Genomic DNA, 243,067 nt, shown 5'->3' on the forward strand with positions numbered 1-243,067 from the left:
GGACACTCGGGTGAAGAGAGGGGCGGAGCTGTCAACTGATCACCACCTGGTGGTGAGTTGGATCCGATGGCGGGGGAGGAAGCTGGACAGACTCGGCAGGCCCAAGCGTACTGTAAGGGTCTGCTGGGAACATCTGGCCGAGTCTCCTGTCAGAGAGATCTTTAACTCCCACCTCCGGCAGAGCTTCGACTGGATCCCGAGGGAGGCTGGAGATATTGAGTCCGAGTGGACCATGTTCTCCACCGCCATTGTCGAAGCGGCCGCTCTGAGCTGTGGCTGTAAGGTCTCCGGTGCCTGTCGAGGCGGCAATCCCCGAACCCGGTGGTGGACACCGGAAGTAAGGGATGCCGTCAAGCTGAAGAAGGAGTCCTATCAGGCCTGGTTGGCTTGTGGGACTCCTGAGGCAGCTGACGGGTACCGACAGGCCAAGCGGGCTGCAGCCCGGGTGGTTGTGGAGGCAAAAACTCGGGCCTGGGAGGAGTTCGGTGAGGCCATGGAGAAGGACTATCGGCTGGCCTCGAAGAGATTCTGGCAAACCATCCGGCGCCTCAGGAGAGGGAAACAGTGCCCTACCAATGCTGTTTACAGTAGAGGTGGGCAGCTGTTGACCTCAACTGAGGATGTCGTCGGGCGGTGGAAGGAGTACTTCGAGGATCTCCTCAATCCCGCTGTCACGTCTTCCATTGAGGAAGCAGAGGATGAGGGCTCAGAGGTGGACTCGTCCATCACCCGGGCTGAAGTCACAGAGGTGGTCAAGAAACTCCTCTGTGGCAAGGCACCGGGGGTGGATGAGATCCGCCCTGAGTACCTCAAGTCTCTGGATGTTGTGGGGCTGTCTTGGTTGACACACCTGTGCAACATCGCGTGGCGGTCGGGGACAGTGCCTCTGGGATGGCAGACCGGGGTGGTGGTCCCTCTTTTTAAGAAGGGGGACCGGAGGGTGTGTTCCAACTATAGGGGGATCACTCTTCTCAGCCTCCCCGGGAAAGTCTATGCCAGGGTTCTGGAGAGGAGAATACGGCCGATAGTAGAACCTCGGATTCAGGAGGAACAGTGTGGTTTTCGTCCGGGCCGTGGAACACTGGACCAGCTCTATACCCTCTACGGGGTGTTGGAGGGTTCATGGGAGTTTGCCCAACCAATCCACATGTGTTTTGTGGATTTGGAGAAGGCATTCGACTGTGTCCCTCGCGGCATCTTGTGGAGGGTGCTTCGGGAATATGGGGTCCTGGGTCCTTTGCTAAGGGCTGTCAGGTCCCTGTACAACCGAAGCAGGAGCTTGGTCCGCATTGCCGGCAGTAAGTCAGACTTGTTCCCAGTGCATGTTGGACTCCGGCAGGGCTGCCCTTTGTCACCGGTTCTGTTCGTAATTTTTATGGACAGAATTTCTAGGCGCAGCCAGGGGCCGGAGGGTGTCAGGTTTGGGGACCACACAATTTCGTCTCTGCTCTTTGCAGATGATGTTGTCGTGTTGGCCCCTTCTAACCAGGACCTTCAGCATGCACTGGGACGGTTTGCAGCCGAGTGTGAAGCGGTGGGGATGAAAATCAGTACCTCCAATTCCGAGGCCATGGTCCTCAGTCGAAAAAGGGAGGCTTGCCCACTTCAGGTTGGTAGAGAGTGCCTGCCTCAAGTGGAGGAGTTTAAGTATCTAGGGGTCTTGTTCACGAGTGAGGGAAGGATGGAACGGGAGATTGACAGACGGATTGGTGCAGCTTCTGCAGTAATGCAGTCAATGTATCGGTCTGTCGTGGTGAAGAAAGAGCTGAGCCGCAAGGCGAAGCTCTCGATTTACCAGTCAATCTACGTTCCTACTCTCACCTATGGTCATGAGCTTTGGGTCATGACCGAAAGGACAAGATCCCGGATACAGGCGGCCGAAATGAGCTTTCTCCGCAGGGTGGCCGGGCGATCCCTTAGAGATAGGGTGAGAAGCTCGGTCACCCGGGAGGAGCTCAGAGTAGAGCCGCTGTTCCTCCACATCGAGAGGGGTCAGCTGAGGTGGCTTGGGCATCTGTTTCGGATGCCTCCGGAACGCCTTCCTGGGAAGGTGTTCCGGTCCCATCCCACCGGGAGGAGACCCCGGGGAAGACCTAGGACACGCTGGAGGGACTATGTCTCCTGGTTGGCCTGGGAACGCTAGAGGAAGTGTCTGGGGAGAGGGAAGTCTGGGCATCCCTGCTTAGACTGCTGCCCCCGCGACCCGGCCCCGGATAAGCGGAAGATGATGAATGGATGGCATATGCATTGTATCACAATAAAAGTGAACAGAACAATAAAATAATTCACCTTATGTGCATACAGGACAATATGATTATGACACCCATACATATTTTTCTATTTATGATTGAATTCAGACCACACAGCCATGTGGAGCTGTTTTTCCAACACAAATGTTTTCTGCAAACCCTTTTCTTACACAAACATGCACTTTTTCACAATAATTGTGAACAGAACAATGAAATAATTTGCCTTATGTGCATACAGTCAAATTTGTTTGTGACACCCATAATAATTGTTCTATTTATGATTGAATTCAGACCACACACAGCCATGTGGAACAGTTCTCCCATTCCAAATAAGCAAAGCAGACAATATCTATAATGATCACATTTGGATTACATGATAAATAGGTTATTAGATGTTACTTACCAGACTGTTCTTGCGTTAGCATTAGCCTGTTGTTAGCATTCATCCTTTGTTGTCCGGTAACTCAGCTATCCAGCGTTTGATAACCGTACCGGACTATGGCTACATTTAGTAAAAGTGTTTTTAAGTTTTGCCATTTTATACTAATAATAATACTTATAAAACTGTTGAAAACACATATCCTTTCTTTGTCTTTTCGACAAGTTAGCGTTACGCAAGGACACAATGCTAAAAAGTTTGCTAATGCTAAGTCAGCATGTTAGCTAAGCTGACATACTGCTACAACCTTTTCTACAGTCAGATTGAGCAAATGAAAAGAACAAAACTTATGTCCCACCCAGCAACCTTTTGATTGGATCAAATACATAACAGATACCTTCCCCTGATTGGGTAAAATAAACTATTCTGCCTAGCAACAGCCTTCCATTAGATGCTGTCACCCAACAGCCCATCCATTGGTCAGGTGCACAAGGGTTTGGTTGCATTTGGACAGGATGACTACAACAAGGAAATGTGCCACGTAAACACAAAGCGCATCTGCGTTTTCATCAGAATCTCATGGAAACAGCAAAGAAAACAGAATCTGTCTATCACATACCGTTTTGAAAATATGTAGTACTATGTAATTGTTATGCAAATACTCCACAGGTGTGGGCCGTACCGCCTAGTCCGTACACTAAGAGAAAGAGAAAATATAATACGGCGTATAGCTACAGCAAAAGAGTTACCAAGGTATAAGACAGCCAGGACAACAAAAGTAGAGGTTGTTTGGATTGAGTTAGGAGAAATTAGAATCTGGTCTAGTTATCCGAGTTTGGATATGCATATAACTAAACAGCTAGAGCAGCCACTGAAGATAATTTGGTTTGCTGATCCATATGGGCACAAGAACACAATTTGAAGTATTGCCAGAAAAACAAAGACTTTGTCTGCAAATTATTACAAACACATATCCCTTGAGAGATAACATTACTGCTACCACAATCTCAGTAACAGTATTTAAAAAAGAAGAGGCTATCTGTCGCGATCCAGACACTGGAGATATATGGTTAGGTAACAGTCTGCACATACGATAGACAAACTGGTCACATGGATTGAAGTAGAAGGCGGGAGAATTTGGTCCAATAATCCAGAACTAGATACACCCATAATTAGACAAAGGCAGAGACCAGGAGAGGAAGTGTGGTTTTAATTGACTTTGGGAAAATACATTATCAGACCATACACATATAGAAAGGTGTTGGAAAGGACGAGGTTCCAAGATAGATGGATTCAAAGAACATACCGGACTTGGAGAGAATATTTTTCGGTTACTCTGTTTATGACAAGAATATATAAGGAAGAGGTGTAATAACAACGGTACAAGGACTTAAGTGAAGTGATAGCAAGGAGAGTTTGATTAAAAACACTTAGACAGATAAGGGGGCTCTAGGCAGTGGTCCCAAAGAAGAGAATGTGCCAAGTTAAGTAGCAGACGTCCCGGGAGGGGAACTGGCCAAGTGAAGGGAGTCCTGGGAAAAAGGGAGTTTGGCAGAGCAGAGAACGGTATCTAACATTCCAATCCACAACATAGAGGTAAAAAGCAAAAATGGTGGGGACGCCAGTTGAGACCTTAATGAAGAGTTTTCCCTTGTGTAGAGAAGAGATTAAGGCCATTTCTGAAGCCTTAGAGAAAAGGAACAGGAAGATGGCAAGGAAGTGGCCAAAAGAAGGGACATTCAATGTTTTGTTATGTGAAGAGATATTTACATTATCATAAGGAACAATAAGAGTAATGATGACACAGAAAAAAGGAAGCGGAAGTGAGATAAGGAGAGGGAGGTGATTAAACTATTCCTAGAAGAAGGTAAAGGTCAGCTGTCAAGCGTAGCCAAAGCCAGGAGCATGCTAAATAAAGACTAGGAGAAGACAGAGGAAAAGGTAAAATGGCCTGACAACCCCCCGCCATATAAAGGGATACAATGTCCAATGGTGACAGGGACGGTGAGGGTCGAAGGAGAAGTTGCGATAGAGGTGTCACTACTATGAGAAAATAATTAGACAATTTAGCAAATCATTAGAAGAGATGCGTGAGCAGAGAGATGGAGAAAGACAAAGGACAACAGAATGGGCAAAGAAGCAACTGTTAAGGGTAGACCAAGAAATAGAGGCAGAAGAAGGGGCAAAAGGAGTAGAAGTGGCCTCAAAATGATACGCATTGTGAAGTCAAACACAAGCACAGGCCTTAGAATATAAACTGCTTGCACAGATGCACCAAATTCTGATAAAAGGGGACAACCCACAGTATTTGCCTTGGGCTATGCAGGACCTGGAAGAGTGGGTTGCTAAATTCAAAATGGAGCTGGGAAATGGATAAGGATGCTAGAAGAACAGACCATGGGAAAACTGCTGGCGGTGAGGAACCTGAAGGGCCTTGATGGCTAGAGTGGTGGGGATGACCAAAACGGAACCGGTGCTGAGAGATGGTGGCCTGGCACAAATGATAGGGACAGTCGACAGTCCTTTGACCCATTCCGACAGCAGCTGTTGAGGGCCTTAAGGGAAGAGTACCCGGCTGTAATAGACTCTGATGTGTTGAAAGGAACACCACTGGGGGAGACTGAAAATCCAGCTGTATATTTGCAGAAGCAGCTGGAGAGGTGGAGGCTGGAGACTGAGAAAGACCCAGAGACTGATGATCTAGAGTCCTTCATGTTCAAGAAAGCACTGGTGGAAGCATTGCCCATACCAGTAAGGACTAAGTTGGAGGACGAAGTGGCACTGATGAAATCTAAGCCACACAAGGAATTCAGAGACTATTTTATCCACGCTTTGGAACGATACAGAAAAAATGAAAAGAAAATGGCTGAGCAGAGGAAAGAAATCCAGAGAAAGCTTACCCAACTGCAACTGGATGAACTGACAAAAAATAAATAATAAAAATACTCAAGCCCCGGTGACCACTGTAACAGGCACAGAGAAAAGCACCATGGCACCCGTCCTCACCAGTAGTGAATGTGTTTACCCAGCCCCCAGGGCAGGGTAGGGGACGAGGAAATGGGCTAAGAAATCAGTATAGAGGGCTGAAGGGCCCAGTGGGTATGTGCTAGGGATGTAACCACGCAGGGCACACCAGAGGAAGCTGTCCCACAAACTCATGGCCTGATAGAACTTGGCCGAACCAAGACCCAAATAATTGATATAGAGTGTGGCAGCAGGCACAGACTCAACACCCTCAGGGTCCTGTGAACCCTTGGGCGGGACCAAATCAGAAATATTGAGGGTGCCCAGAGAATCCTGAAGGGGAGGGTCAGTTTACAGCAATAACAGTGCAAACTGATAAGGAACCGGTGCTGCAGGTTCAAGTAAATAATAGAGGCACACCGATGATGGTAGATACTGGAGCCACTTACACTTGTGTAAGTCCAAATTATGCCTCACACGTCTCTATGTCAGGAAAATATGCCAAGACAGTAGGATTCTCAGGACAAACGCAGCTGATACCCATGACTGCTCCAGTACATCTAGCCATGAGCTGACGCTCGGCTAAACTTCCCATATTAGTTTCAGCACAAACCCCAATTAACTTATTTGGAAGAGACGAATTATGTCAATTGGGACTGCAGATTAAATGCTCACCGGATGGGATAATAATAGAGGAAACTGGGATCAAAAGACAGATGATGATGCAACAGGCATCTCTAGCAAATGTTTACTGGATCAGAGACATAGAGGAAGGAGTTAAAAAAATCACTTCCAAATGGGTGAAGTATATTGAGGCACAGATACCGAAGGCTAGAAAGCCCTCGATGGATTACCATTGTACATTAAGATATGACCCATACAAAGACATATTCCTGGAACAGTTGTGGCTGATAAACGTAAATGGGAAACCAGCTCCTATTACGTCATAGTATTTTGTGATAGGGAAACAAGGGACAGCAATGGAATACACAGGGACCGGAATTGATAGCCAAATGGTTTGATGTACCTGGGTCAGACCCGCACGCCACTCTAGTGGTAAAAAAAGGTTTCAAAGCTAAATATCTGGGTCCAATGATGAAAACGAGCAAGGCAGGAACAGTGGGAAAATCCCTTGCTATCCTGAAAAATATTTAATGAAGGTTCTCTGTTTTGCAGAAATTATTGGAGAACCACAGGAAGTGGAGATCACTACAGGCCAGCAAGTTTAAGTAGGAGAAGCTATTGATAGACAAGAAATGTTAAGGAAAGAAATGGAACAGTTGATTTCAGAGCAGGTATGGTCACAACATGACAGGTGTTGGATTGGTTAAATCAGCAAATCCAGGGTACATCCAGGTGAAGACCGGATCTAAGCCTGTGTGAAAAAGACAGTATTATATGAAGCCAGAAGCAGAAGCGGGCATTAAGCCAACCATCAAGGGCATGGCGGAAGCCAATGTGTTGGAAGAGACAGTTAGTGCAGTTGGTCTACAATTTATGACCAATAAATGAGATTGTGCAGGATTGTACAGATGGACTCAGTATACAGCTCACCAACGCAATTTAGTGTGTTTAAGAGCAAGACATTGTGACATGGTTGTGGTGCCTATTGAGAAAGGTTGGAAAGAGTGTTTAGATGAAAAATGTAGGCTATGGCACGCGGTGTCGATGATGATGATAGCTACCATGACCCGTGTTTTGTAACGTGTTTGGTTTGGTTGGGAAGCACACAGATCCAAGCGGAGATGAAGAGGTATAACTTCTCGATAACATCAGAGTGTGAGGCATTAGATGTAAAAACAAGTTACTCTTCCAGTGGCAGGTTTGAGGATATTGAGTAGTTTTCAGGCGAGAGAGGAACTGTTGATATTGGACATTTTCCAAAATGTAAAATGACAATTGCCTTGGACAGGGGTGAGATATCAATGGTAAAAACTGGTAATGGCTTTACTCTGTTCTAGAGGGCAGGAACACTGAGCATCTATTTGGAGCAAGATCAGGCTATTGCAGATATATTTTGGATGTGTGGAGGAAGGCAGCTGTGCTCAGTGTTACTGAGCAATTGGTCAGGGACATGTGCCAGGGTCAGGGTGGCCCAAGATGTGATCATAATACCTCACATCCGGGTACAAACCAATGATATACAGCCACCCCAGGAGGAACCAATGAAGTCACAAGTTAAGAGGTCTTACGTACCAGATCCACAGGTTATCATGGATGCAATAGATAGGGCCACAGTGTCGTCGGACCCCCCCATGTCTCAGTCCCGAGGTCTTACTCTGCTCTATTGTTGTGCTGGGGGAGTAGGGTAAGTTCTCCTTCTCCACTATAAATCCTTGTTGATATGAGCAATGCATTTTCAGAATTTTCCCAGTCTCCTCCCGTTTTGAACTTAGGAGGGCATGAGGTCCTGGCCCACATCTGCGGAGTACTTGGCTTGGGGTACCCGTTGCTGTCCCTGTCCAGAGTCCTCCTGGTTGTGTTGCAGATCGAGACAATGCCTAACGATTTCAGCTGCCACAGTGCAGAAGAAATGTAGGGTATATTGTGTCACTTTGGTGATTTATAATCCTGGTGGGAGGGGCTTCCAGATTGATTTGACAGGTCGGCGGGACATCCGGTTTGCAGGACTTCCTGTATGACGTGTGTTGGGGAATGACATATGCATGTCCAGGGACTTTGTAATTTGTGATTACATTGATGTGTCCATGTTTGATGTTTTACAACGACTGGTGAGCACCCCGGATGAGTGTTATAGCAGGGGCGATATGTTTGATGCTTAAATATTGGGTTTTAGGGTTCCGGAATGTTAAATTCCCAAGCAATAAATAAGTGTTATATCAGCGGAAATATGTTTGGTATTTAACAAATGGGGCGCCAGGGTTCAGCAATGCTTAACCCCCCCGGCATTTTATGTTCCAATAAGTGCTACAACTAATGTCCTACAACTGGTGGGTGCTAACCTTCCATGTTTTACAATGTGCTTGTAGTATGGTGTTTTTCCACAAGCACAGAATTAAGTGTGGCAGATATGCTTTTTGTGTAAGATATAAAGAAGTGGTCAGGACTTAAGATTTTGGAGAGTTTCAGAAAATGTTTAATTTTAACAAGAGATGGGCCTTAAGATCAGATCAGCCCCATAATAATAGTCCCTAAATAACCACTGGTACAAACTGTAGTATATGCAGGTTGAAAAACCTCCCGTGTTTTAAACAAGGTATGTAGTCTAGCAAAGCACTACAGTAAACAGACATTGCATAAGCAATGCTATTATTTTGAAGGAACAATTAATCCCTGGGCCGACCACACATTATGACTAGGTTGATTGTATCGTGGTTGGGTTTAAAATATTGTTAAAAATAAAAACAATGATTTGTGCATGTATGAGCAATGGTGATTTTTGTAATAAGTTACATTATATGGCAAAACGTTACAAAGTTACCTGGAAGGTAGTGTATAAATTTGCATGAACAACGGTGAATCGTTGACAGGTCAAGATATGTAATGTTGAAGAGATTAATGGCAATATGGTGACAATAGCCAGCGTTTATATGTAAGCGGATGAGTTTGTCATTAATAGATCAAATTAAATGATGTGATGTCACGGCCATGCCGCGACAGGAAGGATCAATATACACTCACATAAAGGATTATTAGGAACACCTGATCAATTTCTCATTAATGCAATTATCTAATCAACCAATCACATGGCAGTTGCTTCAATGCATTTAGGGGTGTGGTCCTGGTCAAGACAATCTCCTGAACTCCAGACTGAATGTCAGAATGGGAAAGAAAGGTGATTTAAGCAATTTTGAGCGTGGCATGGTTGTTGGTGCCAGACGGGCCGGTCTGAGTATTTCACAATCTGCTCAGTTACTGGGATTTTCACGCACAACCATTTCTAGGGTTTACAAAGAATGGTGTGAAAAGGGAAAAACATCCAGTATGCGGCAGTCCTGTGGGCGAAAATGCCTTGTTGATGCTAGAGGTCAAAGGAGAATGGGCCGACTGATTCAAGCTGATAGAAGAGCAACTTTGACTGAAATAACCACTTGTTACAACCGAGGTATGCAGCAAAGCATTTGTGAAGCCACAACACGCACAACCTTGAGGCGGATAGGCTACAACAGCAGAAATCCCCACCGGGTTCCACTCATCTCCACTACAAATAGGAAAAAGAGGCTACAATTTGCACAAGCTCACCAAAATTGGACAGTTGAAGACTGGAAGAATGTTGCCTGGTCTGATGAGTCTCGATTTCTGTTGAGACATTCAGATGGTAGAGTCAGAATTTGGCATAAACAGAATGAGAACATGGATCCATCATGCCTTGTAAACCACTGTGCAGGCTGGTCGTGGTGTAATGGTGTGGGGGATGTTTTCTTGGCACAATTTAGGCCCCTTAGTGCCAATTGGGCATCGTTTAAATGCCACAGCCTACACGAGCATTTTTTCTGACCATGTCCATCCCTTTATGACCACCATGTACCCATCATCTGATGGCTACTTCCAGCAGGATAATGCACCATGTCACAAAGCTCGAATCATTTCAAATTGGTTTCATGAACATGACAATGAGTTCACTGTACTGAAATGGCCCCCCCAGTCACCAGATCTCAACCCAATAGAGCATCTTTGGGATGTGGTGGAACGGGAGCTTCGTGCCCTGGATGTGCATCCCACAAATCTCCATCAACTGCAAGATGCTATCCTATCAAAATGGGCCAACATTTCTAAAGAATGCTTTCAGCACCTTGTTGAATCAATGCCATGTAGAAATAAGGCAGTTCTGAAGGTGAAAGGGGGTCAAACACAGTATTAGTATGGTGTTCCTAATAATCCTTTAGGTGAGTGTATTTGGTGGTCAAATGTCAACAGCTATTTGAACCAGCTGGTTAAGCTTTATACACATTTTTAATCTAACGTGTAGAACGATGACATGTAACCAATGGCAATCCATGCGCTTTTATCTGTCTTTCATATTGTCTGTTTAAATCTCTGGTTTAGGTTAAGCGGAATTAAACCCCGCCGTGTTTGGTAAACACATTTTTGGGCCTTCAAATCTAGTAGACTTTTGACATTGACATCAACTTTAATTACCTGTATATGCTTGTTAACCCTCTTTGTATTTATTTCAGACCAAGTGACCAGCATCAGTGTCAGTTGGACTGGGCGGTTGTGATCTTACACAACCTGAAAAGATACCTTTTGTGTAAGTCTAATTATTTACAGACATTTTCAGTCTTGTACTAAAATGTTATTAACAATTACGACAATATGCATACAACTTAACCTTTGTACTCTATTTACCAACCAACAGATTGAGGACCCCCGTGATGATACAGTGTACATCACCATAATGGCTTCAATTACGGACACCTTGTGGCTGCACAGCATCAGGGAATTTTTGTTTCATTGTTTTCTTTCATGCTTGAAAGCTGAAGGTAATACATTTTTCCGTCAACTCATCAAAACTGTGATGTATGTAAATATCTGTTTGAGAAAGAATATTTTAACCTGTAAGTGGATCGTTATTTACATGTTAAGCTAGAGAAATGGCGAATGATATCGCTAACAACAGACCAGACACGGAACAATGGACAATATCTACACATAATCAACAGACCACACCCCAAAATACAAATGAACCAGCCATTACTTTGTTACACAGCAATGCACACAATAATCCTCAGATGCAAGGTTTGTTAACTGAGCTTAGTAGCCCCCCCAGCTCTCTGATGCAAACTCATTGCAATGATGGCGATGTTAGAGTTATACAGCATAATTCGTTTTACCATTACGACAGTTGATACATTTATAAAATACTGGTGAAGTTGGTGATTTTGGCACTGAGCACAGATCGATGTAGTTGGATCATACGAATATAAATCGATACATCGATGTAGTAGATGGATCGTTACACCCCTATTAAAAACACATCCGCAGATGTCAACATTTTCTTGAAGGCCTTGATTCTCCAGAGCGTCTTGACCCTTTGGATGCTTTTTTTGGCAGTCATACCAACGCAATTAATTTGAAGTTTACGGCTTGAGAAGGGGAGACTAATCAGTATATCTTTACCTATTCTGCAACAAATTTTGGTGATTTTGGTGATTTTGCACATTCTATGTAATCATAATGGCAGGCTTGGATACTTTGATTGTTAGAGCATCAGACTTTGTACACAGGCCTGGTGATCGTCTGCAGATTGAAGTGATTGGTGAATCTCTGATATCCCCCGTACATGTGACCATGAGAGCAGATGAATATAATGAACGCACGTTTGTTCATTTTCTTGAAAGTGTTATGCAGAGTAATGCTGAGATTGTTTGATGAATCACGATAGTTGGTTGAAATAGTCCACAACCGTGAGGGTTTTTCCAAAAGTTTAGGCAACCGAAATATAATGACTACACATTTATAGCACACAACTCTAAAGGTTTCGATGGTTACATCTTGATGTAGTACCTTGCTAACAATGGTATTGGCACGACACTTATTGCTAATGGTAGCAAGCTCATGATTTTTACAGAGAGCACATTCAATTAGAGCTACATTGGTAGTCATTGCTTCCTACCGATGAAGCTGGCGGCCTTGCCACGTGCTATTGGTTTTAAGGATTCGAAAAAAGGCTACTTTCCTTACAAGTTTAAAATCAAGGAGAATGAGAACTATGTTGGCCCCCATCTGGAACCGCATTACTACGGTGTGAATACCATGATGGCTAAAGATAAAGATGAGTTTTTGCAATGGTACGCAACTGTTTCCGCAGACCCCTTTGTCATGCAGGATGAAATAAAGGCTTACTGCGTGAATGATGTGGTCATCTTGAGAGAGGGTTGTATGCGCTACAGACTCAAGTTCCTGGAGTGTGGTGGTGTTGACTCACTCCGGTCTATTACGATTGCTTCGGCTTGCATGAAAGTCTTTTGCAACAGATTCCTCACCAAGGACACCATTGCATTGGTCCCCTCAGACAACTACAACCGTTGTCAGAAGACATTCTGAAACAGCTCAATCCAATAGCTTGAATATGTGGCCTCTTATGATAATATATCAATACAGCATGCCCTGAACAGGGGTGAAAATTGGTGCCTACTATGTTGATGGATATGCTGAATGTGATGGGGTGAACACAGTATAGGAATTTCTTGGCTGTTCCAAAGTGTCATTGTTCCACAAGCATCAATCCAGTGACAAAGATTCAGTACAGGTTGATGCACCAACAATGGCAGACAAAGCTTTTGGATTTAAAAGAACACAACATACATGTTCAATACATATGGGAGAGTGAGTGGAATCAGCTTAAAAACTAGGGGTGTAACGATTCATTTTAACAACGATTCGATTCGTATCACGATTCGTGGTTGTCGATACGATTCAAGGCCGATATTGGTTCATTTAGAACGATACGATCCGAAACTATTCAATTACTTGAAATCGATTCAGTAACTTTTTAGCCAAAAATTCAACCAGTGTGACTGAAATTAATACCTGGATACTGGACAGTGCAGGTGAAGTTTCCTAGATTCCTGTTGTTTCATATAAGGGAATCAGGTATCAATTAATTATGGATATAAACAAACAAGTAAACAACAATTAATGGCAAATGCATTCACATTTTATTTGAATAAAGTGCAACCAACACGGTCGGTGTTGTGTGAAATCCCATGGCGCCTTAGTAGGTGGTTGGAGAGATTTGTCGTGATTTGTACTTTACTTGACCTTTACATATAAGAAAAAACATTAATATAAAGTCTGACGTGCTTAAATCCAATGGGTTATTTCCTAGTATCGATACAATCGATTGATTACATTTTAAAACGATGTTAGATCGACATATGTTGTCCGGAAGGCCAACTTGCTGAGCACAGATCGATGTAGTTGGATCATACGAATATAAATCGATACATCGATGTAGTAGATGGATCGTTACACCCCTATTAAAACGCATCCGCAGATGTCAAGATTTTCTTGAAGGCCTTTGATTCTCGAGAACCTGGAATATACAGTACATTCTTTTGGTGATGTCATAATATCTGAGGTTGATGACAGGGGAAAACAAGGATTTGGGACACTTTCCAACATCAAACTAGAAGTTTTTCACATTACAGTCCAAAAGTGCACTGTAAATTTATTTTCTGTATAGATTTAATATTAACTTTCCTCACATCAGTTGCTAAGGTGTCAGTAACCTCCTTGAGGAGGCTGTACTGAGCCTTCCTAGAAAACCACAGACTACTCAGATGTGTTTTTATAAATAGAACATAGAGGGCTTGTATTTATTACAGAAATTCTCCCAACAGACACCTGGCACTACTTTGTCACCTTTATGTTCTGTGTTTCTAATGTTTCCTTGTCTCCCAGACCATCAAATCCTAAAGCAAAACCAGTGTAACCTCCCGGATATATACAAATCACAATTCTGGATCAATACTTCCCCCTTCTATTTTGCGTTACTATCATTTCATTATTGTAATGTCATCACAAACACCTCACTGCATTTTCACCGAAGCCCCATGATGGGAACAAAGCCGATATTCTAAAGGTAGCTTCATAATCATGATTTTGTTTTAAATGCAGTGACCTAACCATGAGTCATCACTTAATTGGTATTTCACTGCAATGCATTTCAAACTCTTGTCATTGTGTAGTTTGAGGTTGATTGCTGTTAGGTCCCACCTATGGCTTGTTAGTGGGGAGGAACACACTGGGGCAGGAAAACATATGGTGGAGTAAGTACCAATAACAACAACCAAACAAGCAACCAAGTACAACTCAGACCATATCATAAAAGCATTGACTCATGTTTTTTATTAATGTAATATGTAGAAATAAAAAACAAGGGGAAAAAACACAACAAAGAGAGGCTTACCAATGAGTGTTAGGAGAACAGCCGGGCGAGTGCTGTCAAAGTAAATAAATGATAAGAGCCCTAGTCTTCCTTACCCCTCTACCCTGCCTGTCACAAGCTAAACCCTGTATAACAAACCTGAATGCTGCAATAAACAAAGGGACAGCCACTCTCTTCTAACCTAATGTATATAACAGCAGGTTATCTACAGGAGTATTTAAACTCTAGGGTGTCCTACCTAGCCGTTCTCCAAGGACAGTACAAAACTAATAAGTTGTACTATATAACAAAGCATAACAGTCCTATGTCCTCCACACCCAAAGGAAATGGTCCTTTTATACAGGAAGGATTGATTGACCTCACCCAGCTCATCAGCACGCCTGAGAGTGATTAAAAAGGGAGGTAGACACACAAGAGGAAACATCACAAACAGCAGTCTAGAGTGCCACAAAGGAAGTGGACATAAGAGTGCTATAAAGGGAAGTGTACGTAACAATTGCATAACATGCTTCCTTCCAAAAAAATCTACATCTGTAAGCAAATTTTTACATAACTTCAAAACATTTAAGTCATAGCACTTACGTCCTAATGTCCTGTTCATGTTCAGACCGACCTTGACAAATCTTAAAAGGGAAGTTTATATTTCTTTATATATTTTCTAATTCCTTAATGTCTCCCCCCGCACCGCCCACCAGTTCTTAGGAAACAAATGCACCCTATGAAACTTGAAAATAAGTTTCTTAAGTTTAATAAAAATTAAGAAATTAAATAGATGATCTCTGTTTTGATTCTGCTCTTTGCGGATGATGTTGTCGTGTTGGCCCCTTCAAACCAGGACCTTCAGCATGCACTGGGACAGTTTGCAGCAGAGTGTAAAGCAGTGGGGATGAAAATCAGTACCTCCAAATCCGAAGCCATGGTCCTCAGTCGGAAAAAGGTGGCTTGCCCACTTCAGGTTGGTGGAGAGTTCCTGCCTCAAGTGGCGGAGTTTAAGTATCTAGGGGTCTTGTTCACGAGTGAGGGAAGGATGGAACGGGAGATTGACAGACGGATCGGTGCAGCTTCTGCAGTAATGCGGTCGATGTATCGGTCTGTCGTGGTGAAGAAAGAGCTGAGTCGCAAGGCGAAGCTCTCGATTTACCGGTCAATCTACGTTACTACTCTCACCTATGGTCATGAGCTTTGGGTCATGACCGCAAGGACAAGATCCCGGATACAGGCGGCTGAAATGAGCTTTCTCCGCAGGGTGGCTGGGCGATCCCTTAGAGATAGGGTGAGAAGCTCGGTCACCCGGGAGGAGCTCAGAGTAGAGCCGCTGCTCCTCCACATCGAGAGGGGTCAGCTGAGGTGGCAGGGGGCATCTGTTCCGGATGCCTCCTGAACGCCTTCCCGGGAAGGTGTTCCGGGCCCGTCCCACAGGGAGGAGACCCCGGGGAAGACCTAGGACACGCTGGAGGGACTATGTCTCCTGGCTGGCCTGGGAACGCCTCGGTATCCCCCCGGAAGAGCTAGAGGAAGTGTCTAGGGAGACTGCTGCCCCCGCAACCCGGCCCAGGATAAGCGGAAGATGATGGATGGATGGATGTTTTGATTTGTCTGGGAGTGATGAAGAAACGGGTCGAACCAAAGGCCCAGTATCTACTTTGTTCCACAAAATGTGAGTACCCTTTAAACAATTATTGAAATTAAAAGAATCCATGAATGAATGGCAAATTCTGCTTTAAGAAGGCTTTAACCTACCTTACCCAGCAGTATTTGCTCCACTCTATAAATGTTCTTGCTCTAATAGTATTTTCTGGAGATCATTTTTTATTTCATGTTACTTGTAATACACATACAGCTGTTTTTATTTCAAGATCAGTCTGTTAAGTGAACAAAACTCTAATTTTAACATTATGAAGCTATTTTCTAAATATTTAAAACATATTACCGAAATCATGAAGTGAAAGAAGTTTATATTTATTTAATTTTTTTGTGGTACAAAAGGGGAAAAGATTAAGATTGCATTAAAATTGCCAACTTCAGTTAAAAACAACACGCTTTCCTGTTACAATGGGTATGGCTGATTTCAGATGGAAGTTTCAACCCTTTTACAGTCAACCCTATTAGACATTCAAAAAGCACTTAATATATTTTTCTTAATCTAACCTATTGAGAGTGGAAACTATTTTTATGAAGCTGTACTCTACGATATGAAAATTTGATTAGATAACATACACAAAATGAAGCAAATTGTTGGAACACCCATCTAGGTAATGTAATGTGATAAGGCTTGATGTCAGTATCGGTACATCTGATAGATGGAGGCCCAGGAAGACACAAAGGCCCACTTGGGAAATCTCTCTAGCATGTTGTCGAGTTGAACAGTCCTCTGGTCCTCGCCAAAGTAGTAGTAAGAATTGAAGGCTACTGAGACCATTTCCTCTGGGCCTGACGGGTCGTCTTTTCTGGGAGGCTGGAAAGGTGAAATACAAATACAGTGCAGTCCATAAGTATTTGGATAGTGACACAAATTATATTTTTTTGAATGTTGTATTTTTTGTACTTAATGCATGTACTTTATGATGCTCACAAACACACCTGATTAAAAAGGGGCAGCTGTAAATCCAATTGTTCAGATACTTTCGGTACATTTACTTTGTACAAAACATGCCGTTATTTTTAAGTGATTCATCCAATATGGATGAAAATATTCTCAAATTAAAGCACCTGTCTGTCTGTTCTTATCATTCATATAATAATTGTATAATTTCAAATGCAGTGCTGAAGTACAGAGCAGAAACAAAAAACTTAGTACTTAAGGACATCACGGTAAAACTAACGGGCAAAGGGGCAATTTACAGTATGAACAGTCTCACAGTCATACATGAAAAACAATACACTAACACAAACATTCCTAAAAAAAAAAAAGGCTTATGCGCACAAATTCCAGTAAAGCTTGAAAATACGTACTGAAAAAATCCAAAAAAGAAATGTGAAAAAGAAATGAAGAGCTAACGCAGCAGGCATAATTGGTCCAAATTATGTAATTACAACCAGATAACAATTGTCATTAAGTTATTTAACTAGCTTTGTCTGATTTAGATTAGCCTGCTTGCTAATGGCATTGATTTAGATTAGCCTGCTTGCTAAATTGTTAATGTTCAGTACCTGTATTTCAATTGAGAAGTTCCACACTGGGGCGTCAATGCCATGGCTGTATGATATACTCAAATGTCTATTCTCGTAGAACGGATGCATCTCATTGGCAAAAGACCAGCTGGCTAGAAAGGCCCCTCTGTGAGTTTCGAAATAGAAGGACATGTGGCTGGGACCTGGAGGACAGACACATACAGTTATAGTTAGACAGGTAGTTTGCAGAGAAAAATCTTCTTTGCTAATCGTCTTTAACAAAGATTCTCAATACTAAGGAATGCCTGCTGTCTGGTCTGTGGCATATCCCTCAAGAAGTCCCATTGAGTGTATTGACGATTCTTTCATAGTACTGGAGTTACGCAAAAAATTACTGGCAAGGTCGCCTATTTAGCGGTTGGCACATACAGTGCTTTCTATTTCCTTCCTAAAAATGTGACTGTAGCTTTGTAACAGTTTGAGCTACGAGCTATAATGCACCTCAAATTAAAAGGCAACTTCACCCTTGGGGGACCATAGGGGGTATATAATGCCTGAGAGATTTCTAGGGCACTGAGATTTGTTTCACATAATTGGTCAAAAGGAGCAAAGAATATTTTGCGCACCATTCCAGTTAGGCAAGATCTGAAAAATAAATATATTCATGTTTTGTTTCAATTCACAAAGCGTATAACTTACATTCACAGTACATTCACATTTCGCAATGGGTGCAATGGCTCAATTAATTTCAATGAAGGGAATCAAGGCAAGCTAGTGGCTTGTTGGGTGATGTGTGGAATCCGTGAGAGGCGAAGAAATAATCCTGATTTTCCAATTTATGCAAATCACCCACGCCTATTGCTGGGACTGACCAATCACAGAATTTTTGCTTTGTGGCGGGGTGAATTATCCTGATGAAAGAGAACAATGCTTATGTAGGTGGTATGTGTCAAAGTAACATCCATATGAATGGTAGGACCCAGCAGAACATTGCCCAAAGCATCACATTGCCACCGGCAGCTTGCCTTCTTCCCATAGTGCATCTTGGTGCCATGTGTTCTCCAGGTAAGCGACACATTCGCACACAGCTATCTACGTGATGTAAAAGACAACGTGATTCATCAGACCAGGCCATCTTCTTCCATTACTCTATGTTCCAGATCTGTGCCCACTCGGGGCGCTTTCGGTAGTGGACAGGGGTCAGTATGGGCACCCTGACTGGTCTGCGGCTACTCAGCCCCAATTGCAACAAACTGCGATGCATTGTGTTCTGACACCTTCCTATCAGTACCAGCATTAGCTTTTTCAGCAATTTGAGCTACAGTAGCTCGTCTGTTGGATCAGAACACACGGGCCAGCCTTCGCTCCCCACGTGCAACAATGAACCTTGGCCACCCGTGACCCTGTCGCCGGTTCACCACTTTTCCTTCCTTGGACCACTTTTGATAGGTACTGACCACTGCAGATCAGGAACACCCCACAAGGGCTTCAGTTTTGGAGAAGCTTTGCCATCACAATTTGGCCCTTGTCAAAGTTGCTCAGATCCTTATGCATGCCCATTTTTCCTGCTTCTAACACATCAACTTTGAGGACAGAATGTTCACTTGCCTTATATATCCCACCCACTGACAGGTGCCATGATAACGAGATTATTGGTGTTATTCACTTCACCTGTCAGTGGTCATAATGTTATGTCTGATCGGTGTAAGTATTCAAGAGCGAAATATTTAGAAATACATTTTATATCTGTCTAATATTGATCTTTGTTTTACCATTTTGAGAACAAAGCAGGCAGTAGGAACCACAATGACCATAAGTGCAGAAAGGACTAGAAAGTACAGGGAAAGAATAAACACAGATCCCAGAAAGAGAGAAGATTTAAGATAAAGACGCAGAAAGTAAAGAGAAGTGATTTTTGATAGAAGAGTATGTGTTTTAGGTCTAACTATAAGTCAATTTCCGGCTCAGGGTTTAGGTTTAGGGTCAAACTTACAATTCATTTTAGAGTTAGAATTGGGGGTTCTTCAAGGTCCAGGCATTGTTGGTTAAGTTTAGGGCTAAGGTTAGACATTACATTTAGGTAAAGTTTAGGCATAAATGTTACTTTATTGAGGTTAAGGTTAGGGTTAGGTTTAGGGTTAAGATTAGGGCAAGTGAGCATGCAATTTGTATTTTCTGGTCCCCATGAGGATAGCCATACAAACTTGAGTGTGTGTGCGCGTGTGTCATTTATTGTTTTAAAAATAACTTTCATTATTATTCAAATAATTTGGTTTGCTGTATTTCCTTTCTTTGTGTAAAACTGATACCATGAGAAAAAACTACAGGGAGAGATTGAGTCAGTCAGTTTGAAGTCTTTGTCATCAGAGAAGCGAAAGAAGCTGCGGGATGTTTATCAATTAACACAACTTTATTCATCTTAGATAGGGTTAGGGTAAGGTTAGGGTTAATACGTTTTTTTGTTTTAAAATGTACTGTGATCTTACTATCATGATTATTTCTAATTTGCTCTTGGAATTAATTTACTATGTTTCTCAATTAACACAACTATTCACCTTATATTAGCAGTGTCCTTGCTCTTTGCTGAAATTTAGAATTAGCATATTCCTTTGTTTAGGTACTTCTTGAAGTGTTTTTAGTAGCATTTGCCTGCCTGTTTGCTTATTGTCCATCGGCATGACGTTTCGTCCTATGGAGTGACTCTGGTAAATTATTGATTTTTATTTGTTATAAAAAGGTAAATACAATTTATGAACATGAAGTAGTTAACATAATATAATAACACACAAGAAAACTCAGATTTTTTAAAAAAGGTTCCTTGCAATTATTTTGTATATCACACCACATATAATGGGTACATGCTGGGCTATTGTCATTATACATGAAAACTATACGTTTTTCAAATAAAATTCCAGATTTTTAAAAATGATTTATGTAAAATACCCATCGCTGTCACTCCATCTCCTCTGCCATTTCTGCCATTTCTTCTGCCCTGACTCTGCTTCTTGACTTTCTCCTGCTCTCTCATGTTCTTTTACTTTTCTGACTTCCTCTGGGGTCCCTTGGTGCTTCCTGGCTATCAGCTTCACAAACTGCCACATTTGAAGAAGTTGTTCAGGATTCTACAAATGCAATTAAGAAATTAATGACAACCATGAAGCACAATGGGCGATGAGGAACAGCCCCAGTTTCACTCCTTTTCAACATTTTCTTCTTTTTTTCTCTCCCTAACAAATGTCTCATTACATTCTTCCACTTCTGGCGGCATAGTTCCACTAATAAAATAAAGTGAAATAAAACGTTTTTTTACAATGTGAACTTTATTAATACAAGTAAATTATAATGGAGCATGAATGTAGTGTATAGGTCTTACGCTGCTATATTATTGTGCTGGGGGATTAGGGTCAGTTCTCCTTCTCCACTAAGTTCTCCTTCTCCACTATACATCCTTGTTGATATGAGGAATACATTTTCTGAATTTTCCCAGTCTCCTCCCATTTTGAACTTAGGAAGCATGAGGTCCCGGCCCACATCTGTGGAGTACCTGGCTTGGGGGACCCGTTGCTGTCCCTGTCCAGAGTCCTCCTGGTTGTGTTGCAGATCGAGACGATGCCTGACGATGTCACGTCCTGGCTGTGCCCCTAGCCATCTCTGCGCTGGGCTCGAGCATAGCCAGGAAAGGACAGGAGGTGGCCTCTAGCCACCTCTAATCCTTTTTTTTTGGTTTCCCCAATTGGAGGCAATTGCCCAGGAGCCGCCGCCTCATCCAGCGACGCCCTCTCCTGTCCAGGAGCCGCCGCCTCGTCCAGCGGCGTCCTCTCCTGCCCTGCAGCCGCCGCCTCGTCCCGCGGCGCCCTCTCCTGCCCTGCAGCCGCTGCCTCGTCCCGCGGCGGCCTGCCCTGCAGCCGCCGCCTGTCCCGGCCTCAGCGGCGCCCTCGCCTGTCCTGGCCTCAGCGGCGCCCTCACCTGTCCCTCGGCCGGCTCTCTCGCCTGCTGTCCCTTCGCCAGCTCCTGACCTTCCGCCGGCTCCCCGGTCTCCTGCTCCTCCGCCGGCTCTCCCACCGGCTCCTGCTCCTCCGCCGGCTCCTGACCCTCCGCAGGCTCCCCCGTCTCCTGCTCCTCCGCCGGCTCCAGTTCCTCCGCCGGTTCCCCCGTCTCCTGCTCCTCCGCCGGATGCGGACCCTCCGCCGGATGCGGACCCTCCGCCGGCTGTTGACCCTCCGCCGGCTCCTGCTCCTTCGCCGGCTGCTGGCCCTCCGCCGGCTCTTCTGCCGGCTCCTGCTGCTCCGCCAGCTCCCCTGTTTACTGCTCCTCCGCCGGCTGCTGACCCACTGCCGGCTCTCCCACCGGCTCCTGTCCCTCCGCCGGCTCCTGCTCCTACGCCGGCCCTGCTCCAAAGCCGGTTGCTGACCTTCTGCCGGCTCCCCGGTCTCCTGCTCCTCCGCCGGCTCTCCCACCGGCTCCTGCTCCTCCGCCGGCTCCTGACCCTCCGCAGGCTCTCCTGTCTCCTGTTCCTCCGCCAGCTCCTGACCCTCCGCCGGTTACCCCGTCTCCTGCTCCTCCGCCGGATGCGGACCCTCCGCCGGCTGTTGACCCTCCGCCGGCTCCTGCTCCTTCGCCGGCTGCTGGCCCTCCGCCGGCTCTTCTGTCGGCTCCTGCTGCTCCGCCAGCTCCCCTGTTTACTGCTCCTCCGCCGGCTGCTGACCCACTGCCGGCTCTCCCACCGGCTCCTGTCCCTCCGCCGGCTCCTGCTCCTACGCCGGCCCTGCTCCAAAGCCGGTTGCTGACCTTCTGCCGGCTCCCCGGTCTCCTGCTCCTCCGCCGGCTCTCCCACCGGCTCCTGCTCCTCCGCCGGCTCCTGACCCTCCGCAGGCTCTCCTGTCTCCTGTTCCTCCGCCAGCTCCTGACCCTCCGCCGGTTACCCCGTCTCCTGCTCCTCCGCCGGATGCGGACCCTCCGCCGGCTGTTGACCCTCCGCCGGCTCCTGCTCCTTCGCCGGCTGCTGGCCCTCCGCCGGCTCTTCTGCCGGCTCCTGCTGCTCCGCCAGCTCCCCTGTTTACTGCTCCTCCGCCGGCTGCTGACCCACTGCCGGCTCTCCCACCGGCTCCTGTCCCTCCGCCGGCTCCTGCTCCTACGCCGGCCCTGCTCCAAAGCCGGTTGCTGACCTTCTGCCGGCTCCCCGGTCTCCTGCTCCTCCGCCGGCTCTCCCACCGGCTCCTGCTCCTCCGCCGGCTCCTGACCCTCCGCAGGCTCTCCTGTCTCCTGTTCCTCCGCCAGCTCCTGACCCTCCGCCGGTTACCCCGTCTCCTGCTCCTCCGCCGGATGCGGACCCTCCGCCGGCTGTTGACCCTCCGCCGGCTCCGCCGGCTCCTGCTCCTTCGCCGGCTGCTGGCCCTCCGCCGGCTCTTCCGCCGGCTCCTGCTCCTTCGCCAACTCCCCTGTTTACTGCTCCTCCGCCGGCTGCTGACCCACCGCCGGCTCTCCCGCCGGCTCCTGTCCCTCTGCAGGCTCCCCCGTCCCCTGACCCTCCGCCTCCCCGGCCTGTCCCTACGGCTCTGCCTCCCCGGCCTGTGCCGGCTGCTCCGGGCGCTGAGCCTCCGCCTGTCCGGCTATTATTGTCCCGGTCTTGCGGTCGGGAGCCCGCGCCTTTGGGGGGGGGGGGGTACTGTCACGTCCTGGCTGTGCCCCTAGCCATCTCTGCGCTGGGCTCGGGGCATAGCCAGGACAGGACAGGAGGTGGCCTCTAGCCACCTCTAATCCTTTTTTTTGGTTTCCCCAACTGGAGGCAGGTGTTGGTTATTGCATCCAATTGGGGACGCTATTTAAGTTTGGTTTGTTGGCCATGTTGGTGTGGTTTATTTTGGTTTTGTCCTGTTGATGTTAAACCACGTCACTGGTTGCTGCCTTTTGTTTTGTTTGAGTCTCGTTCTCATTAAAAGATGGATTATCTCCAGTATCTCTACTCTGCGCCTGTGTCCTTCTCCTCCCACGACCGTGACAGACGATTTCAGCTGCCACTGTGCTGACACCTCCCCCTTCCCCGTGTTGTCCCTTTCCTTATCCATCAGGTCATGCTTGGACTAAGTTTAAATAGACTCTAGACTCAGCCCCCACGCATTTATTAATTATTACAATTATAATCTTAATATGTTCACCTGGCACAGCCAGAAGAGGACTGGTCACCCCTCTGAGCCTGGGTCTTCTCTAGGTTTCTTCCAAAATGTTGGCATTCTTAGAGAGTTTTTCCAAGCCACTGAAATTCAACACTACTGTTGTTTGCTCCTTGGGGTTTAAGGCCAGGTGTTTTGTAAAAGCACTTTGTGACATCTGCTGATGTAAAAAGGGCTTTATAAATAAATTAGATTTATTTCATTGAATTTGATATATTCGTGTAGATTTATTATATGATCTAACACAGTGTTTCTATGATTATGGATTGATCATAGGCCTACAACTTTCTGCCCGCACAATGAAATGTGACAGTGATAACTGAAAGCCATTCACAGATATAAGGACATGATCACATTGATCAGTATTGATATATTAAATGTATAGTGTCCAATGTGGGGAACCCATGCTTGCATATACCCATGCTTACTAAATTCATATGCTTAATTGACGTTATTCTGACACAAACAGCTTGCTAGAATTAGGTAGCTACCAGTCAGCTAGCTAACTAGCTAATACTGACATATTTAATTCAAGTGAAACCCACCAGAAGCACCAACTATCTCTGCCACCTGCCTCCAAGCAGCATTTTTTTTTTGTTTGAGTCTCTGCAATCATAAAGCTCAGGGAGTCCCATCACTGCTACAGTATAAAAATAAAATGTTCACTTTAAATAGTAATGGGACAGCATTTTGCGACTTTGTCATGTTACCTTTACGACGCTGAAACATGTTGCACACTATTGTAGGTTTGAGACTTTTTATTTAAAGTTTTTTACTTTCTTCGCGGCCAAGGCACTTAATAAACCGACTGCCTGATTAATATGTTTTGCAGGCTCTTGCCCAACAGAGTGGACAAGAGGTAATTGTCAATAATCAACAAATGTTTTGGTCAAAACAGCATTAAGCAAAAACTAAAATAGTTTAATATACTAGGTGTGTAATAAAGTGATTACATTTCTCTGATTTCATGTGATCTATGTACCATCTTAAATCCTTGTTAATGTAGTGCAGTTTAACATTTCCCCTGGTAACTCCCGTGTTTTACGTCACAATGCTATGAACTGTGGGCAGAAATGCGGACTTACGAAAAGGGTGAATAAATGGCTCAAAATGTCTGCTAAAGAGCCCTTGTGCACTTGACGTTTTGATAGTGGGACAGCCCTAAGCCCGCACAGACTTAGCGAGAATGCGCTTCAAAGTCAGTGAGTCTGTGAGTGTGGACATAGGGATTGAGCCAATGAGTGTCGGCTCAATCCCAATCTCTGCACTGGGCTGGGCCCATAGTCAGGACAGGACTGAAGGTGATGCCTTTAGCCACCTCTAATCCTTTTGCTCTCCCCAATTGGAGGCAGGTGTAGATTGTTGGTTCCTATTAATGTTCTATGTGTTGCCACACCCGGTGTGGTTCATTTTGGTTTTGTTTTGTACTGAATTAACTATGTCACTGGTTGCTGCTATTGTTTTGTTTCCTTTTTGTTGATTAAAACTATGGATTACTTCCACCCTTTTACCTCTGCACTACCACTACCACAACTGTGACAGTTAGTATGGGCTACTTGCACGCATGGTGATGACGTACTTCCCTTTTCCAATAATACTGCTTGTCTGTTTCTGGCGAGCGATAATTGTATATATTCGTCTGACAGCACAAGTTCAGCTAGATAAATAAACATGACTGAGACTCTGAAAAATATATTTAAGAACAGGTGAAGAAACATTCAGAACATTGCTCTGTACCTCGGTGCACCGCATGTACTAAATTCAATGGGGTTATTAGTATGCATAGCTTCCCGCTTGATGTTGAGCTGAAGAAGCAGTGGTAAGTGCAAATACGCCAGGACCACTACTATATTACAGTCCAATCTAAATTATGCAGCAGGCATTTCACTCAAGACCAGTTAGGTCAGGGCTGCCCAACCCTGTTCCTGGAGATCTACGCTCCTGTATGTTTTCTCGCCAACTAAAATTTAGCACACCTCAAATAGTCCAAAAATTGTGCAGTAAACAAAGAGGGATTTCCACGTTTCTCTCATCTTTTCACTTTTCACAGGAAAATGAACGTTGTTGTGGCATGAAATGAATTAGCTTTGGCAGTGTAAATGTAATCTTCAGTTTCGCTCGCAATTGCTCAATTCCTAAGACCTAACCAAGTAGTAAGTTACTAGTAGGCCAAATACTGGCAAATAAGCCATTAACCTTACATAGTCGACATCCGCGGATCCGCGGACAGTGCTCATTTGCATACATATTTATAAAAATAGAATCGCCATAATCGTCCGATTTCAATGGTATATTATTTGTAGCCACTTTCGTGAAGCGTTCTATGTATAATTTGGGTTGTCTGTGTATAATTTGGGTTGTCTGTGTATTGTTTGGGTTGCTATGGGAACTTTTCACCAACGACATTGACCATGCATCTTAGAAAGGCTAATGTTTAGACAAGAATAGGGATTACAAGGGTGTACATCACTATATATGATGTTTTGAACCATAATACATCGTTTGTATTATAAATATGATATAAAAATAAATATTTAGTCAGCATAGTATGGGGGTGTTCTTGAGTTTTTGGGAAAAAGTTGAGTTTATAAATTATATAAGTCCAAACGTAACTAGCGATCTAGTGTAATGACGTTCTGCGTCATTACAGGCAAAAAGAAGTGATATAAAATAATTATTCCTAATTTTATTGTGTTTTATTTCTAGGTAGAAGAACCACATTTTTTGGGGGTGGCTATATTTTTTACCTTCTATTATTTTATTTCTTCATTATTTTCAACCCAATACAGTGTAATTTGATAGTAAAGGCATGAAACTATGAGGGAATACCATTAACACAAAACTTTATAATGCTTTCAAAAAACAAATCATTATGCTGAATGGCAGAAATGTTTTCCGAAAAATATTCTTTTTGCCTTTCCAATAGATTAATTTTTAAAATGGTGACCCAAAAGTCTGTTTTTATGTGTTTTTATTGAAGCCAAGGGGCTGTGATTACCAGGATACATCATAATAGGTTGTATCTGTTACAGAAATGAATCTAGGACCCAAAATGTCCAAGTAGTGAAATCCGGCCCAAATTCCCACCGACTACTTATTAACCATGCTAGCTGGAGTTTTGCAAATCATCTTGCAAATACGATTAACACTTACTTTTAGGCAACTGTTGTAGACACCCTGAATAAAAAGCAGTACAACCGGAAGTGCAGGAGCAGTATTAAGGAGAATGCGGAAGCGATTGTGCAGGGAGCCCATTGCACCTGGTTATCTTATCCTGTTTGTGACATAACTGCACAGGTTTCGTTCAATAACGTGACATTGGCTGTTTATCAATCTGTGTTTTTGTCAATTTTTGTGTTCTCGTGAACCCGGTTGACGTCATCTTTCATGGTCCAAGTACTGTTCCAATCCAAAGAACGCAAGACACAAAGAACGGGGGTTCCAAGATGGCGACGGAGTAGGCAGTCGCGTTTTTGAGAGCTCTCTTCAAGGCCACAGATTTTCACGTTTTAACTAATTTTCTCTACCCGAATTGAAACGATGAATATTCAGCAGATTCTTAAACCAGCAATACTGCAAATGCCGACCTCTTCAAAGCCTACATTACCAGAAAAGCCAAAGGACGGTGAGCATGACTATTGTGCAATGGACGTAACTTTGCAATCAAAGCGGGAACACGGACAAGACTTGACGCCGCCAACTCCAAGTAAGACTTCAAAAGAAAAGAAAGCTAAGCCAAACACATAGAGTGGTCATCCCCAAGCTTCAAATAACAATATTTTGGAAGAAATTTTGGAGTTGGGTAAACGTGTGACTGGAATTGAGTCGCAGGTAAGAGACATCAAAGAACTAAACCGACAGAATACAGCCATGATTGTTAGTTTAACCAAGACCGTGCAGTTCAACTCGGAAGAACTAAAGGAGGTTAAAAAGAAAGTGTTGGAAGTGGAGAGGGCTAATGGCCATTTACTGGAGGAAAATAAAGAATAGAAGAAGAAAGTGATGGAACAGAAACAATATAGCATGAGACCATGTCTTCGATTGAGGGGACTAAAGGAGAAGAAAGATGAAAACCTCAGAGCGACCATCATTCCCATACTGAAGAAAATTGCCCCAGAATATGCGACAGACATGGAGGGCGCGGTGGATGTTGTTCATAGACTTGGCAAACGAGAGGATAATCGCACCAGGCAAGTCATTATCTTGTTTGCATTAAGACATGTGAAGGATGAAGTATGGCTGAAAACCAAAGACTCGCCGATATGCAGGATGGAAGGTATCAGTTTTGCTGAGATGTTACCCAAGGAGGATTTGGAGGCACGAGAGCGTTTGTGGCCGTTGGTTGACCAAGCAAGAAAGGCGGGAAGCGAGCCTTTTTCCGGGGGCCCTACACATTCATTGATGGACGTCGTGTTGAGGACAACGGACTAGAAACTTCTTCAGGATAATAGAATAATTTCGGGCTGGAAGTGGCCCCTTTTCCGGGGTCCATACGTGTACTTTGATGTACGTCGTAGTGAGGACAATGGTCTACAATTTTCTTCAGTTAAGTCTTTAAAGGTGGAAATTTAATGAGCGGTTTGAGAGCTCTAACATGTAGCATTTTCTTTCTTGTAGCATAGTCTTAAGTATCGTATAATATTATTATTGTCTTTTTCTTTTCGTTCCTTGTCTTGTTAGTTCATGCTTAATGTTAAAATCTCTATGGGTTCTTTAAATGTTAGGGGCTTGAAAGAAATTGTTAAATGAAAAGCATTGTTTTTATTTTGTAAAGGGCAAAAATCGCATTGTTTTTTTTGTTGCAAGAAACTCATTCCTCAGAAGCTGATGCATCGTTCTATTTGAATCAATGGGGCGGAAAAATCCTGTTCAGTCATGGCTCTTCAAGATCCGGAGGAGTAGCGATTTGTTTCAATAACTTTCCAGGAGAAGTTATCACACATCGGACTGACACAGAAGGACATTGGTTGATAGCTGTGGTGAAAATTGAAGGTTCTTTCTTATTGTTGATTAACGTATATGGATATAATAATGGTAACCAAAATAAGTTAATGTTAGATGATATGACAAAGATGATTTCTGAGCTTAAAGGTCGATATTTTACATATTATATTTTATGTGGAGGAGATTGGAACATGACTCCAAATGAGTGGCTTGATAGGTGGCCAGCTAGAGTTGGAAAACCTCAATATAATATCCTAATTAATAACTTTATGGCTGATAATAATGTTAGTGACATTTGGAGAAAAACATATCCAGGAATAACAGGTTTTTCATGGTTTAGACCAAATGGAAGCTGTAAATCTTGGATTGATTATTGGTTGGGTACTGATAGTTATCTTTGTAACATGACTCATTATACTATGTCAAATGCACCTTTATCAGATCACTCATAGAACTAGTCTTAGAACCTACAAATAAATTTACATATAGGAAAGGCTTTTGGAAATGTAATGCCAATTTATTACAAAATGAATAATATTGCAGTAAAATCTCTTCAAATAAAATGTCTTCAAATAAATCCCCAGGTTCAGATGGCCTCACAGTTAATTTTTATAAATATTTTTGGGAAGATTTGAGAATCATTATTTGAAGCGTTAAAAGAATGTATAGTTAAGAAATAATTGATAACTAGCATGAAACAGGGTGTAATTACTCTGATTCCAAAAGCGGGGAAAGATAAACGGCAATTGGACAATTTAAGACCGATTACATTATTAAATACAGACTATTAAAAAAAATTCAGGATCCATTGCATCTAGACTTAAAAAAGGGATAGCAGACATAATAAGTGAGACACAGTCAGGCTTTATAAAAGGAAGAGTCATTCATAATAATATAAGACCAATTCCAATCCATGCAATCACTATATAACATAAAGGTAAAAAAAATAAGTCCAATATTTGGGTATTGTGCTGACTAAAGATAAAACACTTATATTCCCAATCTGATTTTTGAAAAAGTAGGTGGCATTGGTTTTCTTCTAAAATGTGATTTTGATTTTAAGAAACTCCCTATTAAACTGTCAGATTTTCATCAACAAGTCCTTCTGTATTGGAAACTAATATTCAAGCATAATTTCACACCACACAATACACCTATTTGGAATAATAGGTATATTTTAGTAAATAGATCATCTCTTTTTATTCCAGAATGGTTCTCTAAAGGTGTCTGGGCAATTGCTCACTTCATGGATGTGGAAGGAATTGTTTGAAAACATGTTGAATTCTGTGACAAATTTCAAATTAGATGTGGAAGTTTAAACAGATTGTGAAAGCTCTCACAGTATCACTTGTAGCTATGATTAAGCAGGATATAATATACTCAAATATCATTCCAACCTTAAGACAGCTTTGCATTAATGGTATTAATTTTCATAAGAAACTGTTTACTTAACTGCCAAACAAGCTCTCTCAAAAGAGATTATATTCTCAAAGACTTTGGTAAGGAGAGAACAAGAAAGATTAGATGTAAATATTTAAAATTCCCTGTCCCGCCAAAGATGAAAGAAATGCAGTTTAAAATTATAAATAGGATTTTATCCAACTAATGATTTCCTAAAACAGAGGTTTAAAATGGATGTAGGAAACTGTAGTTTTTGTGATAATGAACCCGAAGATTTGGATAATCTTTTCTGTTTGTGTGAAGTTGTACAAAGGTTTTGGCTGGACCTTATACAATTGCTTGTATTCAAAGGAGTTCAGATAATGAATCTAACAATACATTTTTCGCAATGATCATAATGATTTTGGCATTAACAGTGTAATTCTGTTAAGTAAACATTTCATACATAAATGTCGTTTAAGATAAATCCTAACATTACTTATTGGAGGAATGAGCTGAAACTTTTTTATAGGTCTTTATTATTGATTAATAACAAGAATGCAGTGAAACTGGCTTCTTTTATAAACATTCTTATTGAATAATTGCCCTTTGATTTATTTTCTTTTGAATATGTTAAAGCTTTTTTAATTTAAATTTATTTTTTTGCCCTGTAAATATCATGCCCCATGTTCTTCTGTTCTTTTATATATTTTTTTTCTAAGATATGCACTGTAGGTTCGTAGTAAGAATTTTCACTGCACCTGATTTGTTTGTATTTGTTTTGCTAAAAAAAGTTTAAAAAAAAATAATAATAATAATAATAAATGTTTCTACACTTGCTACTTTTTTTTTAATCAAAATGCTTGTGACCTGGAAGTGTTGCTCACAAGACTCCAATGTTTGGTTAACATGACATATCGACTAGGTGGCATTTCACTTGGCCACACAAAGACATGGCCAAAATGACAATATTCACTATGAAAGGGTGAAAGATTTCCGATTGATCATTCAGAATGGCCGGCTTCAAGGGATGTCGTAAGATTGGAGGCTCTCAAATAAGAAATCTACTCAAAGCAAAAGATGTTTTGAGTAGATTGTGTGATATGGCATGGAGAGAAAGCAATAACTGGTGCGCCGAAGGTGGTTAGTACTTTATTAAAACAGGGCAAAAACATATTTTTCGTTACAAACAATTGTACCAAGCTGCCGTCTGGGATTTACTGATGTTATGCAAGATCATATATTCAGCTCCTCGTATTGTCTGGTGCTTTACCTGAGAGATGTGGCTAAGGTTCAAGGCAAGGTGTTTGTCAAAGGCGGAGATGGAGTGCGTAGTGAACTGCGAAAAGCTGGCATTCCTTTCGTTGGTGACTAAGATGACGCACCAGATGCCACAACATTTAACTGCGGGTTGGCTTCAGATGTCAAAGCGGTCCTTGTTGGACATGATGACAAGTTTACCTTCCTCAAATTAGCGAAGGCCTCCTGCTATCTTCGGGATCCAGATTGTCTGTTTTTGGCCACTGATGCAGACCCCTGGCACCCACTGCAGGATGATAGGATACTACCAGGTTCGGGTTGTTTGACAGCAGTCCTGGAGGTGGCCTCAGGCCGGAAGGCCACAGTGATTGGCAAGCCCAGCCCTTTCATGTTTCAGTGCATTTCCAGCCAGTTCAGAGTGGACCCAGCCCAGTGCCTGATGGTGGGCGACCGCCTGGAGACAGACATGCTGTTCGGGACCCACTGTGGCCTGGATACAATGCCCACACTCACAGGAGTCTCTCAGATGAAGACTGCTCAGGAATACAAAGAGAGTGATCACTCCATAAACCATAGCTGTGTGCCAGACTATGTTGTGGATACTATTGCTGACTTCTTACCTGCATTTGAGGAAGACTGACTTTGTCTTTCAGATGTTGTTTCTTTTCAATTCAGCTATGCTGTGGTACTTCTTTGTTGTGAAAGTGTGCAAAACTTAATAAACAAGGCAGTTAGAAGTTAAATTAAAAAAAAGACACCAAGAACGCCTAAAATGCCCGGATGTGTTCTTGATCCAACCCCTTTTATCAAGGATGCATGGTTTGGTGACTTGGCCAACGAGAATGCATCTGATATCCCAGAAGTATTTTCAAGAAGCCAGGAGCGCTAGACAAACTTCGCAATTGTACGTTTTTACTTTTAGTATTTCAGGTGAACAGTATCTATAAATCTGCATCTGAACTACATTTTTGACAAGAAATTGGCATGATAGTTGCTGAATATTTTCTTATTTTATTTAAGAAATGGCTTATTTGTAAATTTGCTCAGACTTTTCGATTAGCTAGCTAGCATTATTCAGTTTAGTGCAGTGGAGACGCCAGTTAACGTTAGCTAAGTTAACTTAAGTAATTTCCGGTACAAAGGGACAGATTTTTTTTTTGCTTTGTAGTTGATTTTCACTTATAAAAATGTCATAGTGATCATATGAATATGGCTATAGTCTCCATACAACCTTCTACCAGTCATATTCACATTCATATTTTATTCAGGGACTGATGAGGAGATTACAGCCCTCATAGAGTGGATGGGGCAAATGAGACCCTCTTCACTGGGAAGAGGAATTCTTCCAAAACTGGACAGGAGTGAGTAGAGATTGTAAATATTATAATTTTGGGAAATGTTAAAGGTTCACTTAAATAAAAAGTCATCCTAGCCATGATAGCTGCGGTATGATGTAAATTGTGGTAGCAGGTGGGAAATAGGCAATGTAATTTTATGTAGAACACTAGTATTCTCTAATTTCTCTTTCACAAGTTTTTACTCAGTAGTTGGAATTGTGGAATTGCCTTAATATTTATCAGTTTCCCTTAATAGTTGCCATGTGAATTTACAATGTCCTGATTTGACGTCCAGTCTAGCCTGAATGTTGCTGCCAGACACCTGCTCATCTGCACAATCCTGTGGATTGTCACCCTCTTCCTCATGCTGAGGATGGTCCTCCATCTTCAAGATTTCGTCCAAAGAGAGACAACGGTTGTGGAGAATGCAGCAGGCAGCAACCACCTTAGGCACCAATAGAGGATGCACTTCCAGAGGCCTCAGATAGATCTCCATTGGGTTTTCAGCATGCTAAACGTGTGCTTGATTACACACCTTGCCTTGGTGTGGTGGCCGTTGAACTGGGCCTCATGGTGTAGGAATGTTTTACAGTACCATTATTTGGTAGTGTTGTTATTTACTGTGTTTTTTAAGTCTACTACCAAGATCTGTTTTTATAATGGTTAAGTCTTTGATCAGTTTTGAAAACAAAGAGTACTTAGTAGTGAACTCAGACTTTTGGAGCCCACTGTGTGTTTGTGTGTTGGCAACCTTGGATTTGGGTCCAATAAATATCCCAACCAGCTACAGGCTGTCGAAACGGGGTGATAACAAACACAGAATGCTGCAGGCATGGATATCTACCATCCTCTGAAAATAATTCTATTAGATTTTGTTCAATAAAGGGTTTTAGACCAGTATTCAACAGTGTGTCATTCAGAAATGTTTATAACTGATCATTCTAAACACCTTAACTCATTGTGAAGTGGTTGATTATCATTGCTATACTGTGTAATTTGTAGTCCAAGATGTTTTGGATCTTTTAAACTGTTCTGATTCAGCCTGTGGAATTGGAAACAAACTGTTGCCAATAGTAAACTCCAGTAAGGCATTTACTTCATGAGATGGCTGGGGTTTCCTTTAAGGTTTTCAACTTAAGTAAAATGGTTTGGTTACTATTCCATCACTGACATTGAGAAAGACGAGACCCAACATGATGTAGACTTGCCACCCTCTGTCTCATTCTGGCCCTCTGGATCAGGTGCCTTTGCTCAGCTGCCTCATATATACAGTTTTCTTGATTATCTTTTACCTCTGCTTTTTTCTGTTGGTAGCTCGTTTTTTCTTTTTTCTTGAGGTACCACTGGGAAAAAGCTGAGGAAAAAGATAGGCAACCGATAGCCTATGAGGTACACAAATGTATCTCTATATATAGAGGTACAGACAAGGCAATTAACACAGGAGCATCATAACACTTTTTACGTTAAATAGCATTTTAATACACATCCTATGAAATGAAATGTAATAATAAATGTGAATAATTTATTATAATTTATTATAATAATATACCTATTATTCCAAATTATTTCTTTTTACTCCTAAGAGGAAGCAGGACATAATGAACCAATCCCTGGATTTGGGAGAGTTAAATATTGTTGCAAGCCCTCCTTGTAGGCATTTGTGCTAAGCTCCTCCCCCCAAAACACACACACATCCTCCAACCAGGAAGTAATGTGGATTCATATCTTTAGGGCACGCACCTAACAATCCATTTTCAACTACTTTCGTTTTTCAATTCTCCAGATTTTTTTGATTAAGGAAGACTCGTTGTCAACAAAGCTACATAGAAATACACAGATACACAAATTAACACACACTAAATAGGGCTAGAAGTTAATCCTGAACATAGGATGTGACAAATTAGGACATATAAAAAACATACATTCTGGCAACCTGCTCAGTATATAGGAGAATAATGTGCAGAAAATCAGTGAACATAGGAACATCTTACCTTTGACTTCAAAAGTCATCTTAACTGTTCCCCATTTTGTATTTTCTTTAGAAAGGAGCTGAAACTCCACAGGAGACTTGGGAAAGACTTCAGCAGCTGGGATATACCAATTATTCCTGAGGACATGAATCCTGTTTGATTATTTTGCCGACCCAGACAAAACTTGCCTGAAAGTATTTAACAAGAAATGTGTTGTATGTGCATGATTCAATGAGTCTTAAAACAACACTTGTTAAACTTGTTAAAATGTTGGGAATCAAGCCTTTTACCTACTTCCTAAGTGTTAGATGACCTTGTGGAGGAACTTTTAATGGTGGTTTAGTGAGCTATTGCTAACTAGCTCAGTGCAACAAAAAATGGGAAGACTTTGAGACAAGTTAGCATGCATCGTAAAATCTAATGATATGTGCCATCGTTGGCACTTCAAAGACAATTTACAATATAAAAACTATACACAACTATAATATCCTTATAAAAATATTCTCTTCACATTTGTGGTTGTGACTCACCTGACACTTACAAACCAAGGCCAGAAACAGAAAGGCCTGACATGACAACTTTCCCTCCTGACAGTGTTGTTTATCTCTGGTATGAGAGGTGTGATATGCTGCATGTCAGTGAAGTCCTCGCTGTTGATCAACAGTCCAGAGTCTTTACTCTCTACCTGGCCATCTAGATCATGGATAGTGCTAGTGATATGCTGACAGGGTGGACCAGATAGAAAAGGTGAAAAGATATTCAGCAAATCATGGTAGGAAAACAGGGGTCATTTTAAATACAAATTAAGAACATTTAAAACAGGAGGCTGAGGCCTACCAATTCTAGCATGATTACCACCATTATTTCATCAGCATGATTTACACCATTATTTGTAAACATAATATTATAATGTAAACATACACTGTATTTGCTCAAAACTCTGGTGGGGTAAATAATTGATAAATGTTTAGGTTAAATATGTATTCAATTTTTACTGTACTACTAGCATACATACAAGACTACATGACCAGAAGAAATCTACAGTTAATGTTTTAAGTTAAGTTCAGAAAGGAAATGCCATTTTAACACACAGCACAGCAATGTAAATACAATGTGTTGGCATTATGTTCCGCTCCTACTGTATGTGGTAATAAATTGCCATCACATACTTACAATACTACCAATGGTCAATGACCACTCAGAATTCCTGGCTGAAATGGCTATGCTAATTTAATATTTAAAATATATTTTTCTAGAAAACATTTCAGAGTGACTGAAATATTTGCTGTTGTCCGGTCTATCAGTTAGAATTGACTTGTATTCTCTTAATACTCATGCTTTAAGCACTAGCAGTACTATCCACCCAGACTAAACCAAGCTAAGCTAATATTATTCCAGTCTTTTTGGGCAAGGAAAGGGGAAGTGGACACAAGTAGTGTCTTTGTTTAAAATTCTGTATCATGAAGGTTAGAGGCAGGATTCTACAGAGTGTAGGGATAAGAAACCAATGATCTATGTTATTCTGCCACCTGAAAGGATACACAAACAAACATGTGTATACTTGTTTTAATATACTTAATTACAAAAAAGGCTATTATAGGCATAGGTGTAAGGTTTATGGTTAACAGTTTAGGGTAAGTATTAGAGTTTGGTGGGTTAGGGTAAAGATCAGCGTGAAAAAGAGAATTGGATGTTATTTATTGTAACAAAATGTTGGTCTTCACAATTAGATTAAAAAATGTGTTTGTGTATTTGCGTGCATGACACATCCTGTCACGGCAGGCTTCATGTATTTGGATCACGGACACCTGTTTCTCGTTATTGTCCTCACCTATTTCCTTAATCACTGTCCCTATTTAAGTACCTCTATTCCTAGTGTCTTGTCTGTCTTTATTTGGTAAAGCCATATGTAATGTTGTTTCTGTTTATTAATTATTTATTTTATTTAACATCTTCTGTTCTCCCTGTGCAAGTGTCCTGCCTCCTAAAAGATTACATAAAGACTGTTCACACTAAGGACACAGCGGGTGAACAGAGGACTTGGAAGAGAGGGCAAGTGACTGGTGGATATAACGCCCAATAAACAAATATTTGGGGTTGGGGGCTATGGCAGGGGGTGCCTGCGGTTTTAGGATGCAACAACAAGCTGGCTCTACCATGGGACCCCTACAGAGGGCGGATCCGGAAGTATGAAGAAGAGCTTCGGCCCCAGCAGATGCCAAAGGAGGACAGCACCTCAGAGGTCCTGCAGCGTATCAGCCGGAGCAGCATGTCTGCTGGCCCTGGTGTTTGGGGATGGCTGTTCCTGGTTGCCCATGGAGCCCTGCCTGTACAGGTCCCTGAGCTTTGGTGGAACTTCGGGATTGGCTGCCTCTCCGTCATTTGGATTACCAACACCTGTTTTGTTGTTTATTGCCCTTACCTGTGTTCCTTGTCGGTCTTTTTTTGGTAATGCCATATGTAATGTTGTTTCTGTTTTGTCTTGTTGTTTAGTTATTGTTTTGTTACAGTTGTGCTCATAAGTTTGCATACCCTGGCAGAAATTGTGAGATTATGGCATTCATTTTGAAAAGATGACTGATCTTTTATTTAAGGATAGTGATCACATGAAGCCATTTATTATCACATAGTTTTTTGGCTCCTTTTCAAATCATAATGATAACATAAATCACCCAAATGGCCCTGAGCAAATGTTTACATACCCTTGAATGATTGGCGTTGTTACAGACACACAAGGTGACACACAAAGGTGAAAATGGCAATTAAAGGTGAATTAGGCTTTTTAAATTGTAATTAGTGTCTGTGTATAAATAGCCAATGAGTTTGTTAGCTCTTACATGGATGCACTAAGCAGGCTAGATACTGAGCCATGGGGAGCAGAACTGTCAAAAGACCTGCGTAACAAGGTAATGGAAATTTATAACGAAAAAGGAAAAGGATATAAAAAGATATCCAAAACCTTGCAAATGCCAGTAAGTACTGTTCAATCACTTATTAAGAAGTGGAAAATTCGGGGATCTCTTGATACCAAGCCAAAGTCAGGTAGACCAAGAAAGATTTCAACCAAAATTGCCAGAAGAATTGTTCAGGATACAAAGAAAAACCCACAGGTAACCTCAGGAGAAATACAGGTTGCTCTGGAAAAATACTGCGGGGTTGTTTCAAGGAGCACAATACGACGATACTTGAACAAAAATGAGCTGCACAGTCGAATAGCCAGAAAGAAGCCTTTACTGTGCCAATGCCACAAAAAAAGCCAGGTTACAATATGCCCGACAACACCTTGACACGCCTCACAGCTTCTGGCATACTGTAATTTGGAGTGATGAGACCAAAATGGAGCTTTATGATCATGAACATAAGCGCTATGTTTGGAGAGGGGTCAACGAGGCCTATAGTGAACAGAATACAATCCCCACTGTGAACCATGGTGGTGGCTCACTGATGTTTTGGCCAGTATTTCAGTATACAGCTCTGGAAAAAATTTAAGAGACCACTTCACCTTTTTCTTTCCTTTACAAAAAAGTTGAAAAGGAAAATTTTGGAAAGGAAAGGAAGGAAAAAAGTGCAGTGGTCTCTTAACATTTTCCAGAGCTGTATCTGCCAGTATTTTTATCAGAAAATGGCCATCACTGTCTCCTGACCTTAATATCATTGAGCCAATCTGGGGAGATCTCAAATGTGCGGTTCATGCAAGACAACCACGGATTTTGCATGACCTGGAGGCATTTTGCCAAGATGAATGGCCAGCTATACCACCTGCAAGATTTCAGGGCCTCATATTACAAAAGACTACATGCTATCACTGATGCTAAAGGGGGCAATACACAGTATTAAGAACTAAGGGTATACAGACTTTTGAAAAGGGGTCAGTTAATTTTTTTCTTTGTTGCCATGTTTTGTTTAATGACTGTACCATTCTGTTATGACCTACAGTTGAATGTGATTCCAATAAGAAATAAAAGACTTGTGTTTTGCCTGCTCACTTGTTTTCTTTACAAATGGTACATATATTACCAATTCTCCAAGGGAATGCAAACTTTTGAGCACAACTGTATGTCTTAGTTCTTTTATTAAACATCCTTTGTTCTCCTTGCACGTGTTGTGCCTCCTAAATCTTTACAGTGCAGAGAAAGTATCACATATGGGCTCACCTGGATGAAGACCCGTTTTGGCCGTGGAGCAGAGGGGTCTGCTGTGTAGGGGAAGAACAGACCACAAAACACCAGCAACAGAAACACAGTGAACACTGTTCCCAGACTTGCTAACAGCCCCTTAGTTGACCGGACCAGGTAGATGAAGTGGATCTGAACGAGATGATATTAAGATAGAGGGAATCAGTAAACAAAACACCAAAACGATTAAAATCTATTTAGCACATCATTAAAAATGTATTGCACTTCCCCAATATTTTTTCTGCCAAATAGTCCCCTTAGGGAGGAGTTACTGCTGAGCAAAATGGTTCTGCATAAGATACCCAGAGTTGCAAAGAAAAAGCCTTATCTCAGACTGGGCAATGAAAAAATATTAAGATGGGCAAAAGTACACAGACACTGAATAGAGGAAGAATTCTGGCTAGAAGGCCAGCACCCTGGAGTTGCCTCTTCACTGTTGACGTTGAGACTGGTGTTTTGAGGGTTTTATTGAAGCTGCCAGGTGAGGTGTTTCTCACGTACTGTTTCTCACGTACGAGATCTTCAGGTTTTTGGCAATTTCTCGCATGAAATAGCCTTCTTTTCTCAGAAGAAGAATAGTCTGATAAGTTTCCGATGAAATGTCTTTGTTTCTGGAAATTCTGAGCCTGTATTCAAACCCACAAACGATGATGATGAAGAAACTGAACTAGTCTAAAGAAGGCCATTGGTTCTTTAATCAGTACAACAGTTTTCAGCAGATTTAACAATCGCAAAAGGGTTTTCTAATAATCAATTAGTCTTTTAAGATGATAGACTTGGATTAGCAAACACAACATGCCATTGGAGGTCGTTGAGAATGGGCCCCTGGATGCTTATGTAGATATTCCATTGATGTTATTTTAATGGCCTAAATTTTTTTGTCCATTTTGCTTTTCATTAAAAAACAAGGACATTTCTAAGTGATCCCAAACTTTTGAACGGTAGTATAAAAATTCAGACTGATTACTCAGAACTTTGTAGAAGAGCATTTCATTCAATCAATCAATCAATCAATCAAATTTATTTATAAAGCCCTATTTACAACAGCAGTTTCACAAAGTGCTTTTACAGAAACACCCGGCCTTAAACCCCAAGGAGCAAACAAAGGTAGTGTTGAATTTCAGTGGCTAGGGAAAAACTCACTAAGAAGGCCGAAATTTAGGAAGAAACCTAGAGAGGACCCAGGCTCAGAGGGTTGACCAGTCCTCTTCTGGCTGTGCCGGGTGAGATATTAAGAGTCCAATTGGAATAATTAATAAATGCATGTGGGCTAAATCCAGAGTCAATTTAAATTTAGACTAGGTCAGAAGTATGACCAAATGGACAAGGACAGGAACAGCAACAGGCCCCCGAAACCAGGTACTCCGCAGGTGTGGACCAGGACCTCATGTCCTCCTAAAGTTTAAAACGGGAGAAGACTGGGAAAATTCAGAAAATGCTTCCTCATATCAACAACGATTTATAGTGGAGAAGGAGAACATAGTGGGGAAGGAGAACAGACCCAATCCCCCAGCACAATAGTATAGCAGCGTAAGACCTTGGGACTGAGACAGGGGGTGTCACACCCTGATGTGTTTCACCTGTTGTCTTGTCCCCGCCCCTCACCAGGTGTTCCCGGTTCCCTATTAGCCCTGTGTATTTAAACCCTGTTCTCTGTTCGGCAGTTGCCAGATCGTCTTGTCTTGTACAGTCGTTTCCAGCGTTCTGTGTGTGCATCCTCCATTCTACCTGTCCTTCCATTCCCCGCATTATGACCCTTGCCTGTTTTTCGGATTACGAGCCTGCCTGCCCTCTCCTGTACCTTCAACCATCTGACCGCCCGAACAACGAACACTGCCTGTCCCCCACTACGAGCCTGCCTGCCCTCCCCTGTACCTTCGACCATCGGATCTTCCAATAACGACCCCTGCCTGTCCACCACTACGAGCCTGCCCACTCCCTGTTTGTTCATTAAACACTTTGGACCGCCCTCCTCTGCCTCTGTGTCCATATTTGGGGCCCCACTCGTTGACCGTCGTGTCAGGGGGGGTCCGGAGACACTGTGGCCCTACCCGGGGGAGGCCCCGGACAGGGCCCAACCAGCAGGAAATCCATCCACCCACATTGCCAGGCATCAACCGAAGGGACACCCCCCAACCGCAACCACCCTGAATGAGGTCAGATTATTGCCAGCAGAGTACAGCCCAATTGCACAACTGCGCAACAGAGAGACAACAACAAGCCAGTGACTCTTCCCCCAAAAGGCATTGGAGGGAGGGCATCCCAGTGGCGACAAGAGGCCTTCTGGCAAGACAGCAAGGGTGGACAGTATTCTAGGTACAATTAAAAGGCCTGCATCTTGCGATCATAGGTTACGTGTAGATATGTATGGCTGGATCATTTCAGCAAGGTAAGTAGGAGCATGTCCATGTATTGATTTATAGGTTAAGAGTAAAACCTTAAAATCAGCCCTAACCCTAACAGACAGCCAGTGTAAAGAGGCTAGTACATGAGTAATGTGTTCAATTTTTTTCGTTCTAGTTAGAATTCTAGCAGCCGTGTGCAGCACTAATTGAAGTTTATTTATTGATTTGTCAGGGTAACCGGAAAGAAGAGCATTGTAGTAATCTAGTCTAGAAGTAACGAAATCATGGATTTGTTTTTCTGCATCAGTTTTTGATAGAAAGTTTATAATTTTTGCAATGTTTTGAAGATGAAAATAAGCAACTCTTGAGACATATTTTATACACTCACCTAAAGGATTATTAGGAACACCATACTAATACTGTGTTTGACCCCTTTTCGCCTTCAGAACTGCCTTAATTCTACGTGGCATTGATTCAACAAGGTGCTGAAAGCATTCTTTAGAAATGTTGGCTCATATTGATAGGATAGCATCTTGCAGTTGATGGAGATTTGTGGGATGCACATCCAGGGCACGAAGCTCCCGTTCCACCACATCCCAAAGATGCTCTATTGGGTTGAGATCTGGTGACTGTGGGGGCCATTTCAGTACAGTGAACTCATTGTCATGTTCAAGAAACCAATTTGAAATGATTCGAGCTTTGTGACATGGTGCATTATCCTGCTGGAAGTAGCCATCGGAGGATGGGTACATGGTGGTCATAAAGGGATGGACATGGTCAGAAACAATGCTCAGGTAGGCTGTGGCATTTAAACAATACCCAATTGGCACTAAGGGGCCTAAAGTGTGCCAAGAAAACATCCCCCACACCATTACACCACCACCACCAGCCTGCACAGTGGTAACAAGGCATGATGGATCCATGTTCTCATTCTGTTTACGCCAAATTCTAACTCTACCATCTGAATGTCTCAACAGAAATCGAGACTCATCAGACCAGGCAACATTCTTCCAGTCTTAAACTGTCCGATTTTGGTGAGCTCATGCAAATTGTAGCCTCTTTTTCCTATTTGTAGTGGAGATGAGTGGTACCCGGTGGGGTCTTCTGCTGTTGAAGCCAGTCCGCCTCAAGGTTGTGCGTGTTGTGGCTTCACAAATGCTTTGCTGCATACCTTGGTTGTAACATGTGGTTATTTCAGTCAAAGTTGCTCTTCTATCAGCTTGAATCAGTCGGCCCATTCTCCTCTGACCTCTAGCATCAACAAGGCATTTTCGCCCACAGGACTGTTTTTCCCCTTTTCACACCATTCTTTGTGAACCCTAGAAATGGTTGTGCGTGAAAATCCCAGTAACTGATCAGATTGTGAAATACTCAGACATCTGGCACCAACAACCATGCCACGCTCAAAATTGCTTAAATCACCTTTCTTTCCCATTCTGACATTCAGTTTCAAGTTCAGGAGATTGTCTTGACCAGGACCACACCCCTAAATGCATTGAAGCAACTGCCATGTGATTGGTTGATTAGATAATTGCATTAATGAGAAATTGAACAGGTGTTCCTAATAATCCTTTAGGTGAGTGTATCAAAGGAGAGGTCAGGGTCAAGGGTAACGCAGAGGTTTCTTACAGTTTTTTGGGATACGGCCATCCAGCCGCCGAGGTTCACAGTGAGATGTGCTAACAACGCTCTTTGTTTCTTGGGTCCTAAAACAAGCATTTCTTGAGTTTAAGAGCAAGAAGTTCTATGTCATCCACTTCCTAATATCTGAAACGCATGCTTCCAAAGTAGCAAATTTTGGAGCTTCTCCATGCCTCAGTCTCAGTACTATGATGGGATCTGAAACCGGACAGGAGCATTTCATACATTTTATTTGTCTTCAGGAAGGCATTTAGTTGTCGGGAAACATATTCTTCTAAGATTTCTGAGAGGAACGGGAGGTTCGATATTGGCCTATAATTGTTTAATAAGTATGGATCCAGATTAGATTTTTTTTTAGAAGAGGCTTAATTTCCGCTATCATCCGGAGGAAAGGGAGCAATTTATTATGTTCAACATTGGCTGACCTAGCACAGGAAATAGCTCCTTAAGTAATTTTGTTGGAATCGGGTCTAGCTGACAGTTTGTGGATTTTGAACAAATTTTGTAAATGTGTCGAGCGATACGGTATCAAAAAAAGTGTCCCCATTGACACCTGGTCAGGGAGGTTCAGGACAATCTCAGGACAACTGAGATTTTGAGGACCATGATCGTTTTCAGATTTATTTACTCTGAAGTTAATGAGCAAACTTGTAAGAATATCAGGAGTAGTCCGAATTTATAGTACGGCTTTTGAAACTCATTGTTTGCGTAGCAAACGGGAAATGTAACAAGACAGTGATCCGATAATCCAGGATTTTGGGGGAAATTATATTTCTCGTGACAGGACTAAATCTAAGGTGTGATTGTGGCATTTGGCAGCAATCACTGCTTTGAGTCTGTCATCTTGGGTATGCCTGTATTAGCTTTGCACACCTGGTTTTGGGTGGTTTCTCACATTCGTCCTTGCAGATCCTTGTAAACTCTGTCTGATTGGATGGGGAATGTTGGTGAACTGAGATGTTCAGATCTCTCCCCAGATGTTCAATGGGGTTCAAATCCAGGCTGGGCCATTCAAGGAGATTCAGACTGAAGTGATTCCTGTGTTGTCCTGGCTGTGTGCTTTGCATCTTGTTCCTTGACAAAGGCCCTTCTTGCCCGGTTACTTAATTTGTCCAGAGGACCAGCTCCAAGAAGAGGCTTGGTGGCTGTATGCTCTTTCAATTTCATGATGGTGCCATTTGTGCTCCTGGGAACATTTGAAGCAATTGCAATTTTTTCATAACCTTTCCCAGATCCATGCCTTGACACAAAATCTCAGATAGAGTTCCTTGACATTTGTGGCTTGGATTGTGATCTGTCATGCACTGCGAAGTGTGGTAAAATATTTAGACAAGTATGTGCCCCTCTAAAATTATGTCAAAACAATTGAATTTGCCAAGGATGGACTCCAATCAAGTCCTAAAGACATCTCAAAGATGATCTCAAAGGACACATGAAGGAATCTGAATACTTTCCAAAGACTTTCCAAGTTTATATAAACCACATTTTAAATCCTAAATTCTATTCTCACACTTAACTCAATATATCAACTTTGGATTTTAAATAATATTTGCTGCTTATGTGATGCCCAGTAGTGTGTGATCACATTTGTATGACGGTAAGAACTTGATTTTAGGTGGTACATGATTTGAGGTTGTATCGGTTTTCTTTTTCAGTAATATGGTTTGTGAATCAGAATTTGTTGGTCTGCTGTAACTGCCTCCGGTCGGTAGGTGGCAGTGTGATATGGTGGTTTTCCCCAGGGACTGTGAGTAAGAGTGCATGCTCCGTTGTCTTCCCGCTATAACTGCGGAGATATCAACGAGGAAACACCATGTCTCTATGTCTCATATTTATGTAATGCATTAAAAACTCACAAGTAATGAACATGTTTGAGTAAGTGCTAGCTAAACTAGTTGTTTTTGCAGGTAATGAGCTTGTTAGCTAAACCAGTCGTTTGCAGAAGTGATGAGCATGTTGAAGTAAGTGTTATGAAGCACTGGGTTAAATACACAGTTTGCATATTATGCTCCTAAGAAATAGGTTGGTGCTCCTACGGAATGGTAAATCTCACAAACAGCCAAGTGTTTGTTAAAAACAGCTAATTGTTCCTAAGACATAGGTAAAAGATTCACAGTAATTGTACTCACAAAGAAGGATGAGAGAAAAATGACAGATAGGCTGATGAGAACAGCCAGGAACACCTCAGGGGAGTGCGTTGTGTTGCGACCCTGGATGGGAATAAAGACCTCAAACACCAACCACATCAGATACACGAAGTAGACATATGGCGGAGACAGACCCAACAGGTAGAGAACCATGTACTTCAGTGATAAACCTGGAGACATGGACAGGAGAAATAAATAATATTAATTAACCCACACTGATCTAGTAGATAATACTAGAGTACTTCACAGATGCACCTAAACCAAACACATAAGAGGTACAGTAAATAAATATCAAACTTTCAAAACAAACAAATAATGTTATGCATTGATTTTTAAATGCAGCAACCTTCTCTGAAATGTCATTATTTTGTCAGATTTTTCTAATCTTATCTTTAACTCAGAGCCAAATAGAGCATTAAATGTCTGTGTCTGTCATTATTTCTCCTTCTCACCTCTGAGTCTGAACTCCCTGGTCAGGAGCAACTTAGTGACCAGAGGGAAGGCCACCATAAGCATGGGGATGTACGCTGAGCACATTTTGTTAGCTGTGAGGAAGATCAGGGCAAAGCACCACACCAACAGGCTCACGTCAAAGTTGAGCTCCCCCAGCTTCCTTCTCACAAACTGCTGGAATACAGGCTGACAGGCAGACTGATAGGCATACCGGCAAACAGGACGGCAGAAAGACTGATAGAAAATGAAAGAGAGTGAAAGACACAGGATCACTGCTTTGAGACTGGTCATTAGGGTACATTTTAATCAATAATAAAATCAATATTGATCAATATTAAAAGTGAGTATCACTATGTTAGAGGGTTTCTCACCCTGGAGGTAGTACAGTGCCCTCCACTACCATTGAAAGCTTGGTAAATATTAGTTAAACAGTCTGTGAAATAAATGTCTTTATTGTTCATCCTCCTGATCTTCAATTAAAAATATTAGCAATATTCTTACCTTCAAAGTAAAAACATTTAAAGAAAATATATAATGATCATAATAATACAAAAATGTTCTATATGCAACAATTATTTTCACCCCTTCATGTAATACTCTGTGCAATGTTCTTTTACCAAAGTAACAACTCTGAGTCTTGTCTTATAAAGCATAATGAGGTTGGAGAACACATGGCAAGGGATCCGAGACCATTCCTCCACACAGAATCTCTCCAGATCCTTCAGATTCTGAGGTCCACACGTGAGGGCTCTTATCTTCAGCCCATACCACAGGTTTTCTAAAGGGCTTAGGTCAGGGGACTGGGATTTCAGTAGAAAAACCTTGATTTAGTGGTCAGTGAACCATTTTTGTGTTGATGACGAGGTGCGCTTTGGATCATTGTCTGCTGGAATATCCAACCACAGCCCAGGTTAAGCTTCCTGGCAGAGGCAGTTTTTTTTTTTTTTTTTTATATCTGCTGATTTAATATCTGCTTTTGGAAGAAAAACAGCCACACATCAAAGTTCCACTATCATACTTCACAGGGAGGTTGAGGTACTTTTCTTCATGGCTATCTTTCTGTCTACACCAAATCTACCACTGGTGTATGTTTACAAAAAGCTCTATTTTGGTCTCATCTAACAATAAAACTTGGTCGTTTGGCAAACTGTAGGCACTTACGTTTGTTGTTCGATGAGGGCAAAGGCTTTTTATGGCAACACTGCCAAACAACTTGTGGTTATGTAAGTGGTGTCTGATAAAGGTTTTGGAGAGTTTCTGACCCTAAGAACCAACTAACACCTGCAATTCTCCAGGTGTGATCCTTGGAGATTCTTTGGCCACTCCAATCATCTTCCTCACTTTGTGTGGGGACAACAGAGGCACACATCCCCTATATTGATTGTAATTGATTGATTGTAAGTGGCTGATGGTAAACATCTCCAGTTGCTTTAACTTTGTTATTGGTAGGATAGTGGAAATGGGCATTTTCAGCAGTTGAGCTGTATTACTGTATTCTCTGGGTTTTTCTGATAGTGATGGATGACTATGGGAATTTGTTGTGTGTCACTTCAAATGTATACCCCATTGAATAAGGAAGTCAGGGCTTACCACTAAAGTGTTTCCAAATCACTCAGGTGAATTTAAAAACAAGATATACACTCACCTAAAGGATTATTAGGAACACCTGTTCAATTTCTCATTAATGCAATTATCTAATCAACCAATCACATGGCAGTTGCTTCAATGCATTTAGGGGTGTGGTCCTGGTCAAGACAATCTCCTGAACTTGAAACTGAATGTCAGAATGGGAAAGAAAGGTGATTTAAGCAATTTTGAGCGTGGCATGGTTGTTGGTGCCAGATGTCTGAGTATTTCACAATCTGATCAGTTACTGGGATTTTCACGCACAACCATTTCTAGGGTTCACAAAGAATGGTGTGAAAAGGGGAAAAACAGTCCTGTGGGCGAAAATGCCTTGTTGATGCTAGAGGTCAGAGGAGAATGGGCCGACTGATTCAAGCTGATAGAAGAGCAACTTTGACTGAAATAACCACTTGTTACAACCAAGGTATGCAGCAAAGCATTTGTGAAGCCACAACACGCACAACCTTGAGACGGATGGGCTACAACAGCAGAAGACCCCACCAGGTACCACTCATCTCCACTACAAATAGGAAAAAGAGGCTACAATTTCCACGAGCTCACCAAAATTGGACAGTTGAAGACTGGAAGAATGTTGCCTGGTCTGATGAGTCTCGATTTCTGTTGAGATATTCAGATGGTAGAGTTAGAATTTGGCGTAAACAGAATGAGAACATGGATCCATCATGCCTTGTTACCACTGTGCAGCCTGGTGGTGGTGGTGTAATGGTGTGGGGGATGTTTTCTTGGCACACTTTAGGCCCCTTAGTGCCAATTGGGTATTGTTTAAATGCCACAGCCTTTATGGCCACCATGTACCCATCCTCTGATGGCTCCTTCCAGCAGGATAATGCACCATGTCACAAAGTTTGAATCATTTCAAATTGGTTTCTTGTTCATGACAATGAGTGAAATGGCCCCCACAGTCACCAGATCTCAACCCAATAGAGCATCTTTGGGATGAGGTGGAACGGGAGCTTCGTGCCCTGGATGTGCATCCCACAAATCTCCATCAACTGCAAGATGCTATTCTATGAATATGGGGCAACATTTCTAAAGAATGCTTTCAGCACCTTGTTGAATCAATGGCACGTAGAATTAAGGCAGTTCTGAAGGCGAAATGGGGTGTTCCTAATAATCCTTTAGGTGAGTGTATCATTTCACTTTGATTAAAGGTTTGGTTTTTGTAATTATTCTGAATGAAAGACCAAGAGAATAAACAAATAATTTGTTCACAACTGTTTTGCTCATATTTACCAAGGGTGCCAATATTTGTTGAGGGAACTGTATGTTGGCCAAGAGAAACTGTAATCCATGGTGCAGGTGACATTAAACAGCCATTATAAACTTCCTATAACTTTAGCCACTGCTAGCTCAATGGAAATAATGGGGAAGTGTGAACATGTCCATGAAGCAGTTCCTGCAGCCCATTCAGGTTGCACAGGTAATCCAGGTCCTCCAGGGTGGCACATCTATATGTGCTGTCGCAAGAAGGTTTGCAGTGTCTCAAGAGCATGGAAGAGATACTAGGAAACGGGCCATTACACGAGGAGAGCTGGACAGGGACGTAAAAAGGCATCAACCCAGCAGCGGGACCCATATCTGCTCCTTTGTGCAAGGAGGAACAGCCAGAACCCTACAAAATGACCTCCAGCAGGCTACTGGTGTGCATGTTTTAGACCAAACAGAAACATACTCCATGAGGATGGCATGAGGGCCCGACGTCCTCTAGTGGGACCTGTGCTCACAGCCCAGCACTGTGCAGCTCGATTGGCATTCGCCAGAGAACACCAGATCTGGCAGGTCTGCCATTGGTGCCCCGTCATCTTCACTGATATAAAAAGTATTCACACCCCTGTGAAAATGCCTGATTTTTGTGACGTGAAAGAATGAGACAAAGATAAATTGTGTCAGAACTTTTTCCACTTTTAATGTGACCTTTAATGTGAAAAATTTAATAGAAAAACAAACTGAAATCTTCGAGGGGGAAAAATGAAAAATGTAAATACTACTACTTTCCAAAGCATTAGATAAACCATGGAACACAGTAGAGACAGTCATCATCAAGTGGAGAAAAGATGGCACAACAGAGACATTACCAAGAACAGGACGTCCCTCCAAAATTGATGAAAAGACGAGAAGAAAACTGGTCAGGGAGGCTTCCAAGAGGCCTAGAGCAACATTAAGGGAACAGCAGGAATTTCTGGCCAGTACAACAATGTGACAACAATCTCCCATATTCTTCATATGAATGGGCTATGGGGTAGGGTGGTAAGTTGGAAGCCTTTTCTTACAAAGAAAAACATCCAAGCACGGCTGAAGTTTGCAAAAACTAACATCAAGTCCCCCAAAAGCACATGGGAAAATGTGTTATGGTCTGATGAAACCAAGGTTGAACTTTTTGGCCATAATTCCAAAAGGTATGTTTGGCGCAAAAACAACACTGCACATCACCCAAAGAACACCATACCCACAGTGAAGCATGGTGGTGGCAGCATCATGCTTTGGGGCTGTTTTTCTTTAGCTGGAACCGGGGCCTTAGTCATGAACAGTTCCAAATACCAGGCAATTTTGGCACAAAACCTTCAGGCGTCCGTTAGAAAGTTCACCTTTCAGCACGACAACGACCCAAAGCACACATCCAAATCCACAAAAGCATGGCTTCACCAGAAGAAGATTAACGTTTTGGAATGGCCCAGCCAGAGCCCAGACCTGAACCCAATTGAACATCTGAGGGGTGATCTGAAAAGGGCTGTGCACAGGAGATGTCCTCGCAATCTGACAGATTTGGAGCGCTTTTGCAAAGAAGACTGAGCAAATATTGCCATGCCCAGATGTGCCATGCTAACAGACTCCTACCCAAAAACACTGAGTGCTGTAATAAAATCAAAAGGTGCTTCAACAAAGTATTAGTATTTTTATTTTCCCACTCAAAGATTTCAGTTTGTTTTTCAATTGAATTTTTCACATAATAGGTCACATTAAAAGTGGAAAAAGTTTTGACATGATTTATCTTTGTCTCATTCTTTTACATCACAAGAACCTGGCATGTGTAGACTTTCTATGTCCACTGTACAAGTTGAAGGAATTGGATTTTGACCTGTTCTAGAATAATTCCAAATAGTCAACTAATTAATGTAAAAAATGTATTTAATAGAGTATTACAATTACCGCACAATGATCAAATATAAAAGTTCTCTGGAGATTCAAGATGGTTGCAAGAGCAAATACGCAGGCAGACGTGAGAAACATGCATGAGAGAGCTTTCCCAAACTCCATTCTGGTTTATATCCCAAAAACTAAATTAAGATAACAAGAAAATTAGACCCTCTTATCAATTAGGGACACATTCCGATCTATGTTTCCTGACACCATATTGTAAAACATAGTAACCTACTAATGATAGGGTGATTAAGGCATTTAGGGTCTGTAGTCAGACCAGAAATAAACATTTGTAACACAAACATTTTGACAAAAGCACACCATGAGCAGACACAGAGAGCATGGGCTAGGTGGGAAATTGAGCACATCATTATAAATGTCTATACTGTTAGACAGATGTTTCATATAGTGTTTGAAATAATGATCACGTACCCGGTCGTCAAGAGAGAGAGTAATTCAATTATTCATTGCAGCATTTGATAGTATATTGTTCATGACACGATACTTGGTCTTACAAACTGGATCTCATCTCACTCAATCTCAAAGGAACTTCCGGTCATACCTCAGCTTTAAAGACATCCCAAACAGAATACACATCCCAGTACTGTAAACCCATTGGCTATTTACTGTCACGCATTGAATGTACGTTTCTTCCTGTATATGGATAAACAGATGGTCTTTTGTCATCTAAACATAACAAGCATACACTTCAACAATACCAAATATTGAAGAATCGTTGAATATGTAAATTTGTTTGTGCAGTTGAATTTGTGCTTTGTTTGTGCTGCTATAATTCTTTAGAAATTAAAGTATGTTTTATAGGTCATTCTGAGGTCACTCAACCCCCCAACATTATCAGAATTCCCCCAAAATAGGTGTTTGTTTGTGCTCCGTTTGTGCCATTAAAAGTTTTATTTGTGCTGCTGTGGTGTTTTATATATTAGACATTTCCTTTTAGGTGACATCACCAACCCAACATACTCTAAATTGACTCAAAATAGACTCAATATATATATTTTTTTGTATTCAATAATATTTTATAGGTCAAAGTTTTGTTTGTGCTACTTCTGTGTTTTATATATATTAATAAATATTATATTATAAATATTAGACATTTAGTTATAGGTGATGATGTCACTCAGCCCCCCAACATGCTCCATATTCACTCAAAACATGCTCAATCGGTTGTGCTCTGTTAGGGGAGGTTTGCGCCGGTAAAATGTTCGATTGTGCATCTGTAATTTAAAAAAAATATTAAATAAAATAGTAAATGGCATTCTGAGGTCCCTCAGCCCCCCAACAAGATTATTTTGGTTGAAACTGAAGAATGTTGGGGGCTGAGTGACCTCAGAATGACCTACATAATTGTATTTAATAGCAAAAAAACTGACAGCAGCTAAAAACAAAGAACAGCACAAACCAGCACAAATGAAGCACAAAGGATTTAATCTATTTTGAGTGAATCTGGAGAATGTTGGGGGCTGGTGACTGAGTCCCCATGTTCAAATTAGAAAAGGAATGTGGGAGTGGGGAATCTGGTATTTGCCTAGGGGGCATCATTGACTGGTATTGGCTGATTATAAGGTTACTGATTAATCTGCGCATCTGTATAACTTATCAGGGCATCTATTGTCTGTCCGAATTCGGTTAGAACTCTTAGAATTGAAGAGGTTACTCATGTAGGGAAGGACCTTTGTGTGAAGCCTAGCTTGGGATAGAACAAAGGGAATGTGTCCTGTTGAGTTGGGACGGTTGTGCAGGATTTTACCACACCCTTTTTCTCCCTTTAATAATGTTGATTGTCCTGTATTAATTTAGAGATCATTCACTGTTACTTGGTAACCTTTGTACTCTCTCCTTGCAAGAATAAAACTGTTTATTGTGCAACTGAGTATTCCTCTATCTTACCTACCATTTTCGTAAATACAGGGGGGAGTATTTGATACACTACCGATTTTGCAGGTTTTCCCCCTTACAAAGCATGTAGAAGTCCATCCATCTATCCATCTTCTTCCGATTCATCCGGGTACGGGTCGCGGGGGCAGCAGTCTAAGCAGAGATGCCCAGACTTCCCTCTCCCTAGACACTTCCTCTAGCTCTTCCGAGGGGACACCAAGGCGTTCCCAGGCCAGCCGGGAGACATAGTCCCTCCAGCGTGTCCTAGGTCTTCTCGGGGGTCTCCTCCCGGTGGGACGGGCCCGGAACACCTTCCCGGGAAGGCGTTCAGGAGGCATCCGGAACAGATGCCCAAGCCACCTCACCTGACCCCTATCGATGAGGAGGAGCAGCGGCTCTACTCTGAGCTCCTCCCGGTAGACCAAGCTTTTCACCCTATCTCTAAGGGATCGCCCAGCCACCCTGCGGAGAAAGCTCATTTCAGCCGCCTGTATCCGGGATCTTGTCCTTTTGGTCATGACCCAAAGCTCATGACCATAGGTGAGAGTAGGAACTTAGATTGACCAGTAAATCGAGAGCTTCGCCTTTCTTCACCGCGACAGACCAATACATCGACCGCTTTACTGCAGAAGCTGCACCGACCCGTCTGTCAATCTCCCGTTCCATCCTTCCCTCACACGTGAACAAGACCCCTAGATACTTAAACTCCTCCACTAGAGGCAGGAACTCTCCACCAACCTGAAGTGGGCAAGCCACTCTTTTCCGACTGAGGACCATGGCCTCGGATTTGGAGGTACTTATTTTCAAACCCACCGCTTCACACTCGGCTGCAAACTGTCCCAGTGCATGCTGAAGGTCCTGGTTTGAAGGGGCCAACACGACAATATCATCCGCAAAGAGCATAGACGAAATCGTGTGGTCCCCAAACCTGACACCCTCCGGGCCCCTGGCTGCGCCTAGAAATACTGTCCATAAAAATTACGAACAGAACCGGCGACAAAGGGCAGCCCTGCCGGAGTCCAAAATGCACTGGGAACAAGTGTGACTTACTGCCGGCAATGCGGACCAAGCTCCTGCTTCAGTCGTACAGGGACCTGACAGCCCTTAGCAAAGGACCCAGGACCCCATATTCCCGAAGCACCCTCCACAGGATGCCACGAGGGACACAGTCGAATGCCTTCTCCAAATCCACAAAACACATATGGATTGGTTGGGCAAACTCCCATGAACCCTCCAGCACCCCGTAGAGGGTATAGAGCTGGTCCAGTGTTCCACGGCCCGGATGAAAACCACACTGTTACTCCTGAATCAGAGGTTCTACTATCGGCCGTATTCTCCTCTCCAGTACCCTGGCATAGACTTTCCCGGGGAGGCTGAGAAGTGTGATCCCCCTGTAGTTGGAAAACACCCTCCAGTCCCCCTTCTTAAAAAGAGGGACCACCACCCCGGTCTGCCATCCCAGAGGCACCGTCCCCGACCGCCACTCGATGTTGCACAAGCGTATCAACCAAGACAGCCCCACAACATCCAGAGACTTGAGGTACTCAGGGCAGATCTTATCCTTGCCACCGAGGAGTTTCTTGACTACTTCTGTGACTTCAGCCCGGGTGATGGACGAGTCCACCTCTGAGCCCTCATCCTCTGCTTCCTCAATGGAAAATGTGACTACGGGATTGAGGAGATCCTTGAAGTACTCCTTCCACCGCCCGACGACATCCCCAGTTGAGGTCAACAGCTGCCCACCTCTACTGTAAACAGCGTTGGTAGGGCACTGTTTCCCTCTACTGAGGCGCCGGATGGTTTGCCAGAATCTCTTCGAGGCCAACCGATAGTCCTTCTCCATGGCCTCACCGAACTCCTCCCAGGCCCGAGTTTTTGCCTCCACAACCACCCGGGCTGCAGTCCGCTTGGCCTGCCGGTACCCGTCAGCTGCCTCAGGAGTCCCACAAGCCAACCAGGCCTGATAGGACTCCTTCTTCAGCTTGACAGCATCCCTTACTTCCGGTGTTTCGTTATGGACAAACTGTGACTAGCACAGAAGTCCATTAACTGAACACCGCTCGGGTTCAGATCAGGGGGGCCGTTCCTCTAAATCACGCCCCTTGTAGGGGAAGTTTCTGAAGCCTCATGCATTCTTACTGATTAAAGGACTGAGTCCCATTGTTTAGATGGGTTGAGGACTGTGGAAGAGGGGGATCTGGTATTTGCATAGGGGGCATCTATTGTCTGTCCAGATGCTGTAAGGACTCTTAGAATTGAAGAAGTTACTTGTGGCAGGAAGGAGAGCTGTCCTTTGTGTGAAGTTTAGGTAAACACAACAGTAAACATTATGGCAGGAAGGATAAGGTGGGGGAGGATAGCATTTGACTTGTGTGATAGAACAAAGGGAATGTGTTTTATTGACATGAGACAGGGCAGCATTTTACCACACCCCTTTTCCTCCCTTATATATTGTTGTAGGACATGTATGGACTCCTCAGATGATTATGTTTGAAAGCGTTTGACGCGTCTCTCATATTTGCAAATATTAATAAAACTGTTAGTATGTGCCCAGAGAACTTCGTATCTGTACTTCCTTCTAAAAGAGTTCTGATCGATAAAATTACCATCACACCCTCCAGGTGTCACTGTCGTTGCCCACGTGGGCGTTGAAAGCCCCCAGTAGAACGATGGAGTCCCCAGTCGGAGCACTTTCCAGCACCCCTCCCAGAGACTCCAAGAAGGTTGGGTACTCTACACTGCTGTTCGGCCCATAGGCACAAACATCAGTGAGAGACCTATCCCCGACCCGTAGGCGCAGGGAAATGACCCTCTCGTTCACCGGGGTGAACTCCAACACATGGCGGCAGAGCTGGGGAGCTATGAGCAAACCCACACCAGCCCGCCGCCTCTCACCATGGGCAACTCCAGAGTGGTGGAGTCCATCCTCTCTCAAGGAGTGTGGTTCCAGAGCCCAAGCCGTGCGTAGAGGTGATCCCGACAATCTCTAGTCGGAACCTCTCAACCTCACGCACGATCTCAGGCTCCTTCCCCACTAGCGAGGTGAAGTTACACATCCCTAGAGCTAATTTCCGTGTCCAGGGATCGGGTTGTCGAGGCCCCCGCCTTCGACTGCTGCCCGATTCTCTACGCACCGACCCCTTATGGTCTCTCCTGCAGGTGGTAAGCCCACGGGAAGGCAGCCCCACGTCGCTCCTTCGGGCTGAGCCCCGGCCCGACCCCGTGGGGAAAGGCCCGGCCCGACCCCGTGGGGAAAGGCCCGGCCCGGCCACCAGGCGCTCGCATACGAGCCCCAACCCCGGGCCTGGCTCCAGGGTGGGGCCCCGGCTGCGCCATACTGGGCGACGTCACAGTCCTCAAAATGTTTTTCATCATTAAAGGGTTTTGAACCACTCTTAGTCTGACCCGTTACCTGTTTGCCTTGGGAGACCCTACCAGGGGCATATAGCCCCAGACAACATAGCTCCTAGGGTCACTCGGGTACTCAAATCCCTCCACCACGTTAAGGTGGCAGTTCATGGAGAAGTCTATACATTTTATCATAGGTACTCTTCAACTATAAAAAAACAAACAGAAAATCACATTGTATGATTTTTAAGTAATTAATTAGCATTTTATTGCATGACATAAGTATTTGATACATCAGAAAAGCAGAACTTAATATTTGGTACAGAAACCTTTGTTTGCAATTACAGAGATCATACGTTTCCTGTAGTTCTTGACCAGGATTGCACACACAGCAGGGATTTTGGCCCACTCCTCCATACAGACCTTCTCCAGATCCTTCAGGCTTTGGGGCAGTCGCTGGGCAATACGAACTTGGGGTCAGTGTCGAGCTGGAAGACCCAGCCACGACCCATCTTCAATGCTCTTACTGAGGGAAGGTCTCGCGATACATGGCCCCATCCATCCTCTCATCAATACGGTGCAGTCGTCTTGTCCCCTTTGCAGAAAAGCATCCCCAAAGAATGATGTTTCCACCTCTATGCTTCACGGTTGGGATGGTGTTCTTGGGGTTGTACTCATCCTTCTTCCTCCAAACACAGCGAGTGTAGTTTTGACCAAAAACCTCTATTTTTGTCTCATCAGACCACATGACCTTCTCCCATTCCTCCTCTGGATCATCCAGATGGTCATTGGCAAACTGGAGCAGGGGGACCTTGCGTGCGCTGCAGGATTTTAATCCATGACGGTGTATCGTGTTATTAATGGTTTTCTTTGAGACTGTGGTCACAGCTCTCTTCAGGTCATTGACCAGGTCCTGCCGTGTAGTTCTGGGCTGATCCCTCACCTTCCTCATGATCATTGATGCCCCACGAGGTGAGATCTTGCATGGAGCCCCAGACCAAGGGAGATTGACCGTCATCTTGAACTTCTTCCATTTTCTAATAATTGCACCAACAATTGTTGCCTTCTCACCAAGCTGCTTGCCTATTGTCCTGTAGCCCATCCCAGCCTTGTGCAGGTCTACAATTTTATCCCTGATCCTTACACAGCTCTCTGGTCTTGGCCATTGTAGAGAGGTTGGAGTCTGTTTGATTGAGTGTGTGGACAGGTATCTTTTATACAGGTAACAAGTTCAAACAGGTGCAGTTAATACAGGTAATGAGTGGAGAACAGGAGGGCTTCTTAGAGAAAAACATACAGGTCTGTGAGAGCTGGAATTCTTACTGGTTGGTAGGTGATCAAATACTTATGTCATGCAATAATGTATTATTTTCCACTGAATATAGGGTTTAGATGATTTGCACATCATTGCATTCTGTCACAGCTTCCCAACTTTATTGAAAACAGGGTTGTAAATATATTTGAAAATTATTTGAAATAACATCCAAGACCTCAAATCATTGCCCAACTGCTTCATTGCTTCTTTGAAAATACATGCCTGGAGACTTCAACATTTTATTCACAAGATCCTTTGATTAAGATCATCTAAAATCTTCCCTATATGGCTCGGTGTGAATGTGCTGCCAGACAGAATACTCGACTCACCCTGTAGTAGAGATTCTTGGCCACTGTGTGGATGAGGACCATCATGCCTGTGGCAGCAGAACCATACAGAAATATGCCTGCGTACAAGTTGCTGTACCTAAACAAACAGAAGTGGAAAACACAATATTCATATAAAATAATTGTTCCTCTAAATGTCATTTCCAAATTCTACATTATAAAAACAAAGTTGTACTCTGAAGTCAGTCGCATTCAGTATATGTATTGAATTTGTAAAATATTGGGGCAATTACACATTTCGTTTTTTTCTGGCTCTGTATTTAAGTAGTATGGATTTTAGATTACAGTGGATATAAAAAGTCTACATACCCCTGTTAAAATGCCAGGTTCTTGTGATGTAAAAGAATGAGACAAAGATAAATCATGTCAGAAATTTTTCCACCTATAAGGTGAACAATTCAATTGAAAAACAAACGGAAATCTTTGAGGGGGAGAAATAAAACAAAAAACTCACAATAACCTGGTTGCACAAGTGTGCACACCCTCTTATAAATGGGGATGTGGCATTTTAATAGGGGTGTGTAGACTTTTTATATCCACTGTATGTAAAGACTATGGGATTAAAGAACATACAGACAGACTATGATATTTAGAAATCTATGTCAGTATCTAGTCTTAATTCTATGCTCTGCATTTTGAGTCTGTGGCTGGTCTCTGAAAACTTCATGACCAAAGATATTTTAATGCAACTACAGCAAACCATCTTGAGGCAGATTCATGCAAATTAATTGACTAGAGACATTGCCCAAAAAATTTTGTACAATGGCACATTACATGATAGATCAAGTAAGACCTCCACATTGGACAACTTAATCATATTACAGAAAACCAACAATTGCCAATATATCAGCAACACTCTTGTCTTCTTGATTACAGCATCAAGATGATTTCTTAAGTGTGCAGAAACATCTTGTTGGCTCATACTATGACAACTAAACACACTGCTATTGCTTCCAAGGATTTCTATTCAGGGACAAACAAAATGTGGAATGTTCTTGAATGGCCAAGTCTAAATCCTATACCCTGATCTAAATCCAGTTGGGCATGCCTAAGACAAGACTGATGGCAAAAAGGCACTTAAATAACAAGCACTTGTCATGGATATCCACATGGAAATATAGGTGAAAAAAGCAGCCATCTACCATAGGTTATACTCAGTCTTCAGACAGCACAAGCAGAAATGCATCTCGGACACTTCCCATTGCATTCAGGCTGGCAGATGTGTCCTCCAACATCAGTATTTATTAACCTTACTCATCAGAGATAAGCGCCAGGACAAATTCACCAATTAGTCAAGGCTTAACCACCAACAGGACAACAAAGAACATACTCATCTCTACATTCCTCAGTAATGAACAAGCTAGTCATGACTGATCCATTCCAATGATTAAACAGATCCATTCCAATACAGCCCTGGCAGAGGATCTCCAGGAAAGTTCCCTTTCAATAGGTCACTTTGGTGCCACTGTGTGGAAAAGCATGCGTCAAGCTTAACAGTGAAAACAGATACAATCAAGTTGGATAAGGCCCTACAGATGTTTAGGAAAAAAAAAATTCTGGTGCTGGCTTTTGTCATGTTGGACAGGGGTTTCGAGGCCTTTCTGTTAAGCTAGCCTTTCCAATGGCTGGCTCATTTGTATTCGGTTGTTGTTGGGCTGTCAATCGGCTTCCACTGCGCCATCATCGCAGCTCCCTGAAAATATCTGTATAGCAGCGCATTTGGTTGCCTCTGTCGCGTCTTCTGGAGCCTGACAGTTATATATTGGATGGGCTATTTTCCCCACCTCATTCTTTGCTTTGCATTGGTGAACATGGCTGTACTCGCCTAGAGGACCAGGAGGTGATTTAGGCATCTAGGGTTTGCACATTGCCTCAAGATTGGGAGAGCAAGCTCCTCTTGTTGCTACATATGCAAGAACCATTGCCTTGAAGTGGATTTGAGTTTCAACTGGAAGCCAGTGTAGAGTGCAAAGAAGCAGGGTAACATGGGAGAACTTGGAAAGGTTTAACACCAGATTGCCCTCTGCATTCTGAATGAGTTGCAGGCATTTGGTTGCACACACCGGGAGCCCCACCAAGAGAAAGTTGCAGTAATCCAGACGTGAGATGACAGATGCAGAGCATGATTGTTGTAGAGCATGAACCTGCAGGAGAGGGTCACTGCCAGAAAGACAGTATGTCGTTGTGGGTCACGCCAAGGTTCTTTGCACTCTGTGAGGAAGAACTGTGCAGTTGTCAACCATGATGTCCTGGAGCAGACATGCCTTGGGTAATACCAGTAGTAAGAGGCTGCGCTTCAGACAATTATTCTCTCTACGACACATGGTAGAAGTGTCCTCACCATATAGGAAGCAATCCAAGAGAGATAAGAGTCTGAGATGCCCAAATCAGAGAGGGTGGAATGTAGGATGCTATGGTTCACAGTACTGAAGACAGCAGATAGATGAAGGAGGATTAGAAAAGAGAAGAGAGAGTATCCTTGGGGAGTGAGAAGAGCCTCTGTTACAAAGAGAAGAGTCATCTTGATGGAGTGGCCTGTTTTGAATTTTAACTGTTTAGGGTTGAGAAGAGAGTTTGGTGGAGCCAGCACACTTTAGTGTCTTGGAACGGAGACTAGAGGGATACCAGAGCGGTACTTGACATCAGAGGAGTTCTTAAAGAAACAAAATGTTTTTATTTTTTTAAGAGAACTATTCTGACCATCTTGAAGCCTGCTGGGACATAGGTCATGCTCAGCAAAAAGGTGATGAGGGCGAACTGGAGGTCTCCTGAGATGGTCTGGAGAAGGGAGGAAGGAATAGGGTCAAGAGGGCATGATGTTGGGTGGCCAGCCATCACCAGATGAAGGACATAATCTAGTAAGAGCGTGGAAAAAGCAGTTAATGTGTGGCCAAGTTCAGCATGTGTGCCACTAGTGGGCCTGCAAGTTGGAGTGAATGAGGTATGGATATCGTCAACCATCCTATGAAAGTAGATGACAAAGTCTTCTGCAGAAAAGGAAGACGGCAAGAGAGGAAGTGCAGGGTTAGGGAGTGAGGCGAAGGTGGAAAATAGTTTTCTAGAGAAGCAAGAATAGCATTATTTTGTTGTGAAATGTTTCTGTAAAGATCCTGGAGGGATTTTAATTTGATTAATTTGTCCTTGTTGACAGCAGATATGCAGTTGCAAGTACTGCCAGATAGTAGGTATTGCGCATGGGTTGCCCAGGCTAGGAACATAAGATCACAAAGGTTGCTGATGCTGAGGGTGACTGTAGAAATGACAAGGAGACAGGCAGGCAGGATTGAGAAAAAGACACATTGCATCAAATAGACTGTGATTAAAAACAAACAATTAAGTATTAGGTACGACAGTACAACTGATTGACTATTTCTTATGTTTGTACGTTTTATTAGGGGGCCATTTTGAATTTGGTGAAAAACAAGTTAACGACATCTCCTCCGAGACCACTGAACGGATTTGCATGCCGTTTGCTGTGAATGACCTTTGAACCATTATCTTTAAAAGTTATATAAGAAAAGTTTATATCTCAAATAGTATGGCCGAAATTAGCGAATGAAATAGAGCTGGGCGGGTCTATGAATTTAGAAGTCCATTAATCCCAAATGGAACATCAAACAGCTATGAAACGAAACATACACACGTAAATGTGTCTGTCACGAATGGACAGAAAAAGTCCCATACAGAAATACCTCTTGGGGGCGCTATAAACATCACCAATGTTTCTCACAATTTCACTGTTAACAAAAACACACTAAAACGACATCTCCTCCGAAACCACAGAACAGATTTGGTTGACAATCAGTGTAAAGGACCACTGGACCATTGTCTTTAAAAGTTACATAAGAAAAGTTGACATCTCAAAGAATATGGCCTCTATTTTGAATTTGGTGAAAAACTCGTTAACGACATCTCCTCAGAGACCGCTGAACGGATTTGCACACCGTTCGCTGAGATGGACCCTGGGACCAGTATCTTCAATTACGTTCTTTGGAATTTTGATATCTCAAACGATGAGCGCATAATAGGCTAATTACTTTTACATGGATGTGGCATTTTGTCAGGCTATATATCCTGTCAGAAATATCAGAGACTTACGGCCTTTAACATAGCACTAAACATCAGGGCCTGTCAGGACCTGTGCAGTATCAACCAAATAGGCCATAAGGGGGCGCTACAACGATATTGAAAACTTTGAGCATTTATGAACTGTAAAATACACACTTTAAGGACATCTCTTTGGTGACCACTGAACGGATTTGCACGCCGTTTGCTGAGAAGGACCAGTATCTTCAATTGAATTATTTGGAATTTTGATATCTCAAATGATTTGACCGCAATAAGTGAATTAAGTAAAATTACCTAAACACCATCTACTCTGATATCATGGAACGGATTGGCATGCTGTCTGCTTGTGAAGGTTCTTTGGACAATGATATTTAAATGTTCTATATGAAAAATGTATATCTCAAACAAGATGGCAGCATTCAGTCCCCAAATTTTGGGTTATTCTTTTTCTCTATTTTGGACTATTATTTTGAAGGAACGCCTATTTTGAAGGAAGAACTGATGTAATGAGTGTGTGAATCTGCTAGAATGTTGAGTTGGAGTTGTTGGTTCTATCAGCAGTTACGGAGGGATATTTTTGAAGCTATGGGAGGAGCCATGGCAGTGCCTGTCAGTCAATGCGGAATGGGTGGGGTGTTGGGAGCATGACAGCATTCAGTCCTCGATGTTATCTTTTTGTTTAGATTGGACTATTATTTTGAAGAAACTCTTATTTTTAGGAAGAGCAAATGTTAATGGTTTGTAAATCTCCTTGAACAGTAAGTTGGTCTTGGCAGTTGAAATTGTTGCTGCCATAAGCTAGATTCCAGTGCAAACCATCTTAAGGTTTAGGCTATGGATGATAACTGCCTGTGTACATTCTAACCCTATTGAAATTATTATACAAAAGAAGTCAATTTTATCATTTTATTTTCCTCTTGTAAAGAAAACCTTAAATATTCGTCAGTTTATTTGTAAAAAAATAAATAATATTTGAGGGTATTCTGGGTAGTACTAAAGCATGTGTTTCTATAGTATGTGCCCAATGAGGTTAGTTTCTTGTTAAATGTTACACAAATCACATATTATTGTACACATAGATGTATGTTTTGAGAAGATCTTTTTTCTAATTTCCCTGTGACTTCCTGTCAATTAATAATCAATGACCTTGTCACGTCCAATCCCATCGACAGCTTAAATTGTTCGTTAGGTCACACCTGCTCCCTTTTACAAGTTGGTAGCATTTCGGAAGATTACGAGCTTTCCAAGAGCACACAATACTGTGTATTTAAATACGAAAGTAGGCCTGTTGGGTTTGTGGGTAAGTTTCAAATGAAGATAGTTATTGTAATGGGGATATTAGCCTATTTGGTAAATTGTTGTGGTATATTTTGGAAATGTATAATATAGCCTGTACACTGGAAATGGAAACTGTTAAACAAGCTATTGGAAAGCCACATTTTTGAAAACTGTATCTTACGAAGGCGGACATTTCACTAGGGACTTTTCCACTCCCCATTTCGAAATTGCATTATTGTCCGCCTCTAAGCTACACCTGGCAGTAATTTGTGTGGCAGGCATGCCAAGGCAACAAAAAATACTCAGAACCAGTGGGTATCAAACTCTGACATCTCGGCTCTTTGTTTCACAATCGTTTCTGGTACTGGTATGTGCAGCTAGACTTCTTTCAAACAGAATGCTTCGCTTTCCTGAAGCGAAGCATTATATCGCATAGTAAGGTGAGTTTGATTGAGCTAGTTAGCAACCTAATATCTCACAATGTTGTGCACAAGCAGATAAAGCATACATTGCCTGCTCTCTCATTGATATATCGAGCTAGTTCCTGTTTCAAACAAGGTTGAGGGCAGATAAAGACCAAATATCTTACAACTATTTTGTATGCGTTATTGTAGCTAGCTAATTTACTAATTGAGCTACATGACGTTCGCTAGCTATTTGATTAGTGCTGTGCTGGAGAGTTACGCTATAGACAGCTAACAAAGCTGTTTGAAGACCGGCTATAGATGATGAAATCTAAGAGATTGACGACCGATATTAGGACGTTTAAGGAGAATCATCAGAGGGTCTGTCCGGTATCTACCAAATTCGTTAATATTAAAACATTCTGTCATGCAGTAATGACGTTTTACATGTTTCACTGTCATGGTAATTCAGCCTACATGACTCAGCAGGATATTCAATTGTGTACAATTTGAGAATCCGGGAGCTTTACAAAAAATGTTCACCCTCACTTAAAAAAACTAAAGTTCCAATCTTGTATTTTACTGACTTAAATGTCAAAGTTGCTTGGCAAGTTTTAAAATATTTGTTAACATTATCCTTGCAATAGTGTTTTCCTTTGTCAGTGTGTACATTTGCTAGGTGAATTCTGAAAGACACTAAGGGATGTTTTTACAACACCTCATCCTTAAATAATTCAAAAATGCTTATTTGGTATTCAAAAATATATTTTCCTTTATATTAAACCCAGCTGAAACCTAAATTAAATTAAGCTGTGGATCTGAGGTGTCTATTTCTGAAATTAGACATTCTGCTGTACTTATTCTTTTGTTTAGTTGTACATTTCCTCCTTCCACATCTTTCATTCATCAAAACATTGATTGATTTACTGGCTGGTTTCTACAGTGAGCTGTTTCTTCTTTGCACTTTTTGACCTAATATTGACCTCAACACATACCAGTCTACTGCAGACTGTGGCAACACAAACTCAAAGACCATATAAAGCTTAATTTATCAAAGAAAATGGCTTTTAGCTGTTTGATATAATTAAGTGATGTTCTAATACCACATTAGCAATTTGGCATGATCACTCAAGGATAAGGTGTTGGAGTAATGTTTGTTGGAAATGAGGCCTGTGTAGATTTAATAAAAAATAAGTAAGGTTTTTTGCATCATTAATGTCCTGACTATACTTTGATCAATTGAATACCACGTTGGTGAATGAAAATAATAATGTCCTTTCAAAACAGCAACATTTGTAAATGATTTCAAAGTTTTGGCCTGCAGTGTATAACTTTTATTTGTCCTGTTAGATTTCAGATCAATCCCATGGCTAAAATAAAGGTTTCCATAAAATGTATTTCAAATTGACTTGTACATATTTTTATATTAATGCATTTGATTTGTGTGTAAACACACTGTTGTTTTTATTTACAATCTTCAAAGTGGAGTAAAACAAATGGAAATTGATTCCTTTATTAGAAACTTGCTAAATTAGCAATAAAATGATTTACCATAACTACTCAATTCTGTTAAAGGTGTGATTGTTATTAATGTACAGAAGTAACATCTCTAATTTATTACCTACATTATCTAGCTCGACTAGTCTTAATATTATTTTTAACCTTTCAAATGGTAATTTCCATTTTCAATGTGTAGCTTAGAGAAATTAAGCTTTTCACTATATAAGATTTCTGTGAGTGTGACATTCATCTACTATATTTTATTACACTGATGCTGAGAATGTTTTGTTGTAATAATCTAAGCAATTCCGCAAACAAAGTCAATTGACAATGTGTCATTAGGGTTTCAACAGTATGCCAAAATCCGATTGTTTGTTACAGTTCACTATTATTCTTCTGTCAAAAAACGGTCCTTTTTCCAAATTCCTGTTAGTTAAAATGGTGTAAAGGTACTGGTGCAGTGGACATGCCAATCAGCCTCATGGTGGAACAAGCCTGTGAAGTTGGTGGATAGCGTAGTGGTTAGAGACGCGGGCTACGAAACATCTGGTAGCAGCTCCTGTAGCAGTCAACACACATGATGCCTAAGGTTCAGGACAGACAAAAACTTGGCTGGCTATAACTTTATGTAGCTATGTAATAGGAAGCCAAAAATAAAACAGTTCTGGTGGATATAAGGATTTGTTCAGGAAATACAAACACTTCGCTGCTTACACGATTGTCTTGTCTTTTTTTAACTTGACAAAAAACGTCACCTATATTGATAGATAATCTTAAGTGAAGGCCAAACGAGGCTTCATTAACGTTATTTTAGCAGCAGGATATTATGCTGGCAGTACTCAGATTTTCATTATCACAATAAAAGCCATTGTTGACATTTAGAAGGCCATATAGTTAACAGTGTGTAAAAAAAGAACAAAGAACAGTATTGGAACGGACATTAAACATAAAATTACAGACTTGATTGTTAACTATATCACCTTACATAATTCAATGATGGCTTTTATTTTGAAAATGATAATCTGAGTTAGCAGTGCTAGCATAATATCCTGCTGCTAGAAGAACGGCCATTGCTAGTTTGTTATATTGTGACTATTTCTGGTGGGTTTTGAATTATGTCTTTGCATTTCTTCAGGATAGTCAAAAACTGGATACACGATACTCTTGTCTTTTCACTTGACGTTAAAGTCAGTTTAGTGTCACCTATACTGATACAGTAGTCATTGTATCAATGTCATTCACAAATGGCAAATAAGCTGTTAAATTGGCTAGTGGCAAAAGCCATTTAATAGATGCTATTTTTGGTGGAGGTAAACTTAATAAGAAAAGTTACTCAGTTTAACACAATGGTTAATGTTGTCTAATGAAATATTCCTACTTGACGTGATGTTAATGCATGACAACATTATATAATGTCAATATGCTACACTGACACCCGGCAAATGGTCAGCTCTGTGGTGTTGTGGTTAAATACACAGCCTTTCAGATGGGTGACCTAGGTTAGAATCTTGAGAGGGCAGCCATGATCAACACTTTCTATTGCGGGCCAGCTGAACTAGGCTAGCATGGTTTCGTTTCCAGAGCTGTATATATAAAATTAAGAGATCACTGCACCTTTTCTTTCCTTTCCAAAAAAGTTGAATAGAAAGGCTTTGATTGAGGAACAGAAGGGTTAAAGTTAACAGACCACTGCAAGTTCCTCGCTCAAAACTTTCCTTTTCAACTTTTTTGGAAAGGAAAGAAAAAGGTGCAGTGGTCTCTTTTTTTCAAGACCTATATACAGGTGCTGGTCCTATAATTAGAATATCATCAAAAAGTTTATTTATTTCAGTAATTCCATTCAAAAAGTGAAAATTGTATAATGTATACATTCATTTCACACAGACTGATATTTTGAGTGTTTATTTCTTTTAATTTTGATGACAACTGAAAACTAATGAAAACCCCAAATTCAGTATCTCAGAAAATTAGAATATTTTGAATAGGTTCAATATTGAAGACACCTGGTGCCACACACTAATAAGCTTATTAACCCAAAACACCTGCAAAGGCCTTTAAATGGTCTCTCAGTCTAGTTCTGTAGGCTACACAATCATGGGGAAGACTGCTGATTTGACAGCTGTCCAAAAGATGACCATTGACACCTTGCACAAAGAGGGCAAGACACAAAAGATCATTGCTAAAGAGGCTGGCTGTTCACAGAGCTCTGTGTCCAAGCCCATGAATAGCGAGGCGAAGGGAAGGAAAAGAGGTGGCAGAAAAAATTGTAGAAGCAATAGGGATAACCGCACCCTGGAGAGGATTGTGAAACAAAACCCATTCAAAAATGTGGGGGAAATTCACAAAGAGTAGACTGCAGCTGGAGTCAGTGTTTCAAGAACCACCACGCACATACGTATGCAAGACATGGGTTTCAGCTGTAGCATTCCTTGTGTCAAGCCACTCTTGAACAAGACACAGCGTCAGAAGCGTCTCGCCTGGGCAAAAGACAAAAAGGACTGAACTGCTGCTGAGTGGTCCAAAGTTATGTTCTCTGATGAAAGTACATTTTGCATTTCCTTTGGAAATCAAAAACCCAGAGTCTGGAGGAAGAGAGGGGAGGCACAGAATCCACATTGCTTGAAGTCCAGTGAGACTGTGGTCCCAGCTAAGCTAAGCTACCAGTACCTGGTTTAAGGACCATGATATCCCAGTTCTTAATTGGCCAGTAAACTCGCCTGACCTTAACCCTATAGAAAATCTATGGGGCATTGTGAAGAGGAAGATGCGATACGCCAGACCCAACAATGCAGAAGAGCTGAAGGCCACTATCAGAGCAACCTGGGCTCTCATAACACCTGAGCAGTGCCACAGACTGATCGACTCCTTGCCAAGCCGCATTGCTGCAGTAATTCAGGTAAAAGGAGCCCCAACTAAGTATTGAGTGCTGTACATGCTCATACTTTTCATGTTCATACTTTTCAGTTGGCCAACATTTCTAAAAATATTTTTTTTGTATCGGTCTTAAGTAATATTCTAATTTTCGGAGATACTGAATTTGGGATTTTCGTTAGTTGTCAGTTATAATCATCACAATTAAAAGAAAAAACATTTGAAATATATCAGTCTGTGTGTAATGAATGAATATAATATACAAGTTTCACTTTTTGAATGGAATGACATAAATCAACTTTTTGATGATATTCTAATTATATGACCAGCACCTGTATACAGTGGAGCAACAACTGTTTGCGCAATTATTAGAAAATGGAAGAAGTTCAAGATGACGGTCAATCTCCCTCGGTCTGGGGCTCCATGCAAGATATCACCTCGTGGGGCATCAATGAACATGAGGAAGGTGAGGGATCAGCCCAGAACTACACGGTAGGACCTGGTCAATGACCTGAAGAGAGCTGGGACCACAGTCTCAAAGAAAACCATTAGTAACACTACGCCGTCATGGATTAAAATCCTGCAGCGCACGCAAGGTCCCCCTGCTCAAGCCAGTGCATGTCCAGGCCTGTCTGAAGTTTGCCAATGACAATCTGGATGATCCAGAGGAGGAATGGGAGAAGGTCATGTGGTCTGATGAGACATAGAGCTTTTTGGTCTAAACTCCACTCGCCGTGTTTGGAGGAAGAAGAAGGATGAGTACAACCTCAAGAACACGATCCCAACCGTGAAGCATGGAGGTGGAAACATCATTCTTTGGGGATGCATTTCTGCAAAAGGAACAGGACGACTGCACCGTATTGAGGGGAGGATGGATGGGGCCATGTATTGCAAGATCTTGGCCAACAACCACCTTCCCTCAGTAAGAGCATTGAAGATGGGTCGTGGCTGGGTCTTCCAGCATGACAACGACCCGAAACACACAGCCAGGGCAACTAAGGAGTGGCTCCGTAAGAAGCATCTCAAGGTCCTGGAGTGGCCTAGCCAATCTCCAGACCTGAACCCAATAGAAAATCTTTGGAGGGAGCTGAAAGTCCGTATTGCCCAACGACAGCCCAGAAACCTGAAGGATCTGGAGAAGGTCTGTATGGAGGAGTGGGCCAAAATCCCTGCTGCAGTGTGTGCAAACCTGGTCAAGAACTACCGGAAACGTATGATCTCTGTAATTGCAAACAAAGGTTTCTGTACCAAATATTAAGTTCTGCTTTTCTGATTTATCAAATACTTATGTCATGCAATAAAATGCAAATTAATAAAAGTCATACAATGTAATTTTCAGGATTTTGAAGAGTATCTATGATAGAAATTACAGACTTCTACATGCTTTGTAAGTGGGAAAACCTGCAAAATCGGCAGTGTATGAAATACTTGTTCTCCCCACTGTATGTATGTGTGTATATATATCAAGCGTGCCGCACAAGCCCTGAAAAGTGAAGCCAAAACGTCTCGATCGCCCCCTGGTGAGTGGTCCCAGTATAGGTCATAAACCCCGCCCTCCCCATGTTATTCAATGGGACGCTAGACCAACTAAACAATTAAATTACCCTTCAATTATCTTTTTTCTGAAGCTGGTTTCTGTCATTTACTGTAGTTTGTATCACGCTAATGTAAATTCAAGAGTTTGTTTTTAAAATAAGTTGGTTTTTAGTTAGTTATTTAATGCTCTAAAAACGGTGTTGTGACGTCGTGATTCACAGCTTTGATTGACAGCTATCTGAGCCAAGGAGCCACTGAAGCGCCATCCTCCTTCGGAGGACTGAGGAGATTGGAGCTTTACATTTAATCTCTAAATTTCTATAATTGATATAATTTCACACGGACAATAATGGGTTGTTCTGCAGTACATTGTGCTAACCGATCTGGCATTTCCAATCGATCTTTGAATTTTTTTCGGTAAGTTAAATTTATAAGCTATTTAATTAGTAAATAAATGTAATGGGCTAGCTAACGTTAGCTAAAAGACAACAAGCCTCGTTAATAGCTAGCAGGTGATCGTTAGCTAGAAGTTACCAATTATTTTTGTATTAGGCCTATTCTAAATTAAGGTTAAACATGATGTAAGTTAGGCTATAACATATCGTCTAGGTTTAACAAGGAAAGGTTGTACTGTACTTGGACTTGCGATTGATTACGGTATGCGCATTCTGTGAGGGAGAGTGAGGGCGGGGCACAGGGGTGGGGCCGTTGATTTTGCGGCTTTACTTCCTGCTCGCTACTGCGCATAACTACTGCGCAGAACTGGTCCCAAGATCGCTATCTGCGCAGACACAAGTCTAAGATGTCAGCGCCGTATCGGGACACTGGCGGCTTCATTTTTCACCAATGGAAAAGAGCGAAAGGGCGTCGTCCATTTTATATACAGTCTATGATATGTATATATATATATATATAAAATGTACAGTGGATATAAAGTCTACACACCCCTGTGAAAATGCCAGGTTTTTGTGATGTAAAAGAATGAGACAAAGATAAATCATGTCAGAATGTTTGTCACTTTTACTGTGACCTACAATGTGAACAATTCAATTGAAAAACCAACTAAAATCATTGAGGGGGAACATTTTTAAATAAAAAACAATAACCTGTTTGCAAAAGAGTGCACACTCTTATCACTGGGGATGTGGCTGTGTATAGAATTAACCAATCACATTCAAACTCATGTTTAATAAAAATCATTACACACCTGCAATCATTTAAAGTGAATATGATTAATCACAAATAAAGTTCAGCTGTTCTAAAAGGATTTTCCTGACATTTTCTTAGTTGCATCTCAGAGCAAAAGCCATGGTCCACATAGAGCTTCCAAAGCGTCAGAGGGATCTAATTGTTGAAAGATATAGGTCAGGAGAGATATACCATAGAACACAGTGAAGTCCGTCATCATCATCAAGAGGAGAAAATATGGCCATATTTTTCTGAAATACGGTGTTACTTTTACGTCAGATGTAATGGGACACACACCTTCCAAAAGGTTCAAATTTTGTCTTGTCAGTCCACAGAGTATTTTCCCAAAAGTCTTGGGGATCATCAAGATGTGTTCTGGCAAAAATGAGACAAGCCTAAATGTTCTTTTAGCTCATCAGTGGTTTTCGTCTTGGAACTCTGCCATGCAGGTCATTTTTGCCCAGTCTGTTTCTTATGGTTGAGTCATGAACACTGACCTTAACTGAGGCGAGTGAGGCCTGCAGCTCTTTGGATGTTGTTGTGGGGTCCTTTGTGACCTCTTTGATGAGTCGTCGCTGCACTCTTGGGGTAATTTTGGTCGGCTGGCCACTCCTGGGAAGGTTCACCACTGTTCCATGTTTTCGCCATTTGTGGATAATGGCTCTCACTGTGGGTCGCTGAAGTTCCAAAGCTTTAGAAATGGCTTTAAAGCCTTTTCCAAAGTGATAGATCTCTATTACTTTCTTTCTCATTTGTTCCTGAATTTCTTTGTATCTTGGCATGATGTTTAGCTTTTGAGGATCTTTTGGTCTACTTCACTTTGTCAGGCAGGTCCAATTTCAGTGATTTCTTGATTGAGGACAGGTGTGGCAGTAATCAGGCCTGGGAGTGGCTAGAGAAATTGAACTCAGGTGTGATAAACCACAGTTATGTTTTAACAGGGGCGGCAAACACTTTTTCACACAGGGCCATGTAGGTTTGGATTTTGTTTTCCCTTAATAATAACAACCTTCATTTCAAAACTGCATTTTGTGTTTACTTGTGTTATCTTTGACTAATATTTAAATTTGTTTGATGATCTGAAACATTTAAGTGTGACAAACATGCAGAAAAATAAGAAATCTGGAAGGGAGCAAACACTTTCACACCACTGTATATACAGTCCCTGACAAAAGTCTTGTCGCTTATCTATTTTGTAGAAACACCTGCTATTAACCTGACTTTTAATGAATCAATTGGTGTTAGAAATAGCTCATATGAAAAGCTTAAACCCTCCCAAATGATCTTTAATGCACTGAAATAAATTAGTTTCACTGAAAAAAGATTTATCATTTAATCAAGACAGAAAGGTCAAATTTTGGCAAGACAAAAGTTTTGTCACCTATACAGAAATTGAACAAATTTACTGCAAATACAAAAATATGTCAGCAAATTAAGTAGTGGTCCTGTGAGATCCAAATGTAATATCTTGTATGACTTCCATGAGCTTGAAGGACTGCATCCATGCGGTTTGGCAAGGATTCATACAATTTATTGATGAAGTAATCAGGAATAGCAAAGAAAGCAGTCTTGCATGCCTCCCAGAGTTCATCAATATTCTTTGGTTTCGTCTTCCATGCTTCCTCTTATATCCAACCCCACATATGCTCAATGATGTTCATGTCTGGTGACTGGGATGGCCAATCCTGGAGCATCTTGATCTTCTTCGCCTTGAGGAACTTTGATGTGGAGATGGAAGTATGCGATGGAGCACCATCCTGCTGCAGAATTTATGGTTGGGAATATAAGAAGTAGCTAAGATTTCTTGGTATTTTAGACTATTGATGTTGCCTTCCACCCTGCAGATCTCTCGCACACCCCCATACTGGATGTAACCCCAGATCATGATTATTCTGCCACCGAAACTTCACTGTTTTCTGGGTGAATCTCGGATCCATGCAGGCTCCAGTAGGTCTCCAGCAATATTTGCGGCGACTGTGGTGTAATTCAACAGAAGATTCATCTGAAAAATCCACCTTCTTCCACTTTTCCGACATCCATCCTTTTAGCAGGCTGTGGGCCTTGGCAAATGCCACACGGTTTTTCAATTGTCTTTTGTTTAGTGCTGGCTTCTGGGCACTGATTCGACCATGGAGGCCATTTCGAGACAGAATCCGACAAACTGTTCTGGTTGACACAGGGACTTCAGGTGACCAGGTCTCGTGGAGCTCTGCTGCAGTGGAAAAGGGGCTGGCCTTGGATTTTCGAGCCAACAAACGGTCCTCTCGAGCAGTTGTCTTGCGGGGTCTGCCTGACCTGGGCTTGTCAAAAACATCTCCAGTGTCTTCAAATGTTTTTTTTATCCTCTGTACTTGACGCTGAGACACATTGAAGGTGTCTGCCACATCAGCAGTGGATCTGATCTTCAGCCTCTTGATAATCAAAACTTTGGTCTCAGGGTGAATCTTAGGCATGTTTGCAGAGGTCTAGTTGCAGTTGATGTGAAGGTCTAGTTTACTGGGGTTGTTTTTATACACACCTGAGACCTAATTGATCCATTATTAGTCACAGGTGAAGGTCATATGACAAGGCGACAACACTTATGTCTTTGCAAAAATTGACTCAATGGGCTTTACCAAGCTGTGAATATTAGAATACTTTTTGACAGTTTCGTTTTGCACTGAAACATTATTACAAAAGCTGTTGTGATTAAAATGAGCCATTTCTTGTAAAGACATCTTGATTAGAAATATATTTCAGCAGCACTTCAGGTCAATTTGTACACAAGCGACAAGACTTTTGTCAGGGACTGTATATACTCTTTTCCTTTTAATTAAAGTTGTATATAACTACTCTTACATTGATTTAATCTTTTTGGTATCAACTCTAAAGAGAAGAGCTGATACCAAAGAGATGAGAATATCCCATCAGTATTTCTCATTGATGGTCTCTAGATAGACAAAAAGGTCCTTGGGATTCTGAATAATTTCTTTGATGGTCTCTAGGTAGACAGAATTTAGCTAAGTCCTCGGGATTTGTTAAATAGGCATCTGCCATTCAACTCAATTTGGAACAGCATTTTGGAATGACAGTAGAATCAACTAATCACAATTAGATTTTTTGTTTTAAGACACGCTTGGACTTCTAGAAGGCTTGGGAAGTCACTCATTAGGTGAGAGGGGTTAGTTAGCATATGATTTGTTTGCGCACATTATATGAGCTTAATTTTTTAACATCTATCTTTTAGAAAATTCACTTTAACAAGAGATTACGTATCAGTAATGTTTGCATGTCACTTGCTGTTAGCTTTCTATGAAAATAATAGTATGTGGCCATGCGAGACTGACGGTGTTGCATGCTAATTTATATTTTGAACTTGATAAATATGTCTGCAATGGGATGTAAAAGTAGTACATTTCTATTTGGGAATATTTTTGTATTGTTATGATTGGGGCTTACTGACTAATTATTCTGCTGAAAACGATTGAATGCTCATTCCATATTTAAGGACATATATTAAGAGCAGCACACAGAAAAAAAAACCTTTAACAATACAGAATAAAATGTGTTTTTCCTGAAGAATGTGTGTATTTGAAGTGGTTGTACCAGAACATGGATCGTCCCATCAGTGACACCACCAGGGCTATGATGTACACAGTCAGTCCAGTGATAATCCAGCTGATGATGAGCAGTAACGTGGCAAGGACCAGCTTCACCAAGTAACAGCAAGCTAATAGAGAAACAGGGATTTAAGCCACTAGTCAGGGTTGGGGTCAGTTGTCATTCAATTTAAGGAAGCAAGCAAAATAAAAATTGCCATCAACATTAACATCATAAAATGCCCCTGGGCACAATCAGTTTTAAAATGGATTGCCATTTTATGGATTTTCTCTGCATTTTGAAAACACATGAAACCAGATATCCCTTCTATCTGGAGACATTATACCTAAATCTATGTAAGAAAGTAAATGTGTCTGCAGATATTATCTAAGCCTATCTCCAACTTTTTGGACTTTGATTCTGAGATTGAGCTTTCTGTTTTTCTGAGAAGTGTTGCATATGTATATGACAGCTAGATTACTGACTTCTAATTATTGATGTACTTACAGTAGTTGACTTGTTTGGTTGATGGACTGATTTTTTAAAAATAGGTGGTTGTTTGATGATGGGCGTTAGGGTTCCGGAATGTTAAATTCCCAGGCAGTAAATAAGTGTTGTGTCAGTGGTAAGATGTTTGGTGTTCAGCAAAAGAGCGCCAGGGGTCCAGCAAGTCTATTCTGACAAATGGTACAACATGCTTTACAATGTGCGTGTAACGTGGTGTTTTTCCACGTGGAAACATGCTTTTTGTGTAAGATATAAAGAAGGGGTTAGGGACTTACGATTTGGAGAGTTTCAGCCCATTTTTCATTTTAACAAGAGATGGGCCTTAAGATCATATCTGCCCTGTAGTAATGGTCCCTTAATAACCACTATTACAAACTGTAGTATAGGCAGGTTGAAAATCATCCCGTGTTTCAGGGTTTGTAGTCCAACACAGCACTACAGTAAACAAACATTGCATGAGCAATGCTATTATTTTGAAGGAACAGTCATGCCTGGGACAACCACACATTACGCATTGGTGGATTGTGTTATAAATAAAAACAAGGATTTTGGTACGTGTATGTATGAAAAAAAAAAAAAATGGCTGTTTTAAGTCAGCATTAACTTTTAAGTTGCAGTATATGGCAAAATGTAAAAAAGTTACCCGCAAGGTAGCGTATAAATTTGCATGAACAACGGCGAATCGTTGACAGGTCACGATATGTTATTTCAGGTAATTAAAACATTCGTAAAAGGCTTCTTTTGAAATTGTACAATGGGGATCAACGCAAGATTGTTTTCCACACATTGGTAATAATGTTTAATAATAGGCAACGTAGGTTAAAAAAAACCTGTAGTGTTTGCGATTACCAGTTTGTGTTAGTGTGGGCGTATGCTGTCACTTCTGGGCATTCTCGTAATGACCAACTCGTGAAATCTGATTTTTGATTGCTGTATTAAGGTCTTGTATTTGTTAAATGTTGAACAGATTAATGGCAATATGGTGACAATAGCTAGCGTTTATATGTAAGCAGATTAGTTTATCGTTAATATATACAATTATATGACGTGATGTCACGGCTGAGCCACGAGGCGTTTCTACCAGACAGGAAGTATCAATATATTTGGTTGTCAAACGTCAACAATCAACATAACTAAATAGTTAAGTTTTATCCAAAATTGTAATCATTGCAGCCTGTATAGTTCTAACACAATTTTAATCTAGCGTGAAGAACAATGACATGTAACCAGTGACAAAGAGGCGTGACTTGCTGGAGGCGCCCCGGCTGCGATGTAAAGACAGTATTTAACCCCGCAGCATCCACAGAAGTCAGCTGCTGTTTCAAGCGCAGAGTATATCATTTCTGTTGTAAGTACAACTTATTTTATTTGAAGTAATTGATTTGAATTGTGTTGCAATTACAAACGCTAACAAACAAGACATTTGAACTTTTTAAGAATGTGTAAATACATTTTATGATTGCGCAATACATGCATTTTTAGCTGTCCTTCATATTGCCTGTTTAAATCTCCAATTTAGGTTGTGTGGAATTAAACACCAGCCGTGTTTGGTAAACACATTTTTGAGCCTTGATATCTTGGTAAGTAGACTTTTGACATTATTGATAATCAGCTTTAATTACCTGTATACGCTTTGTGTTTAGACCAAGTGACCAGCATCTATGTCAGTTAGACTAGGCGGTTGTGATCTTACACAACCTGAGCAGATACTTTTTGTGTAAGTTTAATTATTTACAGACATTTTTAGTCTTGTTCTAAAGTGTTATTAACAATTACGACAACATGCTACAGCTGAACCTTGGTACAACATTCTTTATTCCAACAGATTGAGGACAGCCGGGTGATGATACGACTACATTACCATAATGGATTCAGTTACGGCACCCTACCTTATGGCTGCACAGCGTGAAGGAATTTTTGTTTCATTGTTTTCTTTCATGCTTGAAAGCTGAAGGTAATACCGTCAACTCATCAAAATTGTTTGAGTTAAATTATTTTAACCTGAAAAGTGGATCGTTATTTACATGTTAAGCTAGAAAAATGGCAAAAGATAATGCTAACAACAGACCAGACACGGAACAGCCAACAACCTCTACACATAATCAATCGATCACACCCCAAAATACAAATAAACCAACCATTACTTTGTTGCACAGCGATGCACACAATAATCCTCAGATACAAGGCTTGGTAACCGAGCTTAGTAGCCCCCATTTTCCACACGATTTAGTTGACTCTCCCTCAAGCTCTCTGATTCAAACTCAGTGCAGTGATGGCAATGTTAAAGTTATAAAACGTAATGCGTTTGACAATGTTGAATTATGACAGTTGATACATTTACAAAATACTGGTGAAGTTGGTGGTTTTGCTACATTCTATGCAAGTATTATGGCAGGTTTGGATACTTTGATTGTTAGAGCTTCAGACTTTGTACATGGGCCTGGGTCTGCAGATTGAGATGATTGGTGAATCTCTGATAGACCCCGTACATGTGACCATGAGAGTGGATGAATATAATGAACGCACGTTTGGTAATTTACTTTAAAGTGTTATGCAGAGTAATGTTGAGATTATGATTGATGAATCACTAGAGCTGGTGGTACAAATTTGTATGTAGAAGGCATTTATATGTAGTTGTGAATAATGATTCTACATGTTTTTCGGTTTGTTTGATGGGAATGTTGAACCCGCAGTACACAGTGGTCGTGAGTTACATACGGGCACTGGTTTAGCGTTAGATGATTGTGTGGCATTCACAGATATTGTTCGGTTTGAAGAAATGACAGGGTGTAAAATTGTTGTCTTTCACCGAACACGGGATGGTCACTTTACCAAGTTTCAAAACAACGAGGACACCCACCCTAGAACCGTCTTTATGTACTTACACAATAACCATTTCTATGGCATCATGAATCTGAAGGGTTTTCTGGGTGTGTCTTATGTCTGTGACTGGTGCTATACCAGTTTCAACACCCGTGGTGATCATGGTTGTAAACATAGCTGTAGTGTCTGTCTTCATGAAGATTGTCATACCCAACCCCATAACACAAAACAGTGCCCTGACTGGAAACGGATATGTTATTCAGATTTTTGTTATGGCCAGCATAAACACTTGAAACACCACAAAAGTGTGGATCGTTGGGTTAGCAGGTGTGACCAGAAGAAATACTGTGTCGATTGCGGCCGTTATTACAATGTTAGTATTACCAACTATAAAGCGCACAGGTGCACGGCTAACATGTGTCCCAATTGTAACATGGATCTGGCGGTTGAAATGAATCATTGGTGTTTTATAAAACCCTCCAAGCCCGAGGACCCCAGTGAGCGCTACATATTTTATGATTGAGACAATTGCCAATCCGGTGAATGGTGTACACACTGCACATTTTGTGTGCGCAATAAGCTTTGATAATGAGACGTGGGGTTCAGCTGGAGATGGTTGTGTCGCTGCTTTTTTCCAAAAGTTTAGGCAACCGAAATATGATGACTACACATTTATAGCACACAACTCTAAAGGTTTCGATAGTTACATCTTGATGTAGTACCTTGCTAACAATGGCATAGGCACAACACTTATTGCTAATGGTAGCAAGCTCATGATCTTTACAGACAGCACATTCAATCAGAGATACATTGATAGTCATTGCTTCCTACCGATGAAGCTGTCGGCCTTGCCACGTGCTATGGGTTTTAAGGATTTGAAAAAAGGCTACTTTCTTTACAAGTTTAACATCAAGGAGAATGAGAACTATGTTGGCCCCCATCCGGAACCGCATTACTACAGTGTGAATACCATGATGGCAAAAAAAAAAAAGATTAGTTTTTGCAATGGTATGCAACTGTTTCCACAGATGCCTTTGTCATGTCGGATGAAATAAAGGCTTACTTTATGATGTGGTCATCTTGAGAGAGGGCCTACAGACTAGGGGTGGAGCCGAACCCGAATACGGTATTCGGAAAGGCACAAATAACATGGTTTTTACAAATACTTATTTCAGACAAATACTTTAAAAAATATATTTGAATTCGGGAACAAGAAAACCGTTATATCAAAAAGCTGCGTTTTCTCATGAGACTGCAGTACATGCCCGGATGAGTGAGTGAGTGACGTTCAGTCAGGGGAGGGGAAGAAATAAAAGCGGTAACTGACACAGGCTGCTCCACACATCTCCATTCTCCACACAGCAACAGGGAGCGCTCAGCTGAGCGAAAAAACTTAACTGCGTCACAATTTTGTTTAATAGATTTTTGTACCTTAACTGGGTTCCAATGGCAATTTATAACTTTCAGGAAGCGGAGTTTGATCGGGATATAATTTCATTACGCTGCAATCGGGTGAACCAGCCCTAACGCCAAAAAAAAAAAAGCCTATTTTGAATTTTACTCTAATACAATTACAAATACTTTTTACCCCTTAACAAATAAAAATACAGATACAAATACAGGCTGCTTTGCACACCCCTACTACAGACCCATTCCGGTCAATTACAATTGCTTCGGCTTGCATGAAAATCTTTTGCAACAGATTCCTCACCAACAACACCATTGCATTGGTCCTCTCAGACAACTACAACCATTGTCAAACATTCCTTGAATATCTGGCCTCTGATGAGAATATATCAATACAGCACGCCCTGAACAGGGGTGAAGTGAAAATCGGTGATTACTATGTTGATGGATATGCTGAACGCGATGGGTTGAGCACGGTCTATGAATTTCTATGCTGTTTCTGGCACGGTCACCCCAAGTGTCAATGTTCAGCAAGCATCAATCCAGTGACAAAGATTCAGTACGGGTTGATGCACCAGCAATGGCTGACAAAGCTAGAGGCTTTAAAAGAACAACACAGCGTACATGTTCAATACATATGGGAGTGTGAGTGGAATCAGCTTAACACATCCGCAGATGTCAAAGCTTTCTTGAAGACCTTTGATGCTCCAGAGCGCCTTGACCCTCGGGATGCTCTTTTGGTGGCCGTACTAATGCAATTCATCTGAAGTTTACGGCTCGAGAAGGGGAGACTATTCAGTATAACGATGTCTGTAGTCTTTACCCATTCTGCAACAAGACAAAGACTTATCCGATTGGGCATCCAGACCTAATCTTTACAGATTTCAAACCGCTAGACACCTACTTTGGTATTGTTAAGGCTATTGTGTGTCCACCGAAAGGGCTTTATCACCCCGTTTTACCACACAGGGTCGGCGGTAAGCTGTTCTTTCCCTTGTTTAGATTATGTGCAGAATTTGAAAACCAGGTAACTGATTGTTCACATACTGATTCAGAAAGATCTTTAACCCGTACCTGGGTTTCTATTGGGCTGGTTAAGCCTGTCGAGAAATATTTTCACAATGCGATAACCTGTCTGGGATTTCAACAGGACATCAGATGATCTTTTTACAGATTACATGAGAACATTCCTGAAGCAATAACAGGAAGCTAGCAACTTCCCGCCATCTGTGGTTGACGATGAGGCTAAATACCAGTATATCTGTGAATATCATGAAAAGGAGGGTGTGCACCTTGACAAGGAAAACATTGTTGTGAACAGTGCTAGGCGATCTTTGGCTAAATTGGCAATGAATCATTTTTGGGGTAAGATGGGTGAGCGGACTAAACTTATGAACACAATGCTAATTACAGATCCGGAGGAGTTTAGCCACTAACTTTTTTCCAGTGAAATAGAAGTTGGTTATTTCTCTTTCATCTCAGACACTGTTGCGATGGTACAGTGGCATTACACAAAACAGACACCAATCAAACCGCGTAACAGCAAAAATTTTATTGCCGCGTTCACAACCAGTTATGCCACTCGAGTGGTATTCACTATTGGAGAAGTTTGATAGACGTGTACTCTACACAGACACTGATTCAGTGATCTTTGTCACACGCCATGGGGATTGGGTTCCCCCAGTGGGCCCATTCTTGAGTGACTTGACTGATGAGTTACCGGATGGTGACAGCATTGCATATATTTGTTAGTGGCAGGCCAAAGACATACGGTTACAAAACCGTTAAAGGTCTGACCTGTCACAAAGCAAAAGGCATTACGCTCAACAGCTACAACACAACCATTGTTAACTTGGAGACGCTAACACGACTGTTTGATAACTTTGTACAGGGCGAGGGTGGTGATGATGATCACATCCTTGCTAATGCAGACACAATTGCTAGAGATAAAAGAACATTCACATTGAAAAACTGAGTAGTGTCTAAGCGTTTCAGAATTATCTACAACAAGAGTGTACTACTCCTTGATTACAGCACAAGGCCTTACGGGTACTAAACCACATTCTAGGATGGATAGCGGTTTTGACCCGCGACTTCCAAAAACGTTCAGCTGTTTCATTAGTGGCCCCAGTAATTTGGGTAAAATATATTTTGTGAAGATCTTGTTGGATAATGCTGACGTTGTTTTCTCCAAAGAAATTCAAAATATCGTCTTGGTTTGTTCATGTTGGCAACCGTTGTATGACGAAATGTTGAAGGTGAAGGAGATTACTTTTATAGAAGGTCTTCCAACATCGCTGTGTGATGACAATCTGCTACGGATTCAGAAAAACAACCTTTTAATTATTGACGATTTAATGAAAAGTGCATCAGAGAGTTTGGAGATGGAGAGAGTTTTCACACAATATTCACACCACCGTAACCTGAGTGCATTTACCTTGTCCAAAACATGTTTGTTAAAGGCAAATCTAGTAAAACTATTAACTTCAACACAAACTACCTCATGTTGTTTAAAAAAACCTGCGACAATCAACAGATTAGCCTTTTAGGCAGACAGATATACCCCGGTCTTTCTCGATTCTTCATGGAGAGTATTAAAGATGCAACATATCCGCCTTTTGGTTATTTACTTATTGACTTTAAAGCTACAACACCAGAAGACTACCGCCTGAGAACGGGGTTATTTTCAGGGGATTGGCCTGTCGTGTACGTTCCTAAGAAAGTTTGATCATGTCTAAATGCATTTGTAGAAATCTGGTTAAAAGTGTGACCGCAACCAATAAAATTGCTGACGACAGAAGGCCGTTGGGGTGTTTTTTTTTTTAGAGACCATGGCATGTTGCAACATGCCTTTTACAACTATTCCAAAAATGCGCTTGTAAGACATAAAATCAATTTGTATAAACAAACATCTGGCGACACAATGGATGATTTAGCCACACCCCCAGCAACTGGTTTTCAACCAACCAAAGCTTTCTTTGAAACCCCTACCACGGACCCCACAAAATGGCTTCCATTTTAATGTGTTTTTATTTTATGCTTTTTTTTATCATTTGTGATTCATTGTCAAAGTGTATGTTTTACCTTGAATAAATGTTGTATGAAAAATACTATGTAAACATTGATGTGGTTTTACAAATGGAAATAATAAAGTTGACATACACATGATTTGCTTTTCTATGTCTTCAACAACCATGGCACAAATTTAACGATTCACAAGATTGAGCATGTTGTATGCAATTAAACATTTGCTTATCACGCTTACTCTGGTACATCTTAGCTACAAACTTTGAGACTAGGTCATCATTTTCGCATGAATCAACATAAAAAGACATAGCATCTTTATAACTAGGACATTTTGTCATTTGATAGAGAAAGAACACACAATGTTGTCCACACGTGGTTGAAACCATGTCCTGTACTTGTTTTGAACTGTATTCCACATTCTCACAGGTTTGCAGAAAGGCATTGATTGACTCGGGAAAATATGTAAAATCCGGGGAGTTTCCAAAACTGTCATAAAACCTTCCAATGCCATCGTCCGTTATGTAAATAGCCAGCCAGTGCTCCCCGGGGTTATTGCTTGGGTGTGTATTAAAAATCATCATTGATGCAACATCTCGGACTGGCCCCCTAGGTAGTTGGTCGCTTGCCAGCACACCATATAAATGGGTCCTAGATGAAAATTGGTTCCCCACACCGGTCAACTCTACGGTATTCATTTCCTCACGGTTTTCCTAATAGTAGTCAACCATGACTTGTCGCCGGTTTGACACTTCGATAATGAAGTCAAAGATTGAATAAACAACCAAATTAATTGTGTGGGGTAGGGGTTGTCTGAACCTCATCTCAAGTCATACATTCCATGACTTGATCAAGGATAGGTGCTGACCATATTCCTTGTCCGGTGCGCCGTTGAATGCATAAAGGGCATAGCCGTGTAAGAAGTCCGACCTGTCAAAAGCCAAGGCTTGGTCCTTTAGGTGTTTTCCTAAAGCTAAGGCCAATTGGTAAAATTCACCCACTGCTGACCCTGTTGTGTAATTTGGTTGCAATGGTTTGTTAGGAAATTGCTGACCATCTACATACATAGCCATACACTATAATATATGCAAACAATAACGCACATCCCCGGCCCCCATAAGGCAGAACTCATCTTTACTGAGCACCATCCTAACCTATGTCAACGCAGTTTAACATGAGCTTCTCTTGAAAGAAGATATCGCTATGAACAGGGCCAATCACTTCAAGTATGTTGTACTATCCGCTGAATAGGCAGCCCTTTTCGTAAGTCCATCGTTCTCGCCTGCAGGGTCCGTAACATCCATGTGACCTGCGGCATCCTTGTAAAACAAACCAGCTGAAAACTGTCTTTAATGTATCACATCCATAATTCAGAATGCTCTCTATAACGGCTCTGTAGGGGTATGTGTTGCTACTCTGACTGACTAATTAAACGATCACACAAGAAAGGGTGGCTATCGGATAGTTGATAACCCCAACACTTGTCCAGCATCAATATTAGTTCCGTCCGGTTTAGTGACTTTTACACGTAGGTACAACAAAGTATTATTTAGATCAATGTAGTCTTCGCCATTCCCGGCAATAAAGAACTCCAGAGGGGCTGCGTCTGATATTGCTGATAGGGTCGGTATTTCAATGTATGTATTTTTCTCAATAGATGTCTGTGTGAAGGGAACTGTGAATAAATCAAACTCAGTTTTCATACATTCACCAGACATACGGTGTAGGAGTGGCATCTTTCTAAAATATATTCTTGGTCAGCTTTGCGGTGTTCCCCTTGAGTGTCCTCCGAGCTGTATGTCTTCTTTTAACCGTGGCTCTTGTTTTTGTCTCATTCTTGCGTTTTTTACTCTTTGGTAGGCTCCTCCTACCAGGTGGTCTCTTTCTAACACCTTGAGTCATAACCATCAATCCTGATCCATCCTACTGTTTTGTTTGTCATGACATACGTGAGAAAGCATGACTATTCCCTGATATACTTTTGTTAGAGGACACAACACGGAGTGCTGCTTTGCAAATATTTGCCATTTTGTTTCCTTGCTTGGAAACTGCACAAAGGTCAATGGTTGGACATGTGGTGTTCATTACCCCACACATCCCCGATACATTTTGTCCATACATTCCCTTATGGGTCCAAGAACATAGGTAGGGTGGAACATACATTGCACTTATATGATTGGAAGACAGCCAGATAGTGGAGGGGAAGTGCTATAGGTTTGTCTAGTATATATATGCTGTTAAAGACAAAGACATTTGGAGAAGCACAGAGACATCTGTTCAAAAAATGCACAAACGAGGAAGAGGAGGAGTTACCCTGCTCGGAGAATGCCTGGGGCCCCCGTCTGGAGCCAGGCCCAGAGGGAGGGCTCGCCGGCGAGCGCCTGGTGGCCAGGTTTGCCACGGAGCCCGGTCGAACATAGCCCGAAAAAGCAACGTGGCATCCCCCTCTCCATCCTATGGGCCCACCACTCATGGGAGGAACCGCTGGGGTCGGGTGCGCTACTCACAAGCCCCCGGCTGAGTGCCGCTATGTTGGAGTTTACCCCAGTGGATGAGAGGGTCAACTCCCTACGCCTACGTGTTGTGGGGGGGAGGGGGTCTCTGACTGTTGTTTTTGCATACGCCCCGAACAGCAGTTCGGAGTACTTGGCCTTCTTGGAGACCCTGAATGGAGTCCTGTATGGGGCTCCAGTAGGGGACTCCATAATTCTGCTGGGGGACTTCAACGCACATGTGGGCAATGATGGAGACACCTGGAGAAGCATGATAAGGAGGAACGGCCTCCCTGATCTGAACTCGAGTGGTCGTTTGTTGTTAGAGTTCTGTGCTAGTCATGGATTATCTATAACGAACACCATGTTCGAACATAAGGATGCTCATAAGTCTACGTGGTACCAGAGCATCCTAGTCCGAAGGTCGATGATTGATTTTGTGATCGTGTCATCGGACCTGAGCCTGCATGTTTTGGACACTCGGGTAAAGAGAGGGGGGGAGCTGTCAACCGATCACCATCTGGTGGTGAGTTGGGTCAGGGGGTGGGGGAAGACTCTGGGCAGACCGGGAAAACCCAAACGGGTAGTGCGGGTGAACTGAGAATGTCTGGAGGAGGCCCCCGTCTGAAAGATCTTCAACTCACACCTCCAGCTGAGCTTTTCTGGCATCCCTGTGGAGGTTGGGGGCATTGAACCTGAGTGGTCGATGTTCAAAGCCTCCATTGCCGAAGCTGCGGCGGGGAGCTGTGGTCTAAAGGTCTTAAGTGTATCAAGGGGCGGTAACCCTCGAACACCCTGGTGGACACCGTTGGTCAGGGAAGCCGCCCGACTGAAGAGGGAGGCCTTCCGGGATATGTTATCCCGGAGGACTCCAGAGACGGTTGCAGTGTACCGACAGACCCGAAGGGCTGCAACCTCTGCTGTGAAAGAGGCAAAACAGCGCCTCTTCAACATTGCGTGGGAGTCGGGGAAAGTGCCTAAGGAGTGGCGGACCGGGGTGGTGGTTCCCCTGTTCAAAAAGGGGGACCAGAGGGTGTGTGCCAATTAAAGGGGTATCACACTTCTCAGCCTCCCTGGGAAAGTCTACTCAAAGGTACTGGAAAGGAGGGTTCGGCAGATAGTCAAACCTCAGATTGAAGAGGAACAATGCGGATTTCATCCTGGTCGCGGAACAACCGACCAGCTCTTTACTCTTGCAAGGATCCTGGAGGGGGCCTGGGAATATGCCCATCCAGTCCACATGTGTTTTGTGGATTTGGAGAAGGCGTATGACCGGGTCCCCCGGGAGATACTGTGGGAGGTGCTGCGGGAGTATGGGGTGAGGAGGTCCCTTTTGAGGGCTATCCAAATCCCTGTATGTCCAAAGTGAGAGCTGTGTTCGGGTTCTCTGTAGTAAGTCGGACTCGTTCCAGGTGGGGGTTGCGCTTTGTCACCAATCCTGTTTGTAACTTTTATGGACAGGATATCGAGGCGTAGTCGGGGTGGGGAGGGGTTGCAGTTCGGTGGGCTGTTGATCTCATCGCTGCTTTTTGCGGATGATGTGGTCCTGATGGAATTATCGGTCTGTGACCTTCAGCACTCACTGGACCGGTTTGCAGCCGAGTGCAAAGCGGCTGGGATGAGGATTAGCACCTCTAAATCGGAGGCCATGGTTCTCAGCAGGAAACCGAAAGAGTGCCTTCTCCGGGTAGGGAATGAGGAGTTACCGGAGAATCGGAGCAGCGGGGGCGGTATTGCATTCGTTTTACCGCACCGTTGTGATGAAAAGAGAGCTGAGTCGGAAGGCAAAGCTCTCGATATACTGGTCAATTTTCGTTCCTACCCTCATCTATGGTCATGAAGGCTGGGTCATGACCGAAAGAACAAGAACGCGAGTACAAGCGGCTGAAATGGGTTTTCTCAGAAGGGTGGCTGGCTTCTCCCTTAGGGATAGGGTGAAAAGCTCAGCCATCCTTGAAGAACTCGGAGAAGAGGAGCCAGTTTGCGTCGAAAGGAGCCAGTTGAGGTGGTTCGGGCATCTGGTAAGGATGCCCCCAGGACGTCTCCCTAGGGAGGTGTTCCAGGCACGTCCAACTGGAAGGAGACCTCGGGGTAGGGCCCAGGACTAGGTGGAGAGATTATATTTTGACACTGGCCTGGGAACGCCTCGGGATCCCCCAGTCAGAGCTGGCAAATGTGGCTCGGGAAAGGGAAGTTTGGGGTCCCCTGTTGGAGCTGCTGCCCCCGCGACCCGATACTGGATAAGCGGATGAAGATGAGAGAGACATTGAGACCACAAGGAGAGAAATGGGAAGAAGGCAGAACATCTAAGACAGACATGTACTATATTTTGAAAATAAACAACAAGGAACGCTTCTCCCCCTGACCCCTGACTCCCCCTGGTTTGTAATTATTCTGCAAAAGAGCCATAAGCCAACAGTTGGTGCCGTGACCCGGATAGGTTGGGTTCTGAGATCAAATTCATCAAACATCCATCACTGATCAAGAGGAGAAGATTGCTGACAGTTCACACCCATTTGGGAGTTGGTTTCCTCTGATAGTGGTTGGTGAGTCAGAATCTACACCTTTTAAAGAACCAATGGTCAGGTTATATGTTGTGATAGTACATGATAGTACCCGTGGGTTACTACTCTAAGAAATTGGATGATGTAGCCTTAGGCTGGGGTCCATGTCTGAGAGCTATGCAGCCCACCTACATAGCTGTATCCCTGGTATCATCCCTTGTTCTTTACCAACAGCTTATCATCAAATGCCCACATGCTGTGCACACTCTTGACTATGAACCGAGCTGCACAAGTTACAGCTGCACGCTGGAACAAATGGTCCACAGTCTTAGAGGCGCCTAATATCAGCATACAGCGTGGTACACCCTCTAATCCTGCCACCTTGATGCTTCCGCCTGATTCCACATTGCTTGAACTCAAATGTTGTAAGTTGATTTTGGACCAGCTCTGTGATGAATTCACAAAAGTCCACCCCCTTGTGAATCCTGAACTTGTTTTCTATACTGACAGCAAACATCTACACTGATTCAAGGTATGCATTTGGCGTCACACATGAAGAGAGGATTCATGACATCATGGGGCTCCTGTGAAGAATGGACCAGAAGTAATGGCTCTACTGGAAGCTCTCCAGTTACCTGTTCAAGTTGTAATCATGAAAACAAAAGCACATGGCAAGATTCTCACAGAAGAGAACAAAGGCAATGATCTGGCGGATAGGGCTGCGAAGGCAGCTGCCAAGCAGACACCACGATCACCCAGACTCATGAGAAGATATTCATTGGACAGTCTCCAACACATCAAATAAATGCAGAACAATGCACCAAAAGATGAAGTATGGGAATGGATGTCTGCAGGATGCAAACACAACAAAGAAGGTGTGGAAATACAACTTTAGGTGGGTTGCACCAAACGCACACCTCCCATACCTAATAACTCGGATTCACTCTTTGGGACATGTTGGCCTTGACAAAATAATCTACCATTTCGTAGCGTATAGCGTGGCCTGATGCGCTGCCTACCGTCTTATGCAGTATAAGAGCTATACACAAGACTACAGGGTTAAGTCCGTTTGAGGTTGTCACAGGCTGGCCTATGTCACTACCAGGCACGCTAGACCTGAGAAAAGCAGATATAAACATCATGAGTGATACTATGCTTAATTACTGTATGCAACTGTCAGAATCAGTAGCAGAGGCAGACAAACAGGTCAAGGAAGCGTGGGGAACAACCCCCGAGGGGGGACATGATTTAGTGCCAGGACAATGGGTAATGATAAAGAAACACCTTACAGAGACATTAGGAGCCAAGTGGGAAGGCCCTAACCAAGTTTTACTTGTCACTAGATCAGCAGTGAAGGTACAGGGTAAACCAAGGTGGATACATCTCATTGCAAAGTGGTACAACATGACGAGGAGCAGAGCCTTGAGACTACAGAACCGGTTGCAATAGGCAACCGGCGGTCCATCTCGGGTGAAGATGCGTAGAAAGGGATCAGAATCTGATACATTTTTATGCAACCACTGCAACTGTCATTTAGCAAAATTGAGCCTGATTATCTACCTTTTACATAGAAACACCCATACTCTCACTTCCTCTATTTGTTCTTTTTGCAGGTTATGCAGATTATCCACCTGATCCTACGACAACACGAACTGTATCCTGGTCTTTTCTGACTCTACACAGATAAAGTGACATATGGGATCAGCGTCAACACCAACCTTATTGGCCAACGGACAGGAAGAAGAATTCTTCACAATTGTTATGTGCCAAACAGAACCATTGTGATTGTTCTCTCTCTTTGTGATGGTACTACTATCCCTGAGTGTTTGATGTATGCCAATATAACCCTCAATAATGGCACTGAAACTGTATTTTATGCTAACACCTTAGGCAACTTAATAACTACGGGCATGATTGCTCCTAATGGAACTCATTTCATTTGTGGCCCCAATGCCTATCCAGGGCTCCCACCTTTATGGCGAGGATCATGTTATTTGGGTTATGTAATGCCCGTATCAGCTCCAGTGTGCCCAAGGTGACTGTGATACCTGTGCTGACCAACGACGTTCCCCCTCACAGGATTGTGTTGTAAAGGACAAGAGTACCATCACTCCCACTGCCTATCTCTAATTTTAATATGCTTATATAGGTTACCACAAGTTACCTATACGTGATTAGGATGTGAGATAAATTAGCTCACTTTATTATTTGTATAATTAGTAACTGTTTTCCTTCTATTATTTTTACATGGGTAGTGTTATTATTCTTTACAGACTTGTTATGATATGTAAATGTAGTGCTTTAATGTCATAGGGGGGACTTGTGAGAAAGCATGCCTTTTCCCTGATATACTTTTGTTAGAGGACACAACACGGAGTACTGCTTTGCAAATATGTGCCATCTTCTTTCCTTTCTTGGAAACTGCACAAAGATCAATGGTTGGACATGTGCTGTTCATTACCCCACACATCCCCGATAAATTTTGTCCATACATTCCCGTATGGGTCCAAGAACATAGGGAGGGTGGAACATACATTGCACTTATATAATTGGAAGACAGCCAGAAAGTGGAGGGGAAGTGCTATAGGTTTGTCTAGTATATATATGCTGTTAAATACAAAGACATTTGGAGAAGCACAGAAACTTCTGGAAAGACCACGAGGAGAGAGATGGGAAGAAGGCCGAACATCTAAGACAGACATGTACTATATTTTGTGAATAAACAACAAGGAACACTTCTCCCCCTGACTTGGGTCTGTTATTATTCTGCAAAAGAGCCATAAGCCAACACATAACACTGCTGACAACATCGACAACTATATTCCTCGCTGCATTTTTCAGATGTTGTTTTGCTATTGAGAACCCACGCTTCAACAAAGGTATAGCCATCCGGAAAAGCCCTCGGAAAAGGCCCCCTAGACCCGCCCCATACATTGCAGCGCTACCATGATACCCAGTAAACCGTTACCAGCCTGTATTGTGTAGTATTCAACATAACTTTGAGGATCATCATAGAGTTTCTGAGGCTGCTTCTTAATTTCTAAAAGATTGTTTGACGGGTCTGAAGTGTAATTTTGCAAACACCTTCCCCACTACGAGTGAAACCAGCTGGTTTTGATCAGATTTTACTTCAATACTTCAATAATCTCGTCAAATTGACTCTTACTAAGAGGTACGTAGTTGTGGCGTACCAACTCTTGCCTGGTTTTAAGCCCAATATCTGTTCCAGTTTTGTACAAAAGTTCTAACACAAATGGGGCTCAAAAAAAACATTCTATTTTTAAATTCATCATACCCCGTCCATACACCATGTGGTTTTATATAACTGTTGAGCTCTGTCACAAGTTTTACTATGCCGCTGAAATAACAGGTGTTGTGTTCATATTTCCAAGTTTTGTCGTTATTGAAGTCATGTAGTTCAAATGCGTTTTCACCCCATGTAAAAGTCTTCCGCGTATGCGGGTATTGGAACTCTATCAAAGATACTTCCCAATCACCTTTCAAATCTATACCTTTGGCAAATTTTGTGGTATAGCACGAACTCGTATTGCTTGGATAGACATGTCTCAATGAGTTACTGGGCAGCATTATGTAGAAGCCACCGTCACCCATGCTGATCTCAGTCAATGTAAATGACGTTATCCTGAAAATCCTGGAGTTTTATCCAGTTTCTAGGTCAAGCACTTGTTCAAATGGTGTCCAGCTGTTGAATTTCTCAGGCCAACCAAGCCATTTCACAAGACTTTTTCTTCCCTTTCTGTACTTTCTCATCCAAAACTGCTTCCAAGTTTTATCCTTACCCATGATTATTTTCAGCAATTCCTGTTCATAAAAGGTCCTAACCATCACATCACCATCGTAATCTTTTATTCTATATACAGGAGGTAACCGAGGAATGCATTCTGTTATTGTAAAATATTCCTCTGTGTACCCTTTTTTATAGCCTTTTGTAATCACACCTCTCAGCTTTGAGAGTCTCACAATATCCCCAACCTGGAACTTGTAGCTTTGATTACCATTTATCATTATTGTTGTACCACACAGGTTCGTGAGAACTAATCTAAAATTTTCTTCACAAACATCAGCAGGCTTCATCTTAATAGACCGATGGTAGCTATGGTTGTGTCCATGAACTAAATATTGAATAACCTCAACATAGAGTGTTGGCAGCTGTGAGATACCTCCACATTCATGATTTAATTGTTTTATTAAATCTCTCAACGATACTCGCTTTGACATAATTTCCTGTAGCAAAATGTTTTATGTTGTAATTCTTCATTAACATTTCAAAATGTGCCTTAAAAAACTCCTTCCCCTTGTCCGTTTGGACTTTTTGTGGTGTTCTTCCTTCTTTTAATATGTCTTCAAATGCTCGCTTTACCTCAATAGCGCTTTTATTTCTCAGCACACGAATCCATGCGCATTTGCTTAATACATCTATTCATGTTATCGTTTTCCACACTGTAAGCACTCATGTCAACCAAATCCAGCTGAAATTGTGAATTTACATCATGAACAATAACTCTATTTCTTTGAAAATGTATAGCTACAGGCCTGTATAGTGTGTATGTATCCTGGGCGAGCAGCCAGTCATCGGCCACGCCATTTTTGAGGATCTTTTCCCGGTTTTCCCCAAGTACGCTCTTTTCAAACCCTCTCTACCCACATAACCAGCAGGGTTTGCCGGGTTGTAGTAAATACTTTTCTTAACCTGTTCAGACATCGTAGAGCATTCGAGCAATAATGAGAAGTAATACATGTTTAACAACATTTTATTAGAGTTTTCGAAATTACACACCCAAGATAATCAGAAAAGTTACACAAACATTCAGATTTCTCATAGTGTTTGTTTATATAAATGTTTACATGAGAACTGAAGTTACCCGGCCTTAGACAAGACCATGACGCCACTGCGTCGCATATAGCGTCCTCATTAAATTTGTCCATGTATTCATCCCTATTCTCACTCAGTCTTTGTGTGATGTTCGGCTCCAACTTGAGCTCATGCAGAAAGTTCTCAGCGGCCTCGTGAACATCAGTCATCGGTGCGTGAACGCCCAATGAGTTCAAAGCCTTGACCAACACATTTCAGTCGCAGTGTTAAAACTGTCTCCACAATGTCATCATAATGGGTCTCAAAAGAATTAGCAGGCGGATCGAGACAAGAATGTCTTGTCTGGCTCGGGTGGTCCACTTCACATCCGATGCAAGCTTTGTGTAGAATAGCCCCAACAATGTTTTCCAATGTTGCTTTGATGATCTTTAAAACTTTTGGTGCAAGGTCTCCATTTTGTGATAACTCTTGTTAGCATTTGAAAGGTATGACAGACCTAGCTGATCACCAATACAGTCAATCCAGTGGTAGATTCTTGCTGGGTATGCCAGTGGAATCGAGCTGTCGGGGTCAGGGATTCCGTAGAAGGCTTCAGCGTTGTCATCCCAGGCGTTACACAGCCAGTCCTCATCCTTGGGTTCTGCAATCACTGCTTGGTTGTAATCTTGAGACGTTTCGTAAATTCTTCCGACTGCTTGATAGTCACAGGTGGTCTGTCTGTTTTTATGCTGTGTTGAGGACAGTGTTAACGTAAGGCGGGGTTCAGGGTCTTACGTCAGTCGAAGAGTCCGCAGTCACAATCTACCATACTGACATTTTCTGGAAATTGTTCCAATCTAACAGAGTCATTCTCTTTCAGCCCCTCGACAACTTTAAACAGTACATCTACCGTATTATGTGGGCCATCGTTTTGGCCCCAAATAAAACACTTTTCGAAAGGTGCCCCATAATCTGGCATTAAAAACCATTTGATCAGTCACACCAGCCTAAAACACATGGCCTTCGGGTAATTCATAAAATGCCACCTCCGGTAGCTCTGGGTTGAGTATCCACCGATCCGACCATCGTCCAATTTCCATTCCTGTGCCAACATATCCTGGTGTAGTTGATGGATTTGGGTTAAACTCTGCATTGGTTTCTTCGGGGCTGGCATGTTGATTCCATCTCTGCAGTCTATTTGTAAATTCTTACCAAATTGCTGAGCTGTGTTCAAGATGTTAGCTTTCACCGGTGTTTCACCAAAAACACAATCATCCCATAAAACATGAAAGGTTAACAACCACCGGTTGTAGGCCATCTGTTGCACCACTTGTCAGAAGTTAAAAACCGGGGGTATAGATTTGTCAAACACCATTTGTTAAACACCAAACACCTTACCAATGACACAGCACTTATTTATTGCCTGGGAATTTAACATTCGGTAACCCTAAGGCCCATTTGTTAATCATCAAACATAACCACCTGTCATAACACTAGTCTCGTATGCTCATCAGGCGTTGTAAAACATCAAAGACTGACACATCAATGTAATCATAAATTACAAAGTCACCGAACACGCATACGTCACTCCTGAAGTCCTGCCCGAACACATGTCATACAGGAAGTCCCACCCTAACATACGTCACAACAGAAGTCCCACCCTACAAACCGGATGTCCCGCCCACCTGTCACATCAATATGAAAGTCCCATAAATCACCATTCTGACACATTATACCCTACATTTACTACTCAGCAGTTTAGTGGAGCAAGACGTGGTGTCTACTCATGGAAAATATCAGAAGTTTAGTTTACAATGTTCATAAAGGTGCAGTCACATCTTAAGCACAGCTGTGTGTGCGGTGGAAGATAAGCGCAAACTTTCCAAAATCTGGGAAAGTATGGAGTAAAGCCACGTTTCCACTGCAGGAACTTTCCCCAGGAACTAGGAACCTTTCGAGGAACTCACAGCGTTTCCACCTCAGGAACCAGGGTCTAGAACCAGGGACTATATTTTACCCCAAAAAAAGTCCCTGCTCGTGGGGTAGGACTTTCCCAGAGTACCCAAACTTTTTGGGTGGAGCTTGTAGTGCTGAAAATTTCTGATTGGTCAAGTAGTAGTGTAGATGCTACTCGCAGAAGTTTTCAACCGCCATTTTTAAATGACCTTTAAAGTTCTGCTTTTCTGATGTATCAAATACTTATGTCATGCAATAAAATGCAAATTAATTATAAAAAAAATCATACAATGTGATTTTCTGGATTTTTGTTCTACATTCCGTCTCTCACAGTTGAAATGTACCTATGCTAGACCTCTACATGCTTTGTAAGTAGGAAAACCTGCAAAATTGGCAGTGTATCAAATACTTGTTCTCCCCACTGAATATAGGCCAATATAGCCGATAGGATATGCAATCTGTGCTGTCGATATACAATCAAAGCTGGCAATGTACATAAACAAAATCCGTTATGACTGGGTCATTTTGGCAGCTACTGCGACCCGTACAACAATAAAGTAGTCCATAGGCAATAGAAAGATAAGGAGGAACCCTAAGGAAATGAAGAGGAAGAGGGGGAACGTATTTATACAGGTGCTGGTCATATAATTAGAATATATTTCAAATGTTTATTTATTTTAATTGTGATGATTATAACTGACAACTATTGAAAATCCTAAATTCAGTATCACAGAAAATTTGAATATTACTTAAGACCGATACAAAAAAAATATTTTTAGAAATGTTGGCCAACTGAAAAGTATGAACATGAAAGTATGTACAGCACTCAATACTTAGTTGGGCCTCCTTTTGCCTGAATTACTGCAGCAATGCGGCGTGGCATGGAGTCGTGTGGCACTGCTCAGGTGTTATGAGAGACCAGGTTGCTCTGATAGTGGCCTTCAGCTTTTCTGCATTGTTGGGTCTGGCATATCGCATCTTCCTCTTCACAATACCCCATAGATTTTCTATAGGGTTAAGGTCAGGCGAGGAATGCGAAAGCTGAAACCCATGTCTTGCATACGTCTGCGCGTGGTGGTTCTTGAAGCACTGACTCCAGCTGCAGTCCACTCTTTGTGAATCTCCCCCACATGAATGGGTTTTGTTTCACAATCCTCTCCAGGGTGCGGTTATCCCTATTGCTTCTACAATTTTTTCTGCCACCTCTTTTCCTTCCCTTCGCCTCTCTATTAATATTAAAGAAATAATCACTCAAAATATATCAGTCTATGTGGAATGAATGTATACAAGTTTCACTTTTTGAATGGAATTACTGAAATAAATCAACTTTCTGATGATATTCTAATTATATGACCAGCACCTGTATAGGCAGAGCTAACCTTGGGGGAGCTTCCCTGCCGCAAGCCATAGGAGAACAAATTGGAAGAGGGGGAGGGTGTTCTATATGGGTGGAACTTGCCTGGGCAGAGCCTCCCTGTCGCAGGCCACAGACAGTCCTTATTGGAGGGAGCAGGCAGGCGACTACGTAGTCAAACAGACAGACCAAAGTTCTTAACAGGATAATCTAACAATGGAGACTATTAGAATGCTGGGAAAGCAGAAAATACTGGCAATACCTCAAACTGAAATTACGATTATCCTTTATTATGGAATGTCTCCACGATGTCATAATCTTATTTTCCATTGTGATTAGTACTGACATCGTCTATCGTCCCATCCCTAGGGCACACATACAGCTCCAGAAGAAATCAATAAATCTTTTTCTTTCCTTTCCAAAAAAGTTGGAAAGGAAGGTTTTGAGTGAGGAACATAAGGGTTAAAATTAAGAGACCACTGCAAATTGAACACTTCTGTTCCTCACTCAAAACTTTCCTTTTCAACTTTTTGGAAAGGAAAGAAAGAGGTGCAGTGGTCTCTAAATTTTCTACAGAGCTGTGTAAAGGGTGGTGCATAGGAACAGGAGTGCGTGCACAGGTGTCTAGAGGTCCAGGTGGTGTGATCTAGGGAGTGTACTGTGTTCAGGTGATCAAGGGAATGTGCTGCGTTCAGATGATCCAGGGAGTGTGCTGTGTTCAGGAGATTGGTAACAGGGCCAAAGGTGTGAGCTAATGGCAGACCTCACAGGCACATACAAAGCTTGTCAAAAGTTATATTGGCTGTAGCAAAAATATTGTTTTGTGGTGCTATTTCTGTTATTTCTACATGAACATTAATCATAAATGTATAGTCAGGAAATCAAGACAAAATAACACAATGAATAACAGTCTGTATAATAATAATATAATAATATAAGATATGGTGTGAAGGTACAGGAATACAGTGTTTGTAAACCATGTCATAAGAAATACATACAGCACTAGTCTAGAATGAGCACTTCATGGAACATGAATACATTATTTGCAGTTATATTGCTGTGTATTATCAATTTCTGTCTTCAATAATGCGTAATATAGAGGATGCTTGCGTCTGCTAGTAAACATTCTACCTAACATCAGCTAGCTACAGTACATAGCTAACATTGCAATTTGAAATGTTCCATTCGTTAGCTGTGCTAATGAATGTTGTGGTTACGGGGAGGAAAATTCTTCTTGCTATTATGTCATTATGTTGATAGATTGCTTCCCATCAGCTCGGTCTGTATATCCATAGTTATTTTAGGAAAATAAATTGCTTGTGGTTACCAAAAACCTGTTTTCTACCACACAGAACAGTCAATGCTAACCCACAGATGAAACCACATCAATCTAATTTTCGACGCACCTCCACACCTGCCTTCCAAGTGCAAAGCACAATGGATGTTCTAGGAATCTCATAATTCTAACAAATTTCCTTCCTGGCAAAGGGCTCTTTGTCAAACCTGGCTACAACCAAGTTCTGAGGGAGTAGTAAAGACAATTGTTGAAAATGTCCTTTAAGTCATTTAAAAAATCTCAGAACTCAGTGCACTTCTGAAACATCATCAGGGCTCCACAATAACGTTGGCAGTAAAGAGAGCTTCGGGAGAGTTGAACTAGCAACTCACTGTCCCGATTGGGCCAGTGCAAAATGTTTTTTCAAAGTTTTAAAAATCAAGTTAGAAACTCAACATCCTGCAGTAGTTTTGCAGCGCACACCGTTGGCCAATCAAGAGTTGAGTAGTGATGTGACGAGTGGTTGTCAAATTTTATTTCTCTAATCTCAATACATTCTTTTAAACAACTGACAGGAGACACTGAAAGTGAAGATGGCAGCAAAGGGTAATTATGAGCTCAAACGGAAGTGTCAACTTTTATGGAACTCAGATGCACTCTGTCGTAAGTTCCCGGTTAAAGCAGACAAAAGTGGGTCTTTTTTCACAGGCACCGAGAACTTTCGAAAACAATCCCTGACCAGACATGCTAATAGCAGACAGCACCTTGTCTACATGACAGCTAAGCGGGTGGCTGAGAATCCGTCTTCTGGGCCCTTTACCGCGCTGGTCAGGAATTTAAATGCAGATGCCCATTGTGCCATTGCACGACTTATAACAACGGCATATCACGTAACTAAGACGGACCCGCCGGTCGCCTCGCCCCGGGCTGTTGAACTTCAGCAGAAGATGGTGTCGACCTGGGTAATCGGTATCATACTGATGTGGCGTGTCGCAGGCAAGTAGCTAGCTACGTCTATTCATTATTTTTTTAGGATGGTCAGATAATGGTTGAAAACATTTTTGTCCCAATCTTTAATAAAAAGCTATCTTCACCACGGTGTGTTTTGATAGTCAATGTTATGCCATTCAATAAATGTTAATGATTAGCCTATGCAATACAATTCTAGATTTTTTTTATTTTGAGATTTAATAATGGAGGTGGATGATTAAGGCTGAATTAATTTTGATAGAAAGTATTACATTTTTTATTGAGCGAGGATTCTGCACCGATTGGAGGAGCAGCCTGTCTGTAGAAATGGTATGGAAACTATTATATATTAGCATTGAAGGACCAGAGGTTGTACAGCTTCAGACAGATAGAGTTGTGCAGAGATGGTTGTCAACAGGAGAGCATGTCATGTTTGAGGTCTGTTAGTTTGTTTTGTTTTAAAAGTAAATGGTTTTGCTGACTATACCTTTTCATTTTTTAAAGATTTGAAATGTGATTAAAAAAATAGTTTTTTATATCCAGGATGTATGTAATAAACAATAAAACATGTTAACAGAATTACATAACTTAAGAGTCTTTGGTCTTGTTGTAACACTGATAAATTACAACTTTTGGAGGGAAACAGTAAACATTTTGGAGGGCACAGTAAAAATGGTCTTGGGGCCAGTACGTTTCAAACCCACTGCCCAGTGGGGTCAGTGACAAAAAAGTTTAATGTTGAGCCCTGATCATATAGTTGATTTTATTGTTTTAGTATGGCCAAACCTTATTCAAATAAAATAATTCCTACCTCTTCGACTGCAGTTGACCAGACCGTTCCATAGGGTTGGTGGTGGATCTGGACTAGCCTGAATTATCTCTGCATCGTCTAACGTCTCTGCACCGGTCAGAGTTGTCTCTAAATATTACAAAACAGAAAACTGGTATGTGTTGCAAATCTCCTCTCAAAATATTACAAACATGCCTACAAATTTTTATGCAAATTAAAACAGTACAAAAGATCATAACGTTTCAGCAGATACAGTGGATAACAAAAGTCCACACACTCTTATTGAAAATCCAGCTTTTGTTTAAGTAAAGACTGAAATTAAGACATATCACGTAAAAAGAAATGCCTACCTCCATCAACGCAGTCACCCTGATCAACACATGAGGTTTGTGATGGTTCTGCACTGGCATGAATAGTCTCTGCATTGGCTAAAGTTGTCTCTGCACTGTCCAGATGTGTCTCTACACAAAAAAGAACAGACAATTCTACACAAATGCCAAGAATATTTGCATACAAATGACAACACAATAAATGGGATCATAATACATACACCAATCAGCCATAACTTTATGACAACTGACAGGTGAAGTGAATAACAATGATAATCTCGTTATCATGGCACCTGTCAGTGGGTGGGATATATTATGCAGTAAGTGAACACTGTCCTCAAAGTTGATGTGTTAGAAGCAGGGAAAATGGGCACGCGTAAGGATCTGAGCGACTTTGACAAGGGCCAAATTGTGAAGGCTAGATGACTGGGTCAGAGCATCTCCAAAACTTCAGCCCTTGTGGGGTGTTCCTAGTCTGCAGTGGTCAGTACCTATCAAAAGTGGTGAACCGGCGACAGGGTCATGAGCGGCCAAGGCTCATTTATGCATGTGGGGAGCGAAGGCTGGCCCGTGTGTTCCGATCCAACAGATGAGCTACTGTAGCTCAAATTGGTGTATGGGGCTGCGTAGCCGCAGACCAGTCAGGGTGCCCATGCTGACCCCATCCACTGCCGAAACACCTAGAATGGGCATGTGAGCATCAGAACCTCACCAAGGAGCAATGGAAGTAGGTGGCCTGGTCTGATGAATCACATTTCCTTTTACATCATGTGGATGGCCGGGTACATGTGCATCGCTTACCTGGAGAACACATGGCACCAGGATGCACTATGGGAATGAGGCAAGCCGGTGGAGGCAGTGTGATGCTTTGGGCAATGTTCTGCTGGGAAACCTTGGGTCCTGCCATTCATGTGGACGTTACTTTGACATGTACCACCTACCTGAGCATTGTTGCAGACCATGTCCATGTGCACCCTTTCATGGCAACGGTATTCCCTGATGGCATTGACCTCTTTTAGCAGGGTAATGCGCCCTGCCACAAAGCAAAAATGGTTCAGGTATGGTTTGAGGAACACAACGAGTTGGCCTCCAACACAAAGACTTGGCCTCCAAATTCCCCAGATCTAAATCCAATCGAGCATCTGTGGGAGGTGCTGGAAAAACAGGTCTGATCCATTAAGGCCCCACCTCGCAACTTACAGGACATAAAGGATCTGCTGCTAACATATTGGTGCTAGATAACACAGCACACCTTCAGAGGTCTAGTGCCACGACGGGTCAGGGCTGTTTTGGCGGCAAAAGAGGGACCTACACAATATTAGGCAGGTGGTCATAATGTTATGGCTGATTGGTGTATAATCAGGCGCATCATTGAAATGGTCGATTTTATTTTAAAACAGTGAAACTCTAAATCTGTTATTGTAAGGTGACATTTTTATGTTGGAAAATATTTGTAAGAAAAAAAACTGAAGTACAGTGCTGTGAAAAAGTATTTTTGCCCTTTCCTGATTTCCTCTATTATTGCATTTTGGTCACACTGAATGGTTTCAGATCTTACAAAATGTAATATGACAAAAAGAACCACAGCAAACACAATATTCAGTGTTTTTGAAGGAAAAAGGTTATACAGCACCAAATGGCTTTGTGTGTCCACTTGAAGTCGCTCGTATAAAGCAGCACCTTAATCACAAATTCAGCATTACAAAACTGGGTAGAAAAATGGGTTGAAATTATAAAATACAATACAACTAGTGGAACAGTAATAAACCTGGCTTGTAGGAGAAGCAAGGGCATCTTGCCCAATTTGAGTGAACAACAGTACTTGGTTGCATCTTGGGGTCTCCATATATAAAATTACACAACACTTCCATGTTAATAGCCTATAGTAAATGCTAGGACCTGGAGCATGCTAAACAGCATTGGCACTTAAACCGTTGTTGTCAATGATCTAGAAAGATACGCTCCCTTTCATTGCATTTCCCAATCTCATTAAGACAACATTATAGATTTGTATGTATTTAAAATAATTCTTACACCTTACACTGTTGCTGTGTTGTGGTGGGTCTGCAGAGACCAGAGTTCTCTACACATAAATAAACTACATGTTTTAAATCCCATCTTAAAAAACTACATGAATCCCATCAAAATTACAACAAAGCACATGGAATCAAAACACATTAGGCACATATTATTACACCAAATACACTAAAGTATGTCATGATATCATATGAGCCAGTGTATTGAAGTTTAAGTATTCTCCGGTGTATCATCCTGACTGGGATTCCTTTGTAAAGAAATAATGTAAACTTCTCTACATCTTTGTTAAAATCTGGTAAAAGATCACAAAGTGTTTCCTTCCGTTTAATAATTTCTTGCTTTTCCTTGCCTAATCAGTAAAGAAAGATAGGCTAATTAAACAAGCTAGTTCAAACCTAGATCTTAAGCGAATGGCTTCTTGGTAGCTTGTTATGAGTTTGGCAGATTGGTAGCACATTCATAGATGCTAAGTGGCTAAAGCTAATTTCAGAAAATTACAAGCTACAGTAGGTGGCTAGTATTGTAAGAATGTCAAATGTTCCTATTTTTTATAAATCAAGGAGGAATCAACAGGCTATATACAAACATACCCCCAGTGTGTCCGGCTTTTGCCGTATTCAGTCAGTGTGTCCCCTTAAAATATTCAGCTGATGGTTCTTCTTATAAATAATAATGAAACAATTTGAAAATGTATTTAATACCCTATGGATATTGTGCATCTGAATAAGATTAAAGATCTAGCTAAATCCTTGATCCTGTTTGGCCATACAACGAAACATTTATACTGAAATTGACTATACCACACTAGTAATCTCCTTTACTCCCCTTAGACACTAGAGCACGTTATCCAATATCTTTTACAAAAAACAGCAGAACATGTTATAGCCCCTACATTAGCCACTCTGATTCACTTATCAAGGGCTCAATAATTAGTTGGCAATTTGCTTAAATCACTATATTGCTCAATTGCACACAAGTTGCAACTAAAACTACACAACCGCATTCAAACCAACTCCTCTGAAAGACACACAAAGGTTATTGGAAAGGTGTGGGGGCTGTCGGACTGGGCAACCGGGAAGCTGTTGCGGAGAGATACATCAATCAATCAATCAAATGTATTTATAAAGCCCTTTTTTCAACAGCAGTTGTCACAAAGTGCTTTTACAGAAACACCCGGCCTTAAACCCCAAGGAGCAAACAACAGTTGTGTTGAATTTCAGTGGCTAGGAAAAACTCCCTAAGAAGGCTGAATTTTAGGAAGAAACCTAGAGGGGTGACCAGTCATCTTCTGGCTGTGCCAGATGAGATATTAAGAGTCCAATTGAAATAATTAATAAATGCATGTGGGCTAAATCCAGAGTATTTACATTTAGGCTAGGTCAGAAGTATGACCAAATGGACAAGGACAGGTACAGCAACTGGGCCCCGAAACCAGGTACACCGCAGGTGTGGACCAGGACCTCATGTCCTCCTAAAGTTTAAAACGGGAGGAGACTGGGAAAATTCAGAAAATGCATTCCTCATATCAACAACGATTTATAGTGGAGAACGAGAACTTAGTGGGGAAGGAGAACTGACCCAATCCCCCAGCACAGTAGTATAGCAGCGTAAGACCTTGGAACTGAGACGGGGGGGGGGGTCCGGCGACACTGTGGCACTAGCTGGGGGAGGCCCCGGACAGGGCCCAACAGGCAAGAAATCAATCCACCCACATTGCCAGGCATCAACCAAAGGGACACCCACCAACCGCAACCCCCCTGAATGAGAGCCGAGTATTGCCAGCAGAGTACAGCCCAACTGCACAAGTGCGCAACAGAGAGACAACAACAAGCCAGTGACTCTTCCCCCGAAAGGCATTGGAGGGAGGGCATACATATCTTGCTTGAGGGCACAGCAACCCTTCCAGAGATTTCAGCAACACAAAAAGTACCTCTTGGATGCTTGTATCCGCTACATTTCAAGCCTGTGAGTGAAGATACTGCACATTCCTTACTCTGCAATAGGCAAAACCCATGGAACAGTTGTGTCCCCAGGAGAGGTTTGAGTGTCATGTGTTTCAAGGTGTACTAATGCGTGGTCAGAATAAAGCCACAAAAACACTAACAAATAAATAATAAAAAATAATATACATAATGCCATTTACCGATGTTTCCGGTATAGCAGCACTTGATAAACAAGTAGAGGAAGGTTGCCACTGCAGTCACGTAGTTGATGATGGTGCCAATGCGGGCTGGGTACGCCACCATCACCATGCCAAGTAGGTCGAAGAACACCATCTGGCCAGGGTGAGCTTCTGAAAAGTTCCCCAGCTCTTTAGACATCATCAGGTGCTTCAGTATGGCAAGGATGTTGTCACCTAGGGATACAGGAAGGAGGTAAAGTAAACTGCATTTAACAATGATATCTGACGGCTTAACAGAGCAATTAGTGAACAATCTACTTTAGCAATTTAAGACATTGCCAAAAGATCAGAAGGTTGGTCTGTTCAAATCATATATTTGGATTATTCTGCTGCTATACTCTTTTAGATGGGTGAAGACAATTTTTGAAACACCCTTTTCTTCTAGCTCTCATTGACTTTTACAATTTCTCTCATTTTATTAATTTGGTTTAGAGTTAGCGTCTAGCGGCTAGCAATTCAACAAGACTAGCTCTACACTAGCCGTGGGTGGTCAACAAAACACAGCATGAGGTGAATTAGTGATCAGAGGCAAGTGGTTACAAGGTCGGCTAATAACGCAATGTGTTGCAGCCTTTACAGCTTGCTTCTTGAATACAGATCTATAAAAAGGGCAATAGAATGATAGTAAACCAAACAAGTGAGATGGTGCAACATAAAACCGAAATATTGTATCAACACCAGTACAGGAGGAGAGGCTATAGAAATAATTGGGTGCTGCTGGACTACTTTTAATTGATTTTTATCGTCGAATTCACTACTCTTCTCGCAAGGTAGTCCTAACTTTCACTTTACAGTTTGGCCATGGTATAAGTGCAACTCCAGTCGGGCCTGCTTATATGGCATGATTAGTTACAAGTACAACTAATTGTACTTGACCCATACTTAGCGACGAGGCCAGAGATTCTCTGCAGGGTCATGTGGCCCTCAGGTACCTTTTAAATTAACACAACCAGTAATTATGTTTTCATCTGATTGTCAAATAATCACTTTAAGGTGCTATTTCAAAATGATGGGCACCCCTGCCATCAAAATGTTGTAAAGCCTCCCCTGGGGTGGATAACAGCACTGAGCCTCTTATACAAAGCACATTATAAGACCCTTAACAGTCTCTGATTTGCACTTAGGGACTGCCCTCTTCATTTCAGACCACAGGTTTTCAATTAAACTCAAGCCCAGAGACTGTGATAGCCACTGTAAAACATTAATTGGGTGATCCATATCTGTGTTGATATTGATGTATGTTTGGGGTCATTGTCTTGTTGTAAAGTCCATCCATGGCCATGGTCAATCTCCTGGCATAGGCAGCCAGGTTTTAGGCTAAAATATTCTGTTACTTAGTAGAATTAATTATGCTAGAGGTTCCCAAAGGCTACCGTTGGGGGGCCACGAGTGAAAAGCTGAAAGGGAAAAGTATGTCCGGTTATTCTGGTTAAGGTTAATGACTCTAATGTGTGTGTTTTCATTTATTTCTGTTGAATAGGAGCTTGAGCACAAATTAGGCCTACCTGACCTGTGTACATGTGTAGGATATAAAGGTGTGTTGGGTGTCTGATAGTAGGCTAATTAAAATGAATGTCCCCTAAGCGTTACAGGGCTATATATTATCATCATCACCTCACACACAAAGTCAACAGTGTTTTAGGCTATTCATTGCGATGGAGAATGATACAAAGAATAAACCTGTTTTCCAATTCCTTTACAAAAGTAGGCCTACTTATCTAACCACTACACCTAGTAACTTTCAAAAAAGATTCTGATCACGTCTCCACATCCCGCTATATGCAAATACCTAACCATTCCATTACTGCAGAAAATAAGCTGTTGAAACAATGTTGAGCTCAAACAAACCAATGATAATTATCCTAGAAGACATGCAGCTACGAGAGATGCATGCAAAAAAACAAACAGTCAACGAACTGCAAATTTTAGAAAATATTAATAGGATATACATTGTTATACATATCTCTCTCTAATTATAATTTTGTTTATATTGTAGGCCAATTTTGTAACGCTTTCCTACTGAAAATGACAAGACAAATAGAATATCATTTTCAAAATAACATTGTCGATCTGCACAATACATGATGCACACAACATAACAGGGAGCTATTATAGTGAATTATAATGCGCACGTAAATGCGCACGTAAGCGCACGCACTCACAAGTCAGTACCGGTAAGAAATGAAATCTATTTTCACCCCTGATCCACTGATAAGTGACTTGAAATCTCTTGCCAGTCACCGAAGTGTTCCTGACTACTTGTTTTATTTAACTGGTGGAGCGCATATCTCAATATATATTTTTTTAGATTAGATTCAACTTTATAGTCATTGAACAAGTTGTACAGTACAACGAAATGCAGTTAGCATCTAACAAGAAGTGAGAATAGAAGAGGGCAGAAAATTTGCTTGTGTTAAGTATAATGTATGTTACATATGTGACATACAGATGTGCAATGTATAGATGTGCAATGAAGGCAAATGCAATACAAATGGATATTCTAAATGCCACATAACGTCCTCTGCAATGTATTGTCAGTGAAGCTGGCAACCATACAGATTTACAGATTTACATGTTATTATAGTATTAGTTAATTATTAAAAACCTTCTTTGATATTATTTTACTGTAATTGCTTTTTAAATGCACAAGAACAATATTTATGTAATGGAGGGATATCCGATCAGCCATTTTGAGCTAGAAACCAGAGTTGTTATTAGGGGACCAAGCAACGAAGTTGCTGGAACCCTTTTGTGTTTGTACGTTTTATTATTATTATTATTCTCCAGGGCCATTTTCAGAGGTCCATAGCTCGGTCCCCTCTGCTTCAAAACGCTCCAAACTTTGCCTGATTGTAGACGGCCAAAGCCCGAAGGACCTTGGCCATCATGGTACCCATACTCCTCATGGTGGCGCTGTAGCACTCAGTCGAAAAAGGAAAAAGTGAAGCTCAGATCTCATAAACCGAATGTCGTAGAGACACGCAACCAAGTTCCAGATATACCCCTTCTCATGCTGACAAAAAAGTCTCTGGGGTCTTTCAAAATCGGCCCTTGGATTTTCCTTCATTTTAAATTTGGTGAAAAACATGTTAACGACATCTCCTCCGAGACCGCTGAACGGATTTGCATGCTGTTTGGTGTGAAGGGCCTTTGAACCATTATCTTTAAAAGTTATATAAGGAAAGTTGGTATCTTAAATAGTACGGCCGAAATAAGCGAATGAAATTGAGCTATGAAACTAAACATACTAGTTCATGTGTCTCTCAAGAATGGACAAAAAAGTCCCATAGAGAAATACCTCATGGGGGCGCTATAAACATCACCAATGTTTATCACGATTTTGCCGTTAATAAAACATCCATCCATCCATCTTCTTCCGCTTATCCGGGGCCGGGTCGCGGGGGCAGCAGACTAAGCAGGGATGCCCAGACTTCCCTCTCCCCAGACACTTCGTCTAGCTCTTCCGGGGGGACACCGAGGCGTTCCCAGGCCAGCCGGGAGACATAGTCCCTCCAGCGTGTCCTAGGTCTTCCCCGGGGTCTCCTCCCGGTGGGACGGGACCGGAACACCTTCCCAGGAAGGCGTTCCGGAGGCATCCGAAAAAGATGCCCAAGCCACCTCAGCTGACCCCTCTCGATGTGGAGGAGCAGCGGCTCTACTCTGAGCTCCTCCCGGGTGACCGAGCTTCTCACCCTATCTCTAAGGGATCGCCCAGCCACCCTGCGGAGAAAGCTCATTTCGGCCGCCTGTATCCGGGATCTTGTCCTTTCGGTCATGACCCAAAGCTCATGACCATAGGTGAGAGTAGGAACGTAGATTGACTGGTAAATCGAGAACGTAGATTGACTGGTAAATTTCTTCACCACGACAGACCGATACATCGATGCATTACTGCAGAAGCTGCACCGATCCGTCTGTCAATCTCCCGTTCCATCCTTCCCTCACTCGTGAACAAGACCCCTAGATACTTAAACTCCTCCACTTGAGGAAGGCACTCTCCACCAACCTGAAGTGGGCAAGCCACCCTTTTCCGACTGAGGACCATGGCCTCGGATTTGGAGGTACTGATTTTCATCCCCACCGCTTTACACTCGGCTGCAAACCGTCCCAGTGCATGCTGAAGGTCCTGGTTAGAAGGGGCCAACACGACAACATCATCTGCAAAGAGCAGAGACGAAATCGTGTGGTCCCCAAACCTGACACCCTCCGGCCCCTGGCTGCGCCTAGAAATTCTGTCCATAAAAATTATGAACAGAACCGGTGACAAAGGGCAGCCCTGCCGGAGTCCAACATGCACTGGGAACAAGTCTGACTTACTGCCGGCAATGCGGACCAAGCTCCTGCTTCGGTTGTACAGGGACCTGACAGCCCTTAGCAAAGGACCCAGGACCCCATATTCCCCAAGCACCCTCCACAAGATGCCGCGAGTGACACAGTCGAATGCCTTCTCCAAATCCACAAAACACATGTGGATTGGTTGGGCAAACTCCCATGAACCCTCCAACACCCCGTAGAGGGTATAGAGCTGGTCCAGTGTTCCACGGCCCAGACGAAAACCACACTGTTCCTCCTGAATCCGAGGTTCTACTATCGGCCATATTCTCCTCTCCAGAACCCTGGCATAGACTTTCCCGGGGAGGCTGAGAAGTGTGATCCCCCTATAGTTGGAACACACCCTCCGGTCTCCCTTCTTAAAAAGAGGGACCACCACCCCGGTCTGCCATCCCAGAGGCACTGTCCCTGACCGCCACGCGATGTTGCACAGGCGTGTCAACCAAGACAGCCTCACAACATCCAGAGACTTGAGGTACTCAGGGCGGATCTCATCCACCCCCGGTGCCTTGCCACAGAGGAGTTTCTTGACCACCTCTGTGACTTCAGCCCGGGTGATGGACGAGTCCACCTCTGAGCCCTCATCCTCTGCTTCCTCAATGGAAGACGGGATTGAGGAGATCCTCGAAGTACTCCTTCCACCGCCCGACGACATCCTCAGTTGAGGTCAACAGCTGCCCACCTCTACTGTAAACAGCGTTGGTAGGGCATTGTTTCCCTCTCCTGAGGCGCCGGATGGTTTGCCAGAATCTCTTCGAGGCCAGCCGATAGTCCTTCTCCATGGCCTCACCGAACTCCTCCCAGGCCCGAGTTTTTGCCTCCACAACCACCCGGGCTGCAGCCCGCTTGGCCTGTCGGTACCCGTCAGCTGCCTCAGGAGTCCCACAAGCCAACCAGGCCTGATAGGACTCCTTCTTCAGCTTGACGGCATCCCTTACTTCCGGTGTCCACCACCGGGTTCGGGGATTCCGCCTCGACAGGCACCGGAGACCTTACGGCCACAGCTCAGAGCAGCCACTTCGACAATGGCGGTGGAGAACATGGTCCACTCGGACTCAATATCTCCAACCTCCCTCGGGATCCAGTCGAAGCTCTGCCGGAGGTGGGAGTTAAAGATCTCTCTGACAGGAGACTCGGCCAGACGTTCCCAGCAGACCCTTACAGTACGCTTGGGCCTGCCGAGTCTGTCCAGCTTCCTCCCCCGCCATCGGATCCAACTCACCACCAGGTGGTGATCAGTTGACAGCTCCGCCCCTCTCTTCACCCGAGTGTCCAAGACATACGGCCGCAGGTCAGATGAAACGACAACAAAGTCACTTAAACGACATCTCCTCCGAAACCACTGAACAGATTTGGTTGACAATTGGTGTAAAGGATGACTGGACCATTGTCTTTAAAAGTTATATTATTGTAAATGTTTCTGGTGGATTTTCAAAATATGCATCTGTGTGCTATTTTGGGTATTATATATCCCAACCCGATGACACTATTCTGTCTGCCAGCCGGCCCTGTGGTGTAGTGGGAACATCCTGGTCCTTCAATGTTGTGACCCCAGTTGGATTCCCTTCTCAGACATTCCAAATTCTGTATCTCATAAATGCTTTTCCACTTGGTGCTTTTCAGCCTTCACACAACAATACATATCTGAAATACCATGATTTTTATTTATTTGCGAGAATATTTGTATTATGTGATTGTATAACAGTATAAAACAGCAATGAGTGATTGGAGTCATTGATTTCATTATATGTAGGATGTATAGCTATTAGCTAGCCACCTATAATGATCTTTGTACAATAGTACACTTTAGTTCCGTTACAAACATTTTGTTGCCCACTATATCTCAGCAAAATTGTAATGTCTGGGGTAAAAAATACATTTGGAGAGGATAGACAGCAGCCCGTACCTCCAGTAGCCCCTGTGGTGTAGTGGGGACATCCCTGTTCTTCAATATTCTGACCCTGGTTCGATTCCCTTTTGAGATGTTCCAAGTGTTGTATTTCAGAAATGTATAGCGACTCTGTACTTCACACAACAATATATCCCCTCTGTGATACCATTATTCTCATATGTTTAGGACAATTTCTGGTTTCAAGGTCGTTTTGTTTTGATTTCCTCTCCTTCGATTGGACATCCTGATTACTAGCGGCATTGGGCATTTTTAAATAGCAAAACATTTCTCTAGTGAGAGCATGCAGTAATATGCTTCCTGTGCCCCGCTTGGCCACCAGAAACGCTGCTCGCAGCTTTAATTGGGATTGTTATTAAATCGGGATAAAATCATAAATCGGGATAATTTTGGCCAGGATAATCGTGGCATGAATTTCTCAAATCATCCCACCCCTACTTACCATACATATAAACTGTGATATTGAAGATGATTTACTTACCGGCCCTTTGGATGGAGTCTGTCAGGATTCGGTCTGGTGTGTCATACTTCGTGTGGTAGATAAAGCCGTTCTCAATGAAGGCCAAATCAATACCTGCGCGCAGGCGCACACACACACACAGATAAAAAGCAAGTGATAGTAGCAATGATTTAGGTGCCTTTGGAAAATGTTTCATAATGTAAATAATCCCACAGTGTATCAATTTTGATTTGCATATGAATATAGGAATAGAAATAAGATTTTTCTTGTACCTCTGGCATCAATACAAGCATAAATTAATTGCATGATTCTACAAATACACCTTTGACTAGAATGGGAACTTCTGACAAAAAAGCCATGTGTACACCAGAATGTGAATTACACAAAATAAACTACTTCAAAGACTGTACGGAGTACATTTAAGAAAATCAGTCAATTGAAATGATTACAGATGCCATAAAAGTAAAGGCATGGATCAGAAAACCTGTCAGTTTCTGGTGTTACCACCAGTTGGATCATGTAGCACAACACAATTTCATACAGTTTATCAGGCTGTGGTCAGTGAAATGCTGTTTATCTACTCTTCAACAGCTGTGGGAAGTTGCTGTATATTATACAGAAATTGGAACACCCCTTTGTAAGCGTCGATCCAGAGTATCCCAAACGTCCTCATGCCTAGTATGCATGCTGGCCAAGGAAGAACTAGATATTTTTAAGCTTCCAGGAATAGATTTTGGTGACATGGGGCTAAGCATTATCATCCTGAAATATGAAGTTATTGTAGCAGATGAATGTCATAAATTGGCCTCAGGATTTCAAATTTCAATCAATAGAATGCAATTATATTTATTTGTGCATTGCTTATGCCTGCAGCTACCATATCCCTAGCACCACCAAAACCGCCCTTTTCACTATGTTGAAATGTATTCAGGTCAAGACCCCAGTGAGGACAAGGCAGATGAGTTTCCCTGGGTTTCAGACAATTTGTTTAAAAACATGATTTAAAATGTAACTAAAGTCATTAGGGCTTGCTTCAAGGCCCTATAGTTTTTGGGGGTACATTAGTAAATTTCAAGAAGTATTTGAAGTGGTTGAAGTTGTGGTGAGGGGTGAGAGAGAGTGGTTCAAAAGGTTTACCAATTAGAAGGATACCAAGGGACAGCTAGGAAAATGAGTGCAAAGGAATGTAACCTTAGTGATAAGTGATAAATAAAAATATATAATCTCACTCCATATTGTTAGTAAAAACATTTTATAGTAAATTACCATATGTTGGAAGTCCTTAGTAAAGGTTAGCTACTCCTTTCATCACAAGCCTAACATTAAAAGGACATGTGTTTCTGGATCCATCCAAACAGGTCAGAAACCCAGAACTCAGGGATGCCCACAATGGCATGTGTCTCTGGGACCAACCTAGACCCAGATGTCAGGGATGCCTACAATGGCATGTGTCGCTTGGACCAACCTAGACCCAGAAGTCAGGGTTGCCCACAATGGCATTTGTCTCTGGGACCAACCTAGACCCAGAAGTCAGGGATACCTACAATGGCATGTGTCCCTGGGACCAACCTAGACCCAGAAGTCAGGGATACCTACAATGGCATGTGTCCCTGGGACCAACCTAGACCCAGAACTCAGGGATGACGGCATCTTTTCCTGAGCCTAACCAGACTGCTTCGAAATCCAGGACTCAGGGATGCCAAGTCTTGTTGCTTAGACTTATGTGTGTGTAATTATCAGTAGTCCTATGAGCTTGAGTATGAAGATGAACAAGGAATGCCGTGGTAATCTATATTCCAAAGAAATAAAATGTATTCCTATTAAGTAATAACAACACCTAACAAGTAAACAGAAAAGGAGTTTGGAAACACCTGTTCCGGTAGGACAAAAGAAAAAGTTACATAAAAACCAATACAACCAACATTATTTGGAATTATACATCATCACAGTGGTTAATAGTTCTGCATCATTAATACTCTGAATATTGTTAGCCTGGAACCATTTGTCTAATTCAAGTGAAACAATAAGATCATTGACGGGATTGCGTGGGGTCTTCCCCGCAGAGATCTAATATCTCCTGCTGTGCCACTGCGAACAAGTCCTTTACAAGTCCTCTACTGCGTGTGTTTGATTAAAAAACATTTGGCTAAGTCTTAATGTCTCAGCTTCGGACTGAACTGACTTTATTATGTTGTCATTACCCAATGTCAAATGCTGGAAACCTGTAGCCACTTTGTTTGAAATCCAAGCCGTATACTGTGATTGCTTAGCCAATTGATGTTTATTGGACTAGGAGTTACCAGCCCCAAATAGGCCAGTCACATTCTGCCTTTATAATCTGAAATCAGATCCTCTATGTGTGTCTGTAACCATGTGTAGGTTCTGTCTTCCTTCCTGCAATGAGCCTGGAATGCTGACAGAATGTTTGATAGGTTGTAGGACCTAACTAGATTTACATCTACATTTTACGTCTAGATTTACATCTAGTTAGGATGTTATGGACCATAACTAGATTTACATCATGTAAAAAGGTCTTGTTAATGTTTACTTTCATTCCTTAAGTATTAGGCACTGTGTTGGTTTTTGAAAGGGGCATGTAGTCAGGTTAAAACAATACTTAGATTCCCATTTTGCATTTGTCCAGGCTGTGAGATTAGCAGCACATGAGCCAACACAGTACATACCCTCCCTGCGTTTTGTCAAAATGGTCTGGGTTTGAAGAAATCACCTGTTGTAAAAGTTAGGTTATACAATGCAATGAAAATGTTATGATGTGTCCTGTTATGAGGAGCAACATCTATTTGCTTTCTTGTACCCTGGACCCCAGAAACCGAAAAGTGATGGGACCTACTTGCATCAAAGCAGGACAGCGTATAGAGCTTAACCACACTCTAGGCTGTGGGAGATGGGTATGGAGATACCACGGGCCATACACAGAAGCAACTATTTCCGTTTATCCAAAACAGATACATGATCCACTCATCTCCCCATCCACATAGACAGGGGATTTTTACCCACCCATACAGTACAATAAAGCATATCGGACTAGTCAGCCCTTTTATGGGGAACAGGGGAAATCCAAACACTACAGATAAATGTCCACAATAGCATGCATTTAGTTACATTCCACTTTACTCTGGTGTTCCAGATCATTAGAGAAGCAAATGTTATGCAGGACCCCTGATTAACATCAGGAGACTCGGTGGGGCCAGACACACCTCTTTGTCAAATACCCTTCCACTCTTCCTCAACAGACATTTCTTATTACACTACAAAGTCAACAATCTTTTGATGTATCAGAGCCCTTGAAAGGAACAGACGTCTTAAAAGTTGAATGTTTTAGATTAACTAAATGTGTAAAATTATTAAAATTTCAATGTCTGAGAAAGATATGTATGATGCTCTAAGTAATATAGCATCACACACATCTAAGCACTTTAAGTTTGCATAACCTAAACATGCAATAAGGTTGATTTGGTCTTTGTAGCTGAACAGTTCAAGATATGCTATTTTAAGTTATTACAGCTAATTATGCAAATGTCATTATAGCAAATACACATTAAAGCATTTAGTTGACATAGCTGAAATGTGTGAAACAAAGTCGGTTTGGTCTCTGTAGCTGGAACGGTTCAAGAGATGCTATTTTAGGTTATTTAAAGCAAATTAGGCAATTTAATATGTCATCATATTCAATACATATTAAAACAGTTTAAGTTGGCATAGCCTACTTATCAAAGTTGGCTTTGGTCTGTGTAGCTTGAGCCCCCGTAATTATTCAGACACCCAACTGTCAAGAACTCAGACATGGAGGTTTTGGGGCAGGAATGGTGACATGAAAATGTACTCCCAAACTATATAAACTGATGTTGGGGGAAGCTCATGGTAGATAAATAAATATGAAATTCGATGACAACAGCTCTGATGGTTGATCCTGATGCAGAAAAGTTTGTTTCTGAACAAGCACATGAACAAGATATTTTTATAGGTATCCTTTTAAATACATTTTCTATTGAGTTATACATTTTTCTCATTGAGTATCACACTTGTGAGTGACTGCAATAAACCACTTTCAGAATTACTGGCTTAGAGAGACATAGTGGGATATAATGTTATTGTCTTATAGCATGAAACCAAAATGGATAGACTTTTGCCACTGATAAATATGAGAAAAGTCTATAATATAAGGTCAAACTGAAAGATAACATTTGCAAAATGATGTAAATTAATTATAAATATAAAATACAAAATAACTGATTGCATAAGTAGTCCATTATTAAGAAGTTGAGCGAATATTGAACAGGCTATCCTCAAAACCTAATTATCCGGGGAAGAAGGGCATTAGTCAGGGTGGCCGCAACAAACCTTTTAGTAACACTAAAGTAGTTACTGTCTTGCATAGCTGAGCTGGGAGACACTGTGCAAACTTCAACAATAACCTATGAACTTCACAGAAGTGGCCTTTTTGGGAGAGATGCAAAAATAAAATAATTCACGTCATATCTCTGCTAGAGTTAGCCCAAGGCATGTGGGAGACTCTGAGACCAAATGGAAGAAAATTATTTGGTCTAATGAGACCAAGATACAGTATTTTGGCCTCAATGCTAAGCGCAGTGTTTGGCGCAAACCTCATCCCTACTGTGTTATCATGGTGGCAGCATCATGCAATGGGGATCCTGCTCTGCATCAGGGTCACATAGGAGTAGCTTAAAAACAGAAAGGTCAATGTCTTGGAGTAACCCAGTCAAAGCACAGACCTCAATCCAATTGAGAATATATGAATAGAGTTGAAAAGTTTTGTTCAATATAAGGTCCCTATCCAACTTGACAGAGTTGATTTTGCAAAGAATAATTGTGTGTCCAGATATGCTGGTATTAATATTGATAGAGACTTATCCAAATATACTCATGACTATAATTGCTGCCAAAGGTTCCTCTACTAAATAATGAATTTGTAGATGGTATTTTTTGCTTTGTCATTACAGACTTTCTATTGTCTTGATCAGTAGCAAAAAATCCAAATGTGGAAAAGTCCAAAGAGGTAAATATTTTTGAAAGTCTTTGTATATCATATAAACTCTACTAAAATAAATCCTGGTCAAGGAGCCCTAAAGGTGATTTTAACTTACCTGGAATTTTTCCAAAATGACTGTAGATGCGGAAGTCTGTGTCAGATGGGATCATACCACTCTGGAAGATTTCCTGTGCGACAACCGAGGCAAAGGGGTGTTTGGCAGCATGGACATAGGCCTGGACCAACCAGGGGCTGTTAGGACCTATGTTTGTGTGTGTATCCAAAGAGGAAAGATGAGAGAGGATAGAAGATAGAAAGATGTGGAAACAGTGGAATGCCATTAAACCAATTCATATGGTCCAATTACCATTTGAGGCGTTCAGAAAAACATTGTCTACTGAAGGATGAGATGAAATATTACATATTATAGGGTACAACACATAATGGGGTACTAACTAGCCAGGCAAACTGGCCAGGTGAAACACTGAACATGGCTGCCCATGGATAGCCTTGGGGAAACATGGAAACCTACTCCAGTCCTCAACCAACAGCACACTAAGCACTAGGCTGGGAGCTGTGACACTGAGTCAATAAAATTACAAAGTTGCCCAGCTGGTCGCAGCATAAATATCCGCCCACAGACAACCCTTTCAACATTGCCCAGGTTGTTGCCAGAACCCCTTGTCGAGTTGGTGCACACCCTGTTAGGCTAATATTGCCCTCTGCTGTCAAATGCCAAGCTTCCAGCAAGATAGTGGCTACTTTGACAGTGCTGTACCTGAAGCTGCCATGGCAAAGCAAGACAGAGAACTAGTTGCATAACCAGTCCAAGGTCGATGTACACACCAAGCCATCACTATGTGTTCAGACATCTTGAAATTTGTCTTAAAGCATCTTAAACATAATGAAGATGTCTCAAACCATGTTGAAGGAACTGAAAAATGTAAATTCATGTCTCTTGCATATAAAATGGCATGGCATGGCATCATCTACCGCTTATCCGGGGCCGGGTCGCGGGGGCAGCAGACTAAGCAGGGATGCCCAGACCTCCCTCTCCCCAGACACTTCCCCCAGCTCTTCCGGGGGGGGACCGAGGCGTTCCCAGGCCAGCCGGGAGACATAGTCCCTCCAGCGTGTCCTAGGTCTTCCCCGGGGTCTCCTCCCGGTGGGACGGGACCGGAACACCTTCCCAGAAAGGCGTCCCGGAGGCATCCGAAACAGATGCCCAAGCCACCTCAGCTGACCCCTCTCGATGTTGAGGAGCAGGGGCTCTACTCTGAGCTCCTCCCGGGTGACCGAGCTCTCTAAGGGATCGCCCAGCCACCCTGCGGAGAAAGCTCATTTCGGCCGCCTGTATCCGGGATCTTGTCCTTTCGGTCATGACCCAAAACTCATGACCATAGGTGAGAGTAGGAACGTAGATTGACCGGTAAATCGAGAACGTAGATTGACTGGTAAATTTCTTCACCACGACAGACCGATACATCGACCGCATTACTGCAGAAGCTGCACCGATCCGTCTGTCAATCTCCCGTTCCATCCTTCCCTCACTCGTGAACAAGACCCCTAGATACTTAAACTCCTCCACTTGAGACAGGTACTCTCCACCAACCTGAAGTGGGCAAGCCACCCTTTTCCGACTGAGGACCATGGCTTCGGATTTGGAGGTACTGATTTTCATCCCCACCGCTTCACACTCGGCTGCAAACTGTCCAAGTGCATGCTGAAGGTCCTGGCTTGAAGGGGCCAACACGACAACATCATCCGCAAAGAGCAGAGACGAAATCGTGTGGTCCCCAAACCTGACACCCTCCGGCCCCTGGCTGCGCCTAGAAATTCTGTCCATAAAAATTACGAACAGAACCGGCGACAAAGGGCAGCCCTGCCGGAGTCCAACATGCACAGGGAACAAGTCTGACTTACTGCCGGCAATGCGGACCAAGCTCCTGCTTCGGTCGTACAGGGACCTGACAGCCCTTAGCAAAGGACCCAGGACCCCATATTCTCGATGCACCCTCCACAGGATGCCACGAGGGACACAGTAGAATGCCTTCTCCAAATCCACAAAACACGTGTGGATTGGTTGGGCAAACTCCCATGAACCCTCAATCACCCTGTAGAGGGTATAGTGTTCCACGGCCTGGATGAAAACCACACTGTTCCTCCTGAATCCGAGGTTCTACTATCGGCCGTATTCTCCTCTCCAGAACCCTGGCATAGACTTTCCCAGGGAGGCTGAGCAGTGTGATCCCCCTATAGTTGGAACACACCCTCCGGTCCCCCTTCTTAAAAACAGACCGGGGTGGCATATAAAATGTTTATTTTTTAATTTAATATAGACATTTATACCTACAGTGGATATAAAAGGTCTACACACCCCTGTGAAAATGCCAGGTTTTTGTGATGTAAAAGAATGAGAAGAAGATAAATCTTGTTATAACTTTTTTCAATTTTAATGTGTCCTATAATGTGAACAATTCAATTGAAAAACAAACTGAAATCTTCAAGGGGGAAAAAATGAAAAATAAAAACCTTACAATAACCTGGTTGCATAAGTGTGCACACCCTCTTATAACTGGGGATGTGGCTGTGTTCAGAATGAACCAATCACATTCAAACTCATGTTAAATAGAAGTCATTACACACCTGACATCATTTAAAGTGACTTTGATTAATCACAAATAAAGTTCAGCTGTTGTAGTAGGCTTTTCCTGACATTTTCTTAGTTGCATCTCAGAGCAAAAGCCATGGCCCGCATAGAGCTTCCAAAGCATCAGAGGGATCTCATTATTGAAAGATACTAATCTAATCACTACACCTAGTAGCTTTCAAAAAAGTTTCTGATCACGTCTCCACATCCCACTATATGGAAATACCTGACCATTCCATTACTGCAGAAAATAAGCTGTTGAAACAAAGTTGAGCTCAAACAAACCAATGATAATTATCCTAGAAGACATGCAGCTACGAGAGATTCATGCAAAAAAACAAACAGTTAAACTGCACATTTTTGAAAATATTATTGGATATACATTGTTATACATATCTCTTTCTAATTATAATTTTGTTTATATTGTAGGCCAATTTTGTAACACTTTCCTACTGAAAATGACAAGAGAAGACAAATAGAATATCATTTTCAAAATAACATTGTTGATCTGCACAATATATGATGCACAACATAACGGGGAGCTATTATAGTGAATTATAAAGTTATTATAAAGAATCAACAAATCAAATAGGCCTAACCTTAGCTAATAAGGCACATAAAATGTGCACATAAGTGTATGCACTCACAGGTCAGTACCGGTAAGAAATGAAATCTATTTTCACCCCTGATCCTCTGATAAGTGACTTGAAATCTCTTGCCATGGGGTAGGGTGGCAAGATGGAAGCCTTTTCTTACAAAGAAAAACATCCAAGCCCGGCAGACGTTTGCAAAAACAAACATCAAGTCCCCCAAAAGTTTCCCACCTGGGAAAATGTGTTATGGTCTGATGAAACCAAGGTTGACCTTTTTGGCCATAATTCCAAAAGGTATGTGTGGCGCAAAAACAACAGTGCACATCACCCAAAGAACACCATAACCACAGTAAAGCATGGCGGTGGCAGCATCATGCTTTGTGGCTGTTTTTCTTTAGCTGGAACCGGGGCCTTAGTCAGGGTGGAGGGAATTATGAACAGTTCAGAGCCCAGACCTGAATCCAATTGAACATCTAAGGGGTGATCTGAAGAGGGCTGTGCACAGGAGATGTCCTTGCAATCTGACAGATTTGGTGCGTTTTTTCAAAGAAGACTGGGAAAATATTGCCACGTCAAGATGTGCCATGCTAATAGACTCCTACCCAAAAAGACTGAGTGCTGTAAAATATCAAAAGGTGCTTCAACAAAGTATTAGTTTAAGGGTGTACACACTTATGCAACCAGGTTATTGTGAGTTTTTTTATTTTTCCCCCTCAAAGATTTCAGTTTGTTTTTCATTGAATTGAATTGTTCACTTTATAGGTCACATTAAAGGTGGAAAAATTTCTCATTCTTTTTCATCACAAGAACCTGGCATTTTAACAGGGGTGTGTAGACTTTTTATATCCATTGTATGTACTTATTTTCTGTCCTAGTAGACTATCATTTAAATATTAATGGTTAACTGATGTTTCTGTAAGGTTTGAATGCAGGACCAAAGAGTTTGCTTTTAAATGCCACACTTGCTTGATCCTCGAGATAACACTCTACCATATGAGATTAGGAAGAGATTGGAATGTGTTACTAATTGATAAGGGGTCTATTCTTCAGGACTAGTCTTGTTATTCTTGTTGTGTATAGTCACCGTAAGATTAAATTATCTGGCAAATGTTACAAAAGTAGGTATGCTCAGTGTGGTTCACTGTTCAGAATATACAGTATCTCACATTTTTGTAAATATTTGATTATATCTTTTCATGTGACGGCACTGAGGAAATGACACTCTAATACAATGTAAAGTAGTGAGTGTACAGCTTGTATAACAGTGAAAATTTGCTGTCCCCTCAAAATAACTCAACACAAATCCATTCATGTCTAAACCGCTGGCAAAAAAAAGTGAGTACACCCCTAAGTGAAAATGTCCAAATTGGGCCCAATTACCCCTTGTCATTCCCGGTGTCATGTGACTCGTTAGTGTTACAAGGTCTCAGGTGTGAATGGGGAGCAGGTGTGTTAAATTTGGTGTTAAAAATCTAAAATTAAAAACTTTCTATCAAAAACTGATGCAGAAAAATTAATCCATGCTTTCGTTACTTCTAGACTAGATTACTGCAATGCTCTTCTCTCTGGTTATCCAGACAAATTAATAAATAAACTTCAATTAGTGCTGCACACGGCTGCTAGAATCCTAACTAGAACAAAAAAATTACACTGGCTGCCTGTTGGGGATAGTCCTGATTTTAAGGTTTTACTCTTAACCTATAAATCAATACATGGACTTGCTCCTACTTACCTTGCTGAAATGATCCAGCCATGCATACCTACACGTAACCTACGATCGCAACATGCAGGCCTTTTAATTGTACCTAGAATTTCTAAACAAAAAGCTGGCGGCAGGGCCTTTTCTCATAGAGCTCCACGACTGTGGAATGATCTGCCAATTAGGGTTAGAAATGCAAACTCAGTGCAAACTTTCAAGTGTCTACTAAAAACTCATCTCTACAGCACGGTTTATAATAAGGTGTAGCCTGGCCCGGGGGCATGAAGGTGACCAGTGGGCATGATACTGTCCACCCTTGATATCATGCCAGGTGGGCTCTCGTCGCCACTGGGATGCCCTCCCTCCAATGCCTTTCGAGGGAAGAATCACTGGCTTGTTGTTGACTCTCTGTTGCGCACTTGTGCAATTGGGCTGTACACTGCTGGCAATACTCGGCCCTCATTCAGGGGGGTTGCGGTTGGTGGGTGTCCCTTTGGTTGATGCCTGGCAATGTGGGTGGATTGATTTCCTGCCTGTTGGGCCCTGTTCGGGGCCTCCCCCGGGTAGGGCCACAGTGTCGCCGGACCCCCCTGTCTCAGTTCCAAGGCGTTACGCTGCTATATTATTGTGCTGGGGGATATGAGGATTGCACTTTCTAACTTTTCTCAGTCTCCTCCAGTTTTAAATTTTAGGAGGAGATGAGGTCCTGGTCCACACCTGCAGAGTATCTGGTTTGGGGGGCCCGTTGCTGTCCCTGTCCTTGTCCACCTGGTCATACTTCTGACCTAGTCTAAAATCAAATAGCCTCTGGATTCAGCCCAGAGAAATGTATTTATTATTCTAATTGGACTCTTAATATCTCACGCGGCACAGCCAGAAGAAGACTGGTCACCCCTCTGAGCCTGGGTCCTCTCTAGGTTTCTTCCTAAAATTCGGCCTTCTTAGGGAGTTTTTCCTAGCCACTGAAATTCAACACTACTGTTGTTTGCTCCTTGGGGTTTAAGGCCGGGTGTCTCTGTAAAAGCACTTTGTGACAACTGCTGTTGTAAAAAGGGCATTATAAATACATTTGACTGATTGTTTAAGGCATGACCTTAGAACCTGTATGAAGACCCTACAGAAGCATCTGTATAGAATTGACAGTTTAGTGGTATCATATGATCAGACACACAGGGAGGAGGTTAGGCAGGTATGGGTGAGCTGAATTAGACTGGTTAGATAGACCCTAAGCCAAAAGTAGACACACCCATGGTCAGTGGAAAGAGGGGGAGGTAACTTGGAGCTGGTTCATGTTTCATTACGAAAGGATTCATTACTGTATTTTGTTGTCATATATTTTTGTCTGGACTGAGGTTGTACTGAGGTTGTTCACTCATGGCATCACGTTACTGTTGTATTACCTACAAACTTGAAATAGTCTTGAGTAGATTATATTGGTGGACGAGCATCACTGCTATTTCTCCCTTTGTAGTCTGTGATGTGATCCACAACACATGCGTCTGGGGTCTGAGCTGTGGTAGTTAGACTCCAATTTATCCCTGAAGTCTCTTTTTCCATATCTGATAGCTTTCTGTGGGTCATATCCCGGATCTCCTCAAAGTCTCCAGGTCCCTGTAGCTATAGGCGGAGGACCGTGCTCTGAGTTAGCACGGACCTTACCATTAACCCAGGGCTTTAGGTCGGGGGAAAGTCCAGACATTGACCCTCGGTACGACATCATCGATGCACTTGGATATAATTGCTGAGACAGAGTCTGTATATTCATCAATGTCCCCATCGGCAGCATCACAGCAGGGGAAGGCTTTGTAGACGTTTTGTATTTGTGAAAGACAATGGTTAAGATTCTGATCACCACAACTAGGAAAGTTAATGTGCTGGTGGTATTTCGGGAAAACTTCTGCTTATATTTGCCAACAACAATAGCAGCTGCTTCAGGGTGAGTGTCCTCTAGTCCATTTATTACTCCATATAGGTCTTATAGCACGCATGTTTTTCCACCTTCGGGGGTATGTAGATTGCTGTGATAAAAGCGGAGTTGAATTCCCACAGAAGGTAGAAGGGACTGTACCTTTACAGTCTATAGCTCCAGGTCTGGTGAACAATGTGTTGCGAGTACAACATATTTTCCCCAGCAAGAGTTAAACATAATGCAGACCTCTCCACCCTTACGTTTAACTGACATGAAGTTATGTCCTGCTGGTAGATGGAAAAGACAGCTGGGGTGACGCCCAAATCTGGCACTGTAGGATCCAGCCAGGTCTTCAAAAACGCTAGCACACAACAGTTTGCAATGTCCCACTGAAAGCTAATCCGTTCTATATCGTGAAGCGTTGCCCATAGGGGCTTCGCTCCTATTGGTTTACCCCTCTGCCAAAAGGCAGGCACTGAAAATTTAAATATGCAAATCGCACCTCTCATGGCCATCTGCCCAATGGCTATAAAAGAGGTTGTCATACTTTCTTCCGTCTTCCTTCTTTCGTCACAAGAAAGTTTTTAGTATGCAATCAGTGATTTCTACAAAGCCAAGGATGGCTTCACCTACTTCAGCCGCTGGAGCGGCTTCTTCTAGCACGGCACCCTGGCCGCCGACTTCACTGTTGGCCGGCCGATGTAGCGAGCTGGACCCGGCGGTGGAAACACACAAACTATGCTGTGCGTGTCTGGGACCGCTGCATGCTTGCGACGGTGCCATTGAGGAGCCTGTATGCACCGCCTGCACTGTCCTCCCTTTGCAGGTGAGGATGGACAGGCTGGCGAACTTTGCCGAGGAGGTCCCCCTCGCCAACGTCCTCTCTCTCCTCTCTGAGGAGGACTCCTTTCAGGAGTCGGGGTCTGAGGCTGAGGGGACCGGCCCGGTTTGGCTCCGCCCGTGTCGGGAACTGTTCTCCCCTGCTCGGCTGAGTTGTTCCAGCTCTTCCTCTTCGGAGGAGGAGGTCGCACCCCCCAAGGACAGAAGTGTCGACCCCCCCGTCAGTGAAGGAGGACTTCTTCGCTGCCATCTCCGCTGCTACCATCTCCGGCGCCTGCGCATTCCTATGCCGGTGCCCGCGCCGGAGGAGGGGGAAGACCTCTTCGAGGCCACCCACTGGACGCGGGCCCGCCGCACAACAGCGGCACCGGAGGTCCCCTCCCTGCGGAAGTACGCAGAGGAGGCATGGGGGGCAGTGACCCGGGGGACAGTGAAGTCTCACCTCGTCTTCACCACGGTGGGGGGCCGGTTGGAGACAATTAGCAGGGGCATCCCGCCCCTGGAAACTACTCTGGCGTCTTCCTTGGTTCCGGGCCTGAGCACTTGGACCGACAAGCGCCCAGCCCTGCCGTCTGTGAGGGACCGTGTCTCTGCCAGCCTGGCGGAGAAGCAGTGTGCCCTCTCCGTGCAGTCTTTCGCGGCCTGCAACAATGTGGGCCTTCTTGCAGCAGCCGTGGCCGGGATGACTGAGGGTCGCACCTCGTTGTCACCGGCTGAGGTGAGCGAGGTGGCTCGAGCTTCAGCAGCCATCTTGAAGCTCACAAAGGCCAACTACCTCTCGGCTGGTCGGGTGATGGCGACGTCGGTCGTGCGGGTGCGACACCTGTGGCTGGCGTTGACCTCCCTGAAGGAGCCAGAGAAGGTTCCATTCCTGAACGCTCCGCTACAGGAAGACGCCTTCTTCGGCGCCGTGGTCACTGAGGCCCTGGTGCGCCAAAAGAAGGACAGGGAGGAGCGGCTCTGTTTTGGTCCGCTCTTGCCGGTCCCTTCCTCCTCCGCTGCATCCGCTGCCCCTCCTGAGGTTTCGAGGCCTGGAGGTCGACACGCGGGTTCACACGTTACGGTTGGTGACTCAGCTCACTCGCCTGGGCTTTGCGGTGAACTGGAAGAAGAGTGCTCCTCAGCCCAGTCAACTGGTGGTACTCCAGATATCCACAGTATCTATGAGGGCTCGAGTGTCCGAGGTGCGGCGAAAGGCCACTCTCCGGGCCTTGGCCCACGTCCGGCCGTTACGCACATTGTCGGTGTACGCTGTCATGTCTCTCCTGGCCTTGATGTCGTCGGCCCACGTGGTGGTCCCGCTGGGCCTGCTACACATGAGAAGCTTTCAACGCTGGTTCGCCCGCCCACGGCGGCGGCTGGTCAAGGTCCCGAGCTTTGCCCACTGGTGTGAGGACGCGGTGGTTGACCCCCTCAGTTGTGACATGGGCAGTGTCCTGTCGTTCCTGCAGAGTCTCTTTGAGAAGCAAAGGTCCCCTGGCACGCTTAAGGTGTATGCATGTGCGATCTCAGCGTGTCATGAGGGGTTCAATGGAATGTCTGTGTTTTGTCATCCCTTGGTTAAATGTTTTTAGGTCGGGTCCCGCCTTTTCCGGCCAGTGGAAACGGACGTTGCCGCAGTGGGATTTGGCTTTGGTTCTGGAGGCGCTGTGTGGCGCGACATTTGAACCGATATATCAGATACCGTTGAAGATGCTGTCCCTTAAAATGGCGCTTTTGTTGGCTCTTACCTCTGCTAAGAGGGTCAGTGACATTTGTTCGCTGTCGACGCAGCCTGGCTGTTTCGCCATCAACGGCGATGGTAGCAGGGCTGTGTTACTCCCTAAACCGGCCTTTCTGCCCAAGGTGATCAAGGCGTTGTTTCATTCCATGAAGATGCGGGTGTGAGGGAGGAGTGTGAGGGAGGAGAGGTTGCATCGTTTGTGTCCGGTGCGCACTTTGGTACAGTATGTACGGCACACGCGCCACAACTCTTTGTCTGTTGTCGAAACAGCATTTGTCTCACTGGTTGTGTGAGGCAATTGATCTGATTGAGGAGGTACCGGTTGGGTTGGTGCCGTGAGTGCATTAGTTTGGGGCTGTCAGTGCGCAAACGTACGTGCTTGGTGTGAGCGGGATTGAAGCAACTAGGTGTCGTGGTCGTTCCACAACTGAGCCGTCCTGTTGGCTCTTATCTCGTTAGTGAGGTAGGGGACCGCCAGGGAGTACATCTTGGGCTCGCTCGCTTTGCCCTAAACCAATAGGAGCGAAGCCCCTATGGGCAAAGCTTCACAATACAGAACGATGGTTACTTTCGTAACTCCATTTCTATGAGTGGAGCGTCGCCCATAGGGTTCATACCCTGACCGGTCCCTGACTGCTTTTCTCGTGAAGAAAGGAATGTTGGGAGATGGAACAGAGTATGATGACCTTTTTTATAGCCATGGGGCAGATGGCCATAAGAGGTGCAATTTGCATATTTAAAATATCAGTGTCTGCCTATTGGTAGAGGGGTAAACCAATAGGAGCGAAGCCCCAATGGGCGACACCCCACTCATAGAACTGGAGTTACGAAAGTAACCATCGAAAACCTGCATTAAAAACAGACACGATTCTGTAGTGGACTTCACTGCATGGGCTCAGGAACACAGTACATCACTGCATCCACAAATGCAGAAAAGTTCAAACTCTACCAAGAAAAGAAGAAATCATATAAAAACAAGATCCAGCACATTCCACCACTGATTCTGGGAATGAGCTCATTTAAGATGGTCTGCGGCGAAGTGGAAAACTGTGCTGTGGTCTGACGAAACAAAATGTGAAATTATTTTTGGGAATCATGGATGCCGCATCCTCCAGACTAAAGATGAGAGGGACCATGGTTATCTGGCCGAGAAGTGCAAAGCAACATTACAAGAATGAAACACTTTTACAAAAGCTCGAGACAAAATTACATTTTGGAAAAAGAAATCACCTACCATAAAACACAAATACATGGGCTAAACACTTTTACATTTTAGAAAACAAATTAACATTATAGAAAACAAATTAACATGACGCAAAAAACTTTTACCAGTCCCGAAACAAATCTACAAATGATAGATTCTTCCCGGAAAGGGAATGTACCACATACCGGAAGTGACGGCATATTATATTATATACAGCTCCGGAAAAAATTAAGAGACAACTGAACCTTTTTCTTTGCTTCCCAAAAAAGTTGAAAAGCAAAGTTTTGAGTGAGGAACAGAAGCGTTCAATTTGCAGTGGTCTCTTAATTTTAACCCTTCTGTTCCTCACTCAAAACCTTCCTTTTCAAAATCTTTGGAAAGAAAAGAAAAAGGTGCAGTGGTTTCTAAATTTTTTCTGGAGCTGTATGTGTGCCCTACGGATGGGACGATAGACAATGTCAGTACTAATCACAATGGAAAATGCGATTATGACATCGTGGAGAAATTCCATAATTAGGATAATTGTAAATTAGAATAATACTCACAGAAGTGACTTGAAAAAGCTCTGCCAGTCGCTGAAGTGTCCCTGACTAGTTTATTTATTAAGTGGTGCACACATCTCATATCATGTTGTACTATACCACTAAACATCCTCAGCAATGTAACCTATTTTCAATGAAGCTGAATGCCTAAGCTAGCAGCAACCATATAGATGTACAGATGTTCTTGTATTAATGCAAGAAACCCTTCTAATTTTATTGTAAATTATTTTGAAATCACCAAGAACAAGATTTATGCAATGGGAGAAAATCAGCAGAGATTAAAGTATGCTGGGTAAGAGAATAGAAGAATAATCAATTACAATAAAAATCTATATTAAATTCTTAAATGTCGTCATGCGTAGGGTTTGTATTGTAAAGATTTAACAAAAACATTTTCCCCAAATGTTCCACTGCAAGAATGCAATCGTAAATTTTGGCCCATTATTTCCATCAACCTATCATCTGTCTCTCCCCTGAGGAAGCATGAGAATAAACAACTTAGAACAACTTGAATGTGCTTCACTGTCAGCCAAGAAAGTGTCTTCATAGTCAAAGTCTTCATCGGATCACGAAATGTATATCACAGCCAAACTATGTCTGTGATATTTTAATCCGACACCCAAAATATCAGTCCGATTTGTTGTAAAATCAATACCCAATCCAACTGGCATCCGAAGTTGGCCATATCCGATCCGAAATATGCCAGAGATAAGGGTTAATTAGATCTTAATTTTGTCTGATTATTAGGCTATCAGACAAAACATGTCTGAAAGAAAAAAGGGTGCATTATATCCACTAAATTGTTATAACCTGCCTGGCACAAGCACAGGCATTTTATATTATAGCTTGGCCAGTCTCAAATTACTTACGATCTACAGTTTAGTATTTTCATAAAGACATCCATATTTTAAAATGTGGAGTGAGAGTCTGTGTATTATAAACACATCTCTCTCTCTCCCGCTAATTTGTGCGTTTTTATTTATTTGTTATATAGAATATTGCTTGGGCACGAATTATCTGGCCTGTGTACATGTGTAGGGCTATAAAGGCATGTGTGGGGTGTCTGATAGTAGGCTAATAATTCAAATGAACTTCCCTAAAGAGTTACGGTGCTTCTGTAAGTATTTTGTCACCTCACACACAAAGTCAGCAGTGTTTTGATATAATGATTAAGTTTTGAATAAGCTTTCTAATGCTTTCCAATTAATTTACAATAGTACTAACCTAACCACAACAGCATACAGAAAATGCATTTGATCATGTCTCCACTTCCTGCTTGTGCAAATACCTGTTCATTCCATTACTGTGGAAAATACCCAGTTGAAACAAACAAACCTATGATATTTATTCTTGATGACATGTATTTACGAGAGATGCATGCAAACAAACAACAAATTGTAGAACTTACGAACAATAATTATGTTTATATAGTAATTGTTATAATGTAATTGTTAACACTTTCCTACCATTCAACCGACTGAAAGTGACAGGCAAAGACAAATAGAATATCATTTGCGCAGGCCAAAATAATATAGGCTATCTGCATGATCTGCACAATACATAATGCACACAAAATAAAGGGGAGTTATGAAGAAGAATTTACCCATTAAATTGGACTGTCGTTAGCTAATAAGGCACAACATTTTTTAATGCAAATGTGTGCAGCCACAGTTCAATATCGGTAAGAAATTAAATCTACTTTCATCCCTGATCCTCAGAAGGGTGAGGATCTGCTAGCAGGCAACCATATACATTTAGAGATTTACATGTTATTGTATTATTTTACTGTAATGTCTTTTTAAATACCCAAGAACAAAAGTTATGTAATGGAGAATTGTTATTAGGCTGACAGTCTCTCTGTCTCTTAGGTGTCCCCCTCCAAGCTCCACTTAAATCGGGATAATCCTGGCCAGGAAAATCGTGGCATGAAATTATCATGTAGTCCCCCCTAGTGTGCCCACCTACCTGCCTGAAACATCATCTCTTTGCCCCCTACACCCGCTGAGTCCAGGTTGATGAATGCTCGGATCTGATTTGCCCAGGGATGCTGAGTGATGAAGCCATGACTTCCCTTAAAGTGGTGAGAAAGATGGAGCGAGAGAGTTATATAAAAAAGTGAGACAAAAAGACAAAAACAATATTTTTTATATATTTAAAATATTTCATATTCCATATCACATCCTCGAATGTCATTTTAACAAACAAAGGCATATTTGTTAAAATAATAAGAGAAGTTGCATTTTATGACTCTTGAGATGTGATTGTTAAAACCTTTTCATTGTAAATGAAGAAATTGATATTTCCGCCTGTACTGCCATTCTCCATTACAACTGCAATGTATGTGCACTCATGTTGTCAGGATGTGCACAGTGAAGGTATTCTGTATAAAATACACCTGGGAGATTATGAGGAATTAATCAGAATATAGATTGGAAGAAAAAAAAAATTATGCACATCCTATGGTTTCCCAAACATTGTGGATTGATATACATAAGAGCTAGGCCTCAGCAAATATTTTAGTACGTGGTGTCATGAGCCGTTTCCATGTGTCCCTCAACTTCAAGTATGTAAAATACATAATTCCACTGTTTGATGTACATCAGTAATGTTTTTAATGTTATTTGTTTAGTATAGAAAACCATTTTCTACAATAAAAACACAAATATTTGGATCCCATTGGCTGAACTTGGTTAATATTGTGCACTGAGGTTCCATATAGAGGCTTTCCCCCGATTAGGAAATCTGCATACCATTGAAAGGTGAATCTAATTGGCTAGTAGACTTGTCAATTCAACCTGCTTGGAACACTTCGAGTTCACAGTTCACAATGCGAACAAAACCCCATTTCGAATGCGCAAATACGCACATACTCTCCGGACAATATATGATTGGATACCATTCAGTGGCAGAGCTTCGCTTTCTCTCCCATGGGTGAGAACCTTAGCTGTGGACCCCCCACCATCACCAGCCATCGCAAAAGTCTTGCTACCTGATTTCCCAACTAAAAGATAGGCAGATACTATAAGTATTTAATAATCCCTTTTCACTATAAGTTGTGATGCTGCTTCTGTCATTGTAACATCAGATCTATCAATTTTCTCTAGCTTCTACTGCTCAACAACTTTGCTAAAGAAGTTTCTCAAGGGCACATATCAATAAATAATATTTTTATAATGTATTGCTTTTCTTTCCTCTGAGCGGCAGACATATCTGCGTTCCATTTTTAAGTTTTGTTACTTAATTTGACTTTTCAGATGCGACAAAATCCGAAGTTATAGCCAGGGTTGCCAGATTCACTGACAATTTAGGCACAATCACCCGCGGACTCCACATAAAAACTGCACGCTATCATTAAAAGTAGTCCAATTAAGGGGGAAACTGTCCCATCTTGCAACTGACAACACTCCCACGGTCACAGATTGGTCATCATACAAATGCATTATGGAATCATAAAAAATATAGATGTTTATCACTTCAATGTCAACTAAATAATATGTAGCAAATTAATCATAATATAATTTTATTCCACTCGCTATAATTTTTTCAGCCATAAGATGAACTTCTTGGAGGCCCCTGTGATTAGCTGCCTTGCTGCGCACCCATTAAATCTCTGTCTCTAATAACATTGCCAATAGGCTGGTCAAGGTCCTAAGAACCTTCCAATGGGATCCCTGCACAACCGCTTCCGCATTCTCCTTAAAACTGCTCCTGCACTTGTAGTTGTGCCGCTCCCTTATTAAATAATGGTACTCTTTTTTTAAGGTGTTTACAATAGTTGCCTAAAATGAACACTGTTAATCGTATTTGCAAGATGATTTGCAATGCTCCAGCTAGCAAGTTGGAGAAAGGATTTAAGATGTATCTATCGACATACATAAACGATTACGAAGGCACTCATTTTCATGAAATGACGGCTAGTGAAGCTGGTTCGGGGACAGCACAGTTAGTCATGATCCAGACTCATCAGGAATCTCAAATCGCATACTGCATTCTAAAACTACGTACTTCACGGATGATGGTGAAGTAAGTACTGTTTAGTATATTGTAAGCTAGTATGCCAGTATTGGAACCGATTGGGACATACTACCTCATCATACAATTGCATCTCAACATTAGATCATTTTGTCATGCATTAACATGACGCCAAGTTTGAATATTTAGCCAGACACCATTAAGCATTGTTAAACTGACTAACGTTTCTTATGACGTTTCATGGCTTATTAGCCAGTAAAGCCTATTAGGATCTTACTACTTGGAATAGTCGCAAGAATTGAGTAGTTTCGAGCAAGACTGAAGATTACGTTTAAACTGCCAAAGCTATCAACATTCATTGTTCCTTCATTTGTCAATGACATTGATACAAGAACAAGATAACTGACTTTTTCATCAAGTTAAAATATGAGAGAATTGTGGAAACCCATCTTTTACTGCGCAATTATTTGAATCAGGTGTGCTAAATTAGAGTTGGAGAGAACCTATAGGACAGTAGATCCTAGCTGGTCTTTGGTGAAATGCCTGTTGCATACTTTAGATTGGACTGCAATTCAGTGAAGTGGTCCCGGCGTATTTGCACTAACCACTGCTTCTTCACCTCAACATTAAGCGGGAAGCTAAGCATACTAATAGTAGATGCGGTGAACAGAGCAATGTTCTGAATATTTCTTTACTTGTTTCTTAAAAAAGACATTCTTAAATATTTTTCAGAGTCTCAATCATATTTATTTATCTAGCTAAACTTGCGCCGTCAGACATATACAACTAACGCGCACCGGGAAAAGTTGAGTAGTATTACTGTAAAAGGGAAGTACGTCACCACCCTGAGTGCAAGTTGCCCATTTATTTGGTACCGAACTTGAAGCTTTATCTCAAGCACAGACCAAACCAGAGTTTACTTTGTAAAAGGAAAGGTGTTTGATGAAAACTGATTTTCCAATAAAGATGTCGCCTCTGAGATGTCTGGATCGATAAAGTTAATCCCCAGGCAGCCCAAATATATGTCCTTATAATCGGTGGAGTATCCGGCTTCATTGTGAATCAAACTTTTGACTGTTCTTTGGAAAGCTCAATTGTTTTAGCCTGGCACTGATTACGGCCATCTTGTGATTAACCACTGGGGGGGGGGGGGGGGGGTCATAAAACTCTATGCCTATATAAGGTAGTAAGACCTAGAACAGAGATGTTGTACTCTGCTGGAAAGGGGAGGTTAGCCGCTTTCAGAAATGACCATGCAATGATGGATAGGTGGAACTGCTCTAAAGTTCTAATCAATTTAATAAATTCCTTGGATGTAACTAGTTAGATTTAACCCACTCTCTGTGTTTACTACCATACACATTATTACCTTCATTATACAAACTAGTCTCTCTCACCTGTAGCATGTTCTCCTCTGCTCCATTGAAGACAAACACCACCCCATGTTTTAGAGGAGTGGAGAGGTTTGCCAGAGAGTGGAGCACTTCCAACATCACCGCACAGCCCACGGCATTGTCACTCGCACCTGTCACACACATAGAGAGATTTATCTCAATGAGACAACCTGTATAAATGAAGGTTAAATAAATAAAAATAAAAGGATGAGGTCATACAAAGATCATTAAATTCTACACACCCCATTTTTAAAATGCAGCTTTTTTATGTAAAGCCTGAAATCAAGGCAAATTGTAATGATTTCTTTACGCCTTTAAGATCTTTTAATTAACCAACATTAAAGTAAAAAACTAAATGGATAATTTGTAAAAAAAAAAAAACTAAACAGCAAAATAACCAGGCAAGCCTAGATCAGCCAGCCCACGGTTAGAAAGGATGAATGTTGATGTCCCTGGCTGGTTTCGATCGAGGGTATCCTATGTGGTAGATTGTGAATTAAACCATTACACTATTTAAACAGCTGGAATACTACTTTTACCTCAATGTGTTACAGTATGGTCTTGATATGACAACAGTCACATTAAAGACAGATTGGAAGATAAATTGGAAGCTCAAAAGTTTGCATCCCCTTTGACTTTGCCTAATTGATGAATGGAAAAAGGTTTGCATAGTGTACATTTCTACAAATATCCAGAATGGTAATCGCTAGTATCATGTGGTTTTAGCTAATATTCAGACATTCTAACAAAGCGATCTGTACATTTTTTGTGTTCCTATGGGGATCACAAATTGCGTGAGGCAAAAGTAGAGTTGCACCAAAACTGGCCAAAGCTGACAGAGCCATAGTGTACATTTCTAGTGTAAAATTTCAGAAATTATGAAATGTTAGCATTGATTTTGAAAATAATTTTAAAATGTTTTGTTTAAGGATAGTGATCATATGAAGCCATTTATTATCACATAGTTCTTTGGCTTCTTTTTAAATTATAATGATAACAGACTCAATCAAGCTTCGCTCATATTGGTTTAGGGCAAAGTGAGCAAGCCCTAAATGTACTCCCTGCCGGTTACCAACCTCACCAACGTGCCAACATGATGGATCAAGCATAGAACACCGCGCCACAGCCCCGCTTCCATCTCACTCATCCACCGGCACAAACGTTTGCGTACTGACGAACAGACCCAAACAAATGCACACACGGCACCAACCCATCTGGCACCTCCTCAATCAGTAAAAACTGAATCGGAGCATGCGGGGCCAGACCAGAAAAAAACAAGGCGAGTCCTGTGGGAATATACAGTGGGGCAAAAAAGTATTTAGTCAGCCACCAATTGTGCAAGTTCTCCCACTTAAAAAGATACTTTTCATCATAGGTACACTTCAACTATGAGAGACAAAATGAGAAAGAAAAATCCAGAACATCACATTGTAGGATTTTTAATGAATTAATTGGTAAATTCCTCAGTAAAAGAAGTATTTACCTGTATTAATGGCACCTGTTTGAACTTGTTATCAGTATAAAAGACACCTGTCCACAACCTCAAACAGTCACACTGTTATAAGAAAATGGAAGACATACAAGACCACTGATAATCTCCCTCGATCCGGGGCTCCACACAAGATCTCACCCTGTGGGGTCAAAATGATCCCAAGAACGGTGAGCAAAAATCCCAGAACCACACGGGGGGACCAAGTGAATGACCTACCATCAGTAACACACTACACCGCAAGGGACTCAAATCCTGCAGTGCCAGACGTGTCCCACTGCTTAAGCCAGTACATGTCCAGGCCTGTCTGAGGTTTGCTAGAGAGCATTTGGATGGTCCAGAAGAGGATTGGGAGAATGTCATATGGTCAGATGAAACTCGTCGTGTTTGGAGGAGAAAGAATGCTGCATTGCATCTAAAGAACACCATACCTACTGTGAAGCATGGGGGTGGAAACATCATTGACGACTGATCCGTGTAAAGGAAAGAATGAATGGGGTCATGTATTGTGAGATTTTGATTGAAAACCTCCTTCCATCAGCAAGGGTGAAGATGAAACGTGGCTGGGTCTTTCAGCATGACAATGACCTCAAACACACCGCCCTGGGAACGAAGGAGGGCAATTCCAGCGTTATGGACGTGCCATTTGCAGTCAAAACATAAAATATAAATTCTCAGAAAATGCATTTAATACCAATATATTTAAATGTCTGTTTATATGTCCATACTCCCTTAATAAAGGAGTACAGACATTATAAAAATATCAATCTACACATGCGTTTTATATTTAATATGAGGGAAATACACATGCGTTATGGACATGACAAAAAAAAGACGCGAGTTTGTGGGAGACAATATACTTTGTTGAAATTCTGTGAATTAAAATGCACAAGCCAAAATAAATAATACTAGCCGAATGGATGAGTGTCGGCTCTCTATAGAACATACATTATTTATTTTATTTTAGTTAAAAAAAATCCATTTATGAGGAAAAACGGACGTTACGGATGTGACTTCTTTCCGTTATGGACGTGACCGTTCCGAAATCATCACTTGGCTGACGCTGGAAAACTTGAACAGAGACCTTTTTGTGTGTCTCTTTTTATTTGAAACAACAAACATCTGAGACATCAGTAAGGTAAGTCTGCACAATTAATCAAATTTAAACTGAAATCACCGTGTTATAGATTAGTTCACGCATATCTCTCATGCTGCTAAACTGTAACCGGCATGTGAGCATGTTCAAAACTCAATTCGGGCATGATATTGCTTGCTTGATAATGTGTTTTTATCATCAAGGTGTTTACTTTAGACCCCGAAAGATATGGAATTGATAATGCTAAGATACATATTCATTATATATGCAGTTTATCATATCGATATTCTCCGGAGTTAAGAGCACTGGTTTCCCCTCAGTCCCGTCAGTGAATTGAAACGCTGTCTGATTGTAACAGTGTGTTGGCCTGTGTCTATATAGAACAAACAGTCTGGAGAGCGTTTTTTTTTTTTTTTTGCATGCAAAAAAGCAATCATGTCACAATGATCGCAATATTATGTTTTGTGTCAAACTAATCGCAATGTTTATACCCGTTTTGCGTTGTTGAATGCGCAATCGTGCTTTAAAATAGCCACATTATTGCAAAATTAGCCAATGCATTGAAATAATAATTGAAATGTTATTGTCTTAAGTCAAAATCACAATGATTACTTCATTTCATTAGGCCCGATGGGTTTTTGCCACGTTTATATTGGTTTGGATGTCAGGAGGATCAAGACGATCTGTGTGAAAGAGACGCCCAAAATACTTACCAATTACTGCAAATAAAGTAGAGATTTTGTCCAGAAATCGCAGATCTACAATCACCACAGAAATAACTGCCTTTGACCACAGAGGGCGTGCGCGGGAAAGAAAGTGAGTCATCACAGAAGGCGCGTCTCATATTTCTCTCTCTCTCTCACACACGCACACTCCATGGTACTAGTATTAATTGATTTCTAAAAAGTTCTGATGTACAGTAATAGAGATCAATTTAATATATGTGTGGGGTTTTTTTAACAGTAAAATGATGAAAGACCAAGGTGAGTTTGACTTCTTTCCACTCCATTTCAAGCAATAGATCGATTTATATTGTAAAGTTGATGAATTTATCTTTTCGTATTGATTTAATCAGAATGCTTCTTGATTGCCTTTGTTATGTGTCATTATATTGCTTGAAATAAATAAATAAATTAATTAATTAAACAAATATAAGCTGGTCAAATCATGCATGATTTAATGTGAAGCGTCCGTAACGGTCACGTCCGTAACGCATAATTAGGTTGTTTAGAGCAATTAAGTGAGATGATTTGTCAATCATAACTAGAATGGACATATTTTGGCTTTGTACATAAAGTTTCAAATTAATTGTAATAATAATGATTATACAATCTAAACTTATTCTTTAAATCGTTACGGACGTGACACAGAACTTAAGCGTCGTGACTTCCTAAATATAGCCTTTATAAATTTAAAGGGAAATGCAGTTATAACAAAGTGAGTGTATTTATATCTCAGTCATGCCCCCATCTTTCTGCAAAATCCTTACTATCAACATAAAGTATAATTAAAGGAGTCTTTGATCCCTCTTTTTAAAGCATGAAATAGGTTTGTATAAAAAAAGCAATTTTAGTATCTGTGCACACCTTATCTGAGGTGAATAAACAGAAATTTCCTTAAAATTTACATGACAGCACATCAATACAATAAAATACAGATACAAATGGACAACTTAGAAAGGGTTTTGATTTTTTTATGTTAAATTAAATTTTTCACAGCAAGGTTGACATTTGCGTGGAATTGCCCAGGAGTGGCTTTGCAAGAAGCATTTCAAGGTCCTGGAGTGGCCTAGCCAGTCACCAGATCTCAACCCCATAGAAAATCTGAAAAGAGTCGAAAGTCTGTGTTGCCCAGTGACAGCCCCAAAACATCACTGCTCTAGAGGAGATCTGCATGGAGGAATGGGCCAAAATACCAGCAACAGTGTGGGAAAACTTTGTGAATACTTACAGAAAACATTTGACCTCTGTCATTGTGTGAGGTTTGCGCATCGTTCCGCATTCAGCTCCTCCCTGTCACGCTCCTCACCTGCCACCGTTACACTCATTTCCCGATACGGATGAACGCAACCAGCAATCCAGATCCCAATCACCAGAATACTGAACACCTGTGCCCTGTTGGCCTCTCTATTTAGCCTGTTCTCTGCCTCCACTCAGTTGTGAGGTATTGTTCGTAGTGGACCTGCCAAGCCTTTGTATCGCTCATTGCCTTTGCCTTTTGACTCCCAGCCTGTTGTTCTCTCCCTTCCCGTTCCTGTCTTCTCTCGTTATCCAGAAACTGGCGTCCTGACCTGCCTGCCTGCCCCTTGGATTCTCCTACCGCCTAACCCTGCCTGTACTGTCGCTTTTGTGGACTGATCACCTGGTATTCCAACCTGCCTGCCTGTCCCTGGATTCTCCTATCGTCTACCCTTGCCTGTACTGTTGCCTTCGCGGACTGATCATCCGGTATCGTGACCTGCCTGCCTGCTTCTGGTTTCTCCTCTTGGCCGATCCCTGCCTGTACCTTTGCCTACGTGGACTGATCTCCTGGTTTCTGAACCTTACTGCCCGTCTCTACTGTTTTTGCTCCTGCCTGCCAATTAAGTGAGATGATTTGTCAATCATAACTAGAATGGACATATTTTGGCTTTGTACATAAAGTTTCAAATTAATTGTAATAATAATGATTATACAATCTAAACTTATTCTTTAAATCGTTACGGACGTGACACAGAACTTAAGCGTCGTGACTTCCTAAATATAGCCTTTATAAATTTAAAGGGAAATGCAGTTATAACAAAGTGAGTGTATTTATATCTCAGTCATGCCCCCATCTTTCTGCAAAATCCTTACTATCAACATAAAGTATAATTAAAGGAGTCTGATTGACAAATCAAAGCCAAAATATGTCCATTCTAGTTATGATTGACAAATTGAGGCAGGCAGGTTGGAATACCAGGTGATCAGTCCACAAAAGCGACAGTACAGGCAGGGTTAGGCGGTAGGAGAATCCAAGGGGCAGGCAGGCAGGTCAGGACGCCAGTTTCTGGATAACGAGAGAAGACAGGAACGGGAAGGGAGAGAACAACAGGCTGGGAGTCAAAAGGCAAAGGCAATGAGCGATACAAAGGCTTGGCAGGTCCACTACGAACAATACCTCACAACTGAGTGGAGGCAGAGAACAGGCTAAATAGAGAGGCCAACAGGGCACAGGTGTTCAGTATTCTGGTGATTGGGATCTGGATTGCTGGTTGCGTTCATCCGTATCGGGAAATGAGTGTAACGGTGGCAGGTGAGGAGCGTGACAGGGAGGAGCTGAATGCGGAACGATGCGCAAACCTCACACAATGACAGAGGTCAAATGTTTTCTGTAAGTATTCACAAAGTTTTCCCACACTGTTGCTGGTATTTTGGCCCATTCCTCCATGCAGATCTCCTCTAGAGCAGTGATGTTTTGGGGCTGTCACTGGGCAACACAGACTTTCGACTCTTTTCAGATTTTCTATGGGGTTGAGATCTGGTGACTGGCTAGGCCACTCCAGGACCTTGAAATGCTTCTTGCAAAGCCACTCCTGGGCAATTCCACGCAAATGTCAACCTTGCTGTGAAAAATTTAATTTAACATAAAAAAATCAAAACCCTTTCTAAGTTGTCCATTTGTATCTGTATTTTATTGTATTGATGTGCTGTCATGTAAATTTTAAGGAAATTTCTGTTTATTCACCTCAGATAAGGTGTGCACAGATACTAAAATTGCTTTTTTTATACAAACCTATTTCATGCTTTAAAAAGAGGGATCAAAGACTCCTTTAATTATACTTTATGTTGATAGTAAGGATTTTGCAGAAAGATGGGGGCATGACTGAGATATAAATACACTCACTTTGTTATAACTGCATTTCCCTTTAAATTTATAAAGGCTATATTTAGGAAGTCACGACGCTTAAGTTCTGTGTCACGTCCGTAACGATTTAAAGAATAAGTTTAGATTGTATAATCATTATTATTACAATTAATTTGAAACTTTATGTACAAAGCCAAAATATGTCCATTCTAGTTATGATTGACAAATCATCTCACTTAATTGGCAGGCAGGAGCAAAAACAGTAGAGACGGGCAGTAAGGTTCAGAAACCAGGAGATCAGTCCACGTAGGCAAAGGTACAGGCAGGGATCGGCCAAGAGGAGAAACCAGAAGCAGGCAGGCAGGTCACGATACCGGATGATCAGTCCGCGAAGGCAACAGTACAGGCAAGGGTAGACGATAGGAGAATCCTGTACATTAATAAATCGACAGTTGCATTTCTGCAATTGGAACCACACAACCCCGGTCTCGGTGTTCATGACACATTGCCAACAAAGGGTATATAACAAAGTATTGAGGTTAACTTTTGCAATTTACCATATACTTATTTTCCACCATAATTTACCAATAAATTCATAAACAATCCTACATTGTGATTTTCTGGATTTCTTTCCCTAATTTTGTCTCTTATAGTTGAAATGTATCTATGATGACAATTACAAGCCTCTCATCTTTTTAAGTGGGAGAACTTGTACAATCGGTGGCTGACTAAATTCTTTTTTGCTCCACTGTACTTTTTACTATTGAGTGTTGAAACATTGTACCCATAACATCAATCAATCAAATGTATTTATAAAGCCCTTTTTACAACAGCAGTTGTGTAAACACAAGTGCGCAACAGAGAGTCAACAACAAGCCAGTGATTCTTCCCCTGAAAGGCATTGGAGAGAGGGCATCCCAGTGCCGGCGAGAGCCCACCTGGCAAGACAGCAAGGGTGGACAGTATCAAGCCTACTGGTCACCTTCACGCCCCCAGGCCAGGCAACACCTAATTATAAACCATGCTGTAGAGATGAGTTTTTGGTAGACACTTGAAAGTATGCACTGAGTTTGCATTTCTAACCTTAATTGGCAGATCATTCCACATTAGTGGAGCTCTATGAGAAAAGGCCCTGCCGCCAGCTGTTTGTTTTGAAATTCTAGGTACAATTAAAAGGCCTGCATCTTGGGATCGTAGGTTACGTGTAGATATGTATGGCTGGATCATTTCAGCAAGGTAAGTAGGAGATAGTCCATGTATTGATTTATAGGTTAAGAGTAAAACCTTAAAACAGCCCAAACCCTAACAGGCAGCCAGTGTAAGGACGCTAGAACAGGAATAATGTGTTCACATTTTTTTATTCTAGTTAGGATTCTAGTTTTATTTATTAATTTGTCTGGATAACCAGAGAGAAGAGCTTTGCAGTAATGTAGTCTAGAAGTAACGAAAGCATGGATACATTTTTCTGCATCAGTTTTTGATAGAAAGTTTCTAATTTTTGCAATGTTTTGAAGATGAAAATAAGCAACTCTTGAGACGTATTTTATATGTTCTTCAAAGGAGAGGTCAGGGTCAAGGGTAACGCCAAGGTTTTTTACAGTTTATTGGGATACGACCATGCAGCCGGTGAGGTTCAAAGTGAGATCTGCTAACAACGCTCTTTGTTTCTTGGATCCTAAAACATTTCTGTTTTCCTTGAGTTAAAGAGCAAGAAATTCTCTGTCATCCACTTCCTAGTATCTGAAACGCATGCTTCCAAAGTAGCTAATTTAGGGGCTTCTCTATGCTTCATTGAAATTTATAACTGTGTGTCATCAGCATAACAATGAAAGTTTACATTGTGATTTCGGATTACATCGCCCAGAGGGAGCATATATGGTGAGAACAATAATGGGCCCAGAACCGAGCCTTGAGGAACACCAAAGCATACCATTAACTTGTCACACTAACAAACTGATATCTTTCAGGTAAATAAGATTTAAATCAGGCTAGAACATGTCCACGTAGCCCAATATGGGTTTCCAGTCTCTCTAAGACAAGGGAGTGATCTATAGTGTCAAAAGCAGCACTAAGGTCAAGAAGCAACAGGACGGATGCGGAACCTTTGTCTGAGGCCATTAGAAGGTCATTTGTTACCTTCACGAGTGCAGTCTCAGTACTATGATGGGATCTGTAACCGGACTGGAGTATTTCATAAATGTCTTTAGGATGGCATTCAGTTGTTGGGAAACACATTTTTCTAAGATTTCTGAGAGGAATGGGAGGTTCGATATTGGCCTATAATTGTTTAATATGTCGGGATCCAGATTAGATTTTTTTTTGAAGAGGCTTAATTTCCACAAATTTTTGTGAGTTTGGTACACATCCGGAGTAAAGGGAGAAATTTATTATGTTCAGCATTGGCTGACCTAGCACAGGAAATAGCTCCTTAAGTAATTTTGTTGGAATCGGGTCTAGCTGAGAGTTTGTGGGTTTAGAACTCATTACAAATTTAGTATAAGAAAAAGCCTTACTTTAGCTTGTGCTTAAGCTGAAACTATATTGCAAGCAGTGGAAAATAACAGACACGCTGTGGTTAAGCTTGGGCGCAGATGATATTAGACTGTCGAGCATATATCAAGGGTGTTATGTTTTTTTAATTTATGAGGAACTGATCGGGCCTGAATCAATAACACAACTTCAGTTGCCGAGCATAAGGGTGTAAGAATAGATAATCTTCAAGAAAACAGACTTTTCGGACACACCGGACAGATGGAACGCGCCTAGAGGCTGGGACCAGCCTGTGCGCCAACAATAGGCTGAACAAGTCTAACAAGTCTAAACCGCGTTCAGCCCCATTCTGATAGGCCTGCAAGGAGCAGGAACTAGCACTGTCAGAATGTATATAAGAAGATCTTTGTCTACAATAGTTAGTTCTCTGCTTACCTTGTAGTGAACCCATGTACATGAAGATTGCATTTATTATACTTATTAAAGACTTCGTAAAATAGCATTTGTCTCTAGGTTATACAGGTGCTGGTCATATAATTAGAATATCATCAAAAAGTTTATTTATTTCAGTAATTACATTCAAAAAGTGAAACTTGTATATTATATTCATTCATTACACACAGACTGATATATTTCAAATGTTTATTTATTTTAATTGAGATGATTATAACTGACAACTAATGAAAATCCCAAATTCAGTATCTCAGAAAATTAGAATATTACTTAAGACCGATACAAAAAAAAATATTTTTAGAAATGTTGGCCAACTGAAAAGTATGAACATGAAAAGTATGTACAGCACTCAATACTTAGTTGGGGCTCCTTTTGCCTGAATTACTGCAGCAATGCGGCGTGGCATGGAGTCGATCAGTATGTGGCACTGCTCAGGTGTTATGAGAGCCCAGGTTGCTCTGATAGTGGCCTTCAGCTCTTCTGCATTGTTGGGTCTGGCGTATCACATCTTCCTCTTCACAATACCCCATAGATTTTCTATAAGGTTAAGGTCAGGTGAGTTTACTGGCCAATTAAGAACAGGGATACCATGGTCCTTAAACCAGGTACTGGTAGCTTTGGCACTGTGTGCAGGTGCCAAGTCCTGTTGGAAAATGAAATCTGAATCTCCATAAAGTTGGTCAGCAGCAGGAAGCATGAAGTGCTCTAAAACTTCCTGGTAGACGGCTGCGTTGACATTGGACCTCAGAAAACACAGTGGACCAACACCAGCAGATGACATGGCATCCCGAAACATCTCCAAACATAGACAACTATACCGGGATGAAGACGCTACTCGTCATCCCAGGGACCACCCAGAGACAACAAGTCCGCGCCCACATTGAACTTTCCGGGAGAGCCCAGTAGTGACATGACCTAGAGCACCGACAACGTACGCTCTAGGTTGGACGTGATCCAGAACTTGCAGAGTCGCCTCTCCCGTGCATCCAAAACACGCGCCCTCATCGATACTGTGGATAACTGGTGCCCCAGGAACACCACCAGTTGACTGGGCTGAGGAGCGCTCTTTTTCCAGTTCACAGCGAAATCCAAACGAGTGAGCTGAGTCACCAATCTGAACGTGTGAACCTAAGCCTGCTCTGCCGAGTGCGCCAACAACAAAAGGTCGTCCAAGTAGGCCAGAAGCCTGACCCGCTCACGCCTCCACGCACTTTGTGAAAGTGCATGGGGCCAGCGCGTAACCGAACAGAACCCTTGAGTACCTTGTGTACACCTGGCCCTGAAACGCAAAATGCAGGAACTTCCTGTGGCGAGGCAGAACCGGGACATGGAAGTAAGTGTCCTTCAGATTTAATCCCCGGGGTGCATGCACTCCAAGAGTTTCATCGTTTAGTGAGCATGTGAAATGGCCTCTTCGACACGCATTTGTTCAAAATGCACAGGTCCAGAATAGGGCTCATTCCTGGGTCTTCTTGGGCACCAGGAAGTAAGGGGAATACAGCCCCTTCTCCCTCTGCCCCAATGGGACTAGTGAGAACGCCTCCTTTTCCAGAAGGTCCGCAATCTCCCCCTGGAGGGCAGTGACCTTCACTGGGGACATCATCACCGTTCCCATGATCCCTGAGAACGGAGGGGGAGGGCAGTGAAACTGCATGCGTAACCCTTTCTCAGTGTTCTGTCCAACCAGTCAGCGTGCACAGACAACGCCATTCTGAGTAAAACAGAGAGAGTGGTTGAGCGCGCAGCTGGAGAGATGTGGCAAGCCACAGATCATACGTTTCAACAGCCCGATCACCGCGGGGGGCCGTCCACGAACAGCCACCCCACCCAAGGTGGGGCCAGCCCGAAAGAGAGAGACACATAAGGTGACACACACAGGGGAAGCACATAAGGTGACACATACAGACATATAAGGTGAAACACAGGGGAAAATGTCAATTAAAGGTGAATTTCCCACACCTGTGGCTTTTTAAATTGCAATTAGTGTCTGTGTATAGTCAATTAATTTGTTAGCTCTCACGTGGTTACATTGAACCGTCTAGTTACTGACCCATGGGGAGCAGAAAAGAACTGCAAAAGACCTGTGTAACAAGGTAATGGAACTTTATAAAGATGGAAAAGCATATAAAAAGATATCCAAAGCCTTGCAAATGCCAGTCAGTACTGTTCAATCACTTATTAAGAAGTGGAAAATTCGGGGATCTCTTGATACCAAGACAAGGTCAGGTAGACCAAGTAAGATTTCAGCCAAAACTGCCAGAAGAATTGTTCGGGATACAAAGAAAAACCCACAGGTAACCTCAGGAGAAATACAGGCTGCTCTGAAAAACAACGGTGTTGTTTCATGGAGCACAATATGATTTTTATTTTTTTTTTTACTTTTATTTGATTGGGACAGTGCATGTTAATGAACAAAACATGGAGTACATGTATGTAAAAATGCCGGATTATAGCCAAGGGCTAATTTCCATCCGTAGTCCCACGAGCTAAGATCACACAGCTCACAAAAACATTGCAAAATAAAATTTACATCTACAGTCAGTTCATAAATTTGCTAAATCCTATATACAATATTCACACAAAACTACATTCAACTTCACAAACACTAATCCATATACACATTACAAAGTAAAACATTTAAAAAAGGATAAAACATATACTAATGTGTGCAACTTTGATTTTCCCATAGCCATTTCTTCAACTGGACTTTAAAAGAGCTATATGTAGTACATTCTTTTAATGTTAGAGGAAGACTATTCCACAGGTTCCCACCCCGGACAGACAGGACCGTCTGACCGAAGGTGGTGCGCCTGTGAGGTATTATCAAGTCTCCTCTGGTAGAGGCTCGCGTGATCCTCAAAGAATTTTCTTTAGATTTAATAAAGTCCTTCAGAGGTGGCGGAGCGAGGGAGTGAAGGACCTTGTATATCAAACAGGCCATTTTTAAATTAATCATATTTAGAAAATTCAATAGTCTATGTTTTTTTAAAACTTGACAGTGGTGGTGGGATAGCGGTTTTTTATCTAATGTTTTTAATGCCTTTTTATATAGGCTTTCTATGGTTTTAAGTGTTGTGGGGCAGGCAAGAGACCAGGTAGTCAAACAGTAATCAAAATGAGAAATAATCATTGAATAAAAATATGTTTTAGCAGCACCCATAGTTAAATTATTTCGAATGTGCCAAAAATTTAGAAGATTAAATTTGACAACCTTTGCTACTTTTTTTACATGACTTTTGAAGCAGAGTGTTGAATCAAGGACTACCCCAAGGTATTTAAATTCTGAGACCAGGTGAAGTTCCTCTCCATTCAAGAAGACATTTCATCTGCTTACTTCGACAAAGCGTTTTGAGAAGTACATGCACACAGTTTTTCTGGTGTTCAACATGAGGCATGAATTTTTGAGCCAGTCCTGCACATAGGATAGGGCTGTAGTGAGATCAGCAGCTGCTTGTTGGATGGTTTTTGCTTGAGTGTAAATTACTGCGTCATCCGCATACATCTGCGAGAAGACGTTTGGGCATGAATTTGGTAGGTTATTGATAAAAAGAGAGAACAGAACCGGCCCAAGGACAGACCCCTGTGGGACACCAACTCCAGAATCTAAACAGGGAGATTTGACACCATCTACTACCACGTACTGTGTTTCCAGATGAGCCGTCAACTTTCTGACTACCCACTTCTCTGCTATTTTTGATATGACGGGAAGTATGCTGATAGGTCTATAATTAGACATGTCTGTTGTAACACCTGATTTTAGTATTGGTGTCACTGCAGCCACTTTCCAATCTACAGGGACTATAGAATGGTTAAAAGACATATTAAGAAGATGAGTTATTGGACGTATTAGATGATCCTTGTACTCTTTATAAAAATGTGTATTAAGGCCAAATGCATCAAGAGTTTTTGAATTTTTCATGCCAACAATAATTTTTGTTACTTCATAGTCAGAGATTTCATAGTCAATTAATTTTGAATACAGGCTGATGTGGATCAGAGACATTGTCAGAACACAGAGATGGATCAAAATGCTGCGTAATCTCTTTCACAGAATTTATAAAGAAACTGTTAAAATTGGTGACTATGGAAAATGGATCTTTAATAATCGAGTCATTAATTTGAAGCTCCATTTCCATTTTGTTTTTATTTAGATTTCGACCAAGCAGTTTATTTAGGTTTTGCCATACTAATTTTCCATTGCCGTTTGCATTCTCTATTATTTTAATAAAAAAGTTTGCTTTGGCCTGTCTCAGACTCTGGGTTACCTTATTTCGCATATGGGTAAACCTTTGACGGTCTGTTGTTAGACCTGATTTTAAAAATTGCTTTAATATCAGGTCTCTTGCTAACATTAGATTTTTACATTCTTTGTTCAGCCATGGCAAGTGGCATATTCGTTTACGTTTATATCTCCCTCTACTCGAATGGGTTGAGATAACATCCTTCAGAGATTTAATAAATTTACTGGTACATAATTCGGGATTGTCATCATACAGGATTGTATCCCATTCCAGTGATGACAGGGCTGTGGCCACATTTTGTCGTTGGCTGTAAGGTATAAACTCATAAGGAGACCTGTTATTTGTGGTGTTAAAGAAATCATTATTAACCCTCGACTTGGACAATTTCCTAGAAAAAAGTATAATATTATGGTCTGAAAGACCAGTCAGGAAATTGTATGATCTAATTATCCTTTCAGGTCTGTTGCTGAAAAGTAGATCTATTTTAGTTCTAGAGTGTTTCGTAATCCTTGTTGGATGCTGAACAAGTTGAAAAAAATTAAGATTATCCATTATATGCTTTAATGTTTTCCTATCTTTCTTACAGTCCCAGTTCACATTGAAATCTCCAATTACAATAACTTCATTGGACTTGTTGTGTGTTGAATGATGTTTAAGTAGTACCTGCAGTTGTTCATAGAAGTCAACTTTGGCTGATGGTGGACGGTAAAGGCAAACCAGAGTAAAACTCATCTCTGCAGAGAGGGAAATTCTAACTGAAACAGTTTAAATTTTAATCTCACTTGGCACACTTAGTTGTGAACACTTCAAATTATTTTTCACATACAGCAGTACAACCCCACCTCTTCCTTTACCTCTGTCCCTTCTAAACACATTAGTCAGGGAAAACAACACCAGCTTCAGGGGATGATTCTTTAAGCCAAGTTTCTGATAGGCCTAATATATCAATATTTGAGTTCCTGAGAATATGGTCCAGTTGTTCACGTTTAGGGAGCATACTGCGTATGTTAAGGTGGGCACAAAGAAGCCCTTTTGGCCTATTTTTATTGTCCCAAATTAATTTAGCCTGGTTTAATGTATTAAAAATATTTGTCTCTCGATATCTTCTCATTACATAATTTCTAATTTTTTTAATAGCTTGGCAGGAGTTTGGTGCAGTCTGAGTGCAGTCAGGTACGAACCCGTTTTGGGTCCCTGACATAAGTGGCGTTGTTTCCAATTCAGCTGTCTTGTTGACAGCCAATGTCACATGACCATCGATGCATGCTACAGTTGTTTGTAGCCTCTGAGCCGATACGCTAGCAGTAGTAGCCCCTACTGCCGCCGTGTTAGATGCATCGAGGGCTATTGTGGATTGTATCACAGCCTCCAGTCCTTCTCCTCCCTCCGCAATCCCGACTCCACCATAGCCCGAGGACACCTCCGGCACAAGGTCCAATGTGCTCATGGTAGTCCCCATTGTAGTCCCCATGGGACCTCCGGCGCGCGTCAACGGACGCATCGCATGCCAGGACGCCGGCCCCCACCTTCAGGCCCACAGGTGAGTCTGAGCCAGTACCATAGTGGCCAGAGTAGCTGTTGGCGGCCAACGCAATGGTAGCCCGGGGTTCACGTTCCTCCAGTCTGTTGAGGGGTCCTGGGCACTGGTGTATGTCCCCGGATAAGAGTAGACAGATAGCGATTATGAGCGTGCGGCTTTGAGGAATGTGTAGAGTGCGTGCACTGCTCTTCCTGCTTTTAATGGAGCAGTAGAGAGATGGAAAAACAAAAGCTGCAGCAACGGCGTGTCTCCCAAATCCAAAATGTTTATTGTTCGAAGTTTTGTGTAGAACTTGTAAGAGTGCTCCTGGATATTTTTTGCCAGCACTGTAGTACTTGCATTGTGATGAGAAACAGGCAGTGTGATTGAGTCTATATCTTAAATTGTCCAAGAATAGCACATAAACAAGGAGCGCTATGACAACTCCCGTCGTACCTGCTGCCGCCATTTTTTGATGATACTTGAACAAAGATTTGCTGCATGGTTGAGTTGCCAGAAAGAAGTGTTTACTGCGCCAATGCCACAAAAAAGCCCAGTTACAATATGCCCAACAACACCTTGACACGCATCACAGCTTCTAGCATACGAGGCCAAAAGAGCTTTATGGTCACAACCATGTCAAGGAAAACATTTTACCAGGCGACAACAACGACCATTCAGCTCTGACAGGTGACTGTGTGTAGACCCATCCAGATAAAAAGTACATTGCTATTTATGATATACAGCATCATATTACGTAATTTGTATTATAAATACGATTTTCTTCAGCTAACATACTATGGGGATGTTTTTTTTTTTTTTGTCTCTCACTGATTTTATAATGAGATGTAACTACAACTGCGCTACCAGTCCTCTGCTGCCGTCTGTTGGTCGTTTGGTGTAATTACATCAACAAAGAATCAAGTGAGCATCTATCAAAATGAAGAAATAAGGTTTGATATAAAGGGTGAAGAACCCAAATTGTTTTGGGTTTTTTTACATTTTATTATTAATTTTATTCATTAGTTTCAGCCGAAAACACTGTATTATGACAGTAGAGGCATGGTGGTATCAGAAAAAAGCCATTGAAACTAAATTTCATTATAGTTTCAATAAAATTGTATTGCAGAAATCTGTAGAACATTGTTTTGGCCTTTCCAACACATTCATTTTCTAAATAGTGTCACAGAAGTCTGTTATGTGTTTTTATTGTAGCTGAGACAGTTGTGATTACATAGATATACCATACTTTATGATACCTGTTACAGAAATGAGTGTAGGACCCAAAATGTCCAAGTCATGAAATCCAGACGAAAATCACCTGAGACCCGGAAGGTTTACATGTTACAGATGCATTCCAGTATTAGCCAGCTTCGCCTTACAGTATTAGCTTTGGGATCCTGGCATAAATAAAACACACGAAAGAATAAAATACATAAAAATACGAAGATACTTTTATGTTAGGTGAATAATTAGAATTGAGCGAATCACATTATGGAATGAATTACTATGTTAGCTAAAGAAAACAGATGAAGAAAATAAGAAAAAGCAATGGTATTATAAATGGTAGCCTATGTAGATAAATAACAAGTTATTGCGTTGAGTCCATTCTATTTTAGACTGACTTTGCTACAAAAAATATGTATAAACTAAGCATTTTGTAAAATATGTCATTGCGATTTTTCTGACAGGTATTGCGATAGGGATTTGATTTGCAATAAAAAAAAAAAGTCAAGCTTCAGTTCAATATTTACTGTGTAATAGATTCAAAACATGTAATAGAGCATTACCACATGATACCAAAATGTTGATAATTTTGCCTCTGTATGCCACCACAATGTATTTTAAACTGAGATGCAATTGAAGAGCAGACTTTCAGCTTTAATTGAAGGGGTTGAACAAAAATATCGAATTAAACATTTAGGAATTGCAACCATTTTCATAAACAGTCCCCTTATTTCAGGGGCTCAAATTTAATTGGACAAATTAACACAACATAAATATGTTTCCATTCATGAATAGAAATAGTCATTGTCTGTGTGTCTGGATAGTTTGTCTAAACATTATATTTATCCAAATATTGTGAGGGAATTTTCTGTAAAATGCATATATAATCACACGCTTTATGAATATATTAATGTGCAATCCAGACACACAGACAATGAGTTCTTGAATGATGTAATCCAGACACACAGACAATGAGTTCTTAGAAATGCATGATCGTTATGATGTGTGTATCTTGTGTACACTCCAAACTAAGACTAGTGGTGTTGTTTAACTCAAGAACATGATGATGTTGTATTCCTCAAAAGAAGTTGTATATTTCGCTATATATTTGTCATTTCAAATAAATGGGTTATTCCTGTGTTTTTCTGGTCAGTTTTGTTCACAATTGCATCAATCTGCACGTTCTTTCCGGAAGAAAAGGTTTGTACATCAGAGTAAACAAAAGCTAGTATTCGCTAGCTAGGAAGCAAGTTACCCATTTTGTCGTTGATATTCACCAAAGGACGGTCAAAGCTTACTTGCTTGAGAGACAAAGGAAAATACATTAATATGACCAGGAAGAAGGCTTTTTCCTGGGGATAGAACTTTACTTGTTCGAACCAGAATACACAGAGTATGAATTGACTGAACTAGTAGAGGCTAGAACAGTAAACAGTTAACTGGTGTAGCTGTGGATCGTGCAATCTAACGCCAACCGAAATGGGATGCTTTTGTTGCAGCGAATGGGTACTATTGATTCCAATGCTGCAGACCATGAATGACCCAGTCCCTGAAGCTGAACTCGTTCCAAGATGTTTGGTTGATCATCCAGACTACAATCCCGTCATAACTCCTGGGGTGCTGGATACCTGTTTTTTGTTTACATTCCAAAAATGTACTGGAAAATATGTTCTAGGCCAGAGGGACCCAATGGCCAGCTCTCAAAATACTTAGCAACCAAGTGTATAAGGCACACCTATTTATTTGGACAGCATAGTCCATACACGGGCAATTAAAAGTGCGTTTATATTTTTATGCTTACAAATTTAAAACAAGCAGGCACACTAAAAACTACATTTAGCATCGAAGTTCTGTTTATAGGCAAAATACTATTGTTGATTTAAGCAGTAATCGAGGTTGCTTTACTTTGCTGAACATTGGCGATCAGACAGGCATTTATCTTATGAACGTATTTTGGCTAACTAAGTTTCATCATGTGATTGTTCATCCAAAATGCAATGTTTAGGCCTGTTGTACATCAGACTAAAGATGATGTATTTGCATCATCTATAGTATGATGAGCAACATGCAAAAAGTGTCTAATTTCTATTCATTAAATCATGTGTATCTGAACTGAGCTAATCTACTAAACCCCTTGAATGAAAACTTACCGTCTGGTCCATTGTTTTGGGGCACAAGTGTTAAATGTTTAGCTCAAGGCTAAACTTTTCTATTCAATTGATAATCAGACAATGGTAGACAACAAATATGATTTCAATTATTTAACCACTTAAATACTGTAGCTTTTACTAGAGTCAATATACCTGTACAGTATATCTAACTAAATTGTATGTCAATGGTACTGTAGAATGAAGTGTTACATGTCTGGTTTAAGATATGGCAACAAGTGAAACATCAAGTCTTCCATATCATGAACCCAATAGAAATAGCCCCTCTACAGGCCTAAAGGAGAGACGTCCAGCTACAGTAGGAGAGGTGAGACAGGTGTTAGAAATCAGCCGTTTCGTATAGTGGTTGTAATAATTATCGCAAACCTGTTTGTCAAGGGAGAGAGAAAGTATATTATTTATTGCAGCATTAGAAAGTCTTGTTCATGAGGTTACGGACCTGGTCTTCCTTACACAACCTCAATCTCATCTCACTCAATCTCTTCTCACTGTAATGTTGGTTACAAGCTGATATATACATTGAAGGGTGTGTCTACCTAGCAAATATCAGGTTTCCAAGACAGTAACCCCCATGCCAAATGGTCAATGTAAAACATTCCTGGGGTTAGTAGAGCACAACCTACAGAGAGATCATCTAAACAGATAATCTAAACAGAGATAATCTAAAATTATCTAGGCACATTCACCTACAATGAAACGTACATTCACATTGTAATTGTTAATGCTCAGATTCCACAGGTGTTCGGATTTCTCTCATATTATAGGTCTTATACAGGACCCTTTTCACATAGCCAAGCCATGGTATGAGATAATAGCAGTTAACTTACAGACTTTGCTCCCTTAACGAAACCCAAAACCTACAGGAAGGGAAAAAAAATTTCATGAGGAAAATCGGGACAAATGTCCAGTAAAACCCCAATCACATGGACTGGGAGACACCAGGAGGTGTTATGTTTCCTACTGTCGTAGACAAGCTGTTGAACCCCCCAATACTAGGATATCCAGACTTCAATCAACCATTTGAAGCTCACACTGATGCATCACAAGTGGGACTTGGGGCCGTGTTGTACCAGCACAGTGAAAGCAAGCTGAGAGTAATAGCTTATGGGTCCAGAACTTGTACCCCTCCAGAGAAATATTATAATTCACTCGTAAGCTGGAATTCCTCGCACTTAAATGGGATGTTTGTGAGCGCTTTAGGGATTATTAATTTCATGCCCCTTCTTTTGTAGTATATACAGATAATAATCCCCTGATTTATGTATTAACTACAGCAAATTTGAATGTGACAGGACAGAGATGGTTTGGTGAGTGAGCTGATTTTAACTTTACTATAAAATGACTCAGAACTTTAGCTTTAGTGAGTTAGTTGATTTTAACTTTACTATAAAATACAGACCAGGTAAAGCAAACAGTGCAGATGGCTTATCCAGAATGCCTATGGATTTTGAAGGATACATGAGCCAGTGTACAGAAGTAGTCAGTCAGAATACAGTTAGTGCCACTATGCAGACTGTCCAGGTTCAGCTGGAAGAGTCTGGTCTACTGTTCTGCTCAGTCTCACTCAGTGCACTTCAAGAGCAGTCAGAGATGGATAACAAGCAGAACAGTACAGTCAATCTCAAGTGAGGAAGTATGTGAGGCGCAACAGAAAGACAAAGTGATAGGCAGAGTATTGAACTACAAAACGGGAAATGAGAAGCCTAGTGCAAATGTTCTTAAGACTGGGGGCTCAGAACTGAGAGCACTGGTCAAAGAATGGAGTTAACTGGAAATCAAGGGCGATGGAACTTTACACTGAAGGAGCCAGTCCAGATGTCAGCTAGTACTACCCAAAGTTTATCACCCGCTTGTCTTAAATGAGTTTCATAGGAAGATGAGTCACTTAGGCACAGGAAGGACATTGAATGGACCTTATTCACCGCGCCTCCATCTTGAAATCCAAAACGAGGCTGTGGGGTACACTCTAAACCGGAAGTTCATTGACAGAGCGCAGCAGCGGGCGTCTATCATCATGGCGATACCTTTATGGACATCAAATCTTTCAAGTCTTCCCAACATAACAGTGGACTATGTCGAAAAATGGGCCAACAAGGACTGCATGATTCCCCGGGCTGTTTTGCTTAAAGGATACAGCAACTGGATCGAGGGATATGTGCACGACGTGGAAGGTAATGCACGGACGATCATTGCTTTTTTTCTGAAATCAACATTAGTTAACGTTACTGTTGAAGTTAGCTTGTTAGCTAGATAAAACAACAGGACGAGACAACATTACAAGCTGATGCAAAGCATTGTTAAGATATTTTAACCACACCAGCCTGACTGTTATTTTGAGTGTTAACAATAAATTATTTTGCCTACAGTCAAGAGGAGCGAGACAGTCAGTGTGAGAGCTAAGTCTTTTCGCTCAATGCGAAAAAACGAGGCACCTTACAACATTCAGGTATCATGACTGTGGATAAACACCTCAGTTTGCGGAGTGGTGCCACTGCTAGAACAAATACGCTTGCTAAACGTTCAAATGTTCATCTTGATCATTCATATCAACAGTTCATCTTGATCGTTCATATCAACAGTTCATCTTTCCCTGCTAGACTAAAAATAACATGTTATGTGCAGTTGATGTGATCTTTAGCTAAAAGTGTATTGGAACCATCAGTCAAAGTAGCTTGTTTCCAATGTGTCACTACAAAGCAAGGCAGGGTGCAACTGTTGGTTATTAAAATGAATAAATATTAAGTATAAGTTCATTTGTTTACAGGCATGGGTTGCTCAGTTCACATAGCGATGTTACGTAGGGTTGGGCAAGGTACTATTCAGGTCTCACAGGTAACACAGATGCTAAAAACAAATCAGTAATGTCGTCTACTGGGATGCACAAACCCAGTAACATCTAAGATTACTTTGAAACTTTTATGCTCTTATTTTAATAAACAGCTGCCTGGTGTCAAACAGCTTGTCAAAATACTGTTATTCCCCAACTCTGGGTTTTAGTACAATGAGTGTCCAATATATTAGGTACCCTGCAAGCTGTATTAATCAGTATCATGTCTGATGTCTTGAACAATCCTATTTTAGGACTATGTTAGGGCTGTAAACAATTACTCGTCATTAATCGCATCCAAAATAAAAAATTGTATTTGGAACATGAAAATGTCAGTTGTACCTAGTTAACTGCACACTCAGTGTACATCACCATGCTCTGTAATTTCATGTTTGGTATTTATATCACCACCTGCTTTGCTAGGCCAGTTACATATTCTTTTAAATTCTTAGAGTTACCATGTCTGTTTGGGTCTGGACCAGATGTTTAGAATAATATGTTGGTATACCTATCTAAATATGAATGTGTTCTTAAACTTGTTTGATTATTCTTAAAGGTGGAGCTGTCCTTCGAGGAGCAATTAATTGGCAAGACAACCTGCAACTGTAAAGCTGGCTTGGGACAGTGCAATCACATAATAGGACTGCTCTACATGCTAGCCCACTATATAAAAAGGGGGTATGCATCTGTCCCCCCAACTGCAAGCAAAACATCTCTACCTCAAGCCTGGCATATTCCCTCAAGGACATTAGGTCTCAGCCCAAGAGCAGTTAGCACTGTGGCAGTGTCCAAAGTTAAACCACCATTGGCTAATGCACCACCAAATAAAAAACAGCGCTCTACTGAGGGGATTGTCTCTAATTTGTATTGTCCTGTGTCACTTTCATTACCAAGTGCTGAATTTGCAGAGAGTCTTCGTAGCAACCTGGCTACAATCGGCAGTAAGAGCCAGATGTTAAAGTTACTGGAAGCAAACTGTAAGCAGACTGCTGATCTGGTCTCCACAGAATTTGGGGACCTTCCCCGGGGTTCTGTATTAACTTATCAAACTCAACGTCCCCTGTCTATTTTTAATGAAAATGACCCTGAACTTCCACTACCTCCACAGCCATGCTCATTTAGCACTGCTCTAGATGATACTGAAACATTATTCTATGGTGGCCTGGCTGTCACACTGTCTGATGCAAAGCATCTAGAGATGGAAACCAGAGGACAAAGCAGTAGCAAGACCTGGCATCAAGTACGATCCAAACGCCTAACATCATCATCATTCAAAAGAATCTGCTCCAGGGTGAGAGACTTTGACAGTTTGGCAGCCAACATGAAGGAGAAACGGTTGACACAAACTAAAGCAATGAAGAGAGGCCTTGAAATGGAGCCAGTCGCTGCTGCTGAATACAAGCAAATCACTGGCAATGAAGTCTACACCTGCGGGTTTGTAATTAACCCCCATGCCCCACATCTGGGGGTCTCACCTGATAGGAAAGTGCGTGACCTTAGTGCAGCTCAAACCTAAGGACTTCTGGAAATCAAGTGTCCAGACAAGGACAGTTTTAAAGAGTGTGTATACTTATACTGCAAGACTGATGGAACCTATGCTCTGAAGAAAATCCATGAGTACTACTACCAGATAGTGGGACAGATGGGTATCACCGGTATGACATGGTGCGATTTCTTTGTTCGGTGCAAACAGGACTATCACCTGGAGCGGGTCCACTTCAACCCTGTAGAATGGGAAAACATGAAATGCAAACTTGACTGTTTCTTTTTTACATACTTCCTGCCTGCCATGTGCAACAAAGGTACATGAAAAGAGCATCTATGAAATTAAATGAAACAGGAGCCCATGTTTAAAGTGCATTGTTTTATTTATATTTAAAAGTTTTTAGGTAACAGATGTTTCTGTTAATGTTCATGTTCTCACACTCAATCACACACACCCTAATTTACTAATTAATTCAAGAAACATCTGTGCAGTAGATGGCTTCAGTCACCAAGAATTACGTAAAAAATAAAGTGTGTTAAAAATAAAAGAAACTTGACTCTAAAACAACTTGTCAGTGTAATTCAGTGTGCTCCATGGGGTGGACAGTATAATTTCCAAGCAGTCCATAAAGAACAGGTATAATTAATTTCAAGGGTGCACAGGCACTCTTTAGAACAGAGGCCCTTGAAAGTTAGTCAAGAGGGCACAAACAGTCCACAGTTGATTGACAGACCCCACTTGTGTCATTGGTAAGACCCTATCAAATATGTGATACTGTTTGATCCTCCTAATGGCACACTCAACATGAAAGCGAAGTCTGGCTATGGCTTGTGTTTTTCTCACCTCTTCTTGGCTGAAATGTCCACTTGGGCCTAAAAAGGGTGGGGTCACAAGAGAGACATTGATTTCATCGAGAAGGTCCTTGATGAGAAATCCTTTATCAGCCATGACCTCGTCGCCTTCCTCAAGTAGTGACAGAATCCCTGATTCTCTTGTGATCTCCTTGTCAGATATCGAACCTGTATACAGGTCACTGACAAATGTAACTAAACCTGAGGGAGAGATGCCAACTAGGCCCTTAAAGGTGGTGTCACCTTTGTAGTGAGAGTAGATTTCAGAGTTGAGAACTTTTGAACTAGGTCTCTGCACGTGTATTTCTGTACAATCTAATATTACTCTTGTAAGTGGGAAGGTGCTTTGGAAACAAGGAGGCATGAGCTCATTTACGGTTTCTCTCGAAGGCCAAATTGGAAGTGATCCTAACATGAAATGTAGGTAGTTTGCCCAGGTTACACAGACCCTGCTTACAGTTGACTGTGACACATCAAAGCGCACTGCAAGGTCCTGTTCAGGAAAACCTTGCCTAAGACGACAAAGAAATAGAAGAAACTGGTCAATGACGGCCAGTTTAGGAATGCTAAACCCCTGCCTTTTTGAAATACTGACGATTTTGCAGGTTTTCCCACTTACAAAAGCATGTAGAAGTCTGTAATTTTTATCATAGGTACTCTTCAACTGTGAGTGACGAAATCTAAAACAAAAATCCATAAAATCACATTCTATTATTTTTAAGTAATTAATTTGCATTTTATTGCATGACATAAGTATTTGATACATCAGAAAAGCAAAACTTAATATTTCGTACAGAAACCATTGTATGCAATTACAGAGATCATACATTTCCTGTAGTTCTTGTTGAGGTTTGCACACACTGCAGCAGGGATTTTGACCAACTCCTACATACAGACCTTTTCCAGATCCTTCAGGTTTCGGGCTATCGCTGGCCAATATGGACTTTCAGGTCCCTCCAAAGATTTTCTATTGGGGTCAGGTCTGGAGACTGGCTAGGCCACTCCAGGACCTTGAGATGCTTCTTACGGTGCCACTCCTTAGTTGCCCTGGCTGTGTGTTTCGGGTCGTTGTCATGCTGGAATACCTTGCCACGACCCATCTTCAATGCCCTTACTGAGGGAAGGAGGTTGTTGGCCAAGATCTCGCGATACATGGCCCCATCCATCCGCCCCTCAATACGGTGCAGTTGTCCTGTCCCCTTTTCAGAAATGCATCCCCAAAGAATGATGTTTCCACCTCCATGCTTCACGGTTGGGATGTTGTTCTTGGGGTTGTACTCATCCTTCTTCTTCCTCCAAACAGGGCGAGTGGAGTTTAGACCAAAAAGCTCTATTTTTGTCTTATTAGACCACATGACCTTCTCCCATTCCTCCTCTGGATCATCCAGATGGTCATTGGCAAACTTCAGACGGGCCTGGACAAGCGTTGGCTTGAGCAGGGGGACCTTGCGTGCACTGCAGGATTTTAATCCATGACGGCTCTCTTCAGGTCATTGACCAGGTCCTGCTGTGTAGTTCTGGACTGATCCTCACCTTCCTCATGATCACTGATGCACCACGTGGTGAGATCTTGCATGGAGCCCCAGACCGAGGGAGATTGACCGTCATCTTGAACTTCTTCCATTTTCTAATAATTGCGCCAACAGATGTCCCTGATGTCCTTACACAGCTCTCTGGTCTTGGCCATTGTGGAGAGGTTGGAGTCTGTTTGATTGAGTGTGTGGACAGGTGTCTTTTATACAGGTAAAGAGTTCAAATAGGTGCAGTTAATACAGGTAATGAGTGGAGAACAGGACGGCTTCTTAAAGAAAACCTAACAGGTCGGTGAGAGACGGAATTCTTACTGGTTGATCAAATACAATAAAATGCTAATTCATTATTTAAAAATAATACAATGTGATTGTATGGATTTTTGTCTCTCACAGTTGAAGTGTACCTATGATAAAAATTACAGACCTCTACATGCTTTGTAAGTAGGAAAACCTGTAAAATTGGCAGTGTATCAAACAATTGTTCTCCCCGCTGTATGTAAGACAACAGAATGGCGCGAAGCACGTGAAACAAATGTTAGCTAACTTACTACACTGTTTAAAGTTTTATGTCCATTGCGAAATAAAAAAAAGAACACTGAGGTATAAGTGAATAAGTTAAATACCCCCAATATTGTAGTTGTCCTAACTTGTCTTTTGTTTGTTTTCAGGTTTGTTGATGTTATTTATTGAGCTGTGGGAGGGCTATGCTGCAGAAATTAAAGCTGCACAAGTTCTCTGCCACTCATCTACTCACATGAGTGGCAGAGACCTGGAAGGGTTTTTTGTCAGGATCTTGAGCTGTGGACATCCAAAGAACATCCTTATTGGTGTAGAGGAGCTCCAGCATGCAACAGCACCTGGCCATTATGCTGCGATGAGCACTGGTAAGCCTGGCTATTGAATCTGTTTATGCTACTTCACTTGTTGAGTAACGTAAGTGTTTTTCTGTCTACAGCACAATCGCTTTCACAAAACAGTATAAGTACAGAGACCAACAGAGTAGTGTCATAACTGTTCTGATTACACATTATGGCTTCTAGCTCTTTATACTCTGAGATACCCCTAGTGTCCTACACAAAAGGAAGAATACAGAGGAGACACAGGCAGCTTTACCTTGGAGCCAACTGAACAGGGTCGTAGCCTTGGTTGTGGCCCTAGTCACTTCTAAGAACAGGGCATGCTGACCTAGGTCTTCTTCTATATGTGGCAACCATGAACAGACTAAAGCAATTTCAGGCCTAGTCTAAAACAGTCCATTTATTACAATGCATTTACATAATGGGTAGAATTAGAATAGGGTAATAAATTAATCTTTAACGACTCCTCCCTTTTGTCCCTATAGGGCCAATATAAACAAAATGTATTTTTTAAAAGAGAATTATTAAATTATAATTACATTAATCAGAAGAATTACATATCAAAAAACATCCTGGATCTTAAGGATCAGGAGGCCACAGTTACTTTAAATAAGTTACATCTGAATCAAACACTGCCAATCAAGACAGTTGTTATGGTTATATACATTATACTAAATACAAAATACAAAGAACCGAAACAGGAGGATCTAGCTCTTCTTCTACAATGGGAGGGTCCATCACCATAGTCGTCCTGTGTTTCACCACACTGGGCCAAAGCTCCCTCTGGGTTGGATGCATACCATCATGTCAACTCCAGGTTAACTATGTGAACATTTACCTAAGCGTGGGCTTGTGAGGCAGTCAGTATGTGAGCATCAATAAATCAGTAACAGTAGATACATTCTGAACATTGGGATGTCTTAGACTAATGGATGTCTTTTAGTTCTATGCCAAATTGATTATTATTGTAACACAATACATTCAGGGCCACTCAACAACTGGCACGTAGAAGGTGTCTGGTCTAAATTGGGTCGTGAATTGGGGTAAGTGTGGGACACCCGGTCCCTACAGATGGTGGACCATCGCACCTGGATACCTCAATCAATGACAGCAACCTGTTCTAGATTAGTTCTTTTCCTGAGGTATTAATAATGAAGAACATGCATACAGCATAAAACTTTTTAGGGATATTTAGCCTGTTGTGTAATTGTAATGTATAGGTGAGAGAGCCCCCAGAATGTGTTCTTGGAGTGTGTGGTTGAGTGGTGGATCTATTGAGGTGCAGTGTAAGTGTGTTTACGTGTGGTGACATCTGGTCTCTTTGCTTGTTCGCTTTAGCTGTCAGAGTAAATTTCCAGGACCATCCATTCCTAAGATGTGCTGTCGGGTTGTTCATTGGGGCCAACTGCTAAGGCCCATTGTCAATTGGTTGATCAGTTGTTGCTTCCTTCGCAGAAGGAAGATCAGTTATCTTTACTGCTGTTTTCCTGGTTGGCGGAATTGTTTGGGCTTTCCCAATGGAGTCCTTCCATTTTCTTCTGGTTTCTGCCATTCAATGTATCTTTACCCATCCCGATTTTAACTTTACTTCCATTGGATTTTAATTTCGCTAGTAAATTCTAGTCCATTTTTACTCCATTTTGACCTGATATAGCGCAACCTCTATCCCAATACATGTCAAAGTCAAAATGTTATTGTGAAGTTACTCCCCAGTCCTCTCCCTTTACCTGGCACATAGTCTTGTTGTCCTCGTCCATTGATATTGACCCAAAAGGCCTATTTTTCTCAGTCTTGGTGCTGTACACACAGTCTCATCTTCTTCTGTAGTAAGCGACTCCGTGCCTCAGATCTGTTGCTGTTGGGCGCACAAGGCTCAATGTTCAATTTCAAATAGTGTTGTTCTGTCTCACCTTCGGATTGTCGAAATGTCCGTTATGCCAGAAATCTGTTTCTGGAACTCAAAAAGTGCCATAGGGAAAGGTTGCAGGAGGTTTCACTTCACATAATTGTTCCCAATTCGTCTCCATGCATTGAGCTAGAGGTCTGCCACACCGTCCATATAGGAGAAAGTACAAGACAAAACACTGCATCAGTTTAATTATTGTCCTAGATCTGTTTTAAAGATAATGTTCACTGGCCAGTAGGTTCTAAATAGAAAGGTAAGTAAAGACTGATCTTCTGGTGATATAAGGGTAGTGCTTTACAAAGCGCTATTTCACAGACATCTCAAATTAGCAGAAATAAAACCCCACAATGTTATTATACTTCAAGGACAATGAGCGAAAATTTACGATAAGGCCTTGCTGGTAAATTTGCTAAGACTCAAACATAAATTGAATAATAAAACAAGAAAAAATTAAGTAAATTAAAATACAACTCCCTGATGTCCCCATGTCCTGGTGAATGGCTCCTGACTGGTGTAGTCATGGATGTTGATGCCACATTGTGTTGCGTGGTCCTTTCCATTCCTCCAACCTTCCTAGTTGTTAGATGTGAAAAACTACAGCGGTTTAAAGACTGATACTGTTGTTTCGTGCCTTGTGATTTGATGTTGTCAGCCATTCTGGGGTCCCACGTTTAATGTGTCTGCCCACTATTGTCTGTACTGTACCTCCCTGTGACCCCAAAGTCAAGTGTCCCTCTTCCTATGAGTCAGTCCAGATGGTTACCTCTCCTTCATAGAGCTCAGTCCCTCTGGCTGTGATGGTGTCCAGTAATGGTCCAGCCTTGGACTCACTGTTGTACATGACAGTCTGTCACCCACCTTTCCTTAGTTTTGGTGACGCGGGAACCGTCAGTGTCTTGACTGGCTCGCCACTCTTACTGAGCCCAAGTCAGTCTCATAGGTCTGGGCTTGATTTTGCCCTGGAATTATCTGGGCCAAAGATGTCATTGGACAAGGTGTATCAACTCTGTGATTCAGAACTCCTACTTTGTGGGAAACAAAGATGGAATCTTGCACAACACAATGACCACTTTCCCTTCAAAGTGGATGACTCTGCCTCTGCTGCACTTTGAAGCATGGCATCTGTGGTGAGATGAGCTGTTAGGTTTTGCAATGTGATGTAATTTTGAGCAATTGGGCATTTTATGTATACATAAAATGCCAATCAATATTCAAAATACAGTAACTTACATTTCATGTGGCATCTTGTATTCACTCAAGTGCACATAAAAAATAGACAAGTTATCTTTCGTGCTACCTGTTCCATTTCAATCTTCACTCTTGCTTTGATGTCTGGGACATTCTCTACACTTACGTATTTATTTTTAAATCTTGGATCAAGGAAGGAAGTGATGTCCAGAAGCTCCAGAGTGGCTGGGTCACTCTATTTATCCCCCACATAGCCAAGGGCTCTTGACTTTATTTCCTTGGTAAGGGTTATATCCTTGACATTTGTTTAATTTCAGTCTTTGACAGACTAAAATGTGTGTCACTTTAACTAAATAAATAGAAATTGAGACTTCCATGTGATTCCACGTTGTTTATCTGACAGTTGTCTGTGAATCTGGCTTACCAGTGTGCCAGTTATGTTTACTGATGTATTGATGAATTGGACAATTGTAAAGTGGAGTGAAAAACCAGTAGTTAAGTATTGGACTGATGGGAAAGTGCTATGTCTATGTGTCAATTGCTTACAAGTAGAAAAATGCCAGCTATTCCCCCTTAGGGTTAACATAGGGAGGAGAGCTAAACTGAAAAGATGAAAAGGCTTGGACCAATTTACACCAGATAAACATGCTTGAATTAAAGGTCAGTTATTTTGTAATTTACACCCTGGTCCCTATATAACAGAAGGTTTTCCTAGCAACTATTCAGAGTTCTTCATTAGTCTTTTACTTATGTGACTCTATGCTTGCAACTATAATAAATTACTATTGTGCAAATATTTTATAACGGACAGAAAACTTTAAACAGTCTAGTAAATACATGTCTTACCTTCCTCAAAGGAGTTCTACTTGGTGAATTTCCACCATGCAGTACACTTCAATTTTAGGATAATGACTGTGCAGTGTGAGTGAGAGAGACATGACTTTACCAGGACACTAGTCTACAAAAGAATTCTACACAACTGACTAAAGAAATAGAAAATATTAACACCCTGTTTGTACTGTAGCATACTGAGGTAAGTTGTTTATGTTATCACTAACAAAAGCTATGAATTAATGACGTGGCAGTCGCTTCCACCAAAACATTGTAATATCCGAATAGACAAAACTTGAATGCTGCACATGTAGAGAAGACTTTCAATGATTAATGGTTGTAGATAAACCTCTCTTGCTTTGAAGTTGCTATAACATTGGTCCCTTGCTTTGGAAAAGCTATAGCATTTGGTCCCTATTTTATTGAACTAGAGAATATATTAATAAAGGCAATTTGGTTGTAATGTTGCAAAGTTTTAATCAAAAGTGGCCAATTAGCAACAAGTGCTATTGTGTGCAGTCCTCTACCGAGCACCACTCTTATTAGATTATATTCCAACCATCAGCTATAGGAAAATACTTTGACAAGTTTAGATCGATTCAGGGTTGGATAAAATACATACACAGCACTCCAGACAGATAACAGTAGCCAACATATCAGTTATTCTACTTTGTGCCTTGATCAAGAGTACATCAAGAGATCAGCAACTTTCTACATGACCAAAATTGGACAATGCCAATTAGTGTGGTTATTTAAGGCCTAAATGTAAGGCTGTATCTAATGGACCTTGAAATGAATGAAACATAACTTGGAAATGACAGTTCATGCACTTCTTTCAAGTCAAGCACTGCCAAATTCCATTTTATTCTTACACTTTGCCATGTTGTAATACTGTCCTAATAGTTCTAATAATAACACATTCTGTGGTTTCTTATAATGTATTCAGTGTTTTTCATGCTGTTTAAATGTATTAATGGGCTAAACCAACACACCGCATTATAGAGCATTCCCATAATTGCCTAGTCTACTTTGAATGTTGAAAAATAAGTTAGGATGCAATAGTTTAGCCTTGCTCTTTGGTTAGCTTATGTGCAGGATTGTCAGATAATTCATAAATATAGTGACACGTTGGTTCTGTGTGTATGTCTATCCCGACAAGTGAAGGAGAATGGGGTGAGCATGGCAGGAGGAATGAGGAAACGAAAGGCAGCTGGGAGAATCAGCCCCACCCCTCCACACCTGCCTTTTTTGAGGTTCATTTGGGCGGCTACAAAAAGAGTAGAAAAAGTGCTGTGGAAATTCTTGAACTGATGTATACTTGGTCCTATACATGTATGAATGAGTTACTAGGTCATTCTAGCATTCACAAAGGAGAACACACTGATTCTCCTGACTTGGCTGATAAAGCAGCTAGTATGGAAACAACTAGAGCGGTGTCATAGTAACCTGCATTGGAGCTATGAAGGACAACACCTTGGAATATACATCTGACTTTTACATTCTGTTACACCGGCCTGCCAAGAAATGGTTCATAACTGACTGTCTAACGTTTGGAGGAGCAGAACATTTGTGATGACTTTGGAAGTACTTGGAACCATGGAGAGGAACCATGGAGAGGACTTTTCAGTGATTTGAGTAATTGGCATGAGAGGACTTTGTACCAGTGACAAATTGAAGGATGTATTCAGTGATAGGTGTTTACACACCCACGTGTCGATGCTACATACCCCATACTGTCAATATATGTGTCACATTGACCAGTGATTTTAACATAAAAGGTTTTGCTGTTATAATGTTATAATTCTGTATAATGAAAATGTGTGATCTTGGAGTAAATACGAAGGTAATGGTCTAGAAGCATTTAAATGAGGATCCAGACATTTCAGATTTGTTCCGTTCTCTAATCATTAGGGCAGGGGTGTCCAAACTACGGCCCGCGGGCCAATTTTTATTGACCCGCAGCAAATTCTGTAAATATAATTGAATATGGGCCGCACAAGAAGCTTGAGCTCAACTCTGTTGCACTTCTCAGTTTCAACACTAGATGGAGCCAGCCACGGAAACGGTGCTTCTCCACTAAACAAAATCAAGCAAAGAAAAACTTTTACCCCGGGTCACCAGAAATGGCAGCACCTAAGAAACGCAAAATAGCAAGTGAGAGTAGAAGATTTGAAGTGAGAGAAGAAAAATTTATATTTCTTCAAAGAAATCAACGGAAAGTGTGTCTGTTTGATTTGCAATGAAGATGTTGCTGTGATGGAAGAGTATAATGTCCGTCGGCACTATGAGACCAAACATCAGAGCTACACATTGTACACCGGTGCCGAACGAACGCAGAAAGTCAAGCAAATGGCAGCTAGCCTGCAAGCTCAACAACAGTTTTTTTTCGTGCTAACAAAATACTGGAAAACACCACAACAGCAAGCTATGAAATCGCTAAACTTATTGCCCAGCAAGGCAAACCGCTCTCAGACGGTGATTTCATAAAGCAGTGCCTCATCAAAGTCACAGAAATAATGTGCCCGGAAAAAGTGCAGGATTTCAATAACTTGAGCTTATCCAGAAAGACAGTGGTGTGGAGAATCGAGAATCGAGCTTGTGCTTTTTACTCGATAGCATGTGATGAGAGCACAGATGCCACAGACACCGCACAGCTGTTAATGTTTTTGCGGGGAGTAGAAGATCATTTCTGCTGTACGATATGATGAGCCTAAAAGGCACAACGACGGGTAGAGATATTTTTGAAGCTGTGCCAGAGGCAGTTGAAAAGATGGGGCTTAAATGGGACAACCTCTGTGGAGTAACAACGAATGGAGCTCCGGCCATGATGGACGAGCGCCAAGGAATGGCATTGATGGTGTGCGCCAAGGTAAAAGAGAGCGGAGGTGAAGCTGTTAGGATGCACTGTATAATCCACCAAGAAGCACTGTGCGCCAAGACTGTCCAGCTGGGCGATGTGATGAACACTGTTGTAAGGACTGCCACATAATTCGAGCTTGAGGATTGTACCACAAAGAATTTCAAGCCTTCCTATCTGATGTGGATGCTGAATACGGGAATGTACTCTACCACTCTGATGTGCACTGGCTCAGGCCTGGTCGATTTCTGCTGAAATCAGAAATCGACCAGTTTTTGAGAGAGAAGGGCCGACCTCTTCATGAACTGAGTGACCCTCTGTGGCTGGCAGACCTGGCATTTTTAGTTGATCTTACTCATCATCTGAATACACTGAACAAGAACCAAAGAACAGCTGGTGCCACACCTGTATGCGCACTTGAAAGCCTTCTGTGTAAAGCTCCGCCTGTTTGAGACACAACTACAAAGCTTTAATGCTGCACACTTCCCTGCGCTATCTGAAGTCAAGTCTGCTTTTCCAAAGGCCGACCTTTCTGCTAAAAAGGAGAAATACACTCACCTAAAGGATTATTAGGAACACCTGTTCAATTTCTCATTAATGCAATTATTTCAACCAATCACATGACAGTTGCTTCAATGCATTTAGGGGTGTGGTCCTGGTCAAGACAATCTCCTGAACTCCAAACTGAATGTCAGAATGGGAAAGAAAGGTGATTTAAGCAATTTTGAGCGTGGCATGGTTGTTGGTGCCAGACGGGCCGGTCTGAGTATTTCACAATCTGCTCAGTTACTGGGATTTTCACACACAACCATTTCTAGGGTTTACAAAGAATGGTGTGAAGAGGGAAAAACATCCAGTATGCGGCAGTCCTGTGGGCGAAAATGCCTTGTTGATGCTAGAGGTCAGAGGAGAATGGGACCACTGATTCAAGCTGATAGAAGAGCAACTTTGACTGAAATAACCACTCGTTACAACCGAGGTATGCAGCAAGGCATTTGTGAAGCCACAACACGCACAACCTTGAGGCAGATGGGCTACAACAGCAGAAGACCCCACCGGGTACCACTCATCTCCACTACAAATAGGAAAAAGAGGCTACAATTTGCACGAGCTCACCAAAATTGAAGAAGTTGAAGACTGGAAGAATGTTGCCTGGTCTGATGAGTCTCGATTTCTGTTGAGACATTCAGATGGTAGAGTCAGAATTTGGCGTAAACAGAATGAGAACATGGATCCATCATGCCTTGTTGCCACTGTGCAGGCTGGTGGTGGTGGTGTAATGGTGTGGGGGATGTTTTCTTGGCACACTTTAGGCCCCTTAGTGCCAATTGGGCATCGTTAAAATGCCACGGCCTACCTGAGCATTATTTCTGACCATGTCCATCCCTTTATGACCACCATGTACCCATCCTCTGATGGCTACTTCCAGCAGGATAATGCACCATGTCACAAAGCTCGAATCATTTCAAATTGGTTTCTTGAACATGACAATGAGTTCACTGTACTGAAATGGCCCCCACAGTCACCAGATCTCAACCCAATAGAGCATCTTTGGGATGTGGTGGAACGGGAGCTTCGTGCCCTGGATGTGCATCCCACAAATCTCCATCAACTGCAAGATGCTATCCTATCAATATGGGCCAACATTTCTAAAGAATGCGTTCAGCACCTTGTTGAATCAATGCCACGTAGAATTAAGGCAGTTCTGAAGGCGAAAGGGGGTCAAACACAGTATTAGTATGGTGTTCCTAATAATCCTTTAGGTGAGTGTATGTATCTGTGATTAAATCTCTCGTGAAAGTTTCCAACCAGCGTTTCCAAAATGTTTCTGTTATGGAAAAACAAATCAAGCTGTTCTCGACTCCCTTCCTGGTGGATGCAGAAGAAGTGGAAGAGACTCTGCAGTTAGAACTGATTGAAATGCAATGTGATGATTCAGTGAAGAGTCAACATTAGCTTCTCTCCCTGACTTCTATCAGAGTTTGGATAAGGCCAAGTTTCCTCTGATGAGACACCACGCAAAAAGAATGATGAGCCTGTTCGGCTCAACATACATATGTGAACAAACATTTTCTCTGTTAAATCAGAACAAAAGCAGACTGAGAATCAGAATGACTGATAGCCATCTATGTGAAGTCCTTCGTGTCTCAACCACCAAACATTCTCCTGACATGTCAGCCATCCTTAAATCCAAAGGACAGCATCAGTGCTCCCACTAAGTGCAATGTTCTTCACATTATAGGTGAGTTAGAAATACACACAGTATTTCATGTGTCAATATGTGACCTCTAGTGTGTGGCCCGGCCCTTTGTCTATTTTTCTGTATTTGGCCCTCACTAAAAAAACTTGGACGCCCCTGCATTAGGGTATTGATATTGACTGGGTCATGTTATTAAAGAGTACTGTTTTGTTGCGGTCCACATCCTAATGACTTAACTGTTTAAGGTTTGATACCAAGGGTTGACTTGGTATCAAGTGCATGGATTGTTGTGGAAATTCTTGAACTGATGTATACTTGGTCCTATACATGTACGAATGAGTTACTAGTTAAAGTACTGAGTACCCATGTTTGGATAAGAAAAGGAATGTAGGAGAGGGGGACCTGGTGTTTAGGGTCATCATTGACTGGTATCAGCAGATTATAGGTATATCTGTATAACCCATCAGTGTCTATCTGTTGTTTGTCCAGATGCTGTGAGTCTTCTCCTATAGTTGGAGAGGTTACCCATGTGGGGGAGGATAGCTTGCCCCTTGTGTGAAGCCTAGGTAGTAATAGAACAAAGGGAATGTGTTCTGTTGAGTTAGGACAGCAACTTACCACACCCCTTTCTCTACTATAAATACAGACTGTTCATGTATTAAGTTAGAGACTCCTCAGATGATTATGTTTGTAAGCGTTTAATGAGTCTCTCTTATTTGCAAATAATTAATAAAATTGTTAAATTGTGCCAAGAGAATTGTCTCTGTTCTTACTCCTTTAACGCCTCAAACACCGCTGAGCCCATCCAAAAATGTGTAACTTGTTAGTGAACATGAGTAGTCACTTTGGTTATTTATGACCCTGGTGGGCGGGGCTTCCAGATTAATTTGACAGGTGGTCGGGACATCCGGTTTGCTGGGTGGGACTTCCAGTGTGACATATGGACTTCCTGTATGACCTGTGTTCCAGAATGACCGATGCATGTCCGGTGACATTGTAATTTATGATTGCATTGATGTGTCCATGTTTGATATTTTAAAACCATTGATAAACACCCCGGACAAGTGGTTAAATAAGTGTCATATCAGCGGCAATATGTTTGGGGTTTAACAAAAGGGCGTTAAGATCAGATCTGCCCGTAGTAATAGCCCCTAAATAACCACTAGTACAAACTGTAGTAGGTGAAGGCTGAAAAACATCCTGTGTTCACAAGGTTTGGAGTCCAACAAAGCACTACAGTAAACAAACACTGCAGGAGCAATGCTATTATTTTGAAGGAACAATTAATGCCTGGGCCTACCACACATTATGACTAAGTTGATTGTATCGTGGTTGGGTTTAAAATATTGTTAAAAATAAAATCAATGATTTTGGTACGTGTATGTATGAGCAATGGTGATTTTTGTAATAAAATGTTTGGTTTTAAGTCAGCATTCACTTTTAAGTTGCATTATGGCAAAACGTTACAAAGTTACACGGAAGGTAGCGTATAAATTTGCATGAACCACGGTGAATCGTTGACAGGTCAAGACATGTTATTTCAGGTAAACAAAACTTTTGTAAACGCGTCTTATGAAATTGTACAACGGGGATCAACACAATATTGTTTTTTTCTTCACATTGGTAGAAATGTTTAACAGGCAACGATGGTTACAAACTAGTATTTGCGAGTTTGAGAATTCACCTTATTCACCCACGTCACTTCCTTTAAACCAAAACGAGGCTGTGGGGTACGGAAGTAACGTTGGCCTGCCCATCTGTCATAACGTTACCTACAATGCAGCTGCATTGTTGTGTTCCCAAATGTACATCTTCAAAGAGAAAGAAATCCCATACAAGTCAAACATTCCATCGTTTCCCAAAAGATCCTGTATTTTGCCGTGAATGGATTCCGGTCGCCATTTCAAGGTAAGATATTAACATTAGTTTACGATGCTAACGTTAGCCATATTTTTGTTAACTGTCATAGAGATAGCTAGCTAAACCTTCTGGCTAAATAGACATGACTTGATTAGCCACGAATATGGGCTGAAATATGTGCCACCAGAAACTGAATTTGAATTATTTATATTTGAATTTGAATTGCTAAACTTGAATAATTGCATTGAAAAACTGAATTTGAATCACATAATTTGAAATTGTATTGTTTAATTTGAATAATTGCATTGAAAAACTGAATCTGAATTTTATAATTTGAAATTGAATTTATTCGTTTGGATCCGAAGTCCAATAAAATGTGATCCTCACTGAAAATTAAACTCTATATATCTTCACATTCACTTCTCACAATTCAGATTCAGTTCTCAAATTCAATTTCAAGTTACTGAGACAGACATCCGGGTAGTTGGAGGATGAAGGAAGAGCAATCGAGCGCAGATCGATAGATAGCGTTCATTGGCGCATAGGACTCCTCTTGGGCAAATCAGCACATACGTTTTGGAGCATAGTACATGAAACAAGGAAGAAGCTCTTGCTTTGCCAGTGGCCGGCCTTGACCCAGAACGCCCAAACTGGTGTGACCACCATGGATTCGGCTGGGACAAATACGGTAATTACAATTTAACATATCTACGATCTTTTGTTTAATTATATATCTGTTTTGTAGAAACAGGGGAAATTAAATTTCTCTCGACGTTGCAAACACAGTAGCTAATATCCCGGGTTTTTATGGTGGCCTACTAGCTCTGGTAACAACATCTTTGCCTGGTGTTTATTATTTCTAAACGTTTGCCTCTTCTTTCGGTGCAAACGTAACTAGTGCTAGCCGCCGCCAAGTAGACTGGTCATGTCTTCAGCGTGATTGTTTAACTACTCCTTGTGATTGTCATTGACACCGTCAGGGTATTGCTTACTGAGAGGGAGGGAGAGTAGTAGGCGTGTCTGGTCGCTGGGTTTGGCAGGTGCTAGCATAATGTAAGGCCATAAACTTCAGGGCAATTACACCATAGCACTAGCCCTATTCATTTTACTTGAATGCATAGCTAATTCCGGTTGACTTGAACACTAAAATAGCACATTTACTCTTCGAAAGAAAGCTGGCTGTTCTCCGTATTTGCAGGGAAAGTAAAAAGGGATGGTTTTTAAAACTAGCAATCCAGTAGTGCTTTCATTATTTTGTTGTGAGCATTATCTAGCTAGCGCTACAGTAAATATGGGCTAGTAGCTAGAAAACCGTGCTTGCCACTATATAATAACATCATATTTTGTCAACTTAGTGTAAAAACAGTCATGTTTATATTAAATGTAATAGTGCATATGGTATTGTGGTCTATATAGTGCCTGTTGTATTAATATTTTGTTTTATATTGATATAGCTAGCCATTTACTTGAATAACTTTTTGCAATACATTTTCTTTGGAATATGGAAAACATCCCACTTTGTAATTTTTTATTTGGTAATATTTAAGTTTCCATGTAGATTTCATTATCATTGTGAGTACTTATGTACCTCTGTGCTGGTAAAGGTAAACCAAATATTCAACATGATTGTTTGCTTTCTGTCTCTGAAAAGGTGAACATCCAGAGGCGGGGGTGACACAGTAGGCTATCCAGGTCACCTGTCCCCCAGGACGTTTCTCCAGTGGCTCACAGGACAGGGCCACATTCCTGTCTTACCAGAAGAGAAACTTCAGTCTTTGTGCAGATCAACCACACCTGTGACATCCTGTATGGTTCACATACAGTTTGCTACCCAACAGTCGCTGCATGTTGTAATACAATCCAACTACCTGTTAAGCATATGCAAACTTCTACTGAGTTCAAACAAGTGATGACAGAGGCCTTCCATCTAGGGCAGGCATTTCATCAGGTTTAAGTGAAATGTTTCAGTTTCAAATATGCATATACAGGGCTGGTCATAAAATTAGAATATCATCAAAAAGTTGATTTATTTCAGTAATTCCATTCAAAATGTGGAACTTGTATAATGTATACATTCATTCCACACAGACTTATATTTCAAGTGTTTATTCATTCAAAAAGTGAACCTTGTATAATGTATACATTCCACACAGACTGATATATTTCATATATTTCTTTTAATTTTGATGATTAAAACCGACAACTAATGAAAATCACAAATTCAGTATCTCAGAAAATTAGAATATTGTGAAAAGGTTCAATATTGAAGACACCTGGTGCCACACTCTAATCAGCTAATTAACTCAAAACACCTGCAAAGACCTTTAAATGGTCTCTCTGTGTAGTCTACAGAACTAGACTATCATGGGGAAGACTGCTGACTTGACAGCTGTCCAAAAGATGACCATTGACACCTTGCACAAGGAGGGCAAGACACAAAAGTTCATTGCTAAAGAGGCTGGCTGTTCACAGAGCTGTGTCCAAGCACATTAATAGAGGCAAAGGGAAGGAAAAGATGTGGTAGAAAAAAGTATATAAGCAATAGGGATAATCGCACCCTGGAGAGGATTGTGAAACAAAACCCATTCAAAAATGTGGGGGAGATTCACAAAGAGTTGACTGCAGCTGGAGTCAGTGCTTCAAGAACCACCACGCAAACATATGCAAGACATGGGTTTCTGCTGTCGCATTCCCTGCGTCAAGCCACTCTTGAACAAGACACAGCGTCAGAAGCGTCTCGCCTGGGAGAGGACTGGACTGCTGCTGAGTAGTCCAAAGTTATGTTCTCTGATTAAAGTAAATTTTGCATTTCCTTTGGAAATCAAGGTCCCAGAGTCTGGAAGAAGAGAGGAAAGGCACAGAATCCACGTTGCTTGAAGTCCATTGTAAAATGTCCACAGTCAGTGATGGTTTGGGGTGCTATGTCATCTGCTGGTGTTGGTCCACTGTGTTTTCTGAGGTCCAAGGTCAACGCAGCCTTCTACCAGGAGGTTTTAGAGCACTTCATGCTTCCTGCTGCTGACCAACTTTATGGAGATGCAGATTTCATTTTCCAACAGGACTTGGCACCTACACACAGTGCCAAAGCTACCAGTACCTGGTTTAAGGACTATGGTATCCCTGTTCTTAATTGGCCAGCAAACTCGCCTGACCTTAACCCTATAGAAAATCTATTGGGTATTGTGAAGAGGAAGATGTGATACGCCAGACCCAACAATGCAGAAGAGCTGAAGGCCACTATCAGAGCAACCTGGGCTCTCATAACACCTGAGCAGTGCCACAGACGGATCAACTCCAAGCCATGCCGCATTGCTGCAGTAATTCAGGCAAAAGGAGCCCCAACTAAGTATTGAGTGCTGTACATGCTCATACTTTTCATGTTCATACTCTTATGCCTTAATTAATATTCAAATTTTCTGAGATACTGAATTTGTGATTTTCATTAGTTGTCGGTTATAATCATCAAAATTAAAAGAAATACATGAAATATATCAGTCTGTGTGGAATGAATGTATACATTATACAAGGTTCACTTTTTGAATGGAATTACTGGGAAAAAAAACTTTTTGATGATATTCTAATTTTATGACCAGCACCTGTACATTCAGACTCAAATAGTAATAGATAAGATATTTGTGCAGTCTTTTATTTCATTTTTTGTCAAATCCAGTTCGTATATGTTAACCCAATTCACTGTTCATGGGTGTATTAAATGACCCAGTGTGCATGGCTAATTGATTTGATATTTTAGATCATAAATCATTGTTAAAGCACCATTACAATGTTTGTCAGAGAAGATGTCCTTCAATATGTTCTTTCCCACTTCCCTGTGGTTGTGTCAGCGAGACAGAAGTCCGATTTAAAAAATTTGGTGGACTAAAAGGTGCCTGGATACATGGGGTCCTAGACTGGACTTAAGCAATCATGAATTATTAAAAGCCTTTAGTCCTCTGATTGGCACAGGCATGACTGTCAATGATGGTGAAGTAGGTACAAGGCATGTGCGATTGTGGTCAAATAAATATATTTTCCAAAACTATTTGAATGAGAAAGGGGATCAATGGCAAGGCGTAGAGTTCTCGGTCTTCAATGGACATTCCATTTCTGGCACGGTAACACCTGTGTTGGCAGAGTTATGAGAGAGCCCTGAGCTCTCCCAATCAATATCCTCAATTAGGATTCCCTAAAACCAACAGAAGATAGTATTAATGAATTGTTAACATACATCATCTAGTAATGCAACCCATTTCATCAGCTGTAGCTATTCTTTTCGGATATCACTGACATACTATGTATTAGATGACATCATTTCATACATTAATAGTAGGATATTATTATTAATATTTATTGTGGGACTAATAATATTCCAAATAGGAGATGTGAGCTACAGAGAGGTAGCTGGTAACATAATCTAGAAGTGGTAAAGGTTGAAAGTAGTAGGTTTTCATTGCAAAGAAATGTAATTGCTTTATCATAAACAGATTCAATCATCACTGATTGCTATGGATTTCATGTCAAGTTGATATGAAATGTGATGGAGGCGATGGATGAGGAACCACCAAAATTAAGGAATAGTAGCAAACCAAATATATTTGTTATGTGACTACAAGCCAACTAGTTATGAATGTAACAATATTGCCAGATAGGTTTCCTATACCATGTTAACAGTAAAAACTAATTTGTAACTGGTTGGATCATGCCCATAATCACTATAACGTTAAGTTTCACCTTGCTCAACTTTGTGCAGATCACAGCATAAGTTGGTCAAAAATGTATCTCCAAAAGAACAGCTGGGTTGTTTTAAGTCACAGGTGGGACTGGCAAGTTAGCTAGCACGATGCCTTCTATTTCTAGATCTTCTTACTAAGTTAACCGGTACTTATCTGAGCTAACGACATGATCACTGTCACTAGATATAAAGAAATCATTGACTTTCACTCTGTGCTATTCACTGACAGTAAAACTTTTTTTTGAAAAAAATGTTATTGTACCCACTGCTGTTTGTAGACTAGCTCCAGCGCTCCTTGCTGCGTTGCTAAAATAATAGCTGAAACAATGCTATCGTGCTAGTCATAAATATAGAACAATGGTGCTAGCTAGTCGTCTAATGTAATTGTAAACATGATTTGTGTATGCTCGCGGACTAAACGAAACGTTTCTACAAAACAGCTATAACATTAACGACAATTAAACAAAAGATCGTTAGATCGTAGATATGTTAAATTGTAATTACCGTATTTGTCCCAGCCGAATCCATGGTGGTCACACCAGTCTGGGCGTTCTGGGTCAAGGCCGGCCACTGGCAAAGCAAGAGCTTCTTCCTTGTTTCATGTACTATGCTCCAAAACGTATGTGCTGATTTGCCCAAGAGGAGTCCTATGCGCCAATGAACGCTATCTATCGATCTGCGCTCGATTGCTCTTCCTTCATCCTCCAACTACCCGGATGTCTGTCTCAGTAACTTGAAATTGAATTTGAGAACTGAATCTGAATTGTGAGAAGTGAATGTGAAGATATATAGAGAGTTTAATTTTCAGTGAGGATCACATTTTATTGGACTTCGGATCCAAACGAATAAATTCAATTTCAAATTATAAAATTCAGATTCAGTTTTTCAATGCAATTATTCAAATTAAACAATACAATTTCAAATTATGTGATTCAAATTCAGTTTTTCAATGCAATTATTCAAGTTTAGCAATTCAAATTCAAATATAAATAATTCAAATTCAGTTTCTGGTGGCACATATTTCAGCCCATACATGAACCGGTCCTTTTTAAGTTATAACAAGCGAAGGGCTGATTCGGGGGTAACGTTAAGCAAGTAGTTGCTCTTTTTACTAGCCTGGTCAGCTAACGTCCTGCCGTGGGTAGCGTGTCTTACAGCAAAATATAAACAAGACGTGATCTGTGCCTGTTTATGATAATAACCATTGCTAATCTAGACCATGTTAAGCACACAACTACGTATAAACAGTGGATAAACAGCAAGCGTATTTTGTTCTAACAGTGGCACCACTCCGCAAACCGAGCAGTTTATCCACAGTCATGATACCTGAATGTTGTAAGGTGCCTTGTCTCGCTCGTCTTGACTGTCGGCAAAATAATTTATTGTTAACACTCAAAATAACAGTCAGGCTGGTGTGGTTAATATATCTTAACAATGCTTTGCATCAGCTTGTAATGTTGTCTCGTCCTGTTGTTTTATCTAGCTAACAAGCTAACTTCAACAGTAACGTTAACTAATGCTGATTTCAGAAAAAAAGCTGTGATCGTCCGTGCATTACCTTCCACGTCGTGCACATATCCCTCGATCCAGTTGCTGTATCCTTTAAGCAAAACAGCCCGGGGAATCATGCAGTCCTTATTGGCCCATTTTTCGACATAGTCCACTGTTATGTTGGGAAGACATGAAAGATTTGATGTCCACAAAGGTATCGCCATGATGATAGACGCCCGCTGCTGCGCTCTGTCAATGAACTTCCGGTTAGAGTGTACCCCCCAGCCTCGTTTTGGATTTCAAGATGGAGGCACGGTGAATAAGGTCCATACCTGTCTGTGTTAGTGTGGGTGGATGCTGGGACTTCCCTGTTAGATGCGCTGCATTCTGGTTATGACTTGAAGCAACTTGTGAAATCAGATTTTTCATTGCTGTATTATGGTCTTATGTTTGTTAAATGTTGAAGAGATTAATGGCGATATGGTGAATATAGCCAGCGTTTATATGCAAGCGGATGAGTTTGTCGTTAATAGATCAAATTAAATGACGTGATGTCACGGCTGAGCCATGATAACTAACGAGAACGGCGTTTCTACTGTTGAGATAAATGTAGTTTAAATAATGCTGATTTAATAACCATGTATTCTTATGTTTTTGTTTTATTAAATTGTATGCTGCAGCCAGGTTAGGGAAATATGATTGAATACAATAACCATAAAGTTTAGAACTCCTTAAATTACACTCAGCCACACTCTCAGACTTTACACCTGGCTCTGATAGAGAGACAGGATTAAAACCCCACAATTAACATACAAATGAAACTGCCCCCTATACAGCACAAAGAGACCTTCTGTCTCCAGCCCCCTGATGTTATAGTCTAGGTTAGGACAATAGAATGTAAATTACTGTAACCTGGTTAAGATTTCACACCTGTATGCAAAGAACCTGTTGATCTATGCTCGAGAGTTAGTGCATGTCCTTCCTCATTGGATAGCGAAAACCAAGAAATTCGTCCAACATGTCACCATGCCAACGAAGAGCCAACAAGGATGGGTTTTACTCACGAGAGTGAAAAGTAACCGCCCCTGTGGCGGGAGTATTAAAACCAATGTTCGATCTTGTTTCTGCGCGAATATTTTGTGGAAGCTCGAGGGTTGAGCAAATATTTGACCGCTGCAGTGTATTTCATGTATTTTGACTTATCAATTCTTATTAATAAATCTTTATGCTAAATTTCAATTTGGACCGGAGCCTCGTCCTTCTTCAGAAACTCTGATACACGTAAAATTCTTAACACTACCAGACAGGAAGTATCAATATATTAGTTTGCAAAACGTCAACAACTATCAGAACTAACTAGTTAAGCTTTATCCACAATGTTAATCATTGTAGCCAGTATAGTTCTAACGTGAAGAACGATGACGTGTAACCAATGACAAATTCAAGAGGCATGACCTGCTGGAGGCGCCCCGGCTGCGATGTAAAGACAATATTAAATCCACGGCTTCCACAGAAGTCAGCTGTTGTTTCCAGCACAGAGTATGCCGTTTACATTGTAAGTACAAGTGATTTTATTAGAAATAATTGTTTTGAATTGCGTTGCAATTACAAATGCTAACAAACGACACATTTATACTTTTTAAGAATGTGTGAATACATTTTACGATTGAGCAATCCATGCGTTTTTATCTGTCTTTCATATTGCCTGTTTATATCTCTGGTTTAGGTTGAGCAGAATTAAACCAGCCGTGCATACAGCTGAACCTTTGTACTCTATTTACCAACCAACAGATTGAGGATACAGAGTACTTCACCATAATGGCTTCAATTACGGACACCTTGAGGCTGCACAGCGTCAGGGGATTTTTGTTTCTTTGTTTTCATTCATGCTTAAAAGCTGAACGTAATACATATTTTTCCATCAACTCAACGAAACTGTGATGTATGTAAGTTTGAGTTACAATAATATTTTAACTTGTAAGTGGATCGTTATTTACACGTTAGGCTAGAGAAATGGTGAGTGGTATTGCTAACAACAGACCAGATGCAGAACAACCAACAACATCTACACATAATCAACAGACCACACCCCAAAATACAAATGGACCGGCCATTACTTTGTTACACAGCGATGCACACAATAATCCTCAGATGCAAGGTGTGTTAACCGAGCTAAGTAGCCTCCATTTTGCAGATGATCTAATTTACACTACTCCAAGCTCTCTGATGCAAATTAATTGTAATGATGGCGACCTTAGAGTTTGACAACGTTGAATTACAACAATTGATACATTTACACAATACTGGTGAAGTTGGAGATTTTGGCACATGCTATGTACTCATTATGGCTGGCTTGAATACTTTGATTGTTAGAGGTTCAGACTTTGTACAAGGGCCTGGTGATCGTCTGCAGATTGAGTTGACCATGAGAGCAGATTAATATAATGAACGCACGTTTTGTAATTTACTTGAAAGTGTTATGCAGAGTAATGCCGTAGTTATGATTGATGAATCATCTATAGCTGGTGGTACAAATTGTCAACAATCGTGAGGGTGGTGCCCTGTGACGTAAAGCTAAAACACTGTTCATAGAGCATTTATATGTGGCTGTGAAAAATCATTCTACATGTTTTTCCATTTGTTTGATGGGTATGTGGAACCCATAGTATATGCTGAGGCCCTGGTTAGTGGTCGTGTGTTACTTACGGGTGCTGGTTTAGCGTTAGATGATTGGGTGGCATTCACAGATATTGTTCGGTTTGAAGAAATGACAGGGTGTAAAATTGTTGTCTTTCATCGAACACGGGATGGTCACTTTACCAAGTTTCAAAACAGCGAGGAAACCCACCCTAGAACCGTCTTTATGTACTTACACAATAACCAATTCTATGGCATCATGAATCTGAAGGGTTTTCTGGGTGTGTCATAAGCTTGAGAGTGGTGTTATACAGGTTTTAACACCCGCTGTGATCATGGCTGTAAACATAGCTGTAGTGTCTGTCTTCATGAAGATTGTCATACCCAACCCTGTAACACAAAGCAGTGCCAGAGCAGTAAGCGTATATGTTATTCTGACTTTTGTTATAGACAGCATAAACGCTTGAAGCACCACAAAGGTGTGGGTTGTTAAGTTAGCAGGTAAGACCAGAACAAATGCTGTGTCGATTGCGACCGTCATTACAATGTTGTGTACAAGTACAGCTAAAATGTGTCCCAATTGTAACGTGGATCTGGCAGTTGAAATGAGTCATCAGTGTTTCATAAAACTCTGTACTCCCAAGAACCCCAGGGAGCGTTACATATTTCATGATCTTGAGACAATTACCAATCCGGTGAACGGTGTAAACACAGCAAATTTTGTTTGCGCAATAAGCTTTGATAACGAGACCAGTCGGAGATGGTTGTATTGCTGCTTTTTTCCAAAAGTTTAGGCAACTGAAATATAATGACTACACATACACTCACCTAAAGGATTATTAGGAACACCATACTAATACTGTGTTTGACCCCCTTTCGCCTTCAGAACTGCCTTAAGATTTGTGGGATGCACATCCAGGGCACGAAGCTCCCGTTCCACCACATCCCAAAGATGCTCTATTGGGTTGAGATCTGGTGACTGTGGGGGCCATTTCAGTACAGTGAGCTCATTGTCATGTTCAAGAAACCAATTTGAAATGATTCGAGCTTTGTGACATGGTGCATTATCCTGCTGGAAGTAGCCATCAGAGGATAGGTACATGGTGGTCAGAAAGGGATGGACATGGTCAGAAACAATGCTCAGGTAGGCTTCACAAATGCTTTGCTGCATACCTCGGTCGTAACGAGTGGTTATTTCAGTCAAAGTTGCTCTTCAATCATCTTAAATCAGTCGGCCCATTCTCCTCTGACCTCTAGCATCAACAAGGCATTTTCGCTCCCACAGGACTGCCGCATACTGGATGTTTTTCCCTTTTCACACCATTCTTTGTAAACCCTAGAAATGGTTGTGCGTGAAAATCCCAGTAACTGAGCAGATTGTGAAATACTCAGACCGGCCCGTCTGGCACCAACAACCATGCCACGCTCAAAATTGCTTAAATCACCTTTCTTTCCCATTCTGACATTTAGTTTAGAGTTCAGGAGATTGTCTTGACCAGGACCACGCCCCTAAATGCATTGAAGCAACTGCCATGTGATTGGTTGATTAGATAATTGCATTCATGAGAAATTTAACATGTGTTCCTAATAATCCTTTAGGTGAGTGTATAGCATGCAACTCTAAAGGTTTCAATGGTTACATCTTGATGCAGTACCTTGCTAACAATGGTATTGGCACAATACTTATTGCTAATGGTAGCAAGCTCATGATTTTTACAGACAGCACATTCAATCAGAGAGACATTGATAGTCATTGCTTCCTCCCGATGATGCTTGTGGACTTGCCACGTGCTATGGGTTTAGGGTTAGGGTTAGGCCCCCATCCAGAACCGCATTACTACGGTGTGAATACGATGATGGCTAAATAAAAAGTTAAAAAAATAGTTAAAATAAAAATAGTTTTTGCAATGGTACGCAACTGTTTCCGCAGACCCCTTTGTCACGCAGAATGAAATTAAGGCTTACTGCATGAATGATGTGGTCATCTTGAAAGAGGGTTGTATGCGCTACAGACTCGAGTTCCAGGAGTGTGGTGGTGTTGACCCATTCCGCAATTACGATTGCTTCGGCGTGCATTAAAGTTTTTCACAAGCGATTACTCACCAAGGACACCATTGCATTGGTCCCCTCATACAACAACAACCATTGTCAGAAGACATTCTCAAACAGCTCAATACAATGGCTTGAATATGTAGCCTCTGATGAGAATATATCAATATAGCACGCCCTGAACAGGGGTGAAGGGAAAAATCAGTCCCTACTGTGTTGATGGATATGCTGAACGCGATGGGGTGTGCACAGTCTATTAATTTCTATGCTGTTTCTAGCATGATCACCCAAAGTATCATTGTTCAGCAAGCACCAATCCGGTGACTTGCAAGAAAGAAACAAGAAAACTTACATGTTCAATACATATGGGAGTGTGAGTGGAATCAGCTTAAAAACACATCCGCAGATGTCCAAGCTTTCTTGAAGACCTTTGATGTTCCAGAGGGCCTTGACCCTCAGGATGCTCTTTTTGGTGGTCATACCAATGCAATTCAATTGACGTTTACGGCTCAAGAAGGGGAGACTATTCAGTATAACAATGTCTGTAGTCTTTACCCATTCTGCAACATGACTAAGACTTATCCGATTGGGCATCCAGACATATTATTTTGAGATTTCAAACTGCTAGACACCTACTTTGGAATTGTTAAGGCTACTCTGTGTCCACCGAAAGGCCTTTATCACCCTGTTTTAACGCACAGGGTTGGCGGTAAGCTGTTCTTTCCCTTGTTGTAGATTATGAGCAGAGTCTGAAAACCAGGTAACTGACTGTTCACATACTGATTCAGAAAGATCTTTAACCCGTACTTGGGTTTCTATTGAGCTGGTTAAGGATTATTGCATTGTGAAAATATTCGCATTCACATTGAAAAACCGAGTAGTGTCTAAGCGTTTCAGAGTTGTGTACAACAAGTGTGTACTGCTCCCTGATTACAGCACAAGGCCTTATGGGTACTAAACCAGGATGGATAGCAGTTTTGACCCACGACTACAACACCCGTTCAGGTGTGTCATTAGTGGCCCCAGTAACTCTGGTAAAACATATATTTGTGAAGATGTTGCTGGATAATGCTGACGTTGATTTCTACAAAGAAATTCAAAATATCGTCTGGGTTTATTCATGTTGGCAACCACTGTATGACGAAATGTTGAAGGTGAGGGAGATTACTTTTATAGAAGGTCTACCAATGTCACTGTGTGATGACAATCTGCTACCGATTCAGAAAAACAACCTTTTAATTATTGACGATTTAATGAAAAGTGCATCAGAGAGTTTGGAGATGGAGTTTTCACACAATATGCAATTTACCTTGTCCAAAACACGTTTGTTAACCTTTTCACGCGTGAGTTTTCAAATATTCACCCAGCGTGAGTTTTTTTGCATGTGACTTCAGTACTCTCCAGCATTTGAACTCACGCCAGCATTTGAACAGTCACCTTGCTAGATAAGGAACACTACATATATTGCATTGCAAGCTTCTCTCGTTGACTCAAATTCTAAGAGCTGCAAAAGTTGTTTGATTTATAACTGTAGCTAGCTAGAAAACGTCAGCTATCCGCTAGCAAACGTCAGCTGCCCGCTAGCTAACAAATCGTGACCAGTAATTCAGTGCAGTGAAAATGAATAAACTATATAAAATGTATACAACGGGTAACGTAACTTCTAGAAAGTTTTTGCAATGGTTTTGATTGGTAGTAGTCGCTAATATAATTCGTTTTTGTGTATTAGTGTTGGCTGTCTGTTGGTACGTAAGTAACACTTCTTGTCCCGATTTGAATGCTTTCTACCTGGTTAACATCATAGTATGGTCTTGAAACAATTACAATCAGGAAATAAAGTTATAAACACTGTTTGAGCTAAATGTGAGTAAATAACAGAGCGGTCTAACCAGCCATTGTTACGTTACTTGTAGCTAGGCATGCTAATGGTGCGTTCCGAACATGACATTCTAATCACACCAGTGTGATCGTACGCTTCAGGGACCACTCTAGATTGATCACACCGGTGTGAGGGTTAAAGGCAAATCTAGTAGAACTATTAACTTCACCACAAACTACCTCATCTTGTTTAAAAACCCCAGGGACAATCAGCAAATAAGTATTTTAGGTAGACAGATATACCCCAGTCTTTCTCGATTCTTCGTGGAGAGTTTTAAAGACGCAACACATCCGCCTTCTGGTTATTTACTTCTATAACAAAACCAGAAGACTACCGTCTGACAACGGGGTGGTTTTCAGGGGATTGGCCTAAGAAAGTTTGATCATGTCTAAACGCATTCGTAGAAATGTACCCCTTTTGAAGATGTTATTTAAAGCACCGGAAAGTCAACAAAATGTTATTTTAGAATCAGCCTCCACCGACCTCATTCTCTCACTCTGTGAAATAGCGCTTAATCTAAGGCGCGGAAATATACCCATAACAGAATCGCAGCTCCGAAATGTAAAGAGACAAAAGCACAAAATTATATACATGTCTAGAAAGAACACTTCAGTCGCAAAGAAAATAAAAATCATCAACCAATCTGGAGGTTTTGTACTACCGTTACTAAGCATTGCAGTTCCATTCCTAACCAGTCTAATTGCATCGAGACATGGTTAAACAACATGGATCCTGCCCAGAATTATTTTCTGGTGCCACAACATCAGTTAGAAAAACTGTGACAATCCAAAACGACTAGCACCGATGTAAGACAATCTGTTGAAAATAATTTGGAGTCATCGATTTGCAATATATTGTTGAAACCTGATATGGATTCACATTAGAAAGCTAAAAGATACTCTGCCATTTTACAAAGAGTTTTGACTGTTGTGAGACAGGGGGAGCTTGACACAAATACAGTGACTTTAAGTCTACCTGTGTCTGAGACTGGGGCTGATGTAGTAAACATGACTGAGACTAAGCAAACTGTTGACCGAAATGTTGACGACATTTTTGATAATGTTCCTGTGAGGCGTAGGAAGAATGTTGAATATATTCTAAATAAAATGTACAGGTCTAAAGATTTGACTTCATGGACTTCACATGGTGAATTCATATTCAAAGGAGAGATAATCAAGGATTCGCACCTGTTGGATCTGGTTAAAAGTGTGACAGCAACCAATAAAATTGCTGAGACTAGAAGGCCGTGGGGGGGGGGGGGGGGCTTTGTAGACTTTTTAAATTGAAAGAAACAGAGTACAAAATAAACTGAATTAAAGTAAAGAGCTGGCTTAACAGCAAAAAGAAAGCACTCACACGTTACGGGTGACATACAAGCAACAGCAATGATCGACAAGTGAGGGGAGCAGAGGAGAAACATTTGAACACATAGTGATGACACAATTGGGATCTGGTGTGAGTGATGATGGGAGACAAGACAATGAATGAGTCCGGGTTGAGTTCGTGGAGTGACAGGAACTGGGAGTGCACTGCACGGTGGCGCTGATACTCACCATACCGTGACGGTCTGTGTGAAAGGAACTGTGAATAAATCTAACTCTGTTTTCATACATTCACCAGACATAGGGTGTATGTCCTAAAATATATTCTTAATCAACTTTGCGGTGTTCCCTTTGACTGTCCTCCGAGCTGTATGCCTTCTTTTAACCGTGGCTCTTGTTTTTATCTCATTATTGTGTTTTTTACTCTTTGGTAGGCTCTTCCTACCAGGTGGTCTATTTCTAACACCTTGAGTCATAAGCATCAATCCTGATCCATCCTACGGTTTTATTTGTCATGACATAAGACTGCTGACAACATCGACAACTATATTCCTTACTGCATTTTTCAGATGTGGTTTTGCTATTGAAAACCCACGCGTCAACAAAGGTATTGCCATCCGGGAAAGCCCTCGGAAAAGCCCCCTAGACCCGCCCCATAGATTGCAGCGCTACCATGATACCCTGGTAAACCGTTACCGGCCTGTGTTGTGTAGTAGCCAACATACCTTTGAGGATCATCAGAGTTTCTGAAGCTGCATCTTATAGTCAAAAAGATTGTTTGATGGGTCTGAAGAGTAATTTTGCAATCACCTTCCCCATTACGAATGAAACCAGCAGATTCTGATCAGATTTTACTTCAATACAGATTTCATCAAACTGACTCTTACTAAGAGGTACATAGTGTGGCTTGTCGTACGTCATTGTGACAATTTTGTTCTTTTTTCCTGCAAAATGTACAGTTCACAACAGCGGGACATGACTGTCACCAACACGTTGATAATCAATTATATCTGTGTAGATGTAGGGTGTTAAACCCTGCCAGAATATCTGTGGGGAATGACCCGTATCATGGGGCGTACCACCGATCGCCTGTTTTTAAGCCTAGTTCCAGTTTCGCACTAAAATGGGGCTCGCCTTTTAGAAACATTCTATTTTTAAATTAATCATACCCTGCCCATAACACCATGTGGTTTTATATAAATGTTGATCTCTGCCACTAGTTTTCCTATGTCGTTGTAATAACCGGTGTTGAGCTCATATTTCCAAGTTTTGTCGTGTTTCGAGAAGTTCATGTAGTTCAAATGCGTTTTCACCCCATATAAAAGTCTTCCACATATGCAGGTATTGGAATTGTATCAAAGATACTTCCCAATCACCTTTCAAATCTCTACCTTTGGCAAATTTTGTGGTACAGCTCGAACTCGAATTGTTTTTCTCGACGAGTTACTGGGCAGCGTTGTGTAGAAACCACAGTCACCCATGCTGATCGCAGTCAATGTAAGTGATGTGATCCTGAAAATCCTGGAGTTTTATCCAGTTTCAAGGACTTGTTCCGATGCTATCCAGCTGTTGAATTTCTCAGGCCAACCAAGCCATTTCACAAAACTCATTTTCTTCCCTTTCTGTATTTTCTCTTCCAGAATTGCTTCCACTTAAAAAGTTTTATCCTTAGCCACAATTATTTTCAGTAATTCCTGTTCATAAAAGGTCCCAACCATCACATCACCATCATAATCTTTTATTATATATACAGGAGGTACCCACGGAAGGCATTCTGTTATTGTGAAATATTCATCTGTGTACCCTTTTTCATAGCCTTTTGTAAACACTGCTCTCAACTTGGAGAGTCTCACAGTATCCCTAACCCTTAACTTGTAACTTTGATTACCATTTCTCATTATTGTTGTACCATACAGGTTCTTGAGAACTAGTCTCACATTTTCTTCACAAACGTCAGCAGGCTTCATCTTAATAGACAGATGGTAGCTATGGTTGTATCCATGAACTAAATCTTGACTAACCTCAACATAGTGTTGGCAGATGTGAGAAACCTCCACATTCGTGATTTAATTGTTTTATTAAATCTCTCAACGATACTCGCTTTGACATCATTTCCAGTAGCAAAATGTTTTATGTTGTACTACTTCATTAACACTTCCCCTTGCCTGTTTGGACTTTTTGTGGTGTTCTTCCTTCTTTTAATACGTCTTCAAATGCTTGCTTTACCTTGATAGCGCTTTTATTTCTCAGCACACAAATCCATGTGTATTTGCTTAATACATCTATGCATGTTAACATAGATTTCATGTTCTCGATTTCAAAACTATAAGCACTCATGTAAACCAAATCCAGCTGAAATTGTAAATTTACATCATGAACAATAGCTATTTTTCTTAGAAAATGTGTAGCTACAGGCCTGTGTATCATGTATGTATCCTGGGCATGTAGCCAGTCATTTGCCTCGCCATTTTTGAGGATCTACCAGTTTTTTTCCCAAGTACGCTCTTTTCAATCCCTCTCTACCCTCAGAAGCACCAGGGTTTGCCGGGTCATAATAAATACTTTTCATAACTTGTTCAGACATCGTAGAGCATTCTGGCAATAATGAGAAGTAATACATGTTTAACATCGTTCTATTTGAGTTTTCGAAATTATACGTCAAAGAAATTCTGAAAAGTTACACAAACATTCAGATTTCTGAAATAACAATTTAGAAATACATTCTACATCCACAGCTTCACTACTCAACAATTTTACCACACAAACATCTGTTACATACGTAAACAAACACAACAGGTGCCCAATTTTAAAGTCTTTGTTATCAGCATTTGAAAATGTTAGAAGTTTATACATGAAGTTGCTTAGAGCCTTTGATTCCACACCGTTTGACAACAATTGCAGCCAATCATCAGATGTGTTCCTGACCGTTTCTATATGCTTGTTCAGATTATTAAAACGCTTTATACCGACATGGTCTCTGTTATTAAAAGGTCAAACATCAATATTGCTCTTGATAACTTTGTGCATCAACTGTTTAATCGCTAAACCCACATAGGATTTGTATACAGTAGATACATGTAAACATGAGAACTGAAGTTACCCATCCTTAGACAGCAGACTCTTTGTTTCGTCGCACCAAGACGCTACTGCTTCGCATACAGCTTCCTCATTAATTGTATCCATTTATTCATCCATGTTCTCACTCAGTCTCAGTGTGATATTCTGCTTCAACTTGAGCTCATGCAGAAAGTTCTCAGCGGCCTCGTGAACATTGGTCAGTGGAGCATGAAACCCTGATGCGTTCAAAGCCAGTCGCGGTGTTAAAACTGTCTCCACAATGACATCATAATGGGTCTCAAAAAATTAATCAGGCGGATCGAGACAAGAATGTCTTCTCTGACTTGGGTGGTCCACTTCAAATCCGATGCATGCTTTGTGGATAATAGCCGCAACAACGTTTCCCAGAATCATACCGAATGTTGCTTTGATAATCTTTAAAACTTTTGGTGGAAGGCTTTGTAAATTTTTTGATACCTTTCAAATGGTAACAAGAGTTATGTCAGATTAAGAGGTCCTAACTGATCACCAAACCGTCAAGTCTATGGTAGTTTCTTGTTGGGTATGCCAGTGGAATCAAGCTTTCGGGGTCCGGGGTTCCGTAGAAGGCTTCAGCGTTGTTGTCCCAGGTGTCACACAGCCAGTCCTCAGCCTTGGGTTCTTCAATCTCCTGTTGGTTGTAATCTTGAGACATGTTTCGTAAAATTCTTCCGACTGCTTGATAGTCACAGGTGGTTTGTCTGTTTTTATGCTGTGTTGAGGACTGTGTTAGCTTAAGGCAGAGCTTCAAGATCTTACGTCAGTCAAACAGTCTACAGTCGCAGTCACAATCTAAGCCGCTGACATTTACCAATCTAAAAAAGTCATACCGTTTCATTCCTTTGACAGCTTTAAACAGTACATCTACCGTATAATGTGTCCCCTGTTTTGGCCCCAAGTAAAACACTTTCCGAAAGGGGTTCCATAAATTGGCATTAAAAACCATTTGATTAGTCACACCAGCCTTAAACTCTTGGCCTTCAGGTAATTAATAAAATGCAACCTCCGGTATCTCTGGGTTGAAAATGTATCCACCGATCCGACCGTCGTCCAATTTCCATTCCCGTGCCAACATATCCTGGTGTAGTTGATGGCTTCAGGTTAAACTCTGCATCGGTTTCTTCGGGGCTGGTGTGTTGATTGCGTCTCTGCTGTCCATTTGTAATCTCTTGCCGACTCGCTGAGCTGCGGTTAAGCTGTTAGATTTCAATGGTGTTTCACCCAAAACGTTGATCGCTGCACAATCCGCTGTGGTTTGTAATGTGTAGGTAAGTTTACTCTGGCGAGATTGAGTGACCATCAACAGGGTCTGCGTGGTTTAAATACACAGACCACGCCAATCATCCCATAAAACATCTAAGGTTAACACCCACCGGTTGTAGGACATCTGGGCAATTCCACGCAAATGTCAACCTTGCTGTGAAAAATTAAAGTTATCATAAAAAAATCAAAACCCTTTCTAAGTTGTCCATTTGGATCTGTATTTTATTGTATTGATGTGCTGTCATGTAAATTTTAAGGAAATTTCTGTTTATTCACCTCAGATAACGTGTGCACAGATACTAAAATTGCTTTTTTTATACAAACCTATTTCATGCTTTAAAAAGAGGGATCAAAGACTCCTTTAATTATACTTTATGTTGATAGTAAGGATTTTGCAGAAAGATGGGGGCATGACTGAGATATAAATACACTCACTTTGTTATAACTGCATTTCCCTTTAAATTTATAAAGGCTATATTTAGGAAGTCACGACGCTTAAGTGCTGTGTCACGTCCGTAACGATTTAAAGAATAAGTTTAGATTGTATAATCATTATTATTACAATTAATTTGAAACTTTATGTACAAAGCCAAAATATGTCCATTCTAGTTATGATTGACAAATCATCTCACTTAATTGCTCTAAACAACCTAATTATGCGTTACGGACGTGACCGTTACGGACGCTTCACATTAAATCATGCATGATTTGACCAGCTTATATTTGTTTAATTAATTAATTAATTTATTTATTTCAAGCAATATAATGACACATAACAAAGGCAATCAAGAAGCATTCTGATTAAATCAATACGAAAAGATAAATTCATCAACTTTACAATATAAATCGATCTATTGCTTGAAATGGAGTGGAAAGAAGTCAAACTCACCTTGGTCTTTCATCATTTTACTGTTAAAAAAAACCCACACATATATTAAATTGATCTCTATTACTGTACATCAGAACTTTTTAGAAATCAATTAATACTAGTACCATGGAGTGTGCGTGTGTGAGAGAGAGAGAGAAATATGAGACGCGCCTTCTGTGATGACTCACTTTCTTTCCCGCGCACGCCCTCTGTGGTCAAAGGCAGTTATTTCTGTGGTGATTGTAGATCTGCGATTTCTGGACAAAATCTCTACTTTATTTGCAGTAATTGGTAAGTATTTTGGGCGTCTCTTTCACACAGATCGTCTTGATCCTCCTGACATCCAAACCAATATAAACGTGGCAAAAACCCATCGGGCCTAATGAAATGAAGTAATCATTGTGATTTTGACTTAAGACAATAACATTTCAATTATTATTTCAATGCATTGGCTAATTTTGCAATAATGTGGCTATTTTAAAGCACGATTGCGCATTCAACAACGCAAAACGGGTATAAACATTGCGATTAGTTTGACACAAAACATAATATTGCGATCATTGTGACATGATTGCTTTTTTGCATGCAAAAAAAAAAAAAAACGCTCTCCAGACTGTTTGTTCTATATAGACACAGGCCAACACACTGTTACAATCAGACAGCGTTTCAATTCACTGACGGGACTGAGGGGAAACCGGTGCTCTTAACTCCGGAGAATATCGATATGATAAACTGCATATATAATGATTATGTATCTTAGCATTATCAATTCCATATCTTTCGGGGTCTAAAGTAAACACCTTGATGATAAAAACACATTATCAAGCAAGCAATATCATGCCCGAATTGAGTTTCAAACATGCTCACATGCCGGTTACAGTTTAGCAGCATGAGAGATATGCGTGAACTAATCTAACACGGTGATTTCAGTTTAAATTTGATTAATTGTGCAGACTTACCTTACTGATGTCTCAGATGTTTGTTGTTTCAAATAAAAAGAGACACACAAAAAGGTCTCTGTTCAAGTTTTCCAGCGTCAGCCAAGTGATGATTTCGGAACGGTCACGTCCATAACGGAAAGAAGTCACATCCGTAACGTCCGTTTTTCCTCATAAATGGATTTTTTTAAACTAAAATAAAATAAATGTATGTTCTATAGAGAGCCGACACTCATCCATTCGGCTGGTATTATTTATTTTGGCTTGTGCATTTTAATTCACAGAATTTCAACAAAGTATATTGTCTCCCACAAACTTGCGTCTTTTTTTTGTCACGTCCATAACGCATGTGTATTTCCCTCATATTAAATATAAAACGCATGTGTAGATTGATATTTTTCTAATGTCTGTACTCCTTTATTAAGGGAGTATGGACATATAAACAGACATTTAAATATATTGGTATTAAATGCATTTTCTGAGAATTTATATTTTATGTTTTGACTGCAAATGGCACGTCCATAACGCTGGAATTGCCCATCTGTTGTAGCCCTTATCTGGATAAACACCATGCTACATGCACATTGTAAAACATGGAAGGTTAACACCCACTAGGACATCTGTTGTAACACTTATCGGAACATAAAATGCTGGGGGGTTATAGCATTGCTGAACCCTGGGGCCATTTGTTAAATACCAAACATCTTGCCGCTGATAACACTTACGTATTGCTTGGGTATTTAACATTCCGGAACCCAAAGACCCATTTGTTAAACATCAAACATATCGCATCTGTTGTAACACTTGTCCGGGGTGTTTATCAATCGTTGTAAAACATCAAACATGGACACATCAATTCAATCATAAATTACAAAGTCACCGGACATGCATACGTCATTCCGGAAATCCCGCCCTAACACATATGATACAGGAAGTCCATACGTCACACCGGAGGTCCCACCCAGCAAACCAGATGTCCCGCCCACCTGTCAAAAAATCTGGAAGCCCAGCCCACCAGAGTCATAAATCACCAAAGTGACAGAATATACCCTACATAAACTACTAACATTAATCAATTAAGGACACTCTTCGGTGTAATAAATTTTAAAAAAGTTAATTACAAAAAGTATCCTTCTTTGTCAGCACAATAAGTACAATAAAAACAAAACAACTTTTGTGAAGAACACAAAAGTACTACTAGTAGCAATATACTAAGTTTACTTATATCAAATACAGAGACACTATACATTATTTATACTCTTAATCTATTTTCAAACACACACAAATACACTTCATCTGCTTGGACAGTCTCTCTCCCCACTGTCAGAGTCATAAATGACCAGATGTCAGCAGGCCAAACATCAAATCCTGTACAATAATCCACCAGAGGAAGCCTAGGTCTTAATGTCCATTGAAGTCCAAAGAAACAAATTGGTATAAGATACGTGCTTACTTTTTTTGGGCCATGGCTACAAGATGCTGGGGAATCAGTAGTGATGACAAATGACCCATTGAATATATCTGAATAAGCACTGCAACATACTCTGGCTGTTTTACAGTTTTACATTTTTAAATTGCTGACAATTTCTCTGCTCAACACACAAATCGATCTAACCGGTTTAGCTCATTCATTTGGATCACACTGGCTTAAGTATATTACATCTCTTAAAAAATATATATACTTTTATGAAATCATCATAATAATATAAGTACTCCTTATATATATAAACATGCATGAAAATGTACTTATGAAGGTAGTATTTGAGTGATTACGCACAATCAACAAATGTATTTGTTTCTTTATATCATTGAATTCTGACCACAACACAACTGTGGCGAATCGTTTTTCCAACACAAATGTTTTCTGCAAACCCTTTTCTTACACACATATGCATTGTATCATAATAAATGTGAACAAAACAATGAAATAAATCACCTTTTGCGCAAACAGTCCAATATGTTTTTGACATCCATTCTTCTATTTATCATTGAATTCAGACCACAAAACCATGTGGAAAATATTTTACAACACAAATGTTTTCTGCAAACCCTTTCCTTACACAAATACGCATTGTTTCACAATAAATGTGAACAAAGAAATAATTCACCTTATTTGCATTATACCCATTATAATTTTTCTAATTGTCACTGATTACCAGGTGATACCAGGTGACACCAGGGCACAAACACCCATGTGGAACAGTTCCCCCATTCCAAATACGCAAAGCAGACAATATCTATAATGATCACATTTGTGGTACATTATTTCATGATAAATGTTATTTACTAACTATATTTGGAACCCTACTGTGTTGCAGCATTAGCATTTTGTTAGCATTATCATTTATTTCAGACCACAAAACCATGTGGAAGATTGTTTTCAACAAAAATGTATTCTGCAAACCCTTTTCTTGCACAACTACGCATTGTTTCACAAAAAATATTTTTCATTGATACCAGGTGATCCCAAACCACAAACACCAATGTGGAACAGTTCTCCCATTCAAAATACGCAAAGCAGACAACATCTATTATGATCACATTTCATGATAAATAGGTAATCTGATGTTACTTACCAGACTCTGCTCCGGAGTTAGCATGTTGGGTTCGCATTAGTCCTTTGTGTTCAGTAACTCAGCTATCCACGGTTTGAAAACCGTAAAGGACTACTGCTACATTTAGTAAAAGTGTTTTTACGTTTTGCCATTTTATACTAATAATAATACTTATAAAACTGTTGAAAACACATATCCTTTTGTTGGCGTTCTGAAAGGACATAATGCTAAAACGTTAGCATGCTAGCTAAGTTAACGTACTGCATCCAGCTTGTCTTCTAAGTCAAACCGATATGATATTGAAAACAAACTATTTATGTCCCACCCCACAACCTTTCGATTTGCTCGAATACGTAATAGAAACCTTCCCCTGATTGAGTAAAATAAACGATTTTGCCTAGCAACAGCCTTCCATTGGTCGATTCTGCATTGGATGCTGTCACCCATCAGCCCATCCATTGGTCAGGTGCATGAGGGTAAGGTTGCATTGGGATAGATGACGACAACCAGGAAATGCATACGTAACCAATACACATATTACTTTTTTCAGATGAATATCAGGAAAACGGTGGAAGTAAACCGATTCTTGCTATCATAAACTTTTTAAAAGATATTTCATATTTCGTGTATTCGGGACATCCATGTCCCAATAGTCCCTCAAGGGTTTTAAATGTTTCTATAACTGATAACTTTCAGGGAGCACTGTCTGACTGTTTACCTAAGGGTGTCCGAGACCAAGGTAAAACATTTAAAAGTGTTGTAGAGTACCTGGACTGTTGGCCACAGTGTCAAAGTGACAATTGGCCAGCATGAGGTGCTGAGTCCCGTCCTTGGGCTCCAGTCGGACAGCGATGTTGCTAATTCTATCATAGTAATGATTCCAAAACACGTAGCCCGTGGGTTTCTGGATGTCCACGATGACAGAGTGGGGTCCTAAGGCACTGTAGACCTTGATGTGCTCGATCTGCTCCAGCAAGTAGTTTACTGTTACAACTTCATTCTCCTGGCTGCCCAGTGGACGGGGGCCAATGCTGGTAATGTTTTCCAGATGCTTCCTGGTGCCAGACAGAAGGCATGCATCGAGTCAGTAAATACATTAAGGAATATTCAATATAGGCTAGACGTACTACCAACATGTTCTTTCATTTTGACAGTTTTATTTAAATCATTTTAAGAAAATAAGGTAATTAAATAACCTTCTGATCTGCTGTATTATACTCTGTATTTATTGTGCATGATAATATTAAGACTTCCAGATGTCGAGTGTCTTGCCTGTGTGACATCACCATTTGAGATATACAACCCGTTTCCAAAAAAGTTGGGACAGGGGCATGTTTACCACTGTGTTGCATCACCTCTTCTTTTAACAATACTCTGTAAGCAGTGGGGAACTGAGGAGACAAATTGCTGTAGTTTTGAAAATGAAATGTATTCCCATTCTTGCTTGTGTTAGAAATCGGCCGTTTCGTATAGTGGTTGTAATATTTAGCATACCCGTTTGTCAAGGGAGAGAGAAAGTATATTATTTATTGCAGCATTAGAAAGTCTTGTTCATGAGGTTACGGACCTGGTCTTCCTTACACAACCTCAATCTCATCTCAGTCAATCTCTTCTCACTGTAATGTTGGTTACCAGATAGCCTATACATTAAGGGCGTTTCTAACTTTTTAGAAGTCAACCCCCATGCCATATGGCCATCGTAAACATTCCTGTCATTAGAGCGCTACCTACTGAGAGATAATCTAAACAGAGAGGTTTCTGTTGTTCTCATTATCTAGGCACATTCACTTCCAATGAAACGTACATTCATATTGTAATTGTTAATTGTCAGATTCTACACTTGATATAGGATTTCAGCTGCGCAACAGTTAAGAATGACTGACTGCCTGTTTGGTAAATAACGTAGTGGTTAGAAAAGCTGGCTGGCTGGCTGCCCGGTCGACCAACTGACCAACCATTGTTAAACTGAGAGGTGGTTAGAGAGGCGGACTGTCACATAAGAGCCTGGGGTTCGATCCATGCCACGGACCAAACAAATTAGGCATTAGGACTTGTTCAGGATAGACTAAAACTTTGCTGGCTACCAGTTTCAGTAGCTGCATTATAGCAAGTCAAAAGAAAAACTGCAATTTTTTTCTAAAGAAACAAACCAGCCATGGAGTGATTAGAGTAATTTTTTATATTAAAGGTACTGTATATACTGCCATTTGCTGGCCATCCACAGTAATCGCTATCTAATTTAACATGTTGAATGTAACATAGTGATCCTGTTATACCTGTTGTTGGTTTGGATGTTAGCTAATGTCGGGAGCTAGTTCCGAAAACCATGGAATTTCGACTAATTGGTTTGGCAATGCAAGAAGTAAACAGACACCACACATTTCAACACATGTATCACATGCAACAACACCCGCTGTTTAAATAGCGTAGTGGTTAAAGACACAGTCTGTCACGTAAGAAACCGCGTGATCGAATCCAGCCAGGGCAACAACATTCATCCCTTCTAATTGTGGGCTGGCAGAACTAGGCTTGCCTGGTTCCTTTTCTTGTTCTGAACAAAGATGTTTTCGCTCTTCTGACTTGTTTTGGGAAAAGCAACGTGAAATTGTTTTGACTGGCAACATGGGGACGCGCCATGGATCTAAAACAGCACTCACTGTCTTCACAGTCTCATTCTATATGCTGCTCTGGGCTTGATTGCTTATTGCTTTCATGCCGGTTAGTCGAATGACACAACCGGAGGAACAGATCAACCGCTTAGAAGATTTAGTCAACCGAGCACTCCTCCTCCTGTAGGACTGTGGGTCTTGTCCCGCAGGTGAATCAACAAATGCTAATGCTATCATAGCAAAAGGCTAGAGAGCTCTAAAGATGTCCCTATACTTGACAGAACGCAGTCAAAACTGGTTAATAGATCAGACCAATTTCAGAGCAATCGACTGAATGAGACGATAACACAGTTTGAAATATGTGAAAACTAACAATTCATTGACTCTGTAGCAGCTACTCTAGGGGTTGAGCTAACAAACGCTAACGGACAGACACAGATTGGTATACAAGGGATTACTTCCAATCTAGACCACTCTGTCACGGACCTGGCTGACACTCTCCCCTGGACATGTGCTAGTGCCACTGGATTAACCGCAGAGGCCTTCAAACCAGCCTTCCCCAATGACACGTCTTACCAGCATAGCACCGGGGCTAGACCGAAAGCATCAATTCCATCAGGGACTTGGTCTGACGTCAGACGCCGCAGAGGCAAATCCAGCAAGAAATCAAATAAGAGAGCACTCAATCCACCACCTGAACTCACACTGCAAAACAGTTATGATCCACTGACTCTGAATGAAATGTGTGTAAATGAACCTAGGGAAGCTAACCACAACACTAGCATTAGGGCTAACCAAAATCCAAGAAATAGCCCTAAAACCACTGACCACTTAGCTAACTCCACATCTGATAAACCTGATACTACCTTGATTGGGAATGACATAACCAAGCATATCAGAATGGCAAAGACTGAAATCCTAACCATGGATGACACATCGGTCAGAGAGCTAACAGAAATGTTACCAGTTATTCTCTCTACACATCCAAGCAACATGCAGATTATTATCCACACAGGGTCTTTTGACATTCTACAAAGGAAAACTGGCTCTGAGAAAATAACTTTCAACAAAATGTTTTCATCTCAGGCCCCATTCCAACCTTGGGGAAAGGAATGTAATCTTTTAGCAGACACCTTGGGCTGAATACGTGGCTGACATTGGCATGCCTCAACTACAGGATATGGTTTATTGGACCTGATGGGGTTCTTCCATATCATGGGATGCCCGCTGCTTGGTGCCAACTTATGTCACGCTCTTGGAATGCCTTTTCCAAGCAAGATAAGCATGAAGGACAGTAATCATTGGCAGAGTATCCAACCCCCTCTCCTGAACCTCAAACTAAAATCACCCAATGCTTTGAGAAGTTGTCCTTGTCCTAAACGGAGGCACAACAACTCCCACCCCCACCCGCCCCTCCACCACACTTACCCTCCCCCCCTCCACCACACATACCAATCAGGGAGCTAGTTCTAACCAAAGATAGCAGAGCTCAGACTGCCACATCATCAACAACCTTGTCCTTTATTTCCACAGAGCACAGAATTTACTTGGTGATGTGCTTCGGGTCCCTGCTATTGTGAAAATAGCAATGCTGACTGTTTTGAACCTGTCTAATCTGTTAACCTGTGACACGTCAACCTACTAGTCCAGGAACCCCTATTATATCTATTAAGCTGGCTTTACATAATATCAGATCTCTCACCAACAAATCATTCTTGGTAAATTACATAATACCCTTCAACCTAGATTTTATGTTTCTCACTGAAAGGTGGCTGAGTGTAGATTACAGTGCTATTATTCTTAACGAGACAGCACCTGATAAATTAGCCTATATGAATAACAATGGACCTGCAGCAAATAGTTAATAGCTCTCTGCAATCAGGCATTTTCCCAACATTTCTAAAAACAGCTGCCATTAAGCCCCTATTAAAAAAGAGAACACTGGATGCATCTAAAATGAATAAAAATATAGCCCAGTATCAAATCTCTCTTTTATGGCCAAGATCATTGAGAAGGTTGTCTTCAATCAACTCAGCAATTTTGTGACCTCAAGCGGTCCCTTAGACAAATTTCAGTCAGGCTTCCGACCTCACCACAGTACTGAAACGGCCCTGATTTAATATACGGCTGAATACTGATTCAGATAAAATAACAGTTCTAGTTCTATTAGATCTCAGTGCAGCATTTGAAACTGTAGATCATAGTACACTTATAGATAGGCTGGAAAATTGGGTACGACTCTCCATGACAGTCCTTGATTGGTTCAGATCTTATCTAGATGGCCGGAGTTACTTTGTCACCATTGGTAATCATGAATCTGATAGGGTGGCTATGACATGCGGAGTTCCACAGGGATCAGTTCTCGGACCGCTTCTGTTCAATCTCTATATGCTACCTCTGGGCCAGAACAACAACATTAACTACCACAGCTATGCCGATGATACTCAAATATATATGGCTCTCGAACCATATGACAACAGCTCAATAGACTCTCTGTGTCACTGTATAGAGCACGTAAATACCTGGATGAACCAAAACTGTCTACAATTAAACCAAGATAAAACAGAACAAGTATTAGTAAAGAGCTGGATTCTCAGGCCCTTAAAACCAGGGATCCAGTTTGTAATCTTGGGGTTCTGATCGACTCAGATCTCACATTTAACAGTCATATCAAATCGGTCACCAAAACACCATTCTATCATCTAAAAATTATAGCCAGAATCAAAGGCCTGGTGTCCCAAAAAGACCAAGAGAAGCTCATCCATGCTTTTACCTCTAGTAGGGTTGACTACTGTAACGGCCTTTTTGTATTGAATTTTGTATTTTTATTTTCACTGTAAAGCTTCTATGCCTGAATTGGGCTATATAAATAAACTTGCTTATTTGCGCTGACTGTTATTCCAGCCCCCTCATTAGTTTAAGGGCAAGGAAATACAGAAATAAAAGAATATGGCAATAAATAAATACAGAAATTAATAAATACAGAAACAAAAGAATACAGAAATAAAAACATATGAAAATGTAAGAGTATGGAAATGTATATAAAAATAAATGATTACAGATATAAATGATCACGGAATTAAATAGGGAAATAATATTGATTAACCAATTTATTATATATATTACATTTATTTCAAATTTTGGCAGGTTTGGTCCTCCATAGCCAGCTCAAAAAAAAGTATCTTTGCAAACATGAAACCAGCATTATCAGTTACAAATGTCTTCTTAATGCTGCCAGCTCAATCCATTTCTCTCTGCGAATGTACACAAACGTTGATTGTAGAACTGAGACAATCGTGTGAACATGTTGTAGAAATCCACTGCCAATCGTTCAAATTAACGATACAATAAACAAGTCACTAGAAAATAGAACTTGTGGGTCCCAAGTCACTAACAAGATTTTTTCAAAAAGAACAAACTGCACATCACAAGTGCACAAAAGTAGGCTTTCCTGTATATGCACGTAACAGTCTTTATCCTTCTATTGTCAATTAATCACAACGTTTCTATAAATTGACAACTGCGTTATAGAATACTTTTCCACAAAGATTTCCATGATGCCGGTAAGTCTGTAAGCACACTGTCTATAAACTGTAGCTGTATTGATGCAGTGTTTACTGATTTAGCAGGGATCCTACCTAATTGATCACGCAACTAACTTTTCTTACCTGTCGTCTTCAGTACTTTACAATAATGTACAGTAATACATGATCATAGTATACTCTGAAATAAAAACCCTTAGGTAAGGTCACAATTGTCATTTAGGGGTACCAGACCCCCAAACACACCATCACCAGGACCAAGATCACTTCATCCTACAGAGACTTCCATCTCATTAGTCCATCTAAAATGTCCTTTAATCTGAAAATGTTTTATCTTGCAAACCAAGTAATCGGTTTAGAGTGACATTCAATTCTACTATATAGAAACCGACAGAGAAGTGCAACGGCCTCCTGAAACCACCTGTTGCACAACTGAACCTAATTTTGAGGGGGAACAATAGAATTTGAATTAAGAGTACATTTTCTGTTGAGAAAGTAATAGAACATGGATGTACTTTAGATTGTTCTTGTATTTAGAAGGATTTTCATTATAATGTCAATAGGCTGACACTTGTAGAGCTTGTGTTAATGAGGCATAGTCGATCCATTAACCGACTGCATTCTTTTTTGTGAGTTTTGCTTTATAAACTTTAATGTAGGCCTATCCCATAGTGTATACCATACAAATGATGAAAAAATAACTAATGTAAAACACTAGATTATAAACAAGTCAATGTTTCTGTACACAGCCCCACCTCTGCTTTTGACTGGCATGATTTAATTAATAGTCTTGTAATACCAACATCTTAATTGAAGTCTTGTGGATATGCAAATTGTGTTTGTTTTTACTGTTTGAAGACAATATTCTGAAATGTAAGAGAAATGTTGCTACGATGTCACATGTTTTTAATTACCTACATGATTAATAAGTTAATGTCCTCGTCTAGTATTTTGTCATCGTCTAGTATCTAGACCTTAGAGTTGATTGATTAGAGAGAATCAAGGATATATACAGTGGGGAGAACAAGTATTTGATACGTTTTCCCACTTACAAAGCATGTAGGTACTCTTCAACTGTGAGTGACAGAAACCAAAACAAAAATCCAGAAAATCACATTGAATAATTTTTAAGTAATTAATTAGCATTTTATTGCATGACATAAGTATTTGAAACATCAGAAAACCCAGAACTTAATATTTGGTACAGAAACCTTTGTTTGCAATTACAGAGATCATACGTTTCCTGTAGTTCTTGACCAGGTTTGCACACACTGCAGCAGGGATTTTGGCCCACTCCTCCATACAGACCTTCTCCGGATCCTTCAGGTTTCGGGGCTGTCGCTGGGCAATACGGACTTTCAGCTCCCTCCAAAGATTTTCTATTGGGTTCATGTCTGGAGACTGGCTAGGCCACTCCAGGACCTTGAGAAGCTTCTTACGGAGCCACTCCTTAGTTGCCCTGGCTGTGTGTTTCGGGACATTGTCATGCTGGAAGACCCAGCCATGACCTATCTTCAATGCTCATACTGAGGGAAGGAGGTTGTTGGCCAAGATCTCGCGATACATGGCCCCATCCATCCTCCCCTCAATACGGTGCAGTCATCCTGTCCCCTTTGCAGAAAAGCATCCCCAAAGAATGATGTTTCCACCTCCATGCTTCACAGTTGGGATGGTGTTCTTGGGGTTGTAATCATCCTTCTTCTTCCTCCAAACACGGCGAGTGGAGTTTAGACCAAAAAGCTCTATTTTTGTCTCATCAGACCACATGACCTTCTCCTATTCTTCCTCTGGATCATCCAGATGGCAGGATTTTAATACATGACGGTGTAGTGTGTTACTAACGGTTTTCTTTGAGACTGTGGTCCCAGCTCTCTTCAGGTCATTGACCAGGTCCTGCTATGTAGTTCTGGGCTGATCCTCACCTTCCTCATGATCATTGATGCCCCACGAGATGAGATCTTGCATGGAGCGCCAGACCGAGGGATATTGACCGTCATCTTGAACTTCTTCCATTTTCAAAAATGTTGCCAACAGTTGTTGCCTTCTCACCAAGCTGCTTCCCTGTTGTCCTGCAGCCCATCCCAGCCTTGTGCAGGTCTACAATTTTATTCCTGATGTCCTTTACACAGCTCTCTGGTCTTGGCCATTGTGGAGAGGTTGGAGTCTGTTTGATTGAGTGTGTGGACAGGTGTCTTTTATACAGGTAACAAGTTCAAACAGGTGCAGTTAATACAGGTAATGAGTGGAGAACAGGAGGGCTTCTTAAAGAAAAATTAACAGGTCTATGAGAGCTGGAATTCTTACTGGGTGGTAGGTGATCAAATACTTATGTCATGCAGTAAAATGCTAATTAATTAATAAAGAATCATACAATGTGATTTTCGAGATTTTTTTTTTAATTCTGTCTCTCACAGTTGAAGTGAAAAATTACGGACCTCTCCATGCTTTGTAAGTAGGAAAACCTGCAAAATCAGCAGTGTATCAAATTCTTGTTCTCCCCACTGTAAGTGTGGTTTGTATATTTTTTAAATATCTAAATCGGCAAAGCAGGAACAGTAGGCTGTCAGTGGTCTCAGGAATGCAAATAAAGAACTAAAAATAAAGTACAAAAACTTGTCTGAACAGATAAAGTGTTGGAATTTTCTCAGAGGGATGTTCATGGATATATGGTGCATCACACAATTGAGAAATGCAAATTTACATTGGTGCCGACGTTTGCTGTGCTCATGTTCTAATCCTAAATATATTTCAGTGAAGAACGGGTAATGAGAGAGACAGAAATCTGTCAATATCTCCCCAACCGAAAAGGGATAACGAGCAGGAAGTGGCACAAAATGTGGAATGAGGGTTGGCCACTACATCCACGGACCCTTGAGTGGTGAATAGCAAGTTTGGGGTGAGGCACCTACTGAATAAAATGTCCTATTTCATCTAAAGGATGCAATTAAGAATATTGCATAATTTAATGGCTGGTTTCGATCCACGGTTTTCTATGTGGCAAACTGTGTCATTACGCTATTTAAAGAGTGGGAATGCAACTTTTACCTCAGCCATTACATTTTTGCTGAAATACCATGAATAAAATAACGTTAATTAACGGAACTAAAGTGTACTCTTGTACAAAGACTACTGTAGATTGGCTAGCTAATAGCTATACAGCCTACCTATAACAAAAACAATGACTCCCATCACCCCACGGCTGGAGAATTGTTAATATATGTACCATTTGTAAAGAGAACATGAGTAAGCAGGCAAAACACGTCTTGTATTTCTTATGGGATTCACATTCAGCTGTAGGTCATAAAAGAACAAAAAATGGCAACAAAGAAAAAAAAATTACTGAGCCCTGTTCAAAAGTCTGCACACCCTTAGTTATTAATACTGTGTATTGCCCCCTTTAGCATCAATGATAGCATGCAGTCTTTTGTAATAGTTGTATCTCTGAGGCCCCACATTCTTGCAGGTGGTATAGCTGCCCATTCGTCTTGGCAAAATGCCTCCTGGTCATGCAAAATCTTTGGCCGTCTTGCATGAACTGCGCGTTTTTGATCTCCCCAGAGTGGCTCGATTACATTAAGGTCAGGAGACTGTGATGGCCACTCCAGAACCTTCTGCTTTTTCTGCTGTAATAACTGGAGGGTCATCTTGGCCTTGTGTTTAGGGTCATTGTCGTGCCAGAAAGTCCAAGAGCGACCCATGCACAGCTTTCGTGCAGATGAATGCAAATAGCCGGCCAGTATTTTCTGATAACATGCTGCATTCACCTTGCCATCAATTTTTACAAGATTCCCCGTGCCTTTAGAGTTTACACACCGCCAAAACATCAGTGAGCCACCACCATGCTTCACAGTGGGGATGGTATTCTGTTCACTATAGGCCTTGTTGACCCCTCTCCAAACATAGCGCTTATGTTCATGATCATAAAGCTCTATTTGTCTCGTCACTCCAAATTGCAGTGTGCCAGAAGCTGAGGCGTTTCAAGGTGTTGTCAGGCATATTGTAACCAGGCTTTTTTGTGACACTGGCCCAGTAAAGGCTTCTTTCTGGCAACTCGACCATGCAGCTCATTTTTGTTCAAGTATCGTCGTATTGTGCTCCCTGAAACAACCACACCGTCTTTTTCCAGAGCAGCCTGTATTTCTCCTGAGGTTACCTGTGGTGTTTTCTTTGTATCTTGAACAATTCTTCTGGCAGTTTTGGCTGAAATCTTTCTAGGTCTACCTGACCATGGCTTGGTATCAAGAGTTCCCCAAATGTTCCACTTCTTAATAAGTGACTGACCAGTACTGACTTGCATTTGAAAGGCTTTGATATCTTTTTATATCCTTTTCCATCTTAATAAAGTTCCATTACCTTGTTACGCAGGTCTTTTGACAGTTATTTTCTAGTCCCCATGGCTCAGTACCTAGCCTGCTCAGAGCATCAACGTGAGAGCTAACAAACTCATTGATTATTTATGCACAGACACTAATTGCAATTCAAAAAGCCAAGGATATGTAAACTTTTGATCAGGGCCATTTGGGTGATTTCTGTTATCATTATGATTTAAAAAGGAGCCAACATCCATGTGATAATAAATGGATTCATATGATCACTATGCCGAATATTTTTATTTTTTTGCATGATCAGTTATATTTTCCAAATCAATGCCAACATTTCACAATTTCCGCAAGGGTATGCAACTGGCTATACCCTATATACCTTTGCATTCATTAGAAAATGTATAAAAAATGTCCTATCCTTACACTGCGGCTGGCAGAGAACTAGTATTTTTTTTTTTTTTTTTTTTGCAGATCAGTCATTAATGTCAACTGTCATTAATAGCATAATTTCAGCACCCCTCTTTTTTCCCTTTTTTTCTTTTGTAATGCATAATTTCACACTCAATCACACAAACTCACAAAAAAAAGACACAAAATACAGACAAACACACTATGTAAGTGGTGCGTCATGCCTTGCTTTTATATCTGGGAGATGTGAGGGTCCATGCTCCAGTAAAATCACAAAAACAATCAGCACATGGTTTGATGCACCAGTCTCGAGTGTGACTGTAACAATGTTTGCAGTTGGGAATCCAGTGCACATAGTACTAGTATTTAACTAAGGGTAGTCAGTCAGTCACTCACTCAGTAAGAGACATTGGCTCTTGGGCGGCTCCGCTTAAGCGGCCCGGCAATAATCGTAGAAACAATATTCATATGTCTCTGACCCAACTTTCAAGAAAGGTGCTCCGTACAGGTCTTGCCTGAAGCGGATTACTGAATCACTTGCGTTCGGTTAGTTGTTGACGGATTATGAATCACGTCAGAAAATAAATATTTCAATTATATATTTTCTATATTTTTTCAATTATGTTTGAACTGATTGTTTATGAGATTATCTGGTGACAGTCTTGTGTGTTTAGGCATTTTAAGTATGGATAAATACCAACTATGGGGCCATTATTGCAGCAAAACTATTTACAAATGTGAGTAGAGAGCTGTGTAACTGTATCTCAATCCGTGTGTGCATAATCAGATTTGTGCATGTGTAACAGAATCTCTAAATGTGTATCGTGAGAATCTAAACACACATCTGTGTTTAGATTATCTCTCAGTAGGCACAGTCAGCCTACCTCAGGAATGTGGAATGTTTACATTAACCATTTGGCATTGGGCTCTCATGGAAATCTGATCTGTGCTAGGTACACATGCCCTTCAATATATATAAACATTAGCAACCATCCTTACAGTGAGATCGAGTTTGTAAGATCGAATCTGTAACATCATGAACAATAGACCATCAAATGCTGCAATACATAATTGAATTTCTCAGTCCCTTGCCAACCGGGTACGCAATCATTATTTCACCCCTGTATGTATGGCTGATTTCTAACAATGATGACACTGTGGACATAAGTGACAGCAAAATGTTAGATACAGTGGCTAGCTACAGTCCTAATGTAGCAATTTGTGGGTTCAGTTTGAAATTGTTTTTGCTAAATGAAAGTACAGTAAACTCATGTTTGCTATGTTAGACTCATACCTAATCGTTAGTAATAACAAATCCTACCAGTAACGTGTATCATTGTTAGGTAATTGAGCTAAACATGTGCAACCCTAGCTACCAGTATATAATATTTATTAAATTCAGTCCATTCAGTAGTTGCTTCAGATACTTAATTGGTTAGCCTATTGCTTGAATTCTGACTAGCTTACAGAACGTTTTTTATGTTCACCACTAGAATATAAATGGACCAGGATAAGTGGGAAGAACCGGTGCCCCCTAACTGTTGATCAACCTGATCTACAGGCACCTTTTGAGGTGCAACAGACAATAATGTCCAGCAGAACAGGTAGCGATTACATGAATGAAGTTCTGTTCAAAAAAGCCAGCAGTGGAATGTAGAGAACTGACATAGACAATACTTTTTCAGTTTGCCATGCTTGTCATTCTCACTAATATTCACCTAATGTCTGTTTCCTGCTTTCATGCCTGTTGGTCGCATAATGCAACTCTCCTGCTTCTTGCCTTTTGCCAGCCTTTCTTTCTTTTCTAACTTCTAACTTTAAATCTTTTACCTTTGTTAAATTTTTGTTCTATATTTGTTTTAATTATATTTTTACAATTGTATGGACCTCAGCATAGTTCTTTTGTATTTTTTAGTGATTTTCTTATGATTTTTTCAAAAATATCAACAATACCCGCACTCTATTTGTCATGGTCGACAAGCATACAAACCCAATAAAGCAGATAGCATCAGAACTCATGTCCACTGTGAAATGTAATGAATTTGCGTGTTTCGGTAGTGAAAGAATTAGTATTAGACAGAAGTATCAGAACTACACAGTCTAACAAGAACTCTGTACGGTCATCACAAACATAACTTGGTTATTATGTCGCATTTTAATACAACTGATTAAATGGACCTACAGCAAATAGTTAATACCTCTCTGCTATCAGGCATTTTCCCAACATTTCTAAAAACAGCTGCCATTAAGCCCCTGTTAAAAAAGAGAACACTGGATGCATCTATAATGAACAACTATAGACCTGTATCAAATCTCCCTTTTATAGCCAAGATCATTGAGAAGGTTGTCTTCAAATCAATTCAGCAATATCTGACCTTGAGCGGTCTCTTAGACAAATTTCAGTCAGGTTTCCGACCTCACCACAGTACTGAAACGGCCCTGATTTAAGTTTTAAATGATATACGCCTGAATACTGATTCTGATAAAATAACAGTTCTGGTTCTATTAGATCTCAGTGCAGCATATGATACTGTAGATCATAGAACACTTATAGATAGGCTGGAAAATTGGGTAGGACTCACCGGACTCACCTGGTTCAGATCTTATCTAGATGGCCGGAATAACTTTGTCAGCATTGGTAATCATGAATCTGATAGGGGGGCTATGACATGCAGAGTTCCACAGGGATCAGTTCTCGGACCACTTCTGTTCAATCTCTATATGCTACCTCTGGGCCAGAACAACAACATTAACTACCACAGCTATGCCGATGATACTCAAAAATATATGGCTCTCGAACCATATGACAACAGCTCAATAGACTCTGTGTCACTGTATAGAGCACGTAAATACCTGGATGAACCTAAATTGTCTATAATTAAACGAAGATAAAACAGATTATTGTGTTTGGCAAAATAAAAGAACAAGTATTAGTAAAGAGCTGGATTCTTGGGCCCTTAAAACCAAGGATCAAGTGCGTAACCTTGGTGTTCTGATAGACCTCACATTTAACAGTCATATCAAATCGGTCACCAAAACAGCATTCTTTCATCTAAAAGGATAGCTAGAATCAAAGGCTTGGTGTCCCAAAAAGACCAAGAGAAGCTCACCCATGCTTTTATCTTTACTAGGGTTGACTACTGTAATGGCCTCTTAACTGGACTCCAGAAAAAGACTAAAACAACTGCAGCTCATTCAGAATGCTGCTGCTAGAATGTTAACCATTCTAGCAGCAGAATGGTTAACATTCACTCCGGTCACTCCGGTTCTAAAACCTTTGCATTGGCTTCCAGTCAGTTACAGAATAGATTTTAAAGTGGTGCTTTTAGTTTATAAATCTCTGAATGGTTTAGGAACCGAATACATTTCTGATATCTTTGAAGAATATAAACTGAGCATGGCTCTTAGATCCATGAACACAGGTCAGCTAGTAGATCCCTGAGTCCAAACGAAACATGGAGAAGCTGTATTTTGCACTTATGCTGTGCACAACTGGAATAAACTACCAGAAGATCTTAGACGTGCCCCAAATGTATACATTTTTAAATCCAGGTTAAAAACACTTCTCTTCTCACGTGCCTATGACTGAGCACTTAAACTTAACCACACTGTTTAGCCTTATAGCTTCCTATGTTTTTATACCATTTTTAATCTTTGTTTTCTTATTGTATTTTTTATTATCATGATGTATTCATTTATTTTGATGTTTTAATTTGAGTATTTGTTTTTATGTTATTGTACTTTCATATATTTTTTCTTTGTAACGCACTTGCTTCGATGTATGAATTGTGCTATATAAACTTACTTGCTTGCTTGCTAATCATATGCTCCACAGTTATAGGTAAAGGAGAATCCAAGTCAATGCACTTTTTTACTTTTGCCTTACAAACACACCTGTACTAAGACAAATTGAAGTCTGGCCTGACATTCTGGGGCTGTATTCACAAAACATTTTATCTTACCATTACGAGAACTCCTAAACAGCACTAAAAGATCATAGGAAAGAGTTCCCTCTTAAAACCTATTCACAAAGCTGACTTTGACCAGCTTTTAGTAAGGAACGGAGAGAAGTCCTATGCTAAGGGAAAGTGCAGGGTGGACCCTGTTGCTATGAGTGATGTCGTGTTCCACAAACAAGCTTTGATGTAATATTCTAATGACAGATGACTGAGATACGTAGTTCGTCAACGCTGCATAGCTGCATTTTCCCTGTGGCCAAGTAGTGTAGAGTTTTCACATCCTTGATGTCCGATGTTATTGGGTTGTTTCTGTTTTCTGGTGAAGTGACAGCATTCCTGACTAGCTCTACTATGATCATAATACCCTCTCGATTAACAAGGAGATACCTTGTTAAAAGCACAATACAAATAAAAGTTTCTAAAACTTCAACCTGATTACGAGGCAGATTGCTGGCAGCAGCCCTTTCAGGATTGTTTGTGACTAGGTCTTAGTGAATTAGGAGTCCTCTTGACTACTCCTAACTTTTCCCAGATTTAGGAGCTGTTTTTAGCACTAAAACACTTTGTGAAATAATCTTAGACCAATAATGTAGGTGTTTTAAAAGTTAGGATTGACACGCCCATTTTTTAAAGAGTTACTCCTAAATCAGCAAGTTAGGAGCTATTTTTAGCCTTGAGATGTTTCGTGAATACGGCCCCTAATCTCTCCCACAAGGCAACCTTTATAATAAAAGCAGTACATACATTTTCTGTAAACTAAGTTTACATTGTCAGCCTCCATACCTTATACAGAAGGGTTGGACATTATTGCCTGTCACACCTACAACGGTTCCTGTAGACCAGGATGATCAACAGTTAGTGGGCACTGGTTCTTCACACTTAACATCATCGTGGTGAACATAAAAAACAGAGTAATCTATAAAGTCAGTATTCAAACAATTGGCTAACCAAGAATCAAGGCAAATTAGTCAATCAAGGCTATATCAGTATACAAAGCAACTACAGTAGCAACTACTATGTATGAGACTAACTTAGCAAATATGAGGTTACTGTACTGTTATTTAGCAAAAACAATTGCTAACTCAACACATACAAGTAGCTACATTAGGACTGTAGCTAGCTACTGTATCTAACATTTTGCCATCACATCACATTGCCATAACATTTTGCCATATCATTTTTTATAATAAGAGCTGTGTTGATAAAAAGAGGGGGGGGGGGCAAAATGCCACAAAATGGACATGTCCCACTCATGTATAATGAACCCTACGCCCCTGCTTGAAATACAAAAATGTGGATATTGAAATAAAACTTCCTTGAAAGAAATAAAAGTAGTCCTTTAAAAAACGAAAACATATTTATTTATATATTGACTCATTTCTATATTTATTGCCTTGTTTCTATATTTCAGGATTTGTTTCCTTGCCATAGTTATGTATTTTATATTGACTTAAATAGCATTCCATAAACCACTACGTTACCCGCCCATCAATGTCTGTCATGCTTAAAATCAATGCGTGCTACTGCTGCCTGGTGGTATGTAGGCTGTATACAATTCGGGGTGAGGATCAATGTGGGTGGAATCAAACATTTGACTCCGCCCACTTTTGACCCCGCCCACCGCTTTTTTGTCCATCAGAGGTTTGAAAGTCACACACTGAATACTCTTCTCACGTGTTGGCACATGTTGAATACAAATGTATGTCATTTTTGAAGATCGTAAGAAATATTATATTAAGTGATACATGCTAGAGTATGTGAGTGGAGAGCTCATAGAAATCCTGCTCATCACTCTCGAGCGAAGGTTACGCGCTGCTCCACGTCACCCTGCTCAAAACCGCCATTCGCTCACAGAAAAAATAATTGCCCCAACAAATTTGCGCCATTCATTTCATTATTAGTCAAATCTGTAAATTTTGTGATTATGTATGTCCAGTATTCATTTTCTTATATAACAAAGCCATACATTATTTTAATGAAGTCTAGCTTGTTTTTTTAACAACATAAAAGGATGAGGATACAGTATAAGTAATCATCATTCCAAATAGTCTACACATCTTTCTCTCAGTCTTTTAGCCAAAAGGTATAAACTCAATACGAGCCCTCGCATGTCTCTAAAGTGGTTTCTAAAATATTATTTAAGATAAATGATCATATCAAAAGGTAAACTTATTGTAAAGTTGCATTGGTACCTTCGGCATGAAATAAAAAATACCCAATTAAAATATAAGTAGACAAATACAACTAAAATTAACTAAACATTTTAATCCTTGACTACAATGTAGCTACACACTTCGTTCCTTTCTGAAAGCATGTGCACGTTTTCCATAATGATTCTTTAGTTGTGGTTACTACATCACCACACTCCCTTTCCTGCATGTCCTTGGTTCTCCTCATTTCTGCAAGTTACCTTTATTTTGCCCCAGTGGGTTTTATCAGCTTCTTTACTAAATTATTGAGTAAACTTCATGAAAGCTTATGCAACTTATTTGTATGTATATTTATGTAGGATAAGTGCAATTACGATTTGCTTTCGTTGATGTTGATACCTTCTCAGCTTGAGTGACCTTTAAGGAGACAAGAAGGGGTCGGGTTAAATGCGTTTGACTCCGCCCACGTTGAGTCCGGCCCGGAATTGCAGTGGAGGGTATATCTGCAGACCGCAAGTCAGGGGCATAACTTAATATGGGGGTTCCATTATATTAACTTACGCCCATTGAGGGTTTCCATTGGTGTGGTGTTTTTGATTTAGTCCATGCGTTTATGAAACAAGAATTACAGGGTCAATGATTTCGGTAAGTGCTTCGATATGACAAACACTAGCAACATATTTAGGGATAATTAATGTGTTCACTAAGATCGCTTGTCAACTAAATTCTTTGAATCTGAGATTCGAATAGCTTGAAAACAGAAAACACGACAATCTTTATGGCTACGATTAAAAAGATAGCGAACTATGCAACGAGGTATGCTACTTTTTAGCCAGCTTTAGTCAATTAGGGTACGTTATAACTAACTAAAGACGCATTATGCACCTTTCACTATATGCAAGCAGGCAAGATCCATTTATTTTTTTGCTTCATATACACTATGTTTTCATTATTTAGAAATGTTAACAAACTAATAATTTGCCATGGCCATCTTCTGTGCTGTGGTGTAAAAAGTTGATGTATTTGGCTATGTTCACCAGTTTTGTGAAGTTGCTAAGGATTAGCTAAATTACCTAAACAGAATTCATAACAAACCAATTACCTTAATTGATCATGTACACTCTTCCTTTTAATAATTGTTTTGAACTCCCTTTACCTGGTTACTAAGATCTTAATTAGATACTTCCCTAAAGTGGTGAACACAGCCGAACCCAGTTGAGTACTTTTTCTGTGTACACCTCTACTTCTATGTGATTGTTGTGATCTTTCATTTCAGATGCCAAGATGCGTTGTTGACCTGGGGGATACTGTTGCCTGGGTTAATGACAACACGGCTGAATGATGAGGAAATACAGGGTGCTGTGCAGATGCTCAGAGAGGCCTCAACTCTAGAGGAAGAACAATAAGCTCTCTCCCCATTCATGTTTTTGTTTACTAATTTTGAAGACACTGAAACATTAATGGATGAAAGAGACAAAAGGACTTATTTATAATTTTGAGCTTCTCTGTTAATTATTTTTGTTGATGAGGATACCTATTAGCTGTCTTTAAACCATCAGCTAATGCTGGTTTCCACACAACAAAAATGACAAGATCCAGAAAACACAATATAGTTTGACGAGACAAGAAACATCAGTTGTCTAGCAGGAGTAAACTGGACAGTGTTTTGGAAGTGTTCACCTTGCCATACAACATGATAGGATAAAACCAATGCCTACATAATCTGGGCAAAGCTGAATACACAGTACATAAAGAAACTGTTTAGTTTTGTCAGTGTTGGAATGTAATGTTTTGAATATTTGATCAGGTGATTAAATGTTTAATTATCTAACTGGCATATCATTTAATTTTGTATTTTTATGCCATTAACTTCATGTTTTTGGACTACATTAATTGACTTTTAGTAATGTCTGTTGTGCTCTTTTGGACCTGTTCTACTAGGATAAGGGTTAAATTAGACGTCAGATAATCAATTCCAAGACATGTAACACTTATATTCCTCCCAACAAGGTTTTAAGTCCATAACCGCGTCATTATTCTAGAATTAAAAATGTGCTTGTTCCAGGCAGCCCCGGAAAAATTTATATTTCTGTAAACAGATGTTGACCTGACCTCTACATGACACCACCTTGAAACTTGCCACCTTGCTTCAACAGGCTATAGAAAATTCAACATTTCCAGTTACCAGTTTCAACTGTCTAGAAAATTGTTGTTAAATTGAACAGTGCAAGTCAAAGGAATGAGAAACCATTACAATGATTTGTATTTGAAAATACCATTTAATTTAACATAATTGGTACAAGCATAATCAGACTAGAGCGCTTTTTCAAAATGTAGTCAAAGCAAACACACTTTTGTTTTCTATATCAATGCTTGAACCGTTTGAACCTAGTGTCAAACCAGGATGTCCCCAAACTGACCAATGGCGAACATCAGTGGGCGTAACTTAATATTCAGGAACCCCATTTAAACTGAATAATGGCGAACATCAGTGGACGTAACATAATATTCATTGGGCGTAACTTAATATTCAGGAACCCCCATAGTAAGTAACTCCGCGACTTGTGGTCTGCAGATAAACCTTATTGGAATTGAACATTGCAGTCAGGACCTTCTAAACAAATCTCCATACGCATTTGCAGATCTCTGCCGCGGCAGAAATGCAGCAAAAGTCACGTGTAAGAAAACAGCGAATTGAGAGCTCCATCTGAGTTGTAACTGATGACTTGTCTGTATACGCATTTATTGATTTGTCCACACATTTATAAATCTCAATACACTTGCAAATCTGAATACAGATCTTGATGTTTTTACACATACAATTACGATTACGCACACACGGAATCTGAATACACGTTTGCAGATGTATACATTAACATAAATCGGTACGCATTTAGAGACTATTTAACACATTTACAAATTTGATTACGCACATACGGAATGGGAAACAGTTACACAACAATCCACGCACGTTAGTAAATAGTTATGCTACAACAATGGCCCCATAGCCAGCGCCGAATCAGGATGGAACTCACAAACTATACTACAGGAAAGTTTAGCTCGCGCTTTAGTCCACTGACGAAATAATATCTTGGAAGTGATAATGTGGGAAAACAAAAAAAATGCCCCTTTGATTTTAAGATCTGAAAATACATTTTGGCAACTGTACCTTGCCCTGACAGCATTGAACTCGCCAGTAGATGTTCCAGTGACTAGCTGTTGCGTTGATAAATGAACGATTCCCAACAACACCAGACTGAAAACAGTCACAAGCGCAACTCCGCCGAATTCCCATAGTAGGTATCTCATTTTCTGTTTCTTTTTCGCTTCACTGCAGTCGTCAGTTCCATTGTTTTGCATCTCGTAGGACAAGGGAAGTATTCTAATATTGTTGTAACTCTCCATTTTAGCCACCACACCAGCAGGCATTACGTGGCGACCTATGTGAAATTAGTTTCACAATCAAGCTTCCTCCGTCAGGGTTGCCAGAATTGATTGGCACTACACTGCACAACCCCAGCATAAATCCTGATCCTTTTTTCCTATGCAAAACAAGGGCGCAGGGTTAGGGTGGGGAGGCAAACTCTAGTATTCTGCCAGCAGCACTTACGATGACATCATCATCGTATTGTAATGAGGATGCCTTTAGAATAAAAGCGCCATATTACATAGTGTATAATTCGTTCTAAAGATGGTGTACATTTTTAACAAGTTTTCTAATGAATGCAAAGAGCAAATAATATATTATTTATATAGGTTTAAAATAAAGTTACATCACAATATTAAGGCAGAAACTAAAAGAAAATAAAAGAATTTGGCCTATGCACATTGTCATAAAAGAAAACTAGATGTTGTGTGATGGAACATGGCTTTTGAGAATTACTCACTAGGGTATGAAGAATCCATATAGAGTGTCAATTCATGTGGGAAAATAGAGGGTTATAACTAGCAGCACTTTCTTAGGCACCCACTCCACTGGCTCCAGTTCAAGACTTTATACATGAACAGGGGCGATTCTAGGGTCAGAGTTTTAGGGGTGCTGAGCACCCAATGAGCCCCACTGCCACCACCCACCCTCTTTTCACACAGAAACAAAAAATATGTCTATTGAAAAATAACTTTATTGAGACAGCTTTAAGTGTTTAGGACCAGTGTCCTTATCCCCTAAGTCTGAACAGCTCTCTTCTGTCTCTGCTGCTTTGGCTTGGTGGTCTCTATGTTGCACTCCCTCTGTCTCTTCATTTCTTTCACTTGTCAATTCCCTTTCATCCCTTATGGACTCTCCCTGTTGTTTTCCTCCTCCTTTATTATGAAAAAATGTGGTGTAAAATAATGTTACAAAAAGTAAATGTAATATAGGCTACTCAATGTCAATAAGTTAGTATAGGAGTATGAGTAGTTACTGTTTTGCTTGCCACTATTCTCTATTTGTCAATTTATTGTTGTTGTTTCCTCATCTGGTTCTTCCTGCATGCTCTCCCTTTCTCCTTCTCCCTCTCTTTCCCTTGGCACTAACAATCATACACAAATATATTGTAAGCAGGAGAGTTGAGGTCAGTGTGTCATGTCACAAAAATGTTATGGAGACCATTTACAGATTCTAAGGATATGATCAAAAGGCACAGAGAGGAGTGTCATTTTAAATGTCTTTATTATTATTATTATTATTGGGCTTAGAAACTTTTTTAAATCACAAATTCCTTTCACAAGAGAAGCTGTATTCTCCATTGTAGGTTTGAAATAAGAAAAATAAAAAAAAAAGCAGGGGACCATTGCTTAGATAAGTAATTTGATACAACAACAGATAGCTGGTTTGCATTATCTGTTACTTTAGCTTAACACTTTTCAGAAGAACAAAAAAAAATAAAAAAAACAAGACAGAGGTCATGGACCCCAGTCTCTCACCTGAATCTGTCTTTTTTCTTTTAAAGAACTGTCGTATGTCCCTTGCTCACTGGCAGGCCACACACACACATGCACAGAGAGAGAGAGAGAGAGAGTAATGCTAGGAGTTCAGGAGTTAAGCCTGGTTCAGGTTAAATCCTCTGTGTGAGGAATGAATAAATACAGCAAAAGAAAAACATTACACTTTATTTTATTGTCTAATTTGACAGTTAGCCACAACTAAAAAATAACAGATATAAATCTAGGAATGAATAACAATTAATTTAAAAAGCCACAGTGAGTGTTTTCACACATACTGGTGGTATACAGTGATATGTTTGTTTTCACTCTGGTACAAACGCCAGGGCTTCATGTTTTCATGACTGACCAGAAAAGACGCACGTGATGTCATGTTTACATGACTCCCGATTGTTAAAATTAGTATCAAATTAACGATAAACTTTAACAACAGAGACACTTACGCGGTGTATTTGTCGCGCTGCTGTTTTTGTTTCACGCTCTAGCAGTTAATAAACAGAACTGCATGCGTCTTGCGGAAGAACATTGTAACCGGCGCTACTTCTCTCCGTTTATGACTATATGGACGAGTCACCCAGGTCCTGTGCTACTCCACAGCGGCGACCCCCTGGACTAAAATAGGTGTACCGTGATTCAGGATACTGACTCCAGTACTCACCGATATGGTTTGGGAATCGGAACAACTCTAGGTAAAAGGAAAGAAGTGTGAGACACAGCTTTGGAGCAAATTAGTTGATTCACAACACTACATAACGGGTTCTCACTCTGCGTGTGTTTCGTTGCTGGATGATGGTCGTGCTGAGCGGTGCAGGTACAGAGGAGAAGTAGAAGAAGAGAAGAGGATGACACAATTTGCTAAGCGGGGATGTTTTCATTTTCATCCTTAACACATACATTTTAAACCACAAACTACGGAGTATGTGTATATATATATATATACACTCACCTAAAGGATTATTAGGAACACCTGTTCCATTTCTCATTAATGCAAGTATCTAATCAACCAATCACATGGCAGTTGCTTCAATGCATTTAGGGGTGTGGTCCTGGTCAAGACAATCTCCTGAACTCCAAACTGAATGTCAGAATGGGAAAGAAACAAAGAAACAATTTTGAGCGTGGCATGGTTGTTGGTGCCAGACAGGCCGGTCTGAGTATTTCACAATCTGCTCAGTTACTGGGATTTTCATCCACAACCATTTCTAGGGTTTACAAAGAATGGTGTGAAGAGGGAAAAACATCCAGTATGCGGCAGTCCTGTGGGCGAAAATGCCTTGTTGATGCTAGAGGTCAGAGGAGAATGGGCCGACTGATTCAGGCTGATAGAAGAGCAACTTTGACTGAAATAACCACTCGTTACAACCGAGGTATGCAGCAAAGCATTTGTGAAGCCACAACATGAACAAACTTGAGATGGATGGGCTACAACAGCAGAAGACCCCACCGGGTACCACTCATCTCCACTACAAATAGGAAAAAGAGGCTACAATTTGCACAAGTTCACCAAAATTGGACAGTTGGAAGAACTGGACAGACTGGAAGAATGTTGCCTGGTCTGATGAGTCTCGATTTCTGTTGAGACATTCAGATGGTAGAGTCAGAATTTGGCGTAAACAGAATGAGAACATAGATCCATCATGGCTTGTTAACACTGGGCAGGCTGGTGGTGGTGGTGTAATGGTGTGGGGGATGTTTTCTTGGCACACTTTAGGCCCCTTAGTGCCAATTGGGCATCATTTAAATGCCACAGCCTACCTGAGCATTGTTTCTGACCATGTCCATCCCTTTATGACCACCATGTACCCATCCTCTGATGGCTACTTCCAGCAGGATAATGCACCATGTCACAAAGCTCGAATCATTTCAAATTGGTTTCTTGAACATGACAATGAGTTCACTGTACTGAAATGGCCCCCACAGTCACCAGATCTCAACCCAATAGAGCATCTTTGGGATGTGGTGGAACGGGAGCTTCGTGCCCTGGATATGCATCCCACAAATCTCCATCAATTGCAAGATGCTATCCTATCAATATGGGCTAGGGGTGTAATGATTCATTTTAACGATTCGATTCGTATCACGATTCGTGGTTGTCGATACGATTCAAGGCCGATATTGGTTCATTTAGAACGATACAATCCGAAACGATTCAGTGACTTGAAATCGATTCAGTAACTTTTTAGCCAAAAATTCAACCAGTGTGACTGAAATAAATACCTGGATACTGGACAGTGCAGGTGAAGTTTCCTAGATTCCTGTTGTTTCTTGTAAGGGAATCAGGTATCAATTAATTATGGATATAAACAAACAAGTAAACAACAATTAATGGCAAATGCATTCACATTTTATTTGAATAAAGTGCAACCAACACGGTCGGTGTTGTGTGAAATCCCATGGCGCCTTAGTAGGTGGTGTTGAGATAAATGAAGTTTAAATAATGCTGATTTAATAACCATGTATTCTTATGTTTTTGTTTTATTAAATTGTATGCTGCAGCCAGGTTAGGGAAATATGATTGAATACAATAACCATAAAAAGTTTAGAATTTCACACCTGTATGCAAAGAACCTGTTGATCTATGACCGAGGGTAACCCCCAAATGGGAAGAGTTTAGAGCATGCCCTTCTTCATTGGACAGCGAAAACAAAGAAATTCGTCCAACATGTCACCATGCCAACGAAGAGCCAATAAGGATGGGTTTTACTCACGAGAGTGAAAAGTAACCGCCACTGTGGCGGGAGTATCAAAACCGATGTTCGATCTTTATTCGGGGCGAATATTTTGTGGAAGCTAGAGGGTTGAGCAAATATTTGACCGCTGCAGTGTATTTCATGTATTTTGACTTATCAATAATAAATTAATAAATCTTTGTGCTAAATTTTCATTCGGACCGAAGCCTCGTCCTTCTTCAGAAATTCTGGTACACGTAAAATTCTTAACAATTGGTGACCCCGTACACGTGATTTCTGATAGGAGGACGGAGGAACGAGTAGATTTGAAAGGACTGAAAGGTTGATGCTGCTGCTTGACTCTTACATGGGCCCATCTCAAAGGTAAGCCATTCCTGTTTAATCGAATTTGGCGTAGGATTATGTAGAAATATTAGATGTAAGAGTCAACAGCCGTCAACTCGTAAGTCTATTCAAATCTGTAAAAGTAATATCCAATTGAAGACTATTTTGAAAATGATAAGTCAAAAGCAATGTCTGTGAATTGTGTGTGATTGTTTGTGATTGTCTGGGTAAAGCTTAAAAAGACAGAAAGAGTTAAAAAGTCAGAGGAAGGGTTCTTGGTATAAGTGCACATTAGAAGTTTGCTAAAATCGACCAGGGTACATGTATACATTTTTGGGTGTATGTGATCTATTTAAAAGAGACCTTGTTGAACCTGTATAAAATTTAGAATTTACGTGAATAGATTATTTTGAACCGGTGTAAATTCTTAAATTTATGTGATCTAATTAAAAGAGACCTGGTTGCATGTGTACATTTAAAGATTTATGTGATCTCTAAGGAGACCATGTTACGCCTGTTAAATTTCAGGAAACGTTAAAAGTCCGGATTCAATAATCATTACAATTCCGGATTGGGTAAACGTTAGAAGTCCGAATGGGGTCGGCGGAGTTAGACTCTGAAAAATTTTAAATAAAAAGACTGCAAGGCGGCAACAGAGTAATTGACTCTGTTAGGCACGAAGATAAAACATAGACTTTTTTAACGGTGTTGTGTGGCAGCGCTGTTTTTTAAAGCCAGCTTTAATAGTTGTAGGTGTAAGGTAAGGACTTGGTAACGCTGACGTTGGCGTGACGACGGACGTAGATGTGCCATTTGGAAGTGCTTCCAGTTTTTTCCTGGTGTTAATAGCCAGAAATAGGAATCAATTTGAACATAGGTATAGCGAATTGTGTGAAGATACACTTAGGAAATGTACAGAGGCCTACTGTAAATATTTTGAAATAGAATGGTTTTGATAATTTGAGTCCGTGGCAGCGACTCGCGCAGTGTGTGTTTTGTGATAAACTGTAAATAACTAATTGCATAAATAAGATTGGGTTGTTGAATTGGGAGCGAGCGAGCTCAAGCAGTGTGGTTTTAAACAGGAGAAAGCGTCCATTAGCGCCAATTCTGTAGTGACTGGGGAATGTGGGGAGGATTTTTAAACTGAAAAAACTTATCAGAAAGGTCTGTTTGAAGTAACACATTCACGAAGTATAAGTGTCCGCCTGAAAATGGTAGAAGCCTGGCTCTATATTAAGTGAATTAAGTGTAAGAAAACAAACAGATCTTTGAGTTTTACTCTGTGGCAAAGGGGGTGGGGAAGTGTGTGTAAACTAATTGTGTATCGTGATTGGACTGGAGCAGCAGACTGCGTCTAGACCTGTGTGATTAGAAAAGTTGTTCCCTCTTATGGACAAAAAGTAACACTGGAAATATGGTGTAATTGTCTTAATTTACTCAATCCAAACAAACTAAAATAAATTCTACAATCCAAATAGGAAATACTCTAATGTTAAAACAACTAGTAGTTAAAGGAGCAAACATTTAATAAATCTCCCTTGGGATTTGTAGACAGAATCCCCTGATCCCCATCAGTGTGAACATTAGAACATCAGACCTGGAAAAGTAACAGAGAGAAGTGAAATCAGGCACCAAACTAAGATTTGCATAACATTAGAATCCTCCTTGAATTAGTACACAGCCTTTTGCTTCCTTTCCTTATTTACATAAATGTTTTAGTTTCATTTTTTATCTCAACATAGATTCATGCTCGTTCAAATATCCAAGTTAGATCAATTTTACGCTTTGTTTTCATTTCCTTTCTTGATTTCCATAATAGGTTAATTTTACTCTTCTGCTTAAAATCTATTTGTTATTTTTTAGAACTCCCTAGTTTCATTTATTTCATTTTATTTAGCAACTTCGAATAAGAAAAGAGAAATCATAATAAAACTCACAATAGATTAATTTTACATATTTGTTTAAAATTGTATTTGTTATTCTAAGAACTTTCTGGTCTCATTGATTTTTATTATCTTTAGTTTCAAAACACTTACTGATCACAGTCTAGGTTAGCACAATGGTAGACAAACAGCCCCTAGAGTTATTCCCAAACAAAATGACAGAAGACTGGATTTTATTTTTTTTAAATTGAAGAGGAATATAGGGAAAAATAGTAACTTCAGCCATAACCAGTTTCAATACTAATGTTGGGGTGTACTTGGAGTGTAAATTGTGTAAATATCTTTGATGCGTTTGGTGTTGGGAAAGTGTTGTGTTACGTCTTTGGCGGCAAAGTAAGTGTTTAGTTGTTTGGGTATGTGAACAAATGTTTCTTCGAGTGTTATGAGGTTTTCCGGTGACTGGCGTTTCCTTTCGTTGATGGATGCGCGGCCTGGCAGGCTGTTTGGAGGAAGATGGACGTGGTAACGTATGAAAGTTGCAGAAGGCTTAATATTAAGTTGTTTGGAAGTGGTGACTGATGGAAGCTTTGGGAAAGTACAGTTTTCATATGCTTTAGTAAACTATGTGGTTGGGTTTTGTATGTCAGATTTGAGGGTTTTGTGGAAGTTGTTAGATGGATTTGAGAAAGTGTGGGAACTATAGGTTATTTTTGGAGTATTTTAGTTATAGCACCTGTAATTAGAATGATGTCGTTTTGTTCCATGTCCTGACAACCATTCCCTTGCAGCTAGCCTATTGTGTTGCGATTAGTACAGGATTTTAGGCAGTTGGACTGCGAGAAGGAGAAGTTGAGTGCTCCTGTATATAGTTAAACTTTATCTACCTCAACAGGAAGCTGGAACTTATCAAGGAAACCTGATCACCTTCCTCGGTAATAGCCAAGCTTATTTAATTAAATATTACATGTAGTTCAAGAAACATTTGAATGTTATTTAGGCGTTGATGATAATGTGTAAAACCGTAAGGCCCCAAGGGGGGTCTCACGGAAAAGTAGGTATGCCTTAATCAAGGCCTACCACGTGGTACCTGACTGTTGCGTGCTGAGCTATTCGCTAGCACAACTGGGTACATCTGAAACCTAGTGATGAATTAGAATTTGGTACAATGATTTTCTAATCTGGTAAAATAGTCTCATGGTTAACATATTATTTTCACTCTCCTCATATATTGAATAAGTGGTAGAAAGAAGTTTATCCACATGGTGATAAACTTGAACATTAAGGAGACACGCTGTGTCCCAAGAGGACTGAATTTGAATCCAATATAGTCATAAATCTTAAAAGGGTAATAAACCTAAAGCGAGTTTACTCCCCACAATCAAAAGTAGATGTATTTTAAATGCTGAATTGAGTTAGGTTAATTAATATAGTTTCACTTTGTTTTTATTTACAATTATATCTGGGATAATACTTATGTTTTCAAACCAATGACTGATACTCGTTAATGGAATAAATTCTAAAAGGGTAAATTGACGAATGAACAAAGGGGGTATTGATGTAACAGTGTTTAAGGCCTACATTGAGCTTCCTTTGGATTACTTATTGTACATTGATTTTAGTGACGTCATGCATCTGGTATCTGTCTACATTACCATTCTTACGAGTTTTCTTAATTTCCACCCTAATGTTTAATTGTCGTGTAGATAATAATGAGCACATTTTTACAATCTGCAAAAATACAACATGGGTTGGACACTAACTCAAAATCATCAGTTAATGGACATTGTAGGCTAAATTGATAGTATAGACTGAAGACCATAAACAAACAGTTGGCCTTTTTAATGACAATAATAAATGTGTGGAGCCCAGAGCTTCAGGAAGGGGGGTTAAATCAAAATCGCCTATTACTAAGGGTTACATTCAAGTGTTCAGTCTGGTCTCATCTATGGTAATTTCACCAACACAAGCATATTCAGTTTTGGGATAATCAAACAATAAGTGGAAGCTAAATACATTTTCCTCTCAATAGCTTTAATGTTGACATTTATGATTTCGAATCAAATTTTAATAAGGGTGGAGACCTTAAGTCATCCAACATTATTAATTGCTAGTACAAATTTGATGTCTTTGCATGACATATGCATGAAAGTAGTGATTTTGGCTGACTGCCACTATTTTGAATGACATAGGCTTACATCTACAGTTGAGAAAATTCCCTAGACGTTAGGAGGTAAATTGAGTCATGATGTTTGTTTAGTCTCAAATTTGTTTGGCTGTTGCCTGTGGAAATGCAAAATGTGTATATGCTAATTTGGCCTATAGGTTTTCTGGGTTCCTTCACACGAGCAAACGTGTGGCATATTTGTTTTAGTTCCTGATTTACTTACAGTTTTTGTCATTTTCATTTGTTTTTGTTAAATTTTCGATTAGAACATTTTTACTGAATGAATGTTGCTTTCACTTGGAGTCGTAAAAGCAAAGGGGGGAATGTATGAAATAATTGTCTATAATGATAAAGAGTTGAACTTAGAGTTCAAAGGGATTTAAATATGTATTTAGAGAGTTACATGAAGAATTTTGTTTTTTGTTTCATAGTTATAGCAGAAAATTGGTTGCTGTAAAAATCTACATCCCTTAATGTCCGTTCACAGTTTGTCTAATTCAGTTTTCTGAAAAGTTTGTTTTATACAAAATCTAACATGGTTATGGTTGAGTAGAATACATCTTACCATTTTGAAATGGTTTAGCAAAAATAACTAATTTGATGGGATTGTTCAGGTATTTGATATTTGATTAGAAGTAATCTCATGCACTATGGAATAAGTGGGTAAAAAGGTGCAGGGAGCACATTTGGATATTCGTTACATGTTTATACTGAGAAAGTAATTCTGCTTAAAGAGAGGTACATACCCCATGGTGTGCCCAACTCACTGACACAAAACCAGTGAAATGGGTGGGGGGCTGTTCGAAATAGGTCTTTTTCTTGTTTGAGCTATTAAGGAGAGAAACAGACTCAATGGGGACATCAAATTGGGAATTCTAATTCCAGGTTTATTTACATATTCAATACCTCTTCATTATTTTTATTTTTATCATTTAGGTGAAACAATGGTGAATTTGATTGTAGTTCTGATACAACACAATCAGATGTAAATTATATAGGTGAACTGAGAATTGTCCATGAACTACTCTTTGAGAGTGATACTTCAATGTAAAATAACTGTCTTAGCTGATGAGTAATTGAAACAGTGACAGGAAATGAGAAATGATGTACTGTTGTTATTTGTTGGTTGGTAAACCAACTATAGAAAAGAGTGGAATGGTTGTTTTGCTACACTAGCAGAACAGAAGCACCAGAAATGTTAATGTTTTAACAATACTGTTACTGTTTACAACGGGTCTAATCTATTTAGTCAAAGGAAGAAGTTAGATATTGGGAATACGGCTTTGAGTGTTTGATGGAACTGGGTTACAAGCTAATGTAATGGACCTATTTGTTATGGTGTACTGTGCAGTTACAACTAATCTTCTCAAGGATGATTCACACTTCAGGTACCTGACATTTGAAAACAATTTGACTGGTTGGAGCCCACAGAGACTGAGCTTGGCTTAAAGGACAAGAGGCATGTGGGCAGAGATAACACAAACACACTCACATACACACAGACTGGTCTACAGCTGCAAGCAGAGTCTACACTGAGGCGCCGCACATCTACAGAGAGGTCCTGGGTTCCTGTGAGATGGACTAATCCTAGTCCTGATGATTCTGCCATGAGATGGAGAAGGCAGCCTCCAACCGAGCAGATGGGGGCGAAGGAAAGCGCTGGTTTGGGACAACGTTTACAGGGGCGCGGAAAGACCAACTCCACAACATCATGCCATGCTGATGATGGCCATACCAGGTACAACTCATCTGCTGTCCAGGTAGCTGAGAGAGGAACCTGCAGATCGACGACACACTCTACAGGAGGGCTTCGGAGTTCAAAGCCTGCAACTATGGAGCCTTTGGCTAAAACTGGTCATCTTGACATTCACAAAGGAGAACACACAGATTCTCCTGGCCTGGCTGATAAAGCAGCTGGAATGGAGACAACAACAGCTGAATTGGAGCTATGAAGGACAACACCTTAGAATATACATCTGACTTTTACGTTCTGTTACACCGGCCTGCAAAGAAATGGTTCACAACTGACTGACTATCTGACTATCTGACATTTGGAGGAGCAAAACATTTGGGATGACTTTGGAAGTACATCTAATTGGAGTCCAGACTGAGTACTTAGTTGACCATGCGGTGAACAAGTAGGTTTTGATTGAGATAATGGTGAATTTGGATCACACACAGCAGAACCAGAAAACCTTTGTCTCCCTTTCTGGTAGGTTAAAAGATTCAACCTCCTAGGAATCTCCTTGAAATGTTCCCCCTTCATCAGCAGAACAAAATGGAGAACAAAAAAGGAACAGTTGTTGTTAAGACAAGCACCATTAGCACCTTGGATGCAAGATTAGGAGTCAGATAGCGAGGTCGGAAAAGAAAATGAAGCTCTTGTATAAATCATGATGTATTCTCTTTTTTACAACTTGTTTACATTCCTTTCCAGCAATCTACCATGAAGTATTTTTTACAACTGGTCTACAATAATTGATGTCTACATTTGTCATATTTCTGTTTAGGTAATGACTTTATTCTCAGTGACATTCGTAGTTATTTTCACACCATAAATGGCGTGAAACGGGGGATTGTTGAGATAAATGAAGTTTAAATAATGCTGATTTAATAACCATGTATTCTTATGTTTTTGTTTTATTAAATTGTATGCTGCAGCCAGGTTAGGGAAATATGATTGAATACAATAACCATAAAAAGTTTAGAACTCCATACATTACACTCAGCCACACTCACTCAGACTTTACACCTGGCTCAGATAGAGAGACAGGTTTGAAACCCCACAATTAACATACAAATGAAACTGCCCCCTATACAGCAAAAAGAGACCTTCTGTCTCCAGCCCCCTGATGTTCTAGTCTAGGTTAGGACAATAGAATGTAAATTACTGTAACCTGGTTAAGATTTCACACCTGTATGCAAAGAACCTGTTGATCTATGACCGAGAGTAACCCCCAAATGGGAAGAGTTTAGAGCATGCCCTTCTTCATTGGACAGCGAAAACAAAGAGATTTGTCCAACATGTCACCATGCCAACGAAGAGCCAATAAGGATGGGTTTTACTCACGAGAGTGAAAAGTAACCGCCCCTGTGGCGGGAGTATCAAAACCGATGTTCGATCTTTATTCGGTGCGAATATTTTGTGGAAGCTCGAGGGTTGAGCAAATATTTGACCGCTGCAGTGTATTTCATGTATTTTGACTTATCAATTCATATTAATAAATCTTTGTGCTAAATTTTCATTCGGACCGAAGCCTCGTCCTTCTTCAGAAATTCTGGTACACGTAAAATTCTTAAGTGGTTGGAGAGATTTGTCGTGATTCATACTTTACTTGACCTTTACATATCCTACAAACAGCGAGCGACTTATTTAGAACATCCCCGTCTTTGCAAAAGCCAAAATGTTTCCACACACTGGACCGCACTGGTGGCTTGATAATTTCTCGCTCGTCTGCTTCTCCTCTGCCATCTGCCATGCTATGTTTTGTTGTCTTTGCCATAGACATAATAAAGAGTAGACGTCGCATTGGCTGCTGGGGCGCGAGAAATACGGCCACCATCTTTGACCGGTCATACTCCTATTTGCGTAGCAGCAGAAGCAACGGTGCCAGAGCACTGTGGAGCATACTCCTGCTCATATCGGCGGACCATCGAAAGCAGGGCTCGGGGGATTACTTTTCACAAGTAAGATTTAACATTACCGTATTATTGGTTGTATTTTGTGACTAGAATATTACCAGAGAGTTGAGAAGGAGCAAGGATCTTTTGATATGTACTGAAATCGTATCCAGCTAGCTAGGCTATGTTTACTGCACCAGCAGGTGTTCACCCAGCGAACTGAGACTTGATAAGTCATACTCTATAACACTGACTTAGATTACAACTGACTCAAGAATGCTATTGTAGAAATAAAGCAAATATTACTGGTATAACATTGGCCAGCTAATTATATATTTATATAAATAAAAGACGGTGTTATCATTGTTGGGCAGTACTAGCTTAGCTAGTAACTTAGTATTTTGGTGGTAGCTTCACTATTTCCAGAATCAAGTAACTTTTCAGTAGTAGTAACTCCTTTATTTACCAAGTAGCTTGGCCACACAAGCTACTTTTCTTGTCATGTGAAATTAGCACAACTTAAAGTAGCTTCCTATGTAATGAATTAGCCTACTGCTGTGTTTGTGTTACTTAGCTTGCTACATTTGACTGGGTGGTAGCTTTTGTGTAGTGAAGCTTTATTCATGACAGAGTAACTAATAGCTTAGCTCACTGCAATTTCCAAGTAACTTGCCCAACACTGTGTATTATTCACGTGTAATTCACCCTAACAAAAGTAAGTTACCTCTCATGTCTCATACCCACCCCACTTAAAATAAAGGCAACAGAACATCTGATAGTAGAATGGTTTTCAAATAAGCTTATTATTTTGTTCAGCGGTATGTGCTCACCTACAGGTTCAGCCAAGATCACTTGGAGCTCCTATTTAATTCAATCAGAGCGTCAGGTAGGGTTGGTGTTCTTTTAATTACAATTTTGAAAATATACCTAATGAATATCTTTGTCTTGTGAGTAATGTATGTATTGTGTGCCTGTTTTCCATATAAGGACGCTGGAATAACAATCCATCGGCACTTCCAGGCCATCTTCCGCCACCTGATGGTTCGGTGTGGTGTCTCACCTGTGTAAAGCACTATATAAATATAATGTCTTTTTTTAAATTATTATTTTAATAAGGTGCTGAGTGCTGCAGAGAGGGTGATCCGCCAAGCTTCACCAATGCCAGCTCCTAAGGTGTCGACAGTCACAGACATCGTCCGGGAGGAGATTGGAACGGAGGATGTTTTTCTGCTTGGGGAACACATTGAGGAGACTGAGTTTGGCATCGACAATCATCATTCTGACTTGTTGTCATTGGTTGTGTCTGTGTTTCTCAAAATAAGGCTGCACCACATTACCAAACTCACCTCTCTTGAACTGCAGAAAGGGAGCACGAGGAAGAACTGTCCTCTTTCAGGGGTTTTAGAGTGTGTGCATGTGTGTGGTTCCACGACAATTCAAGACTTTAATCCTAAATTCCAGCATCCCAAAACTAATTCTAAGCTTTATATCTGTACTTTAACCTTACTCATCACACATAGTATCTTTATGTCATATCTGTCATCATTCTGACAAGATTAACACTGAAACTGAAAGCAATGGCTTAAAACTGCCTGAAAACAGTGGTCTGTCACATTTTATGTGAATACTGCTGTAAGTGTTGGTGGGTCTGTAAATACCTCTGTTTGTTTGTGTTTCATGAACTCTAGCCTCATGGTGTGTGTCTCCAGGAATCCAAATTTTGGTCTCCTTTGCCTTACACTGGGTTTGTGAGCTTGTGAGGTCTTCCCGTCTCTCCCGGTCCGACTCCTCCCTGCCACGCTCCGCACCTGCCACCAGTTCACTTCCCAGCACGCATGAACGCACCCAACACTCCAGATCCCAATCACCTGAATATTGAACACCTGTGCCCTGTTAACCCCTCTATTTAGCCTGTGCTCTTCCTCCCCTCCAGCGTGAGGTATTGTTCCCAGTGGACCTGCCAAGCATTCTATCGCGCGCTCCTTAGTAGTTGATTCCCAGCCTGTTGTGTTCTCTGCCCTCTTGTCCCGTCCTCTCTCCTCGTTTCCAGAATCCTGCGTCTTGACCTGTTCGTCCGCCCCGTCGTGTCTCTCCCTGCCTACCCTACCTGTGTGGTTACCAGTACGGACTGCCTTCCCGGAACACCGACCTCCCTGCCTGCCCCTGGATATCCTTACCGTCTCTCCCGTCCTGTACTGTAGCCTCCGCTGATTGATCACCCGGCTTCCTGACCTACTTGCCTGTTTCTCGGTTTCACGTCTCTGCTCATCCCTGCCTGTGCCTTCGCCTTCAAGGACTGATATTCTGGTTTCCGACTCTCTGCCTGTCTTCATCGTTTGTGTGCTTGCCTACTCCCTTGTGCGACGTAACAATAAATCTACCATTGCACTTCTGCAATTGGACCCACACAACTCTGGTCCGGGTGTTCATTACAGAGCTTGTGTATAATGAAGTTTATCTTTATATTATGTCCTTGTGTTTGTGATTGTCTTAGCCCTGATCTCTTTCCCTCTGGTTTCTGAAAAGCACTTTTAACTGTGTTTTGAAAATTGCTACATTAATTAAGTTTGCAGACTTTTCAAGGGAGTTTCAACAAAGTAAATGTGCAGTTTAAATAAAAACTGTCGCTATTTTAGACTGGGACCCATGTGTGTATGTTGGGATGTGAAATGAGAGAGAGAGAAATATATATTTCTGACTTTATGCCACCTGTTTTTCTCCCTTTTTGGGGATTATGTTCACAGTTTTGATGAATATAAAACTATGAATATTAAAATACACCGAACCATGTGTCCTGTATCATAGCTACATATATGACCTTTGCAGCAAAAAAACCTGCGTGAAAATCAGTAAGGTATTCACTGAGGTATGATTAATTAAATGCGCTGACAGCTCGTTTCACCTGCCAAAACAGATTACATTGAGTGGAGTGGCGGACCGGTCCAAGATGGCGGTCCCACGGCTCATCAGCGCCAGTAGGCTGTAGCGGTGGATGCGGCGTCTACTCTTTATTATGTCTATGGTCTTTGTGCTGCTGCTGGCGCGGGGCGATGACGTCACGGATAGGCAGACTGAATCGAGTAACGTTTATCGCCTTTATCATTAAAAGTGCTAAGAAAAAATATTAATATAAAGTCTGACGTGCTTAAATCCAATGGGTTATTTCCTAGTATCGATACAATCGATTGATTACATTTTAAAACGATGTTAGATCGATATATGTCGTCCGGAAGGCCAACTTGCTGAGCACACATCGATGTAGTTGGATCATACGAATATAAATCGATACATCGATGTAGTAGATGGATCGTTACACCCCTAATATGGGCCAACATTTCTAAAGAATGCTTTCAGCACCTTGAATCAATGCCACGTAGAATTAAGGCAGTTCTGAAGGCGAAAGGGGGTCAAACACAGTGTTAGTATGGTGTTCCTAATAATCCTTTACGTGAGTGTATTTCCAGATGCTCACTTTTACGACCTAGAGGTTTTTTGTGATTTGAACTCTTATTAACCACAAATTGAGTAAAACAGCCAATGGGCCTAATCAAAATAAAAGTTATAGGCTATTATTATGCAGCGCTAAACGAAAAATGCATTTCACTAAAATGGAACAATAATTATAACACAAGGTCTTTCCAAGAGTCATTGATCTTCTATAAAACTTCTGAAATGTTATACGTTCTTTGCAACATTCTTTAGGATACTATTTCTTTTAACAGATCTTGCATTTGCAAGACAGCGTCTGCTGCACCGCCACGACCCAGTACAGTCCTCAAACCATACGGAACGCTGCCAAACTGAAGAGCCCCGCAAACCTACTCTGGTATGCCACTGCCTATCCTTGTTCTGGAGTGAAAATAAGGGCTAAGTCCTAAGCCCACATGATTTAAAGTGGGCTTGAACAATTCACTTAGATTTTATGTCTTGAATGTGTTTCTTGAATGTGAATTTGAAATGTTGATTAGCCTAATGGCAAATGATCACCTACTGCAACCCTCCCACAGCAAAATGTCGGTGTCCGCATCTAGGACTTTTACACTCAAATCTCCCCAATGATGTGTTTTTATTTGTAAAACATTGGTGGGACACAAACCATTTCAAAATATAGGATATATACCAGTAAAGTTACAAAACTCCCTCTTGCTACTGATGTGTTTTTTTCAACAAACAGCGTGGCTCCACAAAACACTTTTAACGACAGAGCGGCTTGCTTCTACCAGGTGTTGTAATACACATACTGGAGAGAGAGAGAGAGAGAGAGAGAGAGAGAGAGAGAGAGAGAAAGAGACCTTCTTGTGTAATATCTCTCCTTCTCTCTCACACACATGTAAAATTACCACTGTCACATTTACAAACCTAAATTAGGAATGCAACCAAGCTCAGAACCAATGTGCCTACAGAGCCATACGCGAACAGCAATGAGCTCAACACCACTGAAGGCCACAACGAAGTGGAAAGACAACTTTTTCAGGATACAGATCCATTCTATGACAACAACCTTAATAGATAAGCATGGACACACTGACACTCGTCACCATCTATATCAATCGATCCAGCACAAAAATATGACCAATGCACGCACCAGCACCACAAAGGCAGGATGATAAAATATGCTTTCACTCACCAAGGCTGAGGGCTCACTGGAAGAGAGGTGGCACAGCGTTTCCTCCCTCTGGGCAAACTTTTCGATTACTTTGGGAATTAAGTCATGTAGCTGCTGAACCAGTTGGCTTTCGATGGACAACATGGCCAATGCGTTCAGTCGCGGCTGTCCCATGTCCCCATGAGTGACGGTCTCAGCAAAAGCCCCCTCTAGGTTGTTCTCATGGATGAATCTTAACAGATCTATCCATGCTATTAAAGAGGCCAAGTCTAGTTTTATCTTTGACTTCCACAAACTCCATAAACCTCTCTGTCACTGTATTGTCAGGCAACATCTATCGCAACATAACCACCATTTGTGATTTACAGGAGACATCAGTTGTCTCACCTGCCTGTATTGCAACTAATTGCTTGGCTCTAAGAGCCGGCTTGTTGGTGAACGTTGGGAGCCGGCTCGCATATCAGAAGAGCCAAATCTAAAATGAAGATAAGAATAATCAAACAATTTAAATGAATATAGTTAACTTATTAAAAGAACGAAAAAATTCATAAAATAATAAAGGCCTAAATGCTCAAGCACACACATTCATTCTGTTTGCTCAGATTATCATAATTCCCTGTTTATAGCCGCACCAATGCGCAATTTAGAGAGCCGTGAAAACACCTTTCATCGTATCTATTTTGACGCATATTTTAGCTTCAAGGACAGAGATGGGAGGTCTAATTATCATTAGTCATTTGTTCAAACTTCTAAGGCCCGACCACGCAAGCTGATATCAGTCTTCAATGACATGTTAGAATTCATTCGTTACCGTAAATAACACCTACAATGTTGGACACTTATCTAAAGCAGCTGGGCAAAATGCTTCCATAACCAATTACACCACCGTCGAAAATCATGGAGGAAAGAACAAGTTCACCAACACAAATTTTCACTGATGGGTTTGTAATGAATCAGCGGTCTATTTAATTCTTATAGATAAATAGGGCTGAATGAGTGCATGTTGTGCTTACAGTAGAATGTAATAAAATATGCATAAAATGACCATACAGTGCAATATACAATAATTGTCCAAGTTGCCTCTCAAAAATGTCTATCCTTTCTATGGGACACCCAGTCACACAGCTCACAGGTCCAAAAGCATTCGAATTATGCTGTTCAGATAGTATTTGTTTTGAATGGTTAGATTTATATGCACTTTGTTTATACACATTAAAAAGTTATACTTTAAACGCAAATGTTTAATAGCATTCTTATTCATAACAAACCAATGCATTTTAAATACCTTGTGGTTAAGGTAGTGTATGATTTCATTTAATAATTTTATTAGAAATGTTTTAGCACCAATCATTGTCAAACTATCGCAAACTGTTTGACTTGAAAAAATACAAAACATATTTTTTAAAGAGCCATTTGGGAGCCAAAAGAGACATCTCTTTTTGGTGAGCTGAGCTGGAGCTGGTTCACTGAAAAGAGCCGAAATGCCAATCACTACAACACAAGTGGCCACCATTCTAATAATAAATATCAATCAGTTTTAGGTCAGTTACCTGTTTCTTTTTCTTATTTACTCCCAATGTGGCTGCAGTACCAGAGGCTGCAGTCTCAGGACCACAATTGTAGGACCCTAGATATTCGGGACACTGCCACAAATCCAATTGGTTGACCGAAAACAGTTGTATGTTTGGCCATTAGTGTAATTAGCTCATTGTTGGTTTAAGATATAATCATATATCTCAGGGACTGCTTTGGCAACACAGACTGGTCAGTGTTTTTTGACAACACACTTGATGAGGATGTGGAGACTTTGTCAGGATATGTGATGATGTTTGAGGAGGCAATTATACCATCAAAGAAAGGTATAATATTTGAAAATATGTTCAAATTATAAACCTTGGATAATTAAAGAACTTAAAACAACATTGAATTAAAAAAAAAATACAAAAAACAATAGTACATCCATGTGTCAAGATCTAATGTAATTTGATTCAAGGTAAATGAAGTAAGCTAATTAAGGTATGGAGTTAGATTACTGCCAAAAGGTTAAGCGTAAGTATTGTTGGGATTGTAAGAAAATCCATATGTAAATCAGTATGATCGTAAAAAAAAGTCTTATGCAAAACATGAAATGTACCCGTGAAATTAGATCTGTGAACATACAAACACCCTGTAACGATGACAGACAAATATTTTGTGCATAGGTTTCATGTGTAATAAAAACCACTCAAACATATAGAAATTGTATTATTGTGTAGGCCTACACACTTGTTGTGGTCCCAAATACTCAAACAGTGTTGCTTTAGGGGTCTTCATTTTTTTCCACTGGGTTGTTGCTGTAAAATGAGAATTTGTTAAAATACTGAATAACTAAAACTAAATGTTAAGCAGTTACTACAGAAGTTCCAGGCCACATACAGCCATCATAAATAGTATGGACAGAACACAGCAATTAAATAGCACATGCCAGACTAATATTTAAAGAATATCTTGACCTAAATAACTTCATTATATTTTGATTGTGGCACATTTGCAAAAAGTCAACAAAGCCTCATATCCTGATAACATGTGTAATAAGCTCCTGAAGACCTGTTACAACAACTGGCCCCTGTATTCTGTGAACTGGTCAACTGGTCCTAGGAGGAACACACAGTTCCAGCTCTGTAAAAGACCTCTACCAACTGCCCTGTTCTAAAGAAGAGTAGACCCAGACTTCCCAATGACTTCTGGCCTGTAGCTCTTACATCAGCTGTGATGAAGAGTTTTCTGGTACTTTCACAACTACAAGAGATGGTCCAGAACCTGGCAGATCAACTCCAGTTTGCCTACATGAAGAGTGGATGTGTAGATTATGTTGCCCTTACATTAATGCAGCATGTACACTCCCATCTGGAAAAACCAAAAGCACATGCCAGGCTTGTGTTTGTGGATTTATCTAGTGCCTTTAAAACCATTTAGCCACATCTGTTGGGAATAAAACTACTAAACATATGTATATCCTTTACTCATACTGTGGATAATTATATTCCTTACACACACACAAGGTTCTGTCATCTCCCCTGTCAACGAATGTATACAACGTATGTATTCTATATTATTTTGTTTTTGATTTCATGTCATCATTGCAACGATGTGGGATGGATGGGGCTGCGGAGAGGATCCACAAATTCCTTCTGTTCTGCTGCTAGTGTTGGACCTCCATGGCAGGAGGGATGGGCTGCATGAGGACGTTTCTTTTCATGTGGATGGGCATGCTGGGATGAACTTTGTTGTATTGCACATGGCTGCCAACATTGGCTGCATGTCGATGGGGCAGATCATCTTGTATATACCTGTAAATACTGTGCATACCTGTACGCATACAATTTTTTTTGTGTCTGACGCCACAAACAAAGTTCCCTCAGAAAAAATAAAGTTATATTCTATTTTATTTTCTATGGCTTTTTCTGTTAATAGATCTCAGCCAGAAATTTGGAATGTTGGAGAGGCAAGTCGAATTGTTGAAAAGTCTACATACCCTTAATTCTCAATACTGTGTATTGCCCCCTTTAGCATCACTGACAGCGTGCAGTCTTTTGTAATAGTTGTCTATGAGGCCTCGAATTCTTGCAGGTGGTATAGGTGGCAAAATGCCTTGGCAAATGCCTCCAGGTCATGCAAAGTCTTTGGTCGTCTTACATGAACCGCACGTTTGAGATCTCCCCAGAGTGGCTTGATGATATTAAGGTCAGGAGACAGTGATGGCCACTCCAGAACCTTCTCCTTTTCTGCTGTAACTTGACCTTGTGCTTAGGGTCATTATTGTGCTAGAAAGCCCAAGAGCGTCCCATGCGTAGCTTTCATGCAGAATAATGCAAATTGTCCAATAGTATTTTCTGACAACATGCTGCTTTCATCTTGCCATCAATTTAACAAGATTCCCCGTGCCTTTAGAGCTCACACACCCCCAAAACATCAGTGAGCAACAACCATGCTTCACAGTGGCGATGATATTCTGTTCACTATAGGCCTTGTTGACCCCTCTCCAAACATAGCGCTTATGGTCATGACCATGAAACTCTATTTGTCTCATCACTCCAAATTACAGTGTGCCAAAAGCTGAGGCGTGTCAAGGTGTTGTCAGGCATATTGTAACCGGGCTTTTTTGTGGCATTGGTGCAGGAAAGGCTTCTTTTTGGCAACTCGACCAAGCAGCTCATTTTTGTTCATGTATCTTTGTATTGTGCTCCTTAAAACAACAACACTGTCTTTTTCCAGAGCAGCCTGTATTTCTCCTGAGGTGACCTGCGGGTTTTTCTTTGTATCCAGAACAATTCACCTTTAGTTGACATTTTCACCTGTGTGTCACCTTGTGTGTCTGTAACAAGCGCAAACAATCAAGGGTATGTAAACTTTTGATCAGGGCCATTTGGGTGATTTCTGTTATCATTATGATTTAAAATGGAACCAAACAACTATGTGATAATAAATGGCTTCATATGACCACTATCCTTAAATAAAATATATTTTATTGCATGATCAGTCATATTTTCAAAATCAATGCCAAATTTCGGCCAGGGTATGCAAACTTATGAGCACAACTGTATATCCTTTATACTGGACAAATGCTGATCATATTTTTTGTCATTTTCTTCCATCTTAGATTAAAAAGTTTTTAAAAGCCATGTCCCTCCCCAAAAATCTGACACTGAAACCCTTCTTACAGATATTGGCCCCTCTATAATAATTACTACCCCCATACAGCCCCAACATTTTGAAAATCCTAGCATCTCCACTGATGTTATATTTTGCATTTACAACGGAGGGGCACTCAAGAGGCCAATCAGATTTCAGGTGGGGCAAGTGCCCAGGTGGCCCGCCCCGTGGATTCGCCAGAGAATCTTGACCATCTCCCAATAGGTATCCAGCACTAATGTGAAAACTCCAGGACTAGGCTTTCATGTGTTTTCTTTTTCGCTTAATCATACTGTATAATCTAACATTGTCAGCTTATGGCACAACAATGATAAGAAAGGTCCACCATTTGAAACCTGTTGGTCAGAAATAAACTTTACAAAAGATGAACATCTAGTACAAAATAACACTGTTTATAAAGTTAAAGCAATTGCATAATCATGAGGGAAATGATCATTTTTGTGTCATTTTCATGTTCCGTTTAATACCTTAGTGAAAATGTGTTCCTGTTCATCCACAAGGTTTTATTGACAAGTCAAATCAACTGGGCCCAGTTTTTCAAAAGGTTTAATCCGGATAAAATTGATCCGGATTTAGTAATCCTTTTTTTTGCGATCTGTGATCACGTAATCCAGCTTACTTTTGAGGCAGTTTTTCAAAGCAACATCGGATTGGATCAATCTGATCCGGATAGGAACATTTCAGGATCACCAAATCTGGATAACCAGTGCTCAAACAGGATAGGAAATCACAATGTAGAACTATAGATATGTAAAGAGCAACAAGTAGAATAGCCAGTGTGGGGTCAATATAAGTTTATTTATATTTGAAATGAAAACACATACATTTAAAAAAACTAAAAACAAGAAAAACCCCACCCCATCCTCTTCCAGCAGTCCGCTCATCTGAGACCTACAACACAAACACTGTACATTGAGGATATTAATAACAAGTTTCAAATATAGATGTATTGAATAAAAAAAAAGACTTAATGTCAAATACTCCACAATAATTTCAGACTTCCTCATCTGATGTGGAGAGACCAGCTTGTCTGAGCGTAGCCTTTAGGAGGCGGATCTCAAGTCTGGCCTTGGTTTGCTGCAGTTTGGTCAGAGTCAGTTGTGCTTCTGCCCTTTCAGTCTCTTTTTGCAGAAGTGCCTTGTAATCATCATCTTTGTTTGATGAAGGGCGCTTCAAGCCTTTCCTCTGAGATCCTGTGGCAACTACCACTGGCTCAACCAATGAGGATCCAGCTTCTTCCTCAGGGACAGAGCTGAGATCCAATATAAATACGCTCTCTGGATCAGCCTCAGGAGGAACTGGCAGATTCTCCTCCTCCTCAATCCAAGGCTCGCCATCCCCTACAACACCTTGAATACCATGGAGAGCTTGCGACTTCTCACCTCCAATGATGTCGAGGACCACATCTGTGTAATCTCACCTCTTAAATGGCTTGTTGCCTGTTTGTGGGTTTTTGGCTTCAGCATGGTCCTTTGTTGCCCTGGCCTTAAGATTCTTCCACCGCAATTTGATTTGGTCTGTGGTCCTCCTCTGGCCAGACCCTATGGCATTCACATTTTCTGTGATTAAAGTCCAAACATCATTTTTCTTTTTGTTGGTATCCTTAGCAGAATTAATACTTCCCACTATTGTTCCATAATGGCACCAAACACCCTCTAGTAGTGCATTGGTTTCAGCAGCAGTGAAGTTACAGCTTCTTGAGTCCATGGTTCCGTTGCTTTACTATAGTGAACATTGTTCATCAATTATAGGCCATGGGTCCAATTGCCTCCATTGAACACAAGCCTAAACCAATCAGTTGTAATAGGTGTGTTTGAAACAACCAACTACACAGCCATATAAATCAGAGACAGTGACATGGCAAGTGTTGTCCACCGCCACTTTGCCAGGAGAGGATACCGTCAAAGGGTGTATGTTGAACGTACCAAGCCACTGGAGCAATACACCACTGAGGAGCTGTATGTCCGGTTTCGCTTTGGGAAGGCTGATATAGAGTACTTTGTGAACCTTCTCAGGCCAAAACTTCAACCCAGAACCCAAAGGAGTCATGGTCTGTCTGTGGAAGACCAGATCCTCATTGCTCTCCGATTTTATGCATGTGGGACTTTCTATCAAGTTGTTGGTGAAATCAGCTGTGTGTGATGTGGTGAGAGATGTGTCAATCGCACTAGCCAGCCTGGTCAATGAATTTGTTTCTTTTCCAAAGGACAACCAGATTGCCCAGGCCAAGCGCAGCTTTTTTCTTTTGGGGAATATGCCCAATACTATTGGAGCAATCGACTGCACACATGTGCATATACAAGCACCTCGTGAGAATGAATGGGAGTTTATAAACAGAAAGGGGAGGCACAGCATCAATGTCCAACTTGTGTGTGATGCTGACTTCATCATCACCAACTGCGTTGTCAAGTGACCTGGGTCTGTCCATGATGCACGCATCCTGAGGGAGAGCGCTCTATATAGAGACCTCCAAACCAACCGACTGGATGGCATAATATTAGGAGACAGTGCCTACCCACTCCTACCATGGCTGATTACTCCTTTTCTAACAGCAAATACACCGGCGCAGGCACGCTTCAACACTGCTCATTGCAGAGCAAGATGTGCAATTGAGCGTTTAAATGGAGTTCTTAAGAGGCGCTTTGCATGCCTTAACTACCTGAGAGTGGAACCACAGAAAGCATGCAACATAACCCTTGCCTGTATTGTCCTGCACAACATCGCTACTAAGTGCAATGTCCCTCTCTGTGCTGACAATAATGCACCTGAGCCCCTTGGAGACCCTAACCAACCTCCTGCATTCTGCCAGCAAACAGGACGTGCAACAAGGGACGCAATAGTTAGACACTATTTCTGATTTGGATTTGTTTTGGATTTCAAAAATCGGTGATTGCCATTCTTTGCATTTTTTGGGTTATTCTGTAATCATTGCATGCATCACTAATAAATATTCTAAAAACAAAAATATTTTTGATTGTGATGAATATATATATCAATTACTGACAGAATAAAATGTATTGTTTTTGGTCAATTCTGACAGCTGTTTGGGGGATTATTTTATGAGGCCAAACTCTTTCTACTTTGCTGTAGGCCTATACTGAAAGGCTGAATACGTTAAAGCCTACCTAATCACTGTAGCCTGACGGATGAACAAATAAAATTAAAACCTTATGAATAAATAGGATATCTTGTAAGATACTGCATGATCCAAATATAGTATTATTTGATACATTTTTAATGTTTTCATTACATTTTGGGCATGAAATCCACGCTGAATCCACCCTTTTTGGATCAAAGTGATCCAAATCCTACAAAAAAGTTCTGAAAAACCCAAACTAAAGGTTTGATCCGGATCAAAACCAAGATTGGATTACATGATCTTATCCGATTATGTAATGTTTTTTCTTTTGAAAAACCCGTTTTCAAGATTTGATCCAATCCGTTATCCAAAATCCTAGTGGATTACTTTTGAAAAACCGGGCCCTGGACATGTTAAAGGCAAACCAGATTGCAACTGCTTTAACAAGCTGCACCATCTACTGGAGGAACAAAGAAATGCAATAGGCAAAATATAGCATTGCAATTGTATTTACATTTTGACAGTCTTTTAACCACATATAGCATGAAAATGCAATGTCAATTGATATTTCATTGACACATTTTATGCTATCACAAAAAGGAAATGAAATGGTAAACAAAATATTTCCATTAGCTTATTCAATGTGTCAGAATTGTACTGAACAGACTGTGGAAATGAAATATAAAATAACTGTTGCCATTTATTTTTCAAATATCCAGGTATTATGACTCTCTCATCAGAAATAAGTGAATGCAATATGTTCATGTGAATTTGAGTTCTGTCACAAAATCAGCATACCCATTATAGAAAAAAAGGAATTGCAGCATCTGTTTGCATTTTTAAATGGGTTTTGTCAGTCATAGACTTCCACAGTTCAAATCCTGATTGGCTTAATACTATGGTTTGAGACTATATACCACAGGCATGATTTTCCATAACTTTGTACATCTCTTACATGTATTGGTAACCACTTTATAATAGCAATATGACATCAAGGGTTTGTGTTGTATCCAGGCACTCCACAATGCATCGTGCATAAGAACGACTATTAAGATTTCCAGCTGTGGTTTATTGACCAATGTACAAGTGAGATGAGTATGTACAGTTCATTATTTGTGTAAATATATAGCACTCGGAATGAGCAGCTACAGAACAGTATGTGACTGTATACCAAAGATATGACAAAACGTTTAGTTTTTACTGTTCTAAAGGCTGGCTTGCTTATATTCTACCCTCTGTTGCCACCTAAGGTGTTTAGCCAATCAGCATTCATGTTATTAACCAGCCAGTTAATAAATGTTAACAATCCCATGTAAATGTGAATGAAATGTGTACAGTTTTGAATGGTAATTGGCTATAGGTGTGTAATATTTTTTTTTGCAGTTGTCATTGCATCAGTATCGGTTTATAATAGAAAAAACCCTTAGGAACCAAAAAGGAACATTCTTAATCCATTGATTAAGTATCTGAGCATTGATTGTTTTCTAATAAGCAAGAACTTCAAACAGCAATCAGTCTCCTTTTTCAGACAGTCTTTAAAGGTTTTGAAACATCAGCCTTTTAGAGTCTCCTGTGGGGGAAAGTTCATTCTCCTTCAGCTCAACAGCCCAGTGTAAAGTGATCACTTTAGGCCGGTTTAGTCTTTAACAAAAATTTTCATCTTCTGTGTCACATGATCATCTGTTCTTTTTTTTCTCCTTCTTATTCTTTCCCCCTGCACTAATGCTGCTACCATTGTGTGATACAGCAGTAGCGTGTCCAGTTAACTTAAGGTGATCAAACAGTTTGTTCCTTGTGGAGAACTCATAGTGGCAGGTCACACAGCGTAGGTGCAGTTCCTTCTGGAGGTTAGAGAAGAGGACCAATTGGTAAATGGATTAGGGTTGGCTGATATGACCAAAAGATTCATAACATACATAAAAAACTTTATATGACATGGATGAGAATATATCTAAAAAGATAGTCATTCTGTGAAGATTAGGTGGGTTTACATCATGACCACATTAAAGTCAATATATTGCTGTACAAATTAAATACATTAATAAATACTGTTAACAATTTTCAACAAAAAGTCAAAACAAACGTGCAGTCGGTTTATTTCCATCTCAAACTTTCATGAAATTGATTCAAAATGACTACAGAAAAACTATGAATATAAAATTACCCCAGTCATGCTACACCTTGTGGCTACTACACAAACCAACCCCTAACACATTTCTTGTTAGCTTCAAGGCTGCCCTAAGGCAAGTGACTATGTTAACACCTGTGCTTTAATGTATGAGAATGCTCTTTTTACACTGTACATAAAGTATTTTGTGATACAAAATGAAACTGCATTATAGTAATTATATCCAGATAAAGTGTTGCCGTTGTCTTGTAAAGAGCAGCATTGGTAAACAAAACAACACTGCATTATTTATGTAAAATAATGATGTCTGTTGGGTCATCTCATAAGAAGCTGAATCGAATAATTATGGCGAACAGTTTGGTTTGGATATGTAAAAACACCTTATTAGACATATAACAAAAGTTGAATATAGAATAGGATTGCACAATATTGACAAAATGTGATTTTGCGATATTTATCATGAATATTGCAATATCAATATTCATTTAGATATTCTTAAACCTATGTAAAAACTGACATTTGCCTTCATTGCACATCTATACATCCCACTTACATTATCCTTAATACATGTTCTGCCCTTTTCTATTCACCACCTGTGGTTAAATACTAACTGCATTTCGTTGTACTGTACTGTTTAATGACAAAGTTTAAATCTTATCTAATATACATTTTCTTTGGATATGCCCCCAAGTTTAGTCTCTACAGTAGAGGAATGCTTGTCAACTCTCAAACAAGGCCAATCACAGGTACTACACAAAGCTATGTAGGCCACCGCAAAGAGAATCTGAATGCTGTTCGCTACAATAGTGTTTCAGCCTATGTAAAAGTGCCTATTGTAATTCTTGGCAGTACATAGATCATTTGAGATCTTTTAAATTGATTAAATCTAAAATCTAGTGCAAAGGCATTTGAGAAGCATTACCTCTATAGCTAAAGCAAGACACTCGCTCAGTCTTCTAAACTCCCAACTCCAGTTAATGCCAAGATGTTTATATTTATTTTGGATTATACTTTAGTAATGCTTTTTGTGACATGGATCAAAATTACAGCCACAGTCTATCACGTTAATTTTGGGCCACTAACTTCGATCTCTGTTGTTTTGTTGTCTCCCTGAGCCACACATATTTTTCTGTCCTTTCTTTTCATTCGCTCCTCTGACTCGCTTCACGCTCTCTTTCTGTCGTTTCCTTTCTTTCTCTCCTCTGACTCGTTTCGCTGTCTGTCTGTCATTATATCATACTGTCATTAATGAAAATAACTTTGATGACAAAGTAAACAAGCTAGCTAACTAGATCTGTTGCCTTTAAAAAAAAGCTGATACACCTTTGGCCATATTGTGTATGTGGACTAGGGCTGTCACGATATCAGATTTTCTCTACACGGTTATCGTGGCCAAAATAATTCACGGTGACGATATTATCGCGGTATCTTTAGAACATTTTTAATAAAAAAATTGCTGTCAGTCAAAATCATCTTAAATTTTGTGTGATGTACTTTTCTCTCTTTTTTGGCATATGAATTACACTCAAAATAAGAATGTATGACGGTGGGGAGTCCGTAACTGTACAAATAAAAAAATAAAAGCATACAAAGACAAATTAATGGATGGTGAAAAGGCCACTGATAAACAAAATATCCACAAGGCCTAACACTGAGAGGAGTTTTTGGAAAAATACAAAACATTTTCACCCAGTGAATATGCTATGAAAAGGTTTTAGAAGATAACGTCCTTTTTCCCATGTGAATGGGGTACTAAAACGTTGTGTCTTTACAGATCTCTCCCAGGGGATCTAGTGGGGCTAACGAGTTGATTTCAACACCAGTGTATAGGTCCTGTCTCCTTTAAGCACATACACCATTTGTCTATATGTGACATGAATATGGTATTGAACAACCAAGGGGAATTTTGGAAAAATAGAACTTCAGTTTTACCTAGTGAATACGATATTATCACATACAGTGGGGAGAACAAGTATTTGATACACTGCCGATTTTGCAGGTTTTCCTACTTACACAGCATGTAGAAGTCTGTCATTTTTATCATAGGTACACTTCAACTATAAGAAACGGAATCTAAAAAAAATTGTAATAAATTGTATGATTTATTCCTTTCCAAGAAAATCACATTGTATGATTTTTTTAATAATTAATTTGCATTTTATTGCATTTGATCACCTACCAACCAGTAAGAATTCTGTCTCTCACAGACCTATTCGTTTTTCTTTAAGAAGCCCTCCTGTTTTCCACTCATTAACTGTATTAACTGCACCTGTTTGAACTCGTTACCTGTATAAAAGACACCTGTCCACACAATCAATCAAACAGACTCCAACCTCTCCACAATGGCAAAGACCAGAGAGCTGTGTAAGGACATCAGGGATAAAATTGTAGACCTGCACAAGGCTGGGATGGGCTACAGGACAATAGGCAAGCAGCTTGGTGAGAAGGCAACAACAGTTGGCGCAATTATTAGAAAATGGAAGAAGTTCAAGATGACGTAAATCTCCCTTGGTCTGGGGCACCATGCAAGATCTCACCTCGTAGGATATCAATGATCATGAGGAAGGTGAGGGATCAGCCCAGAACTACGCGGCAGGACCTGGTCAATGACCTGAAGAGAGCTGGGACCACAGTCCCACTGTCTCAAAGAAAACCATTAGTATTAAAATCCTGCAGCGCATGCAAGGTCCCCCTGCTCAAGCCAGTGCATGTCCAGGTCTGTCTGAAGTTTGTCAATGACCATCTGGATGATCCAGAGGAGGAATGGGAGTAGATCATGTGGTCTGATGAGACAAAAATAGAGCTTTTTGATCTAAACTCCACTCGCCATGTTTGGAAGAAGAAGAAGGATGAGTACAACCCCAAGAACACCATCCCAACCTTGAAGCATGGAAGTGGACACATCATTCTTTGTGGATGCTTTTCTGCAAAGGGGACAGGACGACTGCACCGTATTGAGGGGAGGATGGATGGGGCCATGTATCACGAGATCTTGGCCAACAACCTCCTCCCCTCAGTAAGAGCATTGAAGATGGGTCGTGGCTGGGTCTTCCAGCATGACAACGACCCGAAACACACAGCCAGGGCAACTATGGAGTGGCTCTGTAAGAAGCATCTCAAGGTCCTGGAGTGGCCTAGCCAGTCTACTGACCTGAACCCAATAGAAGAGCTGAATGTCCGTATTGCCCAGCAACAGCCCCAAAACCTGAAGGATCTGGAGAAGGTCTGTATGGAGGAGAGGGCCAAAATCCCTGCTGCAGTATGTGCAAACCTGGTCAAGAACTACAGGAAACGTATGATCTCTGTAATTACAAACAAAGGTTTCTGTACCAAATATTAAGTTCTGGGTTTTCTGATGTATCAAATACTTATGTCATGCAATAAAATTCTAATTAATTATTTACATTTTTGTTTTAAAATCCATCACTCACAGTTGAAGAGTACCTATGATAAAAATTACAGACATCAACATGCAAAATCTGCAGTGTATCAAATACTTGTTCTCCCCACTGTATGTGTATTATTAACATGATATCAATATAAAAAATTTAAATATCACGGTTATCGTCAATACCGGTATATCGCGACACCCCTAATGTGGACACCACTACTAATTATTTAGTTCAGGTGTTTCAGCCATACCCATTGCACGCTGGTGCATAAAATCCATGACATAGCCATGAAATCTCTATAGACAAACATTGGCAGCACAATGGGTTGTACTGATGAGCTCAGTGACTTTAAACATGGCTCTTAGGATGCCACCTTTGCCAAATTTCTGCCCTACTAGATCTGCCCCAGTCAACTGTAAGTGCTATAATTGTGAAGTGGAAGTGTCTAGGAGCAACGATAACCCAGCTACAAATTGGTAAACCACACAAACTCACAGAGCGAGGCCTCCAAGGGTTGAAGTGTGTAAAAATAGCCTATCATCTATTGCATCAGTCACCACAGAACTCCAAACTGCTTCTGAAAGCAACATCAGCACAAGAACTGTGTGTTGGGAGCTTCACAAAATGGGTTTCCATTGCCAAGTATCTGTATGCAACCCTCACATCAACATGCTCAATGCCAAGCATCATCTGGAGTGGTGTAAAGCATGCTGCCACTGGACTCTGGAGCAGTGGAAACCTGTTCCCTGAAGTGATGAATCATGCTTCACTATCTGGCAGTCTGTTGGACAACTCTGGGTGAGGCAGATGCCAGGACAACATCTACCGGAATGCACAAACCCTACAGTAGTAAGTTTGGTGGAGGAGGGACGATGGTCTGGGGCTATGTTTCAGAGTTTGCTACAGGATATAAAGACATTTTAGTCAATTGGGTGCTTTGTAGCAATAGTTTGGGGAAGGATTTGGAATGGATTTGGAATGTCCAATAAGCTCACATGGTCAGACGTCCACATACACTATATGGCCAAAAGTATCTTATAGCAGATCATCTACTTTGCTGGAAGAGAATTGGTCCAAAAACAACCTTCAATGAAAACTTGTTGTGCATCAACACATCAACGCTCAAGCGGTTGCATTCCCTCCATTACTGTGTACTTCAGGCATCTATGTATAGACACCAAATTTAAATGTGTTTCAGTTACGAGCAACTAGTTTCTGTTTCATACCTCTGCTCCAAGCTCCACTCCTCCCAGTGGTTTAGCATTATTTTTGTTGTCCTTTCCTCCAATTTTCTTTGCTTTTGTCTTTCCGGAGCTGATGAAATAAAGAAAAAGTCAAAAGAACACACCAATATGCTTGTAGTAGCTAATCCGCCTGATTCCACATCTGTTTATACCAGGGACTCTTTCAAACTCAAGAAGGCATAAACTGATCTAGAGATCACGACTCCATGTTGAATTATGACCAGAGAAATTAGATGATTCTCAATACCCATTTTGATACCACAGCAAAAATGTCTAATACATCCAGTGTACTTTGGATTTCCATGAGACAGTTCTTCTAAGTACTTACGTTTCTGATATCCATATGTCCACTTGATAAAAATATACTATACATAACTATATATAACTACAGTATATACAGCTCTGGACAAAATTAAGAGACCACTGCAAAATTATCATTTCGTTGGTTTTACTATTCATAGGTATGTGTTTGAGTAAAATGAAAAGATTAGTTTTATTCTATAAACTACTGACAACATTACACAAATTCCAAATAAAAATATGGTAGAGTATTCATTTGTAGAAAATAACAACTGGTCATAATAACCAAAAATGGTTTTCAGGCCTCAAATAATACAAAGAAAACAAATTCATATTCATTTTTCAACAACTAAATACTAATGTTTCAACTTAGGAAGAGTTCAGAAATCAATATTTGGTGGAATAACCCAGATTTCTTATCACAGCTTTCATGCGTGTTGCCATGCCCTCCACCAGTCTGTAGCATTGCTGTTGGGTGACTTTATGCCACTCCTGGCACAAGAATTCAAGTAGTTCGGCTTTGTTTGATGGCTTGTGACAATCCATCTTCCTCTTGATCAAATTCCAGAGGTTTTCAATGGGGTTCAGGTCTGGAGATTGGATGGGCCATGACAAGGTCTTGATCTGGTGATCCTCCATCCACACCTTGATTGACCTGGCTGTGTGGCATGGAGCGTTGTCCAGCTGGAAAAAACAATTCTCAGAGTTGGGAAACATTGTCAGAGCAGAAGGAAGCAGGTGTTCTTCCAGGATAACCTTGTACTTGGCTTGATTCATGGGTCCTTCACAAAGACAAATCTGCCCGATTCCAGCCTTGCTGAAGCATTCACAGATTATCACTGCTCCTCCACCAAATTTCATAGTGGGTGCGAGACACTGTAGGTCTCTCCAGGTCTCCGTCTAACCATTGGACTACCAGGTGTTGGGCAAAGCTGAACATTTGAAAAGATGACAGAGAAGTTGACCTTACTCCATTCCTCTACGGTCCAATCCTTATGGTCTTTTGCAAACGTCAGCCTGGCTCTTCTTTGCTTCGCATTGATTAAGGGCTTTTTCTAGCTTTGTCCAATTTCAGTCTTGCCCCTAAGGAGCCTGTTTCGAAC

The 243,067-nt window shown here is 41.0% G+C and overlaps 2 protein-coding genes, 1 long non-coding RNA gene and 1 pseudogene across 7 annotated transcripts in view; 1 reads left to right on the forward strand and 3 right to left on the reverse strand.

Moving 5' to 3' along the window:
• Window positions 1–15,981: 15,981 nt before the first annotated feature.
• On the reverse strand, window positions 15,982–210,491 carry LOC105007905 (endoplasmic reticulum metallopeptidase 1). 4 transcript variants are annotated; one of them, XM_020053476.3, is made up of 19 exons: window positions 210,085–210,491; window positions 207,315–207,332; window positions 190,694–190,980; window positions 130,199–130,326; window positions 126,795–126,900; window positions 113,785–113,931; window positions 108,680–108,772; window positions 101,919–102,131; window positions 97,760–97,870; window positions 97,431–97,538; window positions 73,501–73,624; window positions 57,053–57,149; window positions 45,379–45,613; window positions 44,909–45,096; window positions 38,773–38,925; window positions 35,149–35,339; window positions 34,640–34,755; window positions 17,597–17,760; window positions 15,982–16,901 (listed from the first exon to the last, which is right to left on the reverse strand). In XM_020053476.3, the coding sequence occupies exons 1-19, from the start codon at window positions 210,342–210,344 to the stop codon at window positions 16,725–16,727; spliced, it is 2,916 nt and encodes a 971-aa protein (XP_019909035.1). In that variant the 5' UTR covers window positions 210,345–210,491; the 3' UTR covers window positions 15,982–16,724. The 4 variants fall into 4 exon arrangements, with proteins under 4 accessions (XP_019909035.1, XP_019909037.1, XP_019909036.1 ...); XM_020053478.3 differs by lacking the exon at window positions 207,315–207,332 and adding an exon at window positions 205,549–205,597 and having other exon boundaries at window positions 210,085–210,191; XM_020053477.3 differs by lacking the exon at window positions 207,315–207,332 and having other exon boundaries at window positions 210,085–210,490.
• LOC105007904 lies at window positions 30,931–34,084 on the forward strand (annotated as a pseudogene).
• Window positions 170,729–172,401, reverse strand: LOC117595556. Its single transcript, XR_004576785.1, has 2 exons — window positions 172,332–172,401; window positions 170,729–171,281 (listed from the first exon to the last, which is right to left on the reverse strand). It is a non-coding gene; the product is annotated as an uncharacterized LOC117595556 (long non-coding RNA).
• A 24,902-nt stretch (window positions 210,492–235,393) lies between the features above and the next one.
• Window positions 235,394–243,067, reverse strand: part of dnajc21 (DnaJ heat shock protein family (Hsp40) member C21) — a 27,212-nt gene continuing 19,538 nt past the window's right edge. For both annotated transcript variants that reach the window (XM_010905743.5, XM_010905741.5), the window contains 2 exons: window positions 241,647–241,734; window positions 235,394–236,741 (listed from right to left, as the gene is read on the reverse strand). In XM_010905743.5, coding sequence (XP_010904045.2) covers window positions 236,577–236,741; window positions 241,647–241,734 — 253 coding nt within the window. In that variant the 3' untranslated portion in view covers window positions 235,394–236,576. The remainder of the gene's footprint in view (window positions 236,742–241,646; window positions 241,735–243,067) is intronic.

Source organism: Esox lucius, chromosome 14 (genome assembly GCF_011004845.1).
Source record: "Esox lucius isolate fEsoLuc1 chromosome 14, fEsoLuc1.pri, whole genome shotgun sequence".
NCBI lineage: Eukaryota > Metazoa > Chordata > Actinopteri > Esociformes > Esocidae > Esox > Esox lucius.

What these genes read in the sequence shown, in the direction of transcription:
- LOC105007905 (XM_020053476.3), bottom strand. Translation starts at nt 210,344, where the DNA reads ATGCCTGCTGGTGTGGTGGCTAAAATGGAGAGTTACAACAATATTAGA. An exon ending in GGGTGACTGCGTTGATGGAG is followed by an intron (nt 97,539 to 97,759) that starts GTAGGCATTTCT and finishes TGTAATATTTAG; the next exon opens with AGACAACTCTGACCGGTGCA. An exon ending in CCTTGGTTTGTAAGTGTCAG is followed by an intron (nt 34,756 to 35,148) that starts GTGAGTCACAAC and finishes TCATGTCCTCAG; the next exon opens with GAATAATTGGTATATCCCAG.